Source organism: Genypterus blacodes, unplaced genomic scaffold (genome assembly GCF_046128005.1).
Source record: "Genypterus blacodes isolate CSIRO-AG114 ecotype Tasmania unplaced genomic scaffold, CSIRO-AGI_Gbla_v1 ptg000039l_1, whole genome shotgun sequence".
Taxonomy (NCBI): Eukaryota; Metazoa; Chordata; class Actinopteri; order Ophidiiformes; family Ophidiidae; genus Genypterus; species Genypterus blacodes.
In genome coordinates this window covers 3099297-3308737 of record NW_027466852.1, presented here as the reverse complement: position 1 = coordinate 3308737, position 209441 = coordinate 3099297, and the positions used below count along the sequence as shown (strand labels likewise).

The 209441-nt window shown below is 40.4% G+C and overlaps 13 protein-coding genes across 16 annotated transcripts; 5 read left to right on the top strand and 8 right to left on the bottom strand.

Annotated features, from left to right (window-relative positions):
* The first annotated feature begins 6140 nt into the window (after nucleotides 1-6140).
* LOC142996851 (small integral membrane protein 26-like) lies at nucleotides 6141-7551 on the top strand. The gene is made up of 2 exons (XM_076147966.1): nucleotides 6141-6349; nucleotides 6829-7551. The coding sequence occupies exons 1-2, from the start codon at nucleotides 6226-6228 to the stop codon at nucleotides 7014-7016; spliced, it is 312 nt and encodes a 103-aa protein (XP_076004081.1). The 5' UTR covers nucleotides 6141-6225; the 3' UTR covers nucleotides 7017-7551.
* A 3749-nt stretch (nucleotides 7552-11300) lies between these two features.
* LOC142996822 (glutamate receptor 2-like) lies at nucleotides 11301-52933 on the top strand. 3 transcript variants are annotated; one of them, XM_076147922.1, is made up of 19 exons: nucleotides 11301-11376; nucleotides 12693-12833; nucleotides 18291-18530; nucleotides 24356-24477; nucleotides 26877-26951; nucleotides 27348-27401; nucleotides 27487-27645; nucleotides 30001-30168; nucleotides 31508-31612; nucleotides 31707-31814; nucleotides 33539-33602; nucleotides 34876-35018; nucleotides 35301-35516; nucleotides 36121-36275; nucleotides 36386-36584; nucleotides 37606-37853; nucleotides 43754-43868; nucleotides 46546-46680; nucleotides 52799-52933. In XM_076147922.1, the coding sequence occupies exons 1-19, from the start codon at nucleotides 11307-11309 to the stop codon at nucleotides 52931-52933; spliced, it is 2652 nt and encodes an 883-aa protein (XP_076004037.1). In that variant the 5' UTR covers nucleotides 11301-11306. The 3 variants fall into 3 exon arrangements, with proteins under 3 accessions (XP_076004037.1, XP_076004036.1, XP_076004038.1); XM_076147921.1 differs by lacking the exon at nucleotides 52799-52933 and adding an exon at nucleotides 47499-47669; XM_076147923.1 differs by lacking the exon at nucleotides 52799-52933 and adding an exon at nucleotides 47569-47669 and having other exon boundaries at nucleotides 11352-11376; nucleotides 46546-46690.
* Nucleotides 52934-60772: 7839 nt separating this feature from the next.
* Nucleotides 60773-61374, bottom strand: LOC142997049 (uncharacterized). Its single transcript, XM_076148222.1, has one exon. It carries the CDS (start codon nucleotides 61372-61374, stop codon nucleotides 61222-61224), a length of 153 nt encoding a protein of 50 aa, XP_076004337.1. The 3' UTR covers nucleotides 60773-61221.
* A 1139-nt stretch (nucleotides 61375-62513) lies between these two features.
* On the bottom strand, nucleotides 62514-64394 carry LOC142997048 (uncharacterized). The gene is made up of 2 exons (XM_076148221.1): nucleotides 64317-64394; nucleotides 62514-62733 (listed from the first exon to the last, which is right to left on the bottom strand). Exon 2 carries the CDS (start codon nucleotides 62715-62717, stop codon nucleotides 62514-62516), a length of 204 nt encoding a protein of 67 aa, XP_076004336.1. The 5' UTR covers nucleotides 62718-62733; nucleotides 64317-64394.
* Nucleotides 64395-79018: 14624 nt separating this feature from the next.
* On the top strand, nucleotides 79019-103840 carry LOC142996715 (uncharacterized). The gene is made up of 8 exons (XM_076147742.1): nucleotides 79019-79507; nucleotides 86113-86204; nucleotides 87005-87122; nucleotides 88887-89017; nucleotides 93686-93773; nucleotides 97648-97763; nucleotides 101402-101795; nucleotides 102283-103840. Exons 1-8 carry the CDS (start codon nucleotides 79219-79221, stop codon nucleotides 102972-102974), a joined length of 1920 nt encoding a protein of 639 aa, XP_076003857.1. The 5' UTR covers nucleotides 79019-79218; the 3' UTR covers nucleotides 102975-103840.
* Nucleotides 103841-105335: 1495 nt separating this feature from the next.
* cd5 (CD5 molecule) lies at nucleotides 105336-111102 on the top strand. The gene is made up of 6 exons (XM_076147830.1): nucleotides 105336-105542; nucleotides 106872-107276; nucleotides 109682-109804; nucleotides 110363-110407; nucleotides 110713-110778; nucleotides 110871-111102. Exons 1-6 carry the CDS (start codon nucleotides 105491-105493, stop codon nucleotides 110939-110941), a joined length of 762 nt encoding a protein of 253 aa, XP_076003945.1. The 5' UTR covers nucleotides 105336-105490; the 3' UTR covers nucleotides 110942-111102.
* A 5283-nt stretch (nucleotides 111103-116385) lies between these two features.
* LOC142996849 (glycine receptor subunit beta-like) lies at nucleotides 116386-136075 on the bottom strand. Its single transcript, XM_076147964.1, has 11 exons — nucleotides 135909-136075; nucleotides 130757-130880; nucleotides 129828-129934; nucleotides 126702-126769; nucleotides 125974-126200; nucleotides 125028-125110; nucleotides 122480-122617; nucleotides 121519-121671; nucleotides 120442-120590; nucleotides 118727-118885; nucleotides 116386-117987 (listed from the first exon to the last, which is right to left on the bottom strand). Exons 2-11 carry the CDS (start codon nucleotides 130873-130875, stop codon nucleotides 117694-117696), a joined length of 1497 nt encoding a protein of 498 aa, XP_076004079.1. The 5' UTR covers nucleotides 130876-130880; nucleotides 135909-136075; the 3' UTR covers nucleotides 116386-117693.
* Nucleotides 136076-140161: 4086 nt separating this feature from the next.
* ndufs8a (NADH:ubiquinone oxidoreductase core subunit S8a) lies at nucleotides 140162-148492 on the bottom strand. Its single transcript, XM_076147823.1, has 8 exons — nucleotides 148447-148492; nucleotides 147754-147809; nucleotides 146450-146515; nucleotides 146027-146116; nucleotides 145127-145235; nucleotides 144784-144847; nucleotides 142147-142275; nucleotides 140162-140701 (listed from the first exon to the last, which is right to left on the bottom strand). Exons 2-8 carry the CDS (start codon nucleotides 147794-147796, stop codon nucleotides 140570-140572), a joined length of 633 nt encoding a protein of 210 aa, XP_076003938.1. The 5' UTR covers nucleotides 147797-147809; nucleotides 148447-148492; the 3' UTR covers nucleotides 140162-140569.
* A 2630-nt stretch (nucleotides 148493-151122) lies between these two features.
* On the bottom strand, nucleotides 151123-154512 carry saraf (store-operated calcium entry-associated regulatory factor). Its single transcript, XM_076148124.1, has 7 exons — nucleotides 154340-154512; nucleotides 153543-153721; nucleotides 152977-153178; nucleotides 152446-152682; nucleotides 152167-152332; nucleotides 151977-152074; nucleotides 151123-151747 (listed from the first exon to the last, which is right to left on the bottom strand). The coding sequence occupies exons 1-7, from the start codon at nucleotides 154422-154424 to the stop codon at nucleotides 151722-151724; spliced, it is 993 nt and encodes a 330-aa protein (XP_076004239.1). The 5' UTR covers nucleotides 154425-154512; the 3' UTR covers nucleotides 151123-151721.
* Nucleotides 154513-156992: 2480 nt separating this feature from the next.
* Nucleotides 156993-159182, bottom strand: spcs3 (signal peptidase complex subunit 3). The gene is made up of 5 exons (XM_076148219.1): nucleotides 158910-159182; nucleotides 158350-158423; nucleotides 157803-157879; nucleotides 157552-157667; nucleotides 156993-157258 (listed from the first exon to the last, which is right to left on the bottom strand). The coding sequence occupies exons 1-5, from the start codon at nucleotides 159050-159052 to the stop codon at nucleotides 157126-157128; spliced, it is 543 nt and encodes a 180-aa protein (XP_076004334.1). The 5' UTR covers nucleotides 159053-159182; the 3' UTR covers nucleotides 156993-157125.
* A 4767-nt stretch (nucleotides 159183-163949) lies between these two features.
* galnt7 (UDP-N-acetyl-alpha-D-galactosamine: polypeptide N-acetylgalactosaminyltransferase 7) lies at nucleotides 163950-177795 on the top strand. Of its 2 annotated transcripts, none has more exons than XM_076147944.1 (15): nucleotides 163950-164196; nucleotides 165351-165462; nucleotides 165948-166266; nucleotides 167744-167910; nucleotides 169007-169137; nucleotides 169309-169388; nucleotides 169957-170136; nucleotides 170426-170543; nucleotides 172732-172854; nucleotides 173262-173377; nucleotides 173528-173630; nucleotides 173788-173886; nucleotides 174111-174239; nucleotides 174750-174780; nucleotides 175935-177795. In XM_076147944.1, the coding sequence occupies exons 1-15, from the start codon at nucleotides 164074-164076 to the stop codon at nucleotides 176039-176041; spliced, it is 1938 nt and encodes a 645-aa protein (XP_076004059.1). In that variant the 5' UTR covers nucleotides 163950-164073; the 3' UTR covers nucleotides 176042-177795. The 2 variants fall into 2 exon arrangements, with proteins under 2 accessions (XP_076004059.1, XP_076004058.1); XM_076147943.1 differs by lacking the exon at nucleotides 169957-170136 and adding an exon at nucleotides 169553-169735.
* Nucleotides 177796-178143: 348 nt separating this feature from the next.
* Nucleotides 178144-197091, bottom strand: kdm2aa (lysine (K)-specific demethylase 2Aa). Its single transcript, XM_076147820.1, has 25 exons — nucleotides 196475-197091; nucleotides 194368-194506; nucleotides 193988-194066; nucleotides 193747-193793; nucleotides 193389-193567; nucleotides 193117-193223; nucleotides 192208-192301; nucleotides 191875-192028; nucleotides 191657-191772; nucleotides 191443-191569; nucleotides 190944-191182; nucleotides 190785-190862; nucleotides 188335-188462; nucleotides 187968-188091; nucleotides 186646-186774; nucleotides 186333-186416; nucleotides 182230-182262; nucleotides 182024-182129; nucleotides 181319-181918; nucleotides 180945-181110; nucleotides 180521-180760; nucleotides 179993-180156; nucleotides 179632-179778; nucleotides 179309-179527; nucleotides 178144-178797 (listed from the first exon to the last, which is right to left on the bottom strand). Exons 1-25 carry the CDS (start codon nucleotides 196508-196510, stop codon nucleotides 178616-178618), a joined length of 3717 nt encoding a protein of 1238 aa, XP_076003935.1. The 5' UTR covers nucleotides 196511-197091; the 3' UTR covers nucleotides 178144-178615.
* Nucleotides 197092-199258: 2167 nt separating this feature from the next.
* stx3a (syntaxin 3a) lies at nucleotides 199259-204137 on the bottom strand. The gene is made up of 10 exons (XM_076147822.1): nucleotides 204108-204137; nucleotides 202757-202831; nucleotides 202525-202624; nucleotides 202288-202362; nucleotides 202085-202155; nucleotides 201450-201558; nucleotides 200679-200752; nucleotides 200322-200456; nucleotides 199958-200068; nucleotides 199259-199336 (listed from the first exon to the last, which is right to left on the bottom strand). The coding sequence occupies exons 1-10, from the start codon at nucleotides 204135-204137 to the stop codon at nucleotides 199259-199261; spliced, it is 858 nt and encodes a 285-aa protein (XP_076003937.1).
* Between the last annotated feature and the right edge of the window lie 5304 nt (nucleotides 204138-209441).

The following is a 209441-nucleotide window of genomic DNA, read 5'->3' as shown; positions in this document are numbered from 1 at the left end:
TCATCATAATTTACAAACATGTCCCACTGTGATTTTTTCTGCCATAATGCCTTTCATCCAGCTTTGTATAGTAACTTTATATAGCATTATATTGTAGCTATTGAAGGCATATAATGTTTCATGACCTCTTTAAACAGCCACTTTATTTGCTTCAAGAGGGCAAAAAAATTGTCTAATCTAGTCACAGGTGCATTTCATTTGCATTTCAGCGTCCTTACCTCTGCCACCTACTCCCGATCCTCCACCAGAACTGGCAGTCTTGGTTGTCTTTAGTTTGTCCATCAAATTTGCGCTATTTCAAAAAAATACATTGTTTTACATAAATCAATACTATTAAAAACAACAACTCTTTCAACACTTTCAACAGGAATGTAATTATCCCTCCAGGCAGTATGGGTGCAAAAAGTCATTTTAGGTGGCACTAGTCCTTTCCTTTGTAGTTATGTCACCTGAGGAGCGGCCTCTCACACGCCAACATGCTATTGATTACAGTCAAGGCGATGCTCTTTGTTCACTCGATGAATGTAGGTTGGCTTTTATGATGCTGACCATTAATGCAAATAACTACAGAAACTCAAGAGTTACAAGGTGTTCATCATGGCTGCAAGAAATAACTAAATGTTTGCCTACAAGTCATGTCATTAGTCTATACACATGGGCTCAAAAAGAAGAATCAGAATACATACACATTAATTTTCACGCACCAAATGTTCATGAATAATTGCAGGTGTGTAGGTTTATAGAAACACAGCAAGTACAGGTATAACTAATAATGTTAACAGTTGCATTCCATTCAAGTGCCATGACTCCAGTATAACACAGCACGGTGCTTCACAAGTGTCCATCATTAATGTACTTGTGTTTTCCTGGTATATCACAAATGTGATAAATATATCAATTGTTAATAAAGCTGGAAAAAGGATGAAAATACAATCTTTGTTGGGGCTGCAGCATGTCTGGATCTTATCTGTCATTCACAGATTAAGGCATTCACACCTACAGTATGGACCATTTAGATTTTACACTGCGCCTAACCTGCACATGTTTGATTTGTGAGGTGGAAATGGGAGCACAGCACTAGGAGGAAACATTAAGCCAAATTAAAGCCATTGTAGAGGTTATCCCTGTTTGTGTTTACATGAATGAGTCTGAACTTGGGGCACAATATTATCAATTTCCTTGAAGGAATAAAAGGATCACCACTTAGGTTACACATGGTTATTATATCCTTACAAACGTTTGCAACACGCCCCTTTTGAACCAGTAAAGACTGGGGGCCATGAAAAGCAAGAAAAATACAGTCATGAACTCTAACGGAGCAATAAACATCACAGACACATTACTTACAGCTTGTACAACTGTTGATTTAACTGGCCACCTTTAAAAAGGGTACTTATTTGACTCTCAGAAAACAACATTGTATGTTTAAGTACAGATTTTCTTAAATCATTAGTTCATTACTACTTTGCATGTTTTGCCTTGATAAAGAGCTGAAGTCTGTTTTACTTACCTTTTAGTGCATTTGTGCAAAAATAATCCGCCTCAACACCCTGAGCAAACCTAATCAGTGTCTTGCTCCCTTCATCAGTGGGCTGCAGTGCTTAAAAATCCTGGTGCTGCAGGGATTCACTGTGCAAGGAACATGCATGTGCCTTATGTATTAGCTTTGTCTGACTCATAGCTTCACCTGACAAGTTCCAACAGAGCAGAGCACTTGACTGTGACAGGCACATCATTTAGTACAAGAAAAATAGCCTTGGGCAGAATGGATGAAATAGTGAAAGGGTATGTATGAGGAATGTGCATCACTAAAAAGATTCACTACTGGTACTTGATATCACTTTTGCTTTTTTTTGGTAATTCCATGCTTGCTGATGGTGGGATGTTAACCCATCCAATTACCCCCTAAAGACATTATTTAGTTTGCTAACAGTTACACGCACACATACAAAGCAACTGAAGTGAATTCCAAAGCATTAGACAAATAGGGACAGGAGAATAAAAACAATACATTACAAGATAATACCTGTGTTCCTTCCCTGTGTGCAAAGACAAAAGTGAGCATCTAGTGAGTGCTTCCATTTGGTGAGTGTTTACATAGTTGAAGCCACAGAGTGGCAGCGAGGCCTGACATTCCCACTGATCCCAGCACTGCACTGCCACTTGAACCACAACACTGTAATCTGTGGGATGTCTGATTCATTTTTCTTCACAAGATTACACACACAAACATAAACACACACGACCACACACACACGCACACCAACATAACTAAAAGGAAAACATTGATATTTACCTTACGTTTGTTCTGTTAGACATTTATTGTATGTTTTTGAATGATTGATACTATGTTATGTATATGTGCTCAAAATTGCATGAATCAAAACTCAGAGTGAAAATATGTCAACGTTAGCCCATTTAGTTTTAGTAAGCTCATTGTATTTGTTTTATAGCAATATTTGACTATCTTTACAGCTATATGATGTGATTGGCCAGCTTCACAGCACCAAATAGCAGAAAATATCAACACATCACTGCTGAGGGAAGTAGAACATTAGGAGCACTTAATGGAGGCAAAAACTAAGAGCTAATGGGAAAGTGGAAACTCAAGTGGGTCGCTAATGTTGGTCCATGTCTGCTGTATGTGCAAGTTTATTATGTATTATATTTTCTGTATTATATTACATTTGACTGCTTAACTCTTCATTCGCCATCTAGTTGCCAAAGTTGATGAATGAAATTTGGTATATTGATCAAATAAATATGCAATATACTACAAAGCACAAATATACAGAAGAGCAATATGTCCAGTATTCATCTACATTAGATACACTCATTCAAGGGACTATAAAAACAAAATAAATTGAGTGAAACACACAAAACACTACACTACCAAATCATTTTAGCCTTCCTGATCAGTATGTGAAAAAGCATGTGTAAAACAGGTTTCACTCATTGAGAACACAATGCATTGTTTCTAGGGTGAAATATGACTCCTGCGGGAAAATGCTTGCCTGTGAAAAGTGCTTACTGAATATATATACTGTATTTAACGATATATGTAATGACATTTTTCTGTCAACGCATGGAATCTCGTGGTGAAGGTGTCTAGAACAATTGTGAGCTTTGCTGTGTATCTTTGATGTGTTTATGAAGAGTTATAAACATAAAAAACAAGCCAATACAGGCGAGGTTTAACATTGCTGGCTGATCAGGTGTTGATATTGCTTGATGTTTCCAGGTGAGAGAGCGATGGCACTATAACAGGTACATGCATGCATAACATTATAATGAATTCTTTTGAATGCCATTCTGTAATGATAACTCAGAGGTGACGGAAGCACAATTATGACCAGAAGGCAATCATAATCTTATAATGTGAATGTTTTAGGTAAATATTGATACTTTTGATGTGGTGCTGCTATTTAAAATTTGAATGCACAACAGTTAAACAGTATTTGAAGTACAGGTACAACGAAAAATGCAATTCCAACATGTTTACCCTGTAAACATCATTTGTATACTACATAAAGTATGACAATGAAGATTTCACTATATTGTATTGCTGTGGAATTACCTTAATACAACATTTGCGGAATACATCTTTATCTGTGTTTTTTATTCTGTTTTAAAGCTTAGCTGGTTATGATTGAAATAATTTAATTAACACAAAACAAACACAAACTAACAAAGAAAAATAACTGAATAAACAGTTGTGTACATTTCCTGTGTTATGATGGAGGAACTATCTGTCATTTCAGTGGCAATTTTTGCCTGAACATGTCTGAGACCATCTTAAACGAAATGTTTCAGGAATGCCTTTGTCAGTGACACCAATGCTTTGAATTTGACACATTCAAATAATGGCTGAATTACAAAACATCAGGTTTTATTCTAAGTCAAGATGGTTTAAGTGAACTCCTTTGATTTATCAATTGATTCCTTATACTTTTGCTGTAATAAACCAAAGCCAAGGCAGAGGCTTTGTTATGGTCTTGAACAGACTTTCAGTCTTTTCAGCCCCCCGGCATGAAGAATTTATGAGTCTTCAGCTCTATGTTTCAGCCTGAGACAGGTAAGAAATGTATAGTTTAGGGGGAAAATGAGCTTGTGACATTTAAAAGGTCACACCCACAGCAAAAGTCTATTAGTCAGGCATGTGTATGTTTTAGTGTGGAAAAAACAAGTGTGTTGATCTACATGGATGAACTTCTTGAAACAAAATAACTGAATATAAACTCTAAACTATAAAATTGTGGTGTAGTGTGTTGATCTGCATCTGCGGAATTGTAGTAAAATTGTAAAGGAAATGATACAGTGAGGGTATTTGTAGATTTTTTTTATCATGTATATTTCATTCTTCCACCTTTGTAACCACCATTCAACAAAACCACTCAAAGTTCAAACTAAATCAAAGACATATCCCCAGGCTATTAAACAGCTTATCTAGTATACATAAATACATTACACATAAATCCAACATAAATGTTTTTATCGGATGTAGACATATTTGTAACACTAATTTGGGCAAATTACACATTTTTGACAAGCTGATCTAAAACAAACTCAAAACATTGCCATTTAGATGGTCACTGCTGCTGTAAATTAAATGGACTGGATATATTTTATAATTATAGTGGTTATTAAGTGTAGCCGTATGCTCTTGAATTTGCCCAATAAAGTACCTATCCCTCTATCTATTGGTTTTCATGTGGACTTGTATGTTACAGCTGGAGTGGTGGGTGGAGATACTCATTGGTGAGTCACAGAAAACTATGAGTCACATGAAGATTCGTTTCATCTTCAGGCAACATGAACTCATACCAATGGCCACAGGCGACATTTCTATAGGCGGAGAGATGTTACTGTATGTTTGGCACTACATTGACCCATGATGTGCTGCGTCATACCTTCAGTGACTCATATCATATGATGAAGAACAAGTCTACAGATGTTCAAACATGTTCCCAGAAATCAATCTGGCTACTTTCCTCAATCTAAATCTAAAAATTCCATTTGTCTTTTTGAAAAAGGGAATTGTTTTGAAGAGGCTAATGAAGTTCTTGTATGGTGTAACTGTGGTCATCACTCCTTAGTAACTCAGAATGGTAAATTCCTTGATTAAACATGGATGTGTCCCTATATTATTTCAAGGCTGCCCTGCTGGAAAGGGTCTTTGCCCTCCTCTCCCCAAGAATTATCATCCAAACTTAAAATTCCTCTTGATTTAAAAAAAATTGGCACCTAACTGCTTTTGTGTCAGCATTTTAATACTGCAACTGTCACCCATATGCGACACAGACATTGAGAGGCTTTCAGCTAGAATTCACGTAACTGCCCTAATATGGCTCTGTCGATAATTATGGAGTACCCAAAGAGTCAGCACTGGGTCAGATTTGTTCGCCTTTCAATATTTGCTCCCTCTGAACTGCTGAGTGAACAAAATTAATTTCAGTTTTTAATTTGAAAATTACGTTAAATTCAAATGTACATGCAGTAGCTTTTCTCAGAGAAGGAGATAATGTAAAGCAATTTTCTGTAGCTAGGTATAATATAATTTCAAACTGCACTGATCAATATACTCCCGCTCTTCTGCCATTGGATCACAATTCAAGCAAAGATTAGCCAGCGATATCTGCTGTCTTCATCTGCCAGATGAGGTCTTTTCAATCACTTGTATAATCTATTTATTTAAAAGAAAAGAACAACCTCTCTCTTTACATATTAAAACTCCCAGGATGGTTATATTATGTACATTATATAAGCAGAATTTTATCTGTCATTCTTATTCTTATTCTTACTATTCTTATTCTTCCTCTTATTCTTCCTCTTATTCTTCCTCTTATTATTATTATTATTATAATTATTATAATTATTATTATTGTTATTATTATTATTATAATTATTATTATTATTATTATAATAATTATTATTATTATTATTATTATTATTATTATTGTTATTATTATCATTATTATTATTATTATTATTATTGTTGTTGTTGGCACTAAGGCACTCCTTTAGATGAAATATTTACACCTTGAGCAAAACCAAAGAGTAAGCTTATCAATTAAAAAAAAGAAAGAAGTAGCCCTTGTTTATCCCGGAAGTGCTGTATGTCAGTACAGTTGTACATCCGGGTTATTGTCATGGCTGCGCCCGTAATGGTCCTAGCCAAAGCACACCGACACTTTTCAAAACATATTCAGGTGTTATTCTGCAGAGATGTCGTTTAAAGATCCGACCAAATGGAACAACGCAGTGTCGCTCATGTACGCCTTTGGTGTGTGGACTATGATCGGTTCATATGCCTATTATAAATACACAGGCCAGTATGACGAGAAACCTGGTGAGTGACAACATAACCTTCTCACTGAACAGCATGCTTATGCTAACTATAGCAAAACAAACACTTTAAACAGCAAATTATAATAATGCAACATGCTACATTTACTGTTAAAGAGCAAGAAGCCTGATAATAATAATAATAACAACTCGCCTCAGACTGATGTTACTACAAAATTAGAAGTAAAACAAGAATATTGAACTGAAGTAATTAGTTGAATACTCGTGGATAAAAAGAAACACAGAATTAACTATTTATACAATCAGTTTCTGCTGTCTGATGGAATATGCATTAGTACCAAATAATTCTCAAACTCCTGAGTGTGTTTCTGAGTGACATTGGGAGTAAATGACATCATCTAAAAGTCTTCATCTCACATTAATCTAGACCTGCCAACCTTCTCAGTTAAAATGACCTTTTTAATGACCTTGATATAAGAGACTGTAAGTCATGAGTTATTTGCTTTTCCCTCTTCACTCTAGGAGAGAAAGAAGAGGAAGTGGAGGAGCTGGAAAGTCCAAACCAGGTTGTCAGTAAGACGGCACACAACAAGACCACCGTCATCTACAAGGAGAACTTTGTCCCTTTAACTGCCAGGATCTACACCTTCCTCTTTCGTGGCCAGTCCCTCAACAAAGAACCTGAGGAGGCAAGAGACGACCCAAAGTAGCTCCACCTCTCCCAAATATGGGCGTGAACCTGTGGAGAACACATATGGACATTGTATCTTTATGATGCACTTTGAATGTTTGAAAGTTTGTATGTCCAGCTGTTTGTCCATTTGTGTCTGGATTCAAGTGGATATATTATTATATTGTGAACAATATAGAGCAATATTTCTATCAGCTCTGATCCAAATCAATAATCAAAACCATGCTCTTGTTGGCGTGATGTAATCAAGTCTATGAGTTTTGGATAAGAGTCTTGCTGCAGAGATTTGAAACCCTGCAGCACTCTAGTGTTATTGAAGCGACATCGTACATGAGACTGCACGGCTGTGTGTCCCCCTGGAGGCCTAAAGGCGTAATGGTCACGTGCTATAGTGGACACACGTTTAATAGATGGTCATAAATTATATTCTGTGTCACACTGTGGTTGAAATGTTTGATTGATAAATAATGTGACATTCTGTGTATAATGGAGGGAAACTTTTACCTCTATGACATTTTGTGTCTGATTTATAAACAATCATTTCTGAAACATTATCTCCCCTTTTTAGTGGTTCACTGTGTGTGTGTGTGTGTGTCCAAGGAAATTAATACAACAATGAATTTCCCTAAATTGAATATTGAACTTATATCTTTTTATTTATTTATTTTTCAATTTAATATTATTTAGAATACTTTATTTAATCATCTTCTCTTGAAAACAAACAAATGTAACAGTGCGCTGCATTATTCCACAACAAACAATAGCCTGGTTTTAACTGATAATCTTCGGTTTACAGTCTAACCTAAAATCTCTCCAAAATAAAATTAAAGCAAGATTAGCCAATTTAAGTAAAAGTGATGGAGTGCAATCTTTATGTAGCAATCCAACAATATTGAAGTCACTTTTAGAAGGAATAACTGTGCCTCAAGCAGCCCAACATAAAATCATCCTGCTGTAAAATTTGTGCAATTTGCGTAACACAAGAATAACCAAAACTTTAAATCTGAATCAAATCTCAACAATAGAAACACACTCACACAATCAACCAAGCACATGCACACAGTTATGCATGGATAGAGCTGCTGTTTTAGCGGCACATACTTGGTTTCATAGGTTTGTCAATTTCTTAGTTGGTATCCATATCTAGTATTGTTCTGTGATTTAATAATTCCATATAGTAGCCTGGAATTTGGGGTTGAGTAATTCTACATAGCATAGTGTCATTAGATAATCAGAGATGGTTGATATCATTCACTTATCTGCCTATCTTCTTTTCACAACTGCTACATGAGAAATATTAAGAAAATCAACAATATTGTCACTATAAATTGCAGAATGGGACAGGACAAATTGGCATTAGGCAGTCACAGCGCATTGAAGGGAATTCCATGGAATAGTGTAGGGCCTATATATTTTTTTGTCATTAAAATGTTTGGACGATAATGCCATTAGATCACAAATAGCATTGATAATGTTACAGTAAAATCAGAATTAAGGATAAACCAGTTTAAGAAAAATATGTTTTAACAACTCTGCAGGATTTTTCATCACTTCATACACATTGTAGGAAAAATAAAGCTGTGCTTCGGCATTTCGCAAATGCAGAAGCACATGAATAAAATGAAGAGGTGAAATGGAATTTAAGGCAGATTAAGATTGAACAATGAACAATCGTAAACAATGGAAATAAAATTAATGAATGAATTAATCTGAGAAATAATTCAACACGGTTATGAAATTATCAAGCAGTCTCAATTTCATATTGATCAGAGCTAAGTGACACCTACACTCTTTTGGTGTTTTCTGGATATATTTCAGAAAATGGATCTCAAAACCTGTATTGTTGGCATGTCGTCATTTGAACACTGCATAGCTGGTGAGGGCAGTCAGCAGCTACAATTATTGAAGTAAACTGAGAAGAGGTGCAACAGGATTTAAAAATTTCAACTGAGTATGCCTCTTTTATGAGTGCAGGAAGTGCGTTCCAGAGAAAAGGAGTGCAATATGAAAATGAAATATGAAATATTCTTTGTCTTGACCTTTGGGATAACAAGCAATCCTGCCTGCTGAAATCTTAAGGGTCGCGCAGGAACTTAAGTGGCAATAACTTCAGAAAGATACACTGGAGTCAAGCCATGTAGTATCTTATACGTAAGAAGTAAGACCGTACAATCAGCCCTGGCACTGACAGGAAGCCGGTGTAGCGACGCTAGAACTGGCATGAGCCTTGCTGCAGTGTTTTGGATATGGATGTACCCTTGTCACATTGTTAATGTGGCTGCTAAATGTTAGGTCCTCGTCAAATGTTTCGCCCAGAGTCTTTGCCGTTGAGGAGCATCAAATGAGATTGTTTTGAAGGTTTTGAACCTAAAAGGTTCTGAAATTTCAATCTCTGCTTCTTTGGCCCTAAGATCAACAGCAATAATTTTGTCATCCAGCCTTTAACAGAAAGAAGGCAGGACGTCAGGTTGGAGATTCCAGCGTGATCGGATTTATAGAAACATACAATTGAGTATCGTCTGCAAATGGATGAAAGTCTATGCCAAACTGACAAACTATGTTTCCAAGTGAGAGCATATAAAGAGAGTGATGGGCCCAATACAGAACCCTGTGGAACGCCAAACTTTACAGGGTTTAGTATTATTTCCCAAAACAAAGTGGAACCTATTTGTTAGGTAAGATCTAAACCAGGAAAGTGCGAGAACACAAACGGCTTTGTGGTTTCCACCCCAAAAAAATTGTGATTATGATGTCAAAGGGTGCACTTAAATCAAGTAGCATTAGAACTGACATAGCACCAGGGTCAGCATTCAGAAGTAGATAGTTTGAAATCTTAGTAATAGCTGTTTCAGTGCTCTGTAGGGGCCTGAAGCCAAATTTGCCATTTGACGCAAGGTAGTCCATAAGCTGATCCGTTACCAGACGCTCAAGAGTTTTAGAGAGTAAAGGAAGATAAGAAATGGGTCTGTAATTATTTAGAATGTCTGGGTCTTAAGTAGGCTTTTTTTTAACAGAGCTTTAATAATAACAGCTGTTTTAAAAGCAGCAGGCACAAGCACTGTGCAGAGTGACTTATTTATTATATTAAGCATAGAGGCCCCAAGCACCGGGCATAGATCCTTTACAATTTTGGCAGGGAGAGGATCAAGCAAGCAGGTAGTTGGCTTGGAGGAGCCGACTAATTTAGAAAAAGTGGCCAATGAAACTGTCTAAACAAAAATAACTTAAAGGAACAGGCAGAGGATTTCTCATGGTGGCAACATCAGAGAGGGCTGTCCTAGAGGGAGTAGAGTTGTCAATTACTGCCATTATATTGTCAACCTTGTTCATAAAAACTCCATGAAGTCCTTTGGTACAAACTCAGAGCTGACTGTGGCCACCTTTTTTGGTAAAGTTTGGTAGTTAAGTTAAGGAGAGGCCTCATTTATTGGCACCAGGCCGTCATCTATAAACCATGTTTCACAGAGGCACAGCAAATCCAGGCTATGCTCTTGGATTTTGGCATTAACTAGTAGTGCAATGCTGACTAGACATCTGATATTATATTAATTATTAATACGTTGTTAGTAATAACAACCCCCAACAAAAATAACACAATGATTTGTTGAGTTTTCTTTGTTGTAGTTCTTAATTCCATAAATGCAAAACATGGTATTATTGTAATGGAAATACAGATTTAAAGTACCAAATAATTATGTAGTTGACTGCAGTCATCACATGTTGTAAAATATGTTATTGTTTCCTCATTTACAATGATTAGTAATGTCGATAGGCTCATTTAGACTTAATAGGCTGTGTTTCCTTCATTATGAGGCTCAAATATATATTTCGGCTCCAGACAGATTTGTTTTGATCAAAATGACTCATTTGATATTAAAGGTTGCTGACCTCTGGGATACGCAAATATACTTGATTTGTTTCCTGTTTGACCAGTCCTTTTACAGAACTGATGCATCCTTCCATTTATATAAATCACAAAGAGAGCGCCATGCTTCGTTTCAGGTCACACACGGCTGTGCTTTGTGTGTGTTTGTGTGTGTATTCCTCCAGCTTCAGTTCGCTGCTCTCGGTTATCTCTTCGGCTGCGCGTCGGTCATCTCCGTGTCTCTTCGTGTTCCACGGCAGTCGGCAGTGCTTGTAGCGCGCTCCCGGTCCAGCAGCAGCGGCGGCGGCGGCGCGCCTCAAGGAACACGGACAAGTCCTCCACAGAACCTCCGGACGCTGTTTGACTGTGACCCACGCGTGATGTCGGTCCGTGTGATGGAGGTGATGCTTTGGTAGATATACGTTAGCGGAGCTGCTGAACACCATGAAGCTGCTGTTTGTGTTGACGCTGCTGTGGCGCGACGCGGTATGCGGGTCCCCGAGCGTCCAAATCGGTAGGCGCGTAATCCTTTATCACCGCATCTCCCCTTCACCTTCTTCACTTCACCATTCCGTCCCCCCGCACTCATCTGCCTCACATCTGCCTATCCTTCTTTTCTTATTCATCTGTGTTTCTGCACTCACCCTTCCCTCACTTGGCCCATTACCCCATCATGTGTCAGTCATATCCCCCCTCTCCTGTCTTTCCTCTTTCCGTCATCCTCTCTTCATTTTCTGAACCAGGTCCTCCTGTAAAGTGGGCCTCTGTCTCAGCCTCCCTGCCTCCACTCGCTCTCACAGCAGGCCTGTGCATGATACAGCTTCTCTATTTTTGTGAAAGCAAGTACATAATCTCCTCTCTCTCTCTCTCTCTCTCTCTCTCACACACACACACACACACACACACACATACAGCTAGACGCTGGATATCATTTACTTGTTGTCATTGTTGATTTTTAGAAATGTACTTACTGCTGTAATCTTGTCAGAAATTGTCTTTAAATGTTTTTAAAATGATCTCAAATCTCCCTTAAGTTAGTCTTAAGTTACTGACGCTTTCATTGATCTGACTGCAGTAATATTACCTACCTAATTTCTTATTTCTTGTCCCTTTCCTCATGCAGGAGGAGTGTTTGTAATATGTAATATGATGCTGTAAACTGAATAAACCTGTCAGTAATTCTGTAAATCTGTAGGCTTTGAAAGTATCCCTCACACTCTCATCATGCTGTCATTTCCATCTGTCCTCCAGCCATCACCCTGTGAGTTTACACACTCTATTTGCTTGATTCACCTGCTTCCTCCAGCCAAATAGCAGTTAGGTCCCCTTTGTTTCCTACTCTCTCAGTTGTAATGTGGATGGTTTAATATTTCTCTGAGCATGTTTTTGACAAGTGATACATTTGGACTTGCCTGTGTGTTTATCACTGTTTTTTGCAATCCCTTAGTATAGCTTCAAACTGACCCAACCTAACCCAATCATGCAGAAATACAGCCACACATCACATTGTCTAGTTTTTGTTTTGTATTAGCTAAGGCTGAGTGGTGCCAGGGTCAGTGGTAATCAGTTTTTTTTGGTTATTTGGTTTTGAAGGTACATGGTAAGGTAACTGGTGCCATAATCAGGTTTCAATACACAAACCTGAGCTTCCCTACTGAATGAAGATGCGTTTCTCTGGACATGAGTGTATGTTTTCATTTTTGTAAAAAGTGTAATTCAGTTCTCATTCTAAGTTTAAGTTCTGTCTGTGTCTCCCTGTTTGTTTCTCTGCCTACATGCCCATATGATTTTCTGATTGTTTCACTATACTTGCTTTGCCTTGTGTCTCAGGTGGTTTGTTTCCCAGGGGTGCAGATCAAGAGTACAGTGCGTTCAGAGTGGGCATGGTTCAGTTCGGGATGGCAGACTTCAGGCTCACTCCACACATAGACAACCTTGAGGTGGCCAACAGCTTTGCAGTTACCAATTGTTGTAAGTATATGTCTGTCTGTTGTATATGTCTTGTCTAACTGCATTTGTGTGTATAAAGTACATGGTGCCCAATCTCCACATTTTATTAATGAAGGTAATATTGATATAGATCATACTTTTTGCTTCTATGAAGCCACTCATTTGTTAATCCATTATTCCATCCATTCATTATATAGTGAAATGGCTTTTCACCTTCAGGTGACCCTTTTGAAAAAGATGTGTCATAAAACGTAAACATAGAAGTTGCACAAAATATTTCATCGTATACAACAACAATACAACTCTTCTTTCAAATACTGACAAAATCGTTTAAAGTTCCTTATTCAATTGTCTTACAACATTAACAATCCATAGTTAATTGATGATGAACACCTTGTGGGGTTGGCAGTGATATCAGCACACCGCACAGGGCCTCTGAGCCTCTGCTTGGCAGAACACAGAGTGGGGGAGGGGTGCTGCAGCTGAGGAGGGAAGACGTCCTATTTTCATTCCAGCATTGAAATGACTACTACTGGTTTTAGCTTGGTATGTACTTTATGATGAGTGTACACTTGGTTTAACGCGACTATGTGTTACAGTAGGCACAATGCAATGATGTGAATGTGTGTGTGAATGTGAGTGCATGTAACATGCAACGATTCAACGGGTCAACGATTTTCTGTCCCTATTCCAACGGACCCAGTCAAGTCAAGTCAACTTCATTTCTATAGCTCAATACCACATACAATGTCTCAAAAGACTCTGCAGGCCCACAACATCAAGAATTTCCCGGCCAGGCCAGAAGCCCTCTAGGAAGACGAGGAAAAACTCCCTAGAAACCTTTATATATATAGTAAAAAGGAAGAAGCCTCCGGAGAAGCAATTCCAAAAAAAATACCCATTCCACAATAGGAACTTCCAGTGGGATAATTTCAGAGGAATCCACAGAACCCTGCAAGGTTGACATACCCATCGTCACAGGAGCCACAGAGTTAGAAAACAGCTGACCCTTGGCCAGAGGAATGGTCAGTCGAGCCTCAGGATATTATTATTGTGCTGGGACCTATAATGGACAAAACACGTCATGGTTTATAACTTGCAAATTGAAAGGCTCCCATCTAAATAAATATACCAAAGTGTTGGATCAATAGATAGAATACAATCTGCATAGGCCAAATCTGCTTTTTCTGTGTATGTTGTTGTCATTCCTTCACCTGCAGGCAAATCAGAATCAGAATCAGAATCAGAAGAGCTTTATTGCCAAGTAAATTTTCACTTAAAGGAATTTGTTCTGGTCGTTGGTGCGATCAACATACAACAGCAACAGTAAGGTTACACAATGAATGAATGAATTAAATATAAATTAATCACAACATATCAGGCAATACAGAAATAGCAGGGATGTGTCCTGATTTTGCTGTGAAAATGTTCTGGTCCATAAAAGGGGGGCCCTGCAGAAAAAGTTTGGGAACCTATGCCTTACTTTGTAGGAGGTTGCAATTATCCAGAGAGTTAGCTGCCGGCTTGCTATTCAGAAAATGAGCTATATAAATACATTTTTTGATGACAAAATACCTTTGTGTTGGGTCTTTTACGCCTTCTTGTTTCTCTATTTTCTGCCTTGCACACCTGAAGGACCTTTTCATAATGAGGAAATACAATGTGCAAATGGATCTATGTGTGTTGACATCTGTCCATTAGTCAGTCAGGACACACGGCGCTTCTCGGCCCTCAGTGGCCAGTGTGTCCCGGGCTCAGGCACTCCACAGTAAATATATGGACAGTAACTATGGGGTATTAATATTCTATAACCCCTAAAATATCAGACATCAAGCCATTTCAAGGTAAAAATGTGTGTAACCAGCTTATTTTGAAAAACTTGTGTATGCAAGCAAAGTTCTCCTGTTCACCTGAAATGCCATTCCTTTACAACTGGCCTCATGCCGACATGCCATGGTTTATGAGTCACGTCAGGGGGCTCGGACCCCTTCCAGACTTACTTGGAAATCCAGTTATTATCATTTTATTCATAATATTGAGTGCTTAAAGAAGGATAGATAGAGAAATTAGCTGATGTGCCCCATCCTCTCACAACACTCACGCTGTCACTGAGCAAGAGTGGACAAAGTCTGTATACGCCCTGAACTAAACCTGGGTTGGCTAATCAATCTCCTGCTAAAGGAGACTGTGCTTCCTGTTCATTGGTGAGTTAAAAGGAATCAAAGTATACTCAGATATACTTGTATATCTCAAGAGAGTCTGCCTCTATCCAGCAGGAAGTGTTTTCCACAGAATAGGACCGTGGTACGACAATTTCCAAAAGTCTTTGTCTTGTCCTCTGGGATAACAAGCAGGCCTGCCTGCTAAGATCTTAAGGTGCGCGTGAGAATGTATGTGGCAATAAGGTCAGAAAGATATACTCGCGCCAGTATTAATGGTATTTTATAGGTTTGAAGTAAGACCTTAAGATGAGCCCTGGCACTGACAGGAAGCCAGTGTAGCACTGTCAGAACATGTGTCATGTGCTCACATTTAAGTTTAAGTCAGGAGTCTTGCTGCAGTCTTTTGAACAAGCTGCAATATTTTCATGCCCTCTCCTTCCTCTGAGGAGGAGAGGGCATGAAGAGTCCTGCATTCTTATCATACAAAATCGTAGAACAAGCACCAGAAAGCACAGTCTCAATGGGGGGAATTAAACTGTTGGAAGATTGTACATCCACAGTGATTGAAAACCCAACAGGTTCTCTAAGAGCCTGTGTCCTGGCGAGCTCTAAGGTAGCAAGTCATTTCAGAGCACAAACTTTGTTTTTAGATAGCAAATGGGCTCCTGAAGCATTAGGTAAGAGGCCTTTCCTCTTCAGCAGGCCAGGTTTGCCCCAGAAGAAAGACCAATTATCTACGAAAAGTTCTGCTCCTTGCATCAGTCTACTAAAGCGTCCATCATTATGCTTTGCTGGGAGAGGGCCAGAGACAACCAACCGATGCTGACACATCTTTCTAGCAAGGTCACAGACCCTAGCCAAGCTCAATTTGGTTACCCCCGACTGCCTCATTCTTGTGTTGCCGACGTGGCCAGTCTAACTAATCTAATGCTGCGCCTGATAAAACCCTGAATAACTAGCCTCTGGGGAGCCGCTAGGTCACAGGGAGAGGCACGCTCGCTACACTACGGCTTGCGACTTGCTAACTTGGCTACACTGTGTCTTCTGGAGCAGGCAGATCTGTCTTTCTAAATCAAAGAGCTTCTCTATGACCAGCCCCACTCCTCCCCACATCCCTGCATGATGCATCATTACAGCACAGCTGAAAATGTATTCATTTTTTTAAAATTTGCTCTGACTTACATGTGGCCCACCAACCCACAGTTTTAGTAAAACTCAACTTCAAACACAAAATATGATATATTCCACAACATTACATATTCCACCGTGCCTCTTTGGAGTATATGTGGATGTTTCCATTGAATTCTTCAATTTTGTATTTTGACCATGAGCATCTGAATGCGTGAGTGCAGTAATTACATGTTCTCAACTATGAAGTGGGAGCTTATGATGTTTCTGTGAAGGCAGAACGTGAACATATTTGCAAATGTATTGGTGTATGTCACTTGCACAGAGGCTTGTTTCGTATTTAACCTATTGAGTATTAATACTGAAATACATTTTATATACAGAAATAGTGTATACATATTTTTTGTAAATATATTGTAAATACATCCGCTTGTGTGGCATGCATGTGTCACACCATTTTTGCCCCCCTTTGGTTTTGGTCCCCAGAAGCTAGCCACACTCTAGTGATTCGGACAGAAAGGGGAAGAGGGAGACCAGCTTGTAGTTTACAGCCATAGGTGGATTGATTGTAGGGTTTTTGAGCAGAGGGGTAACCCAAGCGTGCTTTAATGGAGTAGGGAATACACCAAAGTTGTGACACAACTGATTGGCGGCTGTTCTCTCGAGGATCTTGGAGGGAAAGGGAAATTTAGCTATAGTAATTAGCTAAAACGCCTGGATCAAGCTTAGGTTTAAAGTGGTTTAATTACAGCTACTTTAAAATACTGTGGTACATCACCTGTTACTAGAGAAAGATTAACACATGTAGTAAAGAAGTGCAAATTGAAGGGTAGACCCAAAAGACCTAAGAGACAGGTTGATGAAGAAATCATTGAAGATAGTTCAGTAAGGTCAATTGGAGTATAAATACATATCAGGTTTTACAGCTGTTTCTAAGGTTCAGGCTCAGTTCCCTATTGAGGGAAGGAGTTGATGAATTTTAAAGTCACCAACTATAATTATTTTATCAGTACAAAGGACTAAGTTTAATAAAAAAGTAGTGTGTACTGTCCAGGTGGACAACACACAATAGCAAATACAACAACAATAGCAAATAGAACAGGCCATAGAGTTGTCAAGGCATTCAAATGAGTTAGGTTGATTGATCATTAGGCTTGAATTGAAAACAGCTGGAACTCCACCTCCTCCCTCTGTCTCAGGGAACGTGAGTATTACCATGGCTGGGGGGCTTTCATCTGATGATAGCGTCAAATCCAGAATATTTACAGACGGTTATGATATGGCCAGAGAGGGGACACAGAGAGGGGTGCAAGAGGAAGAGGACTCAAAATGCACAGGGCACCCAAGGGGTAAAAGTAAGCATCTTTAACAGAAAACACTAGACAAAGAGGGAACTCAAATACAGCTGGGACAAAAATGCAAGCACAAGGCTACAAGAAAACGAGGAAACTCAAATACTGGAGCAAGAGAAGCTCAGGGAGTACAGGGGAAACTAAAAACAACTCACACTGAGTGACAAAGAGAACCTAAGAGGAATCCTTTTAGTTATCAAAACAACAACCTTTGATCACTAACATAAGTGTACAGTACTAGCCCCACACTACTTTTTCTGTAGCTGAAACTGATAAGAAATTCATTCAAAATGAGCATATTGTTAATAAATTAAGTTTTACTGTGTAAAATGATTTGTCTCTTTGGCAAGTGGCCATATAATAAGCAGGTAGTGTCTGTATTGTTACATTATTAATGTGGAATTAAAGCCATGCAATCTTGACAATACATTATCCCTTTCATAGCATAACACAAAAATAAAATGGTTATTTATTACATCTTATTAATTACCCTATAGAATAAATACCTACAGTACCACATAATGAATATGACAGTACATTATTTTGTTTCCAATATGATTTAATTGTGAACACTTACATGAAATTCCTTGTGTTGAATACGGTTGTGTGGCATTCAGGAGAATTCGCATTCATGCTTCATTTTTGTTTTCATTATACTTTGTTAAAACCTTTTCTTATGTTTGAAATATTGTTTTAGTTTTTACTATGCTTGATGAAAACCATTCCCTGTTTTATTTTGTAGAATGTTACAGTAATAACTACAGTAATAACAACATTTCACAGAGGAATCTACACCTGAACATACTGACAAAATATTTCTGTCTATTCCTCTCCAGTTTGTTCCCAGTTTTCTCGAGGTGTCTACGCCATCTTTGGCTTCTATGACAAGAAGTCCGTCAACACCATCACATCCTTCTGTGAGACTCTTCATGTCTCCTTCATTACACCTTCGTTCCCAGCAGAAGGAATGAATCAGTTTGTTCTTCAGATGAGACCAGACATCAAAGGACCCCTGGTGTCATTAGTGGAGTACTACAAATGGGAACATTTTGCCTATCTATATGACAGCGATAGAGGTAAGAATACTCATGCACTTCATACACACTCTATTTATAATACAAGGCATGTGCTTGCAAGTGGCCTCCTACTAACCAAAAGACATTGGCACTTTCAGGGTCTGTTGACTGTCATGGTGGACAATGATTGGTCTGCTTCGCTTTCTAGTCAAAGATAGCTTTCTCATTGGCCTGTTGGGGGAGGCATAAAGGTTCTACCAAAACTCTGCACTTCTAAGTTTGTGTTCATAATTACACTGGGAATTTTGAGCATTTAGCAAAACTCTGGTTGACGTGTTTGCAAAGAATCATCACGTACACATTTTCACAATGGCACAAAAAAACTCACACAATGTACCACAGCGATCCACAAGGGCTGTGGAGTGCTCAATGTTGACTAAATGATGTAGGTGAATGGTCTCTTATTTGAGCATGTACATACAATTCATGCATATAAATATAGAGTACATATAACTTCACCTTTTACAGTCCAGATATTTTGTGGTTCTTATTTTTTCAGGGAGATTATTCCAGTGTTTATGTGTTGCTACAGAGAAAGCCCTGTCTTCAAAAAGTGTCCGATGTGAGCAGGAGATGGTTAGCAGCCCTTTATGTATGGATCTGAGGGGGACAATGTTTGGTGATATAGCTCAGGGCCCATGCAGGGCTTTAAAAAGAAACAAATTAAATCCTGTCTGCGTCTGTCTTAAACTTTATTGGGATATAAAATCACTTCTATGACTGTGTCCTATTGCTGTGGCTGTTGTTTTTTCAGAAAATGTTCAGTGTATATGGATATTTTGGCATCTGTGTATATACTGTGTTATCATGTTTGCATACTGCACTGCTACTTTCATGTGGCCTACAACGGATGTGTAATCTACTTGTTTTTTTTTATGTTTTTCTATTGTTAAGGTGTATTGCTCTTCCACTAGCAATTAGATTACCAATGGAAGCTTCCGCGTTGAACATGAGGTGGGAGGTGTGAGTGCTGATCTTATGTAGAGTATATATGTAGTATTTTGTACACAGCGTCTTGGAAACCCGATGGAGAACTCTTTTTGGACTGAGGTTTTTTCATGGTCTCTCGATTTCTTTCTCTCAGCCCAGCACCTCACTTACTGGATGTGCATTTGATAACCTTCACCCAATGGATTACATTTATTAATAATGAGAACATGGATATGTGATACACATGTTTGGTACACAATTAGGTGACAATGGAAACAAAGTAACAGTGGAGTTACAAAAATACATTGTTCCTGTTAGTTTGCAGGATGACATCATCCATCATTCCTATGATAACAAAACGCATCATGTAGACAAAAGGCTGTGGCAAAAGGAGAATACATCCTCATTGTGTATTTAATTTTTTCAAGTTTAAGACAATACATGGTGTCGCTCAACCATTGTGAGACAGAGGGAGGGGCAGAGGATTCTGACTGTAAGCATAGAGGACGTCTGGCAAATAGGGATGTAAAATTGATTATTTATTTCTGCGTAGTGTTTTAATGACACAAATCGAGTCCCAACAATGGCAATAAATGGGTGGGGTTGTAACTGCATTCCCATTATGGTGGACATTACATTAAAATAACCAGACCAGTAAGAAAAACATGTGGCTCCGATTACAGTGTGGGTTGCGAACGTGTGTATTATTTATAAATTACAGTGTCAAGCTTGAAAATTTTGAAAGGCGAGACCACCACTGACCTTACATCTAGCAGTGATTTGCTTATCCTTGGAGGCCTCGCACCCCAAACAAAGGTGCTAATAATTTTTTTATCAAAGTCAAAGAAATGTTTTGGCAGGAATAAGGAAAGCAAGTGAAACAAGTGGAGAAATCTCGGCATAAATGTCATTTTGATGACATTAATCTTTCCAATTAGAGAGAGAGGCAAGTTATCCAATTTTGGAAAGTCAGGCGAGGTGAGTAAAGTTGGCAGCCGAACGGCTTGCAAATGTATCACATTGAAGCTGAGATAATTCAACTCAGAGCGAGTGAGCTTGAAGGGAAAGTCAGCTTGGCTGAGTTGCAATGCATTAATGGGGTATCCTTCACTCTGTATGTATTTTATATACAGTATAGCTCAACCAGAAAACGTTGGATCTCTTAATAGGATTGCCCATACAACAAATGTTCCAACTTGATGCAGTTTAAATTGGCAGAACACATTTATGTATAACAGACAAAATAAAATGCATTACCCCCATCAACACACATGTACACCCAAACATACAGACACACCAAAGAATCTCCCTGAAAGAGAATGTAAAAACCAGGAGAACAAATTGAAGCCACATAGCTGTGGCCGCAACTCCCATACTCCCGCAGAATCTGAATGATGTACTGATAGGCATACATGATACTAAAATATTAAAACCCCATATTGGGTGAAAATAGAAAAGAAATTAAATATGTGGAGTGACCAGCACATCAAGATATAACCATGTAAGTAACAATTCCTTATTGTGGCTTATTGTGTCGCTAGCACGATGTGTCTTCATAGCTTGTAGTTCAGTTCAGGGCCACTGTGGTCTCTACAGACACACTGACGATCTCCACATCTCAGCATCGACTGCGGATTCTACATAAGGCCTGTCCTAAGGACCTGTGATTGTTCTGTTATGACCCTGGGGGTAACTTGTTTTGAATTCTATGTTGTGTTTTACTGTGTTTCTCTCTCCGCCCCTTCAGTGTACAAGTGCAAGTGTGTGGGTGATACAGGTGAAGCCCTGCAATTGGACCTTCTTTTGTTGTCGCTGTTTTCTCCTGTTTTGTGTTAGGAGCTTAGGAGAGAATTGTATTAGTTTTTCATCTTTGCTTTGGTAGGTGAGTTTATTTTAGGGCCACTTAGCCGAAGTTTGTTTGTTGTTTTGGGCATTGCTTCCTCTGAAACCAACAAATGTGTGTTTATGTTGTCCTGTTTAGTGATTTCGCTACTGTCTCGTTTCTTGGGAGTGGGAAGAGTAGACACACCCATCTTGGGTTTGTCTAACTGTTATACCAGGCCCAAGCACCTCCCTCAAAGTATTCTTTTCAATAACTTGCGGAACTGCCTCTGTAGAGGCAGGAGCAAGGAGCGGGTAAGATGGAGTGGAGGCCAAGGTAAATCTCAATTGAGGCTTACAACCTTTCTGGGCTTTTTTGCTGCTCATACTGATTAAGTACTGCAACCTACTAGTGAGCATAGAAGTAGTTTGGGTATCTTTAGTCAAAAATTATGTAGAATAACGCAGATAAATTGAACTTTAGATGAGATTCTGCAAGAGCTACCTACTCGATAGGTAACTCAATAGCTGTTAAGTCATATTCGGACTGAACTATGCTGATAAGTAGACCAAAGTCAATATTTGTGGCGTGATGTGGGTAGAGATAATCATGTGCCAAATATTCAGATGATCCATGTTGACTTGTAGACACAATTTAGTTAAGCCTATGCCCACTAGCTGGCACATGTTTATAGAGTACCCCTTTATTCTTGGGACTATACTGTTCTGATATATGTTTGTGACGTATGTAGTAGTCAACGCGCAATGTTTGCCTGCGACAAAAAGTAAAGACTGAGTTCTACCCCATAACCCAATTTCGATTGGGCCATTTGCTTATAGCTAAACAGTCAGTTAATAAACAGTCAGACCTAACACAAGAAACACGGAGGGAACAGAAAATCACTATAGGTAACACAAGCCATATTACAAGATTACTAATTTTCTGTATTGTTTCTGTTTTCGGGTCAAAAATCTGTCTCTCCTGGGAGGTAAAATTCCTGGTAAATCAGTTTGAAAGATGATGTGCACAATTGAAACTAATGTGCTGTGGTCAAACTATAGTTTGAATGGTCGCAAGGGGACGGGGGAAGTTCCAGGAGCTGGCAATATAATCGGCAACAGTTTGTTTTTTTACGTTTCCACTGATCTCACAGCAATCTATAGAACTTAAAGGTCTTATTCTGATGGTTCTATTTGACTGCCTGATATACACATGATTGAGAACAGTGGCTATTTGTAGATAATCATTCAAACTGCTTGACACCTCACCATGACCAGTACCCAGTGAGCATGACGACAAGCCTTTGTTGTTATAGTGACAAGATATGCCTGGTGCATTTGGGAACAAGGTGAGATTGGAGTTAATATATTTCAAGTGGGTGTGCTAGGAGCTGGGACTGAATTAACCAATCAGTTATCTTGTTATCCTTCCATTTAAAGAGAGTATGCACCTGTACTGACATAGTACCTTTTTTCTGAGTGAGTGTGAACGAGAAAGAGAGAGCAACCATTCCCTCTACGTCCGATGGTTACATATAAAAACAATTACATACAAAAAGTTAATTTGTTCAGTGTGTTTGATGTTTAAATGTAATAGATAAATGAAAAAGTAATTATGTTTAAAGACTTTTTAATCTTAAGGTATTATGAACCCTCTTGTATTAATAGTCCAATTCCAATAGTTATCAGAAGTTATCAAAAGTCATCATCGATTCCATGAATCCAATTGGTGATAAAAGCTGCAAAGAATTTTCTGCTTCCGCATGTCACCTGAAAAACGGAAATGTTTTAGGGTCAAAGAATCAGAGATTGAAACTTCAGAACCTTTTAGTACATTTTGACAATGGCCCCATCCGATGCTCCACAAGGGTTAAGAACCTGGTCGTAACATTTGACAAGGACCAAACCTTCAGCAGCCATATTAATAATATTACAAGGTTTGCAAAGCTCTGTATCCGAAATATTGCCAGAATCAGATCTTAGCAATGCAGATGCTGAATTCACAAGTTTTTTACTTCTTTGTTACTGAGACTATACTACTGAGATGTGATCTTCTCCGGCTTGACCTCCTCTGCTCTGAAAAAACGGCAAGTTATTCAAAACACTGCAGCAAGACTCCTGACTGAAACCTTTTGAGCACATTACACCGGTTCTAGCGTGCCAGGGCTGGCAGGTCTTACTTTTAACCTATAAAATAATACATGGCCTTGCTATAGTATATCTTTCTGACCTTGTTGCCACTTACATTCCTGCACAGATCTTAAGATCTCAGCAGGCAGACCTGCTTTTTATCCTTAAGGTCAAGACAAAGACTTTCAGAAATAGAGCATTTTCATACCGTGCTCCATTTCTGTGGAATACACTTCCTGCTCTCGTTAAAAAGGCAGACTCTCTTGAGAATTTTAAATCCTGTCTAAATGCATCTCTTAGTATACTTTGATCATTGCTATCTCACCAATGAACAGGAAGCACAGTCTCCTTTTTGCAAGAGAGTGATTAGCCAACCCAAGTTTAGTTCAGGGCTTATGCAGCCTTTGTCCACTCTTGGCCAGTGATAGTGTGGGTGTAGTGAGAGGATGGGATGCATCAGCTAATTTCTCTCTCTGTCCTTCCTTAACCCCTCAATATTATATCCTGTGGCTCGATCTGTGGATCCATCTTCCATATGCATACTTACTGCTTTGCATGCTTTGATGTACTTTTGTATAATCCCACGGGAAGTTCCTTATTGCACACTTTGTGGAGGTGGAGTCTTTCTTGGAATTGCCTCTCCAAAGGGTTTTTCTTTTTGTCCTTAAACAATAAGGCTCTTTCAGGAATTTTTCCTCGTCTTCTTAGAGAACTTTGGATGGGGTCGGGAATTTCCGGATGTTGTGGGCCTGTAGCCCTTTGAGACATTGTATGTGAAATTGGGCTATATAAAAACAAAGTTGACTTGACTGGATTTGACTGTATAGACTGCACTATAATGTTAACTGCATGCTGTATTAACACCATGAAATATACACATCATTTTTGAATTTTCGTTATTGTGACTAATAATTTTTTGTTTTTGTGTGCATTTTTGTGTGAAGGTCTGTCCACTCTTCAGGTAATTCTGGACACTGCAGCAGAGAAAAAATGGATTATCACAGCCATTAACGTAGGAAACCTGAAAGATGAGAGAAAGGATGAGGCATATCGCTCCCTTTTTCAGGTACAAATATACAAAGTCAGCACTGCATGTAACACAAAAACAGATGGCATTGTACATGACCTGCAGCACCGTTGGGAGCTATTATTTAGAAAATTAAGAATAGTATGTGGGTTATTTGGAATCTGTGGCTGGTGGAAGCTTCAAACATGGCAGAACTGAATAAATTCTAATCAATCGCAGACATTGTAAAGCAAGTTGAGCATTCTGGTGAGATCATGCATGATAGGAAATAGCGTAGCTGGTTGCCAGCTGGCATGGTGGCAGCTACCAGACTTTTACAGTTTTAAGACTTGAATACTAAATTACTTTTGAGGTTTTTGTAGATAAAGGTCTACTAGCTATGTTACAGTCCCGTCTACAGACAGGATTGAAGCGACCGCAGCACATATGAAGGACACCGACACAGTTTTACCAATACAAGATGTTGGTTTTATTCATAAACAAATAAACGGCAAACAAAAGAAGGCCTGCAGTTCCTGGCTAAACTAAACAGAAGGAGAGAAGGAACTGCAGACCAGCCAGCATGGAAGGTCAGATCCAGCTTTCCCCTCAACTAAAACTACCAGGTCAAAAGACCTAACCTATAACAAAACCAAAGCCACGGAAAATGGAACTACTGGGAGCTCCAGACCAAATTAAAACAATGAAGCCCTGGCACTCTAGACATGGCATGGAACCGAAACAAAGGAAAACTGCCTCCTGTGCTGCCTCCCTCTTCCAGCCACGCACCTGTACTGAGAGAGTGCGAGACGCCCTGCTGCTGCCTCCCTTTATCTGCTCAGGTGAGGGTCACCACCTGAGCTCAGGCAGGCAAGGTGGGGCGGAGAGGAGACAGCGAGGAAGAAACACACACACACACACACACACACACACACACACAGCCTGGCAACGCGTATCAAGCTACACCACTGTTTCTTCTCTTACCTCATATCACATGCAAACATTACAGATACATCTCTAATACACTGTGTCAACTTTATATTTACTCTCTTAAATATCTTGATGTGCCAAAGAGAACTGTCTTATGAACAAATCATGAAGAGAGCAATACAGAAATAAAGCAATACTTCTGTATTTGCACTTAAGGGGTCAGTAGGTTGTCTCTCTCATCTCTCTCTCTCTCTCTCTCTCTCTCTCTCTCTCTCTCTCTCTCTCTCTCTCTCTCTCTCTCTCTCTTTTTCTCTCTCTCTCTTACAATGGGGGCAAAACCAGATGATAGGTTTCAGTGGATTCTTCTCTTTTGATTTGAGGTCCGAAGTTGGTAAAGTGAGCTCAGCCCCAGGATTGACCTTTGGGGATGAGTTAATTAGCACAGATACATAGTTGCCATTAAAGAAAATGTAGCCTGAGATTGTTCTTTCTTCACTAAGATTTTCTATCTGACCTCACTGACGATTCTTTTTTTTTTCTCCATGCCCATTGTTGTACACATAGTGACACAAAACAAACAAACAGGAGCACATAGCTCCCTTTTAAATTAGTTGAATTCAGTGATGTTAGACTGATTATTAGATTGTAGAATTATCTGCTTGAAATCCGATTATTTCATGCAAATTCTAAAAAGGTAACTTTCATATTGTCACGGACAATGTTGGATTTCTGTGAATCCAACAATGCATACAGTGAATACACTAGGTCTAGGATGTAATATTTTTTCAGCTATTAAGTGTAGTTCCTGTTCAAACCAAAGAAAGATATATTGTTTATGTGGTCACCAAAATATGTTCTAATTTCTGAATTGTCTGGAAGAAAATGCTGATATTTTGGCCACAGCTGTGTGACCTTCATTGACTGAAAATGCTAGTGCTTGTGAATTGTTATGTCTTGCTATTTCAGAAGGTCAAGCCTCTTATATGATCATACAGATGTAAAACCTTTTTGTGTTTGTCATCGTAATAAGTAGTGCAATGTGCTTATTGAAGAATGCTTTAATATAGCTAATAACCAATAATAATCAAATAGAGAAACTATAGATTATATATATACTGTAGATAAATATGATTCAGCTCAGTATAAGCTCAGTGTAAACCATCCTCTTCGAAAGCAACCTAACCTTGATCCCTTTGTTCCAAACAATTTTAATGGCAATTTCTAAGTAACTCTTTTTACCAAAGGTTAAAAAGTGGTTTTAATCCAACTTTGAGCTTTTTTGGGTCATAAAAACATCTTTGAGACGTTTCAATCAGGTTTTAGAACTCAACATCATCACAGACATGTTGACCCCATATGAGTCAGTTCGCAACCTTACATCCGAATGTTAAACCACCACGGTGAGTGGGTTAACCACTGGGTTAACCACTCACCGCATCAACAGGTTTAATATTAATGGTGTTTAAGTGTTGATAGTTGAATCTGAAGTATGAAAATGTATTACATGGATTTTTGTTTGTTTATTTTAGGACCTTGAGATCCGTAAAGAGCGACGCATTGTCCTTGACTGTGAACAAGACAAAGTCAAAGACATCATGGAACAGGTAACATATCACTTCACAAGCTGCTCGACTGCACTCCTCATCTGGTACTCATTTCTGTCACTACTTTGGAAGTGGACTGAAAAACAAACAGTGTGTATAACAACATCCAAACACAAGATGGGAACTGTGTGACCAGAGCAGTCCAAAATAAATTCCTGCCACTCTCCAAATACTCCCAGTCAATGTGGAAACCTGGACTTTTTAACGTCCAGAGCAGTGTCTCCATGCTGGTGGATCATTGCTCTCTGTCACAGAAAGATGATCTTCATTTTTGTATTCAGCAATGCTGCTAAGGAGTACCCCACAGTCCGCTAGCTGCTCATGGACACTGGAAGATTTTTACAGGAATTTAGTCTTATTGCTTATGATTGGTCTGATTGATCCTTTTCCCACCAGGTGATCACTATAGGCCGGCATGTGAAGGGATACCACTACATCATTGCTAATTTGGTGAGTCTGTTTTTTCGAACTGGATCCAGATTAAGCATGTAAGCATTAACTGGAGGTAATCCAGTGTGTTGTTTGGGTGTTGCAGGGTTTCGTGGATGGTGACCTCTCTAAAATCCAGTATGGAGGAGCCAATGTGTCCGGCTTTCAGATTGTTGACTTTGATGACCCTGTGGGGGCGAAGTTTGACCAGCGATGGGAGGCTCTGGAAGAGAGGGAGTATCCTGGAGCTGACACCAGGATCAGGGTAAGCATAATGGAGCTGGCAATTATGGTTTCAGACAACTTGTATAACTTTTTTCAAATAAAAATTTAATTCAAAAGACAACTGATAGGGTGAAGCTCACAGACTGTCGGAGCAATGAATGATGCCGAACTGCTCCATGTTTAGCACACCATCCATGTTTGTTTTCCAGCGCATGCGCAGTTGGTACCCTTGTAGGTCACACAACATGGTAGGTACGCACACAGAGCCTATGCGCAAACCCTCTGATTACTAAATTTACGTCACGTGCACCCTGGCACACACTCGTGGCTGCACTTGCAGACGCACTCGCAGAAGTTGTATGTCAATATTTATTAACTATCATCCTCATCAGAATTGCTATTGCTATTAATTCTCCATATTGTCTTTTGAAGGTTCCCAGTATGTATTACGGAGCCCTATTGCTTTTGTTAAGGTTATTATTATTATTATAATTACAACCACATATTTCTTTCACTGACATTTTTCTTAAGTCTAGACATATTTTTTGACATAAGCTTGGTTGGCCACCTATAACATTTTTCGGTCATTTGGATATTTTACAAAATGTAGTACACTCTGCCTTTGTCATTGGCGCTGCTAGTCCCAAAGGTTTGAATATGCTATTGAAAATGAATAACACCCCGCGGCAGTAGTGGCTACATTGAAGGTGAAGGATCCCTGTCTATGTCCCAGCACAAGCCTAGACTCCTTTGGAGGCCTAAGCTTTGATGCTAGATCAGGTTATTCAGGTTTGAAAGCTTGCAAAGCAGATTGGGTCATTTCTTTCCTTAGCCTGGCTATAGACAAAGTCGAAGAACAAAAAGGGGAGAAAGGTTACTCTGTTTTGTTCCTCGTACCAGGAGCCGGTATGGAGCCATTTATCTGTGGAGGCAATTTCTCTGCTGTAGGCTTTATCTTGCTGGACCAGGGAGATATCAATAATTTTTAGCTACCAGCAACCCTCAGTTCTCTCAGTTTTATGTTTAGTTTACTTTAGCAGCAGTAAGGGGAAGCTATCCAGTCTTTTAAATAGGGCATGTACTACTGCTGTTGTAGCATAGCATTCTTTAACTCTGTCCCAAGATAGCACAGATTATTTTAACATACTGATACTGAGTCATACTGATGACTCTTTCCCAAGCCACTTAACTAGAAGGTCCAAGTCTGCACTACATGTGAGTCCCAAGCCCAGTGACGAATTGAAGAAGGAAAATTGCTGTGCCCTAAAGCTCTCTGGTGTGTTTTCAAATTTCAAGAGACCAGCGGTAAATAGCTCTCTGTGCTACGAACCTGGCAAAGTCTATGAAGGCGTGTGTGGGCTTTTCCATTGAGACAACAGCTCTCGCTCTCTCCTTTTTGATTTCTTGTTCTTTAGCATAGGCCAACTTGGTAAGCGCAGCTTTGGCTGAGGCTCTGGTTCTGGCAGCTGCCGTAGGGATGGAGGATTTGCATGAAGAAGAGGGCGTTTAGAGCAAGCTTTTGACGAGGTCTTGACTGGAGACATGAAGCTAGTTTCTGACTTGGCATTCTTGGACGTTGGTTTTGGAGTCAGAGTCCATGGCTGTGTCTCTGTATTTTTCTTGCACCAAGTGATGGTTTGGCTTTCAGCATAATGTTCTCTAGTATATTGACGCATTAAAAACAGCCAGCCATAAATGAGATGCTACATTGAAATGCTACATTAACATGTAGTGTAAGTTAGCAAAACTGCACCAGCAGAGTGAATTAGTGTTAATACATTAACACAATTATAAATGCATGGACTATAAACCCAGGTTACTTATAATGTTAACAAAAAAAAAGTCAAGTAGAAGTTCAACACAATCCAGTGTAATACTGTCAATGTGAAATTGTTCAAATTGAATCACGGACTGTTACCAACAACATATATCAATTTGGCTGGATGAATGGTACACCAATGGGCCTCAGGATCTCATCACAATATCTCTGTGCATAGAAACTGCCATGGATAAAATGCACCTGTCTATACCATAAGAAGATTGTTCTCCAGTGTGCCAGTGGCCGTCAAAGGTGAGCTCTTGCCCAATCATGTGGATGGTGACCCGGTGAGGATGGTGAGCACAGATGAGCTTCCCTGAGCTTTCACGTGGTCTGCGGTTGTGAGGCCTGGTGGATGAATAAAATCTCTGAACCATGGTGGTTTATGGCCTTTAATCATCATCTTGATATGCCAAACCTTTGTAGGATTATCTTAACAAAGGAGAAATCTTAGTTAACAGTGAACATGGAGTAAAAATGTGTGGTGATTGACTCAAAATATCAATACAACTTTTGCCAAATAACATGTAGTACAGCTTTTGACATACATGCTGTTTGTGTGTTCATGTTTTACAGTACACATCAGCCCTTACATACGATGCTGTCCATGTGATGACCGAAGCGTTCCGTTTCCTCCACAAACAGCGAATAGACATGAGTCGCCGTGGCAATAGCGGAGACTGTCTGGCCAATCCTGCAGTGCCCTGGGCACAAGGGGTGGAGATTGAACGCGCACTCAAACAGGTAAACATAGAGAGTATTTTCGTTGATCCTCTTGTGAAGACGCACCCATCTCCTTAACTACTCAAACCCGTTCAATTCATATGATTTTCTTTACTTTCAGTATACTGAACATTTTTTAAGCAGTAAGTGTCTAAAAACACAGTATTGGAATGCCGTTCATTCTGAATGTTGTGTTTAGTGGCTAATTTGTTGTCAGCTTCATTTAAAGTGGTGAATGCAGGTTGGACTTATTTGACACATTACCTAGATTTACAAGTAGTCTTCTAGCATAGTATTAACACATAAAAGACTGTAAGCATTCTGCCATGTAAAATGTAATCTTGAGATATGCCTATTATAAACACAGTTATAATAATATTATAATATTGTAACTGATGCATTTTACTAATTTAAAGGCAAACTGGAATATCAGTTCACCTTGACTTTAAAAACACAAATTATACACCCATACACCACATATACACCTTACAGATACAAATGGTAAAACTACAAACAAATCAAAGTTTTTAGGTCCGACAATAAAACAGCAATGCATAAAATAATGAGGAATCTTGATAAAGTTCACAGAAAGTCAGAGGAAGTTTCTTCAGCAGCAGTAGAGGCCAGAAGACAATGCTTCGCCAACCTCAGAGTGGTCTGTGAAGAAACCAATCTCATTCCAGTTAAAATTCAATTCAAGAACTGCACGTGTCCATCATATTTAAGTAGCCTTCATAAGTTTATCTTTCTTCATTGCATTGCATTCTTCACTGGAGAACCACTTATCACTATATTTATACTAAAATATAACAGAGCAAACAAAAGTCTATAAATAAAGTTAGTCACACACCCTATCAACTGTATCAACACAAACTGATTAAATGAGGCAAAGTGGTCATTAAGGTAACATTTGTATATTGAAAAATATATAAATATAGCAAGACCAGTACTTTATAAAATATACAAAAGTTTTTTTTTTACAACATATAGTTCAATTCAAGTTTCTCCATGAATAGGTTTGCATAGTTGAGCTGATGGAATTTGCATTGATGTGCCATAATATTAATGAGTGAATAATTAATTAGTAATTCATATTGGTTACCAAACTATCTAACTGCTACAACTACTAACTACTCCAAATAGTTTTTCATTCAAACAAAGGCTTAGAATTAAAGCACTATAGACATGTGTTTTTTTTGGGACATACTCCCACATTCATGTGGAATGGAGGTGTCAGGTGAGGTTACAAACAACACTTTTTTCTGCAAGATTAAATCGAGTAATGAGTCGATTTCTCCACGAGAGTCACAACTTTTACCCCACTGATGAAGTACGTATGTGTGTGTGTGTCTATGTTTAGGTGCGTGTTGATGGTTTGACAGGAAATATTCAGTTTGATCAATATGGGAAAAGAGTCAACTATTCAGTGACCATAATGGAGCTGAAAAACAAAGGGCCTCTGAAGGTAACACACACGCACACACAACCATAGTTGAAGTAGGTGAGAGACCTACTTCCTATTTCACTCACTCCCTCCCTCTCTGTCTGTCTATCTTCAGATTGGCTATTGGAACGAGGTGGATAAGATGGTGCTGACAAAGTCCGACCTTTACCCTAATGACTCTGTGGGAATGGAAAACAAAACAGTCATTGTTACGACCATCCTGGTAAAGTAACTAGGGTTTGCTGAACGTTGAGAGCATATAGGGACATCGCAGCACATTTTAGAGGGTGACAGAACACATTTCAATAAGCTAGAGGGACAGAAAGACAGATGGACACAGCAATGGACAAAACAAACGACATTGGCAGAAGAAGGACGAGAACATTGCCAGGCAACCAATATTTTGGGCGGTTGGTTGAATGTGACGTTAAAAGACCTGATGTTGCATAATCTTAGTTTTTTGATTAAAACGTTTTTTTGCATCAGTGTAAAGTGAACAAATAATTTATATATAATCTCGAAAATTTGGCATGATCCTAGATCTCTTAGTTCTACAATGTACTTGTGTTGTAGTTGTAGATAATAAGGTCAAATCTGCTGGGCAGCAGGTTTATTCAATGTGAACAAGATAAGATTACGAAGAACAACCAATTGACGTTGGTACAATAATAATAATAGAATATTGAATTCTGACGATCCCATTGCCTGTTCCAAAACTGTACTGCAGAAAGGTAGCAGTTCAGTCGGGAAGTTTTTTTCTTTTTTCAAGCTTTCCTCCTAGTTTCTTAAAAGAAAACAACTAATTGCTCTGTATAGCCAATTATGTAGCCCAATATTCATATTAATTCGAGGGGAACTAACACATTTTGAAGAATATTTGTGGCATATTCTTGTATTTAATTAAGTCCTGTGGGTATTCAGATCACAGAAAGAATGACTATTATTTTAACACAAATGAAATGCAGAAGAAATACTTTTTTTTCTTTTCAATTTTCATCAAACATTTATCAAAACTGAAGTCACAATAACCATGTTGAAATATATAGAAAAAGTTAACAGAATATTTACAATAATAATACATAACTCCAATCTTTCCAATTTCATTATTGACCAATCCTAGTTAGCAATTGGGAAAAAACCTTAAATTACATTTACATTTACATTACGGTCATTTAGCAGACGCTTTTATCCAAAGCGACTTACAATAAGTGTGTTCAACAAAGGTAGATAAAAGAACTTCAGGTCACAAGAAATCGTAAGCGCATTTCCTTCCTAAACCAACAGCTAAGAGCATAACTAGAGCTAGAGTAGAAGTGCAATAAATAAATAAATAATAAATAAATAGGCTACAGCAGACAATTAACAGACTGGACAATTGAAAAGTTTACCTTTGCATTTAATTTGTCCGTCACCTTTTGCCAACATTTTCTCACTTGACTTCCTCATAGTCCTCCCTGAGAATATTTTGCTCCGTTGGGCTGAAGAACTCCGTCCTCTCGCATGTCATTTCCAACAGCCAATCAGACACTAATGATCATGTCTCAACTGTCAATTTAGACCACTCAATGAAAACAGGAGCAGGCAATTATCCTAGATAGTTGAATCCAGCTTTTCTAATCAAGTTCTCACATGCGATTGAAGAACCGAAATATCTGCCTGGGTGCCAGCATGAGAGGACATCCAGCAGAACTCAGTTGACCTCGTACTTGTTCAGCAACATACTGAGAATAACCCCCAGGTGAATGTTCCAGAAAACAGACACACATTCCCCTTAAACTGATGACATTTTATGGATACAACAGTTCCACAGAAGGAGTTTAAAATAGACATAACAGCGACTGATTGTGATTCTTGACTTTGACTGTAATGGAAAAAGAATTGTTGATAGAATTTAAACTGATACATCTTGTCTATTCATCAATTCTAAGAAACTTTGTGTGTGTGTAGGAAGCCCCCTACGTAATGATGAAGAAGAATTCTGAACTGTTTCAGGACAACGACCGTTATGAAGGTATGTATGTGTGTGTATATATGTCTAAGCGCGGTTGAAATGTGAAGATGTGTGTTTCCTTTTCAAATCTTAGTATGCATCAGCTGAGTGTGAAAGGCTTATGTGTACGTCATTGAATTCTGTTAAATTTGGATGCATTTTGACATGAGCAATTGACAATATCAGATTGTGTAATGAAGCGATAAAAAAAAAAAAGTCTCTACTTATTTCTTAGCTGTCAGACGTGCTTAGCTCACGACCTTTCTTCTTTTACTCAATTAGTTTTTTGGACATGTTATCTTACTGAAGTAGTTTCTGTTCTTTTTTTCTTATTATTCACCACTTATCAGATCTTTATTGTTATTGTTATGGGCTTCATTTATAAAAAATTGCATAGAATCCCAAATAAATCATTGCTTATGCTGAAAACAGACTATACGGCAAAATATTTTTTTCAAGGTATTTTTTATTGGAGACGGCATTGGGTGACACAACAATCAGCACGTGGTTATTGAACACGTAAGATCTTCTTTTTTTAAAGAGAAGAAAATAAATAACATGTAGTCGTACACATGAAGATGGAAGAAAATGTAAACAAAAAGAAAAGCCTTTGCCAGTTCTGGTGACATCATTGCTAGACAACATGTCAGGTGGCCTAAAAAAGAGCATGCAGTTATAGATAACATGAATCTCCTTATCTCCAAACCATGTAGAGGGAAGGGAAACAATGACAGCAACATGTAACCAACAAGCACGAAAACAGTGTGGCTAATTTGGTGTAATTGGCAGCTTTATTGTTAGCATGTTGTATTTTCATAGGTTGTAGGTCAGCTTGATAAATAACAATTTTCAGTAGGATTCAGCAGGAGAGAATAACTTTTGGTCTGGCACAAAGCTAAGCCCAGTGGTAAAGTGTCCCAAATACACCACATGCATTTGTTGGTTCCGTTTTCCACACTTTCGGAAAAAAAGTAATAGTTTAAAGGCAGCAGCCCATTTAATTATTGTCGATTCTTGTCTGCTGAGCCTCAACCAAGTTTGATCAAAATCCAACAAACAGTAAGGTAAATATAAAGCAGTGATTACAATATATCTGCCTGCTACTGCATTCAAGAAGTTGAAGTTCACCCAGCTTCAAGCACATACTGTACAGTAAGGACATTTACTCAAGCTATAATGGCATTGATTTTGAGCTACCTAGTGATCCTCTCTGAAACAAAAACTTGATCAGCACCTGCACGGGGACAGTGACTAATTATTGTTGTTCCTATTGTCATTTTTGATTAACGTTAAGGCTACTGTGTTGACCTGGCAGCAGAGATTGCAAAGCATTGTGGAATTCGCTATCAGCTAAGGATTGTGGGAGATGGAAAATATGGAGCAAGAGATGCAGAAACCAAGATCTGGAATGGAATGGTTGGAGAGCTGGTATATGGGGTAAGACCAGGAGCAATTTATTAAAATGCCAACATCAAAAGACTTCAGTCTGTAAGATAAGATCTGTTAATCTATACACACATAATGTTGTTTTTCATATGTTGTCCAGTGCCCTTTATTACCTAACTACTAATGCTACATTTACAAAAAAAAAGAAAGAAAATGATAAATGGCATGATATTAGAAGAACCATAGTTGGAGTAACATACGTTTTTGGAATAGGAGCTTTTTAAGCATGAACCACTTATAATGTCATTGTTTCTCTTCCCATCTTTCCAACAGAAAGCAGATATAGCTGTTGCTCCACTGACAATTACACTTGTTCGTGAGGAGGTGATAGATTTCTCCAAACCCTTCATGTCTTTGGGAATCTCTATCATGATCAAAAAGCCACAGAAATCCAAACCAGGAGTGTTCTCTTTCCTCGACCCACTGGCCTATGAGATCTGGATGTGCATCGTCTTTGCCTACATAGGAGTCAGCGTTGTACTCTTTCTGGTAAGTGGTTCTGTGTTGGATTTTGTAAATTAATGGAAGATGATAGATGATGATAGATGATGATGTATAGTTATGAAGACACTAGTAGTTTGTGCTGGTATAGGATGAACAAAAAGTAATTTATTTTGTTATGATTCATCATCTAACGTTATAGAGTGCTCAGGTCAGTGTAGCCAGCGTGCCATCAAATATTCAAACTCTCAAAGAATTTCCAAACATTTAGCAGTTTTCACACAACTCACTAACAAAAACCTAGCAAATGTGTTTGATGTGGCATCCAAGGGGCAGTAGGTTCAATCTGGCCCAGCCTGTCCAGCTTGAGTCACAAATGTGTTAATACCTTCTCCAAATGCTCACCTGCCATCATAGAAGGGGAAGGTGGTGGGTGTGTTTGTGTGGGTTTGTGTGTTTATTAAATGCCCTAGGCCGAGACGCTGGCTTTTTTGACAAAAAATGTATCATAATTAGTAAGATCTTGTGAAGGATAGGTGTTTTTACTTTGATTACAATAGAAATTTGGTGTTGTGACCTGCCAATCTTGAGGAAAGACGAATTTACCTTGGCCATGGTGTAATTTCAAAACGATTATCATATGGTCTCATAGGTTTCTAGATTCAGCCCCTACGAGTGGCAGCTGGAGGAACCAGAAGATGGAGCATTGCCGCTCACATCCGAATCCATCAATGAGTTTGGGATATTCAACTCTCTGTGGTTCTCATTGGGTGCATTTATGCGACAGGGCTGTGACATCTCACCAAGGTTTAACCACTTTTCACTTATTCTTAATTATTCCCCTGATCAATGTGTCTGCCTGCCTATGTGTTTGTCTGTCTGACTGACTGTCTGTGTGGGTGTCTGTCTGTGTGCAGGTCTCTCTCAGGTCGGATAGTAGGTGGTGTGTGGTGGTTTTTCACTCTAATCATCATCTCCTCCTACACTGCTAACCTTGCAGCCTTCCTGACAGTGGAGAGGATGGTTTCTCCCATAGAGGGTGCTGAAGACCTAGCTAAACAGGGAGAGATAGCTTATGGTACCCTGGACTCTGGATCCACCAAGGAGTTCTTTAGGGTGAGCATAAAACACACCACTCATGTTCAGCCAAGGTTGTGTTTTCACATTGAAGAGAAATTCATGCTACTGCTTTGTTTGAATCAAGTTCGGATATCCCTTGACAATCACATGCACCTTCTAAATATATATTATATCCAACCAACCAACTTGCCAACCCAAATCTGATAAAAACTGGGTATTCAGTTCAGTTATCACTGTCATAAAAATACACCTGCTCACTACTGTTCAGCACTGGCGTAACAAGATATATTGAACATTTATTGCAAGATAAACTGTAGTATATATATATAAATAAGAATAGGTCTGGGAATTACAAAACCTAGATCAATTTCTGATATTGGAGGAAACCAACTGTAGGAATTGAGGTGATGTCAGCTTTCAATCACATATATAATGTCAGTTTTCATCACATATATAATGAGGACACAGATCCAGAGATGAACTCGGGACTTGTCTTCTGAATTTAACCCATCCTAATGCTTAGTAGTGTATATTTAGTAGCCAAATCTGGTGGTCAGCCTTGTGCATATGTCAGTTTGAATCCAGGACCTTCTGGATGTGCTGTTGCTAAATGCTGCCCAATCTGTAGTTGGAAATTCAATCATTAAATATTTTAGATTTGCTCAATAATTGCCCTTAAATGTCATGATTTATGATCACCCACATGAATAATTTCCATAATTCGGTATATGCCTTCTGTACATTTCCCATACATCCACATTGGGTCTATTCTTTGACTTTGAAACCCTTGTACAGTAGTTTCCAGTCATGTAGTGAACAGTATCATCTGAATCTTATACAGTATATGTTTCTGCCTGTATTTCTCGTTATCCCTCTCTCTGCCTGTTTGTTTGTCTGTCTCTGTCTAGGTCTGTCTGTCTGTTTGATTCTCTACCTGTCTTTCTGTTGGCCTGTCTTCCTGCCTATCTGACTGTCTCTGTGCCTATCTTTCTTTCTGTCCGATCGAACCTCACACTGCCTAACTGTTTGTCTCTGCCTGCCTATCTCTGTCTTTCAGCGTTCTAAAATCGCCTTGTTTGACAAAATGTGGCAGTACATGAAATCAGCAGAACCATCTGTTTTTGTCAAAAAGACATCAGAGGGCGTACTGCGCGTCAGGAAGTCCAAAGGGAAGTACGCCTACCTGTTGGAATCCACAATGAACGAGTACATTGAGCAGAGGAAACCCTGCGACACCATGAAAGTTGGAGGGAACCTGGATTCCAAAGGCTATGGCATTGCCACTCCAAAGGGATCCCCATTAAGGTGGGTGGATCAATATAACAATGCCGGCCAGTCCGCACTGCCATATACCATTCACAGCACAAAACTGTGTTCTGATCCTTGTTGCCTCTCCCAACCCAATCAGGTCAGATTTTTGTAATTCGTGTGGTGCATTTAAAAGATTGAAAATGAGATTTCACAATCATTTTCAGAATTGGGTAAAAAGATTTGGGAAGCACCATTTTTAAGATTCAAAACTCTGGGGAGTGTTGTTGGACACAAGCCTTAGTATTATGTGGGTGCTGCAGTATGTAATTGTGATGAATGGGACATGGTGGCTTACTCGTTGTTATAATAATCCACCTACCCTGATGATGTCTTCTCAGCGGTTTGTATTGTTACCATGGTTACCACCTCTAGCTTTTGACCAGTGGTGTTGGCCATGACGACCGGGGGAGAGGAATTTAACACTTCAAACTTTAGGTTTGCAGGTCTTAAATAAACAGTTCACTTTACAATTAACAAAATTAACTTTCAAACCTTATTGTCCAAACAATCAGGACCCAAAATTAATATAACAGCACATCATAAACAAAGGATCTGTTGTTTTTTTTCTCGTGATACCTGGACATTTTTTTCATGTAATACCTAACAATATTCAGTTACATAAAGTGGTCAGGATGAGCTGTCTCTTTATGGCCTGCAAGAAGAGTTATTTAAAGGCATATGACTCATTCCTGTGCATTTGTGTGTGCGTGCGTGTATGTGTGTGTATGTGTATGTGTGTGTGTGTGTGTGTGTGTGTGTGTGTGTGTGTGTGTATGTGTGTGTGTGTGTGTGTGTGTGTGTGTGGGGGGGGGGGGGGTGTGTGGGTGGGTGTGTTAGTGGTCTGCTGAGTGACAAAAATGCAATGAGGCCTTATTATGAAAAATATACAGTATGTGTCAAACAAACGTTTTCAGAATTCAGAGTTTCAGAGTGCTTCTCTCCATGCTGCACATGCTGTACATTTTGGATAGGTATCACAAAGAGCAAATGGTCACACTGTCAGGAGAGCAAAGAGCTGCACTGTTGCACCATTAATTTAAGTAAAAAGTGAACAATGAGGGACCACAATGAGTTTGGATTGATTTCCATGATCCTCTCTTTCAGAGCTTGATGATCTCAGATCAATCCCGGAGGTTTTCTTTTTCAAGTCAGCTGTTTGGTTAAAGTCAGAGGGTTGGTTATCAACTGCAGCCTCTGTAAACCAGTGACTCCACGGCTGTCAGCATGTTCATAGTAGTGTCCTATGTCAGGGTATCTAAAATACAACTAGGTCATGTTATTATTTAATTGCTGCACTAACACCATCATGTTAACATTTTATAGTGTCTATTTATCCAAAAGCAACAATCAGTAATGTGGAGCATTTAGAATAAAAAAAATAACATAAAATAAAATAAACATAACATAATATACATAAACATTAAATATACATAAAATATTTTGTATAGGTGATTGCTCTGAGGGAAACTCATGTGCCTTCTATGCTGCCCTGCTGCTGCAATCTAATTTGACAACTAAGGTGTGCCCATCCCTGTGTGACCAATGAGGTGGCTTTTAGAACTTCCACAGTTCTTAACATATTTCATGAACACTCCAAAAACACTTGTCGTTGCAAAGTAGTGATGGAAAAAACAAGCATCTGGATCAAAATAGCTGGCCTGACAACTGAAATTGCATTGCAAATGTGTGAATGACTGTCAGGCATATTGCACCAGTAGGGTGGTGATGATACCAGCCAGCCAACATAACTGCTTTCAGCAGTAGTGGAAAAAGAAGCACCTCAACCAAAAAAGCTGCCTTTTCCGCATTTCCAGAAACAGCCTACACAGCAAAAAGGAAAACAGAGAAAGACTGAAGCACTGAAAGCTTGAAGGAAAGAAACGTATTTTGCTCGATAAAACAAGGATTAGCATTGCACACTGGCTTTGAGACATAACAAAGACCAGAAAGGATTCCAAACCTATGCAGACCTTTCTGCATTTCGTCTTGACAGGTATGTACTCTGTTCGTTATGTTCTTAATGACGTACTAATACTGTGAAAGTATGGTATTAGCATTGGGTGCAGTTCCACTGTAACAACTGTGTTCAACCTGTAACAATTCATTTTCTGTATTGTAATTGCTTAAATTTTACTTTAGACAGAGTTTATGATGCAAAAAAGATGCACGTTTGCTGTTGTGATAGAATAGAATGGTCCTTGATGCTGATAAAATAATCCTTTTTAATCTATACAGCTGTGAATGCTAGGATTTGCATTATTAGCCTCTTTGGCTATTGTGTAAATCAATGTACTATTCAGAAAATGCCTGACCCGAAAAGACTGGACTTAAATAACCAGACATGACTGCAGGAATGAAGTGAAATTAGATTTAATATGACTGAGAATAATCTGACAGCAGATGACAAGGTGAGGCACTACTTAGCTATTGTCGTTTTTTGTCACCTTTTTTTACTTAAGATTCCCTGACAACTTAGGAGCTCACTATTACGTTGTAGTAGTGAATCAGTATGCCCAGCAAAAATCCCCCGAAACGTCCCATGATCCAATCCAAACCTAGCTCTCTGGCTGCTGCGATGGTGTCCATCCCCACTGCCAATTTGCAAACCGCAATTTATTGATAGGAACTTTGAAGGAGGAATCAAGAAGAGCTGCAAGTTATGCTTCATGTTGAATCTATGATCTATGATCACTGGAAGGCATCCCTCCAGCTGTTGGAAAGCACTCATAGAAACACAGCGCTGAGGCCAAGACCTAGTGGGCATCCTTCTCCTATCATTGCCAGATTGCCCATTGTAACATCTTGTTACAACGGGCTAGAGAGCTTCAATAGATTGACACCGGTGGTATGAAGATCTCTGTGTTCCCCAACCACTTCACTAAAACTCCCCTGGGCTTGGGCTGCTTTCAACAGCATTAGGAATCAGCTACATGGCATGGAAGGAGTTCGCGATGGTCTTTATTATCGGACACTCTTTATCATCTCTTTGGATCAGCTACAAAAGTGTAGAAAAAAGCTTTATCGCCTATGTCAACACCATGAACATTGGATGATGTTACACAGTACGCCACAGTACTATTTGTTTCAGCTTCATTAATCTGCCTTGTCTCGATGTCTACATAGACCCAGTAAGGTATTATCACCATCCTGGCCTTTGTTTGATGCAATTTGTTTCAGCACTTACACATAAATGTGTTCTGCGAATTTGAATTATAGCGTTGGTTCTGGCACACCTGTTTACTTTTTTGGAACATTGGGGGTTTGGGTAAACCTATTAATATCCAAGGTTTTCTGTCACCTGAAACAGCGTAACTGAACATAATATTCTTGCACAAAATTCATGTTAAACTCAAACATCATCATAGGCTATGGTCTTCCTGGATCTACCACTCCAACTTTATTCTAAATCTAGAGCGGTTGCCATTTTAATCAATAAAATTGCTGATAAAAAACAGTAGATTCCTTATAGTTGCAGGCGCACTTATGCACACCACTTTTAGATCATTACCATTCATTCATTACTATTCTCCCTGTATGTAACAAAAAACATCTCCAATGTCTATCGATGCTTTCTTCAATAAGTCTGCAAGGACAAAGACGTAGCTACAAACATACCTGACCACATCTTTGGATGACTAATTATGTCACTAATAAAAACATCATTTGAAGATGAAATGTTAAATCAAGCTTTTGTGTTAGAATGGTTAAAAATACAAGCTAGTAAAACAAGGCAACAAAAAACTCAAAATAGAAAAAAAAAGATTACCTAAAAGATCTGAAAAAATTCTGACAGCTTCTAAAAGCTATTTAAGTCCCAGCAAATGATAAACAACATTCAGTCTCTGAAGTAAAACATAAAGTATGCAGATCATTATATATTCTGTTTGTGTGTGTGTGAGAGAGAGAGAGAGAGAGAGAGAGAGAGAGAGAGAGAGAGAGAGAGAGGGGTTTGGGTTTGTGTGTAACAAAATCTCTGCACTGTCAGTCGTAATTGATTTATCTGTCCTCTGGCCTGTCTATTCTCACTGCTCTGTCCCCTGTCCATCCACTGTGCTCTGCCCTCGGTCTGTCCTTTGTGTACTATCCCCTGTCCTCTGGGCTTTGTTGGTCGTCAGTCTATCCCATCTGTCTCCTGTGCTTTTGTGTCTGTCTGTCTTCTGTCTGTCCTTCTCTTATTCTTGACTTTCTTCTGAAATGTTTTGTAACAATTAATGATACTGTGTCAAGTTCACAGCTAAAGCTGCATCAAGTGATTTTTGACCACAAGAGGGCAACAGAATGACTCACTCATATCCGAAGATATCACAAGAATTCCCCGGCTAACTAGTCACATGAATACTATCGAACACTTGGTCTTTCAGTGCAATAATCAGAGACATTTTAACTCTGCTAAGACCTTAACCTGAGTTCTCATCAGTCAGTTTGTTTAAGCTCCTCAGGTGAAAGCCACTGGACTCAACCATGTGGATCATTTAAATGGCTGAAAGAACCTTTACATCACTGACAATCACTTATATTTTAATCTTAATGTCACTTGATGAAGCATTATGTCTTAACACTGTGACTGACATAGAACATGTGAGAACCAGAGATTTGTGTTTAGGAGCACAACTTCCATGTGTCTTCTCCTAGCATATTCTCTGTTTCAGGATTGCTACAGTATATATTTATACTATGTATACTATATACTATATTTTATGTTAAAATGTCCGAACTGGATTCAGTTCACTCAATTCAAATCCTAAAAGCAGACATTTGGCACAAAATTTTAAACAAAATCAAGACACCAAGAATCACCATTAAAGGCTGTTTAATCCATTTAGGGTGAAATATGAAGTGAACTAAGGCCAGGTCTGTGTTTGTTTGTTTTTAACGTATACATCCCATAGTCAGTTGGTTAGATCATACAGTATGTTACAAGACTGATTGATTGAGGTACTAAAGAGCACAGGTGTTAAATTGATGGTGCAGTATGAACATTCTAGAAGCTTCTCATTATGCTGCATGGCTCATGTTAACATGTTAACATCAGTTCAAAAACCAGAAATCATAGTTTATTACTTAAGTCAACCAGAGAAAGGTCTGACAGACTGACAGACTGACACACCTCATCTTCCCAGAAAAAATGTAGTCAAAACAAGTTTCTTTGTTTTTTTATTTGTATGCAGTTGTCAAACTGTAATGGTAATGTCAATTATGTGTATTTGGAAGTAGTATTTAGTAGTGTACGACTATGTAACTACGTAAGATCACGGCTGTAGCCAAATTTATTGAATAAAATATTGTTTATAATATTGTTTATTGAGTTGAATCATACTCGGTGAACAAATAACTAAAAAGTGCTGTTTGAGTGAATTATAACAAAGTAGTTAATTTAGCTATAGACTACCTCAGCTAATTAATGAATCATTATACTGACTGTAATGCTGATTCTTAAAAAATAGAGTTAATGTGACATGGTAGCAAGAGCCGGTCTTCCCAATGAGTTTAACTGATGATACCATGCCAACTACTATGAAGTATCATCTGCCATTGTAGAGTCTGTGCATGTTCAGCCATCCATTTACCATAATGTTTTCCAGTCATCAGCCAGAATCAGCAATTTGGGTGGCACATTGGGAGGCTAAATTGAAGTTGGTTTAGAGGAACACAAGTTGTGATGAGCATGCGTTTATACCTTTACATTGGTAATGATTCCATGAAGATGTGTCAGCTGATTCTGGCTCCATGCTAACTGCCAACTGCAGCAGGTTAACTTGTACTTTGCTGATTAGAAAATTATTGAAAAGGTTAATGTGCATCCCATCTAAATACCACCACAAGCCTGACCTTGACACCTTTTCACTGTGAGACAGTATTAACACCTGAACTGCTAACACACTGTGTTCATATAGAAATGCAGTGAACCTGGCGGTGTTAAAGTTGAACGAGCAAGGTCTGCTGGACAAACTGAAAAACAAGTGGTGGTATGACAAGGGCGAGTGCGGCAGCGGAGGAGGGGAGAGCAAGGTTAATATCACTGCACACACACACACACACACACACACACACACACACACACACACACACACACTGTGCAGCTAATAACAATAATGATAATGATGTTATGTTATGTTATTCTCATCAGTATGTGCTTCACATAAGAACATGTTTAAAGACAAACGGGCGGTTTCAGCCATGGTAAAGAGTTGTGATTGGGCAAAATTGTGGTACTTCCTGTATTTAAGAAGACAAGCACACTGGCAAGTGACAAAACTGTACTCTCCCGTCTGCTCACCTATCAGCCATGTGCTAACAATATATCCCAGTCATTCAGGGTTATAGAAAAAAAGCCTTCTCTCACAAACATCACTCAGCTATCCGATGAGGTCTCAACGTCTTCTACCCTAGCATAACGAGTTTACCTCACTCCACCTCAATGACAGTCAGAGAGCAGCAAGCAGCACTCAGAGTAACCTATCGACTGTCTTTGTCACAGTCATCAAATCATCCTCTCCACACTCTCTGAGCTTGGGTCACAGGTTTGGCTCTCAGCTGGTTTGACTCCTATGAGGGTCTAAGTGTCTAAATAGCTTGTCGCTAAATCGTTTGTCTACAGGGGAACATCAAAGTTCAGTGCTTGGTTCAGTGCTTTCTCCTTAAGAGGAGCCTTTATGTTAGGGTTAATGTTTAATGGGTTGATGTTGGAGAAACACAGCACAGTCTTGGTGGTCATGATGTTCTCCACACTTAAGTTAATATAGTCTGTAATGCAGTGTTGTGAGGTTGTCTGTGTCCTCCCCACGTCCATCACAAATTTCTTCCTACACAGTTGACTCAAAACAGTCCTTCAAAGCATCATCCTTCTAGTCAAACCATTTTCTCACTGTGCGGGTTTCAACTGGCATAACTGCCTGCCTGCAATACAGATTTGTACTCAGGCGGGGGGGGTGTTGAGTCATATGCCTCCTTGCTGTGGGAGACAGAGGTATGATTAACGTCCCCACGGATGAGAATGAGAGTCTGTGGGTGCTTTCTCTGCATCCTACACACTGCAGAGTTTTTTGTGTAGAATCGTTGTGGCTAACCACAACGTTTCTACACAAAAAACATGATGCTACACCGCCGGTAGACCCTCTAATGTTGGGTTAATTCTGGTAACTAGTCCATCTTATTGGGGATAGATCTCACATTCCCTATTATGGACCGGAGGACGGGTCTGTCGTGTCTCCTCTTTGCACAGCACTCTGCTCGGGGTTAGCACTATATGTTAGCACAGACTGCTAACAGCTGATCCTGGCTGTGCACGCAATCTGCTGATACAATAGTATACAGTGTAAAAAGCAGAATAAAGGACACAACCAGCACACTGTACCGGGTGTCCATAGTGCAAAGTCTAGTTGGCTCTAACCTTTCCCCGTCTCAAAGCTGACTCACTTCTGACTGACTCCATTACCACATAAGTTGTAAGGGCAACTTGTGCTCCTCAGCAATCCGGAATTTGTTGGAGCTTACTTGGGGTGACATATAAAGCACTGCCTCTTGACCAATAGCCTCTCTTTGAAATAAGCATCATGGTAGAGTCCCCTTGATGTATCTTTAGGGGGTTTCCCGATATAAGGCGGCGCAAGGCTGTTTAGATTGCCACAAAATATGCTTAAATTGCCAGAGGATGTTCTTCACCAATGCTACAGATTCTCGGAGGAAGGCAGACATTTATGTTAGCATCTTGCTTGCTTTGCTATGTGTTTCACGCTGCCGTGATTGCAACTAAAATAATAACAATGCGAACAATGCTTAATATAAGGTATCGATCATATTTGATCAACATAATACAGAAATGACACTGAAGACAGCTTATAATTTGTGAGTGAAGTCAGATCAAATCCAACATGATTTAAGATGCATTTGACATGAATAGCTCAGTGCACTTTAAATAGAATCATAAGAAATAGGACAGTAAACACACACAAGCTCCTCTGATGTGAATTACGTATCTGTATGTGACCATTCAATCTTCGTCCTATAGGCTCGTGTTTGCAGACACGCCACCTTTTATGGGAGTGCGCATGTCTATGCATTGACAAGGCCAGCAATAACAAATCCTGCTAGTTAGGAGCTTTGCAGTTATGACATGCTGTGACATGTACTGTGTATAGACCAAACACTGCTCTAGACAGGCTACCTGAGGGTCATCCTAAGGTTAGCACAAAGAACATATTTGACTGTTCTAGCATCTTGTAGGACTCACTTACATGAATGCTATGATATCTGAATCAATCTAATCGGTCTATTCTGCTAATTCTACTTCAAAAACATCACTGAAGTATTTAGATGCTCTGATATTTAAAAGGAAAATGTCCACATCCCCCTTTAAAATGATCACCATCACACTGGGTTTCACTTTAGCTCACAATCTTGGAGCAGTCATGGAATTTTGGCATTAATTGAGTCATGGCAAACCTCCTAAAACAATGGTCTAATTCTTTACCACACAAATCATTTTAACAATGGTTCACACACAGACAGTGATAGTTAATGAGGAATACTGGTTCAGGTATTTGAAAATGTTTATAATCAATTGCTAATGTGGAGATGAGCATTATCTTATCAGAAGTGTGGTTTACATAAACTTAAACATCATAAAGATCCTATTTAAAATGCTTTCTCTATCTCTCTCACCCCCCCCTCTCTCTCTCTGCGTCAGGAGAAGACCAGCGCCCTGTCCCTAAGTAACGTAGCAGGGGTCTTCTACATCCTGGTAGGAGGGCTCGGTCTCGCTATGATGGTAGCACTGGTGGAGTTCTGCTATAAGAGTCGTGTTGAGGAAAAGAAAATGAAGGTACTTTTCAAAAACTGGTTTTCATTTTCATTCATTCTTAGTATCATTGTATGATAAAGTAAAATTGATCTTAATCACTGTGTAATCCTAATATAAAGTCAGGAATAGTGATTTAACCATATTTTGTACTGTTGCTTGTTGACAACCTGACCACCACAGTATTGCTTGTCATTCCTTACTACTGAGAGATGACACTGATGTTTGAAAAGTATCAGAGCTCCTATATGTTATTTGTTGGTAGCTGAATTCAAGGCTATTTTATGTTTATTAAAGTGTATGTCGAGCTAACGCTATGTCCAGCTTCCAGTTTACTGACCTGTATTTCATTAGATTGTCGGTATCAGTGGATGAGTCCTTTTATGGGGTGGCCAATCTGGATAGTATATTGTTCTGTCCAGGGAATCTGAGACTTATATCAGTAGAATCAAGACTTTTCAAATAAAACGAGGGGTAGTCTATAGAACTTAGCATCAAATTGAATGTGTCTGTGTAGAATATGCCATAACATATGTCATACCATGTTCTGTCATTCATAAATTAATGTTGCTGTTGTTTTGTTAGCATTTGGCTTGTCAGACAACCTTTTCATTTATCACGTCACAGTTTCACTTGAAGACTGGTGATGATTTCACTTCTGTTTTTTTTATTTCAAAGTGAAGTAACTCTGTGGTGTTATTCACGTAATCCTTTATAAGATATTGTCTGACTGTCAGAAGTCCCTTTGTTTCTCATATGATTACTTTTATCAGTATTTGTTAAACCATTTTCATAGTTCCATTAGAACATTCAGTAATAATGATTTTGTGTTTGTTGTAAAGGTGGCAGTCAACACGCTGTTGTCCTCCCAGCATACAGGAAACCACACGCATAGTGTGTCCTCCCCTCCACACGTACCCCACTACAACCTGCTGCCCTCCAGACACCCACCCAACTACGGCACCTACAAGGAAGGCTACAACGTTTATGGCACTGAGAGCGTCAAGATCTAATGAGGTTAGGAGAGTGATGATTGATGGTTCATCTCCTCCACTCACAACCATAGATCACAGCTACTCTTCATGTCTTTGGACTATTATGAAATGGAGAAGTTTGCAACAGCCTCACAAATGTCCTCCTCCCATGTTTGGCCTTTAAGTGGTTTCAACCCAATGATTTTTTCCTGTAGCCCATCACATCCCTGCATAGCAGCGCTGTCTGCTCATCATTCATATCTCTTGACTCATTGCAGGCATTTGAGTATGCTGGAGAAGAACAGATTTTCTGACTGGTGAAGTTTTTTGCCGTCTGCAAAGACTGTTACAGTCTTTGCAGTCCGAGAAGAGATGCTCTGATATTTCAATGATCTTTCATTGACATTTGAATTGTATAAAAACATCTTTTTAAAGTCAGTGTATAGGCTACACATTTTTATAATTGGAGACTGTAAGCATGACTTACAACAATGACAAATAAAATGTTGAAAAATAACTGTTGTTTATTTCCATATATTTTTGTCAAAGCCACAGGGAGCCACAGGAGATGGGCAAAAGAGCTGGGTGTGGCTCCAGAGCTGTGGGTTGCAAACCCCTGACCTGGACAAAACAATAGACAGTCAAATGACAAACATGGTTTGTCCATGGCTCTGAGTGTACTTTTCTGTTCACTCAGCATTTATCACAAACCTCAGACGACATGATGTGCTGAAGTGCTGAAGTTTCAGTCCCAGACTGACTTCAGTTCAGGCTGATATTTTTTTGGCAATCACTAACAAGCCTCCTAAATGAACAACAATGGAGTGTGGGGCCCTGAAATTATAATATTTATAGCCCTATAGCTCCAAAGGGCTATAAAATGAAAACAGAAGTATGCTACAAAACATTTACAATGTGAAGCCTCCTGCCTTGCCTTCAAGAGGGTCACATTCGTTTTCCTTGGCGTCACCATTGTGACAGGCATCTCAGGTCTTGGAGTGAGGACTGTCTTGACTGTCTCCACTTGTTGACTGCTCTCGTCCCTGATAGGTACCTCAGAGGTGTAGAGCTAGGATGAGTTTAAGTTAATTTGATTCACCTGCCGGGCCTCAGGACTATTTAAGTCATCTCCTCATTCACTCTTGTCTCTCTCTTCTAGATAGATAGATAGATAGATAGATAGATAGATAGATAGATAGATAGATAGATAGATAGATAGATAGATAGATAGATAGATAGATAGATAGATTGGTTACTTTCGGTCATTCCATTCATGCTACAACACTTGACACTGCGCACTCTACCACATGTTCACACTACAGATACATTAGTTTGATTCTGTTGGTAAAATGATTATTTAAAACGGCTTATATCTGTGTGGTCTCCCTTTTTGCAATGCCTTTGAGCAAAGGTTGTGACAAAAAGGGAGACCCCACAAATATAAAGCTGTTTAAGACTCTGGGGAAACCCAGGGGGGCTCAGATGGCAGAGAGATCTGCAGAGCCCTGTAAGTGGACACACACCGGTGTTCCTCTGGGCCAGAAGCCGTCTACCTATGAGACAGCTCAGAAGCCACAAAGCTGGAAAATAACTGACCTGTGGACCGCACAGTCAAGGGTGTGGGGCCCATAGGTCTAGGAAATGGTCAGTCGAGTCACACAATGTAATATTGAGGGGTTAAAGAAGGATAGAGAGAGAAAGCTGATGTACCCCATCCTCTCTCTACACTCACACTTTCACTGACCAAGAGTGGACAGTCAGTCTAAGCCCTGAACTAAACCTGGGTTGGCTAATCACTCTCCTAAAAAAAGGAGGCTGTGCTTCCTGTTCATTGCTGAGTTAGCAATCAGTGAAGTATACTGAGAAGAGGTGTGTCTTGAGATGGGATTTAAACATTTCAAGGGATATAACAAGTGCAGGAAGTGTGTTCCAGAGAATAGGAGCGTGGTACAAAAATGCTTTCCAAAAGTCTTTGTCTTGGGATCATGGCCATGTAGTATCTTATAGTTAGGAAGTAAGACCTTAAAATCAGCCCTGGTAGTGACAGGAAGCCAGTGTAGCGACACCAGAACTGACGTTTTTAGTCTGGAGTCTTGTTGCTGTGTTGTGCTCTAAGATCAACATTCCAGATTTATTGACATTCAGAAGCAGGACATCGTTTGTCATCCAGCCTTTAACAGCTAGATGGCAGGACTTCAGGTTGGAGATCCCTCAGTGATCGATAATTTATTGTTGATTTATGGAAACATGCAATTGAGTATCGTCCACATACCAATGAAAATCTATGCCAAACTGACAAATTATATTACCAAGTAAAACCAGGAAAGTGTGAGACCATGGATGCCAATGTGATACAATCAGGTAAAATATTGTGATCTACAGTGTCAAAGCAGTGTCAAGAAGTATTGGAACGGAGATAGCACCAGAATAAGAAATAGATCGTTTGAAACCTTAGTCAGAGTGGTCTGATTACTGTGTAGGGGCCTGAAGCCAGATTGGCCAGACGGCTGAAATAAATTATTTAGCGAAGCATGCTAGCCACTGAGACATTTTTTGTTATATTCCTTTCCTCACCTCGGAAAACTCTGAATGCATGATGATGGCCATCAAAACTTTCTGCGAATAGCTTGTTTGTTAATAAAAAAAATGTGATCTCCAACCAAATGGACGTTATGTATTTGACTGAAGGCCGCATGTCTTTTTCCATTGCACTGCAAATAACAAGTCCAGCTTTGTACTCTGGCCTGCAAGAGCAAAATGGCAAATGGCCTGCAAGAGCAAAATAAACGTCTGCTGCTAATAAGTATACATTGTCCATAAACTACATTTCCCACAATGCATGCCAATTTTGTGACCCGCGAAGTGACGGCATGCCATAAATGTGTTTCCACACCCTCAAGAAGATCATGCATGATATCAAATTAACAGTTATTACAAACATGGGAATACTTCAAAGTGTAGAATTTTTTTTCAAACCATATAGTGACTTCAATTGTGGGTTTTTCCTGGAGAGAATGGCAATGCATTTAATATATTTTCCATGAAGGATCATCCTCACTGTATACTGTTTGAGTATCATTTTTCTCAAGGGGACAGAAATGATGGCTACTGAATGACTCATTAAAACCAAGAATTGTGTGCATCTCTGGATTATTTCCAGTGATCTGTGAGGTTGTACCATATATCTGATCATCAGAAGAAGGAAGACTTATCCCTTGGCTTTCCAATTTGTTCCAATTTATCAATGGTTCTAGTATAGCATCAAAACTATACTTGTGCAGTTAAATTTTGGAGGCAAGTTTCTGACGACAAAATAAAGACAGCCAATTTTATGAATTCCAAGTTTGGAACCAAGGGGATTGGCTGTTTCAAAATCATTGTGGTATACTTGAATTTGTAATACATGTCTTTTTGCTGTAAACAAGGGATGGGTTTTAAAATAACTTCCATCAAAAAAGTCAGTATAAGTGTCAGGCTCTGATCTAAACTATTTCTTTAGTAAGACACAAATGTCTGGATTTCCGCACATGAACTTCAATGTTTGTAAAATTGGAACATATATGAAAGTATCTATCACAGGTACTTGATCATAAGTACCGGATTTCTGATTTCGCCTGTTGTCATATCTCACTCCCAATTTATATCTAATGGCTAGACAACTCCCCATTTTAGGTTGAAATATTTATTTCGTTTCCAGTCTGTATTCAGATTTGTGAACAGGTTTTGGATTTTTTCAAAAGATTCATTTATCACAGCTATGTCGGTTCCGTTATAAGTAAAGCTGAAACGATGGTTCCTCCAAATCTCCTACAATTGAGATAACCAAACGGTTGAGAATCCAGCTACCCTGTAAGGGGGCGTAGACATCATGTCCCCACTGTCCACCCCCTGACCTGAGGACGCGTTGTAAAGTCTAATGACCACAGGAAGGAAGGATTTCCTGTGCCGTTCAGTGGTGCATCTGGGAGGTATTGTGCTGAAGGTGCTCCTGTGAGAGTCATTGTCTATGATGCTCTGCAGCTTGCGCGGTATCCCCCTCTCTGACACCACCACCAACGAATCAAGATCAACCCCCAGGACAGAGTCAGCCTTCCTGGCGATCTTATTGATCATGTTGGCGTCGGCTGACCTCACCTGCTGCCCCAGCACACAACAGCAAAGAAGATGGCACAAGCTACCACAGACAGTGGACAGGGCAATGGTTGAAGAGCTGGGGAAGGGGTGGACAGGAGACCTCTCATCAAATCTACTGAAGAACAGGTTCAACTTTTTGTCCAGGTCCCCTCCTGTTCTTTGGCTATCAGTTCACATCCCTCCCGATGGACACGCTTTATCTCATCCCTGTCCCCGACTTAGAAGGCCCTCTTCTTCTCATATAAGAGGACCTTGATGTCTGCAGAGCCTCATTATCACAGGTAGTCACAGGTTGCCGCTGGACAAGAGGCTTGTACAGTGGCTGAAAGTGGATGAGATTGTGGTCAGATTTACCCAGTGGAGGAAGGAAAAATGGAGCTGTATCCTCCTTAACATTGGCATATAGCAGGTCCGGAGTTTTGTTTTCTCTGGTTGCACAGTCCACAAACTGCTTGAATGTGGGCAGTGTCGCAGCCAGAGAGACGTGGTTGAAGCAGTTGTCTTGGATTCCGAAGGCTCCTAGTTTGATTGCTATGTCCTAGAGATGTCCTGTTGATATACTGAACCCCTAGTTGCTCCTGATCTGCAGGTTGGCTCTTATATGCTGAATGCCGTGCTAATCTTTATTATTCTAACATTTCAGATTTATTTCTCAAAATATTACAACTTTATACACTGCCCTACAAGAGGCTAGTGATCCTATCAATTTGATTGTGATTCACATGCAATAAAAAGGAACCAAAAATGGTTCTGACATGTGAAAAGAAATCTTGTTCTGCTGAAGATTTGGTGTCATGTACATTATATTTAATTGTATGTTTCTGAAACAAATCTAGACATGCCAAGACATGAATAAGACGAAATAAATGTATTTCAGTTACCTGATTAATAATGTTATGATTCTATATTACCTCCTTAAATTCCTGCACAACCTGACTCATATGATGTATGATGATTTTAAGTCTGAAATATGATGTTGTCCATCTGATTCTGATTATGGATTATAATATTTCCACACATTTCCCTCTGCGCAGATGACACTTACCGATGCAATGTGCTCCAAGGCTCGTTTATTCATCACAGGCTCAACCGGTGAGAATGGCCATGTCCCGGTGGCTTACCTGCGTTCAGGATTACCCATAAGCCTCAGCATGACTGATCTGTCCTGACAACACCCAAGCGAGTGCCTTACAGCTTATCAGCCAACAGACCCACATCTGTCTCGAAAGGAAAAAGAAATGCTTGTCATAAGCTAATCAACACGTGATGGCATTTTCTACCAACTGTATTTCTCTGAGGACTCCCGATCTTATGGTCTGAGGTCCTGAATCTTGGAAGACTTCAAGACCGCAACTGCTCATTGCAGTCATTCATCTTAACAATGAAGCACAGTGGACAATTTTCTTAGCTAAATAACATGCTATTTGTTACACCTTTTCTATAAACCAAAATAGCAATGACCAATCAGGGATGTGATCAGGAAAAGTCTAAAAAAAAAACACCAAGTCACTGACATTAGCTCTTGAATTTATTTTGTTTCTACCTGGAAATCCATGAAGAGTAGAAAATAGACACACACACTCAAATGCACACACTATATCGACACCTTACACATGCTATATACACTCACATAGATGGGCGCGCAAAGATGACCAGTAATACACGTTCATCATTTTATTAAATTAGTCTTTTATTAATGTGACTTAATGTTATTACTACTTTAACAAATCTTTTGCATGGCAAGCCCATAGCTCAGCGTTTAGTTTGTGTAGTATTAGAAAAAAAGATCAGACATGTGAGGTTCTTTAGAGCCTGGTGTAAGATCTATCATGACCACAGAAAGAAACCCAGCCACTAGTCCAGACTCTAATTAGTTGCTCTGTGCTTTTTAGACAGAACCACATGGTTTATTTGTGTTAGAGGCGCAAAGGAAGTCATCTGGCTCGCCATACACTATGTGCCCAGGCAAGTAAGATAAGATAAGATAAGATAAGATAAGATAAGATAAAAGTATATTATCCCGAGGGAAATTACTGTGCAACAGTTACAGTACAGTGCAGAATGAAACTACAACGAGAAATCACCAAAACTAGTGCAATATAGAGAAACGTGCAAGAGAAGAGGAAACCAGAGTGCTAATCAGACTGCTAATGTGTACACAGCAGTGTGGAAATAATCACTCCCGCACACAGGGTCAGGTCACTAGACAACATGATTGATTCTGGACTAAATTTTGATCATGCTTGAATCTCATCCTCATAACCCAAATAATAGGTCATGATGTGTAAGCATCAGCTTTGTGGTTGCTGGTTCTATGCCGCACTGTGTGCCATAATTATCCCAGTCAGCCAGTTTATGCAGACAATGCAGATAATGTGAATATACAATTCCCAAGTCAGCAAGTGCTGCATGATGCCTACTAGCGCACACTTATGCATGATGACATCAGTACATTGAGCTGCCCATCAACACAGAGGAATCCAGCATTGTGGGAGTATGGATGAGTTTGGAATGTGATGGCTATGGAAAAATAGTTTTATTATGATGGAGATAGTAAATAAAATCATAAAATAGAATTTTGTATGAGAAATACTGCCCATTCATCTGTATAGGATCACACATTATATATACACACCCATCACAATACACTTTTTTTTTTTACAATAACATGCATACTAAGTGTGAAGGTTCTGAAACCAGACAGATTAGGTGCCAAACAGACTGATAACTTACGGGGCTCTGCTACAGCTAATGACAGCTGCTGACACTTTAACCTGAGCCATGAGGAGCTGTCAAAAAAGTGCATTCTTTAATACATATATCACAATGATGATTGTGGAAATAGAACCACTTTCTGCATGTCACTTTGTAGAATTGTCTCTCTAATCTACGATGATGTTATCAGCCTAAAGCTTTGTGCCTGGTACTGTATGACAAAAGTAATAATAATACTATTAAGAATATGTGATACGTGTTATGTATAGTGTCTGCTTTTAAGTCTGTTAATTGGAGTTCAGCTGTATCCCTGGTTTTAAGCTGGTGGGAGAAAGTAGCTCATTACCATGCAAACAGGTTCCCACAGTGTGACAAATGCCATCCAGAGAAGGAAAACAGACTCAGTGTTTATTTTCATTTCCAGTCAAGAAGTTACACAGTGAGTGAGCACAAAATGACTTCAGAATATCTTCAAATATCATGGAGGGAAACATTAAACAAATTTGTGCTTAACATGAACCAGACTTTTCCTTTGTCAACTGCTGCATAGATGCTTAGATTTTGAGTAAATTGATCCATAATAATCACCATGAATATTGTCAAAGCTCTGGATTATCTGTAACATATTGATATGATCTATATCAATATTTAGAAATATTGATATGCTCTATTGATAATAGAGCATTGAAATACTGCATGAGTAACTGTACTGTAACTATTGATCTGAACTGTACAGATATGTGTTCCAACCCACATTCCAGAAATAACACAATGTAATGGTTTATTTATTCATTGAATCAGATTTTGTGGATTCTATCATCCTAAAAAAGTCCCCTCGTCTTATTTATAACAACTTACAATACTCAACCTAATATGTTGGTGTCATTAAGCATTTGTTTTCCAGAATCTCCAGATTTTTCTCTTAGTACTCATTTGCTGGTGGTTCAGGACTTTCTTGAAAGTATAGACTACATAATAAAAGCTATATTTAACCTTTTCCCTCTGTGTTTTATGTGTTCCATAAATTTATTATGACCACAAATGTTACAGATAAGCTGGTAATTGTCATCCAACCTAAACTCAATTAGCTAATGTCAGCAGACGTCTATAAAGTCTACATGGAAGTTTTTTTCTTGTGCCCCTACGTGTGTGTCGATGTGTTTACATGCACTCATTACTCTCTCTAGGCTATTGGTTCTTATTGAGGTTTAAGGCAAATAATTAAGTCATATGAGAAGGTGGAACGGGAAGAACCAAAAGCACAACTCAGACCCAAAAAGGTGTCCCCATTCATACATGCAGTATATTCCAGCATAATGCTGGGCTGGTTCCAGCATGTGGTCATGAATGGGCACATCACTGATATGCTGGGATAACAGCTTTATCCCAGCTCAAGACCAAATAACGATGCTGGGATAAAGCTGGAATTGGTCTGATGTGCATTTGAATCAGGGACAGGATGTGGAGTTGTTGTTATGAGATGTGGTTGTTAGTTTTTATTTCAAGAATGGCTACAAATTGTGCAAATCGGACCAATATGGAAATAAGGGAGCTGCTCTCCAATGCTCTGTCAACGTCCTACTTAATGTTTCAAATGTGGCATTCTGATCCAATTTGATCACATTTGTCACACATTGAAGTTTAAATACATTATAAGAATACAGCACTAGACAAAACCCGCTCTTTTCCAGTCTGTTTCTTTGTCTTCTGTAGATTGTTTTACCGGTTGGCATTCATACTGTTGCAATACCGCCATCTGCTGGACATTGCCCTATCTAAACCAGTATGACCATGGCATGTTTGATTAAACACAGAAGGCGCAAGGTGGCATTATCTCAGCGTGTAGTTGCATGTGTGAATAATGAAATTCACCAGCGGTGCCTGAAGGTTGACCCAGCATTGTAGCATGATCTATGTTTGTTGTTGAGGTTGAAGGGCTTATGATAACAGTTTTACAGAGGCTTACAATGGTCAGGGTACAGAGGAGGAGCAATTTTACTTCACAGATGACGCCGAAGGTTGAGCATAAAAGGCAGGCAAAGGTACAAAAGTTGGCAGGATAACGTCAAGGCAAAAACTGACAGCATAACTATGGTGTCTTTTTTTTCTGCCATTATTTGATAGCATCATGTGGCAGATCTTGACACAAATGTTCTCTACTCATGCAGGAGAGAGGTCAGTAAGGAGTCAAGTCAATAAGGTCCCCAAAAACAAAATGTTGCAGGAGGTAGAGCCCACACTGTCTAGAGTGTATTCATTCACACGACTATCGAGGCTTACAGTCAGGTCATAAGAACATTCGAAGAAAAATACAAAACCGTTTGGGGGATATTGCCCATTTTGTGCAGTCAAGTCAAATGTATTTGTATAGCCCAATATCACATACAATGTCTCAAAGTAAGATAAAGATATAAAGCAGATGGTGGAAGGTTATATGTATAAATAACTCTGTTACACATGGGAGCAGACAGATCCGTATTCGGGTTTTGAGGTCGAGCAGAAAAAATCTGTATGCGCACAAGGTTTTGACCATGAGCAGGCCATATTGTGTGAACAAAAGCACAGCTGATGCTGTGAGTAAGGTGTGTTCAATTCATTTCTGTTCATGCCCATGTAAATCCAAAAGGCAATAGTGGACAAAACTTTGCTTTTTTGCAGTGTTTGGAGCTATCCATCACAGATCACAGCCTTCATAGCGCATATCGTCCTAACGCGACTGCTCTGAGATGCTGGAATGTGTGCGATTGCAAACACAAGGAATGGCCAAGGTTTCTTCCTTTTCCTTATACATTCAGGTTTTAGGGAGGTTTTCCTGTTCAGCCTAGAGAGCCCTGTGCTGGATTTGCTGCTGTTGTGGGCCAGTAAAGACCCTTGAGACATTGTATGTGATATTGAGCTATATACAAATACATTTGATAAGATTTGAATAAATGTAATCCTGCAATGCTGGGACAGTTGGCCCAACTGTTCTACCAGTACTCCAGTAATCTCTATGTGTAAGATGTTTTGGGTTCATAATAGGGGAGTAAAGTGCCAGTGCCAATACAACATATGGCTGGTATGTCCTCATTTCCCGTTTACCTGACTAGTAGATAATGCCCATAACTTCATGGGTATCTAAAAGTTGCTGAGATAGAGCCACAAGTCCGGTTTGGCGTCTTCATACTAAAACAAAGTTGCTTCTTGATCGAACATCACCTGTGATAAATAACTTAGACAGAGCTTTCAAATCATTGTTTTAGTTGCAATTCCAGGAGCATGAAACACACTGTAAAGCTAGTAAGAAGCATACAGTGCTGTCTACCTTCCACCAAGCATCTGTAGTGTTTGTAAAGAATATGCTTGTGGAAATCAATTGTTTAACTGACTTGGTGTTATACTGTGATGATTAAGTGTTCACCTTTTTGAGCAGTGTCTGCTGGTGAAGTATATAGTAGGCGATGCTCATGAACAGAGCAATATGTGTATCTGGTCAGTACATTAAACCTATTCCCACTGCAACAAAAAGTAAAGGAAGTTTTACCCTTTCACTCCTGGCAGAGTAAATTGCTTCTCTACCAATAAATATCAATTCATAAGTATTAATTATGTATTCATAATACAACACACACCTCACCTGTCTCCGGCCCTGTGATACACAGATTTTTGGCACAGTTCTTTCAAGCATACAAGTAGCTCCCCTGTGGTCTAATCAGGTGAAACCTCAGCCCATCGAACCCTGAGACTTAAGGTTTCTGCATTAATGTCATATTTGGCTAAAATGCCTTTACCCTACAACAGGCAGTCCCCAGGTTAAGAATGAAGAACATCCCGTTTTTACATATAGACCTCCACAATGCCTATTTAATAATGCTGAAAATTAACACAACACAATTGTTCCTACTAAAATACAGGTAGACTACTCTGCGCAGCGCTTAGCATGTTTTCAGTGCTTCGTCAGCCTGAGGGAACCGTCACACTGGTAAACACACAAGATGAACTGTCCGCAACTGTTCCAACTTGCATACAAATTCGACTTAAAGACAGACTTTAAGCGTAACTTGTTCATAACTCAAGAACTGTTGTAGATTGCTGCTGCTGCTGCTGTGCAGAGTTGGCCTGGGTGCTGCCACGTTTTACATTTGGTGTTGTCCACAGGTGAACCTTGTTGGAGCAGGCTGAATTGATGTTGTGGTGCCCTCTGTCTAGCAAGGAAAAAATACTTATTCTACCGTGTATGCAAGTCTTGTTCAACTGAGCTCATTCTGGCAGTCAGCATCGTGTTTAATACATTGCTTTTTCATGACACCGTCAGATCTTGAATTTTCACAATGAATCAGCCTTGAATCAAAACTTCAGATACCTATATTTCACACCTAGTTACCATTAGATGTTTCAAGCTTTCATATCAGTATTTATACAAACCTTTAAAGGTGAATGTAGCAGCCTCATTCAGAGTAGAGGAGACTTCCAGGGTGTGTTTCAAATAGGTCGTAGGCATACACTACTCGGGTGAAATTTATGGAAAACGTAAAAAGTTCACGCTACAGTGATATTATATCATGAAAGTGGGGCATTTAAGTAGAAGCATACAAAGGTGATTTCCTCATCTCAAACAATGTATTGAAACAAAAGCCAACAACGGTGGTGGGTATACCACAACAAAAAATTTCAATGTCTCAATAACGTGTCATGTGCCCTTGAACATCAATTACAGCTTGACAACAACGTCCCATGCTGTTCACAAGTTGACTTATTGTCTGCTGAGGCATGGCATCCCACTCTTCTTGAAGGGCGGCCCTCAGGTCACTGAGGTTCTGGGGTACAGAGTTACGGGCCTCTACACAGCAACCCAGCTGATCCCATAGGTGTTCTATGGGATTCAGGTCTGGAGAAAGTGCAGGCCACTCCATTTGAGGTACCCCAGTCTCCAGCAGCCGTTCCCTAATGATGTGACCTCGATGAGCTGGAGCATTGTCGTCCATGAAGATGAAATTAGGCCTGTGTTGTTCATGCAGGGGCACAATGACTTGATTAATGATGTGATTCAGGTAGTATAGGCTTGTTACTGTACCATTCACAAAGTGTAGGGCAGTTCTGTATTGACTAGAGACACCTGCCCACACTGTAACACCACCACCACCAAAGGGTCTTCTGGTGACAACAGTGGCTGATGCGTACAGTCTCCTTGACGTCTCCAACATCTTTGGCGCCCACCATTTCTGCTCAAGGTGAATTGACTTTCATCAGAGAACAGCACTGAGGCCCACTGGTCCCTCGTCCAGCGTAAATGCTCCCTGGCCCATGCCAGACGATGACGCCTGTGCCTGGTGGTGTGGTCAGGTACCCTTGCAGGTCGTCTAGCACACAGACCACGCTGATGTAAACGTTTTCGAATGGTCTGACGTGACACTTGGGTGCCTCTCACCACCCTTAAATGTGCCTGGAGTTGAGTGGCATTCATCCTCCGGTTCCGCAGGGCACTGTTCACAATGAAGCAGTCATCAGTGTGGGATGTGGCCAAAGGACGTCCACTTCTATGCCTGTCTGTGACTCTTCCAGTCTCTCTGCATCTCTGTTGCAACCTGCTGATGACACTCTGACACTCTAAGCTCAGTGGCCACTTCCTTCTGAGAACATCCTGTTTGGAGCCTCACAATGGCAAGGTACTGTTGATCAGTTGTTAGGTGTCCTCTTGGTCTCATGATGTCAAAATGTGAACAGCATGACGAGGACTGTTTAAATACCAATTCTGATTGAACCAGGACATTTATTTGTCGATTCATGGATCAAACACCTGTTTTTTTCGTTTATTTTATCGTTAAGCTCCTTGTTAGAGAACAGCAAGTTGTGCAAAAAGTACTGAAACATTGAACAGTTGGACATGTGCATTCAAAAGATTAGAGGAGGTCACATTAAGTTCACCTGTAAAGGTTATAGTGCATTTTTGGTTCATCCTGAAATTTCACCCGAAAGCCGAATATCCCTAACTTTTTGTGAGTGGTGTATGTGAGTAATGAGGGGGACTATAATGAATATAATTAAAACCTGATTTAGTGTAGAATTTTTCCCTTTTCTACACATTTTTCCTTTTCATCTTTATTATATGTTCCCCATACTGTATACAAGTCCTTTTTGGCGGCAACCATGTCTGTATTGTAGTTTTATAACTGTCACAAAGAACATAATATTAAGTCACTGTCTCCCAAAACAATGCACATACAACCTAAACATACAAGTAATGTTGAAAGTCAGGATTGACTACGTATTTGATTTAAAACTATAATTCTTCCATGAAGACTCAGGGGCTTGGATAAAATTAAAGTCATTTATTTGAATAGATGTGTTTGAAATGTAAAGAGTCTCTTTGGTGAAGGCTCCATTCAGTGACGAGAGTTCTTGGATTCATAATGCCTCGGCAGATCCACTGCCTTCAAGGAGCCTACACTGGTTGGCAGGATGGGGACCCAACTGGAGACGGTGGGGAGGAGGGGGGATGAAAATGTTTTGTCCGTTACAATGAAAGCAACAGATGTGAATGTTAGAGAATGGCATTTAAACCCATACGCATACATATGATTGGACAGGCCACCGTGGGATGTGACGAGGATGATTGGCCCCAGACGCTGATCTGATTGGGTGGGGTAATGAATCAATGTGCCGACTCTGTGGGATGGATAGAGTGAGTGGTGTGACCAAGAGTCTTCCTCTGTGTTCAACTGCAAACTGTTCTTCCAGCAAGAACAAAGAAGAAACAAGTCATTCAGTCTTCAGCTGCGCTCTGTTTGTTCACAGCTTCAGAGCGAACACTTCTCTTCATGGCTGTCTGCATCAGCCAGGTAGCCAGGTGGATGGTGAGAAATGCTCCTCCAGCCGCCCACAGCCAGTTCCTCCTTAGCCAGCTCTGAGGCTTCATGCTGACACCGCCACACAATCACTGCGGGAAACACAAAAGCATACCACAAATCCTCTGAGATTAGCCTGGTCACACATTCTACTGGTCTAATTCCAATTTCCTCTCATTACTGTAGATTTGGCATCTGACATTGAATTTGCTGGTTGTGGCTACCGATTCTTCTGCTGTCCTCCCCATACTGGTTAGAATATGTCGCCTAGCGAAGAAGAAGTTGCTAAGAATTATGGGTGATCATTTATTGACAACCATCCCTAACGTTTAGAGTTCAGCTATGATGAACTACAGGTGGGACAGCATTTTTTTAGAGAATACGATACCTTTTTGACATCACAGACCTCATCAATACACATATTCAAAAAGAAAACAAAGAAAACACAATACTGTTGAATGGCATAAACTGCAAACACAGCTGCAAATCTTTGGGAATGCTACGATTCAATGCAATTTAAATTACATCTGTACTTATTATGAAATGATAATGGAACTCTTGCCAAAACTGTGCAAGTTTAACAATTTCTTCTATGTCTATAGGGTACAATACGAAGGATTTGATGTAAACAAATTCCATCCAAAAGTCATGGCTATCATATATTTATGTTGCTGTTGAATCAGCATTGCAAGTTATTTGAAAAAATGCCCTGAATCTAGATCCAATCCATTTCAGTTGTGGAGTGGGGCAACAGAAAATTAAAAATTTGTCATTTTCCAATTTTTCATTTCACAATTTTTGTGTTTTTATAAATGGGAAATGGGCACTAGTTGAAAAGCTCTGCTTTGACGTTTATTTCTGTGTTTGCTTCGGAAGTCATTGGTCTTTGCCTGGTTTGTTTAAACCAAAGCAGAAGAGGAAGAAGCTAATCGAACCGGTGCTAGATTCAAACGGGAAATTGGTCTTTGCAAGAACATGCAGAAATCGCTGCAAGACTGCCATCGATCATGGGTGGATGTAAAATGTGTCATGTTTAACTTCCGGAACTAGAATATTAATACATCAACAAGAATATTAATGCAATGAATGGTAAATGGTTGTAAGACAAAATAAGAAATATTTCACAGACTTAATTATTGATTTACAAACCTGTAAATACACTTATTGATGATGGAAACTTGTGTGCTTTGTTTTAATACCTGTCTGTAGTTTACTTGCTCTTGGCAGAAGGTGGAGAAGCTGTGGGTGGCGGTGAAACGTAAGCCACAATCCCAGGTTCAGGAATATATTCCTCTCTGGATTTGTTCAGGAGTGGGTTTGCCTTTAAATTGAACCAGCCCCAGTGGATCAGCCCCAAACTTGTGCCCATAACAATCAAGACTTTGTAGCTGTTCCAGAAATCTCTCAGGCCCATGATTGATGGGACTCAGCTGGGGAAAAATGAGAAAAGTCTGAGTGTCAACGCTGTGTTGTGAAACATGAAAACTGGATGATGCCACATCATGTAACAAGTATCACAGGCCGCTGATCTGGAAGAGCCAAACTACAATTCATTTTGATGAATTTACATTACATTTACTGTTTGATGGTCTGCCAGGATCACAGCCACAGGTTTCTGTATCCCCCAATGAAAGTGTGTCAGAAAAGGCAAAGGATTCTACACAAGATAAGGTATGCACTGCCCATGTCTTCATGTTATGCAGACATAAAAAGCGGGACTGAGACATAAATGGAAAAATATAGAGAATAATGTACTGTAATACTTCACCAGACTTGAAAGCTATTGAAGAAAGTCTTTTTTAGGAAGATTTAAATCAAATCAAAGAAGAGCTGGCTAGCATGTCTGGTGTGTGACAAACATGTCAAAATGAACTCTAAGAGGCGTGTCTCGTGTGTCCAGACAGTCAACTAATTGGGATGCATCCTTATCCCAAAGCTATTATAGAGAGTCTAATTTTTGAAGGAAATTTTTCATTAAAAAATAAATAAAAATCAACAAATAAGAGGCATGTCTGGTGTGTCTACAGTAGTACTATACATTGGGATGCATTTCAAGTCTGCAGGACATACGACATGATCGTTCTTCTTTTTATTAACATTAACATGTTGCATGATTTTATGGAGAAAAATAAATTGGAAATTAGTCAGTAATTGAGTGCCGGTCCCTAAACCGCCTGGCGGTGTGGGGAAGTAAACTCGTCCGTCCTCCGTCTGCCACAATGGGGCAAACCTGAGTGACCAGACACCGCTGAATCACCAGAGTGTGGATGCGAATATCTGTGCACTATCGAAGGTCAAACCAACGTCACCTTGGTCAGCTACAACAATGACACTAATGTTCAGTCTAGTTCATGACCTTGTGCTGAGTCACAGGAAGTACTAGGCCTCAATGTAGCTGTACCGGTCTGCGGTGAGACGGAAGGGAACAGCAACACCAAACAGCTTTGAACCCCGACGAGATTCACAACACGCGTAGGAGCCGGTTAAACCCTTCAAGCCCTTACAGGCAAAACTGAGGGCTACACAATCTTGTACACAATCGTACACAATCTTGCAAACACAATCTTGCAAACACGGGCTCCGGGGTTGCCTGTGAGAAGGCAGTGATAACGTAATAAAACACTGATCATTACGGAGAAACATAATCATACCTCCTTCGCTAGGAGGATCGATCATATCGTTTTCACGTGCGAGTGGAACGAAGCTGTCACGTGACCACCCCATTACACAAGCAAGTAATAAATGAATCAATGACAATTAGCATGAAAAAGAATTTTACACAAATGTAACATTGAAACATTATACCAGATGTGTTTGGGGAAAATGAGCTTCCAGAAGTTCTGTCAGTAGTGACAGCAGCGAAACTGAGCTCCAAAACGACCGTTTCAAAAGCTTCGAACTGTATCAGAGGTTCAACTTTACCCTTCACACTCTCAGTCAGCCCAGAGTCCGACTCACGGCTCATTTACCAATTAAACATACAGCAAGGTGAAAACGTAAGGATATAACCTACCAGTGTGCTGTGTCTCTATGCGATGCTTCTTCTTTTCCTGTTTAATGGCAGTTGGCAAACAGCATATTGGTGCATTACCGCCACCAGCTGGTATGGCATGTGGATCAGAATATAATTGTATTTACAATTTAAAACAAATACTTTCAAAAAGAAAACGTATACCTTCTTGATCAATTTTAATAGTGAAATTGTAATTCTGAGACAATTCACGTCTTGATCTTTTTTTTTTTTTTTACTTTTTAACTTGTACTTCTCACAGCGTACCATAACATGTTCTGCTGTTTCCTCTTATCCATATAATCCATTCATTGCCTGTTTCATCCTTTCCTCTTATGAAAAGTGAGTGATTTAATCCTGTATGTCCAAATCTGAGTCTCTCCTGTTCCTCTGTAAACTCCTGTCCTCTCTTCCTCCATTGATTTTGCCACCTTTCTCTCAATCTTTTCTTAACAATGCCCATGAATTCTGTTTTGCTTATGCTAACCGTCTTTGCAGCCTCCTTTGCAATTTTATCTGCTCTCTCATGTCATTTAACAGCAGTACCCGTAACAATACCACTGTCAGAACCATCATTAGAATTCTGTATAGTGTGAAAAACTGGTGATTAAGAAATGTTGTCCTTTTTTTTTCTGTGCAATTTGTTTTTATTGAAGCAAACATTGTACATGACATTGCGCATATAGTTGTAGGGATATTTTGGAGATCATTTTTTAAATAGAAAGAGGGGAAAGATGTGTGTGAGAGAGAGAGAGAGAGAAGGAGGGAAGGTTGTATTATCACTACTATTGTTGTTAAACTTCAATCTTGCAAACACATGGTCCCTTTTTAAGGATGAAAGGTTTTCCTTGAAGTTTTTCATGAACAATCATCATTTTCCCCATTATTTAAAATGTCTGTAGTTGGGGCAATAGAGAAAGAGAAGGAGGGGAAGGGGCTATATTTACAATTACATTTAGTCATTTAGCAGACGCCTTTATCCGAAATTAAATGAAGTATTATCCCTGTACTAACTAAATGCAGGGATACATTTCATTGTACTTTTATTGTACTTTTACCTACATTAATCAGTGCATCAGTTAAAATGTCTCTTAGAATTCTTAAGGCTGTGTTATACTTTCCGCGTCCGCAAGTGAGCGAGGTTGTGCAAGGTTGGAAATTTCGTCATCAGAGGGTGTATGCGTAGTGTGATGGCCCCTAGGTTTGTTCTGCGTGGGTGTGCCTTTCTCTCTCTGCCACTCCCATTCAGGTAGCTGCTTTCCTGTGTCAGAGGCAATTGATTCCGCCTTAAAGCCTGCTTCTCCTCACTGTTCTCTCTCTCTAACCTCCTGCCAGGACGGCTGGTGCCTGGGCCCTATGAGTTTGTTTGGTTGCACCTTACACCACCCATTCATGTTACACTCCTATCATTGCACCCAAACGTTTGCACTTCATACTGATTAACTAACTAACTTATTTTGGTTAATTAAAAAAGTGTGGTCTCGCCTTTTTGTTGTGGTCGAGACGAGCGGTCATGGGAAACGGGGGCTCATTCCATTTGGATGTTTATTCCCTCGGTGGACCTAGTTTTCAATTGGATACTTTGTAAATCAAAGACCCTAGACTTCTAGGCATAGTTTTGCCAGTTGTTGGGAGACAAGTCAAGTCAAGTTTATTTGTATAGCCCCATATCACATACAATGTCTCACAGGGCTTTACAGACCTACAACATCAGGAAAATTCCCGACCCAGCCCAAAGCTCTCAAGGAAGACATGGAAAAACTCCTGAGAAAACCTAAATAGATAAGGAAATAGGAAGAAACCGCAAAAGAGGCAATTCCATGAGAGATTCCCTCTCCACGAATGGCTGGGTGTGCAATAGGAATGTCCAGTGGGATTATACAGCGGTTAAAAGGCATGCAGGGCAAAACACATGAGAAAGCATGCAGTATAGGGACAAGGGAGAGAGAGAGAGAGACAGATGACGAGAAAAGTAAAGCACAGTAAAAATGTAGTTCTATATAGAGTCTTTCTCCTAGGGCAGCAGTCCATGCAGGTACTGTAGCTGAGGATGTTGTTTCTGCAAAGATCCCGAAGAAGCAACTTAGCAGGCAGAGTTAGAGGAGACAGGAAACCAAGCGAGTCATAGATAGAGCTGACCATTGACAGAATATTTCCTCTGGTGTGTGGCTTATCTTTGACAGAGATGTTAAACTTGAATGTGTCACTCTCTACACACCATAATAATCCTAGGTACCGAGTATCACTCATGTCTTGTGATCGTCTGCCCCGCCCTTGCCTGTTATCACCTGTGTCTCATTACCTCATGTATGAGTAGTCTGCTACGTCTTGTAATGTCTTGTCAAGTTCAGTGTTCAAGTCCAAGTATTACGTCTAGTCTAGTTTTTGGCCTCATGCATATTTTTAATTTTCACACAAATTAATTGGGAACACTGCACATTCTATTCCAAATCAAAACAACAAAAAATTATCAAATAAGTTCTCACTTTACAGAAAGTGAAGAAAAGGGAATATTAGGCTGTTCAAAAAAATAACAGTTTGCATTTTTCTTTACAAACTCAAATATTTACTGTATGAACTGAAAAATCTTGAAAATTTAGCTTTCCTGAGAATCACTGAACTAATATTTTCTGAGAACTGCTTCACATCTGTGTTGCATGGAGTCAACCAACTTCTGGCACCTGTGAACAGGTATTCCAGCCCAGGAAGATTGGACTTCACTCCATAATTCCTCTGTATTTCTTGGTTTTGCCTCAGAAACAGCATTTTTGATGTCACCCCACAAGTTTTCTATTGGATTAAGGTCGGGGGATTGAGCTGGCCACTCCATAACATTAATGTTGTTGGTCTGGAACCAAGATTTTGCTCGCTTGCTGGTGTGTTTGGGGTCGTTGTCTGGTTGAAACACCCATTTCAAGGGCATTTCCTCTTCAGCATAAGGCAACGTGACTTCAAGTATTTTGACATATTCAAACTGATCCATGATCCCTGGTATGCGATGAATAGGCCCGACACCATAGTATGAGAAACATCCCCATATCATGATTCTTGCGCCACCATGCTTCACGGTCTTCACAGTGTACTGTGGCTTGAATTCAGCATTTGGGGGGTCTTCTGACAAACTGTCTGCGGCCCCTAGATCCAAAAAGAACAATCTTGCTTTCATCAGTCCACAAAATGTTGCGCCATTTCTGTTTAGGCCAGTTGATGTGTTCTTTGGCAAATTGTAACCTCTTCAGTACATGTCGTTTTTTCAACAATGGGACTTTGCAGGGGTTTCTTGCCGGTAGATTGGCTTCACGTAGACGTCTTCTGATAGTAACAGTACTCACAGGTAACTTTAGATCTTCTTTTATCACCCTAGAGCTGATCATTGGCTGAGTCTTCGCCATTCTGGCTATTCTTCGATCCAATCGAATGGTAGTTTTCAGTTTTCTTCCACGTCTTTCTGGTTTTGGTTGCCATTTTAAAGCATTTGAGATCATTTTAGCTGAGCAGCCGATAATTTTCTGAACTTCTTCCTACAACTTTTTAATCAAAGTACGCTGTTCTTCTGAACAATGTCTGGAAAGAGACATTTTACACAGATTTTCTGAGAGAAATGCACTTTACCATGTGCTGCCTTCGTCCTTAAATAAGGGCTACCTGTTTGACACCTGTTTTTTCACAGAATTCCTGATTTCACTGATTGAACCCCACACTGCTATTATTTTGAACACGCCTCTTTCAATCTATCATTCAATTACACAGAATCAGCAGCATGCTTGCCATGACTGTTGGATCTGTTGGTTTTCTATGACTCTACTACACCTACTAGTAAATTATTTCCCACAAGGAAATATAATTTCGACCAAAAACAGTTGTTGATCTTGTTAGTGATGTTTGACTGCTATTATTTTGAACACACCTGTATCCCTGTGCATTACCGGCCCCAGTATGCCCATCAGCTTTTACCTGTATGCTACGCACTGCTGCCTCTTTTGTTTTGATGTGTAAGACACTGGGTTGCTGCTTGTTGCATACAGAACACTGAAGACGTCTGGCACAGTCCTTGTTGATATGTCCAGCCTTTGCCAGGCATCCAAAGCAAACTCCATTCTGCTTGAGGAATATTATTTTGTCTTTATGTGGCTTTGATTTGAACTGAGAACACGTCATCAATTCGTGCTGGCCAGTGCAGAAGAGACAAGCTTTATTTGTTTTAAAGAAGTTTGAAGACGATGTTTCTCATGTAAGACATTGTGTCTAATTCATCCATTTATGCAAGCTGTTCCATGGCATTACAGCAACTTCTTAAATACAATGAAAAGTTAGCCTTCTCAACAACAGTCATTAATGCTTCTTTCAGGTCGATGCCACGGGTCCTGTCTTTTAACGGCACGATATCAAGCAATTCTTCCATAACGATGCAGTCTTCTGACACAAATCCTACAAATACTGCCAACTGTAGCTTATCTTGAACATCACAAGACTCATGCAAAGCCATGCTAAAAAGAGCGCAGATATTCGCTGTTCAACAGTGTGCCGTGAAAGCTGCAGGTCGGACACGGAGCGCTTCACACTTTTCATTTTCCTTTTATAATTTTCAGGAGTTAGGTTAGCCACGACATCTTGAAGGCACAAATTCACCTTCACTGTATGGTTTTTAGCACGAGCAATGTTCCATGCTACCTGATACGATGCTAACGTGACAGTCTCTAAGTGCTTGGTAAATTTCTTAAAAAGCTGCTTCTCTGATTGACGTTTTAATACGTTTATCTTGTGTTTGCGAAGTTCAGTCCCTTTTGGAAACTCCTTTGCAATGTTAGCATGAAGTTAAGAGAAATGGCGCTCTAGGTTTGAAGCTTTAAATGCCCCAGTGATGTCTGGCACAGCAGGCAAAAGGGTTTCCCATTCCTCTCAGTAAAAAAATATATTTCCTCCCATTCAGGTAAAACATTGCCTTTTCCTTCTGCTTTGTTTTGGCTTGAAGTGCAAGAGTCTGAAGTTTGACTTGCACTTTAAGGATATCAGCCGATGACAGGAGCTTGCGGAACCTCCAGGTATTGCTTTCCTCGCTGTGTGATCTCTGGGTCTGAAATGGTTGCTGTCACTGGCCACCGTTGCTCTAGGAGGCAACTCACCATATATGCATCCTGGATCAATTTATGCTCAGCTGTGCCCTATTGCTTTTGTTTGTCTTTGAGCTTGCTGCTGGCCAACTCACTCTTCTTGAAATGCTCAATAAGGCACCTTGCAGCCCCAAGTGTCTTGATTATCTGAGGATCCTTCTTCAGGGCGTTGTTGACCACTAACTGAAGTGTACGGCTAGCACATCGATGTGAAGCAACTCCATGCTTCGCTTCCACTATCCTGAGAGCTGCCACAACATTGGCAGCATTATCATGTACAACGGCCAGTACATTACTAAGGGAGAATCCAAACTTCTCTGCTGCCTTTTCGATCCAGCCAGCAATATTTTCTGCTATGTGGCGCTCCTCAAGTGGCATCGTGGTCGGACTGTATGAAGTCAGCTCCCAATCCTCATTAATTAAGTGGCAGGTGACTTTTGATGTGACATGTTTGAGATCTGCTTTCACTCTCTCTAGAGTAGCCTCATTATTTCTTCTCCATGAAATCCGTAAAGTGGCGTCTTGACGAAAGTTTATACCCTGGGTGAAATGTGTTGATCATCTCACACAGGGGTGCCCAATCGACTGGTCGATCGCGAAGGTAATGTGGGTAGATCGCATGGCATTGAAAAAAAAGTTAGCCTATCGTTAAAAGTTAGCCGACACCAGCAAGTGCGCCGGCACCGGCATCGTACTGCAGCACGTACTGTTGCCGACACCGCAGTTTCTTAATATGCTTTACAAATGTCATGATGTAAACTAGCCCTATACTCACTTCAAAGTAAACATCTCAATATAGATTTGTGCAGCATTAACCATTACTACCAAATAACCTATTAATAATGTCTGCCTATATGGTGTGGTGGTAACCCAACATGGAGCGGGACCCCCTAATATATGTTTTGTATGAAATTGTGTTTTATATCAAACTGGGCCGAGTGCCATGTATAAACATAGCTACCCTGTGCATTCAATTGTAAGCTCGAACCTCAGAATGATACAGTAGTGTGTTCTTCTCCCTCAGCAGCATAGAGATTAGAGAAGAGACGCATTTGCAAAGCACTCTTCTTGACTATATTGATAACTTTTAACGACCGAGTCCATGACATCTGACAATTCTGCGCTCATGTCTGTGACTCCCTGTGTAGCATGCAGTGCGTCCAAATCACTTGCGGAGCCACATCCCTTACAAGTGCGATTAGTCCACTTTTTAAACCAGCCATGGCTCTTGCACCGTCGGTGCCCAGCGCAATACATTTTTCCCATGGAATGTCCTTTTCGCTGAAAAAAACATCAATCACTTTTAGAACTAGAATTCTTCCTGCATTTCCTTTTGATCGACAAAGCGCACAAACGACAGAAGCTGACTTGTCTGTTGATTCATCCAATTGTAATGCAAATGCATCTGCCAACCTTAGCTTCTCTATCAGTTTCACCCTCACATCAGATGCCATCTCGTCAATGCGGCGAGCAATGGTTGTGTCCAACACTGGAATAGTTTTCAGTTTATTAATGTCAATATCATTCCCATACATTGTTTTACACATGTCAGTTGCTGAAGCCAATATTAAATCCTCTCCAAGTGTGTATGGCTGTTTCTTCTGGGCAATCCGAAGACCAACTTGATAAGAGCATTTCAAAGCTAGCTCACCAACTTTGGCTGATTTTCTCATCAATGTCTGTTGACCTTGGAGAGAAGTATTCAACAGGTTTGTCTTTTAAGTGGCTGTGGGTTGTCTCCAAGTGACGCTGCAGCTTTGATGGCTTCATATAGATTTGTTTGACAGCACAGTAGAGCATATAACACACATTGGTAATTTAATGCCATATGTCTCCTTTGAGGTAAATCCAAACTTCAGATAATTATCTGTATATTTTCGGGTCTTCTCTTGTTTGTTCACTTATCAGCTGCTACATCAGCAGCAGGTGCAGCCACTTGCATTTTCATCGGTGGTTTCGGAGGGTATCTCTCAAGTTTGTGGAGTTTTTTGGTCGAGCTACAAAACGTTCCATCTTCACTCATAACAATGTCCATACACTTGGCATAATAATATACTAGCCTCAGTACTGGCTGATATCGCACAGCAGCGATAGGGGCAGGTCCTCCTCTTTGTGTACAGTAGGCTTGGAGGGACAGGTCTAGGCTAGTCTTGTGCTGTGAGTAAACCGGTGCCCAGCAGATAGCTCCTGTGTGTCCTGAATGTGTGCATTGCTGACATGCTAACATCTTCTGCCTTCATTTATCCGTTCACTACAATATGTTGGATTCATGGTAATGTGTATTTAAGGACATTTAAATCAATTAATTAAAAACATTGGTTTGAAAAAATATACATTGTCTAATCAACCACAAATTTTTTGACCCCCCTGCAGTACCTCCGGACCCCCTAGGGGTCGCGGACCCCTGTTGAAGACCTATACTATAGACAAAGATTCCGGAACTGGAAAAAAAGGGACAACCAAACTCATGTCGAATTGGCACGCTCCATTATCGTCCATTTTGGACGTTGGTGTTCTGCCTCCTATGAGGACTTGTGTGATCTCATTGTGTTGAAGCAATGTATAAACTCTGTTCCTGGTATAGTATATGTTAACTTGTCCAGGTTGTTCAGCAATGCGCCGTTACTTTGGGGATGAGGGTCGAAGGGAGCATTTCTTCAGACATGGGAAATCGGTTAATCAGGATTCAATGCAGGTCAGTATCAGGAGTGTTCCAGGCACTGATGGGATATTTGATAGTGGTGTGCGATACTGCATATTTTGGTATCGATCTGATACCAAGTAAATACGGGCCAGTATCGTCGATACCGATACCGATACTTTTCAATAAAAAAGGTGGATGCGTCATTGAATTGCTAAATCTCAATTAATTTTCATGACCTTAAGTGTTTTTTTGTGATGTTTCCTCTTTTATCATTAAATAGTTGAAACCCAGAACAGAATTAGCACAAAGTTTATAATTAAATAGAAAATGCTTTATTATAAAATAATTTTCAGAAAAATCTTAAATAAAAAGTGCACACAAACCAGTAAACCAATTGAAACAAACAAGTACTGTTAACTGTAAACTATAATACAAAAATTAAATTAAAATTCTCAACAACAAAAACAACAACTGAAAATATAAATAATATGTAAACAACTTAACAACCCCCAAAACCTTTAGTTAGTCTGTGCAGAACGGAAACCAAAAACGTTTTGGTTACAGGTTTTGGTTCAAGAACAGTATCATATTAACATTTTTTGCTTTTAATGCACTTCGTTTGTGACTCACTAACTGCCCTGCTTTTGAAAAAATCCTCTCAGCTGGCACTGATGTTGCAACCAATGACAGGTATACTTGGCAAGTTTGCTCAGAGAGGGGAATGTTTGTTCGTTGTTTTTCCACCAAAGTAGTGGATCCTGATCCCGAGGAATTGACCTTTCCTCAGTGTACCTGCGCATCTCAATTTGGGCATCAGTGCCAGTTGTCCGATGCTGCTGAGAGGCTAGGACTTTAGAATCAAATTCTTTCCATAGCCCACCTTTTGCTGCAGGTGGGGATGAAGCAGCCCCTCCAGACGAGCTTGAGGTAGTTTCAGAAGTTGCAGCAGAGCTGGTGGCAGTGGCTCTGAGCCGGCAACTTAATTGTTTGCTTAGCGCGTCTAAGTCACGTGACGTGACTTACGTGACGGCGCAACACCTAAACACAAGATGGGGGGAGGGGGGGCAAAGGGTGCCTGCTCTGCGCTGACACAGGAGCGGCGAGTCCGGCAACCTGGCTGTTTCCTCTTTGCCGAAACCGCAGCATCGCAAACGAGCGGAACTTAAAGTAAAGAATCGATCTCACCAGGCTAGTATCGATCCGATACCGACTTGGTATCGATACTATCGATATTTGGATCGATCCGCCCACCACTAATATTTGACTCTTACCGAATCCGTCATGTATGTAAAAACAAGGGCCATTGGAAGGGGGAATGTCAAATCGGTAAGGATGGTCAGAAGTCTGCTTCAAATTCTGATAGTGTAGTTTCTCCATCACCTATAGTGCTGTGAAAAAGTATTTGTCCCCTTTTAGATTTCTTGTTTTTGCTTTTTTGTCACACTTTGACAATTTCATTTAAGGGAAAACAGCTATCCAAACCAACCTGACCCTATGTGAGAAATGTAATTGCCCCCCCTTGTTAAAATTAACTGTGATTTACCAATTTTTTGGGAAGTTTAGTTAAATTTCCCTATTGTGACATCATGAGAGGCTGTTCATCGGGACGTCAGGGTTAGGTGGTGTACGGATGTTGAAAAATACAATGAACATGCTTTTAACAAACAAAAAGGCTTTTCATTTTCACACAGTTTAGTCCAAAAGGTCTCTTCAAAAAACACCAACAAAAAGCTCCATGAAAAGTAAAAAGGTTTTACAACACATTACCAGTCTGTAGATCAGGCTCCAGCTCATTCCTTTCACCCATCTCTTCTCCTTTGCCTCTTCTGCCTGTATATAAACATCGAACAATAAGTTCAGAAATTTGTGTTTGGTAGATTATTTCTCTGTTGTAACAATGCTCCTTGGCAATACATTTTATACCGTTGGAAAGCCTGTTAATTTCCCTTTTAAATGGTATCCCATTTGTAAGGAACATGCATTAGTGGGATGAAAGAAAGAAAAGCACTTTATTGATCCCCTAAGGAAAATTTTGTTTCCTCACTCAGTTGTTATTTTCTACATGCATCACTTGTACCCGGGTTAGGAAACACACAACATGCAGACACCCCATGAAACACACAGTCCGTATACAAGTTGATGATGATGGAGAGAGATGCAGAGTGAGGAGGGCTGCCCCTTGCAGGCACCCAAGAGCAATTTTCTGAGCAGCACAGCTGAGTATGTGGGTTGCGCTCATGAAAAATAGGCCAAATCTTCTCTGCCAATGTCAAACAGCTTATTCTGCTGTTGCTATTGACTCTTGTTTTGAGCTTCTGATACCCCCAGGTGCTGACAATCAGGTTGGCACCTGATTGGCAGCACCTGTGAGCATGAGCCCTGCTACTTGGTGTCTGCTCCAAGAGTCGGCATGCCACGGCAACTTCAAGCTGGTGTTCCACAAAAGCAAGTTGCGGCATCATTTGGAGTGAGCCCTATATACAGTCCACAACAAAAAGATAAATCTAGTTTTTTTCTTTAAAATAATTTTTTCAAAATCTTGTTTTATATAAAATGTAATACATTGTTAAAAAAGGGCTGGTCTTTCATTTTTGTCGTGGACTGTACAGCAGTGAGTGTATGCATGTCTTACCTTTGTAAATGAAGTTCATTCGCCTATCCTTCTGGACAAACATGGTACAGCAAACCACTTTGTACTGCAAAATGTGGTCTGGGGGTGTCAGTCTGTTCCCTAGCACTACGCCCTCTACGACATGTATATTTCTTAGCGCATTCATTAGAGTGGGATCCTTTAACTGAGCAGTTCCACACTGGGCTGAAAGATTGAAGAACATATGGGTTTCTTGGTAGTCTTCTGCCAAAAAGAAAACAAAGGCCCGTCTCACATTTGCCGAAAAACATCTTGATGATCCCCAAGACTTTTGGGGAAATATTCTGTGGATTGTGGGTAAAAGTGGAACTTTTGGAAGGTGTGGGTCCCGTTACATCTGGCTTAAAACAAACACAGCATTTCAGAAAAAGAACATCATACGACAGTCAAACAGTGGTGGTAGTGTGATGGTCTGGGACTGCTTTGCTGCTTCAGGACCTGGACGACTTGCCATAGTTGATGGAACCATGAATTTTGCTCTCTACCAGAAAATCTTGAAGAAGAATGTCAGGCCATGAGTTTGTGACCTTAAGCTCAAGCTCACTTGGGTTATACAGCAGGACAATGATCGGTAGCACACCAGCAAGTGCACCTCTGAATGGCTCAAAAACAACAAAATGAAGGTTTTGGAGTGGTTTAGTCAAAACCTCAAACAGGTAATTCATGCTAGAAAACCCTCCAATGGGGCTGATTTGAAACCATTCTGCAAAGAAGAGTGGGCCAAAATTCCTCCACAGCAAGTTACGAGTTACTGTGTGAAGTGGTCATTGGTGTGCGTCCTTCTCTGCCAATGGAAGGGGTGGACATTTTGCTTGGCAATGATCTAGCAGAGAGAGTGAGAGTCGGTACCATAAGTCTTCCATCTTTAAAACATTTTAGTCCAGAATTTGTGGTAACAGATACATTTACAAATTCTTTACCAGATGTCACTGACACAGAAGATGTACAGTGGGTAAAATAAGTGTTGAACATGTCACTGTTTTTCAACCCACGTAATCCATACATACACTGAAACCAAAACCAATAAGTTCAGAAACACGCTAACTGAACCGCTAACCCTGTCCCCTCCTCTCTCCTTCAGTCTGCTGCACCGGATCTTCTTCCCTACCTGACCCACCTCATCAACACGTCTCTGGCTCATTCCCCTCTGCTTTCAAGACTGCTAGAGTCACTCCGCTTCTAAAGAAACCGACTCTTGACCCTTCAGACATCAAGAACTACAGACCGGTATCCCTTCTACCCTTCCTATCTAAAACTCTTGAACGTGCTGTCTTCAATCAACTGTCCCTGTACCTCCACCAGAACAACCTTTTGGATCCCCACCAGTCCGGCTTCAAGGTTGGCCACTCGACCGAGACGGCCCTCCTGGCAGTGACCGAGTCACTCCAAACTGCTAGAGCGAACTCTCTCTCCTCTGTCCTGATTCTCCTGGACCTGTCTGCAGCATTCGACACGGTGAACCACCAGATCCTTCTCTCTACCCTGGAGGGAATGGGTGTCTCTGGCTCTGCGCTCTCCATGTTCACGTCCTACCTGACAGGTCGCTCCTACCAGGTAACACTGAGAGGTTCTGTTTCGAAGCCACGCAGGCTCACCACTGGAGTTCAGCAAGGTTCGGTCTTGGGCCCTCTTCTTTTCTCCCTCTATACAACATCTCTTGGTTCTGTTATCCACTCCCATAACTTCTCCTACCACTGCTATGCTGATGACACCCAGCTGATTCTGTCATTTCCTCCTTCTGACACCCAAGTGGAGACGCGCATCGCTGCTTGCCTGGCAGACATCTCGGGGTGGATGTCAAGGCACCACCTGAAGCTCAACCTGGATAAGACTGAGATGGTGTTTCTCCCGGGGAAGGGCTGCCCGCACCGAGACCTGACAATCACCATAGATGACTCCGTGGTGACGTCTACTCGGACTGCGAGGAATCTGGGTGTGACCCTGGACGACCAACTGTCGTTCTCGGCAAACATCGCTTCGGTGACGCGTTCCTGCAGATTCCTCCTCTACAACATCCGGAGGATTTGTCCCTTCCTCACCGACAAGGCAGCGCAGGTGCTGATCCAGGCTCTTGTCATCTCCCGCCTGGACTACTGCAACTCCCTCCTTGCTGGCGCCCCGGCTTCCGCCATCAGACCTCTGGAGCTCGTCCAGAAAGCTGCTGCTCGTCTGGTGTTCAACCTCCCCAAGTTCTCCCACACAACTTGCCTTCTCCGTTCTCTACACTGGTTCCCTGTAGCTGCTCGCATCCAGTTTAAGACTCTGGTGCTAGCCTACAGGGCACCAGAGTCAGTGAAAGGAACAGCTCCTTCATACCTCCAGGCTATGGTCAAGCCCTACACCCCCGGCCGACCACTTCGCTCTGCTGCCTCCAGGCGGCTGGCTGCCCCGGCACTCAGCGGCCCCTGTGCCCGATCGACGCGGTCACGGCTTTTCACTGTTCTGGCACCTCAGCGGTGGAATGATCTCCCGACTGATGTCAGGACAGCGGAGTCCCTCTTAGGACATCACCTATTCTGTCCTAGCTCTTCTGATGCTCTTGTTTTCTAATCTGTCATTTCTAATTTGTCCTTTTTTCTCATTCATCATAGTACCTAACTTATTGCACTTCTACTCTAGCTCTAGTTATGCTCTTAGCTGTTGGTTTTGGAAGGAAATGCGCTTACGATTTCTTGTGACCTGAAGTTCTTTTATCTACCTTTGTTGAACGCACTTCTTGTAAGTCGCTTTGGATAAAAGCGTCTGCTAAATGACCGTAATGTAATGTAATGTAATGTATTTAATACGTCATCTAAAAGCCTTTGTTGGTAATGACAGCTTCAAGACGCCTCCTGTATGGAGAAACTAGTTGCATGCATTGCTCAGGTGTGACTTTGGCCCAATCAAATCTTGAAGGTTCCGTGGGCTTCTTCTATGAACTCTGATCTTTAGTTCTTTCCATAGATTTTCAATTGGATTCAAGTCAGGGGATTGTCTGGGCCATTGTATTTTCGTTCTCTGAAACCAATTGAGAGTTTCCTTGGCTGTGTGTTTGGGATTACTTTCTTGCCGAAATGTCCACCCTCATTTCATTTTCATCCTGGTAGATGGCAGCAGATTTCTACCAAGAATGTTTCAGTACATTGTTCCATTCATCCTTTCTTCAGCTATATGAAGTTTGCCAGTAACGTATGCTGACCCAAAAAACAGCCCCTCACCATGATGTTTCCACCTCCAAACTTCACCGTTGGTATGTTGTTTTTGGTGGGATGTGCAGTGCCATTTCTCCTCCAAACATGGTATGTATTATGGCATCCAAAGAGTTAAGTTTTGCTCCCATCTCACCAGACTTTATTCTCCCATTATTTCACAAATGTCTTGCAGCAACCTTTAAAATAGCTTGAACATGCTTTTTCTTCAGCAATAGCCTTGGAGTGCATTACTTATTGTTTTCTTTGAAACAATTGTACCTACTTATTCCAGGTCTTTCTGGACAGCTCTTCTGATAATTATTTTCACTCCTCTGTCAGAAATTGTGCGAGGAGAACCTGGCCGTGGCCAGTTTATTGGGGAAATGATGTTCTTTCCACTTCCGGATAATGGCCCCAACATTGCTCACTGGAACATTCAAGTTTAGAAATCCTTCGGTAACCAATGCCATCAGTATGTTTTGCAACAATAAGGTTGCGACGGTCTTCAGAGAGCTCTTTGCTTTTACCCATAATGAGATGTTTCTTGTGTGACATCTTGGTAATGAGACACATTTTTATTTACTTGTTACCAACATATGGCGAAAGTTTCTTGACAATAGCACCTTTAGAAATATATTTACTGAGAAAAGTGGTGACGTGTTCAATACTTATTTTACCCACTGTAGAACACATTTCAAATATAGAAAATGAGGTAGATCTTCAATATGGGCGCAATGAAATACACATCATAAAAGGCGCAATCATGAATCATGTGGCAAAATAGATGGAAGACATAGGAAAAAGGCAGATCATACTGTTCAATCTAGCCAACTGAGTACTGTAAAGAACTTGTTAGCTTTGAAAGAAATCAATGAGATGAGGTGTAAATCACAACAATGATGTTGGGGAGCTGTGGGCTAAAAATGTGAAATTGGAGAGATTTGGAAATATTCTCCTGAGCTGTAAAATCTGTTCCAAAAATAGAAAGCAGCTGTATATGAATATCTCCACAATACAGGAATATACTGAGAGATTCAAGTTATGTATGTCAAATGTTGAGATTGAGCTGGCGTCCACCTGAAGAGGGCAGCAACATACTCTTAATGCGCGTAAACTGCCTAACCCAGGAAGAAGAAGACAAAGAAGCAGGAGAAGACTTGTGACGCCAGGGACTGTAGATAAGGAAAACAATCGTTTACCCTTTGCAGGGATTGCGCTGTAATGTGTTAGTTCGATCGCATTTCTGGAATTCCCTCGACCGGCATTAATATATAAACCACATTTACTCGCCAAGGAGCAACTATAGCGTTAACGTTAGTCCATAGTAACAATGTCCAGCCGCCTGGCCTTCCAGACCCAACTGGCTTCGATCATGGAGGTCTTAGCTAATGCAGCCGTAGCGGAGATCTGCAAGCTGGTGGACGATGACTATGCAGTTGTGAGTTTACAGATGTCCCAGTGCCAGAGGGAGAATAAGGCATTGAAGAGGAAACTGCATTTGCTGGAGTTGAAGATGGCCCGAGGAAATGCCGAGAGGAGGCTCCGGGAAAGCGTCCTGAGCAGCCGCCCGAGAGTGCAAATAAACACCCGGATCCTCCGAGAGTCTTCACCCCCTGCAGGTAAATTAGTTCTTAAATAGCTACATTTACACAATTGTGATCAACTTAGCAAATATCCCAGGGACAGCGGGAGTCATGGTCCTTCAGTTTTGTTTGCCTCTTCAAATGGCCTGTGTACAGACTTTGTAAACTACAACTGTTTGCAATCTTAATTCTTGTATGTGTACGCACCGCTGATTGATACTCGACGCAGTTAAAACTATTTACAGGTTTCAACTCGAGGAAACCATTTCACTATACAGTGGCACGAGAGTCATACCAGTCACAAAATTATGCACAATGCCAAGTCCACACATTCTACACCACCATGCCACCTCTATTTCCAATGAACAGACCAATTTTCCCCGACGGAGGCATTATCCGCACTAGTTCAAGGACCGTTGGAAATTTGATAATTCTCCATAAATCAAGGCAATTTTTTTCTAAAAGAAAACATGCCTTTCAAACTCACTGCTGGGTTGTGGGGTTCCAAACGATAAGAATAATGCAATATTTTTCTTAAAACAAACCTCTGCTAACCTCTGTGAGCATAAATAACTAATCACTGTTAGCGACAGTAATAGAATGGCTCAATATATTCAAGCACTCAAATCAGTTGGTAAACATGTAAAAGGCATTTAGTAGGCAAATTGTCAAAAAAGAATTAAAGGTAAAACCGTTAATTTACTCAGTCACTTTTTTCCCCCCTGAAAAAAGTGATTGGTAGAGTAGTTGATTACGTCTAAAACTAATCTGATATTATGTATTGCTCTTCCCTGTCCCCTCCTTCCTGGACTGTGTTTTATCAATTATTTGTGACCCAGTGGCACCCAACAGCAATTTGTATTTAGATTTTCCAGAATCCTCTTATCTTTTCCATGCTGAGGGATTAAGTATAAATTGTTTCATACTTGGTAGTAGTTCCAGCCTTTGTATACACCTGTTTTATGTTGAGTAATACATTTCGAACAACTTTCCAAAGTAATTTATAAAAGTACGGTGTAAAACCATCACTACCAGGGGATTTGTTAGATGCTAGCTTTAGCACAAGTGCCTGTAATTCCATTTGTTGATGTGTGGATGCTGCCAGACTGCAGGTTGGTGTCCTGTTTAAAAAGCCAAGCGTTATTGAGGTTTTCAGTGCATTCATTTTTAGCTTTTATTCATGTTTACACAATGAAGGTGCTCAAATAAGACACAGTTCACATCTCTGCATTGTTGAGTTTGAGGCAAAAACTCCACAGCCCTTGTGGACAAAGGGCACATCAGGTGACCAGGGGAGATTAAGGGGTTTGGTAGCTAAATTCAGCCTTTGGTCAGATTTTTTTGAAGTCATAATAGCTGCCTCACTTGCCAAATTATTTTTATATTATATTTTTTACTGAAGACTATATGTGGTTATTGAACATTTTCTGAGAATGTATTTTATACATAGAGAGGGAACGATAGTAATAAGTAGTCTTTCACATGATTAGTGCAAAAGGAACCAAAGAAACAGATTTAAAATAACATTGCCACTTACGATGACATAATATGATGACATCAATCTGATCCTGCTAGTTTAAATTACATCACTGTTGTTTGTTAGGTATAATTGCTGGTTTTGCTAGATTACATCAAATTACATTCCAGATAGAGTCAGGGGCTATACAGTACAAATGCAGTTGTGGTTATACAGTGGGATGCGAAAGTTTGGGCAGCCTTGTTAATTTTCATGATTTTCCTTTATAAATCATTGGTTGTTAGGATAACAAAATTCAGTTAAATACATCATATAGGAGACAAACACAGTGATATTTGAGAAGTGAAATGAAGTTTATAGGATTTACAGAAAGTGTGCAATAATTGTTTAATTTTATTGGGCAGGTGCATAAATTTGGGCACCACAAAAAAAAAAAATGAACTCAATATTTAGGAGGTCCTCCTTTTGCAGAAATAACAGCCTCTAAACGCTTCCTATAGCTGCTAATGAGAGTCTGGATTCTGGTTGAAGGTATTTTGGACCATTGTTCTTTACAAAACATCTCTAGTTCATTCAGGTTTGATGGTTTCCGAGCATGCACAGCTCTCTTTAAGTCACACCACAGATTTTCAATAATATTCAGGTCTGGGGACTGAGATGGCCATTCCAGAACGTTGTACTTGTTCCTCTGCATGAATGCCTTAGTAGATTTTGAGCAGTGTTTAGGGTTGTTGTCTTGTTGAAAGATCCAGCCCCGGCGCAGCTTCAGCTTTGTCACTGATTCCTGGACATTGGTCTCCAGAATCTGCTGATATTGAGTGGAATCCATGCGTCCCTCAACTTTAACAAGATTCCCAGTCCCTGCACTGGCCACACAGCCCCACAGCATGATGGAACCACCACCAAATTTTACTGTAGGTAGCAGGTGTTTTTCTTGGAATGCTGTGTTCTTTTTCCTCCATGCATAACGCCCCTTGTTATGCCAAAATAACTCAATTTTAGTTTCATCAGTCCACAGCACCTTATTCCAAAATGAAGCTCGCTTGTCCTAATGTGCTTTAGCATACCTCAAGCGGCTCTGTTTGTGATGTGGGCGGAGAAAAGGCTTCCTCTGCATCACTCTGGCATACAGCATCTCCTTGTGTAAAGTGCGCCGAATAGTTATACGATGCACAATGACTCCATCTGCAGCAAGATGATGTTGCAAGTCTTTGGTGCTGGTCTGTGGGTTGACTCTGACTGTTCTCACCATTCTTCGCTTCTGTTTATCCGAGATTTTTCTTGGTCTGCCACTTCGAGCCTTAACTTGAGCTGTGCCTGTGGTCTTCCATTTCCTCAATATGTTCTAACTGAAACTTACAATTGCCTTAAATAACCTTACACCTTAAATACTCTTTCTCATAATTGGATTCACCTGTGTATGGAGGTCGAGGGTCACTGAGCTTACCAAACCAATTTTGAGTTCCAATAATTAATTCTAAAGGTTTTGAAATCAATAAAATGACAACAGTGCCCAAATTTATGCACCTGCCTAATTTTGTTTAAACAATTATTGCACACTTTCTGTAAATCCTATAAACTTCATTTCACTTCTCAAATATCACTGTTTGTCTCCTATATGATGTATTTAACTGATTTTTTTTTTAACAACCAATGATTTATAAAGGAAAATCATGAACATTAACAAGGCTGCCCAAACTTTTGCATCCCACTGTATATAGCATTCATCTTCTTCCACAAAGAGAGAGAAAAAGAGAGGGGAAAAAAAATAAAGGGAACCCACCCTGAAACCCAACCACCCTACCATTCGTGCACACCATCCTGGCCCTTAAGCAATAAAGAGTATAGGTACATATAAAATTTGTAAAGTAGATTTGTAAAGTAAGATGAGTTGCTATTTGTGCCTCACTTTTAATCGCACTCTGTTGTCATGGTAACTCATGCTCCACAGCGAGTCTGGTACACAGCATCTGAGTTTGTCAGAAATATAAAGTGCCATCTGCTGACCAGTCAACTCCTTTGGAAAATGATGTCACCGTTTCCCTGCAGGAAAGTCTTGTGCAGGTGACGTTTTTGTAGGGCGGAGCCAAGATATTTGGATAACTCAAAAATCTGCTTGATTTCCACGGAGGAATGCTTTACCAATGCTACAGATTGTCTGCAAAAGGCAGACAGTATTGACTGTATGTACGCTTCTTACTTGCTTTGCTGTGCATTTCATGAATAATGCTTAGTCAAAGGATTTTATCACAGAGGATATTCAGTCAACATGACACAGTAATAACACTTAAGACAGGGTGTATTTGCTAATGAAGCCAAATCAATTTTTCAAGTCATGAATGTCTCAATACGATGGTGCTCTTTGCTGTCATGCTGTACAAGACCATTCCATCTTGGTCTGCTATAGACTTGTCTTTCAGACACTCCCCCTTTTATGGCAGCATGCATTAAGGAAGCTGGTGTTAAGAGTGTGTTGAGTATAATCATGATACCGATTAAGCCCCAGATGCAGGGTTTAGATTTTGTGGAGCCAGTTTATGCAAACAATACCATGGTCTGTTGAGCTTTTTTCGTAGCACAACCCTCTGATCATGGTGGTGGGCACGACGTCTGAGTTTGTTCCAGTCTGAAAACGTGCAAGAGATGTTCCTCCTGTTCCTTAGCAAGACCCTTCTGTGTGGCCCAGTGCTGGCACACCATGGGTTCTGGATCGCATCTGGGTGGTCCATTTGTTTTGCAAATCTGCTTTATTTATTTTTTCTTCCGCAGAAAATGCTCTAGTTCTAGGCCCTAAATGATGCAACATATGGTTTATACAGTGCACCATAGCAACTAGTAAAATATCGCCTCAACTCTACTTTTAATAATAACATGTAAGCAACAATGGAACCATTATATAGTAATTAACCATAGTTTTGGCAATGTAAAGATCCTGACAAGTACTTGTGTCGTGTTTGTCTACGCAAGGCTTTGTTGTTTATTTCCCATAAATGTTGCATTATTAAAGATGTATCTCAGCTGTCCATATGTCTAAGATGTCCATATGTCCCTATTACACTTATACAAAATATCAATCAATATAAGTTTTGTTTTGTTATATATTGGCATTTATTAGAATTATCTATTCCAGTGGTTCTCAAACTTTTTACATCGGGTACCACCTCAGAAAATATTTGGCTCTCCAAGTACCACTTCTATGGCCGATGTTAAAATACAGTAGCGTAGGCCTACCCTATTCAGCCGCTATACAAAATGCACACAGGAAGCACATTTATTCCTCATTAGGATATAATTTATTTTGACCATCGGTACTAGAACTCTCAAAAAAACAGCAGAACATTAATAAAAAGTGCATTTCACTCATCAACTGTACTTCAAACAAACTCAGCCTTTTGGCAACTATTTATAATTTATAGGCCTAATGAGAAGGGTGTGCCTGCCTCTGTTCACACAGTCCTTTGATGTCTGGGTCAATTGAGTTAAGTTTCAGTCTCGGGTTGGGTTCAGCATCCATCCTGCTTCTGTATTTTGTTTTTATGACGGCAAGTGAAGAGAAGCCTTTCTCGCACAGATATGTGGTCACAAAAGGAAGCAGAAAGCGAACAGCCCTGTCTGAAAGTGCAGGGTACTCACTCTGTTGCTTGATCCAAAAGTCCAACAGTGGCTGCTTCCTGAAAGCAGTCTTCAATGTTTCATCACAAGACAAGTCTATTAAACTTTCCTGCTCACCAACAGTGAAGTCCTTTGTTATTTCAGAGGTTTCGATGTTGAACAGATTTCTCATCAAGTTGTTTTCTTCCGCCATCACTGGGAAATATTCCCGGAACTGATGTCTGAGTGAGACAAGGTGTGCAACAATGTTGTCCCTGACTCCATCTTCAAGGGCCAGGTCATTGTCAGACAGAAAGCTCTCCAAAGCAGGGAAAGCTGAAACATCACCTGCTTTGACCTTGATTTCGAACAACTCCATCTTTTTAAGCAGTGCGTTAATTTTGTCCTGCATACTTCAAACAAATTGATGGAGAGTCCCTGTAGCCCCAAATTCAGTTCGTTTAAACGAGAGAAAATGTCTGTTTTTTTCGCCGCGTACCTCCGTGTACCACCGGTGGGAGCCCGCGTACCACAGTTTGAGAATCACTGATCTATTCTATTTGTGTGCCTCTTTATTGAAATAAGGCCAAGTTCAGTCATGATGAATGCCCTCCATTTGTAAATTATTTGTCTTACAATGGATGTATGGAGGTGGTCTTATAGCTTTCCCCAGACTGATGGGCTGTCCCAACCTTCTTCCTGATATCCTTGGATATGTCCTTTCCTCTCGCCATTGTTGATGCGTGTGGGTTTGCCTTGGCACTGTAGTAGGTTGGTTGGTTTCCTCTCTTTTATTCAGTGCTGTCTAAACCCTTTCCCAAGGATGTCTCATTCAGTTGGTTTTCTTCTCAATCGATATATCCTATGGGAAATATGCAGGTATGATTTAAGAACGAACATTGACATTGTTACACACTAAGCAGGAGAAAAGTACTCAATGACAGGATAACCAAAATTGTAAACCATGGATGCATGTTGTGGAAAAAAATATATTCATGATCGACAGTATATTACTGCGAAGGTACATTACATCATATTTAATTTTAAATCGTGGTTTGGGGCATCTGGTATATGCATAGTTGGTCAATGGCAATACATGCAAAAGCATTCTAGGACATTTTAAACTGTACACTTACAGTGCAAGTCTGAGACATAGCCTACATTTTCTTACGTTGTTCTAGCAGAGAAGAGAGCTAGCTTTTATGTAAAAAGGCTATCAGACCAGGCAAATGGGAAAACCTCAAGTTAAGATGAAAGCCACTTATGATCTAGCTGTCTACAGACCTGCTTGGGTGAATTGATTTCATTCATAAACCAGTGGGACCAGGTTTTGGGCCAGACCTTTCTTTTAAAGGAGCAATGGTATCAAGTAATAGGGAATTGACGTGACTGTTAACCTGTCCTCATTGAAAAAAGGTTTAAATGCATTTACCTTACAACTGGGTTGAAATAAAGCAGGATCCATATTCTTGATCAGTTGAATGTGTTATACCACTCAATTTACAATGAATGAACACCTATAGAAACAAATTATGTCAGTGTTTCTAACTTTGTCTTTCTGTTTTTGTTAAAGGCAATTTTGAAATGGATGTGGGTTTATGGCATAGCCGAGTTGCCACAAGGGATGCAACTAGTCCTGTCCTTTCTGACAGCACCCAAAAAAAGGTAAGCATAAATATAACAGAGGCACCAAGGTAAATATTTAGTGTTTGTTTAAGTTTACTTTACAAATTACCCATTCCCGTCTTGCCTAGTGGAAATGGGTTGTAATTTTGGTACTGAAATCGCGCATTTTGCTACTTTGAGGTCATGTTCTTCACCTCAACACATGCATTTTTTCTGGATGTACTGTATGTAGGGCGGCACCTAACGATTATTTTTTTAACGATTAATCTACAGATAATTTTTCGATCAGTCGATTAATCTATAGATTATATTTATTATGCAATATAGCAATTATTTTTCCCAAAATAAATATCAAACTTATGTCATATTTCAATATTTTCTTCAATCATCTTCTCTTGAAAACAAACAAATGTAACAAAGATTTTGCAATGCCTTGTTCCACAAATAGCCACCTTTTGACTGATAATCTCTGTTTTACAATCCAACATATTGTTTATTCAATTTTGTTAGTTTTTCCGCCGCGTCACCCCAACCCTAACTGCAAGTAAGGCAACCACACTAGGGCTGGGCGATATGGGCAAAAAATATTCATGATAATATTTTTCAGTTGATTTTGCTTTGCATTGATCCCCCATTTGTGAATATTTTTGACACATTGAGTTTTCCATTTGCATTTGCAATTTCCTCAGTATATGCCTCATCTTCACTTAGGTATCAGATACATTATCTGTCTTGTGAAACATTTATTTTCAATGTTATGCAAAGGAAGCAGGTTGGGTTACTAGTAGTGTGGGTGAATGAATGAATATGAAGCAGCCCTTTGCTCTGTTGTTGTGCAGTCACCAGATGTGGTGCTGGTGGAGCCAGATCCAGTATTTGTTAAAGAGGAGAACATGGAGGGAAATATCCATCAAGATGAAGAACAAGAGCAAGATGTGGCACTCATTGGAGATGATGGTAAGTTTGTTGTGAATCTACACAATGTGTTTGGTTGATCAACTATAATTGTAAAACATTCTTGAAATTAGGTGCATAGCGATTTACTTGTAACACCATGGTTTGCATCAGAGTGCATAGAACTTTTCACTTAGCATTGAGGGCTGTGAGTGATCAGAAATCAAAGAACATGAGTACACACTCCCCTGCTTTTTGGGGCTCAAGTCGGCCATGTGCATCATGCAACCTGTCCGACAACATCTTGAATAGCCTCAGCTGAATCATGTATGGCCCCCTTGCCTTATTTATTTGTATTGATGATGCATATAATGGCATGTCTGCATGTTTTGATGATATGCGTAGCGTTGTATAGCCATCTAGCTATCTAGTTGCAAAACTGTGGCCATGCATGCCAAGTACGTGTTGTTTTACACATAAGCAACTGTGCACCAAAGCTCAATGTGAAAGAATGTTATCACACATTTCAATTGTTTTTATTTATCATAAGTATCCAAATATAAGAATGGGTTGGACGGTCTCCTTGCCTCAAGACCCGCCCATCAGGGTATTCACAGCTGTTTCCAGTCTGCGGATATGTTGCTTCATGTTGCTTACCTTCCCACACATAGGTACAAATCCCTTAACAAATTCACCCCATCCTGGCCCGTTGTCAGCTAGGATAAAGAATATGCATAAAAAGGAATTATATTATTTTAGTATTTAATAAACCAGCCTTTAGTCTGGCAAAACCTGCAGATTTGTGAAGTAGAATTGGCTGCCATTTGTGAAAAGACTTATCAGCGTGTCCTCATTGTGTATTTGATTTTTTTCTCAAGTTTAAGAGAAAGTATGGTGTCGTTCAGCCATTGAAGACAAGGGGTTAGAGAATTTCCATTCTCACAGTAGACAATGTCTGGCCTTAAGATGTGAAATTCATCATTTATTTGTGCTTAGTGTTTAAAAGAAGTAAGTCGTTTGAGGTCCCACAGATGGCAATACATTGGCAGGGTTGTAAATGTATTCCCACTATGGTACACATTATAAAGTAACCAAACCAGTAACCTTGGGTAGAAGAAAAACACATGGCTCAGATGACAATGTGGGTTTAAAATCTGTCACATTAAACTAAACCATCTATCTGTCTCTTCGACCCAATCCCAACTAGGCTGAAGTCTTTCTCCCAATTTGCTTGTCTTAGCTAGATATGATCAATCTTCCTTTAGCTGCAGGCTATGTATCACAGTAACTACGACAAAGTAGCTGTAATTAAGAGACAATAGTTAATTCAAAGTTTTTCAGTCTAAATTTAGAGCCCACCATAGCACTGGTGGAAGTCACATCTGACCTCTTGATTGCAGCAGACAAAGGACTTCTCTCTGTACTTGTCATGTTAGAGCTTAGTGCGGCATCAGGTACAGTTGATAATCCCATCATATTACAGTGACTGGAAACTTCAATTGGCATTAGAGAATTCGATTTCAGTTTGTACATGTTGATGATAAATCCTCCACGCACATGCGAGTTGAACAGGGCGTTCCTCAAGGCTCAGTGCTTGGGCCAACTATTCACTTTATATCTTCTTCCTTTTGGTCAGTAGTTCCCAAACTTTTTATTTCGCTCCCCCTCTTATCAGTTTTTCGCCCTTTTCGCGTATTGGTCATAGTCATGGTCAACACTGAGTCACAGAGATCACTGAAATTAAATTTTAATTAGTTTGAAGGAAGAAATGTTAATTATTATCTATAAATGTTTCACCAAAGCTAACCTTATATTCCGTCTCTGTAGGAGTGGTGGAGTGTGGCCCTGGTGGACGTGGAGGGCTGAGACCACACGGCACCCAGTCTACTTCCTGTCAGTCCCAGATGCAGAACACCAGGACCAGTCATGCCAGTGGCAGCAGCAACAGAGGAGCGGAGGTCAGTGACTCCTCTCCTCTCCTTAGGTCTGAGATCAGTGCCTCTTTGGGTCGAGACCTGCTGCCTCACAACCCCACTCCTCTAAATCAGCAAGAAACAGTAAACCAACACCAGTATATTGATGACTGTAGCAGTGGCTTAAAGTTTGAAGCGCTTTCTAACAATATAAACGCCAACTCTGTGGTCGAAGAGTTTTTTGATGATACTACAGTTGAAGTAGGAGAAAGGAGGCCGTCGTGCTCATACTCAGTAGCAGCATCTGATTTCCCATCTCATTCCAATAATAACAGTTGGAGTCAGAGCAATATAAGCGGTCGCTCTGGTTTTCCCAAGTGTTTGTCCATCAGTGACCATGGCACCGTTTACAACCGGACTAGTAGCAAGGAAAGGCTGTTTGTTTGTAGCTACTGTGGCAAAGCTTTCAACCGGCCCAAAAAAGTGGAGATTCATCAACGAGTCCACACAGGAGAGAGGCCTTTTCGTTGCACCACATGTGGCAAGATGTTTTCAGAAGCTGGCAACCTGAAGAAACATCAGAGAGTTCACACTGGGGAAAAACCATACAGCTGTGGACTTTGTGGAAAGGGATTTGCCTGGATAAGAAATCTCAAATTGCACCAGCAAAAAAGCCATCCTGAAATCTGCTTGTAAGAGAATTCCTGGGAAACCAGCGGAACTGTTTCCATTGTCTTTGGCTTCTTTCAGGCGGCCAGCCCAATTCCAATTTATTGCTCATCTAATTTTTGTTCTCAAGCTGTTCACATTAATCTTTAAATGTGGCTTGCATGCGATACCATTCTGAAAAGATCACACTCCTTCAGTGACCCGCCTGCGCAATATAATAAATAATTTGCATTTACTACAACCTCACCCAGACATTAACAATACTCATATTCGACAGCATGAAAGGAGATCTCAAACTCCAAAATCTGTCTGATAGCCTGTATCCCGAGAGGTCCATTACTCCGAAAAAATTAGTTCTGGAGTTGTTGGAGTTCAGTGATGAACAATCTCTAATGTCTAACTGCAAATATCTGATATATCCAATGCAAGTAACTGTAAAACTGTGAAAGCCTAAGGAAGACATGTTGATTTCCTGGTTGTGTCATCACACATTGGGAAAAAGAATGTGGCACAACTTCTTTCATCCTTTTGCATTGTTAGAAAGGGCATTCAATTACATATTACAAATAGATTTTACAAATTGTATTATTGTTCCTAATACTAACCTAATTTCTATCATCACTGTCCCTATGAGAGGGACGTTGGCTCAGCACATTTTTCAAATAATGAAAAAATAGTGCATTTGATAGTGCTATGTTTGTGCTGACGAAATCCACCACAAACAGACTTGACCTTGAATTTAGTGTTCGACTTTTTAACATGTATGGTACAACGCTTCTGTAAAGAGAGGGAAACTTGTAACGGCTCAAACATGGACATATACTCTACATAACTACTGAAGGAAGTCCTGGAAACAATGCACAATTAATCATTTGCATACAACAAAGCATGAGGGCAGACTAGTTTTTTCTGATGTCACTGACACTCCTCTGCACAGGTCATCATTCTGCTCCCAGGCACATGGCACTTTCTGAAATAGGCCACGTAATGACCAAGTGCACCTTTGATCAAACCATCTTTAAAACCAATAGCTGGCCTTAAAATGAACATGTCCCCCCGGTAGCACCCTGCTGCATTTGCATTGCCAAGGCTCGTCAGGTCAGTCTGAATATCAACATGAACCTTGAACCACAATTTGGTTAATAAAAACATATAACCACATTTTGGTTATATGTTATTATTTTGTAGACTGTTGTGTTTTTGGTGGAGGAATGTCTGCATCTGATATTCTACACGACGGCACACAGCGTAAGCTCCGTTGTCGTTTGAAGCTCTTGTGTTCATTACAAAAGATGTTTGTAATTCTTCCCTTGTTGCACATGAAACAAATGTTAATTTTATCAACACAAATCCCCACATATATAGCGTGAACAGTTTGTTTTGGTTAGAATTGGACAAAATGGCTGAGCTGCTTGATCTCAGAATGTCCTTTATTGTAATTGTTAATATCTTGAAAGAATGGAGGCAGCAGAAATGACGATATTTTCATCATTTTCAAACACGGCACACAGCACTGATGGATCGGACTCAGGCCATGTTGTCACAGTCTATTTTTCCTTTTTTTCTTATCTTTTTCTTTCTTTTTATTCTTGCCTCTGCTTGTCATGTGCATGATCCCTTTGGTGGCTGCAGTTTTCTCCCTTCTCCCTCTGTGGATGGGGGAGAGGGGCTTCATGATTTATATAGCTGAATGCCCATTTTTATCTGGACTGGTAAATGATTTCATCTAGCCTACATACAGCAATGATATAATCAAGCAAACAACCTTAACCAGCAGAAAAATGTTCTGTTCTCTTTTCACCCATCTTCATGTGTAAGACTACATATTATTGTCATTACTGTCTTTCCTTCTCCATGTAAATAAAATGCATGCTCATTATTAAGTCATCAGATACTGTCTTCAATAAAAGAATTTGCAAAAACATATCCTAGCACTCTTTTGCCTCCTTACCCGCATAATAATTTGTCATTTCTGTAATTTCTAGGAGAACTGCTACCTCCTTTTTTACTCGAGTATTGTTTATGTCTGGGCAAGCATGTAGTAAGTGACGTAAAGTTATTTTGTGCAGGCGGGTCACTATAGGAGAATGATCGGTTCAGTCTGGTATCGCACGCAGGCCACACTCAAAAATCAATGTGAACAGCCTAACAAAAATATATCAGATAAGAGCAATATATCAGAAATGAGACTTGCAGTCTGAACATAGCCCAACTGGCCCAAATCTGATATGAAAAGATCAGATTACAAAAATTGGATCTGAGCCACTTTATACCTGCAGTCTAATTGTAGCCTTTGTCTGGAGTGCGATTATCCAGCATCAGTCTTACCGGCCTGCGTTGATTCTAGAAACATGAAACAAATACTCAAAGTGGTGCTGCTACAGGAGCATTTTTTATTTTATTTTTTTCAATTTGTTTTTATTGAAGCAGACATTGTACATGACATTGCGCATACAGTTGTAGGATATTTTGGAGATCATTTTTTATATAGAAAGAGGAGAGAGAGAGAGAGATAGAGAGAAAGGAGGAAGGTTGTATTATCTCTACTATTGTTGTTGTTAAACCTTATATGTAGACCCTGAGGTAGAGTACAAGTAGCTACAGGAGCATTGAGGTCTTTGGTGTATGATGTTATTAGCATCACATCAGTGATTGGTGATGAAACATTTCATTTTCAAACACAAGAGTCATGGTCATATTTCTTCTTCTAGTAGCCCAACAGCCAACCTTTGGATGAATTACATTAGTCAGCAGTATACAACTTAATGCAACAGCATACATCAGTCAAAAATGCATTCTACCGCTGTGAATTTGAGCATCCCTATGGAATCCCTAGTAAATGTCTGTTTTTTCGTCAATCAAATGAAATCAAATTTATTTGTACAGCCTAATGTCACATACAATGTCTCAAAAGGCTTCAGAGGCCCACAACAACAGACGATTCCTGACCCTGCTCAGAGCCCTCTAGGAAGAGGAGGAAAAACTCCCACAAACCTTAATGTATAAGGAAAAGGAAGAAACCTACGAGAGGTTGAAAGAGAGATTCTGTCTCCACGAACAGCAAGGTGTCCAACTGGAACCGCAGGTGGCCAAAATACAATAAGAAAGCAAAAGATAACATGAGCCTTGAAAAGAAAAAAAGCGAGACAGGAAGAGAAAATGTCCCTTTGACAAGTCCTGATCTGTGGCAGGATGGTGGATGTATTATGGATTCGGAGAGCCTTGTGGGTCAAGACACTCATTGACTGGCTGGGGTGGGTAGTCTTCCGGGCAGCCAGGAGGACTGGAAAACAGCCAAGTGGATTGTGGATTGTAATAAGTAATCTTAAATTTAAGATAAAACATTTTATTTAGACAGTATGCTCAGTATACTATACATGTTTGATAATGTGTCTGCTTAATGTCATTCATGGAAATTATTTGCTCCTTAATTGATTGTCTTTGTCCTCATAAAATGTTTTGTCCAACATGTTAAAATGTCTTGTCAGACATTAAGTTATGTCTAATAGCTGAGGTGTTTCCTGCATGCCGATTACTGGTGATGGTAACTTAACCATGAATGGAATGGTTAGATGGTTCACATCCTGTGGAGGCGCCTTCAGGTAGAGGCAGGCAGCCATGCCGAGATTATGCATGTAAAACAATCCCTTGGAAGGGCGGATATCTGACAAACACTGCAAATGGCATACTGCCAGATCCTTACGCGATTTCCAGAGAGCAGTTGGTGTCCATGTATCAGATCAAAAACTGAGGATCCTGCTGCACCTTGTGTGTTTTTGAATTTTCAGACAAATCGACTCTGGTTGAAGGGCACTTAATATATATTGTATGTATGATTTCTGAAGATTTCTGATTCCTGTTATGTAGTTTCTCTCTGTAGAGAAACAAAGAGGTTTAAGGTTTAAGTCAGCACATTTTCCAACTTTAAAGCATTTTACACCTCAGTGCAAGTAGGATCAGCTCTTTCTTTTCATCTCTCGCTCTCTCTCTGTCTGTCTGTCTGTGTGTGTGCATGTGTGTGCGTGCCTGCGTGGGTGTCTGCAGAAGGAAGAGGAGCCAGATGTAGTGCTGGTTAAGGTGGAAGAGGTGGAGCAACTGACAGAGAGCCAGACAGGCCTCAGCATACAGGAAGGTGAGTGTAACTTGTCCTCTGCACCACACCAGGATTATTCCAATTAATGTAATGACCGCACTTATTATTTTTGACGTATACAGCCCATTCATCCGCCCGCCGATCATAATCACAATCAGGCCCCATTACTTCTGAATTGCTGTGCACATCTTCAGCAGTTACCTTCAATTGATTGTTTGACCCCTTAGCAATCAATCAGATATTTCTTCACCCTTCTTGGGGCCACAGTTCATTTTTTAGATCATGACTCAGAGCATGTGTTAAGTAGAATACAGAGCAGGGGAGGGGTGCTCCTTTATCAAACACAAACAGCTCCTTCAGTTGTGCTAGGACTTTTTAATGGAGAAATTAAACCAACTGAAAAATCTTAGCTCCCGCAATAGTACACATGTTGTCAATCTTCAGGAAAGACTAGAAGGTAATGACGGTGTAAACTTTTGTGACGTGAGCATTTCACAGAAACTCCAATTAGAGAATGAGCACTTTGATCCCTTGCAGCCAGTCTATCTGCATCTCAGAATGAGAAACTGAAATACAAAGAGTGGAATTAAATGCTCCACAAGCGCCCTATTTGCGTTTCTCCAGCCCACCACACTCAGGATCACACTACCTGATAGAAAGAGAAGATTCTTCCAAACACTGAAAGAGGTAGCTGTTTTCCCTTGAGGCTCTTAGGTGGATAGTAACATACACAGCTATTATTGACATAATTGTAAAAGCTATTGTTAATGCTGTTCAATTAAACACATTATGGACAATGTATTGTGAAGACAGCACTGTAAAAGTAAACCATTTTAGTTGATTTCTGAGTTGGTTTATGCAAACAAATAGTTGAAATGGGTGTTTGGGTTCCCTAACCCATCACAAGTATTTTGTACTTTAAGTTGACATTTTAAGAAGAGCCCTTGGCTGTAAGGTGTTAAGGAATATAGCTTTTGAAAAACTCATCTAACTCTGCAGGAAGATAGGAAGTTGAGGAGAGAATGGGTTCCACACATATTAAATATACATATTCTTTCATTCTAAAACCAGGGGAGTGGCTATCCTGATAAACCGATACCAAAACTGATACAGAAAAACAGAAACCAATTAAAATACAATGCATCAGTTAGATCCTTGAGTTCTTTGTCTTGTTGAGGCAACAGGTCTCGTAGAGGCCATCTGCAAATGCTTGAAGTAAATCAGTGGTTCAAGGCGGTCAAGAAAGTCTTTACTGATCAGGAATGGCCTCAAGACAAGACACATACATAGGATGGACGAGGCTCATTCGTCCCATTGGGAATTGTATCCATGCTTTGGCAGTCAAGGTCGTACCCATGAAGGAGTAGAGTCAAATGTTCAACGGTCAAATGTTTAACAGTCAAATCACTTTTCTTTTCGAGCAGCATGTCATCGCAGCTTATTAAAATGTGCTGATAAAATCAAAGTGACTACTGCCCCAGTGTCAAGAAGGGCTTCATGTTCCAACTCATTTGGAGGATTTGTTTTAGTTCTCTGTTCCATTTTTGTAACTCATTTGAGAGTTCATCCTCATTGCTGTGTGAGTTGGACTGGGCTTGTAATTCTTTGAGACATTCTTGCTTAAGGGATTAAGATTGGTTTTTGTGTGCTTGAGGGTTTTCCCTATTGTCGGTTTTCATTTTGCGCAAAGACGATTCTAACAGCTGGTTAGCACATCTGAGTATAGCAGCAATAACAATGGTCATGCTTCCTAGCATTTTACCATTGTCATTCTGTCAAAGTTTTGCACACCAGCTCTGACAAACCTCTTGGATTTGTGTCAGGTAGGTGGGAATTAAGTCATTGGATAGATCCAGCAATGCTGAATCTATATTTTCCATGGGGTTGGCAATGCCTAAGGGAAGGAACTCAACTGAGCCCTCCATGTTTGTTTAGTGATGATTGACTTGGTTAATGAGCTCTTTCTTTACACCGACCAAGCAACAAAAGTGTTTTAAATGTTGTCTTTTTTGAAAATCTTAATTAATTGAAAACTCAGCAGGACTAGTCTTGTGCCGAAACGTGGCAAGTAACCCTTTTCAAAATCAGTGTCATGTCAATACATCACATGCACAATAAATGAGCCCTGTGGCTATAACAGACATGTGCAGCAACTTCTATTTCACATTCGCTGGGCGACTGACACCACAACATGAACTTAATTCAAGTTAATCTTAATTCACACATTGAGGCACAACGATTAGGTTCAACAGAAGTCTATGCTCACACATAACTCAGAAGAGAAGACGAGAAGCCAAGCAGCACACTTGAACTCAGTGGACAGAGCTTAGGGTCAGGTTGGCTCTGACAATGATTTACAGCAGTGCACCACTGGCTTACTGATTAGGCCTCACGCTGCAGCACCATGAAGTTTATGTCTTAGAAATATAGCAATACTTCTGTATTTGAATTTATTGTCAGGGCACCACCTATCATGGATAAATTACTTGATTAATTTGGGAGGAAAGTAATCAAACCCAATTATGTTCAATTAAGACAATCAATCAATCAATATATCAGAAGTAGTGAACTCTCTGTCAAGTTGTACACAGATGAACTATTACTATTGCCAATAAATTAAGATTTATTACTAAGTAAATAGACTAGCAACTGAATGTATGCAATAATGAAATGAAGGTGTAGCAGCAACAACATGTGAAATGTAATGGTATTTAAGGCAGCCTACAATTATGAATGAGCAATTGTGAATGATGGAAAGGCATTAATCAACTAATTAATTAATCAGAGACATTACTTCAATGCGGTTATGAAATTAGCAAGCAGTCTGAATTCCTATTAATCAGAGCTAAGTGACACCAACTCTTGCCTTAATCAGTGAAGGTCGCAATGCAGAGCACATGGTATTTCATGAAACATCTCCAATCAGAGTCGGGGTTGCTCTTTTGTAGGGTTCACATAAATTCCATTCCATGCTCAACACCATGCAAACAACAAGAGGAATGAAATTGTTGAAATATCTTGTCCTTTCAACAAATTGGGACAGGTACTTGTAATTAACCCTTTTGAACTTCTAATCTCTCCTGCACTTTTATTACACGTGTTGTGTTGCAACAGAAAGAAATTATTGTAATATACATATGTATATGAATGAACTTGCGTATAAAAGTAAAGAACAAAGTGCATTCGGTGTATGAATGAGTTTAAAAGGTGCAGGCTCCATATTAGAATCTGTCCAATATGGAGCCCTCAATGAGCTTGCCCAATAAATGAAAATCTAAATTTTATTCTATTATTCTAATCTTTTTCTAATCAATGAATATGAATTTTATTTTACAGGGACACAATACAACTTCAGCTGCTTAAACCAAAGTTGATTGTCTATTACGCATAAAAGTAAAAATGCAACAGGAGTCTTCAGAAGAACTCCAGAGGAAATAAAAAAAAAAAAAGCATATGGTTATGATCCGGTAGAAGTTGCTGTTCCTGAAGATGAAGCGCTTACGTACAAAGCCGGGATACTTTGCCACAACATTTGTGATTCTGTGTTAATGTGTTCATTGATAGATGGGGGTACAAGCAGTACAATCTATGGCTCCAATAACATTTGAAATTTAAATTCAACTGAAATGTAATTAACCACACTTTTAAACTAATATCCACACCCATCATGTCTGGGATCCTCCCTTAAATACAAATGCTAAAGGAGAGACACGCAACTTGCGATGACTTATGGAGCTGACGTGCAAACTGTGCTTCCTCACCTGTGTAACACCTGTGTGTTTTGGAGCAGAATGGGTCAAATTTGCGCCACAAACCAGCCAGGCTTACTACATTTGGCCCTGTAACTTGATCAAGTGAACACATTCAGCCAATTGACACTGACGTATACCTGACGCTTTATGTCCTTTGACAGGATTAGTGGAGTCCAGCACAGATGACTTCAGAGGCATGTTCCCATTTGATGAAACTACCCAGAACTCAACACATCAACTGCCTGACCTGCAGGAGTCTGGGCAGGGCTTCTTGGAGGTCAGCTATGGCCATTCTTCGCTGTGGACTAATGGGGGAAATAGTTATTGTCATGAAGACAGTCTCGCAGGGCCATCCTCACACTGTGCCCCTCTAACATTCTTACCTTGCAGCTCTGGGAGTACATTAGCTGTTGAGGGTACAGAAAGAGGACTGGCTGGTTCTGGAGTGTTTGATGTGCCACATCAAAATGCTGTGATTGATCTGTCAGAGGATTCCTGTACTATGCAGGCTCCAGATCAAATGCAGGGAGTTCAGATTTCTGGTGAGGCACCTCAACAGGTTCTGGGTGAAGTTCAGAGTCAGGGCCAGGGGGGTTACAGTAACACTATAGCGAAGCCCAAAAGCCCCCGAAAGAGGGTCTGCATCTGTAAGTTCTGCGGGAAAGGGTTCAGCTCTCCAGCAAATTTAGAGTCCCACCTCAGGATCCATACAGGGGAGAGACCGTATGGCTGTAGCATTTGTGGCAAAAAATTCTCCCAGTTCTGGAACCTGAAGATCCATCGGAACATCCATACTGGGGAGAGGCCGTACCCATGTTCGCTTTGTCCTGAGAGGTTCTCCGACCCCAGTAACCTGAAAAAACATGAAAAGAGACACCATCCCCAAAGATAAAAGGCCAGTGGGGCCTAAATTTGATCTAGTTTCTGTTTATCTCAGTCCTTTTTTTTTTTTAAACATGAGCATAACACATGATTATGGTAGATCCAGCCAACTACTATAGAACCCATGTGAATATCAGGTGGACCCAGCTCATTGTATGTGGGGATCAAAATGTAAGATGGCTCATAGATTACAGTTAAAGAATGCCAGAGCATACTGTCAGTCAAAGCACCAGCACCATCAAACACATTCTGTATGTTACAAAAAATACCAGTGTCCATATAAAGGGTAGGGGGGAGCAATTGATTATTTTCCAAAAGTCCAAAATGTAGTCCAATATTCCAAAATTGTTTTATTCTTTCCGCTGAGTGTGTTTACATGCATGATAGCAATATGGTTTTAATTTGTATTCTGATACTGATCATATTCAGGATGTGGTGTTTAATTGGAAGCTAGACTTACCTTGTGATTCATGATTAGAAGGCCCAGGAGTATGAATCACTGTGTTCTGTGTAAAGTATCTTTTACTCCAAATTCTCAGCAGTTATTTCTACACAGACTGAAGCCCCCAGTATATACATCAAAAGACACAAGACAAATAAACAGGCCAGCAAAGAAGTCCTTGGACACTGCACTCAGCTTTAAACACATCAGTATAGACTTACCTGCTTTCAGAAATTGCTTTCAATGGAGAACCAATTAAATTAATTCATCTCTGTCCGTCCTACCCCCGCAGTCCATGTATATACCTCGGTTGGAGAAAATGTTACCTTTCAATGCATTACAGTCTCATATAACAGCACCACGAACTACGGCCACAACAATTACCTTTGTGTTCATATTGTTATTTCAAAAGACTGAAGAATATACAAACATTCATTGCAACACTCACCGAATTTAAATGCACAGGAAACTGCCAAATGCAAAAATGTGTGCATGCAACAAAATTATTAGAATCCGTTGTTCACTGAAATTCTGAAGATGTAAATTGATCTACAAATCTTTTTTTTAATCTGGATCTGTTACTTTGAGCATACTTAAAGCATACATTGACTTGTATTCATGTCAATGTAATATAAGTGGTTACATGACATTAAGTGAGTTTGATGTTTGAGTATAATCAAAATACCATATAAAACTAAGTTTTGAGTACTAGAGGAAAGGCACAAAAGAGGAAGTGCCATCAGAGTAGAAAACGGCAGCTAAATAGGCATGGATATGAGTAAATGGTGAGCTCGAGATAACCATAAGCAATATGTCAATAAGCAATTTGAAAGAAAAAGTGTTAAACTGGTTTGGGAGAAATATTTCTATTTCAATGACATTCTTCAAGAGAGTTTGTTTGTAACAGTACATATTTCATATTCATTTCCTCTTTTATTCTACAAAGACATGCATTTGTAAAGTGTGATAATGATGTGAAATAATAATATAGTGTTTGCACATACAGTGAGCAGTTATATGTAACACCAGACAAGCTTTTAAAATTGTGTCACAGTTTTGTAAAATTCTGTTGCTGTCCCAGATTTGCAATGTAAATAATTAAAATCATTTCATTAAAAACAGATGTTGTGAATTGGTCTTTTTATTCTAAATCATTTGTATCTCCAGTTTCAAGGGCAGTGAATTGACAAAAATGTGACACAATAGTTTGATGATTTAATGTGGGCTGCATTTCTAGCTTCCTTTTAGGATCTGCAGACATCCATTTCTCTCCAAATCCAATAATGATGATGCATTACACATGATAGAAATATTATGGTGTTTGAAAGTAGCTAGGCTTTTTTAATAAGCTACTTTCATTCATAAGTTTCACTCCACTTTCCCCCTTATCACGACTGAACTTATCACGCATGAACAAACAGACAGTACATGTTTGACTACAGGCAATTCCAAATGTAGAGGTGAAGCAATCACGTTAGCTGGATTCATCATGAAAATAACAAGGTTGTTATCTAGATAACATTTAGATAAGGTCACATTAGTGCAAGGTGTCAATGCTCCGATCTGCTTGACAATATGTGGATCATATTTACACCAGCTGGAGTTTTACTTATTTGGACACAGGTCACATGTTAAAAACGAGGAAATGAGATCATCTTACTCCCATTTTATGTTTGCTGCACTGGCTTCTGGTAAAATCCAGAATAGAATTTAAAATCCTTCTCCTCACCCAAAGCTCTTAATGATCAGGCTCCATCATACCTTATGAAACTTATAGTACCCTATTACCCCTCTATTACCCCCCGCTGCACAGAATGCAGGCTTGTGGTTCCTAGAATCTACAAAAGTAGAACGGGAGGCAGAGCCTTCAGTCATCAGGCTCCTCTCTTGTGGAACGATTTTCCAGATTCGGCCTCGGGGGCAGACACCCTCTCTTCCTTTAAGAGTAGACTTAAAAAGGCTTTGATAAAGCCTATAGTTGGGGCCGGCCAGCCTTCCCTTGGACCAGCCTCTAGTTATGCTGCTATAGGCCTAGACTGCTGGGGGACTTCCCACGATGCACTGTTGCTCTGTTGCACGATGTTGCACTGTTGCACGATGCTCCTCTCTCCTGCGTTTCTAAGGTGGCCAATCTCGGTTTTGTCTATGTAAAGTAGGAGAAAACTGTAGGTCGAAAACTTTATGTCCTTTAGGCATGCTTGGAGTTTATTTAACTGACTGAACTCACCTGGACTCACCTGGCTTTATTGATTGATTAGTTGTTTATCATCTGCATGGCAATGAAAGTTTATGGAATATTTCCATATATAATTAGATATTAAGTGAAAGTATATGTTTAATAGGTTCACTATGTTACCCATAATGCCAGGCGACTCTGTACTCCATACTCTGACTCTGACTCTCATGTTTGAGGATTAAGACGGCACTCTTTGTTGTATTTATGGCTGTCAATCCACATGTTTAATTAAAAAGCAGTTCCAATGCAGTCGACTCACATCATACATAATTCAGTCTCATCACAGCCATGTATAGCTTTTATTGTCTGGAATTGTTTTGTATCTCTTTAAAGTTTATTTCTGTTATTTTCCCAGTCTCCAGCACCACAGTCAAGTGCAATTCCAGATGGTCGCAGCAGTAATGTGTTGGTTCACCCGAGGGCTCCAGAGATCAACACACCATCAAATCCCAATACACAACAACAAAAGAGATCCAGCAACAGCAACCCTCCAAGCTCTGAATACTCAGCGTTTGAATTTGAGACATTTTTAAAACAATGGGCCCCTGATTCTTTATCTCCTAATGGTTTTTGTTCTTTCACCACCAATGACTCAACAGAGTGTGAGCAGGATGGAGTTCTTGTAATAGAGACTGAACTACAACCTCAGCTGGTGCCTCAGCCACAGCAGAGTTCAGCTTTAAGACTAAGGCTGAGCAGAGGGGAGAGTAAGCGTCCCAGAGTTCACATTCAGCCCAGTGTGTCACAAGGTAAATGAGTGGGAGGAACACTGTGTATCCTATATCTTAGTATTTTTTCTTTAGGGTACTGTGTTGTATTTTGTGCTTCTGAAAATCATATCACTGTGGTTATTGGAGATGTTACATTCGGACACATTACCTGCATGGAAGCTTTATAATGATGTGCAGTAGTACAGGAGTCCTAGTAACCTACAAAGCAATGAGTTTGCTATTGTTTTGCATTATTATTATTATACATTAATTGCATTTAATTCATTTCATATTGAGGCTTAGAGGTCAGGCTGCAGCCACTCCTTGTTTCATGTTCCCAATACTATCATACAAAGCCTCCCCCTCGTACATTGCTGTGGTATAGTGTGGCCCTTCTTGTTTCCTGCTCTGTATCACTCCACTTCAAGCCTCCAACTTTTAAAAAAAATGGGGTGCCACTGTGACTGGTGTTCAGTAAAGATTCACATTTCTGGTTTAACTGTTCCCTGTTTCTGTTTTCTGACAGCTGGGTCTTCTTCATGTGTTGCTCTGGGGGTCCCGCCTCCATCCTCCCAGCTTCCACTGATGAAATCTCCAGCCAGGATCAGAACTGCACAAGCTCTGCCATTGCATCAGCAGCATCAGCATCACAGTAGCAACAGTATATCCCAGCAACAACAAGAAACTGACTCTCTGCAAACCACATTTTCTACAACTGGAGTTATTGCTACTAAAAATGTTAATAGGCCTTGTACTTCTAGTACCAGCTCTAAAAGCAGGACTTTGGACTCCTCAGTGGCTCCGCAGTCAGCTCCATCAATGAGGAGAACTTCAACAGCTGCTGGCCTGGACACTGCAGTTGCCGCCCAGAAACAAGCTAGTCTATTGGCTTGTTTTAACAGAAGTCAAGCTGCTAGTGGTGACAGTCGCAGGAAAATGTACATGTGCCGAGCCTGCGGTAAAGCCTTCTCTGGCCTGTCCAATCTGGAGGCTCACAAGCGAGTGCACACAGGGGAAAAACCCTTCCACTGCACCACCTGTGGGAAATGCTTCTCAGAGGCTGGAAACCTGAAAAAGCACCAGAGAGTTCACACGGGCGAAAAGCCATACAACTGTGACCAGTGTGGCAAACATTTCGCCTGGATCTGCAACTTAAGAACACACCAGCAGTCTGCAACAGGCTGTGGCTCAGAGGCCAGGACAGGACAACTGAAATAAACTTTGGAAGTGGGCAGAATTGCTAATGCTTTTCTTTCTAGATATGTTTTTTTCTTGTTGACAGTGTCCAGGCCTAAAGAAAATGAACAGGATGGAAGTGATACATTGGTTAACGTGATAATCTCTACAGCAGAGACAGGTCCATCACAGTGAACTGTATGCCTGCTTTCTTGTCAGCTCCATTACTGCATTATCAGAAGCAACAATAACAGAACATCGATCAATAACAGGAGACATCAGCAGACATGTTCACTTTTCAACGATTAAATTATCAGTTATCTACAAGTTGATATTTATAGACATTTTTAAAAAATATAAGGAGGACAAGACAATTGTTGAGTTGCGAAAATTAGTCTTTCAGTCAGTAAAAAGCAAAGGTCTTCAGCCAAGACATCAGTAGTGCAACAGGTAAAAGTATAATTTTCGAGTGAATTTAATTGATGAATTGATAGAACTTGGTTGACTGTTGCTGTCTTTATACCTCCCCCCATTCTGACAGCAACATTTATTGTGCTAAATGCTAAAGTAACATTTCATGCTCATTACTTAGCTATGGTATTCAACAAAAGCAAAAGGAAATGATTTTCTAAACAAAATTTGAACTCACTTCTCTGAACAAACTAATGCTGATTTTGATGGTATTTCAATTATTAGAGGACTAGTGAGTTAGTGTGAAAAAGGAGTTGGTGTTGTTCCCACTCCCCCTGTCCTGGCTCTCTTCCTGTTCACACTGTACACAGCAGACTTCACGTACAGTTCTGAGTGCTGCCACTTTTCAAGTTTTCCAGTAATCAGTTGACTGAGACAGAGTTGAGAGGCTTCTTCTTTAATTCATTCATACATGAGTAATGCATCAGAAGGGGGAAGACATACGCTGAGTTTCATTAGAGCAAACAAAATTTAAATTTAGGGAATTAGGGCTATTTTTCTATAGAAAGTATGTATCTATGTTACACATAAAGTTGTTAAAAGCCTATATTGACTGATTTTTGTTGTCATTTTTGGATTATTTCTATGTGCATCATTTACTGAATAATAATGTGTGTTTTACACGATGGTTATATCCTTATTAAACAGATGTCACAAGCTTTCATTGATCATGTGAAGGAAAGAAAAAGAGAGGAAATTCAGGAATTTGATCAAATGTACAATGTTGTCAGAGGTAGTGACACAAGGTGCTAGTGCTAGAGCTAGTGCTGGGGAAAAGGAGAGGTGTGTGTATGTGGAACAAAATGACTCTCCAAAAAGAGAAACTCAAAATATTTGGAATCCTGTTTTTGCATCCCAGAGGTGAGTGGAAGTTCAGATAGATTCTGTCCAGAGATGAGTTGACTTTTGATTATAGCAAGGAGATAATGGTCCATTATAACGTGCCTGTGAGGTGAGTCCAAATCTCTGCGTTTCTACATGCTTCAGTGATGCAACCAGAATGAGGGAAAATTATCAAGTCTCTATCTCTATCAACTTCCATGATGCAGACATACCAAACCAAATGTACTGCTTACAGTTAGAGATTCATCATTTCAGCTAGTTCTGACTAACTAATTCTATTCAGACTAACTCAAGCAGTCCCTCAAGCCATCGTCTGGAGTGCTCACTCTATGATCATGTGTGAATCAGTGAACCCTCACTTTTAATTCTGTGTGTAGGCTCGCCACTACATACACTACATCAATAAAAGGCTTCCTTACACCGTAGCAACAGCTACCTATACTTCACCTCATAAAATTATATTTCATAGTTGTCAGAATGGTGCAGCACGGTGATGCAAAATGTGTGCAAAATGCAGATTTCCTGTGGTTGTGGGTAGAAGACCAGGGCCTTTCTGTTTGGAGTTTGCATGTTCTCTGTGTGGGTCCAAAGACATGCAGGTTAATTAGGTGATTCTTAATTGTCAGTAGGTCTGAGTGTGAGAGTGAGTGTTGTTGGTGTATATGTGTGTCCTGCAATGAACTGGCGACCTGTCCTGGGTGAACCCTGCCATTGCCCGTTGACGGCTGGAAATTGCTCCAGCTAAAACCCTGCAACCCAATATAGAGGATAAGCGGTTACAGAAAATGGATGGATGGATGTTTGGTTTTATAATATGTGAATTCCAAATCAATCAACTCGTCAGGTAGATAAATTCAACTGGATGAGTCCACTGTCCACATTGGATTTCGCCCCTCAGTTTGCTCTTATTTCTGCTTCACAAACATGTTTACGGTCTGAAATTCTTTTACATTTCCCTCCACCTTGTCCTCCTTCCCCCTTCTTATACTTTCTGTCTTTCCCCACCCTTCTCTTTCTGTTTTCTCTCAGTTTGCTTTGAAGTAAGGAAATCTGCAAATCTTTTGCACAAGCAGCAGCAGAACTGAAGATGAAGTGAGTCACAAGAGAAAGAGAGACAAACGTTCTCCACCTCTGCACTGTTTCCTCCCTCATCCCTCGACATTTCCTGTTGTTGGCATCTTGATCTGATTTTCTCTCTCTGCGTGTCATCTTCCTCTTTTCTCACATTGTTCATTGTTTCTCTAATGGATCTCAGGATTGTTGTGGTAATTTTGTCTTTTCTACCGCGGACGTCTGGTAAGTAGCTTGTTTATTTGACTTATTTTAACCTGCGACTTCCACTTCAGATGGCATTTTCAACCAAGACCCTGAAAACTATTTAAATTATAAACTACAACGTGAAAAAGTGAATGTTTTTCAAAATTGAAAAGAGTCAGGTCTCACAACACACAAAAAAGCAAATGGTGTGAAAATTCGATGTCTTCACATAAAGTTCAGTAAACAAAATTACCCCAAATGACCTGCAAACACCTCAGTGAGACGTCTGGCTTCAAACCTTAAACCTAAACTTTATTGTCCAAAAAGACTGTCCGATGATAGACTTCTCCATGTAAATGTGCTACTTTTACGATTTGTAATACCTTTCTTCATTTGAATTGTAGCAGTTTTTAGTCGGGATAATAGGGATAGTTAGTGGGGGTTTACCGAGGTAAAAAGCAAAACAAACCTGCAGTCTCAAAGCATCACAAAACTTCATTGACAAGCCAGTATGGATGGCAAACTTAACTCAGGAAAATGTTAAATCAGTCATGTATCATATGTTTGACCCCTAAGATTACATTTAAAAAGAAATGAATTAATCAATGCAAACATACTGTATGCTGAATATGTGCACTGAAGCTGTCTGCCAGCAGAAAACGGTCAGTGCATAAAAAGCCTGCCGGGAGGAATTTCAGGTTGCTTAAATTACCGGAGAGGCTCAGTAGAGATTCAGAGCTCCTTATACAACTTCCTCCACTTTGAGACATTTTGTACATGTGTTAATGGAACGTTAATAGGATTTTTGCTCTATTTCCACCGTGGAACTGTAAATTCCAGTATTTCTCCTGCCTCTGCTAATAAGTACTTTTGCTAAGGATGACATTTTGCAGTTAGTTTGATTTGAGACAGATCTGGATACACAAAGTTTGATTCACTTTCATTAACTGTAAACTATTTATTTTATTTGTCAAAAACTAAGATGCAAATGATAACATCCAGTCATGTATGATGAGCTACAGCTTTTGCAGTCTATTCCAGACTCAGACAATGACCTAGTACATCTGGTGGATTCCAATATACTGAAACTTTTTACTATATAAGTATGTTCAAGTGATTCATTTTCAGTAGTTTCTTTGGATTGTAAGAATAATAACTAAATGTTGAACTGTTGTATTAAGTTTCGTTTTAAACAACTCAGTGTTGAGAAGGCTGCTGCTGTTGTTGGTTGTCATCGAGAACCTCATTATTCTGACTATTATGTTTCCATGTCCCAAAGAGGTTCATCTTTGGAGGGATATTCCAGTGGCACTAGACAATTTAAGCACTATGTTGTCCTATAATAATCCTATAATGTCCATCTCCCAGAATCCGACACATCGAACACCACCACTGCTGTCCCAACTAACCCAACCACCTCCACCATCAGCAGCTGTGATTGTAGCTGCTCAAGTAGAGCCCCTGCTGGCTCCCCCCCTAAGCCAATCACTACCGCACCTGTCTTGGGCATCTTCACTGTCCAGTGGAAAGATGCATCCTGCAATGCAAGTATCCTCACGTCCCTCCTACACAACCCCAGCTCCTCCTCACCTGTCTGCTATGGCAGTCAGAGATATATCCAGGATTTTATGCAGGACGTGTGCCACAGGACAAAATATTGTGAGGGCACACCAACGTGGAAGGAAGGGGCTGAAACACTGGAGGGGTATGAGATCACTGAAAATGGGGGAAAGGAAGGCATTGCGTGTAAAAGACTGATGGTCTCATGCACAGGTGGGTCTGCTGATTTCAATTTCAAAGGAGTTTGATAGACCTTTTTGCTGCATTCTGCTCCAATTTTTTGTATTAAGTAATGCATGAAAAACAAGGCAACAAAGTTCAGTGTAAACCAACAATAAAAACAAAGCTCCCTGTTTCTTCCCTCCAATGATGTAATATTCCCAGCTGGTACTTTAATCTACCGGCTATACAGACTATTTTATTTTATTTCAATTGATCACTGATACAAAACCAAAACCTTAACAATTTTCATCTAATTTACGGAAAATCAATGAAAAATCTAACCCGAACCATTTTTTTTATGGTTCGGGTTTACCATACAGTATTTCATAGTATGGTAAACTGTGGATTGCATTAAGGCAGCATAATGGCCTACTCACTCTTTCTTTTGTGCTTAGAAGTCATGCCATGATGTATTTTAGCTCAAATTTGATTGATATTTGGAGAAAAATAAATGTACATTGAAATGTATGCTTAATTAAAATAGAATAAAAACCTCAACATACATTATGATAAAATATACTAATTTGTTGTGGTAAACTATGTCGTGAAAAATGATGGGTTCCTTTGGACGATGGTTTCCTACATAATTAACAATTAACAGTGTCAAGCTACAAACTCCCAAATTGTTCAGCAATTTCCCCCGTGGATAAATAAAGTGTTATCTCAGTTATCTTAGTTTTATCTTTTTATCTTATCCTGTCATACCTACAGTCGGTCCTACACCAGACTGCAGTGAGCACTCTTAATTTGTTTTTCATGTCCACACTGACCACAGTCCTGCATCCAGAGATGTTACCTCTGACACAGGGGCTTCAGAGTATGGTGCTTGCTAGGATGTTTGTTCTGAAGCACTGTGCTGAAGCTTCACACCCTGATTAAACGTAACGAGAGCAATTGAACCAAATTGCAACATGGGTTGTGAATCATATTACTGTTTTGGTTTGGCAGGTTAGGTTAGAGACAACCCTGCAACTTTGGCATGGATGTCTGGGTTGACATCACACAGGCCTGCACACTCCTAGATATGTGGTTCGTCTTGTAGCCTGGAGAAAGAGAAAGAACAAGGGACAGAAAGGACTGAGAGAGGGGGAACAGGGATATAATAAGGGGGATAATCGGCTGTGCAGTTTCAAGCAAGTCAAGTCAAGTTAACTTCTGTAGCCCAATATCACATACAATGTCTCAAAGAGCTTTACAGGCCCACATCTGGAAATTCCCGACCCAACCCAAAGCTCTCTACTGTAGGACGACGAGAAAAAACTCCAGAGAAAACCTTAATGTATAAGGAAAAAATGGAGGAAACCTCGACTGCACACCCAAATTGCCAGGTGTGCAATAGGGACTTCCAGTGTACAAACGTACAATAAAAGCATGCAACACATACAGTCGTGTATTAGGAAAGAACATCTAGAAATAGACGAGGGAGAGAAAGACAGAAAGGGAGAAAGATCTAAGACATCTAAGATGCCTTCAACTGAATCAAATCAAATTTGATATTTTTATTTATATAGCCCATTTTACATACAACGTCTTAAAGGGCTTTACAGGCCTGCAACAGCAGATGGATCCTGACCTAGCTCAGAGCCCTCTGAAGACAGCTCTCTAGACAGGCTAGCACTAGGAACCACAGGTGGGAGATACAATGGTGCAACAAAAAAAACACGAAAATACAGCAAAAGATGAAAAATAATAATAATACATACAAAACATGAATTTACGCAAGTACATTAAACAGAGGGCTAGAACTCTGAACTTTGTCATGGAGTTCTGGGTGGAGTAGGTATAGACTTGCATACACATGGAGGCTTTTATCCCCAAAAGTTCCATGTGATCTAGCAAGCAGATCATATGCATGAGTGGTGTCTGGCAGAGAAAGATGCGGAGAGGCTGATTGCAGGAGTCTCTCAAAGTTCTTGTTCTCTTTTACCTTAGACTCTAAGGTAAAAGAAAACAAGAATGTTGGGCATAAAAAGAAGTTTCAAATTTGATTTAAATGAAATGGACATGTCCACAACACATGAGACTTGTTTAGCTTTTTTTTAAACATCTATCCTTGTGTGCCACTATGCATCTGCATGCACAGTGCCGGGGATAAGCACAAGTTAGGGGGTGCACACTGCTGGGCTACCTTGTGGACAGAGAGAAAGGAGTGACCTGACAGAATGTTGGTTCTATAACATCATTGGTCCTAAAGACTGATGTTTTGGTTTCAAATTTCTTACAGAAATCTTCCTCATGTCACCAATCTAGGGCCATCATTTAGAATTTACAATCTTTCTATTCTTAGACTTTCTTTCTGTTTGTCAACCTTGGTCTGCAAAAGCCCACAATCCTTGAAATGTTGAAATGTTTAAATGTGTGAGTGTGTGTGTGTGTGTGTGTGCATGCGCCTGTAGGTCCAGTGCAAGCCTCAGAGCCACAGGGATACAAGGTGGCAACAGCTTTGCTGTGCATTTTGCTTTTAGTCATTATTGTGATCCGCTTCACCAGACCAACTGTCAAAGCTCTGCAGAAGAGATGTGAGTGTACACACACACACACACACATGGCACGAACACACGGCACAGACACACACTTTCATGCAGACATACAATACATGTAAACCTTAACATATTTATGCCACATACATACACATATACATTGACACACATATGTGTATGCAGTCAACAGATTTACTATACTATTCAAATTTTTGTTATATCATAATGCCTTGTTTTAGTCTAAATTTTGTTGACAAAAAGTTTAAATTTATGTTTAGTCATTACATTACATTTTGGTACACATTGTACCAATTGTCTGTCATTTTGCAGGTGCAAACCCTCAGTGCTGCCCCTTAGTAGTTATGGACAGATGTTATTTGCCTCATTTGCACAAATGTAAATTCCTACTAGATTTGTTCCATTATGTTTATGAGTGCATGCCCATCAGCAGAGTTATGCATTACTTGGGATGCAGAGGACACAATTCAGCTACAAAAATATGGCATCCATTGTGACTAGAAGAGAAGAAATGTTGATTGATCATTTCATTGTGCAAACTTTATAACAAATGTTTTGGATCCTGTGCTGTCAATTTAGTATCAGACAGGAGACAGAGTCGCTGGATTGGACCCACACAGAGTGGTAAGTTACACAAACATACACAAACACGCGCATATAAAATAATGAGAAAGAAATTTCAGACTGAAGGCAGGAAGAAGGAAGTAGAATATTTTCCCTGGGGAATTTGTACTGAACAGTAAGAACATTTTCTGTGACTTTAAACTGTGTATAGTCTAAACTAAACTGTATATAATTTGCTTTGTTTTACACACACACTTACAGACACACACACATACAGACACACACACAGACATACACACACACACACACACACACACAGAGGGAGAGAGAGACTGAATTCATGCTGTTTATTTGTTTTTCATCAGTATCTTACCACAGAGGAAAAACTGCAATGACTGACCATGATGGAGCTAAAAGGCTGTCATACCCAGGTAACATACACACATACACACACAGACTCGTTCCTCTGGCTATCATTCTTTTGTAATAAATCTGACTGACGTCCTCTGTGCTGCCCGAACAGCTCTCGAGCGGCTGGTGGTCAACGCAAGCCGAGAGCCTTCATCCAACAGGAACAGCGAATCCAATTACTGAGACGCTTCCTCTGCAGCAGCACTAACACCACCTCCGCCACCACCAAAACATGGTGCCTCACTGAGATTGAGCTACTTCCATTCACTGTTTCTGTCACTGAGTGTCTAAATTGTTACATTTATTTTGTGATCTTAAGTTCCCTGTAAAATTAAGTTTGAGGGCTGACGTATTCGTTGGTTTTGAAGTGGGTGGATGCATTTTTCTAGTTTCTAAAGAATAGAAAGAAAGAGAGAGTGGAAGAGAGACGAATGTATTTCCAAGTGCAGAAAGTGTGGTTTCCTCTGCCGCTGACACCAGCTTCCTGTTAGTAATTTTGTGACGACCTCTTTATGTCTCCACCTCTCTCCTCTCAGTCTCTTCCTGCCTTTTCTCTCACCTTCCTTTCATTTTATATTGGTTTCCACACATCTACTTTTCTCCTCAGTAAAATTAGTATTAATTTGATCTGTCCCCAAAGTTGGCTCATTCTTTCATTCATCTGTCTACAATATCTCTGTTATCAGATTAGATAAGCATACATTTTACACAGGTTGGATGAATAATACGGTCTCAACAAGTGTGCGTGTAAAATAAATCAACATTTTGCAATTATTCAAAAAAAATCTATAGAAAGTGATAGTATTACGAACTATATAATGTTGTTTTATTGTAATTTTGTAAGTGTTATTTGATAACAACAACTTAAATAAATAGATTTAACAACACAATTTTTTGTTACTCACCTTCATTTTGATTGAAAATATCAACTGTTGGGTCTTAACATTTCATAGTTTATATATTTGGCGAGGCATAAGGGATATGGAGTAGGTAAATCAAATAAGCGCTCATTCTCCTCTCTGCAGCCATTGCATTTAACTAATCATGATTTATTTTTGTACCCTGGGAGCTGCTGGGATAGGCTCTAAACCAGGAGAAGCAGCTTTAGAGAATGGGTGATTTACTTTCCATACTTTGTTGTTTTTTTGTAACAGAAACTGAAAAATTCATCAATTGAAAATTCATCAAAGTACATGTACAGTAGCAGTTCCATGCTGTAAATAGTACACTGTGTAGTGTGTATACAGCCTGGCTGTGGGTCTGTGGGGCCCTTGAAGAGATCTTGAAAATTGAAGCCCTTGAAGAGATCTTGAAAACTGAAGCCACCAACATAATCATAAACCAGCCAGAACTCAGTATCATATCCCGCCAGTATCATATTATACATGCATAATATTCTCTACGGTGCATTGTCAAATGGTATGGTGCACAGAATTTCACTGACTTGCAGTGTTGCTTAAGCTGTATTGTTGAACACATGACAATAAAGTGATGTGTTTTGGAAAACAATTTCAGTGCAAACAAGAAAGAGCAGAATAGCTAGTGCACACGCAGTAGGAACAATGAGTGAAATAAAACAATACTACAGCAAAATAAAAAATCAATAGAATATTATTTACAGGTACAAGTCAATGAAATGCAGTTAGCATCCAACCAGAAGTGCAAACATTTACTATATTACAGTATATACAGGCTGTTATATACAGAGATATACAAGTAATAATTTGATATGTAGTATGTAAAATAGTGCAAAAGATTTTATGTGCAAAAACAGTATAACAGTAGTTCAGTCCGAAGTGAATGGATTGATAGTGCAAATGACAGAATCAATAGTGCAAGTAGTAGGAGAGAGTGCAATGATGCTAGTGAAGTGTTGCAATAGCTCTGCAGCCCACCACTGCCTTAAGGTATCTAAAGCCTATTCAATAGCCAGAGCCTCCTTCTCAATTGTTGAGTGCCTCGTCTCTCTTGGGAAGAGTTTTCGGCTGATATACTGCACCAGCAACCAGTTTCCTTCCTCTCCTTGCAGTAACATAGCTCAGAGACCTACTTCTGATGCATCTGTCTGCACGGTAAAGCAAAGATTAAAATCCAAACGTTGCAAAACAGGTACTTGACATAGACTCTTTAAATGCATTCTCATTTTCTTCAGTCAGCTTAACCTTTACTGAGCTGGATTGCAAGTCATATTTGTTAGTATGGTAGACTTTGATGAAAAGATGAATGAGTCGCTGATACCAACCTACCAACCCCACAGACCTTAGCCAAACTCAGAGACTAGGGGGGGTGTATAACCGCCTTGCGGAATCTGTGCCCCTTCATGACCGTCACAAACCCCCTGGGCGGATTGGGACGGGCTAACCGAGCTATCCCTACCAGCTACTTTCTTGCCTTAGCTGTCGACTTCATCTGAAGGACCTGCCAAGGCCATACTTACGTAGGTAAAATGGTGTCTTGTTGCTAACAGAAAGAGCTCAGTATATGTTTGTCAGGAAGCAGAAGTGCAAGTTCAGTCCAGAGATGAGTTGATCTCTTTATTATTGCAAGGAGATACGGTCCATTATCACATTCTGGTGATGCTCAGTTCCAGTCCCCATTTGCTTTCTTTTAGAATGATGTTAAACAGATCCTGTATTAAAGTGAATCTCTGTGTAGAAAATGAAACCTTGATTCTTTCTTTTTAATATTCCACAAAGATATAACATTGGGTTCCCTGGATGACATAAATATTTTTCTTTTGAGAGATTAGCTAAGGATTGTCAGCAATTTATAGGCTAAAAAGGATAATTGGGAAAACTGTATCCAAGTGACAAAAAAACATACAATCATTTTAATGTCTCCTAGTTATAATGGATATTTTTTCAGTGTGTTGAGGGATTAGCCAATAGGATAGATAATCCTGCGATTGTAGAAAATGGCAAGTGAAGAGATTAGCTCTAAATTCAGTATTCCACAGGGTCTAAACACTGATAAAGAAATTCAATTTACATCTAAAATCCTACAAATCATTAACAAGACAGGAATAGATAGTTTCATGTTACCAAGGACTCCGATGTCAGATCATGGCACAGTGCCTACAAACTAAAATTGACAAATAAGGTCTGTTTTTTGCTAACATGACTTTTGTAAGACAATCCAATGCAATTTGACACAGGAGGCTTCGTCAGAACAACAAATATGTTTAATAGTTGGCCAGTTGGGTTTTTACAACATAGTATAATGTAATACATGCTGCTTTCAAAAATAAAACACTGCCATTTTTATGCAACTTTATGTATACATTAGGAAATTCTCATTCAAGGACAAAGAAGTTGTCTCAATATACAGTATTTCAAATTGCAGAAAAGTATTGCATTACATGATTTGGCACTGCAAAATGGATGACTAGATGGAAAGGAGCAAAGGAAGAGTACCAGTCCCTGGCGGTGTGCTTTGTCACCAAACCTCGAACATGCGGTAAACGTGGTTGTTCGTGTCAGTTGTGTCAGTTCAGACAAAGGAAATATAGATTGATAGATAGATAGCTCTCTTTACAGAGGTTTTGATTTGAACAAAAACAGACATGGATCTGCTGATAAGTCTGAATTTATTACACAAATTATACATTTCAATGAAAGGTTCTTACTTGGGCTGACAAAAAGTCTTTGACAACAGTTTTTGATTGCTCAAGTAAAAGAAAATGAATCTTAAAACTCCACTCCAAACTTTTGTATCAAATTAGAAGTGAAATCATAATCCACCACAGAGAGAGGACAAAAGAGTTGCTTAGTCAGTGTTTAACTGACACTTGACACCTCTGATATCAGCAGTTGTGCCACACAAAGGCAGTTGTGGCATGGTATCCACTGGTGGACATTTGGGTGGAGGTTGTTTATCAGATGCATGGTTGGTGTTTCCCTGGCATATTTTTATGGAAAATGACAATAGATTTCTTGCTTAGTTCAACAATATTCTCTGCAACACAGATATTGGTACAGCAACTGATTTAGTATACTGTATACCACAGCAACAGCAATCGTGGAGATGATAGGCTAAACGATCAACAAGACAACTGACACTCATTGCCAGGTACCCTAGACTATTACTGGAAGCCAGGACAAAGACAACACATGGGAATGCAAGCTTTAGCCTTAGCTGTAAACATCAAATATATTTACAGGAAGTGGAAATACAATAGGATGTCCATAACTGAGGCCCCAGAGCCAGAGTCATCAACACATAGGCTGTACCTGCCATCAACTACCAATAAGAGACATGAAAACTTCCATGAAATAAGCTGCTGAGAGAATATCTCAGAAAATTGAGCGTGAAATGTGAATAAAGAACACACAAAGGAAGTGCCACGGCAAGACAAGCCCCTCCACAGGATGTGGCAGTGGCTGACATCCAGAAGTCCTACCAGTGACTACAAATTGCTGAAGGATCGTGCTGAGGCACTGATCATAGCAGCAAAAGAACAGGCACTGAGCACCAGGTCAGCTCAAACAGTGTACCATATACCATACCAGGCTGTGCAAATAGGTCCCAGAAACTGCAAGCAGAATCAGCATACACTGAGGGCCAGATGCACTATGTCTTTTGCGCTGGTTTGGGAAGCAGATTTGGCACTCTGCTTCAAAAACATGTGTGTTATGTATTTAACAGGTGCACAGGCCTAGAAGCACAGTTAACACATCAACTCTGTGAGTCATTACAAGGTGGCGCACATTAGCCGCTTGTATATTACAGTCCCTATTTGGAAGCATATTGTCTCTTCACCACACCCAAAGAAGATTATTGTGACGTTTCCCAATGTTATTGGAGCCATAGATTGTACTCACATACTGCTCATCCCCCATCTTCTGTCAGTGAACTTCCATTATTGTTGAACAGCATCAAGCATATTTTAAGCATTTTTTAATTTTCACAATAGTTCTTCTGGTGACTCCTGTTGCATAGAGTTGGATTAATAGACAACCAAATTCAGTTTTCAGCAGCTGAATTGGATTTGGGTCCGTGAAAAAATGTGCATATTGCCAAAGATATTTACCACAAATATTTAAATATATTTTTACTTCATTGATTAACATTTGAATTTCGGTATCACTGAATAAATGTTTTTGTTTTTTACGACCTTGTTGAGGGCTCCATAACGGACAGATTCCACTGTCCAACTGCACATTTTAAACTCCCATTTACAGGCTAAATGCACTTAGGAGGAGGGCACATTCTCTGCTGCAAGCTTATTAAATTAGACATTTATTTCAGGCTACTTGCAAACGCACACCAACACTCATCTGGACACAATTGGCGCTGCGTGTTTGCTGTAAGTACATTAGGCACTGAGTACATCCAAGTTGCTGGGCTGCAGCGTACTGGGACATTTGTGTATCAACAGGACCTTCCCAGCTCCAAATGGGAGACAGTATAAAGTCCTTAGATGACAGGGCCAAGAGTCCATGGAACTGATGTAGAGAGACAAACAAATGACCCAAACCAAACCTAATACACATTATGCTGGTGGATGAGGAGCAGAAGAGGGCGGTGGTGATAGAAATAGGAGTCCCAAATGATAGCAGCATCAAGAAGAAGGAGTAAAAGGAGATGGAGAAAAAAGTAACTGTGGGCAGTCAAAGCCACTGTGACATCTAAGGGAGAATGGATCCAACACGTCCAAGGAACATAAGAGCTCAAAACTGAATTTAATCATGTTGTTATTTTAGGTTTATTTTTAGGTATTGAGATGATATAATTATAAGACTTTACTTCAATTAACTATTAATCTTACCAGTTTGGACATTAAAAAAGGTCACACAACTGTTCATATGGAAAGGAGGCTGTCTTCATGGAAATGCAGCTTTCTTAATGTCCTTAGCATTTGGTTAGCCAATTTCAAGCAAAGTGTTTTTACAGGATAGAACTGTATGATATAGCATACTGACACCATTGAACAATGGGGGTTCAACACACCAATTCACCTGTGTCCTGTCTGCAATCACTTCCTTCTCCTATTGTGAGTAGTGCATCTGTCTCACCTAGATGATCAAGGAAATGGAAAGAAAAATATCTCCTATCTCCTATCTCCTAATATCTCCTAAAACCTTGTTTTGGGGGAGGAGAAGTTCCTCAACACCCTGATGTTTCATCCATTTCAGACTGATGACATCCCCACCACATACTCACCCGGACAACTTGCTTGTCCTGCAGGTCATAGTGGTGTTACTTCAGACTTTGTCAGGAGGGCAAATCATTTTGTTGGAGCCCTGGAGGCCTACACACCATTATTTGCTGGCCCAATCCAAGAAAGAATATCAGTGACATCAAGGTTAGCAAACATTCCAGCATAAAGATTCAAAGAGGTCATAATTCGGTAGGTTGGCCGTGTTTATCAGTAACATTTTAGGCTATGAACAGTTATCACAAATAATTGAATACAAACAAATAATTGTCTGGAAAAACGGTGTAACACAAAAATATAGGAACAGTAAATTAATCAATAGAAAAAGTAATCACTTTTTATCATCATATATATATATATGATATATAATATTTATCATTTATCATGGTATACTTAACATCCATTCTTGAATAATCCTAATAATCGTAAAGTAAATCATGTATGGATTCATGCATTTTCTGAATTGATGCAGCATTAACACTTGTTTGATTGCATGATCAGTAAAAAGCATTTATCTACAATACACACTATAGGACTACGGCAGCAGCTCACAGGTATAGTTTATATTTTGCATAATGTCATCTAAAGAATACATAGACAACTTTGGCCAATCAGTGACAGAAATACATGCTTATGGAATTATATAAATCAAAAAATCCAAAGTGTTTATGTTGTGATAGACCAACTAAAAGCTTTATTTGCTAATATCTCAATGCCTTCGTTCTTGTCTTTTACATGAAATTCCCCCTTTCACTTGTTACCTTTCCTTATTTCTCTCTTAGAGATAAACAGACCAGTAGACTACATTAAAGAAGAGGAAGGAAAAAGGGAAGAGGGCTCTTGCATAGAGATCAATGCGTTTGGCAGCAGCAGGTATGACAGGTTTAGGAGGAGCGGGCTTCTTGCTGGCTTTGCTCGCGGATTTCAGGACTCCAGACACTTCAACTGCTTTACCATAACAGTCAAAGTTGGAAAGTTCAAAGTCCCGAGGTAAAGACCCCACGATGCTGAAGTCATTAGAGCGAAGATCTGACTTGGATGTGCAAACTTTCTTACAGCGGTTTTCTACAACCTGATAAGAGACAAAGTTATGTTTAATATGGTGGGTACATGGAGTTTAAAGAGCTGGTAACTGTGGAATGAGAAGCAGTTTGGATGCTGGTATGATTGGCTGTTGTCGGATGTTAATGTGATTCTGGAGCACTAATAAAAACCACAGTAACTTTAGTAATTGCCATAGCAGATATTTATTGTGGTGCAACCAGTGGTGAAGTAAGCCGGTGCAGACAGCAGAGTGGGAGAGTGATAGAGACAGAAATGTAATCTTGTTATACTGTATGCTATGAGTCACAGACTATTTTCTTTCCTCACGAAAACAAATAATTTAACCTACTACTTTACTACTACCTACCTACTACTACTGCTTTTCTGAACACTGTTTTAGAATCATACAATCAAACACACACAATGCATGAAAGGGTGCATTAGATCTATTGTTCTACATCTCTGATTTGTTTTACAACCATGATTCCACCAAAATTCCAAATATTTTAGTGGTTGTGAATGGTTTTCATACCGGGTTTCGGGGTAAATATGGGGGAAACAACTGACATTACTGAAATAACTGACGATTGTTATCAATTGCTGGGGTAGTAGTACCTGCAAGAACTTCTGTCTACTTTCACCCCTGGGGTGTAACGCATTTACTCTCAACATTTGAGAATATAGGCCACAGAATTTCTTCTTCCAGGGAGTCCTGGTCATATATTTATGCATCCTACCTGAATCCTTCAATTTAGCCAAATGCTTACCTGCAGAGTGCTGACATGTAATGGTGTTGTACTAGTTCCATTGACTGTATTGTTAGTTTTATTTGCAGCCTTCTTTCCTTCTTTCTCTGCCAGGGCTTTCTCCTTAGCAGCCATTTTTGCTTTCTCCTCTTCAATCAGTTTTGGACTGTTAAGTGACACCTACAGAGAGGGAGAGGGAGAGAGAGTTTTTGTCAACAAAGCTCTATCACAGAATCCTGTTTGCCACAATCATTTGGTTCACTGTGAGCTGTATGCAAAGTGGGCAAGATTATAGGCAGTTTCTTTTTTAATAAAGGAAAATATATACAAAATAAGAGAAAACTTTGTTCTGATGACATTGCCGTGCCCCTGTTAGTTTAGGTGATCACTGTTCTTTCTTAGCTGATATCATTACACTGGACTAGATATTTGCTTGTTTTGTATCAAAAACTAATATGTAAGTCGCGTTAGATAAAAAAATGCCTGCTAAAGGACTAAATGTAAATGTATCATCTGGTTGAGATTATTATGCACATTGCCACAAGCATTACATTACATTATGATCATTTGGCAGACGCTTTTATCCAAAGCGACTTACACTACATCATATTACCACCCTTCACAGAGGGGGGAGCAATTGAGGGTTCGGTGCCTTGCTCAGGGGCACCTCGGCAGGGACTCGAACCGGCAACCCTCCGGTTCTTAAGCGGAAGCTCTACCCACTTGACTACGGCCTCCCTAAGCCCGTGGCAAAGGATATTTGTTCACAATATTTTGCACCAGAACATGTGATACATCAGGGCTTCCCTTTATCACCATTTCTCTTTGCCTTGGTAATCGAACTACCATTTTGCGTCAAATACCGATTATCATTGTGAGCAGACGACTTGTTGCTACCCTGCATCTTCTCAGATGTATTCAATATTAGTTCTTGTTTTTCATCTGAATTCCAGGTGACAAGCCAGTTTTGGCCGTAGAAACTGAGGCATTCCCTGTAGATCCAACTTCCTATGAGGTGACAAAAGAGCTAGTACACAGGTCAGGTCAAATCAACCAGATGTCACGATATGGTTCTGTTGTGAATATTCACTTCTAATCTAAAACTGAATCTAACAATACTGTAGTCAGGACACAGCTATGCTTATTACTACTTTTTGGTAGTCACTGACACATAATCATCAAAAGCAAGAAGTAATAGTTTGCCACTGACCACTATTATTGTGACTATCCAGTGATTGTAACCCAAAAATACACAAAAATACCTGCTCTGTAACAAGGAATATACAAAGCTTACCCACTAGTTGTATGTTGTGTGACTCGTTTCCTCATCATGCACTTCATTCTTCAGAAACTCATTTTCTTTTTCCTTTTTTCTGTTTTTGCTAATTAACTTTTTCAGTGTGAGTCTCATTTGCGCACTCGATACATTTATATTTCTGTGACCACCAGCGAGCTTATTCCCTCTGTTATTATTATTGCAGTAGTTAATTTGATAGAGAATAGTGTTTAACCTTTATCACATCACAATGGTCTCAAAATGCATGTCTCTATTACATCAATAAATCTATTTGAAGTAAGGGTGAACAGTTTAATAGAAGGATATGTGTGAGTGAGTGAGTGAGTGAGTGAGTGAGTGAGTGAGTGAGAGAGAGAGAGAGAGAGAGAGAGAGAGAGAGAGAGAGAGAGAGAGAGAGAGAGAGAGAGAGAGAGAGAGAGAGAGAGAGAGAGAGACTCACCTGCACCACAGCATATTCCACTAGGGATGAACACCCAAATAGTAGACAGGCAATGAGCCAGATATCAATGGCCTTCACATAGGAAACCTTTGGCAGCTCTGAAGCCAAGGACATGCTCTCACTGGACAGAGAGAGTACTGATAGAATTCCTAGATACACACAGAAAACATTTTATTAAAAATTGAATTAAAGAATTGTAACATCTGTATCCAAATAGCTAGATATATAGGTGGCAGTACTCAAAACATAACAAAATAAATTTGAGGAAACCAATGATATTCATACAATAGTTGAACATTTAAATGCTTGTTTTAAAAGATTCCAGCAATGGTAAAAAACTGCAATCTTAAAAGTCTCCATTATAGCCACGGTTACCTCTACTTCTGCCCAGAGTGTCTTGTTCAGAGTTAATATACGTGTCCATAGGCCGGATGTCAAACCATGAGTTTGCTCTTCTGTATTCTAATTTAAGACATCTCAGGCTTAAGAACATCTCAAGTCATGTAAAATTTTTGCATCAATAAAAACAAATAGTAAAAAAGAAAAAAAGAACATCTCAAGTGAGTTATGCAAACAGCACATTATCCCGTAAAAGGTAAGTTTACGTTTCACTCACACAACCAAATCCAGACCTCAAAATGACCAGCACTGTGCAATCAACACAGGTGAAAAGCCACAAGTTGCATGTTGTGATGTTGAATGTTGAATCTAACAAGTGTCTATTTTAATTGTTTTTGTTATTGATCATCTCATCTAGGATGTATGGTATCATGTCACATGGTTTGAACCGGCAATAATCATTGTCTATTTGGTCACACGTTGACCTGCAGGGCGGATGACAGGGAGACGGGGTGAGTCTTGGGTTCTCACATTTTCTGTTGACTGCATACACCGTAAATTTCCCATCATCCACTTTCACTTTAATTGCATGTACTGGTCCAGACAAATTATAATTTTTGATAATCATCACTTCAAACTAGGAGGTTGCCAGCAGAATTCCTTGCAAATTGACGACTGTGAGGGGTTACAGAAACTGCAACTGAGCAGCACTGTCATCAGTTTATTTGTAGTACTCACCCAAAGGTACCCTAGCAGCTGAGGCATCAGGGTTGATCCAGAATGAAAGCCACGACAAAACAACGATCAATAGAGTTGGAGCATAAACGCCCATCAAATAGAAACCGACCTGCCGGCGCAATGTAAAGATCACTTCAACGCAGGTATAGTATCCTAGAAACAGACAGAGGTAACGGTTATTGTTCACTGAACATAATTCAGCAAGATGTTGAAAGTAATTCACTGTAAAAAAAAAATAAATAAACAACAACCCCATCAATTTATAATACATTTTCAAACAACAAGGGTTACTTTGTGAATATGAAGCTAGTGAGCGAGGTAACACCAGTTTTCTGTTGTAAATTACAGATATACTTTGCTTATAAACAGAGAAAGATTTACAGTCAACATGCATTACAAGTTGTAAGTTTGGTTTGATACACAGGGTGTCTTGAATCTGTGCTGTGTACAATGAAATAGGAAGATGAGGTATTCTGGAGCAAGACATAATGCCCAGTGTCAGCAAGCTCTGTCTCAGCCACAGGTCATGGCTTCTTCAACAAGGTAATGACCTAGAGAGTGAGCCAAACTACTAGCTGAGAAGTGTAGAATTCTCATTCAGAGCTACAGAATGCACTTGATTGCAGTGATGAATGATTGAAAATAATATGTTACATCAACCATCTAAAGCAAAGTTCAATCAAATATAATATATATACATTGATAAAAATGGTAGATGGAAATTACTCAGTCAATTTCAATTTTCTTTACAAATGTGGGGAGTTTGTCGAATTAGATGGGACACTATAGCCATGCCTCTATATATAACATATTGCACAATTGTTATATGTACTATATATGTATGAATGAGGACACATTCATATATTAGAAACATATCAAATACATAACAATACTGTTATTTTCAACATTTACTCTTGCTAGGTCAGTAATAATGCTTCTTTGAGCATTGTTTTGTACTAACCTGTTCCTTGGTAGAACTTTGTGCAGTTACCATATTTTATGTCTTCTTGTTTGATATCGAACTGAGGCAGAGCAATCTCATCCATCTGTACTGGGTCAGACTGCCACATGAACATGAGGTCGCTGGTCGTATAGCCAACTAAAACAATATAATGAAAAAGAAAACAATTACATGACAATACTTGGTATGGGCCCAATTCAGAGACAGGGTGCTGAAGTGAGACTGCTTAAGTCAAAATATCAGCATGGAAGGTTGCGTAATTTCAGAGTTTAGACGCGTGGTCTTAACTCTAATTTCTTGGTGTTATATTCAGATATTAAAATCTGCCGTGTCCAGTCCATGCCTCAGAAATTGCCAGGATTGCTTGCTGTTTAGTTCTCTGGGAATGAGATATTTGTGTGTCTTGTCTCTCCCTTTGAAACAAGCACCTGCCTGTAATCTTCCCAACCAAGACAATATGAAAAATACACTGATAAAACAGTCGGGCATTTTTCTATGTGCAATATGTTGTCAGTGTAATTTATAAGGACAGCTTCTAAACAATGTTGTAGATGTTAAAATCACACAAAATACCACACTGTGACTTTGTTTTGTAAATGTGATATTAAGGAAGCAGTATAACTTGGCAGAATGAAGAATGGCATTTTCAGTGTCTGCTGGTGGTTGCGTGTATGCAGCCGATTGCACTGATCACATTTTGAAAGCCAGCAATTGCAAAAAAAAAAACATTAATCCAATGAGGCTGGTAAATGGTTTCCCGTCTGTGATTGCATAAGAGCATCTGCATTGTTATGGAAAGAGCCATTTTGAGCATAAAGACAATGAGCCACACAACAAATGCATTTACTGTATATATTCTATGATTAGAACGTGATAGTGAAGTTAAAAAACAATCCAGATAATCAATGCCACATTAACATTATGTGTACTTTATTCCTATTTAATAGTTCCTTTTTCACCGATTCGGTCCGGGGGGCAGACACCATCTCTACATTTAAGAGTAGTTGATAAAGCTTTATCAAAAAGGAAAGTTTTAAGCCAGGCTTGCCTTGGATTGGCCCCTAGTTATGCTGCTATAGGCCTACACTGCTGGGGGGCTTCCCATGATGCACTGCGCTCCTCTTTCCTCCTCCTGTCTCTATCTGTGCATATCCATTACATTGCATTACCACTGCATTACACTAACTCTACTTCTTCCCCGTAGTTTTCTGTGTTCTCTCATCTCACAGGTTGCTGTGGAAGCCTGTCCAGAAGAAGACCCTGTCCTGCTATTAGTATCAATATCATTAGTCATGTTTATTATTAGTTATATATTATTATTTCACTTTATTTACATTATTTAATTTATTTTTTATTGTTTTACTGTGCCTCTCTGTGTCTCTAACTACAGCTACCATCGGAGAGGAGCAGATGCAATGTCAAATGACTTAAGTCTCAATAATAATAATTCAACTGAGATGTACTTATCACTGGTAATTCTGGAGTCTGATGTGAAAGAGAGTCATTTTGCTATTAAATCCCACTTACAAGCACAAAACCTCAACTCAGAATCAAAAAATCCCTCTGCATACTTTATAGTAAGTTCTATTTTAAGCCGCGGCAGGTCGATGAGAGTTCAGTGACTACACTTTGGTGTCTCTGTAGGTTTTCAATAGCACCACTGCTTGCCAGGGGAAAGCACACAAGAATTTTTTCCCTTTTCCTCTCTGATCAGTAGTATCAAGTATTAGGAGTACAGAAACTGTAACAGTTACAGCAAACAAGTCTTCCTACCCACTCCCTGCATTCTTTTCTATATTCTACAAACCCCAATTCCAATGAAGTGGGGACGTTGTGTAAAACGTAAATTAAAACAGAATACAATGATTTGCAAACCCTTTTCAGCCTATATTCAATTGCATACAATACAAAGAAAAGATATTTATTGTTCTCACTGATAAACTGTATTGTTTTTTTGCAATATTATACAATTGAATATAGGTTGAAAAGGATTTGCAAATCATTGTATTCTGTTTTAATTTACGTTTTACACAACGTCCCAACTTCATTGGAATTGGGGTTTGTACATTCTGGGCACAAAAGGCCACACAAGATGACTGATACACACTGCACAGCCTCACTGAGAAAGCCTATGCCACAGTGCTGGAGAGGAGGCTGTAGACAATTGTCAAACTTCAGATTCAGGAGAAGCAATGTCGATTTTATCCTGTTTATGGAACAGTTGACCACCTCTTTACCCTTTCAAGACTGCTGGAAGGATCATGGGAGTTTGCATTGGCTCAAAATGCTTTGCAGATTCGTAGAGGGCTAATGTCTTCGTGGCTTAGAGATTATTGTGGCCAGCTGTTATTCACGGAGGAGCTTTGTCCATATTCTCAGCAATAAGCATTATAGCTGAGAAACCTAAAAGGCTTTCAGTGACAAGCAGCCTTTCAGTCAGACACATTTACTGTACTGTTTACCAAACTGTTACTTTACTTGTTTGAAAGTGTATGTGTATGTGTGTGCATGTGCATGTGCACGTACGTGTGTGTGTGTGTGTACTCACAGCTCTCCAGTTGCATCTTACAGAGCTGTGTGTCCATTGGAAAGAGTTGAAGAGCCAGGGGACAAGACAATGTCACTGATAGCCTACACAGAGAGAGAGAGAGAAAGAGATTGTGAAATGTCTCTCAAATTAGCGTTCTTGATCTGATCCATACTTAGATCCACTTTCCTGTGGTCAGATGTGCATGCAGTGGTATGAGTTTAAATGGTGGTGAGATGAAAATGAGGAGAGGCACTCTTACTTTACCTTAATTTACTTGGTAATAAATATTAAGTTATTAGCAATGGTCTGTGTACATCTCCCTAAAGCTAAGGCTCAATGTGACAGAGTTCACTACTTCTGATGAGATTGATTTGACTGAATATAAAATGCAGAAGTATAGCTTTCTTTCCACTTCACTTGTGTGCACATTAACATCAATGGTGGTTTGCTTTCCATGTGAGTACTTGCTGTATCAATGGTTGATGCTTTTATAATCAAGGTGTAGACCTGGCTCTCACAGCCAGTGCCCAGCTGATACTATAGTATATAATGGTGGTCTGAATGTGTTCTCTTACATAGCTAAAAGAGGCCTAAATTAGCAAGTGTAGTGTACAGGTGTATTTGATATTATATGTGTTTGTCTGGGAAAAAAAACCAATCACAATTGTTTCTAGAATAATTATAATTAACAAGTATTTGATCTCTGCATTATATTATTGCTCTAATAATTGTACAGAAACTTTTGGATTGGTTTTGGATTCCGGAGAGTCAATGATGATGCTCTTTTGTTTTATATACAACATATGGTATTTAGTGGGAGTATTTACAGTTTTTCTATGCACGCGTCTGAGTTACTCTAACAGCAGAACAGTGCAGTACCCTGGAGTGGAAAAGACAAGGTGATGTCACAATATCTGTTTCAATAAAGTATAAATACTGGTGTGTTTGCGTGTGTTTTTTATACCTCATACTAATCAAGACGTCTCCATTCCTGAATATGAACAGAAGAATATTGTCCTGTGTGACATCATGGAAGTTTGCATTTTTCTCATTGGCGAAGAAAAGGTCTGGTTTCCACAAACACTGGAACATGTTTGGATCAACGGTCAGTGAATCACTCTTAAAGTCAGTCGGAAGACGAAGTCGAGGATCATTCCATCTCTGCCGAAGAAATATATTCACTCTGTAGTCCTGCAGAGAGAGATAACATCATTATTTCTACAGGCATTCCTTAAACTATGCCTGGCAAGTTTCATGATATCTACCATGCTTTTTTGTTCCTTTGAGGATTACTTTTCCTTCTGGTTTGGGTTACCTTGGAAATTACTTTTTGCTCTGCCTGGATTGATTGCTTCTTTACTTGTTATGTTATAGTCTTTGGATTTCAATGTTACTGAATTATATATATTTTTTTGTTTATTTTCTGAGCTTCTTGAGAGCTTCATGATGGACAGATTCCACCTTTCCACTGCACATTTTAAACTGTAACTAAACGCAAGCACATCCACAAATATAGTATATTAACATGTTAATCAACTGTTTAACATACTGACTGGGAGTTTGAGGATGTATTCTATGGATTCATGTTTATTGTCCATCTTACTGTTTTTTTACCATTAGCAGTCAGGGTCAGTTCAAATCAAAAATGAGATTTCAAAAAAAATACATGATAAAATCTAGAATTAAATTCACCATGGTGGTCTCTTGGATGGATCCAAAACTGTTAATGAAGATGTTCACCCTGGACTCTACTGGTATACCTAAAACACAGACACAAGAACACAGACACAGAGTACATTTGATGCTTGCACACATTCAGAATTCAGAAAATAATGCCTTTATACCAAGAACATTTTCCATCAAGTGGTACAACCACTCCTTTGAAATCATTCTTAGGGGTACATTTTCGAATGTAGCTCTTCGTTCATACGTCATACATACGAGTCTCACAGAGCTGCACATTCTGTACTGGTAATTGTAACTTGGGAAAATGTCTCGTGTGAAAAATAATTGATTATTAATATATGTCTCAGTTTTAAATTTGTCTTTGTCTGAAGAAACAATCCATGCAAGTGTTGTTTTGGGCGGGTTATCAGTCCCTCACTGGATTTCACAATTTTTGCATTTCAAAATCACCGATCTTGCTGAAGTCCTTTTCTGAACTTGATGGCAAATTTAGCTTTTTACACTTTGAATTTACATTCACAGAATTCAAATGCATCTTCATGGCAAACAAACACAAACAGTATGCATGGAACAACCTTTGTTTTCTTGTTTGTGACACTATCAACATTCTAATCATCATCTAACCTTAATGTGAGGTAGATTAGACAAACTAATTTAAATAGCTCTGTTGGAAAGGCAATGTAAACAATCCTGCCGGAACAACAGGGAGGAAACCCCCTGGAATTGCACTTCTGTGTGTGCTGTGTTATGCTTTATAACCAGCAACTGCGACACTGCTCACCACTTCACTCTATCGGAATGTAAAATAAAAATAAAGAAACATAGCCTTAACATATTCCACTCCTTTGTCTTCAACCTGGTTCATATTCATTGTTTACAGTGACATGAATCACTGAATGCACTTCAGGAGCAGCCGTGAATGCACAGTCTGCACTGCAAGAAATGAGTTTCCCTGTTTCCTCACTCATGAATTTGATAATCTTTGCATTTTTTAAATGGAAAGTAATGCAGTAAATATATGGGGGGGAAATGGGGAATTAGTTGAATTAGCATTGAATTCAGTGATTGGAGAATTGCAAAAAGCTGGAGACTGGATTATGTAATTGAAATCCAAAATGATGAGTAAATACATAAGTTAATAAAGCATTAAAAGTGTTTTTGAATGAAGCTGTATGGCAGAAAAAGACAGGATATTTACATGCACAACTGTGTCTATCGGCCATCCAATAAATAAATGTCCCTACCAATGATAGAACCCAAACTATATGTGTATGGGATCTGAGTGTGTCCATCCATCTTAAACAGAAAGAAAAGACACCTACAGCCTGCTTCATTGGCAGCAAGGATAGACACAGTCCTCAGTTCAGTTTTGAAGCATCAGGAAAAAATTGTGATAAAATTAAAAATGCTCTAAGGATGAAAACACCTACACTGTACTCACGCACAAGTGTGTGTGTGTGTGTGTGTGTGTGTGTGTGTGTGTGTGTGTGTGTGTGTGTGTGTGTGTATTTGTGTGGCACATGTTTGAAAACTGTTACATTACTGTTATACACATATTACTGTCCTGTACTTGCAACACTTTTAGCTGAGCAGATGTTATGTTAATAAGCTTCTATTCTAGTATTTACTACAAGCAGCAAAAATGCCAGGTAAATATGCAGTAAGCAGTGTAGTCCTTTATAATGTTGGAGAGATTTGACAATATTAGAGGATTTGAATGAATGTATAGAATAAATTAAAACTCTTTTCACACCTGAAGATACAGCACATGTACATCAGCCACTTAAACTGCTGCAAGAGACACTAGTCTGTGTGAAGATTATACAGATTTGACATTTTAGATTAATTCACCAGTATAAGGAAACTAACTCACTAAGGAAAATCCCTGCCTACTGCATCTTTCTGTGTTTCATGTTTTCTTGCTCTGTTTTTCTTAATTCGGCAGCTATGTACTGTGAGGAGATCTATCATGTGTTGAAGAAGTTAAATATTCAAGTTTAACAGTTGCATCCACCAGTTGAGTAACTCACACAAACATTGAATACATTTCAGTCTGTGTATACTGTATTTTAATTTCATAATTCTGATTTAACCTTCACATTTACCTATCTATACGTGCGTTCATACACATGTGAACAAGAGGTTATAGTAGCCTGTGTGCGAGCTTATACTTGGCACTGTGAGACCTTAGACCTGTACGTGAGCGTCAACATAGTAGTTGAGACCAGTCCTAGACATAAACCATTAGCGCCCCCTATTGGTCAAGACCTGGAATAGCATGTCAACAAGTCACTTCATAACAATAGAGACGTTTATTTACCATAATCTTTATTCTATTCTGAACCAGGATGTACTTTTTGTCTTTGCCATTTTAATGCTAATGAAATTACAAGTGTAAGTTACTTTTCCTGTCTCAAGTTTCTGGAGAGTTGTTCATATGATGTTGAAATAAGTGGCATTTCATTTGAGTATCATGCTAGCAGATCCAGCTTTTAACTTAATTGCATAAAATCTCATTGATGTGTGAGATCAAATCGTTACTGAAGTTATTACTGTTTCACTCAATCCATCAATGCACCAGAAAGATGCTATTTAATATAGCAGCACCTACATGCGATAGCAGCACAAATATGATTAGGAAAGAGCAGAGGAGCCAAAATGCTTGTTGACTGGCGCAGAGAAATGTGCTTCTGATGTGAACAGCCTTGCACTGCATTATGTATTGAATAGTATTACTGGCGTGTTTCTGTTCGCAACTCTGTGCATCTTCTTGTTTCATTCTGTGTTCCTCTTTCTGTTCTACCTCACATCTTCATTTCTCTCTCTGTAATCCTTTATCTATTGTTTGTCTCACCCTTTTATATTCTGTGATTCTGAGGTACAGTCTCTTTGGGGCAATGATAGTTGCCAAACTAATAGAGCAATCTCTTTTGTCCTGCTCATTCAGTCATCGCCATATAAAGATTTTGTAAAATGACCCTTGAAGTGACCCTTAAAATGAAACAGAGATTTTGCTTATTCCATCTAATGTGTAGGGATTGTAGTAATTTGAGAAATGTATGTACTTACTCAATTTTCAAACAAAAAATAAAATGGTTGGTATTACCTTTACATCTCATGTTGTAATATTACCTTTAAAGTTAGGCCTTATTCTTGGGTCATAACTGACCATCAGACGGTTCAAGATGTTGGAGGTGGAGTTAGCAGGAACCTGGGCCAAGTCTTCTGGGGACAGCTCGCTGTTAAAATAGGACATATATTCAATTTACTGAAAAACAGACATTTGTTTCAGTAATGACATATGAAAAGATATACTGTAAGTTTAAACACAAAAGTGCATCTGTCTGCAGACGAATAGGGCACAAAGGGCTTCAGAGACAAGGCTCAGTGCTTTGTACTGCAAAATGGGCTGCCTCTTTTCAAAAGGCAGCTTTGATCTGTATTTACATTAAGCATTATATTGCTCAGCTTGGGGACTGAGCAGCCCTTGTGGACAAACCTACAGTATGAGCACATGTGGTCCCAAAGCAATGGGTGCCCATTCAGACCGGATGACTACCATCATTTGGACATGTGCAAACCTTGCATCTCCTCATAGCCTCTAGATCTACTACATGAAACTGTAACACCTACTACTATATCACTCTTGCAATGTCATGGCAGCTTAAAGTGATTTGCATCTTGCCAGTAGATCCAAGTTCGACCCAGTTTCATCATTTGCTCCTGCCCTGAGAGCTCCTGTTCCTGCCCTGATGACAGCACTTACTGTCCTGTGAGACTGTTCTTTTTTTCACTGAAATCATACTGAAGTCAAACCCATTTTCTCTGCAGCTATTTTATATTTCCTTTTTTTCACTTTTCCAAAACAAGCTAAATTCTCCTCAATCTGTACATCAGATAAAGAACCCCAAAAATGTTCTTGCTGTCTCCTATGCTGGTTTCCTCCAGGCTACACAATCATAATCACAAAGTGATACACAGTTTGTCCGCGAGTGCTGCTTAGAAAGTTGCAGCTACATGTAATTTGGTGAGCATTTGGAGACAATAGCATATTGACTTACGATGGACAGACGACTTGCTTGCCTTTCTTCCCTTTTCCTTTTCCTTCTTTGGATGTGGTCAAATTAGAGTAACACAGCAACAGCAGCAACAAGATCACAGGCCTTAATCCAGCTGCCATGATTCCTGTAAAGAAATTAAACACACAAAGTAAATATATTGACTTTATGTTTATATTTGGTCTTCTTACATATTAAATCACATACACCTGTAAATAAAACCTATGTTATACTGTGCTTATACTGTGTGTCAAGACAACCTCCTGGCACTGAAATGTATCAATTGGCTAAAGGAAGTTTAACATTCAATCATCATATAAAGGTGTCCGATAATACTGTAGCAGCTACAGTAATATTGCAGTGTAGCTAATTGTATAGGCTGCCTGTAAGAAACGATAATCTGTGTAATACAGAATTTAGGATAAGAATTTAAAATAAGATAAGATAGAACTTTATTCATCCCGAGGGAAATTGCTGTGCAATAGTTGCAGTACAGTAGGAGATTAAAAGATTCACCTGTAGTGCAAAAACGTGCAAGAATACATAAGAGCAGATACGATAAGGGGTACAAGTACACACAGTAAGGGGTACAAAGTGCAGAATGTGCAACTGGCTATCGTCATGTAATGAGAATATATCACAGTCATGGTATCAAAGGAAAATAGATCTTTGGAAACTGGACTTGCTGGTAAAGGCTTGAAGATGTTTCCTCTCATCTGAAAGGCTATAGGAGTCTGTATAAGCCAATGTTCAATGCACCAATAGAGTAATTTTGGTGGAGGCAGTGTGATGGTGTGGGGCGGCATCTCCTTCACTGGAAAAAACAGGCTTGTCATCATTGGAGGCAATTGTCAATGCTGATATCGTGATGAAATTCTGCAACCAGTGGCAATCCCATATCTCTACAGTCTGGGACCAAACTCTATCCTCCAGGATGACAATGCTAACCCCCACAGAGCAGGGTTTATCAAAGACTACCTCCAGAATTTGGGAGTGGAGAGGATGGAATGCCTGCCAGCAGTTCTGACCTCAACCCCATAGACCACTTGTGGGATCAGCTTGGGCGTGCTCTTCGCGCCAGAGTGACCAACGCAACAGCGTTGGCCAACTTGCAACAAATGCTGGTTGAAGAATGGGATGCTATCCCACCGCAGTGTGTGACCACGCTGGTGACCAGCATGAGGAGGAGGTGCGAGGCTGTAGTGGCTGTGTATGGTTCTTCCACACGCTACTGAGGCTCCTGTTTGTTAAATGAATAAATTGTTAAATTGCCAATATGTCTGTTTCATCAGACGTCAATCACCCAATTCACCAAACAACACCAAACAAGAGTCAACGGCAAAAAAAAGCAGTTTGGCATTGGCAGAGAAGATTTGGCAAATTTTTCATGGGCGCAACCCACAAACTCAGCTCTGCTGCAGCTTGTTCATGAAGTAGCCCCTGTGCTGGATACCCATGTCGAAACCCACACGCATGACAAACAAACTCATCACTAAAACAATTCAACATTACAGCCAAACCCCAGCCACAAAATGTCCATCAACAGATACTTTGTGCATGTCGTGGTTGTTTTGTACTCAATAAAAGTTTGTACCTCGTCTGTGTGCGCATGTTACTTCACCAACCTCCAAACAAGTCATTTAATACTTTACTCTCAGTGTGAACATAATTATTTCACCCTGATAAATTGATTTACAAGTCCTCAAGCTCCCAAAGCAGCGTCAGCCTCAGGCTATGCTCTCAGCTCGGTCAGATGGCCGGTAATAAACATCAAACAAAACTGGGCATTTAAATTTTGAAATAGAGTTAGAACATTCGGGTTACCAGTAATCTACCTGAATCGTTATGCAGATGCAAAGTATTGTCCAAACATGAGTGGCTACGTTTCAGCTCTCTAAAGAGACATTGGTCTGATCTGGTAGCAAATGTGACCAATCACTTCACATTAATATATCTGTCATCTGCCTACGATGACTTGATCAACGTTGTGTCATCCAATTGTAGCACTTCTTAGCTTTCCAATGCACTAACAGCTCCAGTTGGCTGTTGTCCGGCCAATCGGTGATGTTCAGAATGATATCATCACTGACCAGCAGAGTGGGTCATGGGATTTTGAGGTTTCTGCCTGCATGAGCTTAAAAACCCTGTTTCTCTTTGAAAATTAAATTCCAAATGCAGGTTTTGCACTTTATTCTTTCTAAATATTTCATCAAAAAATGTAGTGCCATCTGCAACTCAGAGCTGATCACACACTAACCCTACAGATCCCTCCTTAGATCTCACCTGACCTGCTACTTCCAGAAACCGTGTCCCAGCAGTCCCGACTTAAACTCTGTCAAAATGAGTCTGGTGGGACATTAGATCAGCTGGAAAATCTGCTGATGAACCTTTTCCATCCAGTTTCACTCCCAACGCTCTCAAGCAAGAACATAATTCTTGTAAGAGTGGGCTGAAAACTTTCCTGTTGATAAAAGGTAATGGTTATGGCTGCAAGGCTTGCTTTGGACCAGCCCCTAGTTATGCTGCCAATATGCCTAGTCTGCTGGTGGACTTCCCATGATGCACTGAGCTCCTCTCTCCTCCTCCCATCTCTATCTGCATATCCATGTCATTGCATTGTCACTGCATTCCACTAACTTTACTTCTTTCCCAGTGTTTTCTGTGCTCTCTCGTCTCACAGGTTGTTGTGGAAGCCTGTCATGTAGTGATCAAAACCCTGTCCTCATTTTAGTATTAGTATTATCATTCAAATTTAAACTTTTACTATCATTATTGTTGCTGTGCTTCTCTGTGTGTGTCTCTCTCTCCTTTCTCTATCTTTCTCTCTAAACCCAGCTGGCCAAGGCAGATGGCTACCCACCTAGAGCCCAATTATGTTTCCTTGCCGCTGTTTCCATGTGCTTGCTCATAGGGGAATGTTGGGCTTCTTTAAATGCTCTGTATGTAAAGTGCCTCGAGATACGTGAGTTGTGATTTGGCACTATATAAAAAAAGCTGAATTGAATTGGATTGAAAATTTAATTTATATTTTGAAAATAAAACACTGGCACTAGTAACAAGCTGTAAACAATTTTTTTCCCACCTTGATTTTAAACTTAACAGTAATGTTAACAACGTTCAGAGACATGACACTCTGGATACATTTCAAATTGATGAATTGAGACGTTCTGTCAGAAACTCAACAGGTAAACATTTTTCATAATGTACAAAAAAGGACATTTTGTCAGGTACAGCAGTAATATAAAGGCTACTATTTTGCTTCACTTTCCAAGAGAATACTGTATACCGTATTTTTCCAAACCTATACACTACTATGACAATTAAGGATATGCCATGTACGCACATTTTGAAGACAGAAGGACAACACACTTTGCATCTCTCCTCCCTCACTTTCTATCCCCTCACCTGAGCCCAGGGCCTCCTTGGTCCAGGGTTCAGACATTACCAATCTGATGAACAACTATGGTGCAACATTGGCTTATTTCAATATGCATTCATTCATTTTAATTTACCATTTATAGTAAATTGCAGAGGTGGGGGACTTGAGTCTCATGACGTGACTCAAGTCAGACTCGAGTCGCAAATGTGAGTACTTGAGACTTGCTTGACTAACATTGATAAGAGATTAAACTTGACCTTCATGTTGATTCATGACTTGACCTTGACTTCAAACATATGACTTGAAATAACTTCACTAATCTTTATCAAATATTAGCATTTTTCCAAAATCCAGTGTGAGGAAGGCTGTATTCAGACCTGAGGTAAATTTTTTGTTCCGATTTGCGGAATAATGTTTACAAACAATCCTTAATTAGATTTGTGTTCACACCGTAACATTTACAATGTGGAAACTGTTGATGATTGGTCTGGACGATTGCTTGACCAGGAACCCCTTATACCTGTAACCGGAAAAACGTTCGTTCTTGGAGCATCAGTGTGTGCATAATTCCTATGCTTGCTATTGTCAGATTGATTTACCAATATTGAGTACATGGACAATACTTAAATTTTGAGCGAGCTTAAAGGCTATGATTTAAAAACATGTGTTGATGCTTCTAAAGAAGACACACCACTTCTAGTCAACTGTACAATATGTGTTCTGATGGGGGCATACACAGACGTGTTCACAAACTAGTAGTTTGTGTTCACAAACTATTTCTTTTCTGAAGGTAGCGGTAGCACTGATCACACATGCCCTGTTTTGGAATAAAGGCTCCAAACGAGCTAGGTCTGAATATAGCTTCACCACTGGTGAATTGTGGGAGACTGTAGGCTCTTTTACACTACAGGGCTAAATCATCCCAACACATGCCAAGCCAGCAGCCTGCTGTCCAAGGAGAGATCAACTATTGTTGCCAATTAAGGTTCAGAGCACCAAAAAGCCTCAACTGATTGTCATGAGTGCAGTGGAAGGAATTAAATAACATAAATCTGTATTCTATGGGTCTCTGCAGACTGTCTCCCTTTATAAATCACTGACTTGAAACCATGCTCAGCCTACCCTCTCCCAGGAGGTCACATTTATTGCAAATAACATCTGAGCCATGTGGGGAGCAGACACCCTTGTGTGAGGCATGTAATTGTCAAAATTTCTCAGGAAAGCGTCACAAAAAAGCATAGCTCAGAGATGCTGGATGTAGAGGAGTAGTTCAGTCTGCTCAGCTTCATGACATGACCGCATGTATGGCAGGAATGTGCTAATTTCAACATTAATCAATAAAGGACATTTGAGAACAGTCTGAAGGTGAAGTACTCTAGTCAAGTTAGCATACAAACAGCATGAATGAGTATCCCATAAAAGCACAGTGATAAAGTGAGAATGAAATGAGGGAAGTGGGGGGGTTGGGGGAGGGCAGTCGGAGTAGAAAGGGAGAAGGAGACTGCGGCGTTAGACTGTACTTGTAAGCTGCAATGACACAGCTTGAGGAAATGAAAAAGATGCTGACGTTAGAGGTGCTCTCTCTTTCTCTCTCACACACGTTCACACACGCAGCATAAACAAAACATATTGTATGTATACACACAGTGAACATACAGAGGCTTATAAACACACACACACATACAAGGACAGGAGGAATATCTGTGATACTGTCCTGTCTGTGACAGACAGAAAAGTCAAAAACAGAGAAACATGTAATATTTGTGTAATTCTTACCTCAGTCTGGATCAGCAGTTCTGCTGCATTACAGGGATTCCGTGGTTTGTTGCTGGGGTGCTGTTCTCTCCCAGAACATTTTATTCTCTCTCCCTCTCTCTCTCTCTCTGTGCACTGCTGTTGTGTCCTTCTCTCTCTCTCTCGCTGCACGACTAATGTGTCCTCTCTCTCTCTCTCTCTCTCTCTTTCTCTCTCCCTCTCTGTGCACTGCTGTTATGTCCTCTCTCTCTCTCTCTCTCTCTCTCTCTCTCTCTCTCTCTCTCTCTCTTTCTCTCTCTGTGCACTGCTGTTGTGTCCTTCTCTCTCTCTCTCTCTCTCTCTCTCTCTCTCTCTCTCTATCAATCTCAGGCTATCTCTGCACTGCTGCTCTGTCCTGCTCCAAGTTCCTCTCTGCCTGCCTAGGCAATACAATACAAGAGATCGAAGCAGCACAGTAGATTGTTGCACAAATGCTGATGATTAGTAAGCAGGTAAGATCAAATGGTTACATTTTAGACACAGTGATCAGTCCCTGTGTTCCCTCTGCACTATGATCAGTGCTATAGTGCTGTTTTCAAGCCACTAGTAGGACCTCTGGATGTCGGTCCTGTCCACTATTTGCTGATGGTAAAACTCGTGGAGGAGCTTATCTTGCCAAGGCATTTCCTCTGCCTGTTCCAAGTCTACATGCTATATCTGCTGATGCCTGAGGTATTATCGTAGAAGTTCCTTTCTCACAGCCATCTCACTGTTGTACATGTAGATAGTCTGGGCCAGTGTTCATATCCATATATAACTTAATGATCACAACAACAATGTCTATATATTTCATCCATATATGAACATCATTACGCAGACGCCATGTAATTGAAATAAGCCCGAAAACAATCGGAGACAGAAGTAATAAGGGGTGAAGCCTCTCAGTGTGCATCGATAATCTCTGTAAAAAAACATAGCTACGTCATCACGTTGTCTTTGAACCAAGTACAGTCTTTTTAACAACAATATGTAGTTACAAGAAATATTTATTGCTGTCAATTGCTGTCTTTGGGGCTGAAACAAATTGGGGGTTTGATAACATGCGATGGGTAATGTTTACTGTTCTGTCTTTGAGGAGTGAAGGTTATCTGGGATGTTTAAATTGAAGAAGTATGTTCACACAGAAGGTCACTAGGCTGATGACAGGACCAGGCACAGGTACCATGTACTTTAGGACAAGTACTGTAGATATCTTCATCAGGAACATTCTTCTTGAGACAAATGCAAAGGTTGATGATCCAGCATCTGGTCAGCATGGCGTCTCCGGTGCTCTGAAGATCTGACATCGACTTTGTAATGGCCCCTTTATAGCAGACATCACATCCTTCCCTCTTCCCATAATCACGGACTAACACATGGCTGCCCACCGTGAAGGTCATGGATTTGGACATGCTCCACTTCTGAAGCTACATTACCTTTATGAACGCCTCAAACCATGGGCCATTATCATTCACTGAGACTTCAAGGAGGCCATGGGGACTGAATGACCCCCTCAGCTCCTGAATGGTCATAGCTGATGAGTTGGTGTTCTTGAGGTGTACTTCTGGTTATGTAGAATGGGCATTCACTAACACGTATATATATGATTTTCAAAAGGGCCTGCAGAAAAAATCGAAATGGATTCTCTGCCACGGAGCGATGAAGGACAAGGTTATTGTTGTGTGAGTTGTTTTTGTGTGTGATATGATTTGATAATGACAGGACATGCATGATTACACCATAACAACAATATACTGTTATATTCTCAGGCTCAAGATGTAGCAGATGAGACATTAGTTTTACTAGACAGTGTGGTACCCTACACTTTTCAATCCAGTACTTTTCCTATCACTTGAACCATGCTACAAGATCTCTGTATACCCTTTTGATCACTGAAGATTCACTGGCAGACTCACAGATGAATCTCTAACTCTTCCTATGCATGAATGAACAGACCACGGGGCTAGGGCAGAATAAACAGGGCTAGATTCTGCCTACGACCTCACAATTTATGGTGAATGTAAAGTTTCATTCATACCAACTCGTGATTGATGAACATTTGGGCCATGTGGACGGTCCTACCAATTCCATTTCACACGGCAAAGACTCCAGCAATGTAACTCAAATTCTTTTTTCTTAAACCGTAATTACGATGACATTGAAAAGATAACCATAACATAACGTCAAATCTGACAATGCATTAGACATCCAGGGTGTTATTTTGATGCATGCCACAGCTGCAAAAATGTCTTAAATATAAAATAGAACACTGCCCTTACACAGTCAACTGCTTATAAAACCCACAAATCAAATCAAATCAAATCCAGACCGCTACTTACAATCAGAAGCCTCAGTGGCTCACAACAAACACCCTGCACTGACTTACTTAAACACTGAATTGAAAACGTTTTGAAATGTTGGCAACTAAAATGTGCATTACATTCTACATGCACTGCCCAGCGCCCTTTCCTCTAAGATGAAAGAAAGAGAAAGACGTCAGAAATGCTGTGAAGGGCAGAACAGAAAAAATTACTTGCAAATTTACTTTTAAGAATTGGATCAAATCTCCAAACTCCACTACTGCAGCTCGATGACCAGGCACTGAAAGTCGTTGAAAGGGATTCATTGACAGTGAATACATGAATGAGTCGTTCATTAAAATATCAGTGAATCTATAGTCAGACAAAAACAGAACGGAGATAATCTATAAAGATAAGCCTCTCCCTGCAAAGGCAGTCAGAGACGGAGACATGAAACTGGCCACAAACATCACTAGTCTACAAATCGAGCACATCAGTTCAGCTCCAGTAGACTCAGTTACCTGTGATTAGGATGGGAGTGATACTGAGCAGAGCTGCTGCATCAAGTCAAGTCAAGTCAATTCTATTTATATAGCCCAAAATCACATATGATGTCTCAAAGGGCTCTACAGACCCACAACATCAGGAAAATTACGGACCCTGCCCAAAATTCACAAGAAGAAGACAAGGAAAAGCTCCCGAAAAAACCTTAATGTATAAGAAAAAAAAGGAAGAAACCTCAGAAGAGGCAATTCCAAGAGATTCCCTCTCCACAAATGGCTATGTGCGCAAATGAACTTCCAGTTGGATTCAACAAAGGTACAAAAAAAGGCAGTGCAAGGCTTTTTAAACACAAACAGTCATGCATAAGGAAATAGCATGCAAGCATGCAAGATCTATAGAGATACAAATGACGAAATAAACCAGATAAACAAACCAGGTAATGATGGTCAAAAAGAAGAGAAGAATAGAAAAGGAAGTAGAGAGAAAGAAAGAGCAAGGGAAGTAAAGGATCAGGGAGAAAGAGAAGAGCCAGGGAGACAAAGCCCAAGGTAGAAGAGAATATAGAAGAGAGCAGAAGGTCGCAGAGCGCATATAGAAGAGCGCCAGCCCTTTTCACAATGGCATTTTAAATACCCTTATCCTGGACATTTACATATTTCTGCCACAACCAAGGAAAGACTGTCACATCAGTCTTTTTGAACACCTACTGACAACAGAATGAGATGTGTGTGTATCCACTACTTTGTCCCGTCCCCTAGAGGTCAGTGGATTGAGACAACATTCTTTCATCACTTGCCTATTATACGGCACGAGGTGTGAGGTGTGATCTGAGAACATGGTTAGACCATGCAGCATTCCTATCTGTGGTTAAAAGCATCATCCTTGGCCTTTTATGTTGAAGTTAAGATAAGGTTAAGCCCTGAAATCCCTTTGTAGTCTCTCCGTAAACACTTATTAGAAACTGGACAACAGACCTAAGCAGTTACATTAACACAGGAACACTAAACTAAATAATGGCTTAATTTTGAGACATCCACAGAGGTGTAAAGCCAACAGGCCAACTTCTGTCTTGTGTGCAACAATTCGGATGTTGGTTTAGCAGGTTGACTGTGTCAAATATCTTTAAGAATAGTGAATGACACTTTCTTTAGGAGTGATTCAAACCTAAGGATGTTTTCTGTTACCTTCTGTAGATCTGTATGAGGTGTATAGATGAAGCCTTTGGGATAATGGTTATAAACATCGCAAAGATGATCCGTGGACACAGGATTACGAGATTTAAGAGACAAACTCCTACCATCCAAATATGTACTGTACATACATGTGATGTTCAATTTTGGGAAATAAATTAGCACGTTTCTAAAAAGTAAATGTAAAGCGATGACATTTTTGGAAAGGTGAGGAGGTTTATACTTGGTAGAAATGACATTAACATTCACAAATCACATGAACTGTTTTCCAATAATTTTATTTGAGACACCTCTGGACATGGTAAGTTGACACTGCGACACTGAAGTCTCCATTAAAATGCAGTACGGTAAAGGTTGTGGGACGGATGGCCAGGTATTGCATGACCATCAATTTGGGGCATTCAACGTCTTCCCCCAAGCAACTGCTGTAGTATTATCATTCTACAATGAATATGCAATCAAAACAATCACATATCAAAATATATATACATATCATATAATATCCATCGAAGCAGAGGTGGAGTACAGTGGACAAAATATGGTGTTTCACATAACACACATCAACAGCAAACCAAAGTAATGGTCTGAAACTACAACACATCCATCCCAGCTGAAAAAAGAATGTATTCTTACAAGATGGGCATTGTTGAGGGGTGTGTGAGAGGTCTGTCTATCGGTAGAGGTAATCAGCTTTTATGTTTGCAGCAATCTCTGCCTCCCACTTGTCTCCATTGTTGAGTAGTTTCTCCTTATTGTAGAGCAACTCCTCGTGGGTTTCAGTGGAAAACTCAAAGTTGGGACCCTGACAGATGGAGTGGGGAGGAAAGGAGGCGGGCGATGTGAGAAAGAAAAGAGGACAAAGATCAAACAATGCATTAATTGCATTTAACTACTTGTTTTTCTGTTTAACTGTGCAAACTGTGGATTATTATGTAATTGACTCCAACCACAACATTTATGTTGCGTGTTTGTATAAAAAAAATTGTAATTAAAATGTAATATCAGCTAAGACATATACAACAGAACCATATCATGGCATCTGCCAGGAACTTGCACAGAGGAAAGAGGGCAGCAACACCAAAATCTGATATTTTCATGTCACAAGAGTTCTTCAGGTCTGAGCCACCTACAAGATTGATTACATTTTAAAGAAATCCTGAACTGACACGCTTCAAAATGTGATTCCTTCAATGGGTCTGTCCAAACACCTAGTGAGCTGCCTACATAGTCAGCATTTGTACTCTGAATGCTCCAGTCTAAATCGTTACCATTTGAGCAATATAGGCCAATGGCAACTTAAATATAATTTTGCAAAAGTGTTCCCATTTTTTGCTAATATGTGTTTCATAATTTATATTTTTACAGAATCAATGCACCTGCATTTGTAAGTGCCTTTTCAAGATTGAACCGTCATTGCTTTGTTGACTGGCTTCAGAAATGTCTGATCACTGGCCCAATAAATTTGGGCTGGTCACCTCTGCTGGCTGACATCATATCTCCAGAAAACAAGGCCTGATTGTAGCAATCAAGATATCAATCGAAAGCTTAGACAGGCTACTATTTGATGAAACCGACCTAGATCAAGTCATTGTATGCACGAGAGAGCAATAGTCACACAAATTGATTGGACATTGGCTTGAATGTTACAATGCGTCTGGATATAGTTTCAGGACATTAAAAGCTTCAAAATGACGGTCAGTGTGCAAATTTATTCCATATTTTGTCGGTGTTATGGCTTAGAGAATCCTATTAATCTCCATGTCAAAGTTTTAATTCCCTGCTGCTGTTGTTGCGCCTGGTCAGCTTCTGTAGGTATTGTGTGATGCTAAATGCTACTTAGCCTGCTCAACAAGGTTGCGAACTAGGATGATGCTGTTGTGCAATATATAATGTTCAAACACTTTTATGGCTGTTGTTTGGAAGTTAGTGTGTGTGTGTTATGGTATGTAAAAAGACGTGATTCTTTTCAGGTTCTTTTAAGGGCACAAGAGGAACAAGCTTGATTCTTCTGCCATGTGTTTGTAGCACTAACAAAAGTTAGATATGTGCTCTCTCACATATGCATTAACTTGACCACTCACCATATCTGCTAACCTGTGACACCTATGCTTTATCTCAGATGATGCATTATTATAATTTGCAGAATGCTCTCAATAATGTGTTTTACACCTTTTGCTTATCATTAAACAAATTCATAAGACAAGCAGACATCAAATACATGCTAGTGCACAAATGTACAGTACATACCTCTACAATGGCATCCACAGGGCATGCCTCCTGACAGAAGCCACAGTAGATGCACTTGGTCATGTCGATGTCATAGCGAGTAGTCCTCCTGCTGCCATCAGCTCGAGTCTCTGCTTCAATGGTGATGGCCTAAACACACAAAGTCCATTCAAACTCACACACCAGCAGGACAAGGACATCAATATGGGTTCAGTACCTACGATCTTATAGATCTATAATGTGTAGGTAACATGTAAGAGGGACCAGGATAATGGATGCATGAAGCGTCTTGAACAGCAGCAGTGCATTCAAATGATCTTTTTTGCAGCTGTGCTCATTAACGTAATCAGTCTTAGTAATTACCGTGGTAAACTGTAAACGCAGACACACAACACTACACTTAATTGTCCCACAAGGGGACAACAAAATGTAGCTAAGGTCAGGGACCTCTACCTGCGACCATATAGGAGGAGTGAGAAGAGTGGATTTAGTGGGTGTGTGGGATTGTGTGTCATTGGTCAGAGCTCTGTGCATTTATGGTTGGTTGGGGTCTGAGAGGTTCTGGGTGGGGCGTCCAATGAGTTTTGAGGCATTATGTGTGATGTGATTAAGTTTGTTTTTAGTTCATGATGAAGAAACAGAGTGAGCAGGAGAGTAGGACAGGCTGGATGTACAGTAGCGACAAAGGGTAAGGTGCAACAGAAAGTGCTCTTCTTTGCATCTTTACATTTTGGCTGGCTGTGTTTATGTGTGTCAGCGGCATGCTGGTCAAAACTGAGTTTAATAATAAATAAGGGCCGCCTGGGACAGTGAGCTTGGACTCGTCAACTCGAGATAGACTGGTGGGAGGAAATCATACGAAAACTAAATAATGTGCTCATCCCACATTCCTCCTGTTTAAGGTTATACACAGGATCCACTTCTCTAAATGGAGACCATCTGAAATGGACCCAGCAGAGGACAAATGTGATGGATTCTTCTGCCCCAGGTTACACAATAACTGGTCTGGTCACTTTAACATACTGTCCGCCATATTGGGAACACAGTTTAAACTTTCTTTGGGAGTCCACTGATCCCAATGATGATCAGTTTAACTTCTCTACTTGCCAGGTAGAAATCCCCTCCCCTTCCCTCTGTCTCACAATGGCTGAAGGACATGTTTTTTCTAAAAACTCAAGAAATTAAAATACATAATGGAGGTGACACACAGATAAGTTCTATCACCAATGCTAACCATTTTCATCTTACTTCACAGATCTACTGGCTATGCTAATCTAATTAATGGAAACCTGAACACTAAATAATAGAGCTCTAGTTTATGTGTTTCTGTATTGCTGGCAGGTCAGGATAGAGGTGTGTGAATGTGGGGTTGTGTGACTGCTGGGTTGGGGGGTGGGACTTTGGATGGGATTTCTCCCCTTTTTGTTTTTCCCTGCGTCTCCCCCGTTTTTGTGCTCTCGTTGGAGTGCATGATACATTTTGCAACTGCCTGTGCGGTGGTATGCTGTCATCCTGTAAATGCTGTACCTTCGAGATCGAAATAGCAACAGTGATGTCTCCTGAAAATCCCTAGTTACAGTGTATCATTCTGTATATCAACATATCCTTTGCTGGCTGTGGTTAGTTGCTGTCGCCCTCTTTGTCATTACTTTGCCTTAATTCACACGTACATGACCTGCTCATGGACAAACTGCAATGTATTTTAACAGTCACAAACCAACCTTCACACAGTATACTACCTTTTTGTTGTTTTTCTATGCCTTAGTCAGTGTTCTCCTTTTGTCATTGTGAGCAACGCAGTGCTCATACATATGTATTTACTAAAAGTATCTGATTGGACAGTCTCTTCTCAGATCGTCCAGTGCTGAGAATCAATCACCCCGCCCTTTGGCATCAGCCTAAGTTGTAATGCGCGCCCTCTCTGTGTTTAAGAACAATCTCCAAAATGGTTCATAACTGCATGCTCATTGTCATGTCAAATGCTTTTTTCAATAAACAAAATAAACATTTTGGCAATTTCCTTATGATTTAGAAAATCCAACACAGATAATTGGAGTAAATATGATGTTTCAGACCTTATCATACACTGCTTGACAGCCTTGGTGTAGTTCTGGTTGTTTGTTTACAGGTTCTTTTATTTTAGCTATTTATTTGTATGGCCAACAAACTTCATTTATGTCATACTGCAGCCATTGAGATGTCCACCACTTTAAATTAAAAGTGTTGAATGTAAGGTGATACACTTTAGATACAAAAAGGATACAATGTTTCCTTTTCCCTTAAATGTGCAGAAGACTGGCTAGAAAACATAGGACATTCACTACAACTAGGAAAATCCTGCAGAAGATCAACGCAATGTACACACTCAAGCAGCTCTGTGCTTCATATAAAAAAAGAACACAAGATTTTGACTTCTAAGGGAAAGCAGAGCAATTAATTAAGGGACACGGCAGTCATGATACTGGTTGTCAAGGTATAGTGCAATAATACTCCTCAGGCAGTCTGGTAATGTCTATTAACTGGCACGGACTGAATTCTTTTTCTTTTTCTTGTAAGGTTTATCCTGCCTGATTGTTGTTGTTTCAAAGTTAATTTTGCTTGTTTTTGTTTTTTTTATATTTGTACAAAGATTACAAATCTGTGGGTGTGTGCGGTTACCTGAGCAGGGCAGATAGCTTCACACAGCTTACAGGCAATGCAGCGCTCCTCTCCTGACGGATACCTGGTATCATTACAGAATTACATTAAGTTTAGGTTTGTTTTATCTACACAGCAGGGCCTTTAGTACACAATGACAATCTGGACTTCTGCCCTTCAAAAACATTGCAGCTTCAAACAAAATTGATGACTGAATGTGTAAAGCACATCAAAATATTACACAATTCCGTATTTTGCTGCAAAAGCTTCAGTTACTTTCACATGTTGAATAGTCGTTAATGTGAGTAAGTCTGATTTTAATGAGTAAAATGTGTATCACAAATCTCTCAGTGGCGGTTCACACCTGCGCAATGCATGTTCTCCTCTGAAGCGAGGCGACAGTGGGCCCTTCTCAAATGGGTAATTGATTGTGGCAGGCTCTCGGAACAGGTAGCTCATCGTCATACCCAGACCTGACATGACACACAAACATGACATTTCCCAAATTAATACATGTAATGTAACACACTGTTAAAAAAATGTCATTAGCCCAGCACCCCATTCCAATTCCAAAGAGAAATAGACTTTGGTATAGACTGATCCTTCCAAGTATATGGCACTACTAGCGAGCTTGCAAGGCAGCTGTGCAGCAGGACAGGACTGTTGAAGGTTATTTACACTTGGCCGCTTGCTGGGCTTATCGGGTGGCTATCCGTTTGAGGAAAAGCTAACCGCAAACACCCCCAAGTAACATTACAGAAAGATATCTCTCAGACCCCTTCAGGAGATATATGCTTCTACCTCGTCAAGTCACACACAGTATGTCACTATGAGATTCAATCCTCAGCACATGTGGTGCATTGTTTAGAGAAGTAGCACGCTAATGTTACAGACTCAGCATGTGCAGAGGCAATCACAGCCACAGATGAGAGCCATGGGGGGAATACAAGTGAAATACAAGTGAGAATGCTGTTCATTTGTGGGGTGAGAAAGCATTCAGGCAAAACTTAACAATCAAATTTACAGGGAGAAACCTATTTTTGGAGATGTGGCACAGAAACTGTCAACATTGTCAACAGGAAAAACGCTTTGCTTGCTTAGAGAAAGAGTTTATGATGATAACATGTACTGACATGTACTGAGGCTCAGATAACATGTCCAGGATGCATGAAGAAGCCAAGTATAAATGCCCTCAATGACTGCCTTTGGAGATAAAGACAATTGTGTGAAAGCTGTCAAAACATTACTGTGTTACACTACTGACCTCGGAAGAGCTCTGTCCAAAGCAGCGTCTGAGCAGCTCGGTCAGTGATGGACTTCATGTCTGTAGGGAGTTCCTGTGCATTCACATACTCTAAACAAAAAAATAGATTTACGTTAGTTTTTAGGCTGCATATGGATATAAAGTCAAAATGTATGCTGTATGCTAGAGATGTTGATGAATACAGTTGGTTTAGCACTGAGTGGTTCAAATTCTATTCAGCCTAATCAGGTCTGGTACCATGCCATACAAGTGGCATTGTGCCATTTCCATACAATTGCATGGGACATTCTATGCAAACATGAAGGAGTTGGAACAAACAACATTGTGCTGCTGTGTTAGTGCCGATTTCAGTAGACCATATTCACTCGCAAACTGGTTTTAGGAATTCACCACATGAAAATTTGATTTCAGTGTTGTACTTACTGAACCCTTTCCGCTGTGCAGATGCACTGAAGGCCCTCGCCACACAGTGGCTGGCTGCTAAAGAACCTTGGGGAAGATTTGAATTGAGACATTAACACTACATACATAAAACATACTACAACACTACATACACCTCACACACTCTCACACACACACACAGGTGAAGATTTGAATTGAGAAATTTAACACTACATACATAAAACATACTACAACACTACATACACCTCTCTCTCACACACACACACAACACACCACACACTCCTTGCTTATTTCTTGCACCATTCAAACTTTGTGTAATCTGGCGACCCATGGACCTAAAACTTAAAACTTCCTAACAATGTTAACAACTATGGTCAGCACAGCAAGCATTTTCTTCTTCATCATCATCTCAGACAACTCTCTTTTTTTCTTTCTTTTGTCCATGCTCAGCCAAGTTCACGCAATGATTCCAGTGGGTATCAGTAATTTTGTCCAGCCTGTTTTCATTTATGCTCTGAATTAGCAGTGTCTCTCTTCAGGTCTGTCATCAAAGTATAGGAATAACAACATAACAAGCTACATAACATGCAATGTCTTTCCTCAGCCTGATGATTCATAATCAATCTCTTGAAAATGGCATTTTATTATTTCAACATTATATTAGTGAAGATAGGCACAGAGAGGGACATTGAGGTTACATTGCTTATCATGGTGCCATCACCGGTGAAAGCCGTGACAAATTGATATATGCAATTAAAGGTAAGAAATGGAATCTATCAATTTGGTATTCTTTTGAGAGTTACTGGATAATTTGTGAGGCATTGCTTCTAGCATTTGTTGGCCAATGCTAGATTGCTAGATCTATCTTAGCTGCCATAACACAATATTAACCAGTAGTAGGTAAGTTTCTTGTTACAACTTGGCACATTGTTACATTTGTGATATACTGCATTAGAAAAGAAAAATAAGGTTGAATGTTCTTCAAAATTTCCAGTTATTTCTACAGGAATTGCCATTGGTGTTTATGGTAACATCCTTACTTAGAAGTAGGGTTGTCCCAACTCTATTGTTAGATCTGGTGGGTGTGGGTCTATTTCATCCAGCTACAGTACCATGCCAGAGATCAACCCTGAATCAATTTCCATGTCTTTAAATCTTATGAACAGTTTGTTACTACAGTCTTGCATCAAGACAGTGAGGGTCGAATATAGCACAAGTAGGTACCGAGACTAAAGGTTTATTGTGTGTGGGGACTCGGATACTGTCACCATTTAGTCTAAGATATAACACTTGCTACAAGTGAATCAACCTAGACAAAATCCTACCTGGCCTTGGCAAGGAGTAGATTAAACGCAATGTTGCAGCCATCGGGTCTTTCAAGCTGAAACCAGACAGAATACGACACAGAAAATAAGGTTAAATAAAACAGTCTGATTGTACTTCATGAAATATTTGACGCCAATTTGATGCCAAGTCTCCATAAAGTGATACTCTCAAAGTAAACAATGAATTGTCTTTTAATTAGAGCCCAAACTCTAAGTGCACTGTACATGAAGTTTTGGTTAATTAAGTGTTAATCTTGCCAGTCATGGTCCAGGACGACGAAACATAATTTCATTACAACAATGATAAACATTGAATTTATACTTATCCTATATACTTCATATACACACACATACATAACTTATCCTTACGTCACCACATAACTGTGTCCATGTGTTCAGCCAAAAGTCTTATATTAAGCGACCTTGACTTGCCTCTTTACACCTGAGTACAGATGAAGGGAGCCGCTAGTGTCTCAAACCGTGTCGGTAAACACGGAGCGCAAGCTAACACAACCTAGCAGCCGGTTACAGCACATACTGTCAAGGACTTTGGTATTAAGGTCGAATGAGGCCAGCAGAGAGGAACTGTGACGCCGTCAGTAGCAAGTAGGCATGGCGAGAAACTGGTATGATACCATATAATGTACCGTTGTGTATAAGAAGAGTTTGTCCATTAAAATGATTTAAACTTACCTAAGTGTTGCTATTTGGCCTTCTAAACCAGAACAGCACAGGATCGATGAGTACGTCACAGAGCGTCACTGCGTCTTCTTCTTCTTTATGTAAAGTGGCGATTGCAATCTTTGACATATATATGAGGCATACCGCCACCTACTGTACCGGAGTATGCAGACATGTTTTTTTGCTACAGCTATCCGGGCACTCTTTACTCTATCTCCAGGTGTTCTCAATATTCCCTCTAGATTACATGCTGTTTCTGTCTCCTTTATCCATAGGCAGAGTCTTCCCCTCTCTTCGTTGCTCTTATTTCAGTCCATTAGTATATGTTCAACATTCTCTGTAGTTTTGCAATGAGATCATCTGATGATCTTTTCCCTACTATGAACACCGTCCTGTTGAGTTCTGTATTATAAAATCTTGTGACTTCCTCCCTCTTATTTCCCCTCCTAACAACCTTTGCATTAATGGATTTCTGGACTTTGTAGTATGCTTGCCCTTTGCTGTCTCCATCCCATCTTTCCTGACGTTATCATCCCTTTGTAATTGTTGCTTTTCCTTACCAAATGAAATATCCACGATATCCATCCTAGTTGTTGCACTTTTGGCAATTTGATCTGCTCCTTCATTCTGCTGCTGAGCTGTCTCAACGTTAGACAGTTCCTCACCTAGAGGTCAGCCAGGTGTGTCCACTTGCAGGGCTCTGTGGAACCCTCTGTCATCTGCTTATTGGGCTGTAGAAATAAAGTTGCCTTGACTTGACAATGCTTATTTTGCCACGCTCATCTTTAAAACCATCTGCATAAATCTCTAAGTAAGTTTTGTAAGTATTCCCTATGTATTGACACTTCAGTTTTTGGTATAGCCAGGAGAGAATACTTATGTGTCTTCCAATCCATATTCATGCAGGCGCTTTATACATATGTTGTGACCCAGTCTAGCAGAAATCCGGACATAACATAAGTGTGACTCCCCATCCGATCCCACTCCCAAGGAAGGCCGTGACAAATCTGTAAATGAAAAATAGGCAGCAGAACAATCTCCTACAAGAATCCACGCATGCACGCACATACCCCACATAAAGCAGAGACACAAACACACACACCTCCTCCAGGCCAGAGAGGAAGAAAGCACATTACAAGAATGCATAATAAACATGACTGCAGGGTAGTAACACATGCATGAGTGAGTCCTTATCCACTCCATAGGCCAACTAGCTATTATTAGGTTTATCACTTGCACTTGTACTTGCATTTTCTTAATATTTCTACGTGTTTTTGCATGTGTTCCTCACTACTCTTCTTCTTCTTATGTATTTAAATATATTGACTTCCTATAAGGGCCCACATACAGTAACTCTGATTTTCCATCCCTCTCTTTCTTGTGAAGAACATGTAGCAGATTTGTTTCGAGAAGTCTGAAATCTCCAATTGTATGACCGCTATTGTACTCTCATTATTGCCTCCTTAATTTGGATTCATTCTGATTGATGAATCTCTTTGCTAGGCCATATGGCTCCATCATCAGCATAAAGTGCTGTTCCGATCCTTCTATTTAAACACATGATTACAAATAATAAATAAATTACACTACCATGTGATATTGTTAATTCCGTAAATCAAAGACTTCAGATATTTCCGGGCACTTATGAGATCTGTCTTTGACTATGGGTGTGTAGACTTTAACCCTGAACTTTGTCTCAAAGAAAATCTTGTACCCAATTATAAAAAGATATAGAAAAAGATACAATCACCATTGATTCTTTTATCTTATTTGTTTTCTCTATTTCATTGCATCCATAGTGAGATCTACCTACTTTTTGGAAGCCAAAAATGGACTGTTAATGCTTTCTGTTCTAAAAAAGTGAGTAGGCCTCTTTTTGAGCCTGTTTTTTTTTCGAGTGCCATCATGCATTGATCAAAACAAAAGTCACGTCCAAACTCTTTCACACAGTCAGCGAGACAGAAGTCTGTTGACCAAACTATGAAGCATCTTTCGTTGGTTTCACAAAAAAATGCATTCAATGACCAGTTTCCTAAATCCATTAACTCTTTTCTTATTCGTACTCCACCAACTGTAAAACTCCTATTTGCATAATATTTTTATTTGAAGAAAGCATTGACATTGAGCATTGAGCTTAATACTTTATTTTTCTATTTCTTTTCTGTATGACCTGCATTACTGACCTGTACCAGTGGAGGAGAGCGTTCAAGGGGCAAGAAACCCGATTCATTGTTGTGTGGGATTTATGTGGCATTCAATACTATCCCTGCCTCCATATCCCCCTTTGCTAAACCCCATAGTGTTTTTCTCTGCATAGATGTAGGTTTGTCTATCATCCACATGACCGGATGCTTTATTGAATGCCATGAATTGACCTTTTACAATTGCTGTATGCTCTCAACAAGCACATCACCGCTCTAGAAAATAGCTGACCCTGAAGAAATCCACACCTACTGTTCACAGACAAGATACCCTCTCTAGCTCAGTGGAACCAAACAATGTTTGTTTGCTCATGAGAGACTCACAGTGGGAAGAAATGGTCAAATCTCACACTAGCATTACCCTAAAAGAAATACTAACTACCATCACTGGATAGTGGAAAGGCATATCAATGGTAGGCAGCAACCTTGAGTTTTGAGAAAACCTTGAAACAGGACCATTTAAAATTTAGTAAGAGCTGTAAGAGGGTAAAAGGAAAGACAGTCTTTATTAATCTGCTACACAAACAAATTTAAACAGATGTTAAGACTACCATTCCCATATAAGATGTAATTGTGCCTGAAGAGCACATGTGAAATATAACATGACCTTCAATATATTTGGAATAGATTCAAGACTGCAGTATGCTTCATCAAACACTCTTGTCGGTGGGTCTGAAGGTGGTGGAGAAGCCCTTCCCATTGGTCCATTCGGGGGTCAATCAAAATATGTCACTCTCCGTCTCCACCGCTCGAGCAGGTATGCCTGCTTCACGCAGCCATTAATGTGTGTGAAAGCAAGGTAGGGCTACAAGTTTGACCTGTTTATAATTGTATACACACATGGTGAAAATAATCTTATCTACAAAAGGGGGGCTCTGCAGAAAAGGTTTGGGAAACACTGGGTTAACTTAATTTAATTCATGAAAGAGACACACATATACACAAACACACCACCGCCACTCCTCTCTTTGATGAAAGGCTTGTTTGGGCACAGAAAGAGGTGCATCCAGTGGTTGATATCAAAGTTTCTATTGACTAAAAGACTCAACAACATTGCTTCTTGAAGAATCATTCCACTTTCAGTTTCTATCTTCTCTTGGTAGTTCCAAAACCTAAAAAAGAAAAACAAACAAACAATCTATTGCTTTTCAACCAGTCTCAGTTTTCTATTATAAAGGATGCATTTTTGTTTGTTTAATATGGAAAATGTGTAAGAAAGGAGGATAAAAATGATTACAAATGTCAATATAAACCTTCAGATGAAAATGTATTTCACTAAGAGGCCGGTATCAGGCTGACACAATCGGTCTTGCTGTGATAGGCAACATTCATTCCCTCTACCTGATGCAGTGCGTGTCCCAGTACTGGAGGAAGCATCTCTGGCCGGGGGGGGTTTGTTGGCAGAGTAATAGCTGTTGTTATAGTTGTGGGGTTGATTGCTGTAAAACAAAGAGACAGCAGAAAAAGCTCAAAGGTGAAATCAAACAGTCCAACTATCTCCTGCATTTCAGTCCACCGTTACTCTGCTAACCTCTGACGACCAAACAGATGTCCCAGCAGCCCTCCTGCTCCCAATCCAGTCCAAAAGCCACCTCCCATGCCTTGGGGCTGTTGGCGTCCTGGGTACTGCTGTCCATAGTTGTAGCCACTGTTGTAGCCATGGCTTTGGTTTGCATGCGGTTGGCCTGAATAATGACCTAAAAAAAGATTCATTCAATCAAATTCATTCCCTCACACAACCAGCAGTTAAATATCTAGCCAAAAAAAAGAAAAAGAAAAACACAGCTTCCTTCTGCATGCTCTTACATACCTGTGAAATCAGGCTTGAATCCTGGAGGAGGGGGCTCTGCTCCGGCACCATACTGGTTATCTCTGGGGTGATCATTTTGCCTACCATCCTGTCCCCACTGGGCCATGTTGCCACTTAAGAACATCTTGTAGACACCATAGGCGAGTAGTAGGAGCACAATAACCACCATCATGCTTCCTGACGTTTCACCGGCTGAGGGGTTTGAGCTCTGATGCTGCTGTTGGTGGTGTTGGTTGCCTGAAAAAACACAAAAGAATGCTGAGAAAGACATCAAACAAAGACAGTTTCTAGCAGTGATAGTGCTCATTCAATTGGTACTGATTAAAGGAAACAATGCTGTGAAATACGCCACATCTGTCACATTACCCATAATTTTGTAAGTGATTTGCATAACAACGTTAGGAGCTGCTGTAGACTAACAACTGTGACAGAATCACATTAAAGTGAGGCGTGCAAGGAACTAAGATTGCTGTTATTACAGTTTTTAAGAGGCATTAATCTGGCTTTATCGCAAGCGTCCCATCTTCCTACCTCCAAATCCATTAAAAGCAGAACGCCAACTCCAACTCCCTCCTTGTGTCCTCCTCTTTCCCTCGTCCGTCAGTTCCAATGTATACTCCAGCCCACAAGAGCCCTTCAGTATGTAGGCATCATTAGGGGAGCTGTAACCTTCACAGCTCACCTCAATATGGCCGAAACGGTAGGCATTGTCCATATCTGTCCTACACTCCCACTGTGGGAGGGAGAGGGTGCAGAAGAGGAGGAAGATGAGCAGTATGAAACCATGACAGGTTCACTTGTGCTTTTGTGTGTTAAACAACTATTTGTTTGTTAAGTAACATTTTGTTTTGAAAACATGGAGTGAGAGGTTGTTGATTTGGCCTTTGTATTCATATGGTTACTTCAGTCTTGTTACTTCAAAAACATTTTGCTCATGATTATTACATCATCTTATTTACAGCTACACATTTCTTCCTACATGAAATTGTAATTGACTTAAGTACATCCCTGAAGACCTGATATCCACATATCAGTAAGGATTCTTTTACCAAGCCTACTATGAGTACTAAAAAGTATTCAGATTCCTCCATCCTCACCTGTACATCTACCCCATCCCAGCCTTTGTTCTGACACTGAACCACCTCTGGGACAAAAGCCTGACAACCTGCTGAGCCGCCCACACAGTGAAGCTGTGGCACAGGACTGGAGCGCCTAGCTGTTGTGTACCGACCCTTGAACAATGTCAATGCCTGGATGTCCCGCAACAGTACACTTCCTGCAGACAAAAACAACAGAAGTCCCTTTAGAAACCTATACACGATGTAGATGATCACACACCAAATGAAAAGCCAATCATCAAACAATGAACATAGAGGTAAAAAAAAAAAGTCAATCATCAATTAAGAAAAGTTCATAACAAGCCTGGCCCCGCCCACAGATAGAAGGGTAGAAACATGGCTCCGCCCACAGTCTGACGCAAGCGGTGAGCGGTTAGTTTTACAAACTTGCAATTGGTGAATTGATACCAAGTACAGGATGATATTTTTGTTTCGAGTGGACTGGATAATAGACACAGAAAAAAATATTTAAAAAATAATTAAGAGAAATATACACTCCACATCGGAAGCGGAAGCCAGGAGCAACACTGTTTTTGTGATGGAATATAAAGGCCAATCACATTATTGTCAAACATCGGGTGGGGGGGGGGGAACACTATAGTTCTAAGATATCAAGATATATTCATTAAACAGCAAAATTAAGAATGTTCATTCACCGACTGCCTAAAATCTGTTAAGTCTAGTATGGTTGGACAGGAAATTGTGTGGTGTTTATTCGCTTTCATTTGACCTCGTAAACTAAAAAGATTCCGTGTGTGTATGGAAGAGAAACTTACCGTCATCCCAGCTCCTGGAGCCCTCAAGCGACACGAGGAGCACAACCACTACAAAAAACCACTTCATCGCCCTGCTCGCTTTCATACAAACCACCGGAATTAAGATGATTACATTCACAACTGGCTCACGGAGAAAATGCCTTACTTCCTGGTTGCGTCATTACAGTTTGCGCGATGATGGTTGTTTAAAGGGAAACCCACCCTAAAAACCAAAGTTATTTGACAGCGTCACACGCACGACGGGACTATGTTTTTGAATTGTTAAACTCGAGACACTAAGTCAAATGTACATTCAGTCATGTTATCTTATGTGCGACCAAAACTGGATCCCATTTCAATGTTGCTTAGTGTTTTCAGAGTCTACATCTACTTAAGTAAACAATATTGGCATAATCAAACTAACAAAGTGACGCCATCAATAACGGTCACAACAGTTTTGACTTCTGAGGTAGTTTATTTTACAGACTGCAAGCGCTCCTCTGTTATTATTGTAATTCGATGTTGGATTACCAGTTTTCTTGTTATCGCTTTTCTTCATATCCCTACACAGGTGATGAATAATTTTGTTCTTATACATTTATTAAAAAAGAAAAACATGTCCCTTGGAAGTCCTGTTCAATGGAGGTCACCGACTCTCTACTGATGTGAATGTCACAAGTTTGTATGTAATCAGTTTTGTAATTACTTTAGTAAACTGATTAAACAAAGACGTCACATGTCTAAAATCTAAAACAGGCTGTGGCCTGCCTGGTGAATCATTTTTCATCACTATCCTTTACTACGATCCAATCTCTTGGTTTCAGGTTTTGCATCTGGCCTTTTACCTCCTGTGGCAAAAACATTTTATCTTCGCAAAGATCTGTACTGGGCAGTTGCCTTTTCTGCCCCATCCCCGTGTTCAATGGTCTTTAAAAAACACTTCAAAATGGCTAAACCAACTTCTCTGTCTGATACCTGCCCTCGTGTGCAGTAACAGCAGTGGGAGAGCCTTGGTCCAGCTAAGACCTGTTTCATGGCAACACTTCTGTAATTTATTTTTCAGAATGCCATTTTCTCGCTCTACTGCACCACCACTGGCTAGGTGATATGCACAGTGTGTTCTCATGCATGCCCAAGTACTCCCCTACTGCCTACAGTGCAGTTTGTATGAAATGTGGCCCATTATCACGACTCCTGGGATAACTTCCCTTACCAGAGCTTTAGCTGCTGCACTGGCATCTGCTTTTGAGGGATAAGCTTCAGTCCACTTTGAGATCATGTCCACAATTACCAAACAGTTCTTCTTACCTTCACTCAGTATTGCAAAAACGGGAACAAACATTTGGGCAAACATGGTTTGCGATCAGGACCGTACAAAAGCCCATCTTTAATGTACACTTGTGATTTCCTCCATAGAGCCCTTTCTGCTGTGCTCTAGCCTGTAAGTCTTGTTAGTTAACTGTGGGTGTGCTACTGGTTTGCATGTGGTTGTTAGAAACTTCCTGTCTCCAAGGTGTGCCAAAATCATGCAAAACAGCAAACAGCGACTGTCTGCGTAAGTGTTCACTGCATGTCCCCAAGCATTCATCAATATGTGCCTCACAGCAGGGGGCCAATCCCTTAAATGTGATCAGAGGGATTAGCCCCCTGCTGTGATTATATGTGCCAAGATGGTCACCTGCTGTTTATGAACTGCAATTCTGAAAATTGCATTTGCAATATCCACCACATAAAACCATTTACTGGTGGATGGGACTTGTAATAAAATAGTGTGTAGATTTGGATTTGTTTGGTGCACGAGTGAGAACTGCTGCATTAACTGCTGGCAAATTCTGGACAAACCACTCATCTGGTTGACCAGTTTCTCTAATATTTTCACTAGGAAATTAGCCGTATGATGTCTCAACACATGGGACAATAATTCCTGCCTTCAACAAAGAGTTTAAAGACTTGAGTTATGCCCTCAACTGTTACAGGTTCAGAGGATATTGCTCTTTGCAGGGGCTGAAGGAAGATTTAGGCATTCTCCTTACAGGTGCCACCCGATTCATCAGGCCTACTTCATATTTGTTTTGTGCCCATAATGTTTGTGGGTCTTGTGCTAAATGTAGTTAGGCATGTCTGGGCTTACATATGTGTGTGATATTGATCTGGTAGAAGTGATCAGTTGTCTCTTATTACATTATTTCATTTAAAAGTGATGGGAATTAATCAGAACTGGCTGGTGTTTCCTGATTCGTATTCTAATCAGGAATATTGCGGTGACTTGACTCTGTCCTCCTCGATTCCGTTCTAGAAAGAAAGCCTTTACCCTTCCCTGACTGTGCACAGCTTTTCCTCAGTCAGCATTAATGCTAATTATGTCTGCCATCGACTCACGTTATTTACAAGCTGTAAACTGCCGATAACAGCGGAAGTGTACAGGCCCTCTCCTGTACACAGACTAGTACATCTCTCCAGGCATTTATCTGTCAGTAACTGGCTAAGCAGTTGTTAATTTTTTTGGTAACCATGAGTGTTCTCTTTGCTTTCAGGGCTCAAACCTGCGATGGGGCTGAATTTTAGGAAGGTATCCACAGTGGATGAGGTGTCTATGCTGAGAGCCTCTAAACTCACAGGCAGATGAGCATCATCGGTAGAAAATCAAAAACACGACTTGACACAATTTCATCCGTTACTACAAAACATGAAAATCTTTTATTAAATTACATCTCAGACAGACGTTTGTATGATAGTCAGCATGTGCTGTGTGTACATCCAGTGTTGACAGGGAATGTGTATGTTTTTATGACTGCCTGTCCACCTGTCTAATAACTTTTGGTGGTCTCATAAGATTCAGGGAAGGGAAGGCTAACATGTCCAGATCCGGCAACTAGAGGGAGTATTCCTGCGTTGGGAACCACATTCCAGGACAGCGTCAGAGTGATGTTCTTATTGGACCTGAGAGGAGATGGACAGAATGGTTAGTAATCTCAGTGAAAAACACGAGGGGAAATTGTTCATTTCAGATTATTCCTGGAACAGAAACTTAATTAATTTCTAACACTTTACACAAGCTCGTTTGGAGCACTTCTTCTGAAACCTGTGCCCCGCCCCCCTGGTGATGACAAATCAAACCAAAGGCAATGAAATGGAACACAGCAAATGGACCACAGTTCTGAGTACACCCTTGGCTACTTCTTTATTTTCACAGTTGATATATGAGGCGCATTGTGTGTGAGTGTGTGTCTGACCTGAGTCCATTGCCGTCATCAAAGAAGAAGTACTTTGACTTCATGTCTCTCAGGTTCAACTTGGTGTTTTCACCTCGAAGGACAATCTTATCCCAGAGCACCACCTGGTTCAGAGCCTGACACAAGTACATACACACATACAGACACACAAACACACATGAGATTTTATGTATATTAACAGAGGCTACAGAGCCTTGGCTGCTTGTATTTGCATCATATGATGAAAAGCCAAAAATGTGTGTGTGTCTTACATTGCTCTTTGAGGCATACTCAGCAGAGAAATAGAGGAAAAGCTGTTTCACATTCCAGTCAAAAATTGGCTGCAAATGTGCAAGGAGTTAAGACAAGAACAATAGACAACTTCATACACACAGCATAATGTAAAGTGAGTTAACCAGCAACTAAGCCAGATCTCTCTAAAACACCTCAGGCAAACTAGTTTACTAAACACTTCCAGACTAGAACTGCCGGTTTTGAAAGGAAGACTTCAGTTCAAATAAATGTAGGAAAAAGCAAGTAAATGTATAACAAATCATGTTTCAGAAATCTAATTCTAAGACATAGAACTCATCTGGATGAGGCCTTGTCCCGCCTTCATTTAAACCCTGCTCTGGACAACAACACTTCAAGAACACTTGGCACAGAATCCTATTGATTTTGCTTAAATATACAGTGTGGCTGAATCATATGTTTGCCTGTAATGGCAGCAAAGACAAATACTGAGAGCAGGTAAACGCACAGAGTCATTTAAATGTAATTTGTTAATGTAATGTTGAGGAACTGCGGTATAAAGGATATCAGCTGAGAGATCAAAAGTGATGAAACCCAGATCACTGCGCTCTCTGGGTCCTGTGAAGTCGTCCACATTCTTCCTGTTGACAAAAAGAGACAAAAGAAGTGATGAATGGAGCGATACAAAACTCTCTGTGGCAATGTAGATATTCACCTGAACTACAACTTACAGAAGCACTGGGTTCAACCATATAGACACGCCATTGTTTAACTGCTACAATGTTATTACCCGGGTGCTTTATCCGTCCTAAAAACATTATACTGCTATGTATTAAACATGTAAGACTACTGAATGATTGGGTCAAATTGAGTACAATTGAAACGGATTTAACTTTACATGAGAGTCCTATCATCTTTGCAAAGTGAAACGACGATCACTGCCAGTGCATCTGCCAGCTGTTTTTCTACAATAACTCATTTACAACAGCTGGGCAGAATGACAGAGTGCATACATACATACATACATACATACATACATACATACATACATACATACATGCATGTGCACATACAGGTAACAGGTCTGAAAACATTAAGGTGAACAGCTATTAAGAGACGATGCTCACAGCATGACTTTTGAGACGTGGATGTCCACAGGAACTCTTCTATCCTTAAAGGCTGTGGTGACGAAACAGCCAAACGTTAAGGCCGCCATGACGCTAAGAGAGAAGGCGAACAGAGAGTTTGCCCTGGACAAAACAGTATTCATCCTGAAATCAACACGTAGAGCACACAAAGGGTTGGAAGAAAGAGAGCTCGGCTGCTAACAGCTGGATGTAAACGCGCTAGCTAGCTAACCAACGAATATTAACAGGAAAAGTGAAGACACCGGTGTGCAATACAAATATACATCCGCTCGTTTATTTCAAAATAAAAGAGACGAGCGACGCGCATTGGACATTTTTCATCACAGAACAAATGCACAGAACCGCGTATTTATTAACAATGTAGGTCATTATAAGCACGTGAAATCAGGGCATTTGTATCACTGAAATAAATACTTTTTAGTCATCCTGTCTTATTAACCTCCGGTATTTTTCAGTTGTCTTTACCCAACAGGAAACAGGAAATATATTAAAATATTAGCGATGACGAGACGGAAATGTGCTTGTTTTGTTTTTTCACAATAACTTTATTAATTAACAGGAATAGATAGAATATTCATGAGAAACATAAACGTAGCTACTATATCGCTTAAAACAACTGTTGTGTTTTGAAGTGAGGAAGGATGCGAGATCCCGGCCCGAAGTCTTTTGTTACCCACAAAACATTGCAACGTCTAACTATTAAAACTCGCTTTGCATTGTGAAAGGCGCTTTGCATTGTGCGCCCCCCCCCCCCCCCCCCCCCCCCCCCCTCTCTCTCTCCCTCCCTCTCTCTTTGGCGACAGTGTCAAGTTCGCCATGTTCTTGCTAATGGAGAAATGTTAGGTCTCTGTAAACAAAATGATAGTACAGTCTAGACCTGCTCTATGTGAAGAGATAGATGTTGTTGGATTGCTTTGACTATGATGACCACCAACATACACCTCTCAGTCTACCATCAACTTGGGAACCACTCCCGACACAAATTGCACAAACAATCAATAACTTGATCAGAGAAGTACAGAATTGTCAAGTGGACGGTACCACATGAGAAGATCCAGGAAGATGCATTGTCTTGGACTGTGGCATTGTATTGGAGGGATCCTGAGATCGATCAAATCAGGCAGCCACAATACCTAACCCCATCTCTCCCTCCCCTCCTGACCCTAACCCCAAACCCTTTACTAACCCTAATCCCCTTCCAAACCCTAATCTTAACCACCACCCTAACCCAGACCCCCACCTACTCAACATCCGATAGACAACTGAAAAATAAAGACAGCATTCATACAAACACAGGCTCATCATCCACAAATGAAGCAATACAGAAGTTTTTATTGTCTCCTGAAGCAGCAGCTCTCCCTTGTGGCAAAATATTTTAAAGGTTTTAAACACATACAGGTTCAGGTATATATGTATGTATATGTATATTTTGTATATATATACAAAATATACAAAATATACACACTATACACAATACACCTTTGTATGTATGAGCAAGAGAGAAAACAGACTATTATATTGTTATCATTATTATTATACATATATACATATTTCACCGTCAAAGTATCATATATATATATACAACCAATGCACACTGTCATGACCTATTATAAAGTTATGTTTTACTTTGTGAAATGTGTGTTATGACCTATTATAAAGTTTTATTGCTATTGGTATGAATGACCTGCGGTAGCGTTCTGTCCTGCTCGGTGGCTGCAGCACTCTGCCACTGAAGGAGCTGGTTAGTGGTTAGAGCACCCACAGTATCATGGTAAACATGGCTAACATCCTTCTCTCACCCACCACCTCGATGGAGTCTAGGGGGCTGCCCAGGACTGAGCTGGCCTTCCTAACCAGCCTGTTTAGCCTCTTCCTGTCCCTCTCTGTACCTGCACAGCCCCAGCAGCCACTGCATAGAATATGGCTGACACCACCACAGTGTCATAAAACGACTTCAGCAGAGTCTTGCACACTCCGAAGGACCTCAGTCTCCTTAGCAGGTGGATTTGACTTTGGCCCCTCTTGTACAGGACATCTGTGTTATGTGACCAGTCCAGTTTGTTAATACATTGAGATTGGGTTTTATTGTAACCTTTCACTGTAAACTAAACCACATGTTTTTTCTCTGCCCCAGGCTCCACAACTACAGGTCCGGTAACTTCAACACATTGTCTACCATATTGGGAATGCAAGTTCTATGCCAGACCAGTGACTGAATACCAGAACGCGATTTGTACTAGCCTACATTGCTGTATGACATCATCCTGTATGTTCTGTTTGTACCCTATGACATCATTGCAACTCCAGCCCACCTGTACTCTACCTCAGGGTCTATGTATAAAGTTCAACAACAATAGTAGGGATATCACAACCTTCCTCCCTTCTCTCTATTTCTCTATCTCCTCTTTCCCCTCTTTCTATATAAAAAATGATCTCCAAAATACCCTACACCTGTATGCACAATGCCATGTACAATATCTGCTTCTATAAAAACAAATTGCAAATGGGGAATGCAAGTTCAACCCTCCCCTCATATTGCCATCTTCGGCACCTCATATGATGCAGATATAACACCAACACAAAAAGGAAATGGTCATGTTCACCTCTCTGCTTGCTAGACGCCGCTTGCTCCTGCATTGGAAATCCCTTACCCCTCCCTCTTTCGCAATGGCTGAAAGATACAATGTATTAAGAAAATCAAGAACACTATGAGGGGCCACACTGATAAGTTCTATCAGAGATGGCTACCATTTCTCTCTTATTTCACAGATCTACAGGTTATGCCAGACCAGTGACAACACCGAACAGTTCCTTTTTAGAAATTCATTTTATTTTACATCCCAGGCGGGCCAGTATAAAAAATGATCCCCGAAATGTCCTTTAATTGTTTGCGCAATGTCATGTAAAATGTTTGCTTCAATTAAAACAAATAGCAAAAAGAGATTGGGTATTATTCTTGCATTTTTACATGTTTATCCTTAAATGACACTGCTTTAGAATTGTATATCTGCTGATGTGTGTTCCTGTGGCCCTATAATTAAATTCACACCCTGATGAAGCACACAAAAAGGTGTCTTGAATATCTTGTCTTTCTTGACTAGTCTGTCTCATGCACCCGTAGTGGACTGAGGGTGGTGCCGCCTTCCTAGAAACCAGATTCAATTTTAAAAAAAAAAGTCTTCTAATGTATGCTATGCTATCCATTGTCTGATTGTTTCCTTTCCTTAAAACCGTTTTGCGACCAACCTGTGTTCTTACCTGTGCAGCAGAGGAATACTGTTATTGGGTTGAAGCGTTTTACGTTTTCAGCCTCAGTGTCCTACAGCCCTCTAAATGGTGTACATATACATAAGCTTTATTAGCCCATTAACTTCTAACCTAATAACTATTTTTATTTACATGTATACAGGTGGTTGTTGCGTATTGGACCCAGGGTTCCCGCCTTCATTCTTGGACTCTTCCTTCTCAACATGGCACCACCAAGGCATACAATGTTTCCTTGACCTGTACTCTGATGGCAGTTTCAACAGCTTCTCCAAGCTGTCAACTCAACACAGACTACCTGCTAACTAATTATTTAGGTACTTGCAAATCAGACACTTTGCCTGCAGCCAATTCCAAAACTTCCCCTCCCCTCCCCCTCAACTCATGTGGGAAGACTTGCTATCATTCAGGACTCCCCCAAGTGGGACTATATCTGAGATTTACAGCCGTATTCTGGACCTCGGGGACCTATCTAACTCGAAAACACGGGCTGCTTGGGAGACTGAGCTCGAACTCCATCTGGACATAGACTGGTTGGACGATATCATACGCAACCTGCATACTGCCTCATCCTGTGCCCGTCTCGCTCTTATCCAGTTCAAAGTCGTGCACAGGGTCCACTTCTCTAAATCCAGATTGGCCGAAATGTACACAGACGTAGATTGCAATTGTAATAGATGTTAAATGCCTCACTGTAACTTAAGTTTTTTCTCTGCCCCAGGCTCCTCAACTACTGGGTGGGTAACTTCAACACACTGTCCACCATATTGGGAATACAAATTCAACCCTCCCCTTATATTGCCATCTTCGGTACTCCGTATGACCTACACCATTTTAACACCCCACAAAAGGAAATCATCATGTTCACCTCTTTGCTTGCCAGGCGACGCCTGCTCCTACATTGGAAATCCCTCACCCCTTCCTCTATTTCGCAATGGCTTAAAGATACAATGACTTTCTTAGACTCAAGAAAATCAAATGAACTATGAGGAACCACACTGATAAATTCTATCAGAGATGGCAACCGTTCCTCTCCTATTTCACAGATCTACAGGCTATGCCAGACCAGTGACTGATTACCAGAACACAGATCAGATCCTTCTTATTTTATTTTATCATTTTATTTTGCATTTCAGGCAGTCCAGGATGGGGGTGTGTGAATGCGGGGTTGTATGACTGTGGGGTTGGGTGGGGTTTTGGGGCGGGATGCCATCTCTTTGGTTTTTTTCATTTCCTGTTTGTTTCTCCCCTATCTCTCTCTCTCTCTCTCTCTCTCTCTCTCTCTCTCTCTCTCTCTCTCTCTCTCTATCACAACCTATGATGCGATTTGTTCTAACCTACATTGCTGTTTGACATCAAGTTCTGTATGTACCCTGTGACTTCATTGCAACTCCAGCCCACTTGTATTTTACCTCAGGGTCTATGTATAAAGTTCAACAACAATAGTAGGGATATCACAACCTGCCTCCCTTCTCTCTATCTCTCTCTCTCCTCTTTCCCCTCTTTCTATATAAAAAATGATCTCCAAAATTCCCTTCACCTGTATGCACAATGTCATGTACAATATCTGCTTCAATAAAAACACATTGCAAAAAATACATGTATACTTTTGAACATCATCAACATACATGACATTATTCAACGTATGAACAACGTATATTACATGTAAATCGTGAAGATACTGCCCTATGTTCATTCAAAACAGGATGTGGAAGCCATTTTGCGCATGCCTGGTCCAAATCAGGTTTCCGGGTCCAAATCGGGTAGCCACAGTCTGGCTTGCTTGTCTGTGGGTTTGCCTCAGGAAGGAGCCGTAGGAGCCGTAGGAGCCGTAGGAGCCAACCTATTTTAGCCCGGCTAACAGGAAAGTGGAGCTAAAATGAGGGTTAAAGTGGGATTTGTTCTACGGAGTTTGATTGTAATTGGCACGTTTCTGGCTTTGGTGGTACTCTGGACATCTCTGTCCCCGAGCCCCAACGACGATAACCCCTTTGGAAAACGGGTGAGTGACAACTACAAACCGGTTATCCCTAACTCTTCCAACAGAGCAATGTCACGTATTGGAGGCAACAATCCGTATGTACATTGTGAGTGCATCTAGAAATACATCTAAAAATACAAAATCACAAAGATACGATGACATGCCTGCGTGCTCCACGGTAAACCGATTTTTGAAAGATACCAGAGAACATGCTTTGATTGAAGCGATGCTTTTTGCTTAGCTGTCTTTATTGATCAGCAACTGGTTGTCATGGAGATTGGTGCCTGGCTACATGTGTGCTGAACAATTACTTTTCAGTGAACACACGTTTCGTTTCCCATTCAGATCCCACATGACGGTGTCAAACACACGTCTATTCCAGGATACACATATCCGCATATGTCACCACCTCACAGCGCCATTGCGCTGCTTCCACACACTGACAGTAGAAGTCAACTCAAAGGTATTGAGTTGACTTCTACTGTTCACATGTTTTACAGGCTTGTGGCATCTGTGTGTTAAAACCGCATATGATGATGCTCTGTAAAAATAACACTGTATTTCATTTTGCTGGGTATATATTTCCTGAGGCAAACAGGTGAGTTCAGAATAGTTCTGTCCTCCCCCCCCCCCCCCCCTCTTTTCTAAAAGATTGACAGGAACATTTCATTTTCTGATCTAAATTTGTCATAAAGATGTCACAATCTAGAGTTGTAATGTAAATGATGCTAATTTTGAACAAAACAACCCCCAGAACTCAGAGGTAAGAACCATTGAGCTTTACCAGCCAAAATCATTATGTCAAGCTACCTGCAGAATTATTGTAAAACCAATGACACAATAGGCTTCGCCGAGAGAAGCATGGGCCCTGTCTGCTAATAACTGAAGTCACTGTGTTTTGCTGATCACATATTTGTGATGTATATTTCTATTTAAGCAAGCATTTGACATGACAGTGTGCATACAGTTATGGGACATTTTGGAGATAATTTTTGATACAGAAAGTTTGGGGGGAGAGAGAGAGACAGAGAAAAGAAAGAAGGTTGTGTATTTGATACTATTATTGTTGTTGTTGTTTTAAGTTTTTCTAAGAGAGGCAGAGAGCCATAGAGAGAGACAGAGAAAGTAGAACTGAGACCATTGTTCTGTCTATAATGTTTCATTCCCTCATACAGGAAGAAGTTCTTCTGCCCAAAGGAGACCTGGAAGCACAGTTTAAGCCTGTTGTACCCTGGCCTAAGGTGGAGGGGATGGAGGTTGATCTTAACGCTATTAAACTCAAGCATGGTGAGACCCATTTTTAAAAAATACATCTCATAGAAAAATAAACTTCCTGAGAGAAACAGCAATTTATTGAAATTGGATAAAGCAGGTCAAGGAAGGTTAGATTTTCAAAATAATATATCTTGGAAGATAAATTAATAGACAGGTGATGGATTGGCGTCAATTTCAATTTAATTATTGAAATCTTTGAAATGAAAATGATTGTGGGATTAATTTAGCGATTATTCTATTGTGGGTCAAAATGAGCAATGTGAAGATTGGATTTGGGGAGTGGATTATTTTTTCTAAATTTTAAGACCAATGATTACCATACACAAATGTTTTTTCTTATAGCACCCAGATATCCCCAATTTTCAATTGTCTTTAGCGAGTTGATAATACTCTGTTGTCCATAAAGTTGGAATAAAAAATCATTCCAACCTCATGGGCACTTGAATGTTGCCATATAGCCATATCACTTACGTTTTTGGATGTGCTTGCGCTGACAGATGAAGCTGGCCATCCCCAGAATCCCAACCAGCAGCCTGACCAGAAGCAGGTTATCCAGCAGCAGTTTGTAACATTCAAACCCCACACCCATCCACATTCCAGCCCTGTTTTCAAGAAAGGCATCCTTGGAAACTTTGAGCCCAAGGAGCCAGAGCCTCCGGGAGTCCCTGGTGGTCCTGGAGAGGGGGCGAAGTCTTATGTTCTGGGTCCAGAGTACAAAGATGCCATCCAGGCCTCCATTAAAGAGTTTGGCTTTAACATGGTGGTTAGTGACATGATCTCATTGGACAGGACCATCAGTGATATACGCCACAAAGAGTGAGTACTACCATTCTAAGGTTATTCCTGGCGGAGTACCGCCCCTGACAATGCATGTTTAAAGGGTTTACTTTGTTAATACTGAATGTATTAGTAATTACATAAAGCACATAGATTAAAGTGCATAAAGTTACCACGTCTCTCTAACCACAGATATCACACCCCAAACATGAGGATTTTACATTCTTATTTGGTGGTTTTGTAGAACACAACGTTCTTATTTATCGCGTTTATTTTACCAGGTTAAGTAGGTTGAGAAGTTGTTCTTTTTTACAACAATGACACGAGACACAGTGACCTATCTGCCTTTATTCTCACTTAACCGATGCCTGTCCATCTTTGGCCCTTCATGTGGTCTTTCCTTCTCAGGCCAACATTGAACATAATGAAGTTCAACTAAGGCCTCTGTTGCTTGCCTCTGGCCCTTCCCCCTTTCTGAAAACACTGGCACCACACAGCCACGCGACTCATGCTTTGGCTGTCATACAACAACGGTGGCAGCTGATTGAACTGGGCTATTGTCTTTACTCTTTTTTTGATTCCATGTTTGATGTTAAATTTAGCCTTAGCTTAGAGCTCTCATGGATCTTAGTAGACCTACGGCCCAATGCCCAGGTAGAGGTCCCAGATAAAGAAGTCATTCAAAAATACCCTTAAGGACTGATGAGTAGACGACAGGGGGATCCTCAGAGCGCTGCAAGTTGATACATCTGGCCTCCCTCTGGGAAAGAAGCCGTCAAACATTGAGACAGCTCAGGAGCCATGGAGCTGGAAAAGGGTTGACATGTGGGGCCCACAGGCCAGAGAAATGGTCAGTTGAGCCACAGGATATATGTTAGATGTGCCCCATCATCTCACTATACTCACGCTATCACTGACCAAGAGTGAACAAAGTCTGTCTAAGCCTTTTGTACTTCATATGGACTCCCTGCCAAGCCATAGGAACTAAAAAAAACAAACTTAGCCAGATCAATCCTGTCTCCAAACTGCACATATACATGTTTATGAGTTTGCTTTATAGTGCGTGAATTCTCACAACAACTATGTTTTTATAAACAGTTAAGTATGAGGCCCCTGGCGAGTAAACACCAAATCAGAATTCAATTCAGAATGCTGCTACTTCTCTAATATTTTGTACTTTTTTCTTCGTACTCTTTACTTTGTACTTCCCTATTATCCCCTTATGTATTTTGCCTCCCTTTTCTTGCACTAGATGTGAACCTCGCTATTTCGTAGTTAAACTTTAAAATCCCTGGTATTACTATAACACCCTATAACACTCCCCATTGTGTGAAGCTTTCTGTTCTATCACTGAGGCAGATATGTACCCCCCCTATTCTATGTTTTTCCTATGATTATGGCTGCGTGACATTGAAATGATGTGGGGTGTATCAGCCTACCTACACTCCCCTCACATTTCCCCCCAATTTGTCTTTCTTCTACCTATTTCTTGACACTCTGTCCCTCTTATTTATAGATGTAAGTACTGGCATTATGATGAGAGACTGCTGACCTCCAGTGTGGTGATAGTCTTCCATAATGAAGGCTGGTCTACTCTCATGAGAACGGTCCATAGTGTCATCAAGAGGACACCGAGGCAATACCTGGCTGAGATTGTCCTGATAGATGACTTCAGCAACAAAGGTGGGAGTGATTACACTTCAGAAGGAAACAAGTGTATATACCCACTGTGTTAATAAAGGGAGGATACATAACATAATGTATGTTATTACCTCTTTACCTCAGAACTAGATTTTAAGTTCTGTAGACTATTCAGTGATTCATTAGATGAATAGAAAATGTTGCCAAGAAAAGAATCTTTTTCTCCTCCACACATGTAGTAAAGAACCCATGTTGCGTTCCCCCGTCCATGTGCAACACATTCTCCACATTTTTACAATAGCACAAACATCTAAGCCTGTGACCAAAAGAAAAATGTCTGCCAAGACGAAGGATTGTAAATGAAGCAATAGAATCAGTCAATGTTTCTGTCAATATTGACTCCTGTTAGGACTCTCCCGAGATAAAAAACATAACTGAATTTGATAGCAACCCTATCTGACGCTGGGGAAATAGCAAAGCTGAATACATATAAGAGCAATGAAAGATCAGCTCTTTATTTCGCCAGCAAGATTCTTACTAAGCCAAGCTTGTGAATGTGATGTACCGCTGAAGAATTAGTGACATAGATAATGTGATTGGACTATGTAATTTTGTGTGAACTGCACCTTAACGACCAGCACATCACACAGCAAATGTGAATCTGATACAGGAAAGCAACTCTGAAGCAGGGACATGAACCTGTGTCCATCCGATTGTAATTTCATACTGACTGAGCTATTCAAGCTCTGGTGGAATCCCAGTGCTCATGTTCTTAAAATATAGATATAAAAGTGATCATAAAGTGAAAGATTCTGAAATCAGGAATTCACGATTTGAGGAGGAAAAGAGAAAAATTTGGAGCCAATCACTGTAAGCAAGTGTACGGCCAGACACACACACACACACACACACACACACACACACACACACACACACACACACACACCCACACAATGATACAATTTAGAAGGAAGCATCTCTCATCCCACTGAGAGAGTAGCCATGTGAATTTCTGTATATTTCTTTAGAGTTCTGAAGGATCACACGTTGTGTTCTTTGAATAGAAAATTCAACAGTGTCAATATAATGCAATAAGGCTTTTGTGTGTGTGTGTGTGTAAATGTACATGTACATGTAGTCCACCTGAAGGAACGTTTGGAAGAGTACATCAAACAGTGGAATGGTCTGGTCAAGCTTTTCCGAAATGAGAAGAGAGAAGGTCTCATCCAGGCCAGGAGTATAGGAGCATATAAAGCCGTTAAAGGACAGGTAATGTACTACTACTACTCTTGATAGTACTGCTCCCTCTGCAGTATCAAAGCTGTACACAATTCTCTAGTGTGTGGCAAGGCTCTGGTGTTTAGTGCCCTGAATGTGAACTTCTAAAACTCAACGATGATATACCAGCCTGATGTAGCTGTAATTGTGTTTTTTTTGTAGGTGCTGATCTATCTGGATGCTCACTGTGAGGTTGGAATCAACTGGTATGCTCCACTGATTGCTCCTATTTCACAAGACAGGTAACACACTGAGTGAGTGAGTGAGTAAGTGAGTGAGTTTTGTATAGAGGAGATTGAAATTTTCTTCTTTTTGTCTACATTTTTCTACATGTTGTGGGTGTGCATCTGTGTGTGTGCGTGTGTGTGCGTGTGTGTGTGTCTGGCCGTACTGTCTGTGTCTGTAGGACTGTATGTACCGTACCGCTGATAGACTATGTAGATGGTAATGAATACACTGTGGAGGCCCAGCAGGGAGGAGACGAGGACGGCATGGCTAGAGGAGCATGGGATTGGAGCTTGCTCTGGAAGAGAATTCCACTTGGCCAAAGAGAGAAGGCCAAGAGAGCACACACAACTGAGCCCTACTGGTACACATAGAGCTACTAGCATGCTAACACTTATCCCTTTTCTGTTTGTGTCTCCATTTCTCATCCCTTCATCCCAACTGTCTTTCTCTCCATTGTGTCCCCTGTCTTTGTTTCCATAACCCCCTTCAAACTATCTTTATTGATTTTCCTTCACCCTCTTCCTCTTCCCCAATGTATCATGTATGCATGGATCCTATCCTTACCCATCCCCGCTTTGTCAGAACGGTGTGCACGGTGCCTCTGATCGACTCCATCCATGGCCAGAGTTACAACATCGAACCCCAGGCTGGAGGAGAGGACGGTCTGGCTAGGGGAGCCTGGGACTGGAGCATGCTCTGGAAGAGAGTTCCTCTGGAGGAAAGAGAGAGAAATCTAAGAAAATTTAACTCTGAGCCATATAGGTACAGAAAGCCAACAAAACCTAACTAAAGTAAAAATGGGAAAGGTTGGGTTCGGACTGGGGCACCATCACTCCTACCCTCCCTTAGTTGCTCATACCTTCTTTCATCCTTCAATCTTTTTAATTTTTAATTTTTTTGCTTAATTATTTCTAATTTGTTACTGATCGATTAACCATCTATGTGTTCTGATTGCTTTGAATAACTGATTGGCCTTTGTAAGAGAATAGTCAATGTTCTGAGATAAACCCTTCAGTATGTACAGTATGTGTCTGTCTTCCTATATCTTTAGGTCTCCAGCCATGGCAGGTGGCCTGTTTGCCATAGAGAGAGACTTCTTCTTTGAGCTTGGTCTGTATGACCCTGGACTACAGATATGGGGAGGAGAGAATTTTGAAATATCTTACAAGGTAGGGGCTATTCACAGATTTGTCATTTTAAGATAACAGACTATATGATTGTTCTGAGGACCAAAGAATAACAAGCTTTCAGGGGTTTGTTTGAATGAAATGAGGAGACCCTTGTGATTAGTGGAACTCATTGATTGTGTCACAAGTGCCATCTAGTTTTCTTTTTCATTCGTGTTAGAGTTCTGTCTATTTTCTACCTTAAACCTACCAGCTCTTGCTGTCTGAATGAATACCCATGCTGAGGCGAGAGCACTGTGTTTAATACTCCTACATTTTCCTCAGGTTGATTTCAATCACATTATTGAAAATACAGACATTTGGGGAAAAGCTGTATGCTTACTCACCCAGTAATCGATCTGCATTATCTAATTGTAAATTGATTTGTTCAGGCATATTAATATAGTTTTCCACTTCTGCATTCATTTCCCGCCCCATTTCTGCAATTATGCAAAGTGTCATGTTTATGCGGAACAAGCAGGAAGAGTCCCATTAATTCAATCCATGTTAATTATATATTTCACTTGCATATCTGCTTATGTTAGTTAGTTTCCATTAAAATGAACTTACTTAATACCAGTAGATAAACGTATTCAATATCAGATTTATTGATGACTAACATATTTGAACCAAATAAAAACTTAAAACATCACCTACATTTTACACAGCTGACAAAGTAATTAGCTGTTTGGCACAGGCTTGTGTTTCATGAATTCTCCCATGTTCTCTATGTATGAACAATTTCTACATGAACGCCAAATGAGAAATGGAGAGAGAAAAAATAAAACCAGCAAGATAAAACAATATATTTTATAACATCAAAAGGGAACAAAACATTTCTGTGTTATTTAATTCCATTAACCTTGGTCGTTATATTTTTATTTTAAGGACTATGAAATTAACTTAATGCATTTTTTATCCATATATTATTGGCCATCTTAGCTTGTTGGTGTGTAACACATTCCACACAGAACTTGTGTGTGCTTTACTCAGAGCTGCTCGTTGGCAGTTTGCGGCCCAGCTTGTGGAATGAGCAGTTGCCTTCAGGCACCAACTCAATCATGTGTTGATTACACACAGATTGAGGGTGCAAACTGAATGAAAACCACAGAGCAAACATGCTCTCTGCTTCACTTTTAAAAAATGTTGCCTGGAGTGTATTCAGAAGCACTGAGACACTGATTTGCTTCTGTAAAGCCTCAAGAATAAATAAATATACTATATTGTAGTGGCACCCTGGATTGGTTCCTCTTCGCCGTAAATGTACCACTTCTTGCAGTTAGTCTAGCAAACAGTGCTGATGACACAAGGTACATTTCCTTTAAATGTTTAATTAGATAACACAAATTATTATTAATATCAAACTTCTGCCCAAAACCTGTGTTGCTTACAACAAAGCTACGTACTTAAATAAACAATATTGGCATCTCCGGAACGAGCCAAGTTAAAACATTGACACCACCATTATCTTTGGCTCCTTTATATACATATGTCCCTGAAAAGTTGTTGTGCTTTAAACAGCCTTGCGGACTGAATACCAGCTGACTGCTTCTTCTCTAAGTATGTCTTCTTCTGCATTATATGCAGCAGTGCTTTGGGTCATTGTCCTGTTGTAGAATGAAATTGGCTCCAATCAAGCTCAGTGTCTGGCATGGGATTGCAAGATAGGGTGATGACCTTCCTTGTTTGAGATTCCTTTTATCCGGTACAAACTTCCCAGTTCATCAGCACCACAGACCCCCACAGGCCATCACATTACCTCCACCTTGCTTGACCGATAGCCTCAACCACTCCTAGCATCTCTTCCTTTATCTGTGATGTAAACATCTCAAACTTAGATTAGTCTGTCCATAACACTTTTTTCATGTCGTACTCTGTCCAATCTCTCTGCTCATTTGCCCATTTGAATCTGTTCCTATTATTGGTCTCTCACACACATGCTTTGCCTTTTTGAAACAATGCCTAGACGGCTAGCTTCCTAGATTTGCTTCTTCACTGTTCGAGATGAGGCTGGTGCTTTGTACTATTAAATCAAGCTGCCAGTCTTGTGGTGTCTGTTTCTCACACCAGAGACGCTGATGTTTTTATCCCCCTGCGCATTTGTGCACCAGGGCTTCTCTTTCTATCCTTCCATACAGTACATTTATGGTTTAAATAGTTCCTCCCTGTCTGTCTGTGTGGCTCCATGTAGATTTGGCAGTGTGGTGGCAAGTTGCTTTTTGTGCCGTGTTCCCGCGTTGGCCACATCTACCGACTTAATGGATGGCAAGGCAACCCTCCACCCGCACATGTTGGGTCATCACCCACACTGAAGGTACAATACACACACATACACTGACATGTCATTTGAATGGTAAGATGCCAAATCCTTTAGCTTCAAGCTGCTGCTGTTATGTGTTCCTAGTATCTAAATGCTGGAGTCTACATTTTTAACATTTCCTTAACTGCAAATAAGTTGTTAGTTGATACTTCTGCTACTTTTTTTTGTTTTCCTTACCATTAATTGGCTGCCAAAGCTGACTGGACTTATTCTTTTTGCAATGTAACTCACTGAGTTACATTGCAAAATGGTACAGAAAAATAGGTTATTGGTCTAATTCATTTACAGTTTATGTTGAATTTTATGTTATGCGCAGCATAGATTTTCTTGTGCGCTGACAATGTGCGAGTAGTGCGCAATTGCGCATTGGTACCCACTCATTATTGTGTGTGTGTGTGTAGAACTATGTTCGTGTTGTGGAGGTGTGGTGGGATGAATATAAAGATTACTTCTATGCCAGTCGTCCTGAGACTCTGACTCTGGCTTATGGAGACATCAGTGAGCTGAAACGCTTCAGGTAAACTCTTCAACTATACTTTGAATGCACATATGTATTTACAGTCAGCTGTTTGAATGGATCACATTTCCATATGTCTGTTTGATGAGCTTGCAGTATAAATTCAGTATTATAACCTATGTATGTCTGTATGGCTATTTGGTTTGCCAGGGAAGAACATAGATGCAAGAGCTTCAAATGGTTCATGGAGGAAATTGCCTACGACATTACAAAGCACTACCCTCTGCCCTCCAAAAATGTAGAATGGGGGGAGGTAGGTACACACACACACACACACATACACACACACACACACACACACACACTCACTCACTCACTCACTCACTCACTCACTCACAACCTACATATCTTGTCATTTTTCATGCTTATTGTGTGTGTCTGTGTGTGTGTGTGTGTGTGTGTATGTGTAGATCCGGGGCTTTGAGACAAATTACTGTATTGACAGTATGGGCCACAACAATGGCGGAAGCGTGGAATTAGGACCCTGCCACAGGATGGGGGGCAACCAGGTAATAAAACATTACATCATACATGAGAACATACACACACTTTTCATATACCAGAGATCAGAAGGATGAGACAAAGTGTGTGTGTGTGTGTGTGTGTGTGTGTGTGTGTGTGTGTGTGTGTGTGTGTGTGTGTGTGTGTGTGTGTGTGTGTGTGTGTGTGTGTGTGTGTGTGTGTGTGTGTGTGTGTGTGTGTGTGTGTGTGTGTGTGCGCGCGCCCCCCACAGTTGTTCCGAATCAATGAAGCCAACCAGATGATGCAGTATGATCAGTGCCTGACCAAAGGACCTGATAATTCAGCCGTCATCATCAACCACTGCGACCACAAACAGTACATGGACTGGAAATACTTCAAGGTGAGACACATTCTCAATTTTTCTGACATTTTGTCTGGAGAAGCCATGTTTTATGAAGAGATGATATTTATCTCTGTATTCATTCTTTCAGTGGATTGGCTGTTTGTCATTTTCTAATGATTATGTGTTTCCTTTTATCCTTCCTCCTCTCACTTCATGTTTCCATCCATATGTTTACACACACTGTCCGATTTGCATTTCTACTTAAACTTTAATTTTATACCAATATTTTATAGAACAAAATGACTCAATCCACGTTTTTAGGGTTGAATGAATATTTAACTCATTTTGATCTTTACACATTGAGACCTTTGCCAAAGATGTATTTGTTACACATGACAAGAGGACTGTACTTCCCTTTATTTTCTGTATATACAGTGTGTGTGTGTGTGTGTGTGTGTGTGTGTGTGTGTGTGTGTGTGTGTGTGTGTGTGTATCCAGATACATGTGTATTTATAAATATGTATGTGTTGTTTGTATGATCTCATGTTCTCTCTCTCTGTGTCTCAGGCTCTCCATCGGTTCAATCACATACCAACAGGTAACTATGCACCATCTCTAACACAGCCAATGTTTTTGATCTCTTATCTGTTTATTTCACGGATTGAAATCAGCAAAATGATGTCGCTGTTTGTCTGCATGGATAAGTGACATTTGAAAACATTTGATGAATTGCCATAAAGGGACTGAAGCCGTTTTAATGCATCTTAGCTTTCTACAGTTTATATTGTGAATTGACTACATAAGTATAAATTGACCATTTGATCAAGTGTCAGTACAGCCAACCAATCATTAACCCTGATTGTCAGCTAGCATGAGTCGATGTTTGGTAGAGCTGCTGTCATCTGACAACACAAACACAAACATGTTTCAGTGGCTTGGAGTGAAGGCCAAGACATCTGGCTATATTTCTATGGTAACAGTATGGAGGACACTACATGTAGAGAGTGATCTGCAATGCCCTCGTGTGGTTAGAAAACTGATTGGAAACTTGTTCTGCCTGCTATCAGGAATGCTATGTTCCCAATGCTTTGTTAATCGTAAACCAAAGGATGTGATCCATTGGTATGAGTCACCATGTCACCTGTTCATTGCAGAGCTAAGACAGAGACAGAGACAGAGACAGAGACGGAGACGGAGACGGACAACTCAGTCATACTCCCATTCAAACCTAGGAGCAGATAGAGAGTTTCCAGTTCCCCTAAGGTGCATGTTTACAGAGTAAACAGTACAGACAGAGGCAGCAGAAGCTAACTGTATACATAAAGTAGGAATTTGGAAGCGCTATGTTTGAACCCAGTACTTCTTGCTGTGAGGCAATAGTGCTATAAGTGTTCAAAGGTTCTTTCTAAGGAATGGCCCTGATCTCCCAGCCCATGAGTGAAGCCGTCACTATAGTAACATTTGTACAGTTGTGACCTGCATATGCACCCAAAGGCGCCCTTTACACCTTGCAATATAAATATCCTTTTTACCTGGATGCCGCTGCTGCTGCGTTGTGGTAATGGCTTGTTAGGTGGTTCATGTTTGTTTCTTGCCCACTCTTTTTTTTTTTATTGGCTGTCAATGTCCATGTTCCAGTCACAGGTAACTATTTACAGTACTGTGTGTGGGTGTGTGTGTGTGTGTGTGTGTGGGGTCTTCAGCATGAGCGTGGCCCTTCTGCTGTAATAAAGGTGTGTTTGGTTTGAACAGGTAAATGTCTGGACCGCTCTGATGTGCTCCATAAAATTTTCATATCCGACTGCGACACTAGTAAAACGACTCAGCAATGGGAGATGAACAACATCCTGGCTGTATGAAAACTGGACGACTCCCCAAGACAACATGCATTCTCTAAATGCCACAGGAAGTACTCTGCTGATGAACTAATGCTGAACTGGAAACTGTTCCACTGTCTGTGTGAAGGCTTCTGAACATGTCAGAATAAGAGACAAACAACAGACAGAGGAACATCACACACAGGACAGCATCAAGTACTTTCTTTACTTTAATCTACCAACTTGTCCAAACATGGAATGGCTGGTTGTGTGTGGCCAGTGGACCGAGCTCAACCAACTACATGACATTTGTGACCAATGGGAGGTATCGGACGTTATGGTGGCTTAGGTCGTCAGAATTCATGTTTCTCAATGGTGTTGACTCACAACACTTCGGATCTAAATTAAGAAACTGATTTTTTGACTTTCAACAAATGCACTCCAAAACTTATTTAAGACTAGTTTAAGTTTCCAACACCAACACAAACTTTCTATAGTTTTACACTACGGTTGAATAATCCCCCCCTTCTGATCTAACCCCAGATGAAACACATCAGTATGTCGCCTCTTGCCTCAGGTCAGGATCACTATGGCTACAATAGACAATTGTTGACACCATAATAAAACAATTTCAGTAGTGTAACATTCTCCTGCACAAAAAACACAGAGCCTAAATAATGATGCTCTGCTAAAGTCTTAAATATACTGGAGCATTGACCCGTCTGTCCTTTGTGACTGCATTTACATGGCGTCTCTATCCTTTATTTACATCTCAGGTCTTTTCTAAAACACCACATTTATTTATTATTACTCAATCGCATTGACCTAATAAGATGATTAGCTCGTTTACCAAAGAGTTCTTTCATTGGTATTCACCCTTTGACCTGGTGAGCGTCATGCATTCTGGTTGTGTATTGGGTTGGGTTAAGATGGTGACAGTGGCATTATGCAAGAAAACACCGGTGTTCCTTTAAATGATTAACAAGATATACACGTTATTTTCGAATACTGACAATGTTGTCAAACTGCTCCCGTTCACGTGGCGTGAACGGGAGCAGTTTGACAACATTGTCAGTGACTAAAGTAACCAACCAGATGTAAATGTGGGGACGTCACATCCAATCAGATGTCATTCTTATCCGTTAAAAGCAAATCTTGATCAGCCTGCAAACTTCTGCTCTGGCTGCAAGCATTTGATGTATTTACCACTAGCTTGCATCTGACCACTTTTCTTATGACAGAAGATGTTTAATTTTTTTGTTTCCAATTCAGAGGTTAAAATGTGTCATTCTGTGGTAAAACGTGCCATGTTTGTCCTCATGCAACATGGCTGCTTTCAGTCATGGCTTTGTCTTGGGTCATTGACGTTGGTTGATGTTGGTGATGAGCCATTTACTCCAGCTGTCTTCTGTTGACTTGAGTTGTTGAATGTGATAGTTACAACCTGCCGCCTTACTGAGGAAATTCACCCATAGACCTGTTGACTGTGACGCCCGACTTGATGGAAAATGGGGGGGGGAATGTTGGGATTTTTTTTGTATTTCTCAATGTGGGGAGGGGTATAACAATGACATTATCAAGCTATGTGTGGAAGAAAATTACCAATGAAGTGACTCTAAGGGGATCTTGGGTATTGGGGTATGGTGGATCTTGTATGCAATGTTTTGTACTATGTAAATGGAATTTCTAAAGTGATTTTTTTGAGGGAACATGAATGCTGTAAATATCTAACTTATAGCAGAGATTTAATAATATAGGAAGGATACGAAAATAAAACACTGATTTTTTTGAGAACAGTTTTTTCTCATTCTGTGCACTACTAAACACTAAACACTCCACCTGCACGTCTGCCCATCCATTATTCCTAAACCAAGATCCAGGCTAACGGAACACAAATCTCCGACTAAAGTCCAATCTTCTAGTTTGTTATTTTTGTATCAGGCTGAAAATAATTCTATGGGTCTGTGGCTCACGTCTTTTTTGGTGCAAGCTGGGAAATCAGAGAAATTCTTTTGGTTCAAAGAGTTTTGTATCCATATTGGTTATTGTGCCGACACAGCGTCTGGAGTCTACACGATGTGTCAGCACAATGTCTCAAAGTAATAACAGGGTGGTGTAAGAGAGGGTCTAGACTCAAAGGCTCATTCTGTAGTCATGCTTTTCCACATTTATTAACAAAGTTCTCAGCACATGAAACAATCACCGATTCAAACAAGAACGTTATTCATTTTCACACTTTTCTAGAAAAATAGGCAAGTGTAGTAACAAACTCAAAGATCCATATACACACATACAAATGTGACTACATATAGACATGTCACCGTTTCTTACAACAAGTTGTGTGATGAGATTAAAGGTTTGATGTCCAATTGTATACAAAGGCGGCTTTTCATATTCAGAATACGTCTCTCTAAAGCTGCACTCCTGTTTTTCCTCCATTCTATCACCATTTCACGACATCAGAACAAACAAAGCTGCAGATACGAACCCACAACAAAATGAAAACTTAAATTAAACTAAGCTCAACGTGGTCCCATCAGTGGTTTGGCGTTTCTGCCAAACCCAGACACATTCTGGAATTAGTTCACCGTGTTCAGTCATTGTGACGGGAGGATCTTAGTCGATGCGCTGGATGAGCTTTTCCTCCATCATGCAAAAGAGAGCAATATGGGACAGGTCTGAAATAAAAGTGTCACAGGCTCGTCTGCTGATGCCCTTACAGCCTCTGAGGTCCAGCACAATCAGAGAGGAGAGGCGCTTGACGTAGGAAAGACAGCTGTCCGTCAGGTGGCTACAACCTGGAAACACACACACACAGAAGGGAAATCACCAGGAGCAATATGCAGATAACCTCAGATTTTACAAGCAGTATTCAATGCTGACTCTTAGTTTGGTTAGAAGTAACTTTGCTTCAGCTCCATCATACAGGCAGCTCTCTGTTTCACACACCAGCCTTATCCACACTGCTTTACAGTATATATGATATAACGCCCACATATCTTGTACCTTACTTTGCTAATGGTACGTATTGATATGGATGATGCTGTATAAGTCCTGAAAATACAACTGTGCTGACTAGACGCATGTGAAATCTAGGCGAATTAAGACCAAGCTCAAAATCAAATGACATGAATGTGATCCAAGTCACCAAACGCCCCTTAAGATCTCTGCTGACTCAGCAGATTAACCGGGGTCAGCTTGAGAGCCCAGTGAGGAAACTATTGTTCTTTTTAGAGAGGTTGAGCCAAAATAAGTGTGTGGTTTGTTTAAATAAAGACATGAAGTAGAACTAGAAAAAAAAGCACTAACCAGCCAGCATGAGCTCGCTCAGGTTGTTTCGAGTGTGTGTCCCCGCCATGGTGAGCAGGGTGATGGAGGAGTCGGTGATGGCTGTGCAGTGAGCCAGATCCAGCCTCTCCAGGTGAGGCATGTGGCGCTGCAGCAGCTTCAGCGTCGACTCACTGATGTCCAAACCAGACAAATGTAGTACCGATACATTCTTTAGTCTGCTGCGAGACGGCTCCAGGCCTACGAAGAGGAGAGAGAGTCAACAATGAAATACAAAAACAGCTGTGCAGAATTCTGGCACCACACTACAGTACAGTGTGTACCACGGCCGCTCAAACACTGACCAGGCGGAGTGATGATCTCCTTCATCTGAGCGTCTGTCACACCCTCACACCAGCGCAGGTCCAGCAAGCGCAGGTACGGCAGAGAGGGAGAGGCCAGGGCCGACACACAGGACCAGGGCAGACCGGCGAGTCTCAGCTCCCTCAGGCCTGATCATATCAGAGGAGAGAGGGAGAGAGGGAATCACACACACACTGCAACAGAACAGTTTAGTGTGTGAACTTACACATGTTCAATTCAAGTCAACTATTCATATACGTGCCACCCAAAGGTTATCTCAAGGGCATACAGAGGTGTGTGTGTGTGTGTGTGTGTGTGTGTGTGTGTGTGTGTGTGTGCGTGTGCGTGTGCGTGTGTGTGTACCTGTGAGTCTGGTGAGCAGACAGTGGAGTTGTCTCTTGGCTAAGGGCGTCCAGGACAGATCCAGAGATGTGGGCTGGCGTTTGATGATTCCTGCCAGAGCCTGATTACTGAGCGGGCTGCACCGGCTCACGTCCACGTGATTCCACAGACGCTTGTCACAGCTCCTGAACACAACACGAATACAGGACAGGAAGTACTCCATTTAAATCCTGCTCGTCTTATTGTACTTGGAAATAAAGAAGGTATTCAGGGAAGATGGCACAGCGGCACAGCGCTCCTTAAATACTTACTGAGGTATAGATGCAAACTCTACTGTAGCTGGCCTATAGGGACGCTCTGAATTAGGAACCTTTGATAATTGGAGCACTTATGGCAGATTTCATACACTGCCCCCTAATGGAATACCAAAGTGCCCTCTATGCCAACCTAAGACTTTCAATATTAACATGACAGATAAAGGCCAAGGCACCAAAAAGCACAAATGATGATGATCAAAGTAAATCTTAGGCAACTGGACTTGAGTCTTACCACTTGTACCAGGCCTTACAGACGGTCATGCAGGTCAGCATCTCAGCTCTCGTCAGGTATCTGAACACGGACACCCACACCTCCTTCTCTCCTCCCCTCTCGCTGCCCACATCCTTAAACGAAGGCAGCAAAAGCAGTGATGGAGGAGAGAGGGAGGTCGACGCGTGAGGAGCAGCGATTTCATCTTCGTCTGAAGAGGTGACGGAACGATCTTTGGTATGGTTTCCCCGGAGACACGGCCTGCGGGACAAAAGCAAAACATCTCATGGTAGTGGATCTGTGACACCAGGTTGCTTCATAAAGACTCATCTAAAGTCACAATGGAGTCCTCCCAGCATGCATTGTAGACAGATGTTTGATCTCGGTGTGATGGAGTTCTGGGATATGAACACAGGAGTGATTCCCACATCTGTCTCGTCCTTACCTGCCAGGTCCTCTTGGCGTTCCACTCTCTAGAGTACTGTCACTGTTCCTCAGTCTGGATGGTTTGGACAGAGCCGTCTTGCGGTGGATGTAGCTTTGCTGACCACCGGCGCCTGCGGACGCCATCCTCACACCCATGGCTGCTTCCAACTTTGGAACTATGGAGCCTGAGCAGGACGACACGGCTCATTCAGTCATTCATCAGAACTTTAAAAAGTTGGTTAAAAAGCACGCTGCCACCTGAACACCACCAGAACCTTCAAAGTGTAAAGCATGCGGAGGAGGAGGAGGAGGAGGAGGAGCTGGTGAAGCTGCTCTGAGGAAGCTCAAGTTGATGCAAGAAGTAAAGTTCAGTTGAGTGACGTGAGTGCTTACCAGTTTGTCTCTTGGCCTTGTGGGGGCGCTGCAGGGTGACGGTCAGGTAGGAGCCGCTCAACAGGTCATCATTAAGATCCGACACCAAAAGGACGGGCGGCTCGGGGTCTGAATCCCAGTGCCCTTCCTCCACCTCTGCTTCGTCTTCTTCATCTTCCAGCGTCTCTATTTCTTCCTCCTCCGGGTCCAAGTCCTGGCCCCCACTGTCCTCATCCTCCTCTTCGTCGTCATCGTTGCACCTTCCCCTCCGTCTCTGTCGAAGATGCTGCCGCTCTTTGTCCGTGTCTTCGCTGTCTTCCTCTTCTTCGTCGTCATCGTCGTCGTCGTCGTCATCGTCGTCGTCCGATTCCTCAGACTCGTCTCCTCTCCTCTGCATCCTGGAGCCTCCTCGCAGCCTCACGCCTCGGCCTCTCTTTACTCCCTCCCTCATGCCCATCCCTCGTTTGAGGACGGAGGAGGCGGCGGTGGAGGCGAGGCCTGCTCTGCTTCCTCTGTGGGTGTAACCTCCTCTCAGCAGTCCTCTTCTGTTGACGGGCAGGCCTCTCCTGGAGGCGTGGCTCAGCCCCCGAGCCTGCAGTGCCAGCTTCCTCCTGTGCGAGGCTGCAGGAAGGACGGATGAATTGAAACAGGGGGGGAAAACTGGGGATGTGATTGAAGTTTTGAAGCGGTGAAAATGAGGTCGCTCTTTAAAAAGGGCAGACAAACCTTCGCCGTCCTCATCACTCGCAGAGTCGTCCCCGTCACGGCTGTGTCTCTGCCCTCGGTAGATCTTTGCGATGCGAGCGTCTAGCAAGGTGGACGACTTCCGTTTCTGCAGATTGAGGAAATGGAGGAGGATGACGTGAGAGGACAGAAATCAGAAGAGTCAAAGAAAATAGATAAAGAGGAGGAGGAGGAGGATAAACACTCACCACTGGCCCGTCACTCCTCTCAGCTTTAGCCTGCTGTCAAACAAGAATAAAGACACCAAAGCTTTCATCACTTTCTGACAACAAACACACAGCTTTTCTTCATCACTTCCTCACATATACACAGCCTCGTCTTCTTCATCATCATAACTTCACACTGTTGCACTCATTCTATATCTATAAATGTGAACATGTGTGCAAAGAATTGTCTACTGTCATGATGACCTCAAACCCAACGTGGCTTAGTACGGAAGCAAGAATGCAAGCTGGTGTGTACAAACCAAAAAGATGGACAAGATGGAGGCAAAACAAAAAGAAAAACTATTCCTGTAATCTGCAACCTTCAAGTGAATAATCCTGACTACAACAAAGAGTAGGTACAAAGTAAAACGGTGTGTGTGTGTGTGTGTGTGTGTATTGAATTAATGTACAAATCCTTTTTCTTGTCGTTGCGTTTGGATTTTCACACCTCTTTATAAATAAGTACAACATGCCCTCAATGTCCCGTCTTCCAGGATTTTGAAGACATGCCCGATTACATCATGTGCTCTCATCCCTCTGAATCAGATTAAAGAAGTAAATAAGACACTTTCACTACAGCAGGCGGGTTTGTAAGTCGAGCCTCTGAAGGTTGCCAGGATCCCTGTTAGCTAGTCCACGTCACCTGTCCACACCTTTAAAACAAGAACTTGCCAAACCTGAGCTGTAGGGAGAGCAGACCGATTCCACATCTGGCAATTATTAATGTACAATATGTAGTCACTGTTCTGGCTCCCAAACGCTGTGATGAATACTAAAGACGGAGAGAATCTTTTTTTCTGAATTAGCTTTTTAAAATTTAGAGTAATGAACAAACACGACAACACAATGTACGTTTGGCCCTAACAGGGAGGAACAGAGAACATTTGTGGATGACATGGCAGGACAGGAAGCACACAGGTGATGGAGAACAAAGAGCGAATAGACTAGATTTGGTCTTTGGTGTCATTTGGATTGCTTATCCAAATAAAATATTTGATGGTCCAATACACACACAGACACAGACACAGACACACACACACACGTTCAATTTCACTTCTCTCCTCAAAGCGGGACACAGCAGTGATAAAATGGAAAAAACAACAACTTTGAGAGTGAAATTCAAACTGTGGCCACTTTGACGACCATCATCACACCCAGGCAGGCGCTGTGTGAAGTGGACACGCCTCCCAATGTGGCAAATACAGAAAGTTATAAATATTGCCTGATAGGAGGGTTCCAACCTCGTTGAACTATGCAGTAGGCACATCAGATGAAACATACTGAGGCCTTCAAAACCACATGTGGAGACCGGTCCCTTTCAATGTCACATGTGTTCCTCACTCAGCTGGACACACAGTCTCACTGTCCTTTCAGTCAGTCAAGGGGGAACAGCAGGATGAAATGATGGTCATGGTGGAACTGTAAGGACGCTGTTTCAATTTTAATCTCTGAAACAATTCACTCACAAGCTGAAACAAATGATATCCCTGTCAAACAGGTCTCACTCCACGCCTGTAAAGTCCAACTTCTAACACACATCACAGACTTCCTGCACCAGACAAGAGACTTTGTGAACTTTGTGAATGTCTACACCACATACTGGAAACAGATGGAAGCTACATTCTAATAACAGTAGAGTAAACCTGATGATCACGGTCAGCAGTGATATCACGCTGCTTCCATTTGCAGAGTAAGAACTTCATGCAGATGGAAGAGCTCATAGACCATCTAAGCAAAGAAGCAGCCACAAAACATGAAGCAGGCAGCCGTGCAGAAGGAGCTGCTGCTCCCGCATCACATACTTTTCCCAGAAAAATGTTTCAACGTGATAGGGAAACTCTTCACTTGCAAATTATGGAAAAGAAAAATGGTGGGAAGAACGCAGACTGGTGGACGCACGCACAGTAGGCAGAACCTCTCACCAGTCTCAAGCTGATTGGCTTAGAAGGCAGAGGGGCTCCCACCAAAACGAGTGACGCAGAGGAAGAGCAGGAAGGAAGAGAAGGAGGGAGGAAACCACAGCGACCCACCTCCCCATCATGCTGGGAGCTCACAGGACCCTCTACGGTAGCAGAGGGCCCAGGGCCCAGCCTGAGGACCAGGGCCCCGTGAGGATGGATGTGTTGCTGATGGCCGACAACCAATGATTCCTCACTGCCTGATGACTGAGTTAAATTAAAGGTAAATAAAGACAAAACAATAAAGCAAAACGTAAGAAAAAAACACAAAGGAGACACATCATACCTGTTAGCGTTGACACACTGTAACCACGTGTGTGTGTGTGTGTGTGTGTGTGTGAGAGTGTACGAGCATGCCCAGTTGAGAGAGGTGCACGCAAAAAGCTTGACCCTTGAGTATGCTTCCAGAAGGATGCAGACACAGGCAGCAGCACGGATACCGACAGCAGAGCCCCAAATGTGTTCATTTGGGGCTCTGCTGTGTGAAACAACAAGTACACACTCACAGAGGCTGCGGTTACAAGAGGCATCTCATGCCACTTCAGAATCAGATATTGTAAAATCCAGATGAATACCGGTTTCATCAGGCCAGAGTGAGGATGTGTTGACCATGCGATTCAATATTTAGAACAACTGGAAGAGACGAGGTTTTCCTTTTTCTGCTTTGATGCAACAGATTAGAAGTTGAGGTTGAGACTATTGAATCTAAAGTTTAGAGCGCTGGCTGTTTTTGTGGAGAGAGACGACCGCAGTCAGCACTTGTGGACTCACATGGTCCAAAACTTCACAGGTTCTGACTGGACTCTGTTTCCGTATAGGACACACACCTTCAGCTGCAGCCGAATTCACCGGCAGCACACTCGTCTCCGTGTTCCTGTGTCTGTGCATAAAGAGACTGTGGCGCTCTGGCAATGAGCCAAAGGGCCATGCTAACGTGCCATTGTGCATTTGGCCGTGGTAGTAAAACATTTCTACTGTCTATAAGGTGTTTGAAGCCCTTTACTCTCTGCGCAAAGCATGTAAGCACCTTGATATTGCCGGGAGGAAACTGAGTAGAAGGGCGGGATTTCATGACGCGTGTGCAGTGAAAGTGTTTGGACATGTCGCAGTTTGTTTACACTACGGGAAGATCCAAACCCAAAGTGGCCTAGACCACCTCTGATCCCAATGTGACACATATCCGATATGGCCTAACCGATATGGTAACTGTAGCCAAAGTCCCTGCTATTCTTCGCAGGGTCATGGGGAGCTGGAGCAGATCATTAATTTGATAGCAAACACAGCGTTCACACACAGACACACAAATACTCATTCACACATTTGGATAGTTTCCACTTAAACAACCTGCCTGTGTAACGTGGCAGGAAACTAAATGTGTTCCGTTGTAATCAAGAGAGAGAGAGAAAGTGCAGAAACAGCCAGAATTTCCCCTTTGGGGTTTTTCTCTTAATTCCACTTCTGCCTGCACACATTTTCATCCGTTACCACAGTTATGCAGATGTGCAATTGTCGCTTTCAGGGGGCTGTCAGGTCCAGATGGACATGATATTGGGCGGTGGAGAGCATTAATGAGCTGAAATTAAGGTTAAATCATGCAAACCTAGCCGACCCTTGCAAACTCTTCAAAATGCAAATGTGTGCATCTGGGACTGAGAAGGCTGTAGAGAGCTGTTATGCATTATACACATGTGAGAAGGTGTCGCAGAGAGAACGCCTGCTACTACTAAATGAACATATGTTCGACCTGCAATGAACGCTACTTTACATTACATTCCACACAGAAACCAACTGAAATTTCAGTCCCACTTCTCTTGCTCTCTCAAAGACCAAAAAAAGAGACAAAGTATCTGGATCTTTTCATTTGACTCTCTCCATCTCTTTCAGAGAAGTCAGATAATTGTTCAAATGTGATTCAAAATGTCAGTAAGTAATTAGTAATTAATTAGCACTGCACACACCTGGGCAGAGACCAAACAACCCGGCTTAGGAGGGTCAGGAATGACACATGTTGAATAAATTTAGTTTGAAACCAAACACATCATCACTGCGTCACAATGAATTGGGTATGACACGGTCTGTGTGTGTGTTTGTGTGTGTGTGTGTATGTGTGGTGAAGATGTTGTTTACCTCTGGGTCAGTTATGCCTTGGACACACTTTGGACACTCCCAACAGCTAGGCAGGTCTTTATTGACCACTCCATCACCCTGAATCTGAACACACAAATGGAGACAGACATTCAGAAGGAAACTGGCCGCTCTCAGCACATGTGTCATGATCTATTCTACAGACTTGATATGCTCCTGAAGTATGAGTCGGCGATTCCGCACATTGGGATACTCAGACATGGGTCCATCTTTATAGTCGTTTCAGCCAGTTGGACTATAACCTCAGTTTCCTCTCGTTACTATAAAGAGTGACAATGTAAGCGTGTGTGTGTACCGTAAGGCAGGCAGGGTGGACGATCTGGGCACAGTTGGAACATTCCATCAGCGTGAGGGAGAGATCTCCTGTCTCCTCCTGATTTGGCTCCTTACAAATCTCACACACTGCAGACAGAGGAAGTCCCGGCTGGAAGAGGGGCAATAAAACACACACACACACACACACACCACATTTCTCTATTAGAACATCAAAATATGATACATTATCTATTCTAACAAGAAAGCACAAAAGCCAGACAATCAGACATGACAGGCTAAGCCAGGCAATAGGATATCCTGTTTACTCAGCGGACCTGCAGTAATCAAGTCAGTTAACCTGGACAGTGAAAATCATCCAATACATCTTGATTTAGTGGGACCTGAAACTGAAAACCCCCCAAAACTTCACCCATCAAATGTTACTACAAAGGGTTCTTTGCTTTGATGTAACTGTTTGTACAAATTCTACAGGACTGTGAACAATTTTTTGCCCCATTACAGATTTTTTCCAGTTTTTGCTTTTTTGTCACACTTACATTTTTCAGATCAAACAACTATTAATATTAGACAAAGATAACCTGAGTGAATCCAAAATGTTTTTAAATGACCCTGTTCCATGTTTTCTCCATTTGTGGATAATGGCTCTCACTGCGGTCTGCTGGAGTCTCAAAGCCTTAGAAATAACTTTGTAACCCTTTCCCGACTGATAGATTTCTTTCTCATCTTTTTTTTTCCACATAGGGCCAGGTTGGGTTTGGATAGCTTTTTTCCCATAATAAATGAAATAATTCAAAAACTGCTTTGTATTTCCTCAGGTTATCTTTGTCTGATATTAAAATCTGTGAGACAAATGTGCAAAAAAACAAGTATCTGTAAGGGGGCAAATACTTTGTCATAGCACTGTATAATTGTGAAGCTATAGCCATTATGTCGCTGCCCCTTACTGAGCAGAGCAGACCTCCAACACTGTTAATGGACTTCTATTTTGTTCAGGCGGGCTGTGAATCGACACTTCCAGGTAATGGAAGTGTAGCCTGCTTAGCCCTTCCAACTGGCCAGTGCTACCGTGCCACTTATCCCACAGGTCTGCTCTCTATAACTGTGACGTTTACATGACTCAATAAAGAGTAACGCGTGATCCATGTATGATCCTCTGCAAGCTTACTTCAATTTAAATCTAATAAAGGTGTTGATAATAATATTTGGTAAAGCAAATGTATTGCTTTAATTTGAAATATCAAGGTTTTACATCGATATAAACTGTTACTGTTATCAAAGCAAACATCCACACTGTAAACACATTTATCAGAACTATGCAGGAACTGAAAAGCTCAGACTTACAGAGAGACATTGTCTTAGCACACAAGTCTGCTTGAGCTTTCCTGGTCCTCCAAATTTCTTCATGTCTCTGCAGAAGTTACAGTCTCCGCACTCTGGTCTCATACAAGCCTCACAGCGCTTACACCTAAACAAAGCATTGATGATCGGAGGGAAAAAAAGAGTTCAATCTCGCACTCCCACAATATCAATTGAGCCTATGTTGTTTTCATTCATTTTCACCAATAACAGTAATGATCTATCACTGTTAGTCAAGATATTGGTCGCTACATGTGCTACATCATCCCAGTCAGTATTATAGGGCTCGAGTGTAAAGGCAAGCTGTGAACTGTTAAACAGACGATTAATTCAAGAGCCATGGTATGTTTACCTGACCCTGCGTCTTCTCAGCACAGACATGGATGAGGCAGGTTTCTGTGCTCTTGGGGTGATGGGACTGGAGGCCACTTTAGGACGAGGAGGTGGTGGAGGAGGAGGTGGAGGCTGATACCAAGATGGCTGAATGAGAGAGGGAAAGAGAGTGAAGCATAAGCAACTGAATAAACCAGAGTACAGACAATAAGATGGAAGACTGGAAGACTGGAAGGCAGTGGCTCAGTGGGTAGGGCTTCCGCTTGGGAACCGGAGGGTCGCCGGTTCGAGCCCCTGCCGAGGTGCCCCTGAGCAAGGCACCGAACCCTCAATTGCTCCCCCCTCTGCGAAGGGTGGTAATGTAATGTAAGTCGCTTTGGATAAAAGCGTCTGCCAAATGATCGTAATGTAATGTAATGTAAGATTTTAGCCATGAGAGTGAGGCAAAAATATTTCTTAGCTATCTCATCCTTTGAATGCTACAGATACTTGGGAATAGAAAATCTTTGATGGGGAGAGAATGACAACTGGACAAAACTGATGAAAATCTAACTTAAATCTAAAATGCAGTTGCAAAAATTGTAAATGAATTATTCAGATAAAGAATATAAAAGAGTGATAAAAGCCATTTCAGCTCCCTTTCTAAGTAAGTAATGATCACAACAACAAGGATCATCTCTAAAGTCTTCCACTCGCTTTAAAGACCTTATCCAAAATGTTGTCGAACATCAACTATTGCTTTATGCGGATGACTTGTTGCTTTTCTTAACCGTATCTAGTCTTCCAGCTGTCCTCTCCAGAAAAAGAACAAAATTAATGTGATCAAAATTAATTTTCTGCTGAGATTTCTTTGCCTGTTTCAATCTCTTCCTCTATTCCTACCTAAACATTTCTTTGACTCTTTAGACAAAATGATCAGCGCCTTCATTTGGGGTGCGAAGCCTCCAAGCATCTGCGAATCACTTCTACAAAGATGTCGCCTCACCAAACCTCCAATCCTATTACTGGGCAATTCATATGATAAATGACACTACTGGGTTAACTCTCCTGAGCTGGCCTGGTGCAGGCTGGAAGCCCAATCCTGCGGCAACTCCTCATCTGCCCTAATATACTCCTCTCTCCCAACCAAGATCTCTCAGTTCACCAAAAACCCTGTGGTTCTTTTCTAATCTGTCAACTCAACATAGACTACCTGCTAACCAATTATTTCAGTACTTCCAAACCAGACACTTTGCCTTCAGCAATGTCCAAAACCCTGTTCCCTTCCCCTTCCCTCCCCTCCCCTCCAACTCATGTGGGAAGACCTCTTACGTTCGGGACACCACTAAGAGGGATCTATTGCCACATTCTGGACCTATCTAATTCTAAAACATGGGCCGCCTGGGAGGCTGAGCTCAAACTCCAACTAGACATGAACTGGTGGGACACAATTATATAAATTACTGACATCTGCAGTCCCAACTTCATGGATTACTGATATTGGTAATGACAAAACAGTCTGTAATAACACTGTATGTACTGTAACACCAATTCACAAAATCATCATCAATCATCAATTATACCCAAACCACAACTTGTCTACCAATTATTTCATCACTCTTGGGTTCTGTCCACATATACAACATGCACAGGCAGGCAGACCTGTGCACACTGAACATTTCTTTGTACAAAAAACATTTTTAATAATCGCACTGCCAGTAGCGAAAAAACCCAGACATTTTACTTAACTGGAAAGACATAGCAAAATTCTCAGAGAATCACTACAATAATGTCAACAAAGCAAGCATCTGGAAAAACAAACAACAGCATCCATACAGACCAAAAAGAACCCCTCAAACAGATGCGGCCCCCATTTTCTTCCCAGAACATACAGAACTGATTCCTCTTTCTTACACACCATCAAAAACCCACATTCATAGCCATTCTGTGGTTCTTCATACACACTTTAAAAAATAAAGCATCCATTTAGTTGTCTTCCTTTGCATCTTAGCTTTTGTTTTGTCTGTTGGTCTTTGCTTACATCTATGACTGTATATTCTCTCCCACTAAGTTGATCTATGCATTGTCCTGTATTTTGTAATGAGTTTGCATCATTATTGTGCTTCCTGAAAAGCTGTATTAAACGCAAAAAGCAATACATAAATTGTGTACGTATGTATATACTGTTGGCTGATCAATAGGGACGTTAAGTAGCAACGGTTGCCAGACTACAGTGAAATTGTACAACACTGTACACATATATTACATTTGTTCCTTTCTGTGATGGCGTGTTTGTTTATGACCAGAAATGTATTGTTTATATGGTGGACAAGTTAGCTTACATGGTGTAACATAATCCATACAAAGTGATGGGTGTAGTTATGTTGGACATAACTTTACTGTAGGTAATCAAATTATGCCTGTGTTTGAAAATCTTCAGTGATACACAAGAATACACACGTTTTAGAATTAAGAAAGGGAGCTGCTTACCCTCCTCGGCCACCTAATGATGGGTTTTCCTGTGTAAGAAAGTTTAGGATCATCACTGGCATGCTCCTTCAGTAAGGCCTGTTGGACAGAAGACACAACTCCTTTTTAAATGACCAGGTTGAAGGACGTTTAAAAAAAAAACAAGAAGAGGGCTCTTACCTTGATGTGTGTGAGCAAGGCTGTGGCATTCTGCATCCCTGCTGGGACAAATCTCTTATTTGAAGGCAGAGCCTCCAGTTTGCCCAGCAGATTCCACAGGCCTTCCTGCTCAAGGGTAGTGAGGAGAGTTTTGCCCAAGGCTTCATCAGAGTCCTGCTCCGAGGCCTCGTCCTCGCTACCACCTTCCTCTTCCTTCACCTGCTCAGGGACCGTTTCTGAGGCAGGTGGCTTCTTGAGACCTGACAGCAGACAGTCACAGCATGAAATGATACTTTTTTGTTAGTGCCGAAAGCCTGGTTGAAAAGATGTTAAAAGGAACACACATCAAGCATGAAGTAGTACTGGTAACTGGTAACTAGTAACTGGAAGAGGAGCTTGAACAGGTTAAAAAGTGTTTTTGTGTAACATCTTCTAAATAGATTTTCATAATAGGAATGATTACTGAGCAATCACACCAGAAAGTGTTTGCGGGAGGAAGAAAACAGATGTGTGTTCTTACCAATGCCCAGAGAGTATTTCTGAAAATCTGGTGTAAGGTAGGACATCTTGGTCAGACTGAAGACATAGCGCTCCAACACATACCAACACATCTCATAGTAGAAAGGGTAACGAAACTTCAGTGGAACCTGTAGTAGAGGAAAGTTCCATCGCGTGAACCGTCAATGCATCACCATCACTCATTTTCTGCGTGTGTCGTGTGTATCTGCACCAACCCGTGTGCGGTCCTCTATACTGCATATGTTCAGCTGCATTGGGATGTTGAAGCTGTGAAGGAAGTTTCCTCCAAAGACCATTGTGTCCACGGGTGTGTACACAGCATGAATCCAGCCTGAGAGTAACAAACACATGATACACAGCGATGAGAGCTGTTTGTTCCATCAGTGAACATTTTCAGCAATTTGTGAGTGTGTGTGTGCGTGCATGCATGTACCTGAGGGTATGATGAAGGTGCAGCCCTGCGTCAGTTCTATCCTCTGGCAGTCAGATGCTCTGTCTCCCAGGAAAATATCTCCCTGCTTTCCTGAGAGCACCCAGTTTTCATAAAGCTCCAGGTTCTGAGGGGTTGGCGGAATAAGCCAGAACACCTGAGATGCAATAAACACAGAAAACACATGAAAACTCACTTGCTGCAATATGTCAGCAAGAAATATTGCTTTTGAAATGTTGAAAGCAGGGGTCAAACACGGCATGGCTTTGTGAGTTATTTGGGGCTATAATACACAGATCATAAGAGGGAAACATAATCACCACATTGCGTACTAACCTTGCTTCCTCTCAGGATGTGGTACCAGACAGAAGTACCTCCAAAGTCAATGTGGAAGTCTGTGTAGCAGCCCTCTACACTCATCAGACAGTATCTACAAAGACATGAAACTAAATGGTTAAATCCGGAATCGAGATATCTACAGACCTCATCCTCTCCATATTTCTCCTGCCAATATCTGCAGATGAAGTTTATATTACTGTGGTGATGATGATGAAGGAAATAAGGTCTACTTCTCCTAACAATCACACTGAACTTCACCCTAGATTGTTTACAAACAAGATTCGTTAGACTGGCCGTTCTGCTTAGCAGAGTGCCCAAGGGAGGTTTTTAAAAGAATCATCCAAAACCGATTGTTGCAGTGTGCAGCTATAGTATTTTTCCTACCATTGGACATAACATGGTCTTTCATTATGAAAATACAATGGCCCAGGTACCCACAGACAGCATGAATGTCAAGTCGAATAACTAATCCTTTATGTGGTTTATCATATGTAGCCTGTTTCTTAATTAACTGTTTGTGATCTGAATCATTATTGCAGCGCAGGGATTTTTCTTTTAAACTTGGGGGTGTTGGGGAAATAAATAAAATGGGGATTCATCACACAAAAAGTTAGTATGCGAATTACCTTGCACCATTACAATACTTTCCAGGGATATAGCTCAAAAGTTCAAACAAGTTCCTTTGTTATCAGAGCCCTGTTTATATCTCAGAAAGGCTTTAGAAGACACTATGTGGGTCTGAGTGATAAAGAAACTAGCAGTAGTGTAACAACTTTGTATTTGCGTCATCGTCAAAGGCATGAGACTTCATATTTAAGATACTGTGTTCCATGATTAATTGCTTACTTAGTTTTACTTCTTGTCTTTATTTATTTATATACTGCCTGAGAGTTTGAAGAAGCTTACTTCTGTACTTTAGGGTACTGCATATCAGTGATGGAGTTGGTTGCATCTCTTTGTCTCTCTTTTAGATGACGAGGCCACATGTTGTCCACCCAGTCAATCAAGTCCACCTAGAAATAATAAGTACACTGTAATCTGTGGGTGTATTGGATCATTTTCAACCCAAATTCAATGGTCCATTGCAAACTAATTGCATTTCATGTATTCAGTTTCAATGCACTGTTTATAATATGAGTTATGTGCTGCCTTTCAGGTTCCATCTATAGCCACCATACCGTAGTCGGTCTCTTGACCATATTCTCCAGCTTGGTGTGGCTGAACTCCAGGCTGATGACATTATAGAGTTTCTCTCTCTGAGAGGGAGGCGTCTCATAGTAGCGTGTCCACTGGGCCATGGACATCTCTGTTCCCTTCTGAGTGCCAACATCCATCACATCTATCATACGTCTGCTACCTGAAGATGGGGTGTAAGGAAAGCATCACAATTATTGACCAGGAAAACTTTAATTGGAGGGATCTTGTGTCCAAAAACTGAGCAAAGAAAACAAAACTTGATCATTTTCTGTTAGAAACGCAGTGCTGAAATATCTAATGGTGGACATTGGGGAGTTTACACAGGCATTAATGTCTTACCAACAAACATCTTAACGTCGCTGACACTGAAGTCAGGTTCTGGCATCCTGCGGAGCAACGGGAGAATCACAAGATCACCACATGATTACCATATAGTGACATGGTCATTGGTTTGAATTAACTAAAAATCAAATGACTCTGGGGTCATAAATAAATGGGACCAAGAAAATGGGACAACAGATGGAGAAGGCAAGAAGACAGGAGAGAGAAAGTGTAGCGATAAACGGAACAGTATTCCTACTTGATTCCAAGTCCATTGGGTTTCTCAAAAATGAGTGGGTCTCTCAGGCCTCCTCTCTGGACATACTCATATGTCAAGTCTAAAAAAACACAAAGGAGTAAATGGTTTTTGCTACTGATCGCCACTTCAGACATGTGATGGTAAAAGTAATAAACAACAGGCAGAACATGAGCTTGCATTGAAATGGCATCCTTGCTGCTAAAAGCACACAGTTGGACCAGTGGCTGGGCGATACGGGCAAAAAGTATTCATCACAAACTTTTTCTATCTTGCCCTGTGTGAGCTGCATGTAAAGTGGACATTTTGCTGTTCACTAGAAGTATCTGGTTTCTGAGGTTTGCACTTTCTGAAAACTTTCCTGTGGTGTGAAAGTGCCTTACTTTTTCCCTCCATGCGAATAATTCTTTCAGAGGTGAACCTCTGGCTATGGACTTTCTCCTCCAGATCAAACATCCTCCTTCCATCAATCTCCTCATCTGAAATACCATCATCGTGGTAACGCCGCCGGGTACCAGCTCTCTGGGAAGAGGAAGGAAGGACATAACACAGTAAGTGGCACAGAAAGAAGTGAAAGAGAAGACATGTAAAAGGTGGTAAGAAGATGGGGAAAGACGGCAACAAAGACATAATAGTGTTGTATTCTATGTTCTTTATAAGTGTCCCAATTGGAAAATCAGTTTCTGGTTGACAGGGCTATAAACTCAAACATTTTACTGTCACAATTTCATTAATGCATAAAACTTTGAAAAGCTGATGGTGATTTGCAGCCTGAAAAAGAGAATGTAAGCAGGGCTCACTGAACAAGCAGGCACGTCTGCACAAATGGCCCTGTAACTCTCAGACAGCAAAGTGAAAAACCGACTTTGTTTCTTAATTTATGTGTGAGGACCTTCGCTCATACATACGTGTGTTTGAAAAGGCATGTTTCCGCAACATGATACACACAGTTGAGCACAGATATGTAATCCCATTGTAGTGTTTTTTTCTCAGATACAGCAATAACAGAAATATACAATCAGGCCAAGTCAGAGATAGAGATGAGATACCATCTAAATATTTTAGACTTTTTAATCCTGCATTCATCACACAGCAGCCAGTGGTACTTTGTCAAATGCTGGTACAAGTTGGTAGTGTTGCCTCTTGAAGCCTTGCACAACACCTTGCTTTGTTGGGTATCTGTTGACTTAAATCCAAAACACTCCCAAATGACAGAAATGCTGCTTTGCATCTGGACTAAATCCGACACTGTTCCTTATTAAATGGATGCCATGACTCCACACCATAACTCTCACTTCTAGAAAGTACTCCTGATCGCAACTCATTACCTGCATAAAAGACACCTGTCCCCAAAAGCAGTCAATCAGATTCCAACCATAAACAAGACAAGACAAGATTGTAGACCTGCACAAGGTTGAAATGGTCTACAAGAACCACAAAAACCATCAATCAGCCTTAGTCTGGGGCTCCATGCAAGATCTTGCCTCGTGGGTTATTGATGATCATGAGAAAGGTGAGGGATCAGCCCAGAACTAAACGGGAGGAGCTTCTTAATTATGTCAAGGCAGCTAGGACCACAGTCACAAAGAAGACCATAGGTAACACACGTCGAAATACTGACGTGCACGCAAGGTCCCCCGGCACAAGAGGGCACATGAACAGGCTGTCTGAAGTTTTCCAATGAACACCTCAATGATTAAAAGAAGGCTTGGAAGAATGGGATGTGGTCAGACCCAAACCAAGCTCTTTGGCAACAACTCAACTCGCCGTGTTGGGAGGAAGAGAAAGGCTGACTATGACCCCAAGAACACACCACCACCGTCAAGCATGGAGGTGGAAACGTTATGCTTTAGGGCTGTTTCTCAGGGGATCAAATACTAATTTCCCTCTATCAAATGCAAATCAATGCATAACTTTTATAAAATGTGATTTTCTGGATGGTTTTTGGTTTTCCCTCACTGTACTAAAACAGGCGATATCGTTCAAGAAACAGGCCTAATTCATATTAGGAAAATGTAGACTGTGCCTCAGTCTCACACTATTTCACAGTTTCAAGAGTCCATTTTTAGCTATTGACCAATTATGCAAACACATCTCAGACATCCTTCCTTAAAATAACCACATTTACTTTTGTTGAATAAGAGTGGCAATTCTTACAGTGAAGGTGTCGGGGGGAAAAACGGTCCAAAGGCCACCAAAGTTGGGCTTTTACAGTCCAATTTCTTCTTTGGAGGGAATGCGCCTGAGTAGTTGGCTACTTTAGGGAAGCATAGATGTGACTGTGGGCTAAAAGAAGTGAGCATGCATAGCTTTGACATTACATTTCTAACTCAACCCCAAAAAAGGGAATTTCCAAGTCATCACTTTCTGTATTTATTTAAATTTTTCTTCTTTTTCGAATTGGGGTTTGAAAAAATGTATGAATATATATGAATATATATCTTAGCAGACCAAACACGACAGTTAGCGAATGTGCTGAGTCAAACTTACCAGCCTTTTGCTGCATCGTGTTTTGGAATCAGCCATTATCTCAAAGTTGGGGAAAGTCGGGCTTGGTCCACTCAAATTCAGGTAAACGGGTAGCGCTCAATATAAAATATTTATATTACACCGTCTCAGGTCTCAACGTGGGGCAACCATAGCTCCACTGGGTAGTAAAGCAGCAGCTAGTACGTAAAGCTCACTTCTCCCCATTGCTATTGACATGTTTGTTTAATCCTGGACGAGGTTAGCTAATCATGTGAATCAAGTGAACAGTCATAAAAGGATAACTACGTAATGATAGCTGGACAAAATGTGTTTGATTCAGAACAAGGATATACTACTTTAAGATATTTAGCGTTTATAAAATACTTGCTGATTTTAAAAATAGCACTTGGCGAACACATGAGCTTTGTTCTTCGGTAACACCAACACAGGCTAATGTTGTCGTTAAGAAAACAACCAGCAACTAAAACCGATAGAGACGTATACCCGTGAATATGGTATTTATGGAAACAACGCAGAAATGTACTGCAGCAATTACTTGTAAGAACAAAAACAAACAAAGTTAACTAGTGTAGTCTCCTGGTAGCCGCCATTTTTCCATCCATCACAAACAATACATTACCCGCCCACAAACGTGAAGATGGGCCAACCGCATTGTATGCGAGCGAGGAGCTTACTGGTAGAGCTCACTGCCACGCCCACTAAAGCTTTCTAAATTCTGATTGGACAAGACCATCCAATTGGGAACGCGGAGGTTCTTGGACACTACCAATGAGTGCACAACTCAAAGAAGACCTTACATTTAATTAGTTGATATTTTAAAATGACGTACCTGAGTGGACAAACAGACAATCGTCATGAGCGCTAGCCAATCACACGGTGAAATCACATACTGCCACCGACTGTTCACTATTATAAGTATACATTATTCATCAGGAAAACGAATTATCTCAAATATAGCGACTTTCCAAATACTTACCACCATGATCGATCGAAGCCGTCTGCAATCAAAACAATGCAGTGTTCCGATCGGCGTGACGTCCTGAGTGGGCTGCCTTTCTGCTACTGACTGAGTGGTCGCATCATTCGCACACGTTTTCCCATCGTCACCTCAACGAGGAAGTGCTGGGAGCTCGATAGATTTTGAGGCGTGCTTTGAGTAAACGACTGCTGATTGGTTAGAAAGTGTTGCAAGGCCATTGTGATTGGTTACATTACCTGTCTATCAAATACGTACAACTGGAAGACGGTGAGTGGAATGTGCCAAAAATGAGCCGAACACAAAAACGGGACAATACGGGGCGTAACAAATCACACATGACATAAATGTAAAACTGTTTGGTTTTATTATTTCCAGCAGGAGGGCAAACTGCAAAAGGTACAAGTTTTACGCCAAATCCCATAAAAATGGTAACAGTCATTAATTTGCAAATAAGAAAGGATTCACAGAACCACGACACCTGCTGTCACAGATAATGAACCCCAGCTGGCTGTCAGCCTTTCCTTGTTTACATCCAGCCTCCCTGACTTTACCCTGGGATGCAGAGGGCCTCAATCTCCAAGTACAAAGTTTTTTATCAGATCCATTTACAATTAAAACTCTAATACTCGCCCTTTTAACAAATGAGGAATTTCAGACAAGTTGTTTATAATGGCAGAGAGTTAGAAAGAGATAGAGAATCTAGTGTACCGCTCCTTGGCCAGGCCCACGTATTGACAAAATTCCTTCAATTCATTTTGATAGATCCCTGTTGACAGTGATAACAATGGTAACTCAACCCATGACATGAAAAAGGCTAGTTGTATGGCAATAAACACACACACACATATATATACACACATTTATTTAAAATGAAAGCAATTTTTGCAATAAATAAACAAAACCAAAACCTGAAACAGCAAGGAACCAGCCACCCCCCAAGGCAATGTCATTGTAATCAATACTTTCACACTGTTGTCTGTCCATCAAATAATTCTACAAATGACTTCTAATATATTATACATAATCTATTAAATAGCATGGTTTCCACGGCAACACATAGATAGCAACTAATGTAGAAAAAACTGACACTTGCTTTATGTCTCAATTTGTGTGATAATGTAAAATGCGGAAAAAAACTAGCTGTTCCATCCTACTTTATATGTCAGCTGTGTTTGATTGCACACACTAAGCTTAGTTCACTTTCCAATCCATTGAAATACATTTTGTCCATAAAATCAATACATAACAATTATTGCAATTATTGGACATTACAACCATTGTATCTCAAAGGCCACATTTACATCCAGCAATAAAATGTGAACTGTATTTAAATAAGGAGAGCCATGTTAATGCCAGTTGTAAATATGTGCAGAATGTAATGCAATCTGTCGGACCACATACTTGTGATATGGGATACGTGTTAGTGTAACATAGATAGTAGTAAAATAACAAAGATCAATAGGTTCTATGCTAGCCTTTGGAGAAACAATATGGGAAATTTGTGTAAATTATGATCAAAATCAGATCCATTAGAAACTGGTAGGTGTGCAGCTGTTATGAAGAGTCATCTTTGCATCGCTTTAAGAGCTTTCAAGAAAAGAGAATGGATACTTGTCCAAGTTGAATTTAATTAACATTCAGTTCCCTTTATCTAGCTATTGGAACTCTAAACTAAATCTAAGCGCTGATTTCTCTCTTATTTTGAAATGACTGAACTGAAAATGAGATGATACCAAGCATTATTTTCTGGCCATCCAGTGCTGGTTTGTGTAGGTTCACCTTGTGGGTGACCTCTGTCAGGCTAGTTATTTGAAAAAGCTGTAGACAAAAGAGCCAAGGATAAGGGCCAAAATCACCAAGCAACAGAAGATCATCATTTGTTTCTAGAGAATATGAGAAAAAGGACAGAGAAAAAAATAAAGGCAGCAATTAAAATACAGAAGACAACTGAACTAAACATAATAAAACATCCTAGAACACAATGCACTATTGTGTAGTCCTTCAGAACTCTCTTTTCTACTTCTGAAAACTTGTTTAGTACATCCGTTAATGTCACACATCCATTGTGTCCAGCATCAGTGCATAGCACATGGAAGAGTCCATTGATGCACTTAAGTGGAATAAGACACGTCTGAGAAATCGTGTGACACTTCCAAAATACAAGTTCAGGGCTTGTATTTTGGACATTATTACCACTGTGGACTGGAAAAGTGTTAGTGTAGTTTAATATGGGTGAAAATGTCAAGTTGCATGGACCAAGTTTTAATTGTCTGCAGCAGAATGGAAGGAGCAATGCTCTACAATATTCCCAGTGAAGGGAAGGGTCCGCTACAATATAATATATTTGAAGAAAGAAATGCAGTATTCCACAAACATGTTAATGGTGCATTCATAAAATTAATTGAGTAAACGTAATGTGTTTGTTATGATACTGGCCAGAGAGTGAACACTCAAGTGTTAAGAGGGGAAATGGCTTCAAATCTGTTCAAACACTCCCTACTTACCCTGCGAGCCTCCTGCTGAAACTTAGCCGCTTTCTTGGTGTCTGCCACCGCCCTCTCCACGAAGCCAACTGACTGGTCCATATTACTCTCAATTCTGTCAATCATGCCACCCTGGAAAGACATGCGATGTAAGTTAGCAAAGTATATACGGTAGAGACATCATGTCATCTGATGGTGGAGTAACTTCTATGCAAGAAAATTCTGCAGCCATGTTGCCTGTTTGTGAATGTAAATCTCCTAAACATTTTTTTTAAATGAACTGTATACCTGCTTATATGATCATGACTTCTAGGGAGAGTTCTCCTGCAATGTTTCTAAACAATGCATTTGTTTTTCCCCTTTTATCTGTCATGTGTTTGGGTACCTGGTTTTCAACCAGCACGGCGATATCGACAAACATGTCATGGAGCTCCTTGATGCTGCTCTCCAACCTCATGATGTCTTTGTGACGAGCTTCAATCTCATTGAGAGCCTGCTGGTTAATCTTCGAGTCCATGATCTGCAGAGGGCGTTAAAGTGAAAGAGAGAAGATGACGAAGAGAGAAGAAACACCCAACATCACCTGACAATTTCATCCAACACACGTCCAACACGTCACCACCACTAACCATGGCCTGCGTACAATGAACAGAAATGCTTTAATGCAGCCTTTGTATGGTATTGTCTTAGTGTGTCTCCCTCTGTGCATGTGCATACACATCCATACAGTCTGTCCTCTTACCCCAGCAGTGAACACAGCTGCATTGCCTCCTTCTAGCATCTCATCCAGTTCCTCATCGGTGGTTGCTTTTCCAGCTGTGATAGACAGCAAGCACAAATGTCCAAAGAGGGTTTTAACACTATTGTCACGCTGTCATAGCGAACTACTACCACTTAGGTGTGCTTATAATGTCTGTGCCCCTAAAGTAAAACACATGAAAGCCCATAAAGAATATTCAATACACTAACTTTGACAGGAAACAGCAACAACAGGAAAAAAAGTACTTAAAAAGTTATTGACGTGATTTGTGTTCAAATGACATTATGTATATATAGAATAAGACTCTTATCAAACTATGATTTCTGGGTATAAATATCCTGTTAAATAATAATGATACATTTTCACCCTTTGCAAAGCTTTCAGGAGCAAAACATATTATTCCATTTACATTGCTATGTCATCTATGACTCACACTTCACACGGCTAACAATACCACAAAGGACATGTGAGTAGTGAGAAAATGGCTGTATATAAACATTCAACATCATTTATCTATCTGCAAGTAGTTTTACATCATGATCCATTCTATCTTTATGTTTCTGTACTGATACATTTGATTGATGTTGAATCTGTTCATGGTTATGTTTTTGTCTTGGATATTACGAGCCATGTCAAAAATTCCTGTTACTCTGTGACAGACAATAAAGCTTTTTGAATCTTGAATACGGCTGCTAAACAGATGAAACACATGTGTCATGTAACGACAGTACATTATAAGCAGCTTGGACTCACTGATCTCCAGCTGTCTGGCGATTCTTCCTTTGCTTTTGTCTCTAAAGTCAACTTGAGCTTCGTTGTACCTTGTCATAACCTCCACAAACTTCTTGGCCAGAATAGCATGCTGTGGGAAAAAAAGTGACTGAGAAAAATGCTTGGACATAAAACATATCTGACTGAGGATCAGGCCTCACCAACGTCCTGTATCTGACACTGACTAATGCATTTTGGCTGAATGGTTTGTTTTCCAGTCAGAATGTGGAGGCCTTCATAACAACATTAGGATGTGGCTCTCAAACTCTTCATCATGATAGTAAATATATAATTCTACCTACTTAGGTGTAAAATTTTAAATATTCCACCAGATTAGGTTGGGGCTAATTGGATGAGACTTGCTGACTTTGGGAAGTACAATGAATTGAATATAAAAAATGTACTAAAGCGACAATCATAAAGTGGATTTGTGTGGATCACCATTCAACTTATCATTGAAAGAGACACCTGGGTTACTTTGCTTAGCCTGTTGGATCCTTACCTGGATAAGTGGTAAGAAATGTATATACTGTATGTACTAGATTGATAAGCAATTGTGTTAGCAAGTATGTATACAGATCGCAATCTGGCAGTGGAGATCACAAGCATCTTCTGACCTGTGATTTGCGTATCCTGAGATCAGCTGATGCCCTATCATCTGTGTTTGACTCCAGCTGTTGCTCGATGCCTGTCTCAAACACACAAACACACACGCACAGGGAAAACAAGTTGCTCCATAATCTGTGTTTGTGATAGGGCTCTGTGACTGCTGTTGCCATTCATGAAGTTGTGGTAAAATAGCATAGAAAATACAACTGACTCTTGAGTTTGTTTCGTGCATTGTTGGCTGACTTCTTGATCTCAGTGGTGAGGCCTGCAACATCATCCTGAGTCTCTGAAATGATTGAGGGAAGTGTGTGGGATGTGAAGGGAACAAGGTAGAAAGAGATACAAAGACAGAGAGAGAAGAGAAACAGACATTTCTACAACCACTACCTTACTGCAAACACAGGCTTTTGTGTGTGTGTATGTGTGTGTGTGTGTCAGGAACAGTTACTCTGCTCAGACGTAGGGGCAGACAAGATGGTGGAGTAAAGTTTTTTTATTTCTGTGATACTCCCGTCAATCTTGTCAATGCTGCCACGGATGTCTTCGATCTAAGAGAGAGAGAGAGAGAGAGAGAGAGAGAGAGAGAGAGAGAGAGAGAGAGAGAGAGAGAGAGAGTGTGTGAGCCAACAAATCATTCTCTTTTACAAATGAGACGGACAAAGAATCCAGAAAGAGAATACCTGGGCAAAGAAATCATCCATGAACTCCTGGTTCCCCACAGGAATCGCAACGTCATCTCCCACCGGATCACTTTTCTATTACACAAACACACGTATACACAATACATACATGAACACTAATTTTAAAAAGTGGGTAAACTGAACAAACCTTTAGCTAATAAACATACTTGGCAAAGTCACTGCAGGTTCTAACATTCCAACCAAGACTACCTGTTACCTACTGGATGAAGATCAGCCATAACCATGTTGCAGTGTTCAACAAATGGTTCAGGGGACCTATAGTGATCCCAAGAAAAACCCTTAACTAAATGTTCAGGGATATTTCAATTGAGGGACACAACGGCTGTGACCAACACTGGAAACAGAGATGAACACTTTGTAGTGTATCTGCTGCTGGCTTTGTGTTGCTGTGTTTCTTGATAATATTTTGTATATTTTGGTTTGTTTTGTTTCACTGCTGCTCTGGGAAAAGCAGGTTGGGTAATGTAAAATAATTATTATGTAATAAGGCTGGACACAATAAGCTTAGGCTACCTTGTTCTGCTTAATGTTTTGTTATAATTGTTAATATTATATATTTTTTCTTATTTGGGAAAATTAAATAATATTATTCAAACACCTTTGTAAGTTACGTATTGTATGTAATTGACTGGAAAAAAAGAAACTAAACTAACTCAGTGAGGAGTGGTGGGAAGAAGGTGTCAGTCACTCATTCATTCAAGCTTATACACTGTTTTCTCAAGTTCAGATGAGGCAGCTCCATTAAATTCTATACACAAAGAAAGAGTGACAGTTCCTGCCAGACTAAGGTTTGATTCACTGGTACAGGTACAGTCTGTGATGTGTAGGTGCAGTCTCTGCCCAATGAGTCAGGTGTGCTGGGTGATATTGGGTACCTATCTATGTTTAACTTTAAAAAAAGCTATAATGCTGATTGTTATGCCATCTAATACTGTTTTCAATTGAAAATTCTTTGCAAAAAATGATTGAATACTACTAATAATCATAGTTATATTATTTTGTGAAATAATTACATTCATGGAAATGTTTTTATAACCAAGTTCCTGGGCTACACGTAAATTTAGTAAATTTGTTAGCTGGTCACCACCTTTGTTTTTGAATGAAAGCTATCTATCTATCTAATAACGGTGGAGCTGCTGTCTTGTGAGACCAAATGAAGAATACACATGTCAAGCCAATGAACCAGCCAAACTTAAATCCTTCACAGAATGCACGTACAGGCTGTGAGCACGCAACATGAAGTTATATCCTTGAATAAGCTGGAAGTACTACGACTACAAGGCCTATGCTAGCAACAGGTGCTCCACAGAGAATATGACATTCTACCAACCTCCTTCAGCTGTGCCAAGCGATCCTTCATCTTCAGAGGCTGATGTCTTCAAAATAATGAATAATTCAATTTCGGTGTTGAAACACAGACTAAATGACACGTGAAGATTGATTAAGTATAGAGTTGTTAGGTATTTGTGTCGAAAACAGTGTCAGTGTATGTGTGCTCAAGACGGCAATGTCCAGTCTAACCTGAGGGCCACTAAGCCTCTATCCTCTAAGAACGGATTAGAGCAATAACAACCCCCACTCCCTCTCGGGCTCTCTCTGTCTTTTGAATTACCAGGATACTCATTTAATGCAGTGATCCACATTGAATTAATTATATCATAATTTAAAACTAAAATAACACAATATATTTATTCTATAATCCATATATTTATTGATGCCGATATGATTCCAGTTTTGACACGTATACCATACACAGAGTGTAACTTTGCATTGGACTTATGGAATTATATTGTGTATAAATCCGTGCAAAAATATAAACAAAATACTGCTTCAGCCTGAATCCTAAATATGATATTATTTAGGATTCATACTGCAGCAGTATAATGACCCAAAAGATACCACAAAGGTCTGCAAGAAGAACTGTATTTGAAGACCAATGAAGAATGCTGACAGTCATGGACTTTCTTCTAATTTGTATTCAATTAGGAAATAGTGCAAAAAAAAAGCATTTGCACTCGAGGTCTCAGACATTTGGACCCCAGTGTATGCATACAGTATGAATTGAATAATGGAAGAAGCGTCTTCCATAAGTTATTACTATGCTGAAAAATCCCATGTTCAGCTGTTTGGTGATATTGTTGAATTGATACCCTTGATTTCATCAGGTTGTCCCTGTGCTAAACCACCAGGTCAAAAACTGTACATTTAAATATCACAAAAACACAGAACTCGTTGAGCAGTTTTAGATTCTTTATCTTTATCACGCGTTTCAAATCACCAGCAGGAGATGGTCCTGCTAAACACTGATCCTCACTCTGACATGCTTCTGGCACAGCGTCGGCATAAGAAACCTCCAGCACTTAGGAAACGTTGCTGTTGCCACTCTGGATCACACGGTTGACGTGTCTGACAGCTTTGCCAACTTCATGTCTCTGCTGCCCAAGATCAGACTCTTAACAGTTGAGTACAGTTTGACCAATAAAACTTCATCCATCACCTTTTCTGAATCTTCTTTCTTTCATTTCTTCATCATTTTTTTGTTGTATATCTTTATTGGAGAGCATTTGATGTGACAGTGAGCATACACTTATGGGACATTTTTAAGATTGTTTTTTGATACAGAAAGAGGTGGGAGAAGAGAGAGAGAGACAGAGAAAAGAGATGTTGGCTGGGAACTGTGGAGTGTGATACACACGTGGATAAAATGTATAAGGAGATGAGGAGGCGGTGACCCTGGCCATAGGCTTGTACAGTCAGGTTGTTTATAACAGCGTTGTTGGAGATAAATAATTGTGTTCAGTGTCAAAGTAAAGGTTGTGAGGCCATCTTATCCCACTACTGCTAGTCTGGTCCGTGTGTGTAGTGCATTTCCATGTACAGGTTATTAATCTATTATCATTATTATTATTATTTTTTTTATAAACATACAGGAGGGAAGAGATGCAGAGAGTTAGAGAGAGAGAAATGAGAACTGAAACCCTGAAGAGAACCAGGCTATGTAATGTTCAAGTAAATTAAAACAGTAGGGTGACAAACAGGGCAACAACAGAAAGCCACGGCTGCCGAAGGTTGTGTAGAAATTACATAATAGTCCTGGATGACATCAGTCTTGTTGGTTCGATGATCTCATAGGTACAGGATGATGTCATACAGCAGTGCCGGCAACTACAGATCGCATCATAGGCTGGGGTGGGAGAAAAAGAAGGACATACAACAAAACTATCCAAAAAAAATGTAATTACTACAATTTCTGGGGAACAGAAAAAAGAGAACAGAGAGATAATTGTGGTTTCAACACAAAGCAGAGCAGTGGTTGTCAAAGCAGTCTTTTGTCAGTATGGTTTTTCAAAATTGATTCATGGTCAAAGGCGTGTTTTAAAAATGTTAGTTCTTCACATTGTAGTGGTTGTTTCACATTGTTTTAAGTAGAGCAGGATGGATAAGAGTGATAGAAAGATGGATCAGAATGGGAGAGGGATAGGACATCAACGCACAAATAAGAAGATATTGTAACCGAATTGGTATTGGAACACCCCTGGCCCAATTATGGAAACCAGTGTCACTGTGAAGGTAATTTTCTGTTTCAATTCTCTGTTTAGGTACGGGGAACACAGGGCGTCAGGAGTCATAACAGCAGGTCTACATACATACAGTATATATGTATGTATGTATGTATGTATGTATGTATGTATGTATGTATGTATGTATGTATGTATGTATGTATATATGTATGTATGTATACATATATATATGAACTCCAGAGACACGTCCTAGAGCGAATTGAGTTTACTTCAGAGCAGGGACTGGCACACTGTAGAATAATTGCACAAAAGATAATCAGAGATAGATCAATGGTCACAATTGTCAATTTATTTACTAGGTAACTTCCGTTGCCAATTACAACAAAATCTGTCAGTTAAGACAAAGTACAAAATACCACACAGGTTCCCAACATAACATAAACAAGTAATTACAGGATCTTTGCCAAACCAAACAAAGGATCATAAAATACTCTGCTCTGGTCATGACAAACCTGTGACTATCTCATAATATGTGCTGAGTGTGCTCATCACAGGATGGATCACTCACAGAGAACTGTGGGGACACTATTTTAATTGTACTGAAAGTATCTGAGATATTTACCAGTCGTTCTAGAATCAGAGTCTTCCATCACTACACCTTTGTTGCTGACATTTTCATAAAGAGGGTAGAACTTTATATTTATTTTTGAGTTGTCCTGATTAGTACGTTTTATTTCTTAAAAAGAAAAGATATGCATGTGAAAACGTAAAAAAGATTTGTGCTCTAACTCTTGATTGTAGCTGAAGTGGTGTCACATGATGACATGAGAGAGGGAAGAGAAATTGTATTCAAGTAGTTAATGACACACACAGATGAACTGGGATAAGGCTGTAAGGGTGTAAGGGTGTAAACAAACTGAAAATCAAAGTCACTGAATGAGAAAACAAGGAAGGTTTCAGAAGCTTACACCTGTTAGATCCCGACTCACCCCTGTACAGGAGGTACTTGGACCCGTTTATAGGGTCTGAGCTCACAGTTCACTTGGCTTCTGGAAGCCTGTTTAAGCTCGTGGCGAGGAGAAACGCCTAGCCTTCTCACTGCCTACATCTGAACGTCTACCCTGCTTCCCTTGGCGAAGCACCCAACCGAGTAACCGATGTTTATATTTTAGATTGGCCAGAATAACCTATAAGAACGTTTGTTAGTTACATAATCCATGTAAAGGGTGCCACTTAAAGACAAGAAATTTAGTTAACAAAGAAGTTCAAGTGTAATCTGTAAATCATCGCAAAGGCATACCTCTACCCTTTTGTGACCGAACAATATACATTTCATGTCCATGTCACAAAAAGCTGTATGTTGCTCACTGGTCACACTCATACATTATTCCCTATTAATTCTACTTTCCTGGTTATTTTTAATCTAGTATTTTAACAAACAATCTAAAACTGCTCAACAGTTTATTTGAATATCTTTCATTATGAATTTTCCGTTTTGTTTGCTCTCCTGTGATGCGTCCCAAAAAGCCACTACAGCAGCAGCAGACAGATGGGTCTTTAGAGGAAGGTGCTGTGGATGATGATTTCCATCCAGGAATCCACTTAGCAATGTTTGTTGAAAACAGTCTTGTCACCATGTCCATAAAGTTTGGAAGCTTCATGCAACTTCAAGCAGAGAGAGACAAAGGCAGGAGGAGACTTTGAAGCAGGAGCTGAAATTCAGTGATTCAATTCATCAGATCACACTACTCAAACTGGACCTAGAAGCCACAAAGGTCAGCACAGGTCAGCGACCACTACAGACTCCCGGGGTGCGATCAGGAGAACAAAGGTTGGATTCAGATGATTTGCCCTTGCTAACGGGAAAGGCCACATGTGCTTTGTTTCCATGAAATCTGCCAATAAAGATCTAGGACATGGACCTGTTGAAGACAGCTGTTCATGAGATTCCTGTTGAAGATACCCCCCAAGAACTGTATAGTGATGAAACCATTTTTCATTGTTATGATGATGTGAGGCAGTGGCTCAGTGGGTAGTGCTTCCGCTTGGGAACCGGAGGGTCGCCGGTTCGAGCCCCTGCCGAGGTGCCCCTGAGCAAGGCACCAAACCCTCAATTGCTCCCCCCTCTGCGAAGGGTGGTAATGTAAGTCGCTTTGGATAAAAGCGTCTGCCAAATGATCGTAATGTAATGATATTTGCCAGCTCATGCCATTTTATGAGACACATGTAGAGACTGAATCCAGAGCCACTGAAGAGTAGTAGTTGGAGAGGAGATAAGAACAGGTGGACCAGTTGCCATCCAGCCGTCAGAGGAGGATGTTGAGGTCCCAAAGCTAGCAGAGGATAAGATGACAACATTGTTCTCTAACAGAAGAATGGTCCCACTTTATGTTCCAGCAAGAAGGGTCAAACAGGGTCTAATATCTGATCATTTTGTGGTAGATAATGGTGCTGCACACTGCTGTAGACTGATGAGGGAAAGCGGTTTGCAGTGAGTGCTGAGGTTATAAGAGTAGAAGAGACTATTCCATTGTGAGGTAATTTAGTCTTCATGAGCACATACATGTGGGCAGGGGTGAAAGTAGATTGAAGTTCTTCATGGAACTACTACCCCAACCATCATATTATTCTCCTCCCACCTCCAGCTTCATGCGCAAATGAACCCACACATTCAGCCTGTATGGTGTCGAAATTGGTTGACATCATGTACAGCAAATGACTTCTTCGAATGCTAGCTCTCCCATGATCCGGCCACACTGTATCAAAAGGAAATGCCTTTCAAAATATTACACAAATACAAACAAACAAATCACAATGGCTCACATTGCTCAATATGGAGATATTGTGACTGACATTGTCAAAATTCCCCTTGTACCATTGCTAATACAATGAGTAAAAAGACAGTGTTGGCAATATTGAGAATTAATAGCGTTCCTTATGATGATGATGATGATGATGTAAAACAATATTGACATGTGACTTTTCCAGTGTTTGACTCTACTCATCTAGCAAGTATAATGCAAAAGAGGACAGAGAACTGTCACAAAGAATAGAACAAAGTGCTACAGTGCCCTTACTGGGGTTGCCAACTATGTGACTCTATTTACGTTTCAGGCCAATACTACCGCAAGCTGCAATAATGC

What these genes read in the sequence shown, in the direction of transcription:
- LOC142996715 (XM_076147742.1), top strand. Translation starts at nt 79,219, where the DNA reads ATGTCCAGCCGCCTGGCCTTCCAGACCCAACTGGCTTCGATCATGGAG. An exon ending in AGAGTCTTCACCCCCTGCAG is followed by an intron (nt 79,508 to 86,112) that starts GTAAATTAGTTC and finishes TTTTTGTTAAAG; the next exon opens with GCAATTTTGAAATGGATGTG. An exon ending in GCAGCAACAGAGGAGCGGAG is followed by an intron (nt 89,018 to 93,685) that starts GTCAGTGACTCC and finishes GGGTGTCTGCAG; the next exon opens with AAGGAAGAGGAGCCAGATGT.
- galnt7 (XM_076147943.1), top strand. Translation starts at nt 164,074, where the DNA reads ATGAGGGTTAAAGTGGGATTTGTTCTACGGAGTTTGATTGTAATTGGC. An exon ending in AGATGACTTCAGCAACAAAG is followed by an intron (nt 167,911 to 169,006) that starts GTGGGAGTGATT and finishes ATGTACATGTAG; the next exon opens with TCCACCTGAAGGAACGTTTG. An exon ending in ATAAAGCCGTTAAAGGACAG is followed by an intron (nt 169,138 to 169,308) that starts GTAATGTACTAC and finishes TTTTTTTTGTAG; the next exon opens with GTGCTGATCTATCTGGATGC.
- LOC142996822 (XM_076147921.1), top strand. Translation starts at nt 11,307, where the DNA reads ATGAAGCTGCTGTTTGTGTTGACGCTGCTGTGGCGCGACGCGGTATGC. An exon ending in GGCTGTGACATCTCACCAAG is followed by an intron (nt 36,276 to 36,385) that starts GTTTAACCACTT and finishes GTCTGTGTGCAG; the next exon opens with GTCTCTCTCAGGTCGGATAG. An exon ending in GCGGAGGAGGGGAGAGCAAG is followed by an intron (nt 43,869 to 46,545) that starts GTTAATATCACT and finishes TCTCTGCGTCAG; the next exon opens with GAGAAGACCAGCGCCCTGTC.
- LOC142997048 (XM_076148221.1), bottom strand. Translation starts at nt 62,717, where the DNA reads ATGGGCCTGAGAGATTTCTGGAACAGCTACAAAGTCTTGATTGTTATG.
- LOC142996849 (XM_076147964.1), bottom strand. Translation starts at nt 130,875, where the DNA reads ATGGCAGCTGGATTAAGGCCTGTGATCTTGTTGCTGCTGTTGCTGTGT. An exon ending in AGCTGCTAGGGTACCTTTGG is followed by an intron (nt 120,591 to 121,518) that starts GTGAGTACTACA and finishes GTGTGTATCTAG; the next exon opens with GAATTCTATCAGTACTCTCT. An exon ending in TGGAATATGCTGTGGTGCAG is followed by an intron (nt 118,886 to 120,441) that starts GTGAGTCTCTCT and finishes CCCTCTCTGTAG; the next exon opens with GTGTCACTTAACAGTCCAAA.
- cd5 (XM_076147830.1), top strand. Translation starts at nt 105,491, where the DNA reads ATGGATCTCAGGATTGTTGTGGTAATTTTGTCTTTTCTACCGCGGACG. An exon ending in CAAAGCTCTGCAGAAGAGAT is followed by an intron (nt 109,805 to 110,362) that starts GTGAGTGTACAC and finishes CTGTCAATTTAG; the next exon opens with TATCAGACAGGAGACAGAGT. An exon ending in TAAAAGGCTGTCATACCCAG is followed by an intron (nt 110,779 to 110,870) that starts GTAACATACACA and finishes CTGCCCGAACAG; the next exon opens with CTCTCGAGCGGCTGGTGGTC.
- stx3a (XM_076147822.1), bottom strand. Translation starts at nt 204,137, where the DNA reads ATGAAGGATCGCTTGGCACAGCTGAAGGAG. An exon ending in TGCACGAAACAAACTCAAGA is followed by an intron (nt 202,156 to 202,287) that starts GTCAGTTGTATT and finishes TGTTTGAGACAG; the next exon opens with GCATCGAGCAACAGCTGGAG. An exon ending in TTCAGCAGGAGGCTCGCAGG is followed by an intron (nt 199,337 to 199,957) that starts GTAAGTAGGGAG and finishes CATATTCTCTAG; the next exon opens with AAACAAATGATGATCTTCTG.
- LOC142996851 (XM_076147966.1), top strand. Translation starts at nt 6,226, where the DNA reads ATGTCGTTTAAAGATCCGACCAAATGGAACAACGCAGTGTCGCTCATG. An exon ending in CCAGTATGACGAGAAACCTG is followed by an intron (nt 6,350 to 6,828) that starts GTGAGTGACAAC and finishes TCTTCACTCTAG; the next exon opens with GAGAGAAAGAAGAGGAAGTG.
- ndufs8a (XM_076147823.1), bottom strand. Translation starts at nt 147,796, where the DNA reads ATGGCTGCAACATTGCGTTTAATCTACTCCTTGCCAAGGCCAG. An exon ending in TGCACAGCGGAAAGGGTTCA is followed by an intron (nt 146,117 to 146,449) that starts GTAAGTACAACA and finishes TTTTTTGTTTAG; the next exon opens with AGTATGTGAATGCACAGGAA. An exon ending in GGAGAACATGCATTGCGCAG is followed by an intron (nt 144,848 to 145,126) that starts GTGTGAACCGCC and finishes TAATGATACCAG; the next exon opens with GTATCCGTCAGGAGAGGAGC.
- LOC142997049 (XM_076148222.1), bottom strand. Translation starts at nt 61,374, where the DNA reads ATGAAGCCTCAGAGCTGGCTAAGGAGGAACTGGCTGTGGGCGGCTGGA.
- saraf (XM_076148124.1), bottom strand. Translation starts at nt 154,424, where the DNA reads ATGAAAGCGAGCAGGGCGATGAAGTGGTTTTTTGTAGTGGTTGTGCTC. An exon ending in CTCCAGGAGCTGGGATGACG is followed by an intron (nt 153,722 to 154,339) that starts GTAAGTTTCTCT and finishes TTTTGTCTGCAG; the next exon opens with GAAGTGTACTGTTGCGGGAC. An exon ending in TGGGACACGCACTGCATCAG is followed by an intron (nt 151,748 to 151,976) that starts GTAGAGGGAATG and finishes TTTCTTTTTTAG; the next exon opens with GTTTTGGAACTACCAAGAGA.
- kdm2aa (XM_076147820.1), bottom strand. Translation starts at nt 196,510, where the DNA reads ATGGCTGATTCCAAAACACGATGCAGCAAAAGGCTG. An exon ending in TATTCGCATGGAGGGAAAAA is followed by an intron (nt 194,067 to 194,367) that starts GTAAGGCACTTT and finishes GTGTTTTTTTAG; the next exon opens with ACTTGACATATGAGTATGTC. An exon ending in AGAGGAGTGACGGGCCAGTG is followed by an intron (nt 182,130 to 182,229) that starts GTGAGTGTTTAT and finishes CTCAATCTGCAG; the next exon opens with AAACGGAAGTCGTCCACCTT.
- spcs3 (XM_076148219.1), bottom strand. Translation starts at nt 159,052, where the DNA reads ATGAATACTGTTTTGTCCAGGGCAAACTCTCTGTTCGCCTTCTCTCTT. An exon ending in CACTTTTGATCTCTCAGCTG is followed by an intron (nt 157,880 to 158,349) that starts ATATCCTTTATA and finishes AACTCCTTGCAC; the next exon opens with ATTTGCAGCCAATTTTTGAC. An exon ending in GATGACGGCAATGGACTCAG is followed by an intron (nt 157,259 to 157,551) that starts GTCAGACACACA and finishes ATCTCCTCTCAG; the next exon opens with GTCCAATAAGAACATCACTC.